At 44.1% G+C, this 288,358-nt stretch overlaps 2 protein-coding genes and 1 long non-coding RNA gene across 9 annotated transcripts; 2 read left to right on the top strand and 1 right to left on the bottom strand.

The window, feature by feature from the left end:
• Positions 1-117,096: 117,096 nt before the first annotated feature.
• On the bottom strand, positions 117,097-225,941 carry LOC128420714 (cytosolic beta-glucosidase-like). 7 transcript variants are annotated; one of them, XM_053402533.1, is made up of 7 exons: positions 225,759-225,941; positions 178,307-178,528; positions 175,423-175,752; positions 162,186-162,413; positions 154,946-155,751; positions 149,944-150,067; positions 117,097-117,570 (listed from the first exon to the last, which is right to left on the bottom strand). In XM_053402533.1, exons 3-7 carry the CDS (start codon positions 175,550-175,552, stop codon positions 117,365-117,367), a joined length of 1,494 nt encoding a protein of 497 aa, XP_053258508.1. In that variant the 5' UTR covers positions 175,553-175,752; positions 178,307-178,528; positions 225,759-225,941; the 3' UTR covers positions 117,097-117,364. The 7 variants fall into 7 exon arrangements, 4 of the variants coding, with proteins under 4 accessions (XP_053258508.1, XP_053258507.1, XP_053258510.1 ...); XR_008332095.1 differs by lacking the exon at positions 178,307-178,528 and adding an exon at positions 127,217-127,326 and having other exon boundaries at positions 117,468-117,570; XR_008332097.1 differs by lacking the exon at positions 178,307-178,528 and adding an exon at positions 127,209-127,326 and having other exon boundaries at positions 117,469-117,570.
• Positions 225,942-243,625: 17,684 nt separating this feature from the next.
• Positions 243,626-287,467, top strand: ADGRA3 (adhesion G protein-coupled receptor A3). Its single transcript, XM_053402382.1, has 19 exons — positions 243,626-244,066; positions 254,724-254,795; positions 260,172-260,243; positions 260,944-261,015; positions 262,090-262,161; positions 262,703-262,863; positions 263,338-263,551; positions 263,810-263,974; positions 269,788-269,989; positions 272,277-272,426; positions 275,553-275,714; positions 275,938-276,141; positions 277,861-278,074; positions 278,205-278,413; positions 280,464-280,579; positions 281,862-281,985; positions 284,055-284,200; positions 285,685-285,780; positions 285,879-287,467. Exons 1-19 carry the CDS (start codon positions 243,819-243,821, stop codon positions 287,125-287,127), a joined length of 3,948 nt encoding a protein of 1,315 aa, XP_053258357.1. The 5' UTR covers positions 243,626-243,818; the 3' UTR covers positions 287,128-287,467.
• On the top strand, positions 263,981-268,688 carry LOC128420668 (uncharacterized). The gene is made up of 2 exons (XR_008332079.1): positions 263,981-264,189; positions 264,431-268,688. It is a non-coding gene; the product is annotated as an uncharacterized LOC128420668 (long non-coding RNA).
• Positions 287,468-288,358: the final 891 nt, after the last annotated feature.

Raw genomic sequence — 288,358 nt, 5'->3', positions numbered from 1 at the left:
TCTCATGAGGTGGACAAAGTATTGGAGCCTCAGCTTCACGATCTGTCCTTTCAGTGAGCACTCAGGGCTGATTTCCTTAAGAATGGATAGGTTTGATCTTATTGCAGTCTATGGGACTCTCAAGAGTCTCCTCCAGCACCATAATTCAAAAGCATCAATTCTCCGGCGATCAGCCTTCTTTATGGTCTAGCTCTCACTTCCATACATCACTACTGGGAAAACCATAGCTTTTACTACAAAAATCCAGGACACTTAGTATCAGATGTTAAAATCTCACTAATCAACTAGAGGCCTTTCCTTCCTGCAGATGCCTGAGATAAGCACATCCACACTCCCCAGAGACTGCAAGTCTCCAGTTTAAAGCAACAAGGACATATTCCCCATAAATCCTTTGGCCTTTAGTCTTCCCATAGTACTTTGCTTCTACTTGACCAAAGTTTGTCTATTGATATTTCCTAACTTCACTACAATGCCAATGACCACAGTGTGGGTGCTTCCAAAAATCTGGGTGCACAAGGAGCACCCACCCCACAATAAACACCCATGGGGAAGTCCTGCTGCTTGTTCTGCAATTATGGGTGAGAGCTGGCGAAGCATAAGAGCATAAACCATGAGCTTTAAACTCCCCACCTCAAATGTCATCTTACTCACAAACTCCCTGCGCAAGCCATTCTCTCTCTACATCACCTTCCCAAGCGCCATGTGGAAACAATAAGCCCTACCTTAAAAGTTTGCTGTAACGACGACACGTTTTGCATGATACTCAAAGCTGGTCAAATTACCATGTGCGATAAATGTGCTTTAAGTACATAGCTGTCAACTTACAGATTTGAAAATAAGGGGCCAGCAGCCTTGAAAATAAGGGACCAGCAGCCAAAATAAGGGACCTGCAGCCTCACCTCTTCCAGGCACTCCAGTCTTCCTGTCCTCCTGCAGTCTGGTCAAACTCATGCTGGTAGCTTCGAAAACACTGTCCAACCAACTTTGTAACCAGAGGTTCAACTGAATAGAATCTGAATCACATGCACCACAAGGCCTATGCAGCCTCAACTTAAGGTGGCTCCCCAACCTGGCTTTGCACTGCAAAATTTGCAGCAGCACGTGCAACAAAATGCCGTCCAGCATTCAAAAACCCCCTCAGCTTGCATTAACTAGCCACACACACACAGCCTCCCCCCCTCCCACGAGATCTCATTTCCTTTTCCCCCACCATGTGCCCCCGCTCCAGACAGACCTTTTCGCCGGCAAGGGTGAGTGGGCCATCGATGACATATCCATCCGATTCCGATCCGAGCACTCAGCACAGGTATGTTCAACTTCTGAGCCCCTCTGAGCCAAAGGCAGAAAGCCCAGCCAGCAGCCAAACGAAGCCTCAAGGAAAACCACCGTCCCCTCTCCGCTGGGAAGCGCTGAGCAAAGGCGAGTCCCCAGGCAACGTGGCTGATTTGATCAGCACAAGGCATGCAAGCTCCCAGTCGTTCTTAGATTTCTTATTGGGTGAGCAACACAGCCAAGCAACACAGTTAGAGCCTCCCTCCTCCCTGGCCGGCAGGGAGGGAGGGAGAGGAGCTGCTTCCTTTGAAATTTAAGGGACATCATTTAAGGGACATCCATCAATAAGGGACCGCAGCGGTACATGGCGCTGAAATAAGGGACTGTCCCTTCAAATAAGGGACGCTTGACAGCTATGTTTAAGTATATTGTTTGGATGTGGGCCCCATGTGCCTCTAGAGGTCCCTACATTTTCAGGCTCTCCTTCCGCACACGGACATCATAAGTTTCACTAGTGAGGTATATAGAAGAAAGAACCCAAGCATGAGAAATGTTCTTAAGTTCCACTTCCTTTGAATTCCCCCTCCCTTACACCCTGAAATCACATTGCCTCCCTGTTCATATTGAAAACATAAACGATACCCCCTGCATATTACTCTCATAATACAATTAAAGCAGTTTCAGTCTTTTGCAAATATGTAATACCTGCTGCCTGCTAGTAGATAAATGCATGCTACCTAACAACCTTAAAAACAATAAACCATAAAGCTAAATTATTGTAGAAGTCAATTAGTATGCCAATTAGTCTATACTGCAAGCAATTCACGTGGAGAGAAAAGAAATACCTATATTGTTTGCTGTCATACAAGGTGTCAAGAAATGAACTCTTGTCATTTCAGATTCGCTAATAATTATAAGAGGGAATTTGACAAAGTATGATATGATTCCATAAAGCAAGGACATAAAATAGCTAACCACCAAAATGGTAAAAGCTTTTATATTCCAGAAGCTTTTAAAAGGGTACACATGGTAATAGAGGTTCACATTGCAATAAGATAAATAAATCTAGAAATGCATATGCTTGATGGCAGTTTCATGTGGGTTCCTAAACAGGATTTTTACTGGAAATGTTTTTAGCGCTGAGAGAGAGAGAGAGAGAGAAAGATAATAATGTAATGGAGTAAAAGAAAAAGAAAAGAAGGATGATCCATCAAGAACAAAACACAAATGCAAAGTCTCACATTATTCTTGAGAGGATAAACAAAACAAAATAAAAAGAAAATGCAGGCAATAATAATCCATTCAAATCCATAAAGTTCACCACCTCGGAACAGAATTTACAACAAAAAGAGAGCGAGCACTTTCAAACAATATTATGCAAATGCTGTGTGCAACCATAAGATTTCACTGTGTTCGTCTAAGGCTAGGTGGCTCTCTCTATGTACCATGAAACGCAGCATATTTTCCCTCCACGGTGGCCCCAAAAATCTACAAGCAACTCTTGCCCACCAGCTGCTCCAGAGACACTGCTATGCAGCCATACCTTCCTTATGGCTGAGCTCTAACCTTGCCACATTTTCCTTCACTTCCAATCTGGGCCTTTGAAGAGACCTGCAGATTCAACTTTGTAATAATAACTGAGTTATTATTCCGAACTCTATACCCTCCAATGCCTAATCAACAAAAATCCATTTCATACCCTCCGATGAAAATAGGGACGTCCTAAGGAAAATTGGGACATTCTGAGATCAAATTAGAAACTGGGACTGTCCCTGGAAACTAGGTACTGTTAAGTTGTGGGTGAACATATCAGACGACACAGCGATTCTTCAGGCAGCTCTTGTTTATTCACAGGCCAGAACAGGACTGAACTGAAGGGTTCAGCCAACCTGCTTATATAGAGCTCAACTACAAAGCAACAGTAACAACTTTCTGTAACTATCCAATCACTGAACGTCACTTTCAATTCCTTATTTGCATATGCAGACCTGAGTGAAAACTATCTATAGTATCCCCCTGCTGGCCCAGGGTGAGAACTTCAGTACATAACATCGAGACTTGGAGGGCCTGAGCTTTGCACCTCATGTGAAAGAGATGGTGAATGCTGATACCTTCCACCATCCTTACATCCTTTCACAAAAGCATTGTTCCTCCCGGCTCCCTTTTAATTATTTTTCTCTACATAGTGTGAGACCTCACACATTGTTTTGTGGAAGTTTGTTTGTCCTAATAAAGATACTGGTTTTCCTGTCATATTCCCAATCTGTTTAGGTTTCCACGAACATTCTAGAGATATGTGGATGCTTACAGAAGTGGGATACAGATATTCAGATTCATAATATAAGCATGTACAGTATATGTAAAAAAAATAAAATGTTCATTGCAAGAAGTTTTTGAATTATTAAAATGTCATTTGATAAAAAGTTCATGCGCTGTTTTAAAAAGTTTCCTGTGCTTGACGGGAGAAGATGGAAAATATATTAAATAAAGGCAGTTTATAGTAAAGTTTGGCACATTTCTAAACTAATATTAAAAACTGCATGTGCTACTGAAATTATTGATATTCTAAAACTTACATTCTGCATAATCATACCAGCCTTAATGATACTGTCTGCATCTTTTTCGACAAGCTTTTCAGATAAGTTTTTTCAATTTGGTTTTTGTCTGTTGTTGTCCTCTGTATTGATTGCTGATTTTTTCTTTTAATTTTAATATATTGCTGATGTTTTAAGATTTTTTTTTTGTATTACTATTTGTTGCCTTGAATTAGGGAATAAATGCTAAGCTGTTTGCCTCACCTCACCATTTGAATTTGCATGGTTTATGTTTGATTTTGATAGATTTTATAAATATACAAAATATTGTGAGCTGTCAACTGTCAAATGCTACTTATCGTTGCATGTTATTCATCAAATGCTGTCAGATGATAAAAAAGTACTATTATGTGTCAATTGTGAAATATTGTCAGACTCTACTGCAGTAGATCAAACCCTGTCAAGTGATCGTCAATAAGGTCAGTAATGGTAGACAAGCTTTCTCAAAATGCAGGTTGCCTACCACCAAGGCTATCCCTTTGCGTTTCACAGCCATTAGATGAGAACAACAATAATGACTATGTCTGAGGGCAAACTCTCAGTCAACAGTGGGTGCTGCTTAGGCAAAGCAGTGCCCTTCATGGACCGATGGTGCATCCCATAAAATTCTCCAGGAGCCTCCACAAAGGGCAGAGATTCTGTGGGAGATCAGTGAGTATGGAAAGTGTTCCTGAAATTAGAAAGCCAGAGAATTATTTGTTATCATAGACATCAAAATGGCTAAATACTTGACAGCACTGCATGCTGACTTTAAACACCATCAGATATCATTTGCCCAGTATCAAGCACTGACTTCACTCGACGTGAGTGGCGCTGTGGGTTAAACCACAGAGCCTAGGACTTGCCGATCAGAAGGTTGGCGGTTCGAATCCCTGCAACGGGGTGAGCTCCTGTTGCTCGGTCCCTGCTCCTGCCAACCTAGCAGTTCAAAAGCACGTCAAAGTGCAAGTAGATAAATAGGTACTGCTCCGGAGGGAAGATAAACGGTGTTTCCTTGCACTCCTCTGGTTCGCCAGAAGCGGCTTAGTCATGTTGGCCACATGACCCGGAAGCTGTACGCCGGCTCCCTCGGCCAATAAAGCGAGATGAGCGCCACAACTCCAGAGTTGGTCATGACTGGACCTAATGGTCAGGGTTCCCTTTACCTTTACCTTTATAGGATATCCAGCAAATGTTCAATACTCTGAGAATACCTGGAGGATATTTGACACAGGAATTCCCAGGCCACTATACTGAGGAGAATTCTTCAGAGCAAATGAATGCAAGATCTAAGCCTTCTTAATGCGTTCCTTTATCTACATGATTCACATGATTTGAGGGGAAGCAGAGATGGGCCTACATCTCCTTGGCTCAAAATTATCTGTGGTAGGGGGCAGATTTTCTCTCACGAGTCTCTATGGGTCCCCATCATAGGCCCCCATGCATTTCATAGTTTTTGGGGGACAGGAAGCAGGCAGATGTGGAGGACTCCCTGGTCCTGAATGGGGTAACTGTGCCCCTGAAGGACCAGGTGTGCTCACAGCTGTCCATGGAGGCACAGGTCAATTCTGTGTCTGGGGCAGCTGTTTACCAGCTCCATCTGGTATGCAGGCTGAGACCCTAGCTGCCTGCAGACTGTCTTGCCAGAGTGGTGCATGCTCTAGGTACCTCTCACTTGGACTACCACAATGCGCTGTACGTGGGGCTGCCTTTGAAGGTGACCCGGAAACTACAACTTATCCAGAATGTGGCAGCTAGACTGATGACTGGGAGTGGCCACCAAGACCACATAACACCAGTCTTGAAAGACCTACATTGGCTCCCAGTACGTTTCCGAGCACAATTCAAAGAGTTGGTGCTGACCTTTAAAGCCCTAAACAGCCTCGGCCCAGTATACCTGAAGGAGCGTCTCCACCCCCATCGTTCTGCCCAGACACTGAGGTCCAGTGCCGAGGGCCTTCTGGCAGTTCCCTCACTACAAGAAGCCAAGTTACAAGAAACCAGGCAGAGGGCCTGCTTGGTAGTCGCACCCGCCTTGTGGAACGCCCTCCCATCAGATGTCAAAGAGAAAAACAACTACCAGACTTTTGGAAGAGATCTGAAGGCAGCCCTGTTTAGGGAAGCTTTTAATGTTTAATACACTATTGTATTTTAATATTTTGTTGGAAGCCACCCAGAGTGACTGGGGAAACCCAGCCAGATGGGCGGGGTATAAAATTATTATTATTATTATTATTATTATTATTATTATTATTATTTCATAATTCTGGAAAATCAGGTTTCTAAAATGCATGGGGGGGTGGAGTGCACATGTTCATCCCTGCTTCCTTCTCCATACAGCAGCATTAAGGATGTATACAATGAAATGTCTAATATAAAGTAGCACATGAAATATAAAACGCAGTAGGGTGAATCCCATGCCCCTTTTATAAAGCAAGATTGGATCGGAAGCCAAGCACGCAGTCTCTTGTTTGGAACAGGTTAAACAGCTTGGTTATTTTTGAAGACTAATCTGTTATAAGGAAATGCAGGGTGACAAAAAGAACCTGCTAGAAAAAAGTGTTTCATCCCATGCCTTTGAGATTCAAAGATGTAACTCAAGGGGAAGAAATCATATTTTTAGGTGGATGAAAGATATAATCAGGAACAGAATACTCTTCATAAATTATTTCCCTGTGTTATTCACTCAGTTGGTGCATGACAGAAAGGACCCTTTATGGGAAGGCGACTCTTATCAGTTCTAATATTTATAACTGCCTATTGATGACATACAGTGTCCCATAATGACAGTGCTAAAATTGGCTTTTACTTCCTTAAAGCATCATTGTATTGAACCATGTAACCAGAAAATCACAATGCACTGATCTTTCTCTCCACTAATCCTTCTACGAGAGCTTAATGACTTGTCTGTTCATCTTGAAGATAATAAACTTCACAATGGAAGCAATAGCTGTCTTGGTGACTTTGCATAAATCATTATTTGGGAAAGAAAGAAAGAAAGAAAGAAAGAAAGAAAGAAAGAAAGAAAGAAAGAGGCAGTCAGGGTGTGTGTGTGCACGCACAGAGAGGGAGAATGTGTACACAGAAATTAAACCAATGCATTGTTGTTTTTTAAAAAATATTGATGTCGGCGGCAATTATTTAAAAGAACAACAACTAGTGAAGTCACTAACACAAGTCATATTCCTTACCAGCCTTATGGAGCGGGTCCACAATCCAACCAGATTTTAAGATGTTGAATTCCCATTGATTTTGATGAGAGAGGCTTGAGCATGTATTTAACTTTCCAATTAGGCTTAAAGTGGTTTAGTTTGGCTGGTGACCTATTCCCAACCCCACCTTCTTTTAACGAAGAAAGTAGCAAGCCTCTCATTTATGCATTTGTGTTCTGTCCACCTTCCAAAAAGCTTAGGATAGTGTCATGGACTATCCCCCTATTTTTTTCTACATAATAATAATAATAATAATAATAATAATAATAATAATAATATCTTTATTGTCATTGCCCCCTCTCGGGGACAACGAAATTACTTGACTGCTCCATAAAAACACTAATTAAACAATACAGTATAGTACAGCAAGGAAGATTAGATGACTTTCAAAGTCCAGGCTTCCCATTCAGGGCCGAGATCGCTCTGGAGAAGAAGCTGTTCTTAAGACGGCTCGTTCTTGTCTTCATCGTCCTGTATCTCCGTCCCGACGGCAGGAGCTCGAAGAGACAGTGACCAGGATGCGATGGATCTTTTACTATGTCCAGTGCCTTCCTATGGCACCTTGTGGCATAAATCTGCTCTAAGGTGGAGAGTGGGCAGCCAACAATGCTCTATATAACAACCCTATAAGGTAAAGTTAATTAAACAGGGAAACAGTGACTGCGCCCTGTTCAGCAAGTATTTGAACCCCAAGTCTGCAATCCAATACTCCAGCATTTATCTGATGAAAATAGGAATGTTCTGTTCAGTTATTATTATTATTATTATTATTATTATTATTATTATTATATCTATTTTTTAAAGTGTTTTTGAGCTATTTTTAATGAAATTCGCCAAAATCTACACTATCAGCATGGGCTGCCATATGTCCAGATTTTCCAGGATATTTAAAAGATTTCTGCCCGGACGCTGTTTACGAGGGCTGAATACTGGGTATGTCTGGGAAATTCTGGGCATATAGCATCCCTAGGGCAAGGGGTCTTACATGTTGTCAGAGGCTCAGGAGCAGAAGCGCAGGGGAGAGAGCAAATAGAGAGCGGAGGAGAGGAATCAGAAGGGAGCGTAGGGGAATATGACAGTGGCCCGAGAGATTCCATGAGCTTCTCCAGCGAATCAGAAGATTCCCAGAAGGGGGCGCCTTTGGTAAGGGCAAGGGTGGTCCCAGGGGGGACACTCCAGAAACAAGGGACCAGCGGGGACTCCCAAGGGAGCAGCGGAGGATCAGGACCAGTTCCCCCACCAGAGCACAGTGGGGGGGAAGAGTCACATGAGTCAGGACCAGCCTCTCCTCCAGCAGGGAGAGAAGATGAGTCAGGGGTAACCACGCCCCCATCGGGAAGTGGGGGAACGGAGGGAAGGCCAGGTCCAGCTAGCCTCCCCGAAAGAGGGAGCAGTGACACAAGTGTAACGGTCAGAAGGAAAGTGGGAGGCTGCGCGCGCGCGCCAAGTTCAAATGTGGAGGAGCGCGGGACAGCAGAAAACCCGGATTGGGAGCCAGGTCCAAAGGCCCGAAGGAGGGAGGGAGAAGAGTCAGGGGACTCAGCGTCAGAGGAGTCTAGGAGGGCTGAGACTCCGACTAGCAGGCGGACCCAGAGAAGGAAGGAACAGAGGAAGACGTGGAGTAAGGCTAGAATCTTAAACTGGTGTCAGGGGGGAGGAGATTCAGATGGAGCTTCGACGGTCTAAGGTATAGACGTAGCGTTGCGCGCTGCGCGTCTGGAAGTGAAACTGAACTTCAATAAAGACTTTTATACTAGAGAAAGGAGCAGCGTTGGTCTTGTGTGAGCTGGGACCTTGGGCAGCGCTGACACATGTCTACTCAAAAGTAAGTTCCACTGAGTTCAGCAGGACTTGCTTTCTGGAAAGGTTTCATAACAATGCAGCCATAGACTCCCGTTTCCAGACTTTAAACACATCCTTTCAATAGAACTCGTGTGTATTTCACTACAGTGGTACCTCGGGTTACATATGCTTCAAGTTATATACGCTTCAGGTTACAGACTCTGCTAACCCAGAAATATTACCTCGGGTTAAGAACTTTGCTTCAGGATGAGAATAGAAATCGTGCTCCGGCGGCGCGGCAGCAGCAGGAGGCCCCATTAGCTAAAGTGGTGCTTCAGGTTAAGAACAGTTTCAGGTTAAGAACGGACCTCCAGAATGAATTAAGTACTTAACCCGAAGTACCACTGTAGTTGTGTATGTGATAGGGGAGATTTCCACAAGTGCCGCACGGGTGAATGAAGTTGCGCCTATCCGAATTCATTTCTTCCCCCAAACCACCCTCCAACTGTCCCTGATTCGTATTGAATTTGCCAGAGCATTTGTTGCCACTCAGAGTAACGTGTAAGGGAAAGCGCTTGCTGTTCCTCAGCACTTGCCTGAGCCTGAGCAAATCAATACACACCACAATTGCCTAATTACCTAAATCATGTTTAGAACACCACAACACACACATAACTAGCTGTAAGTAACATAACATTATATGTAATGAAACTGTAATTTAATCGTCATATCAAAAAATTGCAAAGCACAGCTCCTGATGGCAATAACATATCATATTACTATTAACCTTCTATGTATTATTGTCGTAAAGTCCAAGGATTGCCAAGTCCAAAGATTGTCAAGTCCAATGATTACAACGTACAGTGGTACCTCGGGTTACATACGCTTCAGGTTACATACACTTCAGGTTACACACTCCGCTAACCCAGAAATAGTGCTTCAGGTTAAGAACTTTGCTTCAGGATAAGAACAGAAATCGGGCTCCGGCGGCACAGCAGCAGCAGGAGGCCCCATTAGCTAAAGTGGTGCTTCAGGTTAAGAACAGTTTCAGGTTAAGAACGGACCTCTGGAACGAATTAAGTACTTAACCTGAGGTACCACTGTACAGTTCCTGTTGGCAATGCCATTTCATACTGATATCTACCTTCTGCATCGTCCTATGTCTTAAAAGTGTAACAAACGAAACTTCCTTCTGCAGCATGCATGGTCATTGATATGGAGCGTTTCTGACTGGCAACTTCTGTGTTCCTGTGGACTAGTTTCGGCTGAAAAAACCTACTGAAAAATCTCCTGGAAACCTTGTCACTGAAGAAGCCCAATGGGCAAAACAAGGTTGTATCCTGAGAACTAGTCTATCATCAGCTGCCTTGTTCTCTCAAGACATAGGTAAAGGTAAAGGGACCCCTGACCATTAGGTCCAGTCGTGACCGACTCTGGGGTTGCAGCGCTCATCTCGCTTTACAGGCCAAGGGAGCCGGCGTACAGCTTCCGGGTCATGTGGCCAGCATGACTAAGCCGCTTCTGGCGAACTAGAGCAGCGCACGGAAACGCCGTTTACCTTCCCATCGGAGCGGTACCTATTTATCTACTTGCATCCCGCGCCACAGACACTGCAAAAGGAAGTTTCATTTGTTACACTTTTAAGACATAGGACGATGCAGAAGGAAAATATCAGTATGATATGGCATTGCCAACAGGAACTGTACTTTGTAATCTTTGGATTTGACAACCTTTGGACTTGACAATCCTTGGACTTTACGACAATAATACATAGAAGGTTAATAGTAATATGATATGTTATTGCCATCAGGAACTGTGCTTTGCAATTTTTTGATATGACGATTAAATTGCAGTTTTATTACATCTAATGTTATGTTAGTTACAGCTAGTTATGTGTGTGTTGTGGTCTTCTGAGCAAATCAATGGACAAAGCCAATTTGCTCTTCAGGACTTGTCCATTTCAATATACGGTCCCAGTCAAAAATTAGGCTCTGACCAGGGGTGCAAATCTAGGATTGCCAGCACTCTGAGGGGTCAGGGAAATGTCTTGAAAATTCTGTACTTTTAACAGCAACATAATCTGCAGACATTGGGTGGTATTCAACTCAATTCTACTCAAAGTAGACCTACTGAGCTTAAAGGGCCTAAGTAAGTCATGTTCATTAATCTCAATGGGTGCACTCTGAGTAAAATCACCCTATATCTCGTGAAAATTTCCATAGCCTTAACAGAAGCATGTTGTTTAGTCGTTTAGTTGTGTCTGACTCTTCATGACACCATGGACCAGAGCACACCAGGCACTCCTGTCTTCCACTGCCTCCTGCAGTTTGGTCAGACTCATGCTGGTAGCTTCGAGAACACCATCCAACCAACTCGTTCTCTGTCTTCCCCTTCTCCTCGTGCCCTCCATCTTCCCAACATCAGGGTCTTTCCCAGGGACTCTTCTCTTCTCATGAGGTGGCCACAGTATTGGAGCCTCAGCGTCACGATCTGTCCTTCCAGTGAGCACTCAGGGCAGATTTCCTTAAGAATGGATAGGTTTGATCGTCTTGCAGTCCATGGGACTCTTCTCCAGCACCATAATTCAAAAGCATCGATTCTTCGGCGATCAGCCTTCTTTATGGTCCAGCTCTCACTTCCATACAGAAGCATGATCACCTGCTAATGTCTGCAGATTAAGCTGCTGTTAAAGGATCCAGGGCTAGTAGCAATAAATATAGCAATATAAATATTGCATAGAATTATGTTCCTCTGAAAATCTGAGTAAATGTGTTTAGGATTGGGATGCAAGTATCAAAACATATGGAAGGAGACATTTAATAATTCCATAGCAGACCCCCAAGGTGCTTGTTAAATTTTATTGCTATACAGTATTAAACTGTGCTGGGACATTTCAACGGAAAAACACCGATCCCGGTGGATTATAGGAGTCTGATTTATAGGGAGGCTACAGCAGTTACATAAAAAGAGGACTTAAGAGATTCGCCTTAAAGGTCCCCACTCCCAAAGAAATCCCTATAATTAAGTGGTGGGGAAATTCTGAAAAAAAGAGTTCTCATTTCCTGCAGTAAGAATGAAGATCCTTAAAGAAAGTATGACAAGATATAAATGACCCATGGGAATACTACTGTTCTAGATCAGCGATTCTGAAACACAGTTACAGTGGTACCTCGGGTTACATAAGCTTCAGGTTACATATGTTTCAGGTTACAGATTCCACTAACCCAGAAATAGTACCTCGGGTTAAGAACTTTGCTTCAGGATGAGAACAGAAATCGGGCTCCGGCGGCACAGTGGCAGCAGGAGGCCCCATTAGCTAAAGTGGTGCTTCAGGTTAAGAACAGTTTCAGGTTAAGAACAGTCCTCCGGAACGAATTAAGTACTTAACCCGAGGTACCACTGTATATTGAGAACCACTAATCTGGTCTGTTTCTTTGTGGTTCTCCAGTGGCTCCTGCTGGGGAGTCCGAGTGAGGGGAAATAAGGTGAAAATTGAGGATCAGCCGAAGGTCAGAACCAGCAAAGGGAGGCAGATCAAATGGGTGTGTAAGGAAACAGGCAGCAGGACTGACTAGATGAGGGAAGCCAAGAAGCAGAAATGGGCAGCATCAAAAACGAACAGCAGAATCTGTAGTAGTAGTAGTAATTTATTACAGTCGGAGATCAGCTTATAAAACACACTTGGGGGTACAGTCACAGAAGGAAAATGAATAATTAAAACAATGTACAACAATAAATTTAAAAACAATGTACAACAATAAACTACCGCAGGGAGCTGACCCAGAGTCACTCATGGAACTGAGTTTGGGGATTTTCTTAAAAAACTAGTTTGAGTTGGGAGATCTGCACCTACAGATCTGTACACAGAATCTGGCGACCATCCAGGTTGTCTTCTGATCTTTGCCTAACTAAAAGGTCGAATTTTTGCTTTTCCGGGAGGTAAGCGAGCCTCACCAGTAGGGGATCAATGGTGTTAAGTTGTGGGTGAACATATCAGACGACACAGCGATTCTTCAAACAGCTCTTGTTTATTCACAGGCCAGAACAGAACAGAACTGAAGGGTTCAGCCAGCCTGCTTATATAGAGCTCCACTACAACGCAACTGTAACACTTCCTGTAACTATCCAATCACTGAACGTCACTTTCAATCCCTTATTTGCATATGTGGACCTGAGTGAAAACTATCTACAGTATCGCCCTGCTGGCCCAGGGTGAGAACTTCAGTACATAACAAATGGTCTTACTATGGGCCTCTTCATAAAAGGGACATCTAAAGAACAAGTGCTCTCGGCTTCCTATCTCCCCCAATGAACAGGCGCAAAGTCTCTGAGCATGCGGGACTTTTTTAAAGGCTCCTTCCAGGACCGGTGAGGGCAGAGCCGCAGCAGAATCTGTAAACTGAGCCACGAGTGGCTTTTGGCATAGACAAAAGTTCTATTCAAGGTGTTCAGGTCTCACACAATGAGTGGAAGAGTGGGGGAAATCTTCCTCCTCTGTCTAATCGGCTTTGGATCCATTCCAGTCTGGCTTCCGCGCTGGTCATGGGACCGAGACGGCTCTGGTTGCCCTAACAGATGATCTTCGTAGACAGCTGGATCGAGGCGGGTCGGGGCTGCTGATTCTTCTAGATCTGTCAGCAGCTTTCGACATGGTCGATCACGAACTCCTGAACCACCGCCTTGCCTGACGTGTGATCCACGCGACGGTCACCTCCAGACTGGATTATTGTAACTCGCTCTACGTGGGGCTGCCCTTGAGACTGACCCAGAAACTCCAGCAGGTGCAGAATGCTGCAGCGGGACTCCTTACGGGGTCTTCGCTGCGAGACCACATTCACCCGGTGCTATACCAGCTGCACTGGCTCCCAGTGGAGTACAGGATCAGGTTTAAGGTGCTGGTTTTAACCTTTAAAGCCCTATACGGCCTAGGACCCTCGTACCTACGGGACCGCCTCTCCTGGTATGCCCCACAGAGAAACTTACGGTCTTCAAATAAAAACATCTTGAAGGTCCCAGGCCACAGAGAAGTTAGGCTGGCCTCAACTAGAGCCAGGGCTTTTTCGGCTGTGGTTCCGATCTGGTGGAACGATCTGTCACTAGAGACTAGGGCCCTGCGGGACTTGACATCTTTCCGCAGGGCCTGCAAGACAGAGTTGTTCCACCAGGCCTTTGGCCAGGGCACAGCCTGACTCCCTCCTTCGGCACTCTTCGTGGAGCACAATGGTTGCCAGTGGCTTGATTTGAATTAATTTTATAATGAATGATTTTAGAGTGTTGTTTGTGCTGTACTTTTGTACTGTTTTATTGTTGTTAGCCGCCCTGAGCCCGGCTTCAGCTGGGGAGGGCGGGATATAAATAAAATTTATTATTATTATTATTATTATTATTATTATTATTATTATTATTAATCCCCATTGTTGGCTTAGTTGCATGCCACCCCAATCTCTGAGAGGTGAGAGATTCCAGAGCTTCCAGAAGCATACCTAGGGTTTGTGTTTCCTTTTGGGAATGAGGCACAGTGGAGACTGTGGTTTCTTTATGATATGTGGTTTATCTACACATATATACAACCTGAGCCTACGATGGGGGGACTCACAGCATTAACAACACAAGGGGATTTTGCTTCTTCCATAGCCACAGCCTTGCATTCCAGCAGGAATTAGGCATGGCTTTGTTTCTCAGCTTCTCACACTCATACACAACTCTGGCCTTTTGTCCTTCTAAGTACCAGACAGCTGACGGGGGGCACCCATTTGTCCTTTGGCACAGAGTTGCTGTCTTCCTTAACAACAACATACACAGGGGACATTACCAAGAAACTTGTCTGGCTAGTACAGCAATTGGACCCTTGTTGGATCCAGGAATTCTTCTTCTTCTTTCTTTGGTGATCACTCATAGTCTGTAAGTGACTGTGGAGGCCAGTTCTGGATCCACACATCCTTCCACATTGGGGACATTGGTTTCCAGGTGGGAGCTGATCACGGTGTGGATTTGCCAAGCGAGCCAGCGTGGTGTAGTGGTTAAGAGCGGTAGACTCGTAATCTGGGGAACCAGGTTCGCGTCTCCGCTCCTCCAAATGCAGCTGCTGGGTGACCTTGGGCTAGTCACACTTCTTTGAAGTCTCTCAGCCCCCCTCACCTCACAGAGTGTTTGTTGTGGGGGAGGAAGGGAAAGGAGAATGTTAGCCGCTTTGAGACTCCTTCGGGTAGTGGTAAAGCGGGATATCAAATCCAAACTCCTCCTTCTCCTCCTTCTCCTCTTCTTCTTCTTCTCCTCCTCCTCCTCCTCTTAGCACATTTCTCCCTTGCATCCTGAGTTTGAGTGTCTTCAAAGCCTATGACACCTTTGGTCAAGGCTGTTCTCCCATTGGAGCACTCACAGGCCAATATTTCCCAATTGTTGCTGTTTACACTACAATTTTATTTTATTTTTTGGAATTTGCCTTGACACAGTCTTTAAACCTCATTTGTCGACCACCAGCATTACGCTTTCCATTTTTAAGTTCAGAATAGAGTAGTTGCTTTGGAAGACGATAATCAGGCATCCGTACAACATGACCAGTCCCACGAAGTTACCCCCACCGCCAACTCACAACACTTATTGCTTTAGGCTGTGTTGTTAAACAAAATAGCAAAGGGGGAAACCTCCATTGCGGTTCTGCTCTGAAGGCAATGCTGAAGGGCATCCTTCTCTTTGCAGAAATCTAATATGAAATTATTACTGAAATGTCCTCCACTTTTCATAGCTCTCTACCATCCTCACAGACCAAGCTTGGATGTCATTAATGCTATCACACTCCTTCAATTTGGTTTTGTCAGTCATTTTTGTTACAGAAAAATATAAGATGCTCAATAAATAATTCTTAAAGAAACATTTTGCCCTTTCAAAAAAGCATTTCATTTCCCCTTCAGCAGTATTCCGTTTCAACTTTGCTTTGCAAGGTCTCAGCTGGGAGCTATTTAACACTCTCAAGTTAGTGTTTACAAGTGAAACTAAGTTTAAATTGGCTGTTTCAGAAGAAATGACTGCTCTGTTGAGGCACAATGGAAAAAAAGGTATCACAACCTCACGGCCGCTAGTACATAAGGTGCAGTTGGCAGTTTTTAGCAAAGTCGGCATCGTTACCCTTCCAGCATCCTTTGCTATCAGTAAATCAAACAGCGTAATAGAATCGTACAACTGTGCAGCTGGAAGCGGTCTGCACTGAGGAAGGATTTTATTACTCAAACATTGCTAAAAGATTAGGCAGCACAAGAGAAGAATAAAGTCCACGGTCATCCGGATTATGTCGGCTACAAACCACCACCCATTTCCTCCAGAAAGTTGCACAGGGGGAGGGAGGGAGGGAGGGAGGGAGCAGCAACTGGGTGCAAAGGCTGATGTACACTTAACTTGGTAGATCATGCAATATAATGCACAAGTTGATGCACAATTAAGGTAGTTGATCATGCTAACAACAAAACCTGCACCATACTGATGAGAAAAAGTCCTCCATTCTTTTGGGTGGGGAATATGAAGCCAGCACTGGTGAACATTATGCATGTGAGTAGCTGTGTCTAGGATTGCAGCCTAAAAAAAAAAAAAAAAGACAAGTGTAACCCCAAGGCATAAATCTCTCAAAATAGTCAGAACACAATCACCGTTACAGATGCACTCATCACTCTCCTACAGCAGCCATTTGTCCTCAGCTGGCTGTTCACAAATCCAGATTAGACCATAGCACTGCCACCATTTTCTCTGTGGTTGTTAGGGTCTCTTTCCTTTCCCTTTTTAAGAGAAGGGGGGAAATGATAGATGGAAAATGAGGGAGAAACAAGGAAGAGAGTAGGAAAAAAGGAAAGCAGGGTGGAGACACGCCTATGACACACCCATGTGGCATAAAACTGAACATCTGACTGAGTTTTGGGATGGGGCTGAAGATGGGTTCCTGGCCTGGAAATGTGGAAAGCTATAGTCAAAGTGCAGGTGGCGCTGTGGGACGCGGGTGGCACTGTGGCCTAAACCACTGAGTCTCTTGGGCTTGCCGATCAGAAGGTCGGCGGTTCGAATCCCTGTGATGGGGTGAACTCCCATTGCTCAGTCCCAGCTCCTGCCAACCTAGCAGTTCAAAAGCACATCAAAGTGCAAGTAGATAAATAGGTACCGTTCCGGCAGGAAGGTACCGGTAAACAGCGTTTCCGCGCGCTGCTCTGGTTTTAGTGTTCCGTTGTGCCAGAAGTGGCTTAGTCATGCTGGCCACATGACCTGGAAAAACTGTCTGGGGACAAACGCCGGTTACCTCGGCCTGCAAAGCGAGATGAGCGCTGCAACTCCAGAGTCGGCGGCGGCTGGACTTAACTGTCAGGGGTCCTTTACCTTTATAGTCAAAGAACAGTCCCATGATATTATTCCAAGCCACCAAAGTAAAGGTAATTTACAATGAGCACGAATGAGTTCTATGTTCACTAAGATGAGCTTAAAACATAAGATTAATGCCTGTATAAATTTGTTAAATTGGCTTTTTGCATTTCCATTATTCTTCGAAGGGGGGGAAATCAGGACATTTTACTTTTCGTTATGACTCTCACAACCTCTCTTATCTCTGAAGCTGGGTTTCCCAGCTGCTCTATTGGAGAAGGCTCTTTTCTTATTACACTGTTCTGGCAGTAAACGATAAGAATGACAACAACGGCGTATTTTAAATAGCTGTACCAATGAAAAGCTTCCATTGTTATGCAGGGGAATGCCAGTTGTAAATATTAATCTCACAGAATCTAATAACTTAATGAAATCATCTTCATCGTGGGCTATTTTGTATGCCTCGGCATACAGTGGGCTGCTTGCAAGATGAATAACAACTTTATTTTTCATGATTTCCAAGTGTCTCCCAGTTTGGAGCGCCAAACGTGTGTAATTGATCGATTTTTTTTTTACAGCCCAAAATATTACAGCCGGTGTCACTGTGGATGCTACTATAAAATCGGGACCACCACATCCTCAAAGCAAACTGCCGACAGCACTCACTTCACTCGAGCAGAGATTGTATTGCTGAGACCCTTTGAGGATTATGCTATCTGTTTCTGATGACCTTAAACGGAGCTGGCCAACTGATAAACACACTCAGCAATCATATTTTAGCCTTTTGGAGCCCTGCCCCCATTTGAATGAAGATGTGATCAAAGTTTTCCCTTAAAGTCGGACTTGTAAGGAGCAAGCTTCATTGCTCAATTCATTCCTGTAGAATCAGGAAGAACTTCCTGGTGTTGCAAGGTATTTGGCAATGGAACAGTTCTGCTGTGAAAGGTGGTCTTCTTCAGAGAGCCAGTGTGGTGTAGTGGTTAAGAGCAGTAGTCACGTAATCTGGGGAACCAGGTTCATGTCTCCGCTCCTCCACATGCAGCTGCTGGGTGACCTTGGGCTAGTCACACTTCTTTGAAGTCTCTCAGCCCCACACACCTCACAGAGTGTTTGTTGTGGGGGAGGAAGGGAAAGGAGAATGTTAGCCGCTTTGACACTGCTTAAAGGGAGTGAAAGGCGGGATATCAAATCCAAACTCTTCTTCTTCTTCTTCTTCAGTAGAGGTCTTCAAGCAGAGGCTGGATGGCTGCCTATCAGGGATGCTGTAGTACATAACATATATATATAAGGAGACCCTGCTGGATTAGGCGCATCTAGTCCAGCATCCTGTTCCCATAGTAACCAACAGATGCCTGTGGGAAACTAATAATAATAATAATAAGTTATTATTTGTACCCTGCCCATCTGGCTGGGTTTCCCCAGCCACTCTGGGCAGCTTCCAACAAAGATTAAAAATACATTAAAATATCACACATTAAAAACTTCCCTGAACAGGGCTGCCTTCAGATGTCTTCTGAATGTCAGGTAGTTGTTCTTCTCTTTGACATCTGATGGGAGGGCGTTCCACAGGGCGGGCACCACCACCGAGAAGGCCCTCTGGCTGGTTCCCTGTAGCTTTGCTTCTCGCAATGAGGGAACCGCCAGAAGGCCCTCGGCGCTGGACCTCAGCGTCCGGGCAGAACGATGGGGGTGGAGACGTTCCTTCAGGTATACTGGGCCGAGCAGGGCCCAAGCACAAGAACACTCTTCCCTCCAGTGGTTTACAGAAAGATACAGTGGTACCTTGGTTCTCAAACTTAATCCGTTCTAGTTACAGAAAGGTAGCCGTGTTGGTCTGCCATAGTCAAAACAAAAAAAAAATTTCCTTCCAGTAGCACCTTAAAGACCAACTAAGTTAGTTCTTGGTATGAGCTTTCGTGTGCATGCACACTTCTTCAGATACACTGAAACAGAAGTTGCCAGATCCTTCTATATAGTGAGAAGGTGGGGAGGGGTATTACTCAGAAGGGTGGTGGGAATGGGTGATTGGCAGATAGCTGTGATGAGCCTGTTGACGACTCTTAACGACTGCAATAGGTCTTACAGGAAAAAGCAAGGGGTGAGAAGGTGAAAAATGGCTTTGTCATGTATAATGAGATAAGAATCCAATGTCTTTGTTCAGACCAGGTCTCTCCATGGTTTTAAGTTTGGTAATGAGTTGCAATTCAGCAGCTTCTCTTTCCAGTCTATTTCTGAAATTCCTTTGTAGTAAAACAGCTACTTTGAGATCTTGTATAGAATGTCCTGGGAGATTGAAGTGTTCTCCTACTGGTTTCTCTGTCTTGTGATTCTTGATGTCCGATTTATGTCCGTTTATACTTTGGCGTAAGGTTTGGCCTGTTTGTCCAATATAGAGAGCTGAAGGACACTGTTGGCATTTGATGGCATATACAATGTTAGATGATGAGCAATTAAATAGTCCCAAGATGGTATGTGTGATGTTGTTGGGGCCAGTAATGGTGTTGTCCGGGTGGAAGTCCGTTCCAAAACCAAAGCGTTCCAAAACCATGACGCGCTTTCCCATAGAAAGTAATGCAAAACAGATTAATCCGTTCTAGGCTGTTGAAAAACTACCCCTAAAACAGCAATTTAACATGAATTTTACTATCTAATGAGACAATTGATCCATAAAATGAAAGCAATAGACCAGGCTGCAATCTACTACCCAGTATAAAAAACTGACAGTGATTTACCCATTGCCATTGGAGGGACGAGCGTGTGGGGTGCGAGAAGAGGGAGTTCAAGTGGGGAAGGGGGAGGAAAGTGAGGCAAAAGTTCTCTCTCTGAGGAGCCAGTCGACTTCTCTCCCCCCCCCCCCAGGCCAGCCTTTCTGGATCCCTCCCCCCCCCCACACACACACCCAGCACCCCTTCCTCACCTTCTTCAGGGCTGGCACAAGCAACCCCCCGCCACTTGGGTGCATTTTCCTCAGTGAAGAACTCTTACTGCAGTAGCGGCGCCAGGTTCCTGCCCACACAAGGACAGCAAGCAAGCAGGCAATGGAAGTGTGGCACTCAAAACGAAAGTGAACCCCCCAAACGGAGTACGTTCGGATTCCAAAAAAAGTTCAAAGACCAAAACACTCATTTCTGGGTTTGAAGCATTCGGGTTCCAAGTAGTTCATGAACGAAGCTGTTCGAAAACCGAGGTACCACTATACTGCCTCCAGTCATGGAAACAGATTGTAGTATCCATTCTCCTCCATGAATTTGTCTAAACCTCTTTTAAAGTTGTTCAAGTTGGTGGGCCATACAGTGAATTGCCTGCATCATCATGGGGTTGGACATTGATTGGCTACAACTCCCATCATCCCTAGTCAGTTTAGACTATGGTCAGGGATGGCAGGGTTTGTATTCCATTAACAACTGGGGACCCAAGTTTGAAGAACACAGGGCTAAATGACACCTGAGGTTCTTTAAATCTAAAATGGATTAGTTGCATTTTGATACGGTGATGTACAATATGTTGCATTGTAGTAACTTTCATTATGATATCTTGTGTTGTGTTCTGTTTTGCTGCTAGCCACACTGGGCCCCCAGGAAAGCATGATGTAAGTCATAAATGAAATGTACATTACAATGATGGAAGAACCGCATATTCCCACTTTTAAGGAAGGGTAGTATATGAATGTGACAAATTAATTAAAAAATAATTATTAGCCATTAGGTACCTCTTTTTATTTTTGACCTCTGCTAGATGCATTTAGCAGGAAGCTTTCAAGCATAATTTGAAACACACATAATTGATAGGCAAAATCAGTTAAGGGGAGACTATGTCCTAGTATTGAACAGAACAAAGAAACTAATGACGGAGAATATTCTAACTTTGTGTTTTATTATCTCATCCCTGTTTGCTTACAGCTCACAAGACCTCAACAGCACATTTTGACTTTGAAATATTTATCCACTGAAATGTGCCTTTGAATCACTACCTCCACTCATTCCAGCCAAGACATTATGGGGAGTTTAAAGTGCTGTTTATATAGAGTCTTGTATCACCCTCAAACATAGTTATCACCGAACAAGCCAGGCATATATATATACATATACACGTATTTATATTTGGAATTGAGTGCCACTCGAATAACATTCCTATCACGGCGATTATGACAGGACTTGTACAAGCCGCCCGTAGCCGATATGGAAAGATTAAAGAAAATAGCTATCTAATAATTTCAGGAGTATCAGAAATGTAAATACAAGCTTGACACAACAGTTCCTTTTTAAAATCCTTGCTCACGTCTGCCACTCTGCTACTCTTGCTGGCATAAATCCGATTTTGCAATCGGCATTTCTCAATGAACACTCAATAGCTTCAGTTACAGAAAGGTAGCCGTGTTGGTCTGCCATACTCAAAACAAACAAACAAACAAATTTCTTTCCAGTAGCACCTTAAAGACCAACTAAGTTAGTTCTTGGTATGAGCTTTCGTGTGAAGAAGTGTGCATGCACACGAAAGCTCATACCAAGAACTAACTTAGTTGGTCTTTAAGGTGCTACTGGAAAGAAATTTGTTTGTTTACTCAATAGCTTTTAAGTCAACTTTTGTTCAGCGTTTCTTCTGCTTTGTTTTATGCCTGCGCACCACATTTCGGGCGGGGTGTGTGTGATCAAGAAGAAAAGAATATTTTTGGAGAAGGGAGAATTCAAATGATTTCCATTGTAAGTTATATGAAAGATACTGTAGGTCACGGGTGTCAAACACAAGGCACGCGGGCCGAATCCGGCCCGCCAGACCTCGTCATGTGGCCCGTGTAGGCGCCGCTGGCCGCCAGCCTTCACCTTTTATTCTCGCTTTTTTTTTTACACGAGAAAGCCGCCTCTTCAGCGCATGCGCAGCAGCCTACAAGCCAGAGAACGTCTGCCCTCTAGCGGCGCAGCGGCCCCCGATTAATTTGAGTTTGACACCCCTGCTGTAGGTTTAAGATGCATGCCTGTTTTTGTTCTTAAAAACCACATACCTTCCAATCTTTCTCTGATGAAAATAGGGTTGTCCTATTCCATTATTATTTGTTTGTTTTGAGGGTAAATTAGGGGGAAGAGGGGCCATGTAGGCTGCCTTGCATTTTCCTTGAAGAGAAATGTGGGAATGTTCAGGGATGCAGGAGAGGATATATTGTTTATTAATATCCTTCCTAACTTGCACTGGCAAGTTCCTTTACTTAGAGTTTCATTTTCCCCTTTTAAACACACAGCGGGTAGCTGGTTGCAGGCTTGTGTAAGCCTCTCACTATCAGGTTCCTGGTAAGTTCCCTTATATCCCTCTTAAAAGAATAAACATGCCACAATCTTGTGTAAAGTATAAAAAAGTAGTTTACTCACATTCAGTTCACAGATGGATCCCTGAAGGCAGACTTAGTTACAAAGTATACACATGTGGAGCAATCCCAAATGGGGATAATCCCAGTCTCCTCTGTTGGCTGGAAGCCAACACAGCATCTCTAGCTAAAAGCTGCTCCAACGACGGAGGAAGTCAAAAAGGAGAGAGTGCTGTGTGCCTTGTCCCTTTTGTTACCTGGACAGATAAGGGCACGCCCACCTCTAGTTACATGCAAAGGAAGTATGTCCCAGCCAGGAGGAAACAGGAAGTTTCCACTGCATGTCCACTCTAGGAAAACAAGGAATGTTGAACTTGACTGCTACTTACGTATCACATCCCACAAGAAAAAGGTAGGACATGAATGTAGTAAGTTCATGACTTTGTAACAGTATGCAAGTGGACTACTTACCACTGTTTATGCTAAATTTGCTAAACCAGTCATTGTTATACTAAGTGGTAATCTTTTCTCTCTCCTGCTTCCCTAGATTTCTGATCAGATGAAGAAGTAATATTCTCCTCACCATTTACCAATACAATATAATAATCTTTATTGTCTTTGTCCCATACACAGCAAATGACTGACCATCCTTCCAAGTGCACATTTATTGTAAATTACCTTAGTAAGTTACTATTCAACAACTGGCTATCTGTATTTATCAGTCATCATCCTGCCAATAATGACAAGAATTTAGATATAAAGGATTTAAATTAAATGTGAAAAATCCTCTGGGATTTTTATTTAAAGAAATGTAGTCATATAAAAATGTTTTTTTGACAAAGAAACAAATAAATAAAATATAGGGCAAAGAAGTGTACCATTTATTTATGTCATTACATTAGACTGCCCTGTAAGAATTAATATAAATGGTTTTTTAATTTAAAAAAAATATTATTTTAAATCATGGCTGTGTGTGTCCTCCTCCTACCTCTCAACCTCACATAGTTGTTGAAGGGGCGAAATGAGATGATTCAGTTTATGGTGCCTCCAGTTCCAAGGAGAAGGGACAATATTTAAATGTGATTAGCAAATATGGAAGTATCCTTAATGAGTTTCAAGTGGGTAGGCTTTTCAGTGCTTCAGGATGACTCCCGAGCACTGCAAGTTTAAAAGAAAATGCAAGCAAGACTGATCGGAAGGCATTAAACCACTAAAATTAACTTCATTCTTTCATACTGCAGATGCCACAAGTTGACAAAACACCCTGATGTTCCATGACTTGCAGAAATCATTACTGTTGTAAGAAGGTGCCTGGTGACAGCAAGGCTAAATGTAACAATAGCTTCTGAAAAATGAGAGCTCTGTGTACTCATACAAAGAGAAAAATATCAAGGAATGTTCAATCTTCTGAAAACAGCAGTGGGCTATTGGGCTTATTTCATGATAATGAAAGGCTCATAATCTATGATTGCTGCAGGCAAAAGTGATTTATTGGAGTACTCTCACATATAGGAGATAAACCTATAACTTGCTGGCAGCCATTTTTTAAAGAGAGTGTTTTACTGGGGGTTTTGGGGGGGGAGGAGGGGTACATCGTTCTGACTTTGTAGCCCAAGAAACTGGTGATTTGTGTCTCTGAAATATCAGTTTTGACGAATAGTTGTTATGAAATTATAACTGTTGTTCTATCGTGAGATAAACCTCCATGAGGAAAATATAGATTAAAAAAAGGAAAGAGAAGAAAGAAAAAGATTACAAACTATCAAGATACTATATTCTTCTTTGCAAGCTGAAAGATGTTGGAAGATTCTTCCTTTTCCAACAAATGCATTAATAACATTTAGCTACCAGGAATCTATGGAAAGAAACAGTAAGCTGTTTTTACAGTTGTTAATTCAGGCTACAATCTAAAATACACATTTGAGAGCGAAGAAAGTCTCGTTCAGCTCTGTCATATTTACTTCCAAGAAAACACACCCAGACTGTGCTGCTAGTAATGGATGCATCAGCTGAGTAAAGATTTTAAAAACTGGGTTAACAACGTACAGATTCTGTCTGAATATTTGTATACTGTATTTATGTACATTGTTTAATACAAGCACATAAAAATGTTAACAGGCGCATAGATGTGTAGTTTTCTTGCCTGTGGAAGGTTCCCAAAAAAAGATTAACAATCGTAAATAGATCGGGATATGGAAAGATCAGGCAGTTCAGAAGAGATGCAGCCTTTAGTGAAATATTAAGCTTATATAACAGTATAAATTTATGTGGAACAGAAGTAAGTATACTGTATTCAATAGGGCTTACTCCCCAGTAAGTGTGCATTGGAAGAAAGCCTTTTTTAAAAAAAAATAATGCAAATATTATTGTTTTATATCCTGCCTTTCAGCCATAAAGTCACAAGGCAAACAGTAATAATCCAAGGGAAATTACTCAGCTACACTGAAACAAGCCATTTAAGCTATAAAACCAGTAAAACATCAGTAGAAACATTTGTCCTATTCAGATATGCTGTTTGTACGTAAGAGGGCGGCTGAATTCTGCCCACCCCTTTCACCAAATTGGATTGCTGCAATGTGCCTCCCGCAGTTTGGTCAGACTCATTCTGGTAGCTCCGAGAACACTGTCCAACCATCTCGTCCTCTGTCGTCCCCTTCTCCTTGTGCCCTCCATCTTTCCCAACATCAGGGTCTTTTCCATGGAGTCTTCTCTTCTCATGAGGTGGCCAAAGTATTGGAGCCTCAGTTTCAGGATCTGTCCTTCCAGTGAGCACTCAGGGCTGATTTCCTTCAGAATGGAGAGGTTTGGTCTTATTGCAGTCCATGGGACTCTCAAGAGTCTCCTGCAGCACCATAATTCAAAAGCATCGATTCTTCGGCGATCAGCCTTCTTCATGGTCCAGCTCTTACTTTCATACATCACTACTGGGAAAACCATAACTTTAACTGGTAATAATTTCCACTGAACTCAATGCGACATACTTCTGAGTCGACATGCATAGGACTGCATTGTAAATCAATGGGTCTTTTCGTAGCAGCAAATGCACTTCCAAACCAGCTTTGCCATGCTTAAAGCGCCACATCTCCTTTTACCCAAACATTATTTTCAAAGGAAAACAACATGGATTAATTGGTTTCTTTTTAAGATGGTGTCACATTTTGTCACGTGGATGATAAGAGTTTGACGTAAATAAAATAATGACAGTGGTGCTTCTATCTCTTACACAAGCCTTCCTTTTCAGCTTTTATTGGGTATAGAGCAAACTTCATTGTCACCAAACCTTAAAAACCACAACTCATATGACCCTCTGTGCCTTTTGCGACAGTGCAGCACGGCTACTGAGCACAATCGTTTATTTGTGATGCAACAAAACCACAATAAATAATGCTGTTTTCCAAAGAGAGAGATTTCCAGTTGCGTTTTAAATGACATGTCTAAATAAAGGATTTAATTTAGAGTGTATGAGAGAGTTATTATATGTTAATTAAATACTCACTGATTGCTATGAATATCTGTTGAAGGGTAATGACAGTTTGTATGAAGACAAATATCACACAATTAAATCTCAGTAAATACATTCTCAATAATAATTTAACACACACTAACAGCCTGATCCACAATCCAGTTAAATTGAAGTACTCAGTTTTAAATCAATTTAGTCTCGTTGTCCTCAATAAGAATAAATCAACTTTAGTCCAAATATGTTAGCTTAACTGGGTCATAGACTGGGTGGGGATTATGTATCTGGCTGTTTGGGGTTGGGTTTTGTTTTTTTTACTTCTGGCTTGTGACCAGCCAGCCTGCCACTTGTATCTTGTCACCTCAAGGTATTTAGTACGAGGAGGAGTTTAATGAGTCCTTTATGGGTCACCATAAATGGTTGATGGGCCGTGTTTAACTTGGCAGGACTCAGTTGATAAAGGCCCGCTTTCTCTAATACAGATTCATCCTTTTTCAATTACAGCTCAGATTAGAGGTGCCAGATTACAACCCAGAATCTCCCTTTGTACTTTTAAATGCGCAAGCGAATTGGAAGATGAGGCAGTGACAACTTTTCCCTGTCCTTTCCTCATTCCTTCCAGAAAGCAAGGAAGGTTGTGTGTGTTAAAAGGACCAGAGGAAAAGCAGGCAGAGAACCTACCAGGGCCCACTAACATTCTGCGCTGAATGTCCATGTAGAAGAGGAATCGCCTCAGGGCAAGATGGTAACCCTAGCTCTTATCCGCTGGAGCTGTGCTGTACCACTGAAAGGCAAATTAAGAACCATTAATCTCTGATTAGGAAAATGTGCCGAAACTGAAGCAACAGTGTGATTGTTGCATTTTTAAAGCCATCCTTTCCAGCAAAGGTAGACCGTGAAGTAACTTGGTTAGTGGACAGCATGGTTGCTGGCAGAGGCTAACACATGATCCTGTCTTCTGAACAAACTCATGCCAAGGAAAGTGAAAGGGTTCCCCATGCTATCCAGAGGCGGTGCTAGCTGCTTCGGCACCCAAGGGTGGGGCTAGCCGCCCGCAGTGAGTGTCCCAGGAGGTGGGGGTGATGTCACCCCCCTTCAGGGATGACACCCAGGGCACACCACCCCCACCTCCTTCCTCCGCCAGTGACGCCACCTAATACCAAGGATGGGGTGCCTGTGGTCCTCCAGATGTTGTTGCCCCAGCCAGCAAGGCCAATGATTGGGGATAATGTGAGGTGGAGTCCAAGAATCCAGGATGGTCACAGTTTTCCCTTCCCCAACCTACATGTGCCCTGCTGTCTCTGTGCCACAGTCACTGGGGCACATGCACTGGGTCATGGTATCAAAACTCAAGACCCTCCATCTCCCCCCCCCCACACACACACAACAAACAACTGGTAAGATCTGGTAAGCATGGCTCTAGTAACTCAGGGCCAAACTACTCATGAGGCAAGGTGAAGATCCACAGGGGCCTCAAATAATGTGCCACCCGCTACTGCTGCAATGGTGGCAGCGATGGCTGTGGCATGCTCCTTGGGGGCCACATCTACCACCTCCTCGGCAGACCCCCGCATGCCACCTCTACAGTGGCCTCTTGACGAATAGGAGGTGTTGCTGGTCCTCTCTTACCCTTGTTCCCGATGTAGATCTTTCCTGATGTAGAAGTTCAACCACCCCTTCTTCCCTGGAAAGGAGGCACAATTTTACCTCAGGTGCCAAAATGTCTTGGGACTGCCCTGATGCTAACTCATAGTGAGAGCTGATCCACACACAGGCCTTTCAGAGGTGGAGAGGAGCATAGAGAGCCATGGTTCAAGGGGATCTGTGCGTGGCCGCCACTTCTGAGCATTAAGGGAAGAAGGTGAGGGAAAGGACATTTTCTCTCTTGTTTCTCAATCACTGTGAGTACCCCATTTCAGGGAAGACTCCAATCCTAAACCTCTGCTGCCTTGCAGGATATCTTCAGAAGAAGGAAAGGCTAAGGAATAAACCCTACACAAATCCAGAATGGAGTCCCTAAGATGGCTGGATAGTGCCTTGTATGTCACCTTCCGGCAACTTCTGCAGCCAAGCTGGGGCAAAGGTATTGCTCTGCTTTCCTTTGGACCACATCAGTGAGGCTGAGAGTGGGGTCTTGTCACCTGAGCAGCCCAGGACCTCCATACACACTGCCCAGGCTTGCGTTCCAGAGAGGTCACTTTGGTACTGCTAAAGCAGTCGTTGGACTTCACCCCCGGAGGTGCACTCCATTGTCTCTCGAGACAGACGAATGCCAACAACAACAAAATGACAGCTTGTTCATGTCCTAAAATTCCTAAAAAGTGGAGGAGCTCTTTCTTTCAATGTGCCTTTCAATGTCCACATGTTTATTCTTCCCTGATATATATTTCTGAAGCTATTCAAGCCAGTTCCCTCACTCAGTCTCTCCACTCCATGTACACCAAACCTTTCTCTTTACAGTGGTACCTCGGGTTAAGAACGTAATTCATTCTGGAGGTCCATTCTTAACTTGAAACTGTTCTTAACCTGAGGTATCACTTTAGCTAATGGAACCTCCCACTGCCGCAGCGCTGCCACCGCGCAATTTCTGTTCTTATCCTCAAGCAAAGTTCTTAACCTGAGGTACTATTTCTGGGTTAGCAGAGTCTGTAACCTGAAGCGTCTGTAACCTGAAGCATCTGTAACCTGAGGTATCACTGTACCTGACTTTATATGCAGCCCAAACTATTTTGAAAATGAAATCAAGAATCCTCTTTACCAAAGATGTTAAAGAGCAGGGTGAATAAAACAGTCTTCTCTTCTTCTTCTTCTTCTTCTTCTTTTCTTCTTCTTCTTCTTCTTCTTCTTCTTCTTCTTCTTCTTCTTCCTAGTATTATTATTATTAATTGCAAATCTTTTCCAATGCAGGGAATGACATTAAATAACTGTCAGGCCTCTTCCAGGTTTATAAATCCTATGCAAAAATCCTTTTTCTCCTCTTCTGAAAGTCTTGCTGCCCACTTGCTTCCTAATCTCTTTGCCTTTTAGGGCCTTATTGATTTCTTCCTGTAAATATTTGCTCCATTCTTCATTAGCAACAGAAATTAGACTCATGAAACGGTACTTGTTTATTTCACGATTCTTTCATCTCAAAGGAAATCCACTCCCCTGTCTGTAGAATATATAAATGCATTCAGAAGTCGGAATCTATAAAGGGACATGGAAGGACCCTACCGCCTTCCCTCCAGACCTTCTCGAGGCATACAGGAGGGGTGTGGGGAGCTGTGCATCCTGGTCCCACCCCTGTAGCTGGGTACCCTGCTCATCCTGCTCCAAACGTTCCTGCACAGAGCCAAAGTCCTATAAAGGGCTGCATAGATAGGTAGATGTTTCATGTAGCAGGCTCAATACAGGAAGGTCAGGGCCTCCAGTAGGTGAGGCCATCATGTGCAGTCCCACACCTTTCTCCTTAATATCTCCAATTCCTATATCAAGAAGATCCAAATGGGAATGGAATTCTGGAGTTTTGGCACCAGAACACAGAAGGCTCTGCTCCAGGTGTTTACATACCTAACCACTCAATTACCTGGAACATGGCTTTGCCAGCAGGACCAACCCACACATGTCCTTTGGATGTCCATGGTTTCTAGGAAACCATAATAACATCCAGGAGATGGGCCCCAGTATCCCCTGCAACATTGTCACACCTTTCAGATCACGCAAAATGTCCTTCTAAGGCCTGGTTCACCAGACAGATTTGATAGAACTAGATTTAGCAATCTTTCGTAACAGAGTGCCCTATGCGAGACCAAACTTTGGCATGCCCAAATGAATCTTCTCAATTATAGATCTCAGCTTTGTGCCTTCATTGACTCGGCACCCTTTGCCCACGCCGCCCTAAGTCTGGTGCTGACTAGACTAATACAGTGGTACCTCAGGTTACATATGCTTCAGGTTACATACGCTTCAGGTTACAGACTCCGCTAACCCAGAAATAGTGCTTCAGGTTAAGAAGTTGGTTCAGGATGAGAACAGAAATTGTGCTCTGGTGGTGTGGCGGCAGCGGGAGGCCTCATTAGCTAAAATGGTGCTTCAGGTTAAGAACAGTTTCAGGTTAAGTACGGACCTCCGGAACGAATTAAATACTTAACCAGAGGTACCACTGTATAGCATTTATTTTATTTTTACATATACATTTAAACCTGACCATTCTGGTGCCCCCACAGGTGGCTTATAACAATTTAAAGTCGCTGAACAACCAAATGTATTAAAATACAAAGAACAAAATAATAAAACACACAATACAATGTAAGAGGCCAGCCCATCATTTCAAATATACAAATTCACACCTGTACATTTTGCCCATAGATCGTCACATTCTCTTTGAATACTTTCACAGATACTCATAAATTTATTTCTGAATGCTAAATGTTTGCACTCTGATCTAGCTGGAACAGGATTTCAAAATAAAAAAATAAAAAATTAAGTGCCTCCCCTCCTCTGCTTTAATCATTAACCCAGTATAACCATCTGTTCCACAGGCTGGGACAGTCTTCACCAAACTGCTGTCCTCCAGTTGTCCTGGAACACAACTCCCATCAATCTGAGCCAGCAAAGCCATGCTGATTGTAGTCCAAAACATCTGGAAGACAACAGGTTGGTGAACACAGTGTGAACATGTAGAGAGCACTGTGCATGCAGCTTGATGCTAAAGGTATCTATATATCAAGGTCCTCATCCAACACTGGCATTAAAAGAGGAGTACCTCAGCCTCCTCATCTCTCACCCTCTCCAGAAACCATGCATACATTAGACTCAAACAGCAGATTTTATTTCCATAATTGGTTGAGATTATGGTCCAGGGAATGGAAGTGAGAGCTGGACCATAAAGAAGGCTGGTTGCCGAATAATTGATGCTTTTTAATTATGGTGCTGGAGGAGACTCTTGAGAGCCCCATGGACTGCAAGAAGATCAAACCTCTCCATTCTGAAGGAAATCAGCCCTGAGTGCTCACTGGAAGGACAGATCCTGAAGCTGAGGCTCCAAAACTTTGGCGACCTCATGAGAAGAGAAGACTCCCTGGAAAAGACCCTGATGCTGGGAAAGATTGAGGGCACAAGGAGAAGGGGACGACAGAGGATGAGATGGTTGGACAGTGTTCTCGAAGCTACTAACATGAGTTTGACCAAACTGCGGGAGGCAGTGGAAGACAGGAGTGCCTGGCATGCTCTGGTCCATGGGGTCACGAAGAGTCGGACATGACTAAACAACTAAACAACATGGTCCAGGGAAGAAGAACTTGGTGCCAGTTGCCCACATTGATTTCAAGCGCATCATTGAGAATTCTCTGCCAGGAGACATTCAGTCAAGCTGAATGAGAAGCATTCCACGTTCCTTCACTTCATTCACCAGATTTTTGCACCCCTTTCACCTGTCCTGCACTCCACTGTTTAGAACCATTGGGAGAGGAGGAAGAAGGGGCACACATAGCTTCTGCTTGGATGAGGGAGTCCCGATCTAGCTAATGGAACTGCCGACAAACTGCCCTTTCAGAAGATCAGTGATAATGTTATCAGCTGTTCAGGAAGGAAGTTGGAATTGAAGGAATTAAATCTAATCCCTTAGTCCCACTTTCAACTAATTAGCACTCTCCCTGATCTTCTGAAAGGCCTTTGATACTGCCAATCAGCTGGCTGAGAGGTGAGGTAGTGGATTGGATTTAGTCCTTGAGAACCTAGCTGTGAAAGGGCGATGGGGGTGGAGAAATGAAGGCCTTAAGCTTCAGTCAAGAGAGCAGGGAACAAGATTTGTTATTTAGTTTGTTTTGGGGGTTTTCGTGGCTACTAGACAGAACACTGAAATAAGATGCTCCTTTGTGACCATACCTGTCTTGTGAGTTTTTGTCTCACTCGGTCTACTGACTGCCAGGCTCTTACATGCCAATTTAAACAGTGTTACTATCAAAAGTGGCTGCTCAGCTGGATTGACAAGGATTGTTTGGGAGAAACAGAAGCTTTTGCCAACTCCCTCCCCCCCCAAAAAAAAACCCCCGTTAACAATAAAGTATAAATTGCTATCCATATTAAATAGCCAATATTTTCTCTCTATTTTTTTTTATATAATAAAATCATCTTTACATTCATTCTTTGGTATCATCATCTTATTTACATTGTGTTATATCACGCCTCGACTTCCTTCCTTCCCAGTTGCGGGTTTCTTGGTGTACCTCTTCTCTTACAGTTTCTTTCCCAATTATGTACACGTCACAAGGTTTATCTTAATCCTACTGTAGTTCTTAAACTTCTACAATTACATTCAATATATGTTACAAATTTACTCCATTCTTCAATAAACTTTGTACCTTTTTGGTGTCTAATTTTATGTGTCATTTTCACTAATTCTGCCAATATTTTCTCATGACTTGCTAATATCCCTCATATAAGATCTAGCTTCAGACGAACCTTTTTGTTATCCAGCAAACTTAACATTGGTGAATTGTCCATCTGATATGCTGTGCACCAGCTTGGGCACAGCTTTGTGGCACAGCGGCATGCAACTAAACACAGGATAATGGCAATTTGAGAAAGCTGTGGTGCGTTTCCAAAAGCAGGAAATTGAAAAGGAATGAGCAGAGGGAAGGTATTTAAACTGAGGGAGGGGCAGTGGTCCCCTGTTGCTGCAACTACTCCATAGTGCATGGACCTGGGGACAGCCAGCTAGACGTTAGGTTGGTGTGTGTAGGACTCCAGAGCTGTAGAAGCAGCTGCAAGTGTTATCTTTGACAATAAAAAGTTCACTCTCTGCCACGTGCATTCCTTTGGCTAGAAAGTACCCTTGACCCTACCCAGTTTGAACCATCATGTTTTATTCTGTATGCTTAAAACGGGAGGGGTTGGTGTGTTTCCGATGTTGAGCAGATTTACCATTTGGTGCCTAACAGTGTAATCCTAATATCCTCAAGTTCATAATTGCCCAACAGTGGGGCCACACAGTTACTCAGTGAAGCGAAGTGACTATGGCTTTCATCAGTTTAAGATAACACAAATACCACTCTGCCAGAACTACAGTTCATAGCCACAAATTCTCCCTTGCAGTATTTTTTTTTTTTAAAAAAAAATGTGCTCTGGCTTATCAAACTTCCTTAGTGAATAGATACTGGCAATGTTTTCCCACTGAAATGATGCAGGTGAACACCTATCGGATGCTCAAAAATTTAGTCAAGATATGGCAACCTCCATTTTTCTCTCCTCATGAAGAAGCAGGCTTTATAGCAGGCATGTCCAAAGTCCGTTTGAGGGACCTAATCCGGCCCACTGGTCGGTTTAATCTGGCCCCTGTGGCAGTTTATTTTCTGGGGTAAAATCCTAAAAAAACACCTCAACAACTTCAATCCTAAAAAAAAGGTTGGCCCTTTGGTCGGCCCTCACAGCCCTTCACTTCATCAAATCTGGCCCTCTTTGAAAAAAGTTTGGACACCAGTGCTTTATAGTGAAGGAATTGTGAATCTGTGGGTCCAGAATTTAAAATCCCATAATGCCCGAGTTGATGGGGGTTCCACTCCAATAAGACCTAGAGGGCCTCAGGTTGCCCATCCATATTGTGGTGGCTGCTCTGGGAAATTTCTGCAGCCAACTTTCTACGGTCTTGCCTTCCATAGCAGCAAATACCCAAATAGCCAATACAAGGTGTTTGGTGGTGGTGCTGGGAAGCTAAATAAAATGGTGTCTAGAATAATTGTGAGCAGAAAGAAATGGCTGCATTTGACTGGTGAAAGAGCACAGGGCTCAAAAAAATGAAAGTCACCAATGCTTTGTCTTCCTTCTGCAAAATTAGCTCAGTACCTGCTGAAAAACACCATTAATTGCAATGTAATTAAATATAATTAATAAGACACTCCGGGAGTGTATGTTGCAGAGAGATAATGTCAGCCCTTGGGTGTGACCTATGCTCTGATCTTATCACAGCGAAACCTGTGTGGTTTGCACTCCTGCTCAACTACATAAATGGTGTGTGTTTGTCTCATTGAAAATGTACTTTGTTAACTTTTCAGTGCAGCTTTAATCCACCTATTATAATCAACCTCCCTTCTAAGGGACCCCCGCGAACTCTTAGAGGGGAATCCTAGCAACACTTAACTCCCTTGACAAACTAGGATTCTTCGGAAGAAGCTATGACTGTTTAAAGTTGTATCATTGTGTTTTATATTCATAGTGTGGTTTCTTAGTTTTTAAATCTGTGTTTTGGTTTGGGGAGTATGGTGAGTCCTGTTTCTGTTGCATTTGATTCTATGGGGGTTTTTTGGTCTTATTTTGCATTTGTTTTCATGTTGACATCTTTCCGCAGGGCCTGCAAGACGGAGCTGTTCCACCAGGCCTTTGGCCAAGGCACAGTCTGACCCCCTCTCTCCTTCTGTAATCCTCATAGAACTCTAACCCAATGGTTGCCATTAATTTGATTCTGAATTGATTTTAGAATTAATTGACTGTGTGATTTTATGTATACTGTGCTATTTTTACTTGTTGTTAGCTGGTCTAAGCCTGGCTTTGGCCGGGGAGGGCGAGATACAAATAAATTTATTATTATTATTATTAGCCACCAATATAACTTTATGGGGCAACCAACCAGTGCTATAGATCAATGAGAACTTATGTGACCCCCCCCCCCTGTCTTTAGCACAACACAAATAAACCAACTGCCCAAAATGAGCAAGGTTTCCATTCAAAGCACACCTGTGTGAAGGTGTGTTCCACTGAAATTAGTTACTCCATGGCAGCAACAGTGTTTGGTGCATTGAATGAGATCCAGGGTAAAACAAGGAACAAGCCCTGCATAACGTTTTAAGAACTGTGGGGCTGTTTTCAAAGTTTTTTTCTGCATTTGTGCACAGGTTTCCCTTCATGTTTTTGCACAGAACCTTTCTCACCCTTCCTCCAGTACCAAATTCTTTAGAGAAGCGGTTAAAAATGAGTTTGTCTCTTAGCGGCCAAAGCCAAAAACTCGAGAAAATCTGTGCAGGTGCCATCAGCCCTTATTTTGGGTTTCAACATACACACAAAACACAAAATGAATGTTTTTCTTTTCTTTTTAAAGAGGCACATTTTTTTAAAAAAGAAAGAAGACTCTCATATGGATTCCATTACTTTTACCCATTCAGCTTGCCTGCCAAAATGATTTTAATATAATATTTATTCATCCATATAAGCATAATAATTGATATTTGCAATTCAATAATGCTACTTAACTTTTTTTTATTTGTTTCTGATATTCCTTCCCTTCTTGCTTTCAAATCAACAATCCTCATGTCAGCATATCCACTGCGCTAATGACCCTTTCAAGCATCAAAAGGAAATATTAATCATGAATCTAATTTTTCAAGTTTTCTTTTTCTTCAATTAATTTTTATTTGTTTTTTTAGAAGAAGAAAGGTCAAATATTTAGTCGGGAGCATTAAACCAATATTAGAGTTACTTATGTGTTCTCATTATAGAGCTATGGGAATGATACTGTGTTGTGCCAAGTAGAGAGAGGGTTGTTTGCAGGTTCCTGTATGGCAAACAGCTGGAGATGTTTCTTGTGAGCATCAATAGTTGGGAAATGCTTGCTTAAATGAGCATTAATGCCTGCTAAGATCATGGCCACTGGTCCCATCACCTCCTGGCAAATAGAAGGGGAAGAAATGAAGGCAGTGAGAGATTTTACTTTCTTGGGCTCCATGAGCACTGCAGATGGTGACAGCAGTCACGAAATTAAAAGACGCCTGCTTCTTGGGAGAAAAGCGATGACAAACCTAGACAGCATCTTAAAAAGCAGAGACATCACCTTGCCAACAAAGGTCTGTATAGTTAAAGCTATGGTTTTCCCAGAAGTGATGTGTGGAAGTGAGAGCTGGACCATAAAGAAGGCTGATTGCCAAAGAATTGATATTTTTGAATTCTGGTGCTGGAGGAGACTCTTGAGAGTCCCATGGACTGCAAGAAGATCAAACCTATCCATTCTGAAGGAAAGTAGCCCTGAGTGCTCAGTGGAAGGACAGGTCCTGAAGCTGAGGCTCCAATACTTTGGCTATCTCATGAGAAGAGAAGACTCCCTGGAAAAGACCCTGATGTTGGGAAAGATGGAGGGCACAAGAAGGGGACGACAGAGGACGAAATGGTTGGACAGTGTTCTCGAAGCCACCAGCATGAGTTTGACCAAACTGTGGGAGGCAGTGGAAGACAGGAGTGCCTGGCATGCTCTGGTCCATGGGGTCACGAAGAGTCAGACACAACTAAACAACTAAACAACAACAACAAGCTACTTGCAAGCGTGTGTTGTCAGTGCCCAGGGCCGTGCAGAGTGGGGTGTAGGAGGAAGGGAAACAGACAGATGGATGTGCATTCAACTGCCTAACGACATCTGTGTCACCCTGGAGATCCAAACAACTCTTCTTATCTGTGCGGCTGCAATCTCCTGGGTGACGCAGGCACCCTTAGACAGTTGAATGCGCATGCGTACTCTGTCCATTTTCCTCCCACTCACTCCTTCGTGTGGCCCTGGGGCACCAGCAACCCACTCTATGCCACTGCAGTCAGTCGTCATAGATGTCTTCATGCAAACAAGACGATGTCATAAGGCTATGCAACCAATCTGATGTGCCTATATGGTGTTATTTTATGAGGAGAAGTGATGCATTCCCTCACTCTCTACAATCAAAATATTTTGATCCCTTTTCAAAGCAATATTTGGGGGAGGGGACACTGGCAGAGTGGTTGCTTTTTGGCACTGCTGAAAATGTTAATGAAAAATACACCTCACAGCCATAATGTTAAGGTTGCAACTCTTTATTAGTTGCTGTATAGAGGTCCTGGAACTCTTTCAACAGTTGCGTCCTAGGTGACTACCTGTACCCCTTCATCATCTAGAGCCGCCTCTGTTAAGATGGTTCTGCTGTTTTTCCACATTTTTATTCTTCAGTTAGAAAAAGCTATAGCCTGGCAGCCATATAGAGGTGGGAGAATGGAGTTGTGCTTGGTAAGAAAGATTGTTCAGACCGCCAACACAGAAATAGCTATAATTTAGAACTTGGAAAATACCTTTATCAGTGAACTTCTAATGTGTCACTAACAAGTGTGAAAGCTCTGCAGAATTCATTACACAATAGAGTGCCCCCATTTGAAGGAGAAGTCAGTTTGCTAAAATAAATTCAATTGACAGATTACTGTAGCAGCTCTGGGGGCTCTCCTAGGTGATAAGTCAACCCTGTAAGTATTGTGAACAGTGGGTTTTCCCCTTTAAAGTTCTAGAAGATACCATGCATGGTATTCGGTTATGTTGCATCATTTAGCACAAAGACCTCTTTTCACCTTCCTCCTTCAATGCAACATCTGTCTCTGACTCTAACCAGGCAGCAAAAATGACTAATTGCATTTTTATTGCCAGAAAAATTCAACTTTTTTCTCTCTTTCAGCTCATATTATTTGGCCATGCAGGCTTGGTTTGGAAATGGTGAAGTCAATGCTAAAACCAGAAATAGATGCTGTCCCCACCGCTCTCTTCCACAGATTTCTGGTATACTTAGGCAGTGTTATAGTTATGGGGGCAGGGCTAGCTCGGGAGTTTGCCCCAGGTGAAGCCTCCAGAGCGGTGCCATTGAGGCTCCCAGTTTGTGTGTGTGTGTTTGTATATGCAAATGTTCATGGGGCAGTTCCAAACTGGGTCTTTGACCTGGGTGAAATAAAGCCTAGTTTTGCCCCTGACTTAGGCATCCACGCCATCAAGTATTTACCAGCCCCACATCATTAGTTCACCACTGGCAGAGGGGAAGAAATGCAGAGGTGCATCATGGGTTATGTGCCTAAGCATTGTGGGGAGAGGAGAAGAAGAAGAAGAAGAGGGTTTGATATCCCACTTTATCACGACCCGAAGGAGTCTCAAAGCGGCTAACATTCTCCTTTCCCTTCCTCCCCCACAGTAAACACTCTGTGAGGTGAGTGGGGCTGAGAGACTTCAGAGAAGTGTGACTAGCCCAAGGTCACCCAGCAGCTGCATGTGGAGGAGTGGAGACACAAACCCGGTTCCCCAGATTACGAGTCTACCACTCTTAACGACTACACCACACTGGTGTGATGAAAGAATTAAATATGGGGCAGTTGTCATGTGGAACTTGCAGTTCCACCCCAGAAAACAAGTGAAATACGAGTTCTTTTGATATAACAGTGTAGAAATACAGTGTGTCATGCGTCATGTCCACCACACTGGGTTATGTGTGGAAGTAAACCACGCGGGGTGTGTTGTGCATAGTGAAACAAGGTCAATGATCACTAGGCTAGTTAGCATTGGGACAGGTTTTGAACTGTTGAGAACTGAACAAGTCCCCCTCAGCATAACCTCTGGTGTGATGTTGAAGTGCGTCAAAGCAAGACCATGGTTGGTTGCTTGGCTTCTATGACCCAAAAGGGCAAAAGGAAAGATGTGATTTCTGGAAAGTAGGTGCTGAAGAGAAAGAGCTTCTTAACTCTTCCCTTGTAGACACTTTCCCTCTTCAACTCCTGCACATCCCCACATTAACCAGGATTGTGTATTGGCTGCCCCAGTCTGCCGAGTGGGGGACAACGACCCATAGTGGGCAGTGAGGTCCAAACAAAGTGGGTCACTGGTGCTTACGGAGAAGAAGAGGCAGAGGCAGAGGGAGCGTGTTGTGGGGATGTTCAGGGAGGCAGGAGAGGATATATTGTTTATTAATATCCTTCCTAACTTGAGCTAACAAGTTCTATAACTTAGCAGAGTTTTACATTCCCCCTTTTAAAGGCACAACAGATAGCTGGTTGCAGGCTTGCTTGAGCCTCTCAATATTAGATTCCTGGTAAGTTCCCTTATATCCCTCTTAAAAGAATAAATGTGCCACAATCTTGTGTAAAGTATATAAAAGATGTTTACTCACATCATCAGTTCACAGTTGGATCCCTGAAGGCAGACTTAGTTACAAAGTGGATCCCATATGGAGATAGTCCCAGTGTCCTCTGTTGGCTGCTGCTCCAATGATGGAGGAAGTCAAAGAAAGAGAGGGTGTTGCGTGCCTTGTCCTTTTTGTTACCTGGAGACGTAAGGTCACACCCATCTCTAGTCACATGCAAAGGAAGTATGTCCCAGCCAGGAGGAAACAGGAAGTTTTTGACTGGCTGGACCAAACATTCCATCACATGCCCACTCTAGGAAAACAAGGAATGTTGTACTTGACTGCCAGCATGGTGTAGTGGTTAAGAGCAGTGGACTCGTAATCTGGTGAGCCGGGTTCGCTTCCCCACTCCTCCACATGCAGCTGCTGGGTGACCTTGGTCTAGTCACACTTCTCTGAAGTCTCTTAGGCTCACTCACCTCACAGAGTGTTTGTTATGGGGGAGGAAGGGAAAGCAGATTGTTAGCCGCTTTGAGACTCCTTTAGGTAGTGATAAAGCGGAGTATCAAATCCAAACTCTTCTTCTTCTACTTATGGATCACATCCCACACATGTGGCTTTGTTGCCACATGATGCACCAGGCAAGCTCCTTGGATCTGGGCCTACCCTTCTCAGTCATGACCAGCCACCTGTTCTGTTGGGAAATGGAAGAGCAATGGTGCCCCACCTGCAGCACCTCACTGGCTGCTACTGACAGTGACTGAAGATGTGGGTGTGCTGGATTGGAAAAGTGGTAAATGGAGGTGAGGAGTACATCAGGCCCCAGAAGCAAAAGCACATATTACAAAATACACCAGCAGTTCTCACTGGTGTGGCAGGAGGCGATGGCAAGCACAGTGGGAAGATTCAAGGTCAATCAATATTATATGTTGGGAATGATTCCTGTCCTTATGTAGCTGCATTATTTTATACTTTATGGATGTCCCCTGATTATATTAAAGTAGTTGTGTTCTGCGTTATAAGTCAAGCTCTGCTAGTTGTTTCTTTTTGTTTTCCGATGTATTTCTTCTCAATTAAAAATCTGGTGTAGACTTTGTGTTTATTTTCTCTTCATTCCCTCTTGCCCTTCTTTTTCCTCTTCTTTATTTTATTCCTTTGCTTATTCTTGCTTCTTTCCTATTTATCTTCTTTAGATTAGTTTGGCTTTTATTGCATTTTATGTAGAAAACTCTTAATAAAAATTGATTTTTTTAAAAATCGGTGTGGCGCAAGCAAGTTTTTATTCTGCAAGTGTGGCCCGGAGAAAAAAGTTTGAGTGACTGTGGAGAAAAGAGGGGGGTGTGGAGTGGGAAAAACAATGGCAAAGGGGGATGAATGTGCGCAAATGCGTTTTTACACATCATCCTAGCTGCAAAAATAATGTGATAGAGGGTTGAAACTAATCCTCACAAGCATATTATTAATGGAGAGGAAATCTAAACCTCACACACTTGTAATTATGCCTACAGTTTTGTGCCTGTACTTGCACTTAATGGAATCCCAAATGCCTCTCTGCACCTGTTAACATAGAGTGCTGGATTTGCTGGGTGAGCAATACTCAGGCGTGGGTGGAAATTTGAAGCCGGCGGTGTGCTGCTCTTTTCACAGCACATGTAAAAATAAATAGCTGCTGCTCAAAATAACTCACAGTCTAAATTTAGATCAAATATGAATGGGAGGCAAAGCAGAATAGAAGGGAATGGTGTTGGAAATGATTGGAAGTTGCAACAGTAATTCAGTTTCTAGTTGAGTCATATGCACATCGTATTGGCTGAATGGGATACCTATTTATATGTCTATATAGCTATAAATAGCAAACTATGGATAATTAGATAGATAGTGCCCCCGTAACCTTTCACATAATTAAATGTATTTACGGACAGATAATAAATCCAAGACGTTCATCAGATTGTGAAAATTTGCTTGAAATGCACTCGAGAGAAGCTTTTAATGGGCTTGAGCAACACAATTTACTGTCAAAAACAGTCCACAAATGTCGAAATGACATTGCTTTGAAATTTACATAAAGAAATTGCTCAACAACAGTGAGGATAGAACGAACAGCCAATAAACAGTGTTCGGCTTGGAGGCAATCAGGCTACTGCATTTAAAGACCAATAGCCTCCCACAGAAAATGACAATTTTCTCAAATGGACAACCGCCACCTACTGTAGAAGCTAACACTTGGGGAACATGGACGATTTTGTTTTTGTTTTTTATAAAATATTTATTAGGGTTTTACAAAAAGCAGAAATTTACAGAATAAAAAGAAAACAAGAGAAAAAAGAAAAATACAAAAAAAATACAGAAATACATAGAGGAAAAAAGAGAAAATACAAGATACAAAAAAGAAAAAAAATAAGTGGAAAAAATTAAAAACAAATCCATTTTTTTTCATATCTTTAAACTCATTTGCTTGTTTCCTTGACCTCCTCACACCTCCTTTTTTTGTATTCCCATTCACATAATCAGTTCAGCAAATCCTTACCCTCTTTCATTTATCTTACCTCTATATCTTAACATATTATAACTATATATTTTCATCCATTATCAATCCATTTTTACATATTCTTATTGCCTTGTTGCTAATACCACTCAATTTCAATCCAGCATCATTTTAACATTTGTTAATTTTACAATATTTCTGCAAATAGTCTTTAAATTTCTTCCAATCTTCTTCCACCAACTCTTCTCCCTAGTCTCGGATTCTGCCAGTCATTTCCGCCAGTTCCATGTAGCCCATCACCTTCATCTGCCACTCTTCCAGGGTGGGTAAATCTTGTGTCTTCCAATACTTTGCAATAAGTATTCTTGCTGCTGTTGTAGCATACATAAAGAAAGTTCTATCCTTCTTTAAGACCAATTGGCCGACTATGACCAAGAGAAAAGCCTCTGGTTTCTTCAGGAAGGTATATTTAAATACCTTTTTCATTTCATTATAGATCATCTCCCAGAAAGCCTTAATCTTTGGGCACGTCCACCAAAGGTGAAAGAATGTACCTTCATTGTCTTTACATTTCCAACATTTATTATCGGGCAAATGATAGATTTTAGCAAGCTTGACTGGTGTCATGTACCACCTGTATATCATTTTCATAATATTCTCTCTTAGGGCATTACATGCCGTAAATTTCATACCTGTGGTCCACAACTGTTCCCAGTCAGCAAACATAATGTTATGTCCAACATCTTGTGCCCATTTAATCATAGCAGATTTAACCGTTTCATCCTGAGTATTCCATTTCAACAGCAAGTTATACATTCTTGAAAGTATCTTAGTTTTGGGATCTAGCAGTTCTGTTTCCAATTTTGATTTTTCCACCTGGAAGCCAATTTTTTTGTCCAAATTGTAAGCCTCCCTTATTTGATAATAATGAAGCCAGTCTCACACTTTATCTTTTAATTTCTCAAAACTCTGCAATTTCAGTTTGTCTCCTTCTTGTTCCAAAATCTCCCAATATTTCGGCCATTTGGCCTCCATATTGAGTTTTTTCTGAGCCTTTGCTTCCATCGGTGACAACCACCTTGGGGTTTTATTTTCAAGTAAGTCTTTATATCTTATCCAGACGTTAAACAATGCTTTCCTGACAATATGGTTTTTAAATGCTTTGTGTGCTTTAACCTTGTCATACCACAAATATGCATGTCACCCAAAAACATTGTTAAAACCTTCCAAATCCAAAATGTCTGTGTTCTCAAGAAGCAGCCATTCTTTCAGCCAGCAAAATGCTGCTGATTCATAATAAAGTTTAAGGAACATGGATGATTTTGAGATGCTCTCTAAAGGTTGGAAAAGATTAATCAGAGCTAAGCTACACATTACACTCCCCACATCAAAAGATTTGGGTGGTCTGCTCATATGAAAACCTGCTTATGCTGGGTTTAAAATTGCACAGGGAGCCTACATTTAAAAACAAAACAAAACAAAACAGGTGGCTCTCTACACACTCACCCTACATGGATTGGAGGGCGGTGGAGATTGCAGTGTGTGGAGTGAAGTTTAGCACACACTTCCACGCCTGTGTAAGATTGACATGTGATCAGAATGACCACACAGGAATTCTGTGCGTTGAGAATTTCAAAACGCCCCTGAAAAAAGGTAGGAACCGGGTGCCTTTCTCCTCTTGTTTATCTCTGTCTCTTCTCTCTCATTTTTTGCACCCCACCGTCGAGTCCCAAACGGATTCTGAGAACAGCTCACCAAAAAAAGGGGGGGAGGAAAAGGAGAGATGAAAAATTCATATGGAAAACCAATTAAGTTAAAAACAAGAGCACAAGAGAATGCCAGCATGAAAGAGACTTAAAACTAACAGGTGCAGGGAAATATTTAAAAGGTCTTCACCTGACATGTAAAGATATGTCAGTCAGCACCAGGCAAGTCTCCCTGGGGAAAGAATTCTATAACCAGGATTTTGTCTCCAGTTAATTGTCCCTCCACCTCCATCCTGAACCCCTAACTAAAGCATTAAATGAGAGGTTAAGCAGAGATAAACAACAATCGGGAGCCTTCTGCCTCACTGTGTGTTTTCCTACTATCTTCTCCAACCTGCTTTGACTCTGGCTCTCTCTCCTCCTACACTCAGCTCCGGGGTTGCTTTAATATCTCATCCACTAGAGGCCGGCTTATACATGGCTACATCCCACATATTTTTAAAATCAGTTGGACGCTTATTGAAATTTTCCATTACCTTTAACGATAAAATAGAGAAAATAATGACATCCCTTGAAATTCAGAAACACAAGGGCATGGGAAACGGTGCTGGGTTGTGAATACAGCAAACACTATTAGCTGGGCGATTCAGGCATTATACTTGCAAGAAAAGCAACACACCAAAGCAACCAGCTGCTGTCATGAAACCAGTGATTCAGCAGCAGGCAAGACTCAGAGTTTGAGGCTGCAGAGTCTGCATCTACAGAGCCAGGCTGAGGTTCGGGTTCTGAGCCTGCTGCAGGATACCAGGAGACTACGAAGCCTGAGACTGAAAACCAGGGCCATCTTTACCGGGGGGTGCAAGGGGTGAGGGGCGACTGGGCACCAAATTCTGGAGGGTGCCTGGCACCCTCCGCTGACGCCACCTAAGTGTATTGTATTGAGCTGCTATGCAGCAGCAGGGGCGGCAGCACCTTTGACACGGCTGATTTAGCGCCGCCTGCCTGATAATGGTGCTGCAGAGAGAGCTCTCTGGAAAGTCTCACTGACCAAAGCTGGGAGATGATCACCTTCACATTGCGTAGTGCCTTGCGATGGGCACATATCAGCACACATACACACAGAGATAAGATTCATCCAATACTCTGGTCTCTGTGGGTCTTAATGAGTTGTTTCCAGTTTTTCCCTCTGTGCTAACTTTTGCTGGTCCTGGGGGCTAACTGAGAGACGAGGTCCGAGTCCAGTCCGAGGTCGATGGTGCGGTATGGAGGCTGTCCGTCAAAGCTGTCGGTGGGTCCAAGGCAGGGAGTCAGGTGGGATCAGGAACTCTGGCAGAAGAGCAGGACAGGGTGCAGGCAGGAACAGGCTGGCAACAACGTTGCTCCCGCAACCTGGGACTGGGCTGGCTGGCTTTTATCTGCCCCGAGGCATAGGGCGGCCCCGGTCCACAGGTGACTCACCTCTCCTGTCCTGGAGGCCAGCACTCCTCCTGCAGGAACTTAGTTCCCTCTGCTTCTCTGCCCTGAGCCTCTGCAGCTCAGGAGAGGCTGGAGGGTTACCGGACCCAGAGGCAACCTCCTCTTCCCCTGATGGGGCTGAGAGTGGAGCACCTGCAGGCAATGGGTCCTCCATCACCTCAGGGGCCAGAGCAGACTCAGCTGGTGTCTGCACCTGAGGATCCAGCACAGGTGAGGACCCTTCAGGCTCAGGCCCCAGCCCCAGCTCAGCTGGTTCTGGAGGTGGGGACTCCTGTGCAGGCTGGGATTCTTCAGGTTAAGCCTCTGAGTCCAAATCCCAGGCCATCACACATCTTTACCTTTAGATTCTCTCGCTCCCATGATGAATAAAGTAAAAGAGAGATACCCCTTTTAGCTTTCATTGCTTCTCCAGCCCTTCTTCTCAGCTCCATATTGGGATTAGTCCAAGAACATTGGTCAATGGTTTTAGGAATGCTTGACTTATCCTTCTATGCAGTACCCAACACATTGTTAGCATGCAATAAATCTATAATAGCTGCCCCAGTTGCCGGTGTAACTGAAGGAAGCAAAACTCTATTTAGTTAACCCTTTAGCCATACTAATCAATCAGGGGAGCAGGGGAGGACAGGTTCTGATTGGACAGAAAGTTTTTCCAGAAACAAGATCCCACATGTTTTGTCAGGATCTCGCTGGAAAGTAGTTCTGCTAGTGGCTGTGCTTCTTGGGGACAACATGGGGACTCTGCCTCTTCCACTTCCACTAACCTGGTGGAAAAGGTGCCGCTTTTGACCTTTAAAGCCCTTCATGGCCTAGGACCCTCGTACATATGGGACCGCCTCTCCCGGTATGCCCCACAGAGAGCCTCAAGGCCCATAAATAGCAACACCCTAGTGGTCCCGGGCCCTAAGGAAGTTAGATTAGCTTCAACCAGAGGCAGGGCCTTTTCAACTTTGGCCCCGGCCTGGTAGAATGCTCTGTCTCATGAGACCAGGGCCCTGCAGGATCTGATTTCTTTACGCAGGGCCTGTAAGACATTGTTGTTCCGCCTGGCCTTTGGCTTGGAGCCAATTTGATTCCCTCCCCCTCTTTCTTTTTTCTTTTTCCTTTCTCCTCCTGTGATGAGGTTTCAATATTTTAATGTTGCATTTTAATCTTGTTTTTAAGTTGTATTCATTCAACTTGTTTTTATTATTGCTTGTTAGCTGCCCTGAGCCCGGCCTTGGCTGGGAAGGGCGGGGTATAAATAAAAATTATAAATATAAATATAACCAAGGCAGCTGCTTCAGCCTGCCTCATGGGCAGGCTGGCTCTCCTCTCAGGGCTGCTCCCTTGCTTACCTGGCCAATAGTCCTCATCCCCTGATGTTACTCCCTACTGTGCACTAACTCTAAGGATCAGTGCAGGTACTCTGCATAGAAGCAAGAGAGCTTAGGGCCTCAATTCACACTTTTCTTCAATTTTCCAAAACTGGGAAGAAATATTTTGCTGATTGTGACCATGTCTGTCTGTATCACACATTATTTACCTGGTGGAGGATATATGGCAGAGGATCTTCAGCTGTGTAAGCATATGAAATGGTCCACTATGTTGGCATGTGGTTACCAAACTGTTAACATCTATGAAGACTGTGTCTCTGAAATTCCAGTGTCCAGAAGTCCTCCAAACCTACATGAAGTTTTCAGGTTAGAGCTGGGATGAAGAAGAAGAAGAAGAAGAAGAAGAAGAAGAAGAAGAAGAAGAAGAGGAGGAGTTTGGATTTGATATCCCGCTTTATCACTACCCAAAGGGGTCTCAAAGCGGCTAACATTCTCCTTTCCCTTCCTCCCCCACAACAAACACTCTGTGAGGTGAGTGGGGCTGAGAGACTTCAAAGAAGTGTGACTGGCCCAAGGTCACTCCTGTGTGAGTGTCTGAGGGCCCTGCTCCTTCCTGCCACTCACCATCTGGCCCGGGGCAGGGCCTGAAGCCTCATAAGGACTGCTGCGCTCCGCTGCCCAGGAGGACTCTCCTGTGTGAGTGTCTGAGGGCCCTGCTCTTGCCGCTTACCACCTACCTGGCCCAGGCCGGGCCCTGAAGCCTCACAGGGACTGCTGCGCTCTGCTGCCCAGGAGGACTCTCCTGTGTGAGTGTCTGAGGGCCCTGCTCCTTCCTGCCACTCACCATCTGGCCCAGGGCAGGGCCTGACGGGCCTCACTAGGACAGTTGCTGTTACTGCTAGAGGGGTGCAGAGTGCTTTTAAAATGTTTTAAAGATTTTCTTTTGAATTTTTTGTATGTGGGGGGGATGGATGTTTATTGGGCCTGGGAATTTGTTTGATTTTATGTTTTTGTAATTTTTATTGTTTTTTGTTTGTATTGTTTTATTTGTGTTTTTTTAAGGTGTTATTTTGTTCTTAAGGGGAGGGGTCAGGGCTGCCGGGGAGTGGGCCCCAGCCCACAAAATGCCTGGGGCATGTTCCACAGGGGGGGATGCACTGGGACAACCGATTTCAGTGATCACGGGTAGGAGGAGGAGTTACGCTAAGACCAGACCATGTCATTACAGAGGAGGCAGGTTTAGTCGTTTTCTGAGGACTATCCCTGCCTCCGGGTCTGGTCCTGACCGGATGGATACTAGAATCAGCAAGGGATACCCACATGACCTGAAGGTGCTGCTGTGCAATGCCAGGTCAATGATTCATAAGACCACTGCCATCCATGACTTGATCATGGATGGAGGACTTGACCTGGCATGTGTAACAGAGACTTGGTTGGATGAAGCAGATGGGCCTGTCCTTGCCCCTGCTTGTCCACCAGGTTTCTCTTATGCACAGCAACCCAGGTCATGTGGGCGGGGAGGGGGGGTTGCAGTGATTTTTAGGAAGTCATTAGTTTGCACCAGGCGTCCTATTGGGAAGACCCAGTTTTCTGAGTGCATGTTCTGGAAGTTGGGCAATAGGGGCAGTACAGGATTCCTTTTGGTGTACCGACCTCCCCGCTGCACCAAGGATTCCCTGCCCGAGCTGCTTCAGGTTGTGGCGGATGTTCTCCTGGAGACACCTAGCTTGGTTGTCCTAGGGGATTTTAACATCCATGCCGACACGACCTTACAAGGGGCTGCTCGGGACTTCGTGGAAAGCATGGCCTCCATGGGGCTGTCCCTGAATAAGTCTGGCCCAACCCATAGCCACGGACATGCCTTGGACCTGGTGTTTACCTCTATGGATGTTGGTGATCTGACACTAAGTAAAAGCGAAACGAAAGAAGTGCCATGGTCAGATCACTTCCTGGTGCAACTGGACTTCTCTGCGACCCATCCCCTCTGCAGGGAGGTGGGACCGATTCGGATGGTCCGCCCCCGCCACTTAATGGATCCAAATGGTTTCCAGAGAGTGGTAGGGGATGCTTTATCCCATGTTGATGGCCTTTCAGCTGATTCCCTGGTGGCCCGCTGGAATGTGGAGTTAACCAGGGCTATTGACTGTTTGGCTCCGAAGCGCCCTCTCCGATTACATGGAGCCCGGACAGCCCCGTGGTTTTCCACGGATCTGAGGGCAATGAAACAATCGTTGAGACGGCTAGAGCGCCGGTGGCGGATAACTCATTCCGAATCTGACCGGACACAGGTTAGAGCTCAACGTCGAGCCTACCAAGTGGCGATAACGACGGCGAAGAAGACTTTCTTCTCCGCCTCTATTGCATCTGCAGAAAACAGCAGCAGGAGACTTTTTCAGGTGGTTCACAATTTAGCGGAACCACCTGCGACATCGGGGCCCAGTACGGGCCACATGATCTCCTGCAATGATTTTGCAAAGTTTTTTGCAGATAAAATCACTCAGATTCGGGAAGAAGTAGACTCCACCGTGGGAGCAGGGCCAGGGCGGGAGAGTGCTAGAGTCCTGTCTAGCCAAGTTGTGTGGGATCAATTCCAATCTGTTACCTCCGAGGATGTGGACAGGCTGCTTGGACGAGTGAAGCCAACCACCTGTCTCCTGGATCCTTGCCCATCCTGGCTTATAAAAGCTAGCCGGGAAGGACTGGGCGATGGGCTTCGTGGGGTGGTGAATGCTTCCCTCCGTGAGGGAGCCTTCCCAGACCCGCTGAAAGAGGCGGTTATTAAACCGCTTCTTAAAAAACCATCTTTAGATGCAGCCACGATGGCCAATTATTGCCCAGTCTCAAATCTTCCATTCTTGGGCAAGGTGATTGAGCGAGTGGTTGCTGAACAACTCCAGGCACGCCTGGAAGAAGCGGACCATTTGGATCCCTTCCAGTCGGGATTCAGGCCTCATCATGGGACTGAAACTGCCTTGGTCGCACTGGTTGATGATCTCCGGCGGGCTAGGGACAAAGGTGAGAGCTGTTTCCTAGTTCTGCTGGATCTCTCAGCGGCGTTTGAGACCATCGACCATAACATCCTTCTGGACCGTCTTGAGGGGCTGGGAGCTAGGGGCACTGTCATACAGTGGTTCCGCTCCTTCCTCCTGGGCCGTGTTCAGAAAGTGGTGGTGGGGGATGAGTGTTCAGACCCCTGGGCTCTCACTTGTGGGGTGCCTCAGGGTTCTGTCCTCTCCCCCATGCTTTTCAACATTTACATGCAGCCACTGGGAGAGATCATCAGGAGGTTTGGGCTGGGTGTTCATCAGTATGCGGATGATACCCAGCTCTACCTCTCTTTTAAATCAGAACCAGTGAAGGCGGTGAAGGTCCTGTGTGAGTGTCTGGAAGCGGTTGGAGGATGGATGGCGGCTAACAGATTGAGGTTGAATCCTGACAAGACAGAAGTACTGTTTTGGGGGGACAGGAGGCGGGCAGGTGTGGAGGATTCCCTGTCCTGAATGGGGTAACTGTGCCCCTGAAGGACCAGGTGCGCAGCCTGGGAGTCATTTTGGACTCACAGCTGTCCATGGAGGCACAGGTCAAATCTGTATCCAGGGCAGCTGTTTACCAGCTCCATCTGGTACGTAGGCTGAGACCCTATCTGCCTGCAGACTGTCTCGCCAGAGTGGTACATGCTCTCGTTATCTCCCGCTTGGACTACTCCAATGCGCTCTACGTGGGGCTACTTTTGAAGGTGACCCGGAAACTACAACTAATCCAGAATGTGGCAGCTAGACTGGTGACTGGGACCGGCCGCCGAGACCATATAACACCGGTCTTGAAAGACCTACATTGGCTCCCAGTATGTTTCCGAGCACAATTCAAAGTATTGGTGCTGACCTTTAAAGCCCTAAACGGCCTCGGTCCAGTATATCTGAAGGAGCGTCTCCTCCCCCATCGTTCTGCCCGGACACTGAGGTCCAGCTCCGAGGGCCTTCTGGCGGTTCCCTCACTGCGAGAGGCCAAGTTACAGGGAACCAGGCAGAGGGCCTTCTCGGTAGTGGCGCCCGCCCTGTGGAACGCCCTCCCATCAGATGTCAAAGCGATAAACATCTACTTGACATTCAGAAGACATCTGAAGGCAGCCCTGTTCAGGGAAGTTTTTAATATGTGACATTTTAGTGTATCTTTCATCTTAGTTGGAAGCCGCCCAGAGTGGCTGGGGAAACCCAGCCAGATGGGCAGGATACAAATAATAAATTATTATTATTATTATTATTATTATTATTATTATTATCACCCAGCAGCTGCATGTGGAGGAGCAGAGACGCGAACCCGGTTCCCCAGATTACGAGACTACCGCTCTTAACCACTACACCACACTGGCTGTTTCTTTCCATATGATGTTGAACTCCAGCTCCCATCAACCCAAGCCTGCATGGCCAATGGCCAGGGATATTGGGAGTTGTTATCTGAAATATACTCGGAGTCAAGTGTGAATTTCATGCTCTTTATTCAGCTCGTAGTAGCAATGAATGAAACTTTTCCCAAAACATCTAGCTATATATACATTATTTACACAATGGGCCCCGTGTGATTGGCTAATTCCGGGCTGCTCCTGTAGGCCAATCAGTTTGCAGTTTCACTTCATCCAGGAGCCTGATTGGCTGCTCCTGCAGGCCAATCAGGTCGCTGATTCACTTCCACCTGGAGCTGGATTGGGTGGCTCCTGTGGACCAATCAGACTGCTGCATTCTGGGTCCTATTGTTCTAGGATTCAGCGCAGTACATAACATTATTCAACAACATATGGAGGGCTGCAGGTTCCCCATCCCTGGGCTACAGCATTCCACAATACAACATTTGAAGAATTTGCATTTTCATAAGATTAGGTGTCGTTTTTTGGTAGACCTAAGGACAGGCAAAAGTACAGCAGTGGAATTGCAGAAGCATATTTGCCAATCAGGTCCATAGCATGCATATTTAAGATTTTAGCACCAGTACATTAAAGAAAACCCATTAGAATAATTGAGGGTATACATTAAACACAGGCCACTTCCAAATCCCTACAGCCAGCGCATTGAAATGGTGACATGATGAGTTAACAGTCTGTCAATCTGGCACAGTTTCAAGTGGCAGCAGCTGAGGTGTGCTTTAAAATAGGGATTTTTTAATTGGATTCTAAATCAATTAAAACCCCATTAGAAACATAATTGTAGTAATACAAATCATAAAATAATCTCTTTTACAATAAACTATAAAACCGAGGAAGCTTGCATAATTAATACTATGTATTACATGGGCAGAACGGTACCTTTCGACACTCCAAACGTAGCGAGGAACCGCACCTTCCCTCTTCAGTGTGGTCCAAGACAATCATCAAATTGGAGAGGGCCATATGCAGACATTACATTTCTAAGCAATTTGGGAGGTTCCTGCATGAGAAAAACACAACATTAATTTCAGTGGAGGCCAAAAGTGTGGAAGGAGGCTTGGGGATTCAAGAAAATATTAGTTCAGGTTGTTGAGAGTAATTCCTGCTCAGAAGCAACATCTGAGGAGTTTTGAGGGAACCAAAAAGTGAAATTTCTCAAAGTGCTTCCATGTATCCCTGTGCAGCTGCTGCAAGATATCTTGTGGAACAGTTTAAAGAATTCTTTGTTCTTCTCTAACACTACATACGGTAGGTATTGCTCATGAGGAAATAAAAAGTCTTCAAATCATACAACAATTTACTGCGTGACTCATCCACCTGGTAAAGTAAGAGACAGTTTGTGCAACAAATATAGCCACCCGTGCCAGATCAGGACGTTTTTCTTAAGATGAAATGTATAGGCTGATTCCTTCATAAACGAGAAATGCTTTTCAGAGGAGACAGTTCACACCACTGTAGTGGTGACAAGAGCTTAATAATAATAATAATAATAATAATAATAATAATAATAATAATAATTTATTAATTGTACCCTGCCCATCTGGCTGGGTCTTTACCACGCAACAGCATTTAATTTATTAAAATTGGGAAAACAAGGCAATAGTAAAATTCTCACCACTTGGCCAGGACAATGCAAACAAATATTTAAAGAATTGTAAAAGTGCAAGCATAGTAAATAGTTGCGTGCTATCACCCATAAGCAATTGCAAATCTTCATAAGCCTTTTTCAAATATAAATGATACATTTTTCCAAGAAATGTTTTGTGCTCCTCAGAATCCTAAATTTCGGTTGGCATCCCCAAAACACCTTCTTTTGTGGGTGTTTTGGGAACAGGATTATGAGTAAGATAGAAAACAGGCTTTGTTTCAATTAATTTGCACCAGTGTGTATCTGCCCTGGCCCATGCTGCAAAAGTATTATCAGAATTTGTTTTGGTCCGATGCTAAGAAATCTCTTTTAATGACCTCTGCCATTACTACTCCATAGAACAACAACTGCCAAGGTTGTCTTGTGATTTATTTGAATCAGTAAGTCTGCCGTTTAGAGACATACCCCAAAAAGACGGAGGAGGAAGAAAAACAGAGGCGCTATTACTATGTAACTGGGGTTGAATCCACACTAGTCCTTTAGAGCTCCTGAGGTACTGCTTCTCTATAATTAGCTAGAAGTGGAATTAAAATAGTGATTCAGCATGAGTGCAACTATAGCAGAAAACTAATTAACAGTGCCCTTTAAAAAGTAGAGGTACCCGTGACCGTTAGATCTAGTTGCGGGTGACTCTGGGGTTGCACACTCATCTCACTCTATAGGCCAAGGAAGCCAGCGTTTGTCCACAGGCAGCTTCCGGGTCATGTGGCCAGCATGACTTAGCTTCTGGTGAACTTTCCTGCCAGAGCGGTACCTATTTATCTACGTGCACTTTGACATGCTTTAAAACTGCTAGGTGGGCAGAAGCTGGGGCCGAACAACGGGAGCTTACCCCGTCACGGGGATTCGAACTGCCAACCTTCTGATCGGCGAGCCCTAGGCTCTGTGTGAGCCAGTGTGGTGTAGTGGTTAAGACCGGTAATCTTGTAATCTGGTGAACCGGGTTCGCGTCTCCGCTCGTCCACATGTTGCTGCTCGGTGACCTTGGGCTAGTCACACTTCTTTGAAGTCTCTCAGCCCAACTCACCTCAGAAAGTGTTTGTTGTGGGGGAGGAAGGGGAAGGAGAATGTTAGCCACTTTGAGACTCCTTAGAGTAGTGATAAAGCGGGATATCAAATCCTCCTCCTCCTCCTCCTTCTGTGGTTTAGACCACAGCACCACCCATGTCCCCTAACAGTGCCCTTTACCATGGCCCAAACCACTCTGTGAAGTTTACTCACTTGTGATCAGCAAAGACGTTGAGCAATGTTATTTGAAAGCTTCCCCCTTTTAGGTTGAGCCCATTTTATTGCTTCCTGATAAGCACACCTGAGACTGCGGTGAATATCCCATAGTGCAGAGCCCTTCACTAATTGTCCCGATGTCTGTTTTTGCAGGTGGGTTACTTAAGTTACTGGTTTCCTGTAATGGTTATATGGGGTTGCTCGTGCGTAAGTTGCCGCCACTCCTGGCTAGGTGGCCTGGTTAAACCTTTCCTGACTGGACAGCCCCCTCACTTCGTGGCTGCTCAGTCGCTGGCAGAATCCGACAGTGGGCGTTTCTTCAACCTTTTCCAACATAAAAGTTGTTTGACGCCCAGTCTCCTCCTACTCTCTTCTGCGCAGGGAGGGCGTGGGTAGCGGAGGACCTGTGCTCTCCCTGCTGGTGTCCAGTGAAGAGTCTCTGAGCCTGCTCTCTGCTTCCCCCATTGGCCCCCCTTCATCCCTGGTGTTGCGCTGATTTTCTTCCCCAACAGGAGACCTGCCTCTCTCCCTACTTGGCCCCTCTCCAGCATCGTCGTGGAGCCTCGCCTCCTCCTCTCGTTCCGATGGCAGTTCCCTGACATTTCCTCTCCTTTGTTTTCTTTTTATAGCAAAATAGTGCTAGTTCACTCTTAAAATAAAAAAGAGGAAATCCGTAATTAGAATCCCCCACAGTGCCGGATATACATATAAGCTAAACAAGCTATAGCTTAGCGCCCCACTCTCTTGGGCCCCCCCAGAAAATTTAAAGGAAAAAACCTGGATGTACATTTTCAAAATATAAGATAAAAAAAAACTATTACTATTTTGTTCTTGTTGTTTAGTCATTTAATCGTGTCCGACTCTTTGTGACCCCATGGACCAGAGCACGCCAAGCACTCCTGTCTTCCACTGCCTCCCGCAGTTTAGTCAAACTCATGCTGATAGCTTCGAGAACACTATCCAACCATCTCGTCTTCTGTCGCCCCCTTCTCCTTGTGCCCTCCATCTTTCCCAACATCAGGGTCTTTTCCAGGGAGTCTTCTCTTCTCATGAGGTGGCCAAAGTATTGGAGCCTCAGCTTCAGGATCTGTCCTTCCAGTGAGCACTCAGGGCTGATTTCCTTCAGAATGGAGAAGTTTGATCTTCCTGCAGTCCATGGGACTCTCAAGATTCTCTTCCAGCACCAGAATTCAAAAGCTTCAATTCTTTGGCGATACTTCTTCTTAATTGTATTTCAGTTCAACAATTACTTTGATAAAATAAACATTTTGTTATGTGCAAATGGTTTTAGATACCTATTAGGTCCATAAATTACCATATAGCATATATTTAACACAAAAAACAGCGACAATTTGTTTTTGACAAAGGACAGCTGGACATATAAAGGGCCCCATCACCTTCAGTAGCTTAGGGCCTCATCAAACCTGGTCCTCCGTCAAAGAAGTCAGAAACAAACAGTGGGGTATGTAAGATAGACTATTCTGGCTGTTAATAGGTTCACTATGCTTGCTTCCCAAACCATGCCCATCAGGAAGCAATAGCAACTGGCCCAATTTGCCAATGGGAAGTGTTTGTTTAAAGGCACAGGTGTCCTTAGGTAAAGGTCAATGGCTCTTTGTATGTCTACACTAGACAGGCTGGTGCTACAAATGCATTTTACCAGCAAAAACCTAATGATCACTCATAAGACAACAATGTCATCTGAATGACTAGTAAAAGAAAGGGAGGGAGTGTGAACAAAGGATTGTAATTCCAGCCCAAAGGGCTACATTTGGAAGCAACTTGGATCTCAGCTTACAAACCGGGATCAAAAGGCAGGGCCTGGGTCTGAAATGGTTAGTGATTTCTGCTCAATGCTACTGTGGGGCGTTTGAGTGAATCTTAACTTGCTTTAGCTAGAATTCTAGTCTAATTTTCCTGATATTTCCACTACCACTCATGTTTAATGTCACATTTTTCTTTATGGCAATGTGTTGTTAGAAACATTCATTTCAAGCAAGGCATCCTTTTCCAATATATTCTTTTTTTTGCCAATGATACTTGAAATAAGTGTCCCTGTAAAGATTAAGTGCATAATTTAATTGTCCTTGTATCTGATGGAGAAAAAAATGATTCCCCACAGCAGCCTATTGACTCCTTCAACCTTGCCTCTTGAAACCTTCCTGAATGCAGGAGCTGATACTGCAGGTTTTGTATTTATAATGATTAATTAATTCTGTGCTAAGCAATGTTCCTGACTGCACGAACAAAATCCACTTTAGAAAACATAAATGACAGCCTGCCTAAAATAATTAACACCAGCGCTGATAGAATTGGGAATGTTTCCTCTCTCCGCTCTATGCTGGTGTGTTTTGAGAGACCGTAATTACAAAATATTTCTTACAAGCAAAAATGATGGCATTAAAGAAGAAGCATGATTCCTATAAAGAATATATGTTACAGGAGCAAAGGATCAAAGAGAGAAATGCTGGCTTAAAACGGAGATAGAACACAAGGATGTCTAGTAATTGACTGAAAAGGTTTTCTTTTCTTAGCAAGACAAACATGCCTGTGCTATTCATCTCCTTGGAACTGGAGTTCTCATATTTGGTCTGCAAACAAAATCAAGTTCCAAGCATCAAAGCTGCACTTGAACCAGCCTTTGGATGAAGATACAGTGGTACCTCGGGTTATGAACTTAATTCGTTCTAGAGGTTCGTTCTTAACCTGAAACTGTTCTTAACCTGAGGCTAATGGGGTCTCCCGCTGCCACTGCGCCGCCTGCACATGATTTCCATTCTCATCCTGGGGCAAAGTTCTCAACCCGAGGTACTACTCCTGGGTTAGCGGAGTTTGTAACTCAAAGTGTTTGTAACCTGAGGCGTTTGTAACCCGAGGTACCACTGTACATCAAAAGACTCATCCAACCAGCTTATTGGGGCTCAGTTGAGTACAGTGGTACCTCAGGTTAAGAACTTAATTCATTCCGGAGGTCTGTTCTTAACCTGAAACTGTTCTTAACCTGAAGTACCACTTTAGCTAATGTTTCTGTGTTCACATACCTATTTTCACACAGGATTGTGTACCAAACGCCTCTACTGAGGGTTACAACAGAAACTCCCAATAGTAATTTCAAGTAGTTGTGGTGTTGTTTTGTAGTTTTTGTTGTTTTTGCTTTCTCCAGGATCCATCCCTCTGGGATCTACTCTGTGGTGATTCCACATACGCTTTGCATGTTTTGAACTTGGCAGTAGCTCCATGCCTCCAGTATTTGTGTGCGGGCTATAATTAACATGGTCCACTGGCTGAAAGATATGTTTATGGAACAGTCCTTAGTTAATTCAAGGAATATTATCCTAGTCTGCAATCACCTAAAAATAGACCCCACTGAACACAGTAGGACTTACTTCTGAGGAAACTTTCTGAGGAAAGTGTAAGATCAGGCTGCACATCTTCAATAACCTCCAACATTTCCCTGGTGAAAATAGGGATGTCCTAAGGAAAAGTGGGACATTCCAGGATCAAGTCTGCATCTTCCCAAGTGCCTAGCTACTTTCTGAGACAGAGGATGTCATTATGTAGAGCATCTGACCTTAACTGTCTACACTCTACGGGAATACATGTAACTCCTGACCATTTACTCTAGTGATAAGTCCTGGTGAAAAGTTTTAGGACACAACTCATGCCGCTTCCTGCACTGGAAATGGGTGCATGAATGAGCCCTCAGTTCAGCTGAGGAAAGGAAAAGAATCTAGTCTAGAAGAAATTGATGAATCCCTAACTTCTCATGGAAAGAACGACTTCAGAAGAATGCAGCCCTTATTCAATTAGATCAGGCATATCCAACAGGTAGATTGCAACCTACTGGTAGATTGTGGGGGTTTCCCAGGCAGATTGCGGTATGGAGTGACTGCCTTTGGCCAACCCTCCCCTAAAAAAACCTCAACAACTCCAGGGGCAATGACAATGGGTAGATCAAAGCTGGTCTTTTTATACTGTGAGTAGATCACAGTCTCTTGGGAGTTGGACGTGCCTGAATTAGATCAATACTATCTAATCTCATTAGTCCTTGTAAATAAGGATGAAAAGATGCCATGTTTGCCCCACAACAATGGAATTGAAAAACACTACAGGTGTTTCAGCGACGCAGTCCATTAATGGATCATAGAATCACAGAATCACTAGATTCTGACCCCAAGGGGCATCTAGTACAACTCCATGAAATGCATGCTATGTTGAACTGAAGTGCGGATGACTATTTTGTGTGGGTTTTCCTACCTCAAATAAAAAGGGCGGGGAGGGGATCTTGAGAATCAGGCCAATGAACATAAATAGTACATGCGTTTTATTGCACATTATTTTATGTTCATGACGGGGTGTGTGTATACACCATCACTTCTGCTAGGGAAAGCACATCATAGACAGTGTGTTGGGTACTGATCCTTGCAGTGTAATCCTATATTGCAGAAAGCTCCACTAAAAAATGTCCTGTTGAGTTCAATGGAACTTACTCTCAGGTAAAGGTATACAGCAGCATGCTTCTCCTTTTCGTGAATTCTCAAATGTACCAGAATGCATCCTGTAATCAGAGACATAATACAGTAATTCAGTCTTGCAGTTTGACAGGTCCACCCACTATGTCTCCAGATCTCAGAAAACATCCTTCCAGTTTGTTTAGAAACATTATTATATATTCATTTTAAGGCCAGGCAGATGATCCTTTCCCTGCTTTCCAAATGGCAGTACCTGTCTGTGGATCAGTAAAAAGAAAAGAAAAAAAGAATGCACTCATTTAGTGTTTAAATGCTCAGATGACCCAACTCATGCAATATAAATAAATGTGACAAGAACATAGAATGTGAATGTTGAATTTTCCCATGAATATCTAAGCAGATTATACAAAATTACACTACAAGTAGATGCTGACAGCTGGAGAACACGCAACACAGAGAAGCTGTCAGACCATGTCTCTATAAAGCATTTCCTTTTGTGTATAAAATTATTTGATACTGTCACCACAGTTCCCTCAGTCGGAATAACCATGGTCTAGTTTACTCTGATATTCAGCATTGTGCAAACCAACACAGAGCGTGACTTATCCGAATTCTGTGAATTCTTCATTAAATGTGACACATTCCCCAACTACAAACAGCAAGTTCTGCAATTAAAGTACATTACAGTGGGGCCACTAATAAAGTGTTGCAGATTTACACCCACCACCTAACAGGAGAGCTGCTGCACAACTTGAGACCAGGTTACCTGAAAGACCACCAGCCCCTGTATAGACCTGTAGGATATCTCAGAGCATCCAAATACTTCAAATGAAGCTGTATCATGAAGTAGCATCACTCTGGGCATTCTTGGAAAACAAAAATGGAAGCTGCAAGCACAAGAGGTGTGTTGAGGAGCACTGGCAAGTTTTGCTCCCATTCCTGAAATCTGTACCTATGCCCCAAAACATGGAAGAGAACAAAGGCCATTTCTTGCACGCATGCAGACAGTTCAACACCTCCTTCCAGCATTAGCTCAATATTCTCCCACAGATAAAACTCCCTCAACATTTTTTTTTTTTTTAAGTTTTACTGCAGGAAAAGTTCTACCTAGCCTCCCTGACACAATACTTTCCTATGTGTGTATAGTTTGTGGGGCAGCATTCTGACAATACCCCAAGTAGCCTGTAGTAGTATACCGGAAGAAGCAAAGATCACCAGTATTGAAGCAATGATTCTTCAACATCAACTTCATTGGACTGGTCATGTTGTGCGGATGCCTGATGATTGTCTACCAAAGCAACTACTCTATTCCGAACTTAAAAATGGAAAGCGTAATGCTGGTGGTCAACAAAAGAGGTTTAAAGACTGTCTCAAGGTAAATCTAAAAAAAATGTAGTATAAACACCAACAATTGGGAAACACTGGCCTGTGAGAACTCCAGTTGGAGAACAGCCTTTACCAAAGGTGTCATGGGCATTGAAGACACTCAAACTCAGGACGCAAGGGAGAAACCTGCTAGGAAGAAGGCACACTCGGCAAATCCACACCATGATCAGCTCCTGCCTGGAAACCAATGTCCCCAATGTGGAAGGACATGTGGATCCAGAATTGGCTTTCACAGTCACTTACGGAGCCCATTGTTAAAACTGTGTTTATGGAAGACAATCTTACTTGGCTACGAGGGATCGCCAAAGAAAGAAAGAAGAAGTAGTATAATCTAGGGAAAGCATTCCCTCAATACAGTACTGAAGAGTTCTGCTTCTTTCCCACATAAGGGTAAAAAGATAAAGGTAAAGGACCCCTGGACAGTTGATTTTGACTATGGGGTGCAGTACTCATCTCTGCTATTCAGGCTGAGGGAGCTGACATTTGTCCACAGACAGCTTTTCCTCTCCAGGTCATGTGGCCAGCATGACTAAACTGCTTCTGGTGCACGGAAATGCCATTTGCCTTCCTGCTGCCGTGGTACCTATTTATCTACTCACAGTGGAATGCTTTCGAAATGCTAGGTTAGCAGGGGCTGGGATAGAGCAACCAGAGCTCAATCCATCACTGCCAACCTTCCAATTGGCAAGCCCCAGAGGCTTGGTGGTTTAGACCACAGCACCTTCCCACATCCAGCGAGGTAGGCATGCTCAAGAAGTGTGAATAGTGTGAATAGCCTGTGCTTGTGAGGAACTGCTGATGAGGTTAGCAAGTGAGAGCTTCATAGTGTCTTCTGCTCTAATGAGACCAAAATTTGGGCCCCTCAATGAGAACCTTTTGGGAGTTTCATATGTGTCAGGAATTGGACTCAAGGGGACGAAAGGGAAGAGGAATGGTGATCACACACACAACCACACACACACACTGTTCTACTGACACTGCAGGAGAAGAGGAATGCAGCATTGATTTACAGCAGGGGTTTGAGGAGTTTGAGAAAGGTCACAGCTCAGAGATAGACGAACAGTGGAGTTGGTAAGTGTTAGAAGAACGGGGAGAGGGAACAGAGGCAGGGCAACCAGCTGACACGTTGTCACTGGAGGGTATTTCTGACCCCCCTTCTCCCAGAACTCGGCATTCGTTAAGAGTACAGGAACAAAGGAGTTAGAGACAATTGGCCACAAACGGCCACCGTAAGGGGAGATGCTGTTGCTAAGAAGGAGGAAGGAGGAGCCCAGCTGGAGCAACGCCATTGTCAGGGCTTGCTGTGTCTCTCACTATTATGAATGAACTCATTAAAAAAGGACTCTACCTTGTTTTCTAGGCTCTTGCTGCAACCGGGGGAGGAATAGCTTTCCCGAAGCCTTGACAATATGTGTGCTGATTCTACCTCTCCCAAAGTTGCTTGTTGTGATGGCCTGGGATTTGGACTCGGAGGCTGAACCTGAGGAATCTCAGCCTGCACAGGAGTCCCCGCCTCCAGAACCAGCTGAGCTGGGGCTGGGGCATGAGCCTGAAGGGTCCTCACCTGTGCTGGATCCTCAGGTGCAGGCACCAGCTGAGTCTGCTCTGGCTCCTGAGGTGATGGAGGACCCATTGCCTGCAGGTGCTCCACTCTCAGCCCCATCAGGGGAAGAGGTGGTTGCCTCTGGCTCCAGTAACCCTCCAGCCTCTCCTGAGCTGCAGAGGCTCAGGGCAGAGAGGTGGAGGGAACTAAGTTCCCACAGGAGGAGTGCTCGCCTTCAGGCCAGGAGAGGCAAGGCACCTGTGGACCAGGGCCGCCCTATGCCTTGGGGCAGATAAAAGCCAGCCAGCCCCAGTCCCAGGTTGCGGGAGCAACATTGTTGGTAGCCTGTTCCTGCCTGCACCCTGACCTGCTCTTCTGCCAGAGTTCCTGACCTCACCCAACTCCCTGCCTTGGACCCTGCTTCAGCTTTGATGGACAGCCTCCATACCGCACCCTCGACCTTGGACCTTGCCGCACGGTTAACCCTCGGGACCAGCACACTTGTTTTCTTTCTGATGAGGATTAATAATAATAATAATAATAATAATAATAATAATAATATTTTGGTTGAGTTTTAACTGGGGTTTTTTTTAAACTGTGTGTGCATATTTCCTGAGAGTTGATTTGTGCACAGAGAGCCATAGAACTTTTAGTATATGTATAAACAAAGAAATGTATGCAAACTGAGACCATGTTGGCCTGATACACACCTAACCTATTCAGCACCAAACTCAGAATCAAGCTAAATGTGCAGCTGCTGCCACAAATGGTGGACACCTGTGTAGTTCTCCCTTCTGTAATCTATAGTAGAATGCATCACAAATTCAATAGATCCTTTCTCCCTGTCAGGGGCAGCCACTGAGGGTGAATGAGAATCAGCAGAATGAATGGCATACGTAGATTCTGCTAAATATTACAAAGACGTGGTTGCCATATTTGATGGTGTCACCTGTTTATTATAGTTTTTCTAACGCCTAGGGTGGCTCACAACTACAGCCTCTCACTATGGCCACAGTTCCACGCACAACCCCATCATTTAGTGGATCCTGAGCACAAATATTCTGCCTTCATCGTGAGAAGTACTGTTGGAGCATGGCACAGCTATGTCATTAATGGATCCTGGTGAAGGTGGTCGTTTTGCATCCTCTTCATTCCATAATAAGGGAACAATTAAGATGAAATTGATCAGCTAACTTTTGTAGAGTCCCTAATGCTTGCAGATAACAAATAGCATCGCTCACAGACCTTAAATGGGATGTTTAAGAGCAGCATAACTCAGCTGGATTGCAGCTGATTTTTTTAAAAAAGGTAATTAACTTTTGCATCCAAAATAAACTTGATTGTTTTCACATCTTGGAAATAAAGCACAATGGGAAGGATGTCTCTAATTCTCTAGCAATACTCAGGTTCCCTTCAGCCATGTCACAGATACATGCAGGGACTATATTATCAGCTATTAAAGTGAGAAAGAGAAAAAGAGAGTGCACAGCCCTCTGCAAGCAGCAGTAAGTCTGGAAAGAAAATGGTTACAATGATCTATGGAGTTCAAGACAGATGCCAGCTAAATCACTTTTGGAGGAAGCCAGACAGGCAAAATGAAACTGTTTGAAAGCATCAATTGAAGTGACTCTACAGCCGGTTATCAAATAACTGTTGTTATAATTTGGTCAGGTAATCTGCTCCCATTCAATCATATATTTTCATTTGTACAAGACGCGTAGACAAGGTACTGTTCAACTGAACGAAGAAAGTCGCAATCTCATTTGTCATTCTCTCCACGCCCTTGTTTTTGCCCATCCTCAGTCCATCTCCCTGCTGCTGACACTCAAACAGACTTCTAACCCACAGCGTCACCCACGTCCCAGTAATATACCCAGTGCTTTTTTTCTAAAAAAATAATAATAATGTTTATTTTTAAAAAAGTTTTTTAAAAAAATATTAACATATAAAGCACATACATATACATTTACACAATACACATGCACAACACACTACCTTATTTTCATAACATAAAACATACCTACATTACTCTATATAATACCTACCTATACTGTACATATCAACATACCTACACACCTAGCCCACATGGACACCCACCAACTGACTTGGCTTCCAGCCATTCTTGTTACGCTACTTTATTTTTTCAACTAGCTTAAACGCATTTCATTATTTCTTTAATCTCTTCTTCTATCTTGACTTTACTCTCCTTTCACTCTAATCATTTTCTGGATTCACTCAATATCTGTCAGTTACAGATAGGTAGCCGTGTTGGTCTGCCATAGTCAAAACAAAAAAAAAATTTCCTTCCAGTAGCACCTTAAAGACCAACTAAGTTAGTTCTTGGTATGAGCTTTCGTGTGTGTATCTGAAGAAGTGTGCATGCACACGAAAGCTCATACCAAGAACTAACTTAGTTGGTCTTTAAGGTGCTACTGGAAGGAAAAAAACTTTTTTGTTTTCAATATCTGTCAGAAATTCTACTTTTTCCACATAAATTTTGATGTATTCCTTAAAGATAGCCCACAAAAAATGGTACCAAAAAATGATAATGTTTAGGGGTACTTTCATTTTGACTCAAGAAAATCACCATTTTATAGTTCAAATTGGGGAAAATAAATACTGTGGTACCTCAGGTTAATTACTTAATTCGTTCTGGAGGTCCGTTCTTAACCTGAAACTGTTCTTAACCTGAAGCACCACTTTAACTAATGGGGCCTCCAGCTGCCGCTGCGCCGCCGGAGCACGATTTCTGTTCTCATCCTGAAGCGAAGTTCTTAACCTGAAGCACTATTTCTGGGTTAGCAGAGTCTGTAACCTGAAGCGTATGTAACCTGAGGTACCACTGTACAGTAAATGGACAAAAGTACAAAGGACATGCATTACCTCATATTACACAGTTGACAGCTCGCAGTAACTTCCACATTGGCATGAGGTTGTGTGCACTAACGTCTTCCCAACTTTCATCAGTAAAACACCACACATCCACATTCTGTGGGATGTAAACACAGGAGCAGTCAATGACAACATTCCTAGAGTGTACATGTTAGAACATGGGGAGGGATCTCTGTCTAGCAAGCAGGTAAACTTCCTGGGGACGGACTTCCTCCGCATGTGACCAGAGGTGGGTGTGGCCTCACCTGTGCAGGTAAATGACAAAAGCACAGGGCAGGCAGCCATCTCTCTCTCTCTGCCATCTTCTTTCGAAGAAGAAGCATCTAAAGATGCTCTCTTGGCTCTTAGCCAAGAGAGGAGGAAAGGACTATCTTGCTATAAAATAGATTCCGAATGTATGTAACCTTTTTAAGCCTGTCTGCCTTCTGGGATCATATTGTGAACAGAACGTGAGTAAACTCTTTTATACTTTTATAAAGACTGTGTCGTGTCTTGTATTTTAAGAGGGAACAAAGGGGAAATTACCAGAGTAATTATTATAGAGGTTCTAGCGAACCTGTGCAAGCGTTACCGTTGCGAACTTAAAGGGGAATGTCTATAAACTCTGCTGATATTTTGGGAACTTGTTAGCACAAGTTGGATTAGGATATAATCTCACAATATATCCTCTCCTGCACACCTGAACATTCCCACACATTCCACACTGCTTCACACATTAAACGCTCGCTTCCACCAGAGACTCAGGAAACAGCATGACAGAAAATGAGGCCGCCATCAGTGGTGGAAACAGAACTGACAATTCACCATGCTAGAGAAGAAACTAAAATGTTTAATTTTTTTAGTTTCTTCTCCCATTAGGTTCACAAAATGTTTAGAGGGATGCATACCCCTGCTTCCCCCCAGAAAAAAACAACCCTGAGTGTACCGCCCTATACCCGCAGGTCTCAGAGCAGTCCACAAGATAAAATCACAATATAAAAACGCAAAATACATAATAAAAGCCCCACAACAACCCAATAACACACACAGATGCCAGCAGCAGCGAAGCATATGCCCACGCTGCCCAGAGCAGGTGTGGTCCCGGGGGGGGCAGGTCGTGGAGGGTGCCCTCCCAGGTGCGGGATAGCTGCTTGGGTGCATGGAGGCGCACGCCCTGCAGCCGGGGGTGAAGCGAGCCACCAATGGTGGACATTTGGCATCCCACCCGCGACTCCCAAGCCTCCCCCAGCTGTCAGAATGAAGAGGAAAGGGGGGGATGCCGCCAGCAAAGCAGCACAGCTCCCCCCTTTCCCCAATGGCTCGTGGTAGGCTTGGGAGTTGCGGGCAGGTGGAGTGCCAAATGTCACCCCCCTCAGCAAAGACACCCGGGACAGTCTGCCCCAACCACACACCCCTTCTTCTGCCCCTGATGCCAGGCCCCTCAATCTTGGGCAAAAGTGGTGCCTCTGAGTTGAAATACCACATTTTTCGCTCTATAAGACGCACTTTTTCCCTCCTAAAAATTAAGGGGAAATGTGTGTGCAACTTATGGAGTGAATGCAGGCTGCGCAGCTATCCGAGAAGCCAGAACAGCAAGAGGGATCGCTGCTCAGCACTCCCTCTCGCTGTTCTAGCTTCTGGCTTAGCCGCGCGAAGCCTCTTCAGAACAGGGGGAGCCTTCATCCCACTGCCCTGATAAGGCTTCGCGTGGCTATCCCAGAAGCCAGAACAGCAAGAGGGATTGCTGCGCAGCGCTCCCTCTTGCTGTTCTAGCTTCTGGCTTAGCCCCTCTGTCCCTTCCCCCACCTCCTGGAAAAGCTCCCAAGAGCCCGTGAAAGGGAGCGCTGAGCAGAGCCTGGGATGCATACAGGCTCTGTTCAGCGCTCCCTTTAAAAAAAAAAATTTCTTGTATCCCCCCTCTAAAAACTAGGTGTGTCTTATGATCAGGTGCATCTTATGGAGCGAAAAATACGGTAGTTATTGCCATCTAAAGAGGAAATGGGGGTGTGACTAGCTGCCATTATTCCTCCGGCTGTTGGCAGAGTCCAGAGTGTGCTTCTCTGCTGCTAGGCTTGTCTATGCACACCTTGCCAGAACACTACCAAGGTACAAGGTGTCTGCTTATTTAAAACAACCTAAAGGACATGGTAGCCTCCCTGCTTTAACACCTCCCTGCTTTAACAAGACTTGACAGCTTCAGGACCAAGAACATCAAAGCACTTTATTGCATTTTTTAAAAAAAAAGAAGAAGAAGAAGAAGAAAAGAAGAAGAAGAGCAATACAGAGATTTGGTTCGCCCTATACATGCCATCTTCTTTCTTCCGGATAATGGGGACTTCAAAGACAAATGGGGTAAAAGCAGCTGAACTCATTGATTGATCTTTGTCTGGAACATTTAAAAGAGAAACCATACCTCCCAGATATTGACCTGAAAAATAGTGTTCTGCTTATGTAAGCAGTAGTATGCAGACAAGAGTGATATTTCTCCAGCTGTGTCAAATGCTGCTGAACCGTTCGTGCAACTTTCAAACAGACCTCAGTTGATAATCACCTGATCGTATTACCAAGTGTCAGGAGAAAATCTGAAGCTACTGGTTGGTTTTTTCCCCAAAGAAATATTGGGATATTTCATAAAATTAGCCAGCAGCTGGATCTGAATTATCACATTGATTTGATTCAAAATATAGAAACTAAGGCTATATCTGCAGTACAGATGTCACCTTTTTTCCTCACAGTTTAATTGTCACGGACCCCTAACCCCATTCTCTCTCTTCTTCTTCTTTTAATTTTATAATTTTTAGTGCAAAGTAAATACATCAATACTGAGCCGTACATAAAGAATATAAAGAAAAAGAAAAAAGAAAGAAAAGAAAAATAAAGAAGAAAATAAAAAAATGTGAAGTAGACAGTAAAAGTATGAAGAAAAGTATAATATTTCAATACAATAAACACTATTTTGCAAAATAATAGTAGTAATAGACTTCCATCTCTCTCACAACACTTCCTTTCACATTTCATATTTTTTCTGTATTTCAGTATTATTTTCATATATATATATGTTTCCCCTTTTCCATTCACGAGGTCATTCTAGACACAGCCCATTTTTTACATTAGAACCTTGTCTTTCTAAATAATCATTCAAGCACTTCCAGTCCTTCTTGACTGTATTCATTGGTTTAGTCTTATTATATCTGTCAATTTGCCCAGTTCCAAATATTCACATAATTTACATAACCATTCCTCTTTGGTCAGTACCTGGTTACCCTTCTAGTACCTAGCCATCAGGATTCTCACCGCAGGTGTTGCATACAGGAAGAATTTAGTATTTTTCTCTAGAAATATCACTATTCAATATTCCCAAAAGGTATGTTTCTGGTGTTTTGCTATGTGAAGTTCTTAGTAACTTTTTTATTTCTTCATGGATCATGTCCCTGAACTTTCTGATCTCTGGACATGTCCACCACATATGGTAGAAGGTTCCAATCTGCTTTGTGCATCTCCAACACTTATTACTAAGCGATTTGTTCATTTTAGCCAATCTCTTGTGTGTTAAATACCACCTATGGTGCATTTTCAGGTACTTTTCTCTTATTAAATAACATGCTATAAAATTAATATTTTTTCTCCACAGTTTTTTCCATTCTCATCAGTACTTAGTAGGAAGTAAAAAACCTGGCATGCTCAGAGAACTATAATTCCCAGGGCTCTTTTTAAAGATACATGGCACATAGCAATATGTGCATTCACCTCAAATGAGACAACTACCTTTGCATTGGAGATGTAGTGTCTGAGGGCAAGTCCAAAGCGAGCTAATCCCTTTTTAACACCATCTAACCTACTGGTGGAACGCGGGTGGCGCTGTGGGTTCAACCACAGAGCCTAGGACTTGCCGATCAGAAGGTCGGCAGTTCGAATCCCCATGAGGGGGTGAGCTCCCATTGCTCCTTCCCTGCTCCTGCCAACCTAGCAGTTCGAAAGCACGTCAAAGTGCAAGCAGATAAATAGGGACCGCTCCGGCGGGAAGGTAAACGGCATTTCCGTGTGCTGCTCTGCTTCGCCAGAAGCGGGTTAGTCATGCTGGCCACATGACCCGGATGCTGTACGCTGGGTCCTTCAGCCTATAGAGCGAGATGAGCCGCAACCCCAGAGTCGGTCACAACTGGACCTAATGGTCCGGGGTCCTTTTACCCTTTACCTTTAAACTACTGGTGGGCAATGCCCAGCTTCTCCTTGGACTCACAGCAGTTCACAGTTCTTTAGCTGATGTCTCCAGCAACAAGCAGCAACTCTTGTGTATGAATAACCTCCCCTCCCAATCAATACCACAGGCTGAATTTTATTACAATTATATATAACAGTACAGTCAGCATAAATGTATGGTATATGGTACAGCTTACAAAATTTCTTAATCAAAGGAGTCCAGCATCAAGTTTCACCAGGATAATATGTGTAAGAAAAGAATATTAAAAGCACGAGGGCATTTGGGTCTGTTCTCCTGACTGAATTCACCAAATAAGTAATAGAAATGAGCCACTGAATTGCCCCCCCAAAAAAGCATAAAGAAAGAAAGAAGTTGGTAGGTTCCAGCCCCGACCCCCTGTTCTCAAATTGTTCCCAGGCCAACATTCAACTTGACTGCATCTTGTACATTATCATTCAAATAATGAATGAATGGACTCCAATTCTGTATGAAAGGATCATATAGTTGCCTTCCTTCTTTTTATACGGTTCCCTCATTGCGTGAAACAAAGCTACAGGGAACCAGGCAGAGGGCCTTCTCAGTAGTGGCGCCCGCTCTGTGGAATGCCCTCCCATCAGATGTCAAAGAGATAAACAACTACCTGACATTCAGAAGACATCTGAAGGCAGCCCTGTTCAGGGAAGTTTTTAATGTGTGACATTTTAAAGTATTTTTAATCTTTGTTGGAAGCCACCCATAGTGGCTGGGGAAACCCAGCCAGATGGGCGGGGTACAAATAGTATATTATTATTATTATTATTATTATTATTATTATTATTATTATACACACAGAGAGAGAGAGTGGTACCTCAGGTTACAGATGCTTCAGGTTACAGACTCCGCTAACCCAGAAATAGTACCTCCGGTTAAGAACTTTGCTTCAGGATGAGAACAGAAATTTCATGGCGGCAGCGGGAGGCCCCATTAGCTAAAGTGGTACATCAGGTTAAGAACAGTTCACGTTAAGAACAGACCTCCAGAACGAATTAAGTTCTTATCCCGAGGTACCACTGTATAGGGATTAAGTTTGTCCATATAGACCAGGCTTCCTCAACCTCTGCCCTCCAGATGTTTTGAGACTAGAGTTCCCATCATCCCTGACCACTGGTCCTGCTAGCTAGGGATCATGGGAGTTGTAGGCCAAAAACATCTGGACGGCCATTGTTGAGGAAGCCTGATATAGACCAAGCTCCAGACATTTTGAGGGCAAGATAATCTTTCCTCACGGGCTGGATTTCCTGTCACCTGCCCTTACTTTATAACACAATGCTTCTCAATGGAGTCAGTTCACACAATTAGCTGCAAGCTATGTAATGTTTAACAATCAACTTGACTAGGTGTAGATTCTGGGCAAAAGGTAATTAGAAATGGTAGCAAAAATGGCATGGTGCTGAATTTCTCCTAGGCAGAATTGACCGTATCCTACATGTGAGTGTGTGAGGGCTGTACCTTTCTGAAAGCCACTAGCCTACTTAGCAGCTGTGCTGACTTAACCAGTGTCACCCAGTGGCTGCACTCTTATTTTTGAACTGTGAGTCAACTCCCTGGGACAGTTTATTGTTGTGCATTGTTTCTAAATTGATTGTTGTACGTTGTTTTAATTGTCTGTTTTACTTCTGTGACTATACCCCCAAGTGTGTTTTAAGTCTTAAGATAACCATATTTGCACATCAGTTTCTAATGTTCTGAGTGTCCTCTGTTTCAGAGGCTTCTACTCTGCAGCTTCTTATAGTTGTTTTAACTGTGAATCTTTTAGTTCTTATGCTCTTACAGATGTTTTAACTGGGTGTTTTTGTTTGTTTTTAGTTCTTATCTGTTTTAATTATCAGTTTTTATCCATCCATTATCCGTGTTTAATCTTGTATTTTATTCAGATGTTTTATTCTATGCTTGTTTCTTTGTCCTTATTTGCGCTAACAATTATCTGTTAAAAAAAAATCCTAACTGCTATTTTATTTTTATGTTTTGTTTTGGTTTGGTTTGGTTTGGGGGGTTTTTATCCTGGTCTGTGACCATAATAAAGTTCATTCATTCAACTAGGTCCTCCTGGACCAAACCCCAATGTGCCTCACTGGCTCTTTTGCTTGTAATGTGCTCGGCTGTGGGTTCTGGAAGATCGGCTGTCTGCCTTTTCCACCTGGCCTGAGAGGGCCCTGACTGACTCCAGTTGCAAAAACAGAAGCTGCTGAACAGATTCTTGAGCTGGGGAATTGTTAGGGTGGGGTGGATAGCTGCTATTGATATTATTTTTTCCATATCTTTATTTTAGATCTTATTATGACTCGTGTGGAAATTTTTCAGTTACGTTGTGTATCTTTTGATGTTTTATTCATTGTTTACGACTACTGTTGTGTTGTGATTATGTACTTTTTCCTGCTGTAAGCTGCCTTGAGCATGGTCTGAACTATGGAAGTAAACAAAATTATGTATGTTATGTATGTGTGCTAGACATCCATATGCAAGTGCGGAAGCCAAAAGAGATATGTGCTGAAGACATGGGTGGTTTCCATATTCTGTACAAAAAAAGAAGAGAAATTTTCAGCTAAGTAGGGTAATGCTAAATATTCTCTAGTTTCCATATCTGCTTCAAATGCAGAACACTTGGTGCTGCCAAACAAATTATCCACAACATACTTATCACTTGAACATTCATGTTGTTTTGATGCTTGCTCTGTGCCTTTTCACTCCTTGTTTGCTGCCTCTTCTGTCAGTTATCTTCTTATTATCTGCTCTCAATCCCCTTGGCTTCATCTGCCCACATTGTCCTTTAATCCAACTGCGTGGGGGCAACCCACGTGATTTATGTCATCATGAGCTCATTGGCAAAATCACGAATCATAGAATCATAGAATCATAGAGTTGGAAGAGACCACAAGGGCCATCGAGTCCAACCCCCTGCCAAGCAGGAAACACCATCAGAGCACTCCTGACATATGGTTGTCAAGCCTCTGCTTAAAGACCTCCAAAGAAGGAGACTCCACCACACTCCATCACAGCCAACAGGATTAAATGGCAGCAGGGCCAAAGGAGGAAGGAAATGGCAACAAGATGAACAGCTCTGAAATGATGCAAATATGTTGGAAAAGAGTGCAGAGAAATCACTGAAGATGGGGGGAGGGTGCTTTTAAACATTTCCCAAAAGTAGTAGTTTCCCATCTGCATGCTTAACTGGCAAGCGGGGAAGGTTCAAGCATCTACAAAAGTTGGCTAGTTAACAATCCAGCTGAATGTATTAATTTGCAAGTTTTAAATTATGATATGGAATTCATAATGCAGGAACCTAGCGTTAAATTATAGCAGGAAAAATCTGTACGAGTTCTTGTTTTCCATTTTTAGCGAGGGTGAATATTCTACATTATTAACATCATTAACTTCTTTCTCGCAAGTGGTCTACTAACTATTACCCTAAAATCGAAAAACACAGCAAGCTCCTAACACTGTGGAACAGCGAGAAATCCTTAAAGCTGTTCTAGATAGTTGGAGGCACGCACACACACACAAAAACTACCAATGGAAATTATTCCAATAAGTGTAAAATTATTATAAAACTGTCACATTTCTAATATTTCATATCACTCCCTGACCATAAGCTCTGCAGCTATAAAAGCAATATCTCTGTCTTTTCAATGTACGGAAATGATGGTTTGCATTCTACCAGGCTTATGGTGGTAAAATGCCTTTAATTATGTTCCAGACGGCTGTTGGTAAGGAATTCTTAAACTCCCATCAAGGTCAAAGCTTTACTTTCTTGCTGATCCCAAGATCATCAATCTGTGATTCCTGTTTCACTGACATAATATCTGTATTATTCTGGAGAAACACTATATTACTGTGCAGTCCTCGGATAGCATCAACGGTCCCTAAAGGTTCAGATGCGACAAACTGATGTCTTTTTCTCCTTTACTAGTCTTTAAAGGTCAGCTAGACTGAAACCTAATGTATGTGCTTATTTCGTATGTGAACAGATAGTATATCACGGCATTATATTGGCTGGGGCGGGGATGAGTGTTGGCTGGAGTTGTGAATCTCAAGCATATGGAAAACAGCAGCAGCATCCTACAAACTTCTGTTTCCATTGACACATTGCAACACAAATGAGGGGGTGGAATGATTGGTTGCCAATCACGGCTGTAACTGGGCACCTTGAAAGCCCTGTGTAGTTTTTGTTGAATTTAAACGATTGCTAGCTATTCGGCACACAGTAATACACTCCTACTCCCAAACCATTAATTTAAACTCCGAGACACCAAAACTCAAAGAAGAATCATCTTCATGGATCACTGACCTTGTTAACAAGTATGAAATAGAATAAATTGTCTTAAAGTGATGCCCACTAGCTGTGCGGCATTTAAGCGCCTGGTCATATATTCCTGGCGTTGTTGTTTAGTCGTTTAGAAGAAGAAGAAGAAGAAGAAGAAGAAGAAGAAGAAGAAGAAGAAGAAGAAGAAGAAGAAGAGTTTGGATTTGATATCCCGCCTTTCACTCCCTTTAAGGAGTCTCAAAGCAGCTAACATTCTCCTTTCCCTTCCTCCCCCACAACAAACACTCTGTGAGGTGAGTGGGGCTGAGAGACTTCAGAGAAGTGTGACTGGCCCAAGGTCACCCAGCAGCTGCATGTGGAGGAGCGGAGACACGAACCCGGTTCCCCAGATTACCGCTCTTAACCACTACACCACACTGGCTCTCCAGTGAGCACTCAGGGCTGATTTCCTTAAGAATGGAGAGGTTTGATCTTCTTGCAGTCCATGGGACTCTCAAGAGTCTCCTCCAGCACCATAAATTCAAAAGCATCAATTCTTCGGCGATCAGCCTTCTTTATGGTCCAGCTCTCACTTCCATGCATCACTACTGGGAAAACCATAGCTTTAACAATACGGCATCAAAAAATCGTTAAGTTTACGAACGACTGGAGTAAATTTGTAAGTTACATTGAAATCAATCTAGGTATTACCAAAATCACAGTGGGCGGAATCTAAAACCTGCGATGTAAAGAGCTGATATAATACAATCTGCAGATAAGCGATGAGTTTATTTTGCCTAAACTGAGATGGAAGGAAGTCAATTGAGTGATGTTATGTTGGTTTGTTTGTTTTATGTTTATAGGCGTTGTTTGTTGTTGTTGTTTGTTTGTTTGTTTGCTTTTCTTCTTTTCAGTCTTTTTTCTTTTTTGTATTGTTTGATGTCGTTTCCAAAATATCAATAAAAAGATTAGTAAAAATAAAAATAAAAATAACAATACGGACCTTTGTTGGCAAGGTGATGTCTCTGCATTGTAATTCCTGCCATTACAAAGTCCTAATTCCAAGATGGTGGCTATGGGCTAATACCACCTTGGCTATTGCCTGGATAGCAGTAGCCCCCTTTTTGTTGCATTAAAAATGATCTAGCAGAGCAATCCTAAATTGGATTGGGGAGAATGCTCCCTGTAGGACTTAGAATAATAACAATGGACTACACTGTGGCATGGGCTGGTTTGATGCAGAAGAGTGGTGGAAGGCACCAGCTGGCGAACCCCCAAGGGAACCCCAAAAGGAAGAAGGCTCAGAGCCAGGGGAGTGGTGGTGGGATGAGAATGAGTGGTCAGAGGGAGAAGAGGGAGCAGGCTGGGAAGAGGCGGTGTCAGAAGCTGAAGAGGGAAGAGGGAATGCTGCAACAGGGCTTAGTGAGCAGGAAGAGGCTGAGTCAGAGGGCAGTGCAGACTCAGTGGCAGGAGGTGGAGCAGGAGACAGAGATGAGGCAGGCTGCTGAAGAATCCAGGGAGTCTACCCCTCTGACTGAGACCAGCTCCCCTCCCCGCTGGTCTGTGAGAACATGCAGAGCAATGAAGAGGGCTATCTGGCTTCAGGGAAGAAGAAAAGCAGAACAAAGAGAAGGGAGTCTCCTTACCAGTTATAACCTTTAACCTAAACATTTGTTAAGTTTGTTATGCACTACTCTCTGTTTCAGTAGAAAAATACAGTGGTGCCTCGCAAGACGAAATTAATTCGTTCCGCAAGTTTTTTCTTCTTGCGAGTTTTTCGTCTTGCGAAGCACGGTTTCCCATAGGAATGCATTGAAAATCAATTAATGCGTTCCTATGGAGACCGCCTTCAGACCAGGTCCGGGGACAGTCTGTCCCCGGACCTCTTCTGAAGGCTGGCGGGGGGAGAAGGACTTTTCTCCCCAACACCAGCCTTCAGAACAGCCTTCTGAAGGCTGGCGGTGGGAAGAAAAGCCCTTCTCCCGCCGCCAGCCTTCAGAAGAGTTCCCGCAGGGCTGCCTAGGCTGCGGATAGCAGCCTGCTGCCCGGTGCGAGGGGCGCTCTTAAGCAGAGCGCCCCTCGCGTGGGGCAGATGTTCGCAGCTTGGGGAGCCCTGCAGGACTTCCCCGCAGGGCTCTCCAAGCTGCGGATAGCAGCCTGCTGCCCCGTGCGAGGGGCGCTCTGCTGCGCGCCTTCTCCTCTGTTCCCGGACCTGTCCTGAAGGCTTGCGGTGGGAGGAGGGCTTTCCTCCCCACCGCCAACATTCAGAATGCATTCATCTATACTGTCCTCCTGCTCCTGGGAAGGTTCAGGATCCTGATCAGGAGCAGGGGAAGCGAGAGGCTCTCACCATTCCTTCTCAGAGCAACCCTCCTTAGCACGGTCCATGACAAGGGCGGAGCTATGAGAGACAAGACGATGAAGCAAGAGGAGGGAAGACAAGGGAAGACAAGGGATGCTGAGCTACCCCACCAGTGCAGCTGAGACCAGTACTCTTCTCCTTGAGCTTTTCCACCCTAGCTGGTCACTGGAGGAGCCTAGGTTGGCTTATTTCCTCCCACTCCATTTCGCCAGTGACTATCTTTTAATAGATATTTGTACGCCCCTCTGGGAAGCTTTGATGGGTGTAAAGAACTGGGGGGAAAACTGTATGTGCATTGGGATGGGCGGGCAAGACTACTTAATTCCAGGCTAGTTCGTTGATCAGTTTTAATCATCTAGAAAAGTACAAACCTATATTATTTACTATATCATTATTTTTACCTCTGCATCCTGCACGATGCATTGGTTCCTTAATGGGTGATAACCATTTTAAACTGCAGAAATTAAATACAGATGCAAACAGGTAAGTGAAAACATCCAAGGCTCACAAACATAGAATTGATTTTGTTACCAGTAATTAATATTAATTAAGGCTGAAGTTTCAAGGTATGAAACAACTGAAGCAATCGGCAGGGTTCGGTCTCCTATTTGTCAACTTTTATTTGAAAACAGCAGGAGAAGCTTTGATCCGAACAATATTTAGCCTCAAACCATCGTGCAGATTGTTTTATCTGGTTGTAATTGTAAAAAGACAGCTTTGGTCGAAGCTTCCGAACACTTTTTATTGCTAATTTTGGCTGTAAACCTGTTAATTGGTTACTAGTAAAACGTTAGTGAATGGAGCAAAAAGGACCCATCTGTTTAAGATTACAATGATGTCTTCTGGGCATAACATTTTAAAACAATGGCGCTAGTCACTGTATCATCTATTTATTGTACAAAACTCACACAAACACTCCTTTGCCTTCATATCCCAGCACTTTATAATGCCAAAACCAGTACCTCCAAAACTTCTTTTTTTACTTAAAATAATACATACACAATTTAGCATGGCACATATTAATCCCCTACTGCCCATCTCGCTGGAAGTAGATTTCTGGCTCAGCTGGGGGAGCGGGGCCTTCTTCAGGCCTGAGGGTGGGGTTTTCCTCTTGGCCTTTGCAGCTGTGAGACTTCTGGAGCCATTCAGCATCCAGCTGTGTTCTGGAGAGCTGAGGCTCCAGAGAGGACCTGCATGAAGACTTCACCCATCCAGCTCTTCTCCAGGGGAATATAAGGAGAACAAGTGTGGCATTCAGCACCACAGTCCTCACTTGCCTTTCGCACCCACCTACCCACCCCCTGTAGTTGGCAGTTGCAAAGCTATTCTCATGGATCAGAATGCTGCCCTTCTTGGACCTAGGTCTGTGGGTTTCACCTACAGGGTGAAAGAGATATTGGGCTGCATCGGTGTGATCTCAAGGGGTGTGGCACACCAAACTGGTGTGGCAGAAGTGGATGGCAGGCATGGCAGGAAGGTTCAGGGACAATCCAAGAAACATTTAAACATTTCAGCATGGTATAGCATAGCATAGCATAGCATAGCATAGCATAGCATACCAATAAATTTATTTGCAGAATACTTGACTATATCTTTTCAAAATGAGAACAAGAGCATCAAGTGATAGTGAGGGCAACCTTAGCTGTTGTTTGTAATTATATTTCAGGAATGATTCGTGTTCTTATGTAGCTGCATTGTTTTATAGTTACTGGATGTCCTGTGATCATAGTTGTGTTCTATCAAACACTGCTAGGGGTTGTTTCTTTTTGTTTTCCGATATATTTCTTGACAATTAAGTGCTCTCAGCCACTGCCATGGTGGACATCTAATAATGGGCAGCCCCAACACGCCCCATGCCCATACCAAACCTATCTGAATGTAATCAATAAAGTTGTGGTCTAATTCAAACCAATGCATGTTTTCTGATCTGCTACATCCTGCTACCTTCACTGTGCTTCACTGCAAACACACTTTGTGAATATGGTATCGTTTGAAGCTATCTATCATCTATCATCTATCTATCTATCTATCTATCTATCTAATCTATCATCTATCATCTATCATCTATCTATCTATCATCTATCTATCTATCTATCTATCATCTATCTATCTATCTAATCTATCATCTATCATCTATCATCTATCTATCTATCTATCATCTATCTATCTATCTATCATCTATCTATCTATCTATCTATCTATCTATCTATCTATCTATCTATCATCTATCTATCTATCATCTATCTATCTAATCTATCATCTATCATCTATCATCTATCTATTTATCATCTATCTATCTATCTATCTATCTATCTATCTATCTATCTATCATCTATCTATCTAAATGTGTCTAATATTTTTGACTATGGCCCCTCTTGCTAGATGTTCCATGAGCCACCATGGACTGATTGAATGCAGAGGAATGGTGGCGGGAACCAACCACCAAGGGAAGAAGGTTCAGAGCCCGGGGAATGTTGGTGGAATGACAATGAGTGGTCAGAGGGAGAAGATGGAGCAGACTGTGAAGAGGTGGTGTCGGAAGCTGAAGAAGTGACAGGGCCTAGTGAGCTGGGAGACTCTGTAGCAGAGAGAAGTCCAGAATCGGAGGCGGAAGCCAAAGCGGGTGAGTGGGAAGAGGGAGACCAAGAGGCAGGGATGGGTTAGGCTGGTGAAGAGTCATGGGTGTCTCCACCTTCTGCTGCAACAAGCTCCCCTCCCCACTGTCTCCCAGAACCAGAAGAGGGCTGAAACAGATGGAGCAGCATCAGGCTGCATGCAAATACAGTCTCCAATGGCTTGGGAGAAGCCCTGAAGATGAGGAGCTATAGACAGCTGTGGGAATGCAGGGACTTTTAGTCTCAGCAGTTGATTCATGAGTTAAGACCAACTGGGGATGAGCTCATTAGGCCTGACACTCAGTCAAGTCTGTGAAGATCGTGTTTTTCCTCACAAATACTTAGCTCCAACTTTGAACGGTGTGATTTTCTGCCTGCTCGTTCTGTGACGTGAGCTATCTGCAAGGAGTCTGTGTTCACAGCCAAGTCCTTGTGGGCAAAAAATCCTGCCACACTGAAAGGGGAAAAACCTAAAAGGATGCCCCAGCCACCACAAAGATGAAGAGGGTACAATGACCAGAACACGCAGCCCTATTCCATTGCTCCACTCTGGGCTGGCATTGTGAGGGACTTACAAAGGCCCATCATGAGATTTGAGCAATCAAGGTCTATACAAGAGCTTGTCCCACACTGCTCAGTATGTTTTTCAGCCAGCAAAGCTGTGTAACCTGGGGACCAGGAAGAAATTTTGTTCACACCGTCCTTATTGGCAATGGATGGGCACATTTGCCACTTGCCATGGGGTAAGCCTTCTTTTGATAGTTTAAGACTATCATTTCTTTAGACTATCAACTCTAGCAGCCATAATTGGTGAAGTTATGCTCCTGTCTTAAGGGGAACATTGTGTGATGAGTTTTCTTGGTGCTGGGGACCTGCCATTTGTAGACATGTGGAATGGTGGGGCAGAGATTGACCAGTTGACCTGGGTGGCTCTCAACCCACCAAAATGGCTAGATATGAGGCTTAACTACAGGTCAATAGGCTCAAGTGTGAGAGATCAGCTGGTAGAGCATGAGACTCTTAATCTCAAGGTCATGGGTTCAAGCCCCACATTGGGCAAAAAGATACCTGCATCGCAAGGGGTTGGACTAGATGACCCTTATGGCCCCTTCCAACTCTACCTTTCTATGACTCTATGATTTGCAGCAGGCTATAGCCAGGCTGGGACGCAGGTGGCGCTGTGGGTTAAACCACAGAGCCTAGGACTTGCCGATCAGAAGGTTGGTGGTTCAAATCCCCGCGACGGGGTGAGCTCCCGTTGCTTGGTCCCTGCTCCTGCCAACCTAGCAGTTCGAAAGCACGTCAAAGTGCAAGTAGATAAATGGGAACCGCTCTGGCGGGAAGGTAAACGGTGTTTCCGTGCGCTGCTCTGGTTCGCCAGAAGCGGCTTAGTCATGCTGGCCATATGACCCGGAAGCTGTACGCCGGCTCCCTCGGCCAATAAAGCGAGATGAGCGCCGCAACCCCAGAGTCGGTCATGACTGGACCTAATGGTCAGGGGTCCCTTTACCTTTATCTATAGCCAGGCTATATATGGTCCACCAAACACTGATCTCTCTCATGAAGGGAGTCAGAATTCATATCTCAATTCATATGACCTTGGTTGTTGTCAGCCTAGCATTGATGCCAGTAGCTTACTGATTGCACCCACCTCATTCATTACTGACTCTCAGAGAGAGGGGGGGGAATTCTACCTTTCATTGTGATTGTATCAGAAAATTAATATGTTCTGTACTTCAGATACTGACTCATTCATAAATGTGCAACTTAATACAATGCAGTATATACAACATTATTCATGAACAAACTACCTTCAGATTGACAAGCAAGTTCCTTTTTTTTTTTAATCAGTAAAAATGGTTAGACAGTCAAGACATTGACGTGAACCGTATTTCAGCTGCCATAGCCTGGAATGATAAAACAGAAAGAAAAGGCTTTGACAATAACATTCAATGAAAAATATTTCAAAAGCACTTCGGCACAGAAAAAGCCCAATCTACTTGCACTGGTGTGCTTTCGAACTGCTAGGTTGGCAGGAGCTGGGACCGAGCAATGGGAGCTCACCCCATCGCAGGGATTTGGCGTACAGCTTCTGGGTCATGTGGCCAGCATGACTAAGCCGCTTCTGGCGAACCAGAGCAATGCACAGAAACGCCGTTTACCTTCCCGCCGGACCGGTACCTGTTTATCTACTTGCACTTTGACGTGCTTTCGAACTGCTAGGTTGGCAGGAGCTGGGGCGAGCAACGGGAGCTCGCCCCATCGAAGGGATTTGAACCGCCGACCTTCCAATCGGCAAGCCCTAGGCTCAGCGGTTTAGACCACAGCGCCACCCACATCCCTATATATATGGGCATTAATTCTTATGGTTCCCTCATCTGTGGGGAATTGTGGTCTGCCTAGGATGACTTTTACTAAGTTGGCTGCTGTTTGTATAGACAAACAGCAGAGCAGAGCAAATGTTTCTCTAGTTTAGGGTCATACTGCACTGGTCTGGTCTTTTCCCAGAATTCCCATCAAGGGCTTGTCACCTCAAATTCACTTTGTATAGGGAGGGGTAAATTTCACTCACTGTGCATATCGCACAACCCTAATTATCCATTTCTTTATATTAATGATGAAATAATACAATCTTCTATTTTCTCTAATTAACTTTATTAGGAAGGCATTTTATGTGCCTATTTTTAAAAAATGAAATTCCATTAAAAGTCAGCATATCAGATCTTATTAATTCTATTACATTACAACATGAAACATTTCACTGGAGAAAGGGAGGGGAAGAGAACTGAATCAAAACCAAATGCTAAGCTTTGATAATATTGATTTATTTTTTTGAAAAACCCAGCACATTCACTTTTCTTTCTCTGTCATTTTAAAACAGTCTGTGAAAACTTTTCTAATGTGAAATGAGTTTTCCCTCCCCCTTCAACAGAGATCAGGTTATCATATCCTGCTTTTTATCTATTCCTTTTAATCCATTCCTTAGCAGCAGAGTGCTGAGGCAGCCAACAATTCCAGTTATTCAGTCCATGGCCCCTGGTTTTAGTTTAATTTTAGCTTACATAACATGTGTATCTTGCTTTTCCATTGAAAAAATAACCAAGGCCAGTTGCAATAAAAAAGGATACAATTTAACAGATCAAAGCAATTTTTTAAAATAATAATAATTAAGGGAGGAATCATAACCCTTAAGCTGAATGTTTGGAGTAGTTTAGGATCAGGTGGGGTGGTCCTGCTGTTCAGCTCTGCTAGTGGGCTGGGGGAGACGAACTGTGGAGGTCCCCATTAAACCCATGAAAAACATGAGCTACTGAAAGAAGCACTTCCACCAGCACTAGCCAGAATAAGCCCCCAAAACGTTACGGGGCAGAGTAGGGCAAGCAACGGATCCAGTGTGAGATTTACTTATAAGCTAAACAAGCTATAGCTTAGGGCCCCACTCTCTTGGGGCCGCCCAAAAAAGTAAAGGGGAAAAAAACCCGGAAGTACATTTCCAAAATATAAGATAAAAAAGAAATAAAATGAAACCTACATACAGCAACAGCGTTTTGTGTTGTGTAGGCTCCTATGATGTAAGTAATGGGCCCCACCTGCTAACCTGCTCCCTAAAATATCACAGTTCAACAATTACTGTGATAAAATACATATTTTGTTATTTGCAAATGGCTTTAGATACCTATTAGGTCCATAAATTTCCATACAGCATATATTCAACACAAAAAACAGTGACAATTTGTTGTTGACAAAGGACAGCTGAAAGGGCCCCATTACCTTCAGTAGCTTAAAAGGTAAAGGGACCCCTGACCATTAGGTCCAGTCGTGACCGACTCTGGGGTTGCGGCGCTCATCTCGCTTTACTGGCCGAGGGAGCCGGCGTACAGCTTCCGGGTCATGGGGCCAGCATGACTAAGCCGCTTCAGCCCTGAATGGATTTACTGCTGCTGAGGACACCACAGACTCTGCCCCCCCCCCCATGTTGGTGACTTGTGGAAGCCAGTTGGTAGTTCACCACACCTCAACCCGGGTGATGGGAACCTCTAGCAGAGTATCTGGAGCCCCAGCAGATGCTGCAGAGATTTCCTGCTCCCTGTAGGGCAGCTTCCTCCAGAGTCCCCGGTTAAGGGGAAAACTCCCATCCCACACAGTTCGAAGTAACAAAGTGTTTATTGTCTCCAGACACAACAAAGTGAAACACCGCTTTTGTCAGGCAGCAGAAGAACCAACAACCAACGGCAGGTTGCCAGGAATGGACAAGGCATGGAAAAGTCCTTACCATCTGCTTTTATTCAAAAGAGGCTTGGGAAAGTGGGTACCCGGGTGGCGCTCTGGTCTAAACCACTGAGCCTCTTGGGCTTGCCGATCAGAAGGTCGGCGGTTTGAATCCCCACGATGGGGTGAGCTCCTGTTGTTCGGTCCCAGCTCCTGCCAACCTAGCAGTTTGAAAGAACGCCAGAGCAAGTAGATAGATAGGTGGGAATGTAATTCCTCTGGTGGGAATGCAAACGGCGTTTCCGTTTCCTGCTCTGGTTTTGCCAGAAGACGCTTAGTCATGCTGGCCACATGACCCAGAAAAACTGTCTGCGGACAAACGTCGGCTCCCTCGGGCAGTAAAGCAAGATGAGCGCCACAACCGGAGAGTTGTCTGTGACTGGACTTAACTGTGAGGGGTCCTTTATCTTTTTTCCTTTGTTGCATCCTTCCTTCTCCATCCCACGCACTATCACCAATATATGGATTTGCTTAGTGACACCCATTCCAAGTGTACAAAGCAGCCTTCCTCAACCTGGTGCTCTCCAGATGTTTTGGACAACATCTCCCATCTATCAGGAGGCAGCTGGCATGTAGCACACTTGGGTAACAGCTGGGAGAAACCAGGCACACAGCGAACTACGTTATCAGTTATTTTTATTAGTAGCAAGCAGGAATACACAGAGACCATGCAACGCGCTCCCTCAAAGTTTGAGCTGCTGCCCAGAATGGCCGCTCCTCCCCCTGGCAGCTAGTTTCCTATGTGTCAGACCCTTCCTGCTGTCTATAGTGGCTGCCAAGGGATTCCTTCAGTTTCCGTTTGGTTTTTTGCTCTGTGGCATGGATGAAATGCCTGCTTCTAGGAGAAGTAGGACGATCTACCAGGCTCTCAAGGGACATAGTATCAGCTGGCCCCTGTACTGCCTCTAACTCATCTGGCTCCTGTCTCTGTTCATGACTAGTGCATCTCCCAGCTTGCTCCTGTTCCTCACCCTCCATTATTCCCCAGCTCTTCTCTCCTTCTTCTGGGCTGTGTCCTGTTTCCCACCACCAGGAACCTGGGTGTGATGGCCTGGGATTCGGACTCAGATGCTGAACCTGAGGGATCCCAGCCTGCACAGAACCAGCTGAGCCAGGGCTGGGGCATGAGCCTAAAGGGTCACCTCACCTGTGCTGGATCCTCAGGTGCAGGGATCAGCTGAGTCTGCTCTGGCTCCGGAGGTGATGGAGAACCCATTGCCTGCAGATGTTCCACTCTCAGCCCCGTCACAAGAAGCTGAGGTTGCCTCTGGGTCCAGTAACCCCCAGCCTCTCCTGAGCTACAGAGGCTCAGGGCAGAGAGGTGGAGGGAACTAAGTTCCCGCAGGAGGAGTGCTTGCCTCCAGGCCAGGAGAGGCGAGTCACCAGAGGATCGGGGCCACCCTATGCCTCGGGGCAGATAAAAGCCGGCCAGCCCCAGTCCCAAGCTGTGGGAGCAACATTGTTGGTTGCTAGGTCCTGCCTGAGCTCCTGACCTACCCTGGCTCCCTGCTTGCATGGCTGTTCCTGACATCACCTGACTCCCTGCTTCAGCTACTACGGACTGCCTCCACGTTACACCTTGACCACGGACCGGATTTGGACCTTGCCTCTCAGATAACCCACAGGACCAGCACACTGGGTCCATGCTATCTGTATCTGCCCCCTCCTTGGAAGCTTCTTGAAGTGGCTGTCTTCCCCACACCTCATCTCCACATCTGACCAGCCCCCGACACCATCAGCCCAGCCAGAATCATCAATAGGTTGATGTGAGCTGCATTCTGAAACATCTGGCAAGCACCAGGTTGATATGTGTCTCTGTAGTTGGAGAATGAGCTGTGTCACCCATTTACTTTCAGCATAGTTTCAAACTGCTTTCCATTTCTGATTCTCGACAAATGCTTCCTTTTTGTTAGTTCCGTCCTATTCCAGCTGGAATTGTCTAGCGTTTCCCACTCTGTTGCTATTTTTATTTTAGCCACCCTTAAAACGCCTTTAACCAGTTCTGAGCCCTCCTGAGCAACTAACCGCCTTTCCTAACGAAAAGCACTAACATCCCATAACTGCAAGAGAGCCAGTTTGCCTGCTGCTGGGGTTCCATGTCAATTCCCAGGCAATAATTGATATGCTGTGATGTTTTCTTTGTCATTACTGGACAGCAGAGACTTGCGTTTTTAATGATTTTCTGTCACCACCTGAAAGTGATAAGGCCCACGAGCAGTAATAGCAGAATAAAGGATTCTCTGATACCCCACTGAGGAGATATCATGTTCTGCTGTTTTTCCCAGCGCATTCCACAGATGTGACTCTAGGGTGCATGCAACCTAAACATTTTGGGCTTAGGCTAAGAACCCTCTATTTCTTAGGGAGCTATTGCACACCATGGGTGATGTACCGCAGGCAAAAAAGAAAGAAAGATGGAGCTCTGTGTGTAATTGGCAGAGGTAAAAGCTTTACGCTTGCCAGGGACAGCGAAGTTCTTGTTTTGCTTGTTTTAAGAAGAAAAGTGTAGCCGTTCTTATCTGGAAAGAAAAGTCTACGGAAACATAGCCGGCAAAATATATAGGTCGTGTCGGGAAAGTGAAAATATCACAGAGCACCCAGTGGAATGACTTGTAGTACATACCTAATTGGCTTAAATTGTTTATTTGGGTTTTCTGTAAGCTGCAAATGTAGGCCATATAACTTGTCTAGCCACAGCTGTTTACTTTATTCAACATTTTATCACCCGGGAAGGAGGCATAGCGCCATAAATTATATACAAAAGATGGAGGGATTTCTAGAGCTTTGTGGCAATTCCCTGCCTCCCTCCCCAAATGAGTACATCCCTTTGTGTAAGGAAGGGGAGTATATACATTCATTCTTCCATATGTGTTTTTTCTTTTCTTTTATGCTCCAGACTGAGAAGAAAGTATATGGCTCTAGTCTAGAAAGAGAAGCCTAGAATCTGGCACATGCAATTTCTTTGAGATGTTTCTAAACAGGCCTGTCTTCTGTAATTTTGGAGTGCTGACTGGGCCAGAAAGGAAAGCAGAGCGAAATTATTTAGTCTGTTGCATGTATATCTGTTGGGCAAATTGGGATGTGGGAGACATAGCTGGACTGCTCTGTGTGTGTGCATGCGCGCACGAGCATGCGTGCGCATGTTGACAAAATAAGTTCAGGAAAGACTAGGAAAACTATCTTAAGTATGATGATTTAATTCACACAAAAAATGTATATGTTTTTCCACAATAATTTTTCTAAAGGACTCTGAGCTCCTCACAGAGTTCATGATTAACTGATTGTTGTTCTCTGGTAGTTAATATGTGAGGGTTGTAACCTGGGATCATGTGAGAGGTATTGGGTTGCAATCTCCATTTCGAAAGGAGTTGTCTCAGTGGAGTGAAGATGCAAATAGAGTCGTCTCTTTGAACAGGGAGAAAAATGCAAGTAAATTGCTCTCCAGCCTGAAGGCTGGAAAGCAGGCAAGAGAGAGAGAAATACCGTATTTTTCGCCCTATAGGACGCACTTTTTCCCCTCCAAAAATGAAGGGGAAATCTGTGTGCGTCCTATGGGGCGAATGCACGCTTTCGCTGAAGCTTGGAGAGCGAGAGGGGTCGGTGCGCACCGACCCCTCTCACTCTCCAGGCTTCGGGAACACATCCGCAGCCTAGGCAGCCCTGTGGGAGGTCCTGCAGGGATGTCTAGGCTGCGGATAGCAGCCTGCTTCCCGGAGCGTCGGGCGCTCTGCTTTCAGGGCGCCCGGCGCTTCGGGAACACATCCACAGTGTGGAGAGCCCTGCAGGAGTTCCCCGCAGGGCTCCCCACGCTGCGGATAGCAGCCTGCCGCCCGGCGAGCGGGGCGCCCTGAATCAGAGCGCCCCTCGCGCCGGGCATACATCCACAGCGTGGGGAGCCCTGCAGGAGTTCCCTGCAGGGCTCCCCACGCTGCGGATAGCAGCCTGCCGCCCGGCGGGCGGGGCGCCCTGAATCAGAGCGCCCCTCGCACCGGGAACACATCCGCAGCGTGGAGAGCCCTGCAGGAGTTCCCCGCAGGGCTCCCCACGCTGCGGATAGAAGCCTGCCGCCCGGCGAGCGGGGCGCCCTGAATCAGAGCGCCCCTCGCGCCGGGCATACATCCACAGCGTGGGGAGCCCTGCAGGAGTTCCCTGCAGGGCTCCCCACGCTGCGGATAGCAGCCTGCCGCCCGGCGGGCGGGGCGCCCTGAATCAGAGCGCCCCTCGCACCGGGAACACATCCGCAGCGTGGAGAGCCCTGCAGGAGTTCCCCGCAGGGCTCCCCACGCTGCGGATAGCAGCCTGCTGCCCGGCGGGCGGGGCGCCCTGAATCAGAGCGCCCCTCGCGCCGGGCATACATCCGCAGCGCGGGGAGCCCTGCAGGAGTTCCCCGCAGAGCTCCCCACGCTGCAGATAGCAGCCTGCCGCCCCGTGCGGGGGGCACCCTGAATCAGAGCGCCCCTCGCGCTGGGCATACATCTACAGCGTGGGGAGCCCTGCAGGAGTTCCCCGCAGGGCTCCCCACACTGTGAATAGCAGCCTTCCGCCCGGCGGGCAGGGCGCCCTGAATCAGAGCGCCCATCGCGCTGGGCAGACATCGGCCAGCCCCACAAGCTCGGGGGACAGCAGGGAGGCGCAGCGCCGCCATCCCGCTGTTCCTTGACCTGGTTCAGTTTCTCTGACCTGCTTTTTTGGGGGGAAATAAAGGGAAAAAAATTTTCCTTTATTTCCCCCCCCAAAAAACTAGGTGCGTCCTATGGGACGGAGTGTCCTATGGGACGAAAAATACGGTACTTTTGTTTATAAGTCTGTTTGGATTATTTCATATTTTGTAAGATGCTGAGCCTGTGCTGGCATGCTGCTGTGAGTCTCCTTACACAAATAAATGGCCATACCTCACTCAATAGAGCCAACGTGGTGTAGTGGTTAAGACCAGTAATCTTGTAATCTGGTGAACCGGATTCACTTCCCCGCTCCTCCACATGCAGCTGCTGGGTGACCTTGGGTCAGTCACACTTCTCTGAAGTCTCTCAGCCTCACTCACCTCACAGAGTGTTTGTTGTGGGTGAGGAAGGGAAAGGGAGATTGTTAGCCACTTTGAGACTCCTTAAAGGGAGTGAAAGGTGGGATATCAAGTCCAAACTCCTCAATACATCATGCATTCTGCATGCAACAGGCAGAGGGAGAGTAAAAAGAGAGAAAAAGTGGGAAAGGTATAAGATATCTGAACTCCCCTGACAAACAATCCTTTCATGTGTGGATTCTAACCATGTTATCTGGTATTACACTGCTAATGAACATGTTGCTTTCACCCTGTAACCCTAACGTAGTCTATCAGAGCACATAACATGCTCTCTGTTTCATTACTGCTTAATTCCAGAATAAATGTTGCCGTCACTCTTTTATAGAGTTATGAACAGTGCCTTTATTTACTCGGAGAGTGCAATTTTCTCACATTTGACAGACCATTGCTCATGCTTTTCATTGTCATGGTGTTAGTGAAATGTAGCGTAAGCTTTAAATTTTCAACCAGTGTCCAATCAATAAGAAGATCCTACCATCCGAATAATGCCATGATATTTGACCAAAATCTATTCAAATAGTTCGTTCCTTGCAACTTACAAATGCCATCACCCTCAAAATGAACACAGCTTTGTGCTGTGACATGAGTTTCCCCCCACACCGACCCGGTTTGATTCAACGCTTCTAATGAATATATTTCAAAATGAGGTAGCCGATTAAATAAATTTTATGTGCCATATCAAAACAGTCATATTAACATTATTTGTGACAGCAGAGTTCTGAGTAAATTACAGGGAACTTACATATGCAGTACATTTAGCAAGAATAGGGGTTTTCAAAGAGCATAAATCTTGGGAGATGTCTACATGCCACAGGAATGATATGTAGACTTTCTTCTCCATATTTCTATGACAGGAACAAAACGTGTGCCGTGGCATGGTTTTCAAATGCATCAAATTAGTATCCAAACCAGAATTTATTGCGAATGCAATAGCTTAGGAAAGCAAGGGACTGTAAACTGTCATAAAAGGCACCTATATCTCTGAGTCCCTAGATGCCCAATATGACAAGACGATGATTATGCATTCTGCTGTTCATGGGTATTTTTCCTTCAGCCATATTGTTTAATTTGCAGACTGGCTTGAGCAATGAAATTCTCCCTCTTGCAAGATGTCTCCATTAATAAAATAGAAGCAGCTTCTGAGAAGAAAGCTGGCCTGTAGCTTGCTAGGCATGTCACACATTACCTGATAATAACAAAATGGTGAGGTGTTTGACCCTGCAGCATGGTCTAGCTCATTTTCTGTATAACTCCTAAACCAATTAAGTGGGAGGACGTGGAAAGACCCTCTCATGTGCTTACATGCTCACAAACATTTAGAACATCATTATCGAAATGCCTTGTCACTCATTCATACAGTGGAACCTCTACTCACAACCATAATCCGTTCTGAAGGTGTGGTCATAATTAGAAACGTACCTAAGTAGAGGCTCACTTTTCCATAGAAAGTAATGGGAAAGTGAATTGATCTGTTCTAGATGATGAAAAACACCCCCTAAAACAGCAATTCAACACAGATTTTACTGTCTAATGAGACCATAGATCCATAAAATGAAGGCAATAATCAATGTACAGTCATACCTCGGGTTGAATGTGCTTCAGGTTGAGCGTTTTCAAGTTACACTCCGCGGCAACCCGGAAGTAACGGAGCGCGTTACTTCCGGGTTTCGCTGCTCGCGCAGGCCCTCAAAATGACATCATGTGCATGTGTGGAAGCGGCAAAATGCGACCCGTGCATGCACAGACGAGCAGTTGCGTCTTATGTTCTATTCAGGATGCAAACAGGGCTCCGGAACGGATCCCGTTCACATCCCGAGGTACCACTGTACTGTACTATAAAATAAATAAGACAGTATTGTAGATGGAAAAAAATAATTTTTTTTTCTTACATGCACTAAGGGTGGGTGGGCTTACCTGGCTACAAGCTGGGGGTGGGGCAAGGGGCAGTAAAGAGCTGATTCACTTTGACCAGGGTCACTTTTTTTTCTTGCCAGGCCAGGTTCTTCTCTGGACTTCCTCAGGTTAGTTCCTTGGCAGGGCTTGGGGCTGCAGTGCTGTGTCTCTTGCAGGCGGCGCCTCTTCCACAGCTTCTGGGTGGGATGGGGGCCCTCTCCCTGGCAGCGGAGGCCCCAGCGCTGCCCTGCAGCCAGCTGGGTGAGCTCCGGGCTGCTGGCATGGCCTCTGTTCGTATCTGTTGTTGTTTAGTCATTTAGTCGTGTCCGACTCTTTGTGACCCCATGGACCAGAGCACGCCAGGCACTCCTGTCTTCCACTGCTTCCCGCAATTTGGTCAAACTAATGCTGGTAGCTTCGAGAACACTATCCAACCATCTCGTCCTCTGCCATCCCCTTCTCCTTGTGCATTCCATCTTTCCCAACATCAGGGTCTTTTCCAGGGAGTCTTCAATTCTTTGGCGATCAACCTTCTTTATGGTCCAGCTCTCACTTCCATACATCACTACTGGGAAAACCATAGCTTTTACTATATGGACCTTTGTTGGCAAGGTGATGTCTCTACTTTTTAAGATGCTGTCTAGGTTTGTCATTGCTTTTCTCCCAAGAAGCAGGCATCTTTTCATTTCGTGGCTGCTGTCACCATCTGCAGTGATCATGGAGCCCAAAAAAGTAAAATCTCTCACTGGCTCCATTTCTTCCCCTTCTGCTTGCCAGAATTGTACATAAGTAGAGCCATACGTAAGTCGAGGTTCCACTGTACTTTCCATGCATTACTAATTTTTATTGCAAATTCTTAAAGATTTGCAATACATATAATCAGTAAGCACACCTCAAAGTATATGCCTTGTGAAATCCAGATTACGTGTTGTAATCATAAAGTTAGAGGGTTGTCATGGACTCTGATCACTTTATGCCATCTTATACGTTTGATCACTTTTGCCATTTAAGCAGTTCTCCTGGTTTTAGCAAGACACTCTTCCAAAGCTAGAGGTTTGTGTGCATGCCTTTTGAGTTTTCCATCAATATTTCTGCATTGTTCATATTTTGGACGCAGTAGGAATTATAAGAGGGAAACTTAGTGCAGCTGGAATTTTTCCTTATTGTGAGCTTTTTCCTATTTAAAACATATAATCCTGGTGAATTGCAGTATTTATTTGATTTCATGTATGAATCACTGTAAAACCTCTGAGAATAAAAACATGAATAAAAACCATTACAAATTATTTAACATATAAAAATAATTTTGAATCCTGTACATGATGTTATAGATTTTTGGGAGGGAGGGGCACCCACCGGGTACCCACCCGGGCACCCACCCAAACTCTAGTAAAGGTAAAGGGACCCCTGACCATTAGGTCCAGTCACAGACGACTCTTGGGTTGCGGCGCTCATCTCGCTTTATTGGCCGAGGGAGCTGGCGTACAGCTTCTGGGTCATGTGGCCAGCATGACTAAGCCGCTTCTGGTGAACCAGAGCAGCGCACGGAAACACTGTTTACCTTCCCGCCGGAGCGGTTCCTATTTATCTACTTGCACTTTGACTTGCTTTCGAACTGCTAGGTTGACTGAGCAACGGGAACTCACCCCATCGCGGGGATTCAAACCGCTGACGTTCTGATCGGCAAGCCCTAGGCTCTGTGGTTTAACCCACAGTGCCATCTGCCTGCCTACCCAAACTCTAGAAATTAATAAATGGAAGGATTTTGATTAATTGGGATATGGATGAAAGTACAAGCTGAAGAACTGTGCCACACAAGGAATCCCAGGGCTGACTTATGCAAACCAGCCTGGCTAGCCTAGCAAAGAGCAAATCTGTTAACACGACAAAAGATGTTGATGGGCCATCGAGGAGGAGTCCTTTGGCCTGGGGAGACAGATGTTGCCAGGGTGATGGGGTGTGTGTCTGATGCCTTGGACTCCATGGCTGAACTGCTGTAGGGGACAAGCCCCTCTTGAAATGACCATGCTGTAAGATCTGGAACCCCTCCATGCAGACTGATAGTGTAAGGTGAAAAGGTAAAGGACCCCTGGACAGTTAAGACCAGTCAAAGTTGACTATGGGGTGCGGTGCTCATCTCACTTTATGGCTGAGGGAGCCAGCATTTTTCTACAGAAAGCTTTCCAAGTCATAAAGCCAGCATGACTAAACCGCTTCTGGCACAATGGAACACCGTGACGGAAACCAGACCATATGGAAACGCCTTTTACCTTCCTGCTGAAGCAGTGCCTATTTATCTAATTGTACTGGTGTGCTTTCGAACTGCTAGGTTGGCAGTTAGGAGCTCACCCCATCATGGGGATTCGAACCACTGACCTTCCAATCAGCATGCCCAAGAGGCTCAGTGGTTTGAACGACAGCGCCACCCGCATTACTGATGGTGTAAATATGTGGATAGACCATATTTCGTAAAGCGACAACATTCATCACCGTGTCTGAGTTCTCCAAAGGAACACTAACCCAGGGTGAGTGCCGGGAACCCCATGAGCTCTTGCTACCACTCAGCAGAGAGGAAGGCACCCAACTTTTCTAACAATATACATACAGAGGTAAAAGTCTCCACTTAAAAGGCTCGTTGAAAAGGGAAGGTCTTCAATAAGTGCTGAAAAGATCATGGAGATGGTGCCCATCTAACATGCGACAAGAAGATGTTAAAAAGATGTAGGTGCCACCAAAGACTCAATTCCTATATCACACAGACAAATTCCTGACAAGATGGTATGTGTAGGGGCCCTCTCCTACAGAGTGCACTGACCAATTGGGTATCTAATGCATGAGCAACCTTTTATGTGTCTTGGTCCTTGGTAGCTAACTGACAGCCAATGTAATTGTTTTAGCACTGGTGTAACATGGCAACCTCAGATGTTAAGGCAGCCATGGCCAGTTCTGGACTGTGACAGCCTGACCACTGTCATCCATGCACTGGTAACCTCCAAGTTTACTGAAATGTGCTCTAGGTGGGACGTGGGTGGCGCTGTGGGTTAAACCACAGAGTTTAGGACTTGCTGATCAGAAGGTCGGTGGTTCGAATCCCTGCGACAGGGTGAGCTCCCATTGCTCGGTCCCTGCTCCTGCCAACCTAGCAGTTCGAAAGCACGTCAAAAATGCAAGTAGATAAATAGGTACCGCTCCAGCGGGAAGGTAAATGGAGTTTCTGTGCACTGCTCTGGTTCTCCAGAAGCGGTTTAGTCATGCTCGCCACATGACCCGGAAGTTGTACGCTGGCTCCCTCAGCCAATAAAGCGAGATGAGCGCCGCAACCCCAGAGTAGGTCACGACTGGACCTAATGGTCAGGGGTCCCTTTACCCTTTACCTAACATGGCAGTGAGAGTCTGCCCCAGTTAAGCTGCTGCATTTTCCATCAGCTGCAGCTTCTGATACAACCTCAAGGGTAAAGGACCCCTGGACGGTTAAGTCCAGTCAAAGGCAACTATGGGATGTGGCACTTATCTCGCTTTACTGGCCGAGGGAGCTGGCGTTTGTCCACAGACAGCTTTCTGGGTCATGTGGCCAGCAGGACTAAACTGCTTCTGATGCAACGGAACACTGTGATGGAAACCAGAGCACACAGAAACGCCATTTACTTTCCTGCCGCAGCAGTGACTATTTATCTACTTGCACTGGTGTGCTTTCAAACTGCTAGGTTGGCAGGAGCTGGGACAGAGCAACGGGAGCTCACCTTGTTGCAGTGATTCGAACCATCAACCTTCTGATTGGCAAGCCCAAGAGGCTCAGTGGTTTAGACCAGAGCGCCACCCGCGTCCCACCTAGAGCACATTTCAGTAAACTTGGAGGTTACCTGACAGTGGTCAGGCTGTCCCAGTCCAGAACTGGCCATGGCTGCCTTAACAGCTGAGGTTGGCACTGGGTGGTATTTGACACAGCTTTACTGAGAGCAGACCCACTCAAATAACTTCACATATCTCTACACCGAAGGCCCTGGTAACATAGTAAAGGTATTGCCACCACAATTCAGGAAAAGAGCTCATTTCCCTACCTGCCAGCTATCTTCTGCGCCTGATTCCTTCTAACATGATCTAAGGTGTCTTTTGTCTTTCAATAAAGGTGATCCTAACAGGATTAAATGCAATAGAGAGTCAATAAGGTGGAAGCTAATGGCAGGCTTTATTATAAGAGAATGGTTTATCAGAACATATAGGATTTGGAAGGCTTTCAGAGGCCCATTCTAGTGTTAAAAAGAAAAAAGGAATCGCGAGAAAAAATATTCTGTCAGAGCCACCCTCTCTGTACTTCTGACAGCGCAAGCAAATCAGTTCATGGCCCATTAAAGTAATAAGAGCCCAATATTATATTTTATGAGTAAATATACATTTACACGAAAATCAAAGACTGTGAGGTAGAGTTGCCATCAGAAGTCTTATTGCTGCTAGAGAGCGGGATAAAATACACTCCGTTCTGCCAAGCACTCTGGCTTTAACTCACAAAAGTATGCAAAATCATCTGCAGGGAGGAAAAAAAGCTTGAGGTTTGGTGCCCAGAAAGGCAGCTCCTAAATCAAAGTTCTTGCTAGCGATAACATCTAGCACAGGGGCTTTACAGGGGCTGTCTCTGTACACGCATGGAGCCCATCCTGAAAAGGTCATCATTTATAAATAATAATAATAAAAACTTCTTTCCCATCGGCGAGGAAAACAATTGAGTAGTATCAGCTTCTGGAGAGAGAAATTACAGGCCGCTCGGACAGTGTTGGATGTAGACATTAGAAAAATGCTGCAACGAGAAAAACGGGGCTCCCGCTGCAGCTATGCAGGGCCAGGGCGGAAGAGTGCTAGAATTCTGTCTGGTCCTGTTACATGGGATCAATTCCAATCTGTTACCTCCGAGGATGTGGACAGGCTGCTTGGACAAGTGAAACCGACCACCTGTCTCCTTGATCCTTGCCCATCCTGGCTGATAAAAGCGAGCCGGGAAGGGCTGGGTGATGGGCTCTGCGGGGTGGTGAATGCTTCCCTCTGTGAGGGAGCCTTCCCAGACCCGCTGAAAGAGGCGGTCATTAAACCGCTTCTTAAAAAAACATCTTTAGACCCGGCCAATTTGGCCAACTATCGCCCAGTCTCAAATCTGCCATTCTTGGGCAAGGTGATTGAGCGGGTGGTTGCTGAACAACTCCAAGCACGCCTGGAGGAAACGGACCATTTGGATCCCTTCCAATCGGGATTCAGGCCTCACCATGGGACTGAAACTGCCTTGGTCGTGCTGGTTGATGATCTCCGGCGGGCTAGAGACAAAGGTGAGAGCTGTTTCCTAGTTCTGCTGGATCTCTCAGCAGCCTTTGACACCATCAACCATAACATCCTTCTGGACCGTCTAGAGGGGCTGGGAGCTGGGGGCACTGTCATACAGTGGTTCCGCTCCTTCCTCCTGGGCCGTGTCCAGAAAGTGGGGGGGGGATGAGTGTTCAGACCCCTGGGCTCTCACTTGTGGGGTGCCTCAGGGTTCTGTCCTCTCCCCCATGCTTTTTAATATCTATATGAAGCCGCTGGGAGAGATCATCAGGAGGTTTGGACTGGGTGTTCATCAGTATGCAGATGACACCCAGCTCTACCTCTCCTTTAAATCAGAACCAGTGAAGGCGGTGAAGGTCCTGTGTGAGTGCCTGGAGGCGGTTGGAGGATGGATGGCGGCTAACAGATTGGAGTTGAATCAGAGACTTCCGGGTTGGCGCCATTGTTTAATGGCGGATTCCCTCCGAGCTCCGGAGGGAATCGGCTCCGTAGCGTCTGGGTCTGGCCGCTGCGGCGAAGCGGAGACCCTTAAAATCACAGGCGCGGATGCCTGTGAACACAGAGACTCGGCGGGCACCATTTGCGCCCCCCCAATCCGCGACGGAGCCTTTTTAAAGGCTTCGGAACGGAGGCAGGGTGAGGCGTGGTGCTGAGAGTACTCGCTCGCCTACGGAGCGAAGCCGCAAGCCATTGACAGAGAGCGTCAACTTCTTCCAAGACCGATCGGACTCTAAAACATAAACCCGTGAGTAATACGGAGATTGGGACTTTAAAAAATTTTTAATTTTGGATTTGGAACGAGCGGGAAGGGGCTAAAAAGGAAGTCCACCCCCCCCTCTTTGTAAACAATTTAAAGCAAAGGACTGGGCAGCTAAAGTCGAGAGAATCTGTTTCTTGTTTTTTAATGAAAGATCCTGACTTCACGGTTTTGACACTATAAGAAGATTTACTGGAGGATAAAAAGAATTTTGGGAGCTGAAATTTCACCCCCCCCCCGAGACCCGGGAACGTCCTATGAGAAAGCCTGTTGCATTGAAGATTTTGACAGCTGTCAAGTGAGCTGTTAGTCAGCTAGTTGTCAGCTGGAAAAAGAGAACATTGTTTCTGCTGTTTTTGCTGGTTTATTTGGGATAACTTGTTGAAAATAAGGAGGGCTGATACAAAATAACTGGACTTTTGGTTTTTGAGTTGAGAGGAACACTAAGGAATTAAAATCCCCCTAGAGGGGTAATAGGGACACTACATCACAAAAATGGCTGGAGTATGTAAAATCCAAGCAGAATTGGACAGAGCACTCGTTCTCTTGGGAAACTTGCAAGATGAATACAATGCTTTGTCTACAGAGGTATCACTACTACACTGGACAGTAAACAACAGTTTTGAGCCTGATAAGGACTTGAAACAGGAAGCCTATTCAACTGAACAAATAAATGAAACTGAAAGTGTAGATACGATGGAGCAATATGTTGTTTTTGAAGAAAATGAAGGAGGAGCAGGAGATTTGCAGGAGTCAAAGGAGAGTTACAATATGAGGCCTGACATGATGATAAAAAAGGACAATAAAAATTGGATGTGGAAAGCCTGGTCTGAATGGGAGTTTGGAAAATGGAGAGATCCCCTTTGGAGGAGATCTGAAGACCTGAGGATTACAAATTTGTTGAAGGTGAAAGCTGGAGCTTTGGGGACATCTGGATCTGAAAGAAATTTGAAACAAGAGTTGGAGCACCCCATAGGCTTTGCTTTTAAGTATGGAGGACTGGCTGGAAGCAACATGGACTCTGTTGGGCCGGAGCCCCTCCGAGACTTGGGGCTTAACATCAAGGACTATCAAAGAGACCGGCAGAAAGGAACTGAGAGAGATATAAGGGCCTCGGACGTGAGATCTCCAGGCTAAATAAATAACATAAAGACTGATGGATATTGATTGGGGACTGGAACCGGGAAAAGGGTGGGTGGAGGTTGGGAATCCAAAGGGTACATAAGGATAATTTGCTTTTTATATTTTGTTAGGGGTAAGGAAATTGGGTAAATCGTGGAAGGGAAATTTTGGTCGACTTTAGGAAAAAGGTTTAAGAATAATTAATGAGGTATAAGTTTTGATGTGTAATTTTAACAAGGTAAAATTGGTTTTTTCTTTTTAAATTAATTGAAAATAAGGCTGTTTAAAATAAATTGAGGAAATGGAAAAAAGAAGTAAAGTAAAACAATAGTATGTCAGAACAAATGTTTAAGCTAAGGTAAAGAAATAAGTTAAGGACTTGCTGAACTGACAATTTAAATTGGAATACAAGAAGGGGAGGTGTGAGGAGGTCTGAGAAATAAGGTTAAGAATAATAAGTATCAGAAACTTTATGTGTTTTTTCTATTTTTTTTGTTGTTGTTTAGTTTTGAATATTATGTATTTTTGTGTTTTTTTGTTTTGTTTATTTTTTTGTTTTTGTTTGTTGTGTGTTTCTTGAAAATGCCAATAAATATTTAACAGATTGGAGTTGAATCCTGACAAGACAGAAGTACTGTTTTTGGGGGACAGGGAGCGGGTTGGTGTGGGGGATTCCCTGGTCTTGAATGGGTAACTGTGCCCCTGAAGGACCAGGTGCGCAGCCTGGGAGTAATTTTGGACTCACAGCTGTCCATGGAGGCGCAGCTGTCTACCAGCTCCACCTGGTACGCAGGCTAAGACCCTACCTGCCCGCGAACTGTCTCGCCAGAGTGGTGCATGCTCTAGTTATCTCACGCTTGGACTACTGCAACGCACTCTACGTGGGGCTACCTTTGAAGGTGACCCGGAAACTGCAATTAATCCAGAATGCGGCAGCTAGACTGGTGACTGGGAGTGGCCGCCGGGACCACATAACACCGGTTCTGAGAGATCTGCATTGGCTCCCAGTACGTTTCCGAGCACGATTCAAAGTGTTGGTGCTGACCTTTAAAGCCCTAAACGGCCTCGGTCCTGTATACCTGAAGGAGCGTCTCCACCCCCATCGTTCAGCCCGGACACTGAGGTCCAGCTCCGAGGGCCTTCTGGCGGTTCCCTCACTGCGAGAGGCCAAGTTACAGGGAACCAGGCAGAGGGCCTTCTCGGTAGTGGCACCCGCCCTGTGGAACGCCCTCCCATCAGATGTCAAAGAGATAAATAATTACCTGACATTCAGAAGAAATCTAAAGGCAGCCCTGTTCAGGGAAGTTTTTAATATGTAACGCTGTACTGTTTTTAACACTGATTGGGAGCCGCCCAGAGTGGCTGGGGAATCTCAGCCAGATGGGCGGGGTATAAATAATAAATTATTATTATTATTACGATAGACCTATTGGTGCTGGTATGATTATAGCTGCACTTTTAAGAGACAGTGTCTGTGAGGGATTCCAGTGCTTTGAGAAGGAACTCCGTGGCCTGATGAGAAACAGAGGGCTGCGTATGCACAGGCCTCAAGAGTTCTCTGGTGTAGAAGAGTGTACAATGTCAGCATCTGGAACTGGAAGAAGGCATGGGAGTGCTGAACAGGCCGTGGGTAGTCCTAGGGGCATGCACTGAATTTGCAAAAAACAATTCTAAACCCGAGGGACAGATTTGGGGTTTGCCCAAGTTGATGCTATCTCCAAAGCACTCCGAATTAAAGTGGTTTTTCCAAAGCAATCGGGGTGGTTCAGACACTGAGAAAACTGTGAAGACAACGCATTGTAAGGGACTGGGCAGAGGAGGAATGGTGGAGACAGTCTTCCCAGTATGACCCTTCCAGTGAGGAGGAAGAGGAAGACAGTACAGTGGTACCTTGGGTTAAGAACTTAATTCGTTCTGGCGGTCTGTTCTTAACCTGAAACTGTTCGTAACCTGAAGCACCACTTTAGCTAATGGGGCCTCCTGCTGCCACTGCACCACTGCTGCTCAATTTCTGTTCTCATCCTGAAGCAAAGTTCTTAACCCGAGGTACTATTTCTGGGTTAGCGGAGTCTGTAACCAGAAGCGTCTGTAACCTGAAGCGTCTGTAACCCGAGGTACCACTGTATAGATTTACAGCAGGGGTTTGCAGGCGGTCACAGCTCAGAGGCAGATGAAAAGAAAAGTTGGGAAGTAATGAGAGTTTATTGGCCAAGGGAGCCGGCGTACAGCTTCCGGGTCATGTGGCCAGCATGACTAAGCCGTTTCTGGCGTACCAGAGCAGCGCACGGAAACGCCGTTTACCTTCCCGCCAGAGCAGTACCTATTTATCTACTTGCACTTTGATGTGCTTTCAAACTGCTAGGTGGGCAGGAGCAGGGACCGAGCAACGGGAGCTCACCCCGTCTTGGGGATTCGAACTGCCGACCTTCTGATTGGCAAGTCCTAGGCTCTGTGGTTTAACTCACAGCACCACCCGCATCCCTGTGGGAAACTATAGGGACTTATAAAATATTAATTGTTGGTTAGAGCATTATTTCATATATTCTTCTAAAGGAAAAATCTGAGGAGCGACATCCTTTTTATTAATATTAAAAATGAAGTTTTAAGTGCAAAAAAACTTCATGGGCTTTCTCAGTGTGAAGAATTAACAAAAAAAGGAACAAATTATTGAGTTGGGCTATCATCAGTGAAAGTTTAAAATTATATCTAAGACCATATACATTTTTATATTAAAGAGCTATGCATGTAAAAATGGGCATTAGCGCTTGGTTCTCAAAAGGCAGGCAATAATTGGAAAAGGTTCTTTTAGGTTCTTTTCTTTGACACTGGATTTAAGGCAGATGCAGTATATAATTATGCATATCTGGTATTTAATTCCACAGAGAATGGGATTTATAACACATCTCAGCTTAGATGCTGGGAATACCATACGAGTGATGCCAGCTTCGTGCATAGGCAGCTGCATTGACCAATGGTGAAAAAACTGGAGAGGCAAATGTGCTACAAATTATTGCTGATACGACTGGCAATACTGAAATGCAATCTTGTCATATTACTGAATCTTTGAGAGAGAGAAATCTGATGTATATAAGCATACGGCTTAGGAAAAATCTGTTTGTGGCAGTGAAGATCGTAGAAACTAAGAATTGAAAATCTAATGACCCATTCCATACTATAGACTGCCTCAGTAAATCTTTCTTTTATAGTGAGAATTGAAAAATAAACTGGATTTACATCTATGAAATAGGCACGAGAATGATTTTTTGCAGAAATGTGTACATATTAAATACTATAGTATTTAATACCATAATAGGCAATCGGACTAATGTTTTGTTTCCTTTTTGGTAATATATTCGCTTAAATAAATGGGATTAGGATTAGACAAATTCATGGAAAAGAGACTATAATTGTGTATTCAATTGCAACTGCAGCAAGTGTAGTCTATAATATTATGCTCTGCTGATGAACTTCCAGAAATTTTTTTGAGAAAGAATGTAATCTGATCCTTTGCTTGTTTATTTGAGGTGCATTCTACCAAACTAGTGGGATTTTTTAAGAAGGTAAAGGACCCCTGACAGTTAAATCCAGTCACGAACGACTCCGAGGTTGCGGCGCTCATCTCGTTTTACTGGCCGAGGGAGCCGACATTTGTCCGCGGACAGTTTTTCCAGGTCATGTGGCCAGCATGACTAAGCTGCTTCTGGCAAAACCAGAGCAGTGCACAGAAACACCGTTTACCTTCCCGCTGGAGCGGTACCTATTTATCTACTTGCACTTGATGTGCTTTCGAACTGCTAGGTTGGCAGGAGCTGGGACTGAGCAACAGGAGCTCACCCCATTGTGGGGATTTGAACCGCCGACCTTCCGATTAGCAAGCCCTAGGCTCAGTGATTTAGACCACAGTGCCACACGCGTCCCATGAAGAATGTATGCACCCTATATCTAGAAAAGAGCAAACGAGTGATATTTTAGGAAGCAGGCTAGCAGGCGGGACCCATTACTTACATCATAGGAGCCTACACAACACAATACACAGTTGCTGTATGTAGGTTTTATTTTATTTGTTTTTTATCTTATATTTTGGAAATGTACATCCAGGTTTTTTCCCTTTAATTTTTTGGGGGCCCCCAAGAGAGTGGGGCCCTAAGCTATAGCTTGTATGTAAATCCGGCACTGGGCAGCAGCAGGATAGAGGCAGGGGGAAAGAGATGGTGGTAAGGTGCAATGGGATGCACTGCCTCAGAAAAAGAAAAGAAAGCAGTGGTTGTGGCAATAAACAGAACGTTTGAGAGGTAGAACTCAAAGGCCATGTATGCACTGAAATGTGACAATGCATATACCGTATTTTTCCCTGTATAAGACGCCCCCAAGTATAAGACACTCCCTATTTGGGAGGACTAAAATTTAAGAAAATGGGGGGAGATGGCTCAGAGTTGTTGAGTTCTTTTGGGGGAAGGATTGCCCAGAGTTGTTCAGCTTTTTTGGAAGTGATTGCACAGGGTTGTTGAGCTGTTTTTAGGGGGGGGTTGCCGAAAATAGCTCACCCACACGCAAATTCTGCCTCTCGTCTGTCCACTCACCAGCAGAAGCTACCAATCGCCCGCCCAATTGCCGCAGAGTCAGCCAATCAACACCAGCACTTGACTCAGCAACCAATAACACGCCCAATAGCCACTGATAGCCACGACGGCAGCCAAACATCCACCCTATGCATTATTCATGTATAAGACAACCCTTCCACTTTTTAGCATAATTTTTAAAGAAAAATGAAGGGACACAGGTGCGCTGTGGGTTAAACCACAGAGTTTAGGGCTTGCCGATCAGAAGGTCGGCGGTTCGAATCCCCGCGACGGGGTGAGCTCCCGTTGCTTGGTCCCTGCTCCTGCCCACCTAGCAGTTTGAAAGCATGTCAAAATGCAAGTAGATAAATAGGTACCGCTCCAGCGGGAAGTTAAATGGCGTTTCCGTGCACTGCTCTGGTTCGCCAGAAGCGGCTTAGTCATGCTGGCCACATGACCCGGAAGCTGTACGCTGGCTCCCTTGGCCAATAAAGCGAGATGAGAGCCGCAAGCTCAGAGTTGTCCACGACTGCACCTAATGGTCAGGGGTCCCTTTACCCTTTACCTTAAAGAAAAATACCTAGATTTAGACATGGAAAAGTACGGTATTATAATCTGGATGTGACTTGTTTGCTTGACAAAAGGCCAGCACCCCTCCAAGACAGAGCTTGAGGATCCGTTTTGGGGTCAACATTTTCTTCCCTCAAGGGTAAACCTGTCAGGGGTCAGATGCCGACTGTCGGCATATGAGTGAGTGAGCAAAACGTGAGGAAACACCAGCTTTCCTCCCCCCCCCCCAATTTGATTCTACATAAGTAGGGCTCCCAGGCCAGGAAATATGTCTTTGGGATTCCATTTGGTTCATTGGCAGCCAGTTAGCCGTTCCTGACCTCAGGAGTGGGTGGGCAGGGGCGGCGGCGTTTACAGTGTTTCAGTGTTGCTGTACTCTCATTTTAGACCGATCTCTCCACTTTTTGTATATTGGCTGGTTTGAGTTGATGCTTTTCTAAGTTTTCCATTTTTTTCTTGACTGTGATAATCTTCATATTTCTGCTTCGGTAACTGCTGTAACACTGTTTGTCAAAGGAGTGTGGAGCAGGTGGAATATGTAAAGCCATCACACCGCTGTATATGAGAAAGGGCTTCTTTTCTAACCCCTTCTTTGTGTAAAATTCACATATATTTTGCCCTCGGTCTGACAAAACATAATTGCATGCTGGAAAAAAAAAGTCTCGTGCAGCAGAAGATAGCAACAACTCCATTTTCCAAGGTACTCCCTAAGCTAATTTTGTGGAAATACCACATCTCATGTGGGAAATTCAAAATATTTCCCAGATTATTTCCCTCCATCTCTTTCGAAAGAACTTATTTCATTTTCTTGTAGCATGTTAATAACCAGCATAAAGTACTAACACTTATTTACTCAAATTTCACTCAGAAGCTTCATTTGAACTCCTCCAAGATTATCACACACATTAAGCTTTTGAAATAATTAAATTTCACCAACTTTATTATTTCCTCACACTCTCTTTTCCTAGGAAGTTTTTCACAGTTCGTGATATGAATTATAGCACTCTAAGGGCAATTACATGCTAACGTATTGGCAATTGTAACTGAATCTGGTACTCCAGGTGAAGTATATACCTGATAGTTAGAGACTATTAATTCTGTTTTGTTAGATTTATCATCTGTGCCTCTGGTAATGAAGCACAGATTTCTGTTTGCCTTGTGCTTTTAACACATGACTTTAAGCAACAGCTTTTCGCAAACAGATTTTCATTATATTTACTGACCAATATGTCAAAAATTAGTTTGAAGAATGGGTTAATTATGCATACACAGTGTTGTTACTCCTTTAGAGTTAGAAAAAAGTTAATGGGGAAAACTGCTAGCCTACTTTAGAAAAAAAAGAGCGTTTTTGGATTGCCAACATTTTTCACATTTATAACCTCTGAAAATTGTACAGGCTCCTCTTAGGACAGCTTGTAAACCTTACAATTCATTTATTGAAAAGCTTTGGCTCAGTCCATATGTTTCCACTTAGTTATGAATACTTTAAATTTTTTCTCTCTCCTCTCTCTCTCTCTCTCCTGTACAATTCATACAAACAGACTTCAGGACCTATGTGACCGCAAAGCCTATTCCAAAAGATGATAATGTTTTACCATTTATCTGCCGATTTTGACATCTGCCATAGGCTGATTCTCATATATATCTTCTGTAAACTTGTCCATTTCTGACAACTCAAGGCACTTTTATCAACCATTCATGGAGAGTAAGAGGTTTAGGTTCCTTCCAAGGTCTGCCCGAAAAAAATGTTGCTGCGACCATAGTAAATTTCCCCAAATTGGGGATATAGTAATAACATTTTAAAAGGCTATTACAGGATCCAAAACAAATATACTATTATGAATTGGGGAGGGCAGTGGCGGACTTTGGGGTCTCAAATTTCAGCAGCGCCGTGTGCCATGCCAATATCTGGCACCCTAAATTCTGAATTTAGTAAATGGTAGAATTTAGCTAATATTTGGCATATTAAGGGAAGATGCCGGGTGCAGTATAAAAATATAGGCTGAGCCAGTTGTCCTGTTCAGGAGATCGGCTAACAGGTAAAAGGTAAAGGACTCCTGACAGTTAAGTCTAGTTGTGTACGACTCTGGGGTTGCAGCGTTCATCTCGCTTTACTGGCTGAGGGAGCCGATGTTTTCTGCAGACAGTTTTTCTGGGTGATGCAGCCAGCATGACTAAGCCGCTTCTGGCGAAACCAGAGCAGTGCACGGAAACGCTGTTTACCTTCCCGCTGGAGCGGTACCTATTTATCTACTTGCACTCTGACATGCTTTCAAACTGCTAGGTTGGCAGGAGCTGGGACCAAGCAACGGGAGCTCACCCTGTCACGGGGATTCGAACCACCAACCTTCTGATCGGCAAGCCCAAGAGGGGTCCAGAGCAGAATTCAGCCATGATCCCCAGTCTCTCTGAGCAGTGAGGAGTTCTTCCCCTTCCTTCTTCTTCCCCCAAACCCTTGTGTTAAAAGGGCATCAATCCTTGTGTTAAAAGGGCATCACACCCTCTGTAACCCTGGCAACTCCCCCCTTTCAGTTTTGCTATTGTCTTTTGCTAACTAACACACAGCCGGGGAAGGAATGCCACCCATTTCTTGTCTGACACTGGATGTGCCACCTTTTGTCGGGGTAATGATCTTGCTATCACCTGTCTTTCTTCTTTGGTGGCGCTGTGGTCTAAACCACTGACCGAGCTTGGCGAAGCAACGAGGAAAACAACAATAGACACTCTTGGGGTCTAATGTTCTGCACACCTTCCATAAAGCTCAGGTGTAAATATGTGTAAATAAGCCATATTTCTTAAAGACACCAATCTCTGCCGTGCTTCATACCAAAAGAACACAAATCCTAGTTAGGTGCCGAGACCCCTGGTCACGGTTTGAGAATGAGTTCCCAATATTTGTATCTATTGGATATTTGTATCCAATGTTGTTTAGTCGTTTAGTCGTGTCCGACTCTTCGTGACCCCATGGACCAGAGCACGCCAGGCACTCCTGTCTTCCACTGCCTCCCGCAGTTTGGTCAGACTCATGTTTGTAGCTTCGAGAACACTGTCCAACCATATCGTCCTCTGTCGTCCCCTTCTCCTTGTGCCCTCAATCTTTCCCAACATCAGGGTCTTTTCCAGGGAGTCTTCTCTTCTCATGAGGTGGCCAAAGTATTGGAGCCTCAGCTTCATGATCTGTCCTTCCAGTGAGCACTCAGGGCTAATTTCCTTAAGAATGGATGTGTTTGATCTTCTTGCAGTCCTAAAATTATTGAGTGTTAAAATGTCATGGGTAAGGTAAAGCAGATTTGCAGCGATAAATGATTGGGTAAGAGAAAAAGGTTAAAGAAAGTGAATTATAAGTAATTGAGATTAGGGGTTGCTGAAAAAGTTTAAAACAGGGATGCAGAAAAGGGAGGCATGGGGAAGTCGTCGAAATTGGGTATAAGGAAAAAAGGGTTATGAAATTATACATGTTTATATGTTTGTTTGTTTTTGTATTGTCACTTGTAATGTGTTATAATATATGTTGGAAAATCAATAAAAAAATTTATAAAAAAAAAAAGATCTTCTTGCAGTCCATGGGACTCTCAAGAGTCTCCTCCAGCACCATAATTCAAAAGCATCAATTCTTCGGCGATCAGCCTTCTTTATGGTCCAGCTCTCACTTCCACACATTACTATTGGGAAAACCATGGCTTTAACTATACGGACCTTTGTTGGCAAGGCGATGTCTCTGCTTTTGTATCCTAATTGTATCCAACAGATATGTGCAAATTTACCATTCCATCAGATGTGGAAAACATCTGTCCTGGAGATCTTACTTTTCCACCATTTAAAAATTGTGACTGACATGTTGAGCAGTTGAACACAGAAGCATTCCTTTATATTGTATCTCTCCTAGGCTAAGGGAGAGTAACTTAACTGAATAGCACCAGTCCCTTTTGCAATTGAAATTCGAAGTCCCTTTTCCATTGAGTGTGGACTTTTTTCCTCTTGTGGCAATACATTGATGTAGAAACTTTTTATAATAAATATTTAGGCTTCTCACAAATGTTTTTGCTGCTCCTAAGTGTAGAAGTGAAACTTTGTTTGTGACATGGTGAATTTATTTATTTAGACAAGGTGAATTTATGACAATGGTGATGATATTGCATTTTGTGTGTTTATGTGATTTATTTTTTGTTGAACCTACCCTTTTATCTTTTCTCAAAATTCCTCAAATGTTTTACCAGAGCCAGAACTGAAGGAACGGCACAAGACTGGGGGTGATCATCAGTGAGCTGCGCACAGGTGAGCTGAAGCGAGCTGCCGGTCAGTCCTGTGGAGCCTCCTTTTATTGTGACAAATATGCAAGCCAGGCAAATACATTTTGGGCTGTGACCTTTACACATCTTCCGTCCCAAGATCGTGGGGTAGTACAAAGTTATTTTGGCACCTGTTTCCACAGCGTCATTTTCCCCTTGCACAGTGTATGACGAAGGAGACAAAAGGTCTCAGGGACAAAGGTTACAGACAGGACACCGCAGACTGCTGAGACCGCAAAAGGTCAGACAGAGGGAACGATGTACAGACAGCTGTGGCTTGTCTGGGGGGGAATGTGCCCTGCACCCCAGGGTCACGCGTGCAGGCAGACTGTGGCTGCCTGCTGGTGGGGAGTGTGCTCCCTCCGGACCTCACTGCCCACTCCGCGATATCCCTACGCAGAACTTCCACGTTCATCTCGAATTTCCATTGGAGTGAAATATTGCAGTGAAATTGAGTTAAATATAAGCTTGTTCAATTTATAATAGAACCAATTCACACTTTACTTTTTGAAGTGGTCAATCTGTATACCATGGCTATTTTATTTGGTTATACTCATGTTCTGTTTATGAAGCCAAACCAGTAAACACTGGAGTTTGTCCTGACTGAGAAAATACATCTTGCTGGCCCGATCCAAATGTTTACCTGAACATTTACCACATCAGAAAGTAACCGGCACTTTGGCTCCTGAGCAAATGCAGATTACAATTCATTTTCCTTCATTGCTGCATATCTCTTCAGGTTCATTTGACTAGTTCATTTGTGAAGCTCACAACAGCTGACTGGACTTTCTGTCTAGGCTTAGACCTGTGAATAAGCTAAATTAGATTTCTGCACACTTCACTGCCGTGCAACTATTCTATTCTGTCGTAATTGACATCCAGTTTAACTGTAAGGGCAAATTCAGAATTGTCGGGTTTCTAACACCGTAATCCTATACTCACTTACCAGAGAATAAGTTCCACTGAGCTCGATGGGTCTTTCTTCTGAGTATACCAGCTGATTTGACATTCTCAAAAAAAAGTGGAGTATTATATGGTTTATAATTATAAAATTGTTTAGTAGAGTGATTTGAATCGTGGCAGAGTAGGAGTGGCAAGTTTGAGAGTGGTCCTTGCCAAATTTGGGGTGGAGACAAATCAGCGTATAGAGGGGAGGTCCAAAAAATATCTACATGGTGCCTAGGGAACAGCTTGTACCTCAATATCAGCAAGATAAAGGAGATGGTGTTGGACTTCAGGAGAAAGAGAGGAGAACTAGCCCCACTGTACATTGGGGAGGGCTGTGTGGAGAGTCTCTTCCTTTAAATTCCTAGTGAAGACCTTACTTGGAAAATCAATACAACCCAGATGGTTAAGAAAGCCCAACAGAGACTCCATCTCCTCAGAGTATTGCTGTCCCGTGAATCCACTGGATGAAGAACGTTGCCTCAGGAGAGTGAGGAAAATTCTCAGGGATGATTCACACCCTGGCCAGCACTTTCTTGATTTCCTGCCCTTGGGCAGAAGATATAGAAGCATGATTAGTCACACCAACAGGGTAAAGAACAGCTTCTATCCGTGGGCTGTTAGGCTGCTGAATGAAAAGATAACAACAGGGCAACTGACTTTCGAGTTTGGTGGGTGTGCGTCAGTAAACAAGGGGAATTAAGACTAAGAGAGCTAAATGGGGGGTGCTCGTGTAATCTCAATGTATACAAGTTATACAAGTGACAATAAAGTATTTCAATTATTTTTAAAGGGTAAGAAATTGTTTGTTTGGGTGTTCATGAAGGACACCAATATGTTGGAAAGTGGTCTGCACTGACTTTGTTGGGGTAGTTTTTCCTGAAATACTTGCCCACATGTACTGTGTCTTTTGAGAAACAGCTTGTTGTGTTCGGTCAACGGGAATGTCTAGTATGTGCTTTTGTCTAAGGGTAGTACAACATGTTTGTAGTTTTTATTAAAAATGCATTTTTGTGGCCAGTGTTTGTCAATTGGCTTGCTTAATCTGCAGTTGCCAGGAAACTTGTTTCCAGATAATCTCAGTTTCTGAAAGTATTAGAGGCCTGTTGCTGCTGGGCAAGACATTCACAAACCAGGCCTCAGCCCTGAAGAGCTTACAGTTCAGATAGCCCAAGAGGTTCAAAGTTAGGTGCAAAAGGAAACAGGGGAAAGAAATCACAGGAATCAGTAAAAATAATTTGAGAGGCAGGGAAAGGGTGAAATAGCCATGGAACCACCATAGCAACCAACGAACTGGTTATTATAGGCAAAGAAGCAGAAGCAGTCAGTAAAATTTGGCAACCCTATTAAAAAGCATGGTTTTGGGGGAGTGGAGGGGGGATGTTGGCAATCTTTATTTCAAACTTTATTTCACTGAATAAATTTGTCACTTAGTAGGCATAAGATAAGTTCCATGTGAATTCTTGCCCTTCTAAATGGTATGTGATTTCTTATTAATGAGGATATTTCTTCCTTTATTTTTCCACTGAATTTCTCATTTTCAATTTCAATTTGCCTGAGGAGAGTTGTAGGCACAGCCTCCTCAAAACATAATCAAATTCAATTAATAATAATAATAATAAACTTTTTGGCTTAACATGTGCTCACTCAAGCTCTAGATTCTGTGAAATTGCAGCTGTAGAAGGGATGAGCCCTACATTCTTTCAGAGATATAGATGCTGTATGGCCTCCTATCCTGGGGTTTGTTCTAGCTTCACCACTACTTTGGAACTGGGTGGCTTTCTGTGGTGAACCTAAACCTCAGCTTTATCTGTTCGCTAGAATACAAATATGGATTATATGCAAATGTGTATGTCATTCTACATGGCAAGTAACCAACTGCCAACCTTATAGAAGAATAGAGTTGGAATCTAGATATACAGTGCTACCTCGGGTTAAGTACTTAATTCGTTCCGGAGGTCTGTACTTAACCTGAAACTGTTCTTAACCTGAAGCACCAGTTTAGCCAATGGGGCCTCCTGCTGCCGCCGCGCCGCCAGAGCACGATTTCTGTTCTCTCTTTTTTTTTAATAGATTTTTTATTAAATTTTTCCATAATATCTCCAATCATACAATTTTCCAAATCACATATTTCGACTTGTTGAACCTCCCTCAACTCCTCTGACAATCATCTGTAGTTAAATTTCTATCTTCACATGCCTTAATTATAATATCGCCTTTAAGTAAAATTTTTCTGTCCTCATTTACATTCTTGCAATATTCCTTATTTTTTCACAAAGCTTCTTTAAAACACACTAGCGTTGTTTGTTCCTCACATACAGTCTTCAAATATTCTCTGAATTTTCCCCAGTCCTCTAGGAACTTATGGTCTCTTTGAAGTCTGATTTTTCCAGTTAATTTATCCAGTTCTGCATAGTCTGTTAGTTTTGTTCTCCATTCTTCCAAAGTCGGTAGTTCTTCTTGTTTCCATTTTTGGGCCATCAATATTCTCGCTGCTGTTATTGCGTACTGAAAGAGTTTACAGTCCCTCTTATTTATTTCATTTTTAGTTATTCCCAGCAAGAAGGTTTCTGGTTTCTTTACAAAGCTATATTTCAGCATTTTCTTTAACTCATTATATATCATTTCCCAGAACCTCTGTTCTCATCCTGAAGCAAAGTTCTTAACCTGAAGCACTATTTCTGGGTTAGCGGAGTCTGTAACCTGAAGCATATGTAACCTGAAGCGTATGTAACCCGAGGTACCACTGTACCACACAGAAGGAGCACAGAATGAGTTCCCCTTGCTTTTCCTCACATTGTAAAAACACGTAAACGTAATAGGCCATATAGTAACAATTGCAAAGCTATTTACTTGAAACTACTTTTCAAAAATTAGATACAGCTTCTAACAATGCCAATATCTACATCGTGACATAATATATTAAAATGTAGCTTTCCAGTTGACCACCAAGTCCAGTATGTACAAAACACAAGTCCTATATTGTCAGTGCCGTAGTACATTCTTTTCTAATGTCAAAGGAACCTGGCACTGATGACAAGGATTCCTGGCTATTCCCCTGTTTCGCCCGAAGGGGCTTCATCAGCTGTGCATGGTTCTAAATCATATAAACATAGACACTTTGTAATATAATAGCTACACAAATTCCAAAGTAACATACAAAGATATAAAAAATGTACATACTGGGACTATATTGGGTCCTGCATGTATTGCAGTGAGACCTGGACAACCAACCCCCGTGTTGTATGTGGGTATAATTGGTCAGCCACAACACCCGACTGGTAGGTCCCTCAAAGCTGGGTACAATCTGGCCAATGGGACGCAGTTCAAATGGTTTGAGGGACCTATTCATGCCCATGCATGTGACCCAGAGCTTCCTCTTTTGGCGCGTGCATTCGGAACACCTGCCCACCTCTTCCTACTTTTAGGGATTGTTGCGCTAGACCTTGCTATGCCGTCGTGTGTCGTCTGTCGTTGGGACAGGGGCACAGCAGGAATTTTCCCCACTTGGCTGTTGCCATTTAGGTTTCACCTGCCACATAGCAAATCGTCACAACTTGTAAGGTTGCAGATAGACTCTGGTTCAGGTGACAGGGATGGGAGAACGCTCTCGCCATCCCTATGTGAAGGGTATTCCGTTAAAGGAATCCAGGGACTTGATGGTTTTGTCAACCCTTGTGAGGGGGTTGTGCCAGTGCCTGAGTCCAGGGGGACATTTGGGTGGCGGAGTTAGTCCATTCTCGGCTTTCCGCTTATCCAGGTCTGACCTATGCAGGAATCCTGGGTCAGCGCTACCTGCATGGCAGGGAGCTAGTCGAACCAGAACCTATGCAACCACTCACTTTCTGTAATCAATAAAGTTGTGGCCTAAATTCTGCCAAAAACCAAACCTAAAATTTGAGTCAAGTGTGAATTTATTTAGGGGGGAGGTTTCTGGGTCTGAACACGCAAATAAAATAGCTACATGAAGCTTATTTGTCAGTGCCAGATTCTTTTGTTTGCCAATCATCTTCATTAGACACTTAGAAGATTATTTCATGCCACTCTTCTAAGCAATATGACAGACAGAAAAATACAAGAGAAGATGAAGAAATTATTACTATACGGCCTATTACGTTTATGTGTTTTTTCAATTGGATTTGTGTAATATAGGCCTGAGTGTTTTTCTGTGGTTTAAATATGTCCTGGTAGTGAAATTCACAGGGACACGGGTGGTGCTGTGGTCTAAACCACTGAGCCTATGGCTTGCTGATCAGAAGGTTGGCGGTTCGAATCCCCACGACGAGGTGAACTCCCATTGCTCGGTCCCAGCTCCTGCCCGCCTAGCAGTTTGAAAGCACGTCAAAGTGCAAATAGTTAAATAAGTACCGCTCCAGCAGGAAGGTAAACGGCGTTTCCGTGCGGTGCTCTGGTTTGCCAGAAGCAGCTTAGTCATGCTGGCCACATGACCCGGAAAAACTGTCTGCGGGCGAACGTCGGCTCCCTTGGCCAGTAAAGCGAGATGAGCGCCGCAACCCCAGAGTTGTCCGTGACTGGACCTAACAATCAGGGGTTCCTTTACCTTTACCTAGTGAAATTCACACTAAGTTCCTGTGTTGGGGAAGCACTGCTTTGTCTTCCCAAACACAGGAGCTTAATGTGGAGAAAGGACTCCTAGCCTCTGGACTAGAGATGCTTCTGAAGTACATTCCACCTCGCCAAGATAAATTAAATGTGTGTGTGTGTGTGTCATTTGATATCACATTTCAACTGATCTCAAATGCACTGGTGGAGCTCCTAAGGTGCCTCCATTGTTCGAAAGTCGCATCACAGTGGACCCAAGTCAGTAATCAAGGATGCAATTAAACTTGTGCATTATGCTTACCTGAGGAAAGATTTGGATGCCCTTCAAAAGTTCAAATGCTGAGAGCCTTAGGCCCTACTCACTCAGCAGGCCTAAACAGACCCTACACATAGTCAGATGTCTCCATCTATTGGATTTAACACCTATCAGCTGGAGCGTCCAAAGCAATCCCTTTCTCAGTGTGCTGCCATCTGCCTACTTGTTTACCCTCTGAAAGCTCCTGGAATCTTCTCCCAGCTGCAAAGAATCCCCCTGGTTGCAGAAATGTGCTTGTCCCCCTTTCTCTGTTGCAAAAATGATCTAAGTGCTGCCAGAAGTTAATCTTTTTTTCTTGGCATCTACCGGAACCGCTACCTGCTACTGTCACATGGAGGCTTCTGACCATAGAACTAGTCTCTGGCTACAGTTTTGGTTACTTGCTGTGTTAAATGCAAATTGAACATGAACAGATTCCCTTAAACTTTTACTAAAAAGCAATTTAGTAAACAAGAACACTTTTGGATGTGAATTTCAGAGGTGCTAATTCCTATTATCCACAGATGTATCTGTTCCTGAGGTTTTTATTTAACAAAAACAAGTTCAAAAGCACACCTACTCTGTTGTACTCTGATGACCTTCTAGACTGATATGTACAGTATCTATGGATTTTAAGTATAATTAACCACTTCCAATTCAGTATTTAACAGCTTCAAGTTCTGTTTCTTTGATGGTCAAAAGCTAATCAATCTTGTTCTCAAATGCTAATACAAGCAATTAAAAATAACATTAATTGAAATACTGCAGGGGCTGGGTGGATTTTTTTTCCAATTTAACCTCATGGCAACACTAATTTACAGTGCTAATTAGTGAATTGCCCTTTGTATTATAAAACTTTGGAAGAGAGAGTTGTCCTTTAAAGCCCAACAGAGAAGTACAGATGGTCACTGCACTTTCAATGGGTTTGTATGCCAGATTTGGAATATTTATTTCACCTGATAGACCAAATGTACTGGAGTATATTATTTACAGTGAGAATTAATACTGCTTTGCAGAGAAAATGTATAGCCCATTTGTACCATGGTAAAACATATAAATATGCCCACTAGGATAAATAATATTCTACCCAGTGTCCTAATTAAAGGACAGAAAACCTTTCGATCTTGGATGACAATTTAAGAGGATAAAGTGAATTATAAATATACACTCTAATGTCTCAGGCAGGAGGACTGCTAAAAAATACAAATGAAATAAAACCGCAAACATTAATTTAAAAGTTGTGCAATTTAAGGCTCTTTACAGTGCAATTAGTTACTAACAATTAGTATACAAAAGAACCCCAAATAGATTTTACAATCCTACATATATGTTTGCATGTTTACTTTTTCTTCATTATCAGTTGGATGCAACTCGGCTGTTTAATGCTTCACTCCAGAGCAGCTGACAGTATTTTCATTGCCAAAAATTACCTGCAAACAAACATGAAAGGCACCCAGAAATCAAGTTGCTTTCGATATAGGAAGAGAAGAGTGCATAATTATTATATTATGGTCTACACCAGGCATGTCCAAAGTCTGTTTCGTGGGCCTAATCTGACCCGCCGGTCAGTTTAATCCGGCCCCTGTGGCAGTTTATTTCCTGGGGTAACAACAACTTTGGGATAAAATCATAAAGAAAGCTCAACAACTTCAATCCTTAAAAAAGAACAAAAACTTTGGTCGGCCCCCACAGCCCTTCACTTCATCAAATCTGGCCCTCTTTGAAAAAAGTTTGGACACCACTGGTCTACACAGATAAGAAATATGGATTTTTCTCTAACAGATATATGCCGGGGTATACTCAGTTTATTGACCTAAATGCACCCCACAGTGGTGAGAGAGGAAGAGCAAGTGAGTCGAACAGCAAGCATGCCAATTCTCGGGGGCTGAGGTGTCTTCAGCCCCCTCAATATTTGTTGAAAGGGGGCCAGGCCCTCTTGACGTTTAGGGGGCAGAGGAAGTCAAGCATTGACTGAGCCAAGTGTGGAACAGCTTCAGTGTCTGGTTGCTCCAGAACACTTGGCCTCATCCAGATGACGCAATGACACACACATTGATGGGACACCTCAATCTTGGTGACAACCCATGAGATGTTTGAAGGTGGCTATCATACCTCCTCTTTATCTCTTCTTTTCCAGGCTAAACATCCCCAACTCCCTCAACCACTCCTCATAAGGCACTTGGGTTTCCAGACCTTTGGTCATCTTGGTTGCCCTCCTCTGCACATGTTCAAGCTTGTCATTATCCTTCTTAAATTGTGGTGCCCAGAACTGGGCACAGAATAGAATGGTGCTATTACTTCCCATAGGGATGCGGTGGCACTGTGGGTTAAACCACAGGGCCTAGGACTTGCCAATCAGAAGGTCGGTGGTTTGAATCCCTGTGATGGGGTGAGCCCCCGTTGCTCGGTCCCTGCTCCTGCCAACTTAGCAGTTTGAAAGCATGTCAAAGTGCAAGTAGATAAATAGGTACCGCTCCAGCGGGAAGGTAAATGGCGTTTCCGTGTGCTGCTCTGGTTCGCCAGAAGCGGCTTAGTCATGCTGGCCCCATGACCCGGAAGCTGTACTCCAGCTCCCTCGGCCAATAAAGTGAGATGAGCGCCGCAACGCCAGAGTCGGCCACGACTGGACCTAATGGTCCTTTACCTTTACCTTTTATTACTTCCCATAATCTGGACATTACACTTCTGCTGATGCAGCCTAGAATAGCGTTCACATTTTTTGCTGCTGCATGAAGACATGCATGAACACTGCTGGATGACGTCTCTGCAAACCCAGACCTACACCTGACGTGTCCAGATGACACAAGGCCTTTTACAAAAGGCATGTCCACAGTTTCCGCCAGAAACTCAAATTCCCCCAGTCTAATATCCCTAGTGCTGCAAGATTGTCACAAGAGCACCTGGACAAAAATTGTCTATCAAAAACTTCACTCTTATGGTTTATCACCACAACAGCTACTCACTTTGGGTTTTAGTAAGACAAACAGTCTAATTTGTTAGTGCCTAAATGATACTGCGTGTCACTTGGCCACAATAAGGAAATTTTGCCCATGGTATGACTATTTTCCACCTTCCCGTTTCGACTCTCTGGCACCCTATCTGCCTAACCTAGCAATTCTAAAATATAGAAACGCTTTTACTCTTGCAGTATTGAATGTATTGCCCTCGGCTGTACTTGAGGGACAATTCCAACAGATTCCACACAAAAAACGCTTATGTCCCTGCAGTACTGAATCGGTGGCGCATGCCCTTCTGGCTTGCACTCTTTATAAAGACTTGAGGAATGAGATTATCACCCCTCTTTTATTGTCCATTCCGGGTCGCCCAACCACTGCCCCAGTGTTCCTTTCTCTTGGCAGATCAAGATGAGCAGGTGACAGCAAAGGTTGCAAGGTTTTTAGCTGGGGCAATCAGAATAAGATCCACTATTTGACTATTGATTCAAAACCCCAAAATGTATTTTATATAATTCACTTTTTATTTCTATTCTTTGTATATCATATTGTTGTTTTATTGCTATGGCTGATGGCTGACACAAATAAAGATTCATTCATTCATTCATTCCGCCACAAAATAACTGACCAACATGCGGTTGATGTGCCTACTGTGTTCTCCCCTAATATTGCACTAAATATTCTCCTGTCTCCATAACCCCATCCTAGGTTCTCCTTCTTGGTGACTTCAGAATGTTTCAGAATACTGGAAGATTCTGACGGAAAGTTTGCAACTGGCGTGTTTCGTGTTGGGATAGTACGTAATCGATGAACATAAGATCCTTCCTCATTAAACAATACTCTCTTCTGTAAAATAAGAGTATTGTTCTTTGGAAAATAATGGAAATTATACATGAGCGTGCGCATAAACTCTCTTAGTACAAACCAGGAGCTGCCACGTTCTCTCTTAATTCTTCCGCCAATACAACATGTCAAAAGGAGTGAAAGGAAATCTTAATCCCACCAGAGCACCTTGATGTACCATTTGCACAGGTAAAGGAGATGTGGAGTTTACACAAAACAGAGGAACAAAGCCAAGCAATCTTATACACTTTAGACTTCTAGCCTTTTGTGAACAGCTGCAGAATGTAAGCAGCGAACATTTTTTTAAAAGCATTTTTTAAAAATAAAAAAAAATCTAAGCAATCAGCAGTGTGTATTTTTTCCCCCTTTTTTATCTGGAAAGATTTAACACTTTTTAAGATTACTTTTCCTATTGTGAAAGCTCCCTTTGTATACAGAGCCTTTCAAACTCCTTTTCTCCCATTGTTGGCACGGGAAGGTGGGATGGTGCGAGAGATCTTTTGTTCCCGCAGGACGTTTTTCTTTGACTTTGCCTCTGTGAGCAGATGGGAGGGGTGGGGTGAAGGAAGGTCCTTTCTCAGTGCACAAGGCGTTCCTCTGAGCTTTTGGCCCAGCCCTCAGCACCGTACCAGCCCTATCCTAAAAAGCAAGTCTGTGGCCTTTACTGCACCAACCTCACCACTCTGCTCACAGACCCAATGCCTTCTTTTTCCAGGCTAACCGCTGACATGAGGACATGGCCCTGCAGTTATTCTGCAATTGCTGTGAACCAAGTTCTGATCAAAATGACATTTGCTTGAGAGCAACTTAAATAGCTCCCAGGCAGTATATTCACGCTCTCCTTGTTGCTCCCTCGCAATGAGGCACTTAACAAAAGCATTAGCTCTGAACAGAACTCATTTGCTAGCAATTTGTACTAGCAAGGCCTCGGGAGGTACACCTCTGAGGCCCGGTTTGTTCCTTTTCTCTACCTTATTCCTTAGAGGCAAACATATGCTTCTCGCACCTTCCGATTCTTAACTATTTAATGTGGCATTGTCGGGGAGGTATGTATTCTGTCTTCCTGCTGGAGCGCAGGGAAAGCAGTGCAGAAGTCAGCTTCCTAAGAACCTCTGCTTGCTTGCTTGCTTGCTTGCTTGCTTTTTTATAACTCCAGCATGTTTCCAGCCCTTGTGTCTGGCAAAAAATATGCTTGTAACCGAGTGCTGAAATCTCAGAAATCTGAATTTTTGCTAGCTGGGAACGGTTTCCAGAGGTTGGGCTGAGGTTTCAGTGTTCCACATGCCTCCTTGCCCCTAGGCATGGTCAATGAAATCACAGTAAGATGCAAAATGTATGGGGGTTTTTTAATCTGCAAAACAGATTATGTGAATTCAAGAAATTCTGCAAAATTGCATTATATAGCTCACAGAATTCATTTTTGGGGGAGGCAGGCATTAAAACTGGATCATTTGGGGTTAGGAACGAGTTAATCTGTCCATTTTGGGTTTTCTCAGTTTCTCACTTTTCCAGTTCAGTTCAGTTCTCCACAATTCCATTGGAGTTTGCGATTTCTTTTTTTTTAAAGCCTCACAAAAACTCATCAGTATTTTAGTGCAAATTTCTCCTAATATACACATTTTTCTAAGTTATTTTCACTAATATATGCATTTTTGTGTACATAATTTGTTTAAACTGATTTATAAAACAGATTTTATATACATATAATGTTTTCATTCTACCAATATTTAGTTGAGTTTTAATCTGTAGGCTGCCTTTAGTCTCATCAGGGAAAAAGGTGATATATGAATAAATTATATTATTATTATTATTATTATTATTATTATTATTATTAGGCTGGAGAACTGTACCGCAAAATTCAAAGCTGTGCGAATTTCAAAGGATGGTTGATTCGGTTCATGTACTGTTTCAGAAAATATTAATTAAGTAGGTTTGCCTTTAAATTTAAACTAAATCCAATTCCCCCCCAACCCCTAGCTTGAGCAAAGATTTGTTTTTTAAAGAGTTCTCTTCATATAGCACCCATTTAATTTACATGGACAAGTTGCTTGCTTTTGCCTATTGAATTTCTGCCCAGTGCAAGAGGCCAGGAAGTTCTCTTCATTCAGGAAAATGCAGACCACTTAATAGGATGTTTCACTGGTAAAGCCTTAGTTAGCTTATCTTAGTACCAGAACCTATAACAGACAAATACATACAGTAATTCTGTAGTTCTGAAAAAGTGTGCTCTTCAGGAATCTGGCTGTGTATAAGTAGACAGATACGGAACAGTCCACCAAATGTGCTTCCTCTATGTCAGACAAGCAGATGGCCAAGAAAATGAATAAGCATCAAACTATCCCATTCATTGTGATAGGAGGGAGGAAAGAGTAGCTCATTTGTGTGTGTTTCTAATGTAGCTTCTTTGGCTGCGACTCCCAGACATGTGCCCACTTGATAGCAACCCAACATTTGGTGCTGTATAATATATGACATCTGGGGGACACGGGTGGCGCTGTGGGTTAAACCACAGAGCCTAGGACTTGCCGATCAGAAGGTCGGCGGTTCGAATCCCCGCAATGACGGGGTGAGCTCCCGTTGCTCGGTCCCTGCTCCTGCCAACCTAGTAGTTCGAAAGCACGTCAAAGTGCAAGTAGATAAATAGGTAAATACCTTCCAGCGGGAAGGTAAACGGCGTTTCTGTGCAATGTTCTGGTTCGCCAGAAGCGGCTTAGTCCTGCTGGCCACATGACCCGGAAGCTGTATGCCGGCTCCCTTGGCCAATAAAGCAAAATGAGCGCCGCAACCCCAGAGTCGGCCACGACTGGACCTAATGGTCAGGGGTCCCTTTACCTTTAATATATGACATCACTCTCTGAATCCCTTAAGTCAAAAGTATTTTAAACATTACAGAAAATGTTAATATATTTTATTTATTTATTTTATTTGTATTTATTTTGTATTTATTTATTTTAAATTCAAACTTTAAAACTTTATAGGTTCACTTCCCCTTTCTGCATAGTTATTGCTCTGATTTCTGCTTTTTGAGAAATAGTTATTGAAAATTAAAATTCAGCTTGGTTTATTTTTGGCAATTTCACGGCATGTGCCTCTCTTGTAAGTGGCCAACGTTTATTATTAACAGACAGTTGTCAACCATGTGATTTCATCAGTCCATTGTTGGCAATAACTTTGGCGTATTCAATGGCCGATTTGTAAGGAGCTCGAGGGAGAGCCGGATTTTCGAAGTCCACATGGAAGAGTCCAAAGCGAGATCTGTATCCGCAAGTCCACTCAAAGTTGTCCAAAAGGGACCACACAAAGTAGCCTTTCAGTTGGACGCCATCAATGTAGATTGCTGATATGGAAAAAAAAGGGAAGAAACCATGTTTATAGATTTCATTCAAATCCACAGAACTCAAGGGGGTGTGCATACACCCACAAATCCAGGTATTGACCAGACACCTCTGAAGCTTAGGGCTGGATCTATACAGCTATTAAAAAAATGCTATGAAACGCTATGAAAAGAAACGTTATAAAAGCTCACAATGGAAATTTGCATAACATATATGTAGGCCTGAACCATATGCTAGTTCCCAAAACTTTACGTATCCTGTCAACAGTATGAGTCAGGCCTCCATACACTGCAGTTTTACGCACACAGAGACTATGCAAGTGTTATCTGGTAGAGCATTATCCTGTTTCTTCCTCCCACTGGTTTGCAACTGTTTGCGTGTCGAGGTCCCCAAGCCACCCCAATAACTCACACATCACACATCAAATTTTGTTTAAGGTTTTTGGCATGATTTTGGCCACAACTTTATTTAAATACACACATGTGAGTGGTTGCTTAGGCATTGGTTACGACTATCTGTCCTTGCCCCAGGGACAGAACTGACTTCCGGATTCCAGCGGAAGCCAGTCAGGGAAAACAATATCAGGGAGAAATGAAGCTGGGCATCAATCCCTCACTTCTCACCCGCATGCTCCCAGGGGCTTGCACGGCCCAAGCCCGATGCCAGGGACTAGGATGATAGGATGGCAAGCCCCTGAATTCCTTTAACGGAATTCCCTTTCCGCACCACCATTGGAGGAGTAGGCACTTACCCCTCCACCAACCAATTTTAACCAATGCCTAACCGCCAACCTTACAAGTTGTGACGATTTGCTACGCAGTAGGCAAAAACCAAATGGCACCAGCCAATCAGCCAAATGGACAAAATGCCTACCAGGCCCCTGCCCCAAAAGCAGGCAACCCCATGACAGGCATAGCAATGTCAAATGCAAAGAACCCCCTCAATTCAGGGAGGGTGGGCAGGTGATCCGGTGCAAGCAGCCCAAGAGGACGCCCAAAGCTGGGCGTCCAGCATTTAAAACCTCTGACCCCTCCTCCAAATTGGCAACAAGGAAATCTTCCCGGAGACTCAATTTACCCAATCACTGCCTGAATCCCCTCCAAACATCCGCACAGTAACAGTGAGGTGGCCTGCAGGCCCCCACCGCAACACGTGCTCTCTGTTAGGAAGAACACGTTTTGTCCAAATTGACTGTGTATGATGATTTTTAAAAAATAATAATAATAAATGACCTGATTTTCTATGTTCTTAGAAATATAATTGTGCATCTTGATAATTCCACACTAAGAAAGCATCGTGGCAACATGTTAAGATGGAGCAAGTCAATGTGTGAGAATCACTGTGTGTCCTGATACTCCTACAAAGGAAAGCCCCCCCCCCCAAATGTGATGGTTTTAAGCCTCCTCTGCTTTCACAGCAAACTCAAAGGTGCAGAAATGTGTCTTTACTATTTGTCACCCATGCACACGCGAAATATTTAGGCAGAGAATTGCCTAGGTAGCGTCTAATATAGCGTGTGAAGAACACAGCCCTCTGACATTATTAGACAATAAGCCATTGAGGACGCTACTGTATAATCTGTCTGCATACCATAGACAAAACAGAAGAGGAAACCTGGCCACGTGACTTGTCAGCTTGATTTATGAGGTACCTAAATCTTGGGGGAAACAATCTTTTGTGTATTAAACCTCTGCTCAAAACAGTGCTGTGTACAAAGATAACTGAGGACGACAGGCGTGGTTCTTGGTTCGCTGAAGCTGGAACAAATGTGATAACGGACGCTGTTCACACACATCTACTGGTTTCTTTTGGGGGGGGGAGGCTTTAAACTATTATAAGAAGGAAGAGGTGCTAAGGAAGACACCTATAATGTAAAGGTGAGGCACAGAAAAATAATATCCACAGTGAACTTTTGATGTACTGCTTCCTTGGTGATAGGACGTTTGCTAAACATGGTGACTCCATGCCGATACTTTGATTAGAAAACACGTCAGGAGCTCATTATTTCCAAGCCGTGGGCAAGATTTCCCAACATCCTCAGTTAAATTGCGCACTGCTGCCATGCTGCACCAACTCATTTTCTCCCATTCTTATTTTTTTTTTGGGGGGGTGGTATAAGAGGAAGACTCTTAGCTAAGTTTTGCCCTGGAAACAGACTATTCTAATTTAAAAATACAAAGGTCTCTTATCTCTGGTGAGGGGAGCTAGTTCAAACTTCCCTCGGCTTGTAGAGCACAAAGCCAGAATAGTGTCGTGCTGCCCAGGTGATCTTCAGGCAGAGGAGATACATTCACACAGATGGCTTGTGGTACAGTGGTACCTTGGGATAAGAACTTAATTCGTTCTGGAGGTCCGTTCTTAACCTGAAACTGTTCTTAACCTGAAGCACCACTTTAGCTAATGGGGCCTCCCGCTGCCGCTGCGCCACCAGAGCACAATTTCTGTTCTCATCCTGAAGCAATGTTCTTAACCTGAGGTACTATTTCTGGGTTAGCGGAACCTGAAGCATCTGTAACCTGAAGCGTCTGTAACCCGAGGTACCACTGTACTTGTATAAGGGTTATGGAGGAGAAGTGCCCTTGGCTCTATAGGGGTAAGAGTGCACACTCCTTTAGGGGACAGAATACACACTCCTTCCTTCAATTTAGTGTGAACACCACAGACACCAAAGGGCGTTAAACTACTGTTAAATTGGATGCGTAGACAATGTTTCTGAAGCTGGATTCCTAGGCTGAAGCTGCTCAAATAACCTTGTCACATTTCATTTCATTTTTTCTCTCCCTCACTGGCCCAAAATAATCTTCATGCATTTCCCAAACACATATGTTTCTTCCTCTCGGTATTTCATGCTTCGGGTTTTCTTTCTTTTTTTTATGCCAAATGCTGAATTATTGCAATAGCACTTCCATATCCACACAGCACCTCAAATAATATATGCAGTATGTTGTTGATGATGATGATGATGATGAAGGAGGAGGAGGAGGAGGAGGAAAGAATTTCAAAGTGGCCTGATAACAAGTTTCTAGGATCATTCCCGAACCCAAGTTCATTTTTTGTGAGGAAAATTAGTCATATAATGGTGAGGAAATGGTAAACCACATGCCATAGTTAGTGTGTGTGAGAGAGACTAAGAGGGGGCAGGGCAATGGTACTACGTAAAATTCAATCTGCACAACAAACCTGCACCTCTTTAATAAAGTTCACGAAAACGAAGAAGCTGAGCGCAGACAGGAAAAGGTCACAGGATGTGGTGCACACTATTTATTTTTGTTAATTTCTAGATTACCTTTCATAAGATTCCAGAGTGACCTACAATATTAAAAGAAACACAAACAATGACATAATAGCTCCATACAAAGTAATACTGTTTCTAAACAGAGCAAATCTCACAAATCAACAGATGTGCAGTAAGGTAAAGGGGGCCCTGACCATTAGGTCCAGTCGTGGCCGACTCTGGGGTTGTGGCGCTCATCTTGCTTTATTGGCCGAGGGAGCCGGCGTACAGCTTCCGCGTCATGTGGCCAGCATGACTAAGCTGCTTCTGGCGAACCAGAGCAGTGCACGGAAATGCCGTTTACCTTCCCGCCAGAGCGGTACCTATTTATCTACTTGCACTTTGAAGTGCTTTCAAACTGCTAGGTTGGCAGGAGCAGGGACTGAGCAACGGGCGCTCACCCCGTCGCGGGGATTCGAACCGCCGACCTTCTGATCCACAAGTCCTAGGCTCTGTGGTTTAACCCACAGCACTACCCGCGTCCCTTCTAGATGTGCAGTACAGAAGTCCTATTAGGTTCAATGCAAGTGTATACTGTACTGGATTCCAGCCTAACTAAAAACAGCTAAACTAAAAATATTTGAAAGGCCTGGGTGAATACAAAATGATTTGCCTGGCAGCAAAAAAAAGGTAGCAGTGAAGGCATCACGTGAACTTCCTTGGGGAAAATGTTCCACAAACAAGGAGCAACCACTAAAAATGTCCTCCCTCTGGTCAGCCCCTGCCTCACCTCTGCTCAGAGAAGAGAATGACCTCGGAATATGAGCAGGTCAGGTTGGGAGCAGATGTTCATTCAGATACTTGCACCAGTACCTTGAAATGAGCTCAGAAGTAGAAAGGAAGCCAGTGAAACTCTTTCAACATCAGTGTGATGGGTTCCCAACCACTAGTCCTATCTAAAATTCCGGCAGCTGCATTCTGTATTAACTGTGGTTTTCATGTTGTCTTTGAGGACAGCTCAATATACAGTGATTAAACCATGTTCTCTTCATGTATGTATGAAAAGCAGGTTGTATGGAAACTGCTGGTGCAAACCCAGCCCTAGGTATATCATATATCTGAATTAGAAGGCAAGAACCCAAAAGCACTTTACCGGAACATGCGCTCCAGATAGGAGATAGTGTATCTACAAAGGAGAACTTTCGCATATGAAGCAAACCTTATTCCCAGTTCCTACGGTGTCCAAGTACTTTGGTGACAGCCACATTATTAATTAGCATAGATCTATTTACACCCATTATGCCATTAATCACTGTATCAGGAAGGTCGTCTAATTAATTAACCGCCATGGGTGGTCACAACAGCTGAAAGAACCATTTCAGGTATATGGCAGAGTACATCATTTGTCTTGTCTTCTACGGCACCCATCTCTTTCTTGCCCAGTCTCCTCTGCATACTTTTCTTTCCTTGATCTCTGTGTTAGCTTTGATACCACGGGACACTCACTCCCCACAAGGTCTTTTCATTCTTGGAATGTTATGACATCAATTTACTGGGGCTTCACATCACACTGACAGCTCGTTCAGTTCTTTTATTGAAATATCTTCTTCTCTCCCACTGACCAGTGGCATTTTCGAAGGTTTGCCATTAATCCCTTGCTTTCTGCTTATAATGCCACAAACAGTAGTCTCCAGGCTAGCCTCATTAGACCATATATTTTCCATTTCTGCATATGTTTTACTTCCCAGTTCTGGCACCCTTTACCGCTTGTCCCTCTTCTGGTGGACTGGAACCTTGATAGACAACTCCATCAGTGGGTCACCACCCTAAGCTTGGAGCAGGTGGGGGAGAGCAAAGACCTTGCCATTGGCCAGCAGTGACAAATTATATTTTATACTTCCTAGATTAGCTGATGGGGCAGGAGGCTGTTCTGAAGAAGAACAGGATATATAACCAGCAGTACTTGTTGTTATCAGAGAAGGAAGAACTTATAAATTTGGCTTGGCTATGGTTGCTAGAGGGACACGGGTAGCGCTGTGGGTTAAACCACAGAGCCAAGGACTTGCCGATCAGAAGTCTGGGAGAGAGGAAGATAAATTAGCCTCTCAAGATGTTTCAGGGTTTGGACACCATCACTGAGAATGCCATGTTCCACATAACGATAACTGCACCTCAGAGATCCACAGACTTGGTGGAGATCCTCCTTAGCTGATCTTAAGGGACAGACAAGATAACTAAATGCAGCCTCCATTTTTAGAGGCAGTTGTTGGGGACAAATGAAAGGAAAAGACTGTGGCCTTCATTCCCTCTGCTGAGCTTTCCAGAGCTTCTCTCTGTTCACGGTTGGAAACAAAATGAGGAACTAAGTGGATCTTTAAAGGTAAAGGGACCCCTGACCATTAGGTCCAGTCGTGGCTGACTCTGGGGTTGCGGCGCTCAGCTCGCTTTATTAGCCGAGGGAGCCGGCGTACAGCTTCTGGGTCATATGGCCAGCATGACTAAGCTGCTGCTGGCGAACCAGAGCAGTGCATGGAAACGCCATTTACCTTCCCACCACAGTGGTACCTATTTATCTACTTGCACTTTGACGTGCTTTTAAACTGCTAGGTTGGCAGGAGCAGGGACTGAACAACGGGATCTCACCCCATCGCGGGGATTCGAACTGCTGACCTTCTGATCAGTAAGTCCTAGGCTCTGTGGTTTAACCCACAGCGCCACCCGCATCCCCTAGTGGATCTTTAGTCTGACCCAAATCCAAACCTTTCCGTGCTCATTTGAAGGTTACTGCCACTCATACAATACTGAAATGCAAAAAGCAGGATGCCACTTAAAATACTATTAAAACAAACTAACAACGTAGTGCTCCGCAACATTCAACATATATCCCATATCTTTTACAATAAAACAACACTCTGCTTATTTTCCTTCTCTTCCTATCATTGACAGACTTTTTCCTAATACAGTGGTACCTTGGTGCTAGAACGGCTTGGCTCTGGAACAAATCAGCTCCCGAACACTGCAAACCCTGAAGGAAGTGTTCCAGTTTGTGAACGTTTTTCGGAAGCCTAACGTCAGACGGGGCTTCCGCTTGAGTGCAGGAAGCTCCAGCAGCCAATCGGAAGCCGCCCCTTGGTTTTTGAACAGTTTCGGGAGTCGAACAGACTCCAAGAACGGATTAAGTTCGAGAACCAAGGTACCACTTTGATTAAAAACTGATACAAGCAAATGAAATCTTGTTTCCTTCTTTTCTTTTGCACTTCAGATGCTAGATTGAAAAGAACACTTTTACAGTAACAAGAAAACTCCATGGACAATGACAAACCTAGACAGCATCTTAAAAAGCAGAGACATCACCTTGCCAACAAAGGTCCATATAGTTAAAGCTACGGTTTTCCCAGTAGTGATGTATGGAAGTGAGAGCTGGACCATAAAGAAGGCTGATCACCGAAGAATTGATGCTTTTGAATTATGGTGCTGGAGGAGACTCTTGAGAGTCCCATGGACTGCAAGAAGATTGAGCCTGAAGGAAATCAGCCCTGAGTGCTCACTGGAAGGACAGATCCTGAAGCTGAGACTCCAGTACTTTGGCCACCTCATGAGAAGAGAAGACTCCCTGGAAAAGACCCTGATGTTGGGAAAGATGGAGGGCACAAGGAGAAGGGGATGACAGAGGACGAGATGGTTGGATAGTGTTCTCGAAGCTACCTGCATGAGTTTGACCAAACTGCGGGAGGCAGTGGAAGACAGGAGTGCCTGGCGTGCTCTGGTCCATGGGGTCACGAAGAGTAGTACATGACTAAACGACTAAACAACAACAACTACAGTAACAACATGGAGGATCAATGTGGAATCCTGGTGACCACTGGCCTAGTTTATACACTTGGAACTGCTCAGATGCTCCCTCGACGTGTGGCTGCTTCCGTTTTGTGATAATAGTGGGGGGCGAGAGGAATCCTAAAGCAATCACACAAATCACAACAGCCCCACATAAAGGCCCCATGTGAAAACACTTGAGTCTGGACAAACAGCGAACACCTATATAGAAACCCCTCAGGAATTGACCCAGGAATCTGCATTGAGAGGGCAAGCTGAGGAGAAAATAAAGGAGGAGGTTGTAGTTGAACCTCAAGTAATACAAATGGAGAGAGCTGTGGCCTTGCAGGAATATAAGCCGTTGCTTCTGATGCCCGAACCTGGAGTGAGCAATATCTGGAGAGATGGAGTCCCGGCTGGATTGGAGATGGGAAGCTGGATAGATCCCCCTACGCAGGGATGTTCTGACCTTTGGGATCTGGTTCTGGACCAGGGAGAGACTGGAGTTGTGGGGGCCTTTAAATTTGGAGGGACACTGGAGCATGCTTTGAAATTTCTTTTGGATTTAAGTGCCGACCATGAAGAATGGGCTGACCTGTCGAGAAGGGCTAAATAAAGTGTTAGGTTGGAGTTTCCCCGAGATCTGCTCCTTAGTGACAAAGGAAGGAAATTAAGAATAAGATCAGCAGAAGACAAAGCAAAGTGCAGGTACAAATATGAAGAAGATTTGCAGAAGGGACATGGAAAAGAGTTAAGAGCCTCGGATAGAAGATCACCAGGTTGATGGACTAGAGGGAATTGACAGAAAAGACTGACAGAACCCGAGACCAGGAAGAAGAGACGGTGGATGAAGATTGGAAGAAAGTTTAAAAATTCATTTAAAGAAATATTGTAAAGTTAATGAGTGTAAGAAAAATGTTGGAATGAAACTATTTGGCTTTAGTAGAAATGCTATAAGGAGATAAGTATAAATAAGTTTTAAGTTTTAGGGTTTTTTATGGTAAGATAAGGTTAAAATAAGTTAAGATAATTAAATGACAGAATATACTGAGAAAGATGGAAAGGATTTGCTGAAATAGCTAATTGAATTAGAATACAAAAAAGGGAGGTGTGAGGAGGTTGATGAAACAAGTAAATGAAAGATAAAGATATAAATACTGGATGTGTTTTTAAATGTTTTTGTTTCTTTTTCTTTTTTACTATTTTGTTGTACTGTTTTTTATTGTGTTTTTTGTTTTTATTTTTGAAGTATTGTAACTTTTTATTCTCTTATTTTTATTTTTATTTTCTCTGTAATTGTTAAACTCTTAATAAATGTCATTTAAAAAAAAGAAAAGAAAACACTTGAGTCAGGCAATCTGCACCTCCCTGCAATTCCTACCAATTGTAAGCCATCCACAGGCAACAATATGAGTGTTGCTTGCAGACCATCTGAACTGGACCCATGACCATGTTGTTTGCCGCAGGGTTTGCTCTGCCATTTGGAGACTGCACCCTGGAACAAATTGTGAGCTGTCTGAAACTGCTGTAGGTTCAAAATGTCAAGCCTGATTTACATTTTGAGTTTTCCTGTGGCTGGTAATCTGAGCTACAGTTGAAGACAGACAGAAACTAAAACATATGAGTATCAATAAAGAGGATTAAGGGTAAATACTAGGGATTTCTTATGAGTGGCATTTTGCAAGCATTGTTCACGAACTGACACCTTTATAGTGCCCACTGTCGAGGAGGAAACAAACAGAAGATTTGTGAGCATGGAAACAGCAATTTCCAATGAAGAAGTCAGCATATTTAATAAGGAAACCGAGGAGGGGGAAAAACATCAGTTGCAATTCAACACACATGTTTTTTAGACTTCTCTTGCTTTCATCTGCTCAGGGGTTTAACTAGCAATAAATTAAAGTGCTGCAGACATCCTTGCTTGCTGCTGCAGTTGTGGACATTTTGGGTTCACATGTTTCCATGGTTGATTGTCTTCTTTCAGTGGTGGAGAAGCAGGCATGTATTGCCTCCCCCACCACCCACATATCATTAACTGGGGACGTGGAGACTTCACATGCGCTCAGGTCACATGATCTTTCTTCCCCGTGAGTGATGAGCTTGCATGTAGAAAGCTACCTAAAGTCCCCCCCCCCCAAGCAACCATGTGCTGTCTCAAGTGCACAACTGTGGAAACAAAAGGTAGACTGAACCAATTGTTTTGCAGAGGACAGTCATAGCTGTTTCCATTGAATTTTTTTTTTGCGTGACAAAACAACCATCATCTTCACTTTCATTCATAAGGTCCTTTTCACAGTTCATTTACATTTAGTGAAAAACACTTTTGTCATAGACATTTTACAGTTGCGGGAGAGAGGAGAGGATTGTTCTTTTGTTCCGTTGCTAATTATTATTATTATTATTATTATTATTATTATTATTATTATTATTATTTTCTACCCCACCCATTTGGCTGGGATTCCCCAGCCACTCTGGACAGCTTCCAACAAAATATTAAAATACAGTAATGCATCAAACATTAAAAGCCTAGTGTTAGTGTACTGGTTTATGTCAGCATCATGTGGGTAGGTCCTTTGTTTATATACTTACTTACTTACTTACTTACTTACTTACTTACTTACTTACTGATATTGTGAGAGATTGCGGGGTCCAGAGCTTGCTTGGGTGTGTTCATTTAATTGCAGTGTGGCTTGTTTGTACAGGTTGTTGCATCAGGTTAGCCATATTGATCCTCTTTTGCTTGTCCCATTGCTAGTTTAAGTTTGTTGGTTAACTTTAAGAAACATCAGTCATAGAAAAAAGAGTCTGTCTAAACACCTGACTAAGGCTTCTCTAGGCCATTGCACATTGAAGACATAAGCACGGCCTGTTTGTGCAAGGCATCTCTTGATATGGACTACAAAATCTGGAGGCTTTGTATACGCAATGCAAGGGAGGAAGCGATGAGTTTGCCAACTAAAACTATAGGCTTCCCCTCACCCCTGTCGTTTGCTATGACTATGATAATGACCCTATCCATACATTCTCCAAAATGTCTGCTGCCCAAAGGACAGGCAGGGCAACAGAATGATGCCTCCCCCCCCCACACTATCTGTAGTTCTGCCTCACCTCTATTAAGAGGTGGAACGGTATGCAGCAATTCTTTGTGTCCTTCCCTCTCTTGTGACTCCACGGAACACAGATCATGCCTCTTTCAGTGTATGTGTGTGGCAATCCATGCACCTTCCTGGCTCATCAACATGGGGAAGTGAAGAGGCACACAGAGTCATCCTGCTCCTCCTCTACACGTTCAATCTATTCACCTTGTGGAAGGTGTGAATACCACATGATTAAGGCTAACCACTCTTCCAGAATTCACGACATTCATAACTTTCAGATGTGGCTGAGGCAGTCCTAGCCAACACAGTTAAAGCTACGTATCCACAATCAAGGGAACGGTGAGGTTGCTACATCAGAAGTGTCTGGGAAATCAAGGCAGGGGCCGTCTGTCCGATGCCCCAAGGCACCCACAATGTTGAGAGTGTGGTGACGTCACTGCGCCATTGGGAAAGCTAATGAGCTGGGCAAAACACAGCTGGAGAAATTGAGTCTGGGTCCATCTTGATTGGGATCGAGTTCTGTCTCATCAATGGTGACTACTAGGGCTGGGTGATATATCTATACAGTGTATCGTCCATATCATATTGGGTTCATTGTTTTTTACCTGGCAATATGTCACAAATCATGATGTGTATTAGGGCTGAGTGATATATTGTCCCAAACCAGTTTCAAGTCCACATCATGATACTGGTTTCATAATTTTTGACCTGGTGGTACCGCGGGTTAAGAACTTAATTCGCTCTGGAGGTCCATTCTTAACCTGAAATTGTTCTTAACTAGAGGTGTGCTTTCTTGCTGCCGTTGCACACGATTTCCATTCTCATCCTGGGGCAAAGTTCTCAACTCGAGGTAACTCTTCCAGGTTAGCGGAGCTTGTAACCTGAGGTGTTTATAACCTGAGGCATTTCTAACTCAAGGTACCACTGTATTGAGAATCATGATAGTGCGTGTGCTATGCAAAAATCACAATGCGGGGAAAACTGTGAAGCCAGCCAGTGCCTCTACATAACTGCATCCTTATTTAAGACATTGTGGTATTTTGGTATATTGTGATGTATAGCTGGAAGTTGAAAACCAGATATCACCTAGCCCTACTATTCACCTCTACATACTGTTGTTGTTGTTTAGTCGTTTAGTCGTGTCCGACTCTTCGTGACCCCCTGGACCAGAGCACGCCAGGCACTCCTGTCTTCCACTGCCTCCCGCAGTTTGGTCAAACTCATGTTGGTAGCTTCGAGAACACTATCCAACCATCTCGTCCTCTGTCGTCCCCTTCTCCTTGTGCCCTCCATCTTTCCCAACATCAGGGTCTTTTCCAGGGAGTCTTCTCTTCTCATGAGGTGGCCAAAGTATTGGAGCCTCAGCTTCAGGATCTGTCTTTCCAGTGAGCACTCAGGGCTGATTTCCTTAAGAATGGATAGGTTTGATCTTCTTGCAGTCCATGGGACTCTCAAGAGTCTCCTCCAGCACCATAGTTCAAAAGCATCAATTCTTCCACCTCTACATACTTTCACCCTTATTTCAGACATTGGATATATCAGTATATCACAATATTTAGCTGGTGATATACCATGATGTTCAAAAGCAGATATTGCCCAGCCCTACTAACTACAAAGATCTCGCTCCAGACCACATGGAGAAAACATATTCCCTGGTTAGCTTCCCCTCTGTGGATGCCACTGTGTGAGGCAGTTTGTCATGCATATATCTCACATGAAAATTTGTCATTTGTCTAATTCCATTCTAGAGCAAATAAAAAGAGCTGTCAAACTGAAGGCACCAAAGCCCCTCTTGCTGTCTACCAACAACATCCAAGCCTATGCCTTTTAATTAAAAGAAATGCTCTCAGGCTTGGCATATTCTGCAAACTGCAGATCAATACTTATTCAGAAAACAAGAGTCCTCGTATGCTGTGAATTGAAAATTATGAAATATGTCTTCTCTTTCACAACTTTTGGGACTAAAGCGTTATTGTATACAGAATCTCTCTTGCTGCCAAGAGGGGAAAATAGTCAAACTGCGTAAGACTAAAAAGATCGAGAATACAGGTAAATGATATCTATTGATTTAAATAGACGCTTCTTAATCAAGAGAATGAAACACATTCTCCTATAATGTTTTTCACTGTAATGAAGCATAATAAGCTATAATAGCCAATTCACAATGGATTCCATAGGAATGCAGGAAACTGCCTTACGCTGTGTGGGAACAGAGAGTGGCGCCAGAACAGTTGCAGGAGTTCCTGGATGAAATGGAATATCTGTATCTGCCTGGCTTCAGGTGCGGTTTGGAACTGAATCAGCCTCAGTCTCCCTGATGGAAGGCTTGTATTAAGAGTGGGACAGGGGGTGCACCTCTAGTTCTGCTTCTTGATCTGCTGGCAGCTTTTGGTGCCATGGGCCCAGCAGTCTTCTTGACTGGCTCTACGGGATGAGTACTGGAGGCACTGTTGGTCAGCAGCTTCATCCCTAACTGCAGGAACATTACCAGAGAGCAGGGGACTGTGTATCCGGCCCTATTCCCTGTTTCTCTTTAACATCTGTGTCAGGAGAGGCAGACCATGGTCTGGAACACTGTCTGTATTTAGATGTGGAATGGATGAGGGCTAACAAACTGAGCCTTGGGAAGATGGAGGCACTGTAGGTGAGTGGCTCCAGTGTTTGGGAGATTGGCCGTCTGCCTATTCTGGATGGCAGACCCTCCAATGTCCTTATTTTCCAGAGACAATCCCGGATTTACAAAAGCCATCCTGGTTTCTGATTTGTTCCCGGAATGTCCCACTTTTCTTTAAAGGTAAAGGTAAAGGGACCCCTGACCATATAGGTCTAGTCGTGACCGACTCTGGGGTTGCGGTGCTCATCTCGCTTTATTGGCCGAGGGAGCTGGCGTACAGCTTCTGGGTCATGTGGCCAGCATGACTAAGCCGCTTCTGATGAACCAGAGCAGCGCACGGAAACGCCGTTTACCTTCCCGCCGGAGCAGTACCTATTTATCTACTTGCACTTTAACGTGCTTTCGAACTGCTAGGTTGGCAGGAGCAGGGACTGAACAACGGGAGCTCACCCCGTCACGGGGATTCAAACCGCCGACCTTCTGATCAGCAAGTCCTAGGCTCTGTGGTTTAACCCACAATGCCACCCGCGTCCCCCACTTTTCTTTAGGACGTCCCTATTTTCATTGGAGAAATGTTGGAGGGTATGGAGTTATGCAACCCCCGAGCCAAGGAGATAAGCAACTATACAACCTTTAGAAGACATATGAAGGCAGCCTTGGTATAGGAAATTTTTTAAATATTAATGCAAGGCCGTCTTAAGCATATCCGGTAAGGTAAAGGTAAAGGTACCCCTGCCCGTACGGGCCAGTCTTGACAGACTCTGGGGTTGTGCGCCCATCTCACTCAAGAGGCCGGGGGCCAGCGCTGTCCGCAGACACTTCCGGGTCACGTGGCCAGCGTGACAAGCTGCATCTGGCGAGCCAGCGCAGCACACGGAACGCCGTTTACCTTCCCGCCAGTAAGCGGTCCCTATTTATCTACTTGCACCCGGGGTGCTTTCGAACTGCTAGGTTGGCAGGCACTGGGACCGAGCAGCGGGAGCGCACCCCGCCGCGGGGATTCGAACCGCCGACCTTTCGATCGGCAAGCCCTAGGCGCTGAGGCTTTTACCCACAGCGCCACCCGCGTCCCTGAAGCATATCCGGTGCCATGGTGCAAAGATCCCTCCGGTGCCTCCCCCTTTCCCAGAGTTGACCTTTTTTTAGGGCTGGAGGAGGTGGGCAGCGGCTGGACGGCAGCTCCTCCAGCTGGGAAGAGGTGGACATGGCGCCTCCTGGCTCAGCTGGCCGCTTTGTGGGGCAGTGGCCATGGCAGGCAGCACACCAAGAAAGCGGGCTTGCGCTGAGTGAGCGAAGGCGCATGTTCCACTCCTGCCAAAAAACCCGCTTGGCTTTTTCCCTTTTAGCCTTCTGATGCCCTGCAGAATTTGGTGCCTGCAGGCTAAAAGGGGAAAAACTGAGCCGACACTCAGCAGGAGCAGCACACGCACCCTCGCTCACTAAGCGTGCTTGTTCGGTGTTCCCCGGACTCTCACCTGGTGCTCTCTAGAACTTGGTGCCCTGGCGCCCTGCACCACTAGCCTCATTGGGTAAGACGGGCCTGGTTTGATGTCTTATAATATTTTTATATATGTTGGAAGCTGCCCTGAGTGGCTGGGGCAACCCAGTCTGATGGGCAGGGTAACAACAACAACAACTGAATAGGACCCTGAATAGGATGGGGGTACTCTTCATAAAAAGGCCCTGCTCCTCCCCACTACTGACCTTGCAACTTTCTAACAGAAAGGGCTCTAATTAATTTGGGGAGGCTCCTACCAGGACTGCAGCACTGCAAGACTTGCAGCTCCCGGGCTGTGCATGGGATATTAAAAGATCATCAAATGCTATCGATATTTCAGTGCCACTATCCTAAGACCTCTGAACTAAACACAAAAGAAAGGTTTCTCTAACCTCTAAATTTCTCAGTGGAGGCATTCCCAGTGCATATAGCTGAAGACAAACACACGAGAAACGTAAGTAGGATTATCTTATTTGCGAAGTTGGAAAGATGAAGGCATCAAACAGAATTCTCTGCCATTTGTCCTGAAGAGTTTAGAGAAGTCTTTTTCCTTCCTGCTGAATTTTCAAAGCAAGCCTGCTCTTCCAACTGATATACTAGTCAGTGGGAATGACAAAGGGAGTAGCGCTGTTGTGCTCAGGTCCTGCTCAAGGGCTTCCCATATGCATCTGGTTAGCCACTTATGAGTACAGGATTCCACACTAGATTGGCCTTAACGTTTGATTCAACACGTCTCTTCCCACATTCTTAAAAGTGCTGTCCTCCTCTCTTCAGAACATCAACGAGAAACCAATTTTTGGAACAGATGTATATATTTCATCACATCGGATTTGAATTCCCAACTGAGGAAATATTTGGCTCATACGAAACATTTTCATCCTCGGTAATCTAACGAAGTACAATGGAACTACGAGACAGATTTATTCTTTGAACTCAGCTAGCACTGATCTTCTGCCGCTGCAAAAAAAAATCTGGCGATTAACCGAATTCTGCAAGACTAGCAGTCTCTGTTCACTACCCAGTGTGGTAAATGACTTCCGCACCCCAGGAGGGACAGATAGGGCATTTGGGGCCTGGGACTAAGGTTATTAGTGATATAGCAGCAGCAGCAGCCGCCACATCACAGCACTGTCTTTCTGAAAAGCACTTAGATTTGCAGATGCTCCAAAAATGCAGTGGCAAAAACAAACAGCCAACAACTGTGTATTATTCTATTCCTATATCTCTGCTATCTCCTGATAAAGAATTTCTTTTGAATTAGATCAAAGCCAGACTTTGCTGCATGCACAATTGTGATGTCATGCTAGGTTGTTTTTGGGGTGTTGTTGTTTTTCTTTAGGGGAGCGGCATTAATAAACAACGATACATTTATAAATACAGGACACATTAATAAAACTGAAGTTCTGGAAAAGCTTTTTGTTTAAATAAAAGACATTTTTCATATCATGTTAATCTTCCTTTTGTATTACAAGCTAGCAACAGGTGCACATCCAGAGCTTATTTAAGATCAATAGATTAGAGATGAAAGAATTAAAGTAGACTTTTCTCTGACTAAGAGAGAATATGAAATGGATACAGCAAAACACTGCCATCTCCAGTCACAGAGAATGCACCGTCTAAAGCCCGTACAACACAGATACACTGCACACTCCTGGAAGATGAAGAATACATAGAAAGCACAGTGAACTCTGGAGGCTAGCAAGGTGTCCAAGGGTAATTGAATGGCAGCGAGGTCCCAGGGAACTTCTTTGATCACAGGTTGATTATTTTCTCTGCTTCATGTAATTCTCACAACCAAAAAATTGTGGTTAATTCGAACTTAAGGTTGAGAATGTAAAGAGATCCCTTGGAATAGAGTGCGGCTCATACTGTTGCACTGAAGCCAGGGAGGCAGGGTTCAAAATCCCTGCTCAGTCCTGAATATCACTGAATGGCCTTGGGCAGATCACTTTGGCTCCCAAACTGACCAACTTTACAGGGTTGTGGGGAGGATAAAATGGACACGTCTTTATAGATCTGGGAACTTTAGTGAAAAGTGGGATACAAATGTGGCAAATGGATGCTGAGATGCTGAATTTTGCAAGGCTTCCCAGATAAGGTAAAGGTAACCAAGTTCCTCTGGTTTGCAATTATTATTATTTTTTATTATTATTTATACCCCGCCCATCTGGCTGGGTTTCCCCAGCTACTCTGGGCGGCTTCCAACAGAATATTAATATACAATAGTCTATTAAACATTAAAAGCTTCCCTAAACAGGGCCGCCTTCAGATGTCTTCTAAAAGTCTAGTAGTTGTTTTTCTCTTTGACATCTGGTGGGAGGGTGTTCCTGTAACTTGGCTTCTCGTAGCGAGGGAACCGCCAGAAGGCCCTCAGTGCTGGATCTCAGTGTCCGGGCAGAACGATGGGGGTGGAGACGTTCCTTCAGGTATAGTGGGCCGAGGCCGTTTAGGGCTTTAAAGGTCAGCACCAACACTTTGAATTATGCTCGGAAACGCACTGGAAGCCAGGGTAGATCCTTTAGGACTGGTGTTGTGTGGTCTCGGCGGCTGTTCCCAGTCACCAGTCTAGCTGCTGCATTCTGGATTAGTTGTAGTTTCCGGGTCACCTTCAAAGGTAGCCCCACATAGAGCACATTGCAGTAGTCCAAGCGAGAAATAACTAATATACTCACAGCCCTCCCTCCCCCCAAGTTAGCAACCTCTTCTATATGCTAACTCCTAGAATGAACCTCAGAATAAAATTAACTATTTTAAAACAATTGTCAGTGAATCAGTTTGATCTCTGGCACTCAAGTTAAGCTACTCATGTCACTATTGGGTGTCTCTCAGATGAGAATGCTGCTTTGAGTGGGCCTGGGAAAACCTGAGAGAGAGAGAAGAGATCCCAGAAGACTTCAGGGGTGCAAAAAACATCAATCTTTTTTAAAAAGGTAATAGAATGGATTGCAGAAATTGTCAAGGTATCTCTTTATTAGCTGCAGCTGGCAAAATTCTTGACTGGATCTTAGCAAACCGTCTCTTAACTATATCTGAGGACATCCTTCCTGAATCCCAAAATGGTTTTCAACCTTCTAGGGGGACAATGGATATGATTTTCACTGCTCAACAGCTTCAAGAAAAATGCAGAGAGCAAAATCAACCCCTGTATATGGTGTTTATTGACTTAACTAAGGCCTTCGACACTGTCAATCATAATGCCCTGTGGACTGTCCTTATGTAAATCAGCTGCCCAGATTAATATGTGAACATCCTTCAGCTCCTCCACAATGACGGCAACAATCATGGACAACAATGGCTCTCAAAGTGAACTGTTCACAGTTGGATTGGGCTCTAAACAGGGATGTGCTATCTCCCCAATTCTCTTTATTATCTTCATCACCATGATCCTACACATTGTCGAAAGGAAACTCCCTACCAGGATAGCACTCATATATCAAACAGATGGAAAGCTCTTTAATCTGAGTAGGCTGAAAGCAAAGAGTAAGTTTCCGTAACTTCTGTCACAGCGCTTCAGTATGCTGATGACAATGTAGCATGTGCACACTCAGAGGATGACCTCCAAACCATCCTAAATATCTTCGCAGAAGTTTACAGAAAACCTGGCTTATCACTCAATATCCAAAAAACCAAAGGGCTGCACCAACAAGCACAAAATAACCCCTCTGCAGTGCCACAAATCCAACTCAATGGTGTAGCGTTGGAAAATGTTGATCATTTTTCCTGCCTGGGCAGTTATCTTTCCACAAGTCGACATTGATGCTGAAATCCAGCATCGCCTAAGCTCTGCCAGTGCAGTTTGCTCTCAGTTGAAGCACAGGGTATTTGAGGATCGGGACATTCATAGGGAAACCAAAATGCTTGTTTACAAAGCCATTGTACTACCAACCATATTGTACGCTTGTGAAACATGGACCACTTGTAAATGCCATCTCCAGCTCTTTGAAAGATTCCATCAATGGTGTCTCTCAAAAAATTTACACATTGCTTGGGAAGACAGGCAAACGAATGGCAGTGTACTGGAAGAAGCAAAGATCACTAGTATCAAAGCAATGATTCTTCAGCATCAACTTTATTCTACTGATCATGTGTTTTGGATGCCTGATGATTGTCTTCCAAAGCAACTACTCTATTCCCAACTCAAGAATGGGAAGCGAAATACTGGTGGACAACAGAAAAGGTAAAGGAGGAAAAATAAGCCCCAAAGAGCCTGAAGACTGAGCATGCTTAGTGACCTCTAACAGCCATGGAACATTGAGTGTCATCTGGAGAAGAAAAAAGTCATCTCAAACTCTGAACACTACTGTTAGGGATGAAAGGATATATTGTTTGTGACCGTCTCAGAAGCTTGCCCTCAACGCAACTTCTCCAACATTTCAGCTCCAGTTTTAAATTTCTCACTCATAATGTATTTCCCACTCAAAATAAAAAAACAAAGCAAAAATGTGAAGGCTGTCATTAGCTCTTTGATGCTCACAGCTAATTTTATATTTTGCATATACAAGCTAACAACCAGGGATGCATAAATTGGGAGTCGACCATAAAATCACCATAAAAATGATCTTTAAACTCCTCACTTTTACAATATAAAATAGTGCAATGACAAAAAAAGTTTCTCCCAGCAGGGGATAATCAGAAGGAACCATATTTAATTGTAACATTGTTGTTGAGAAATTATATGAAGCAGTAAAGTCTCTTTTCATGCGCAGATACGAAAAATTAAATTACCCTTTGGGTTGAAAATCCACAGGCCTTTTTAATTTCTCTCTAAAAGATAAGTCCTTTGGAGAACTCACTGAAAACTCTGGGATTTCTTTGGTTCTTTACAAGTACCGACTCTAATCAGAATACAAACATGCCTGCTGTTCAGAATACATACTTCTCTCCCAGAACCTTCACCAACCAAAACTCTGTACTATTTTAGGCCCAGGGACACATCACACAAGTTCCTTCACATTTTGCTGTAGGGGACAAATGTCTGCACTGCCAGCTCTCCCGCTCTCTAAAGACTTTTATTTTTTAAGGCTTCAAATAGGTCAGTAGGTGAAGACTTTGAAAATGAGCAAGGAGTTGTTCCTTTTCTTTATACTGCTCTGTTTGACTAAAAATTCAATTAAATGCAACATTTTTAAAAAATAAATAAATCACTTTATGGTTTAGTAGCCAGGATATTACAGGGACGTGGGTGGCGCTGTGGGTTAAACCACAGTGCCTAGGACTTGCCGATCAGAAGGTCGGTGGTTCAAATCCCCATGACGGGGTAAGCTCCCGTTGCTCGGTCCCTGCTCCTGCCAACCTAGCAGTTCGAATGCACGTCAAAGTGCAAGTAGAGTAATAGGTACCGCTCCGGCGGGAAGGTAAACAGCGTTTCCGTGCGCTGCTCTGGTTCACCAGAAGCAGCTTAGTCATGCTGGCCACATGACCCAGAAGCTCCCTCGGCCAACAAAGCGAGATGAGTGCTGCAACCCCAGAGTCGGCCACGACTGGACCTAATGGTCAGGGGTACCTTTACCTTTAGCCAGGATATTGCATTGTATTGCAGGATGGTGTTAATGATAAGCCAAGACCATCAACATGGGAAAGCAAGGCAAATAAAAGAACACCAACACACACAAACACTTCTGTCTTCTGTCCACCCTCTTCTGCCCACATGATTTACTAACTGTAAAGCCAGGGTGTAGGGAAGTGTTGATTATGAACTAAACTGACTGGTGTTCCTGCAGAAATGGAATTGACTGGCAGGCAAATAAGCGTCTTTTAGCCTGTAACTGTAGCCTAGCATGTAAGTACAGTGGTACCTTGGTTCTCAAACTTAATCCATTCTGGAAGTCTGTTCCAAAACCAAAGCGTTCCAAAACCAAGGCACACTTTCCCATAGAAAGTAATGCAAAACGGATTAATCTGTTCCAGACTTTTAAAAAACAACCCCTAAAACAGCAATTCAACATGAATTTTACTATCCAACGGGACCATTGATCCATAAATTGAAAGCAATAAACAATGTACTGCAGTCACACAATCAATCAATCAGTAGCTGAACTGGGTTCCACACACTCACAAAAACAAAACAAAAAGAGCTGCAAAAACAAAAAATAAATAGCAAAAACAGACAGGCCTCAGCGTAACACTCAAAACGGAAGTGTGGCACTCAAATCAGCGTGACACTCAAAACGGACCGTGTTCGGCTTCCAAAAAAAGTTCGCAAACCGAAACACTTCCGGGTTTGCAGCGTTTGGGTTCTAAGTTGTTCAAATACCAAGGCGTTTGAGAACCAAGGTACCTCTGTACTAGCATTTAAAGCCCAAGTACCTAAAAGACCATCTTCCCCAGTACCAACCATCTTGGACTCTACGACTGTCAGGTGAGGTCTTGTTGGTGGTGCTACCACCAGAGGCTACCCAGTTGGCGCTTACTTGTTACGAAAAAGGAGCAATGCAGAAGCGAGCTCCAGGTGGCTGGAATGGTAAACAGGAAACTGATGTTATTGGAATGTACCGTGGGAACAAGAGACAGTGTACTGAGCACCGGATGTTAGCTCAGAGTGTCACATGACCCTGTACTGGAAGTACATGGGTGGAGTTATTCTCTCTCTGCAGTTGTGAATCAGAGGGTACAGACGTGTTTTCTCTGTACTGCTGGAAAGACAGGAATAAAGCATGTAGATATATTTCTGTCTGTCTCTTTCCCCTCCCTGGGAGAGGAGGGGGAGGAATGGTGTGTTCTTCTTTCACGTTGGGAAGAATCGCCGAGGGAGACCTCCCTTGATCCTGCCGGGAGTCGCTGGCAGGGGAGGTCAGCAAGGATTCAAGCCGGGCACCTGGAGGGTGGCCAAATTCCTCAGAGCTCGCTGGCTCTGCTGGCTTGAATCCGACATCTGGTAGCAGAGGTTACATCTGGTAGCATTGCCGATGGCTAAAGATCCATGAGAATCTGCATGAGAGGTGAGAGGTCGATGAATCGTTGCCATCCTCTGCACCTAAGGAGATAAAGAAAGCGTCTGCCTGCAGCCAGAAAGCTGAAACAGACAGCTGGACACCGAGAGGAGTGTATTCCAAGGCAACGGAGCCTCAAAAGGTATGCTGCATTTCGGGCTAGAGAGAAAAGTGAACGCAGAAAGGTTTAATTCTCTGGTTCACAAGAAAGAGCTGCGTTTGAAAAAAACAGCTCTGAAAGAAAGGCTTGCATACCAGGGATTCTTGTGGTTAGATAAGAATTCCCGTCCTGAGCAGGTTGCTAGGCAACGACCGCAAGTACTAGGAAAGTTACTGAATGGCTGGGAAAGAGCCTGGGAAGTGGAATTGTTTTGAATTCTGCGCAGCATGTGCAAGGATTTTGATAACAGCCCAAAAGTTTGCCTGCCTGTAAAAAGCAGTAAACAGCCGAGAGACTTTTGGAGTTTACTGGCTTGAAAGTGAAAGCTGGCTTGAGATTGAGTGTAAAGCTGACCCTTGGATTCAGCATGGATGCCAGGAAGGGGGGAGCGTTAACGTGTCCACCTCCCCTGAGTGCCGTGGTTCTGGATGAACACAGCTGGCATGCTGCACTGGAAGTAAAGCACAGGGGGAGGGAGGAACAGAGTTCTAATTCCCCCACCGATGAAGCTACTGGAGAGAAAGCTGTAGCTTTGAACGTTGTCCAGTGTTACAGTTGTGGACAGGCTGGGCATCTTCAGCGGAACTGTAAGAAGCCACGTCAGCCAAAAGGAGCTAAGGGCCGCTCAGCAAAGCTTGAGGCGTCAGGCAAAGGTCATACCAAGCCTATGGTGGAACCTGCAAAGGCTTTGATGGCGAAAGGAACCACACCAGATGTTGGGAACGCGTTTGTAATTGACACTGGATGTACTTTTCATATGTCCCCACACAGAGAACTCTTTTCAACGTTTAAGAAGCAAAGCTTCGCTGTGAAACAGGCCAACGGTCAGGAGCTGGAAGCGGCCGGCGTAGGGACTGTCTATCTTAAGAGTCTGAACTTGACAATAAACAATGTTTACTTGGTTCCTGAATTGAAGTTCAATCTGCTGAGTGTTTCGCAGATTGCAAAGAAAGGACTGAGATTGTCCTACGATGCTGAGAGCTGCAAGATCTACAAAGATGGAGAGTTATTTCTTTCGGCCAGAGAGAAAGATGGACTATATTTGTTGACTTTTGCACAAAGTGATTACATGGAATGTAATTCATCTGTGTCTAACCTAGTTTCTCTCGCAGGTGTGAGCAAGAAGGTGACCGGGGTCAACAGAGCATTTCAGCGGGTGTATGCTGACGTGATTGGTCCTCTAGAACCATCTAGAGGCAATGCAAGATTTTATCTTGTGTGTGTGGATCATTTCTCTAACTATGTCTGGGTTTATGTGTTGAGAAAGCCACAGGAAGCCTTGGAGAGGTTTCAGGAGTTTTGTGACAAGGTTAAGAGTATGCATGATGCTAACATTGATTGTCTATTCACAGATGAGAAGCAGATTTTTCTTTTACAGGATTTCCAGCGGTTCCTGCAGAAGAAAGGAATAAGACACAAAGTTGCTGTTTCAGCGGAAGCGTGGAACAGGGGTGTCTGTGTACGGGTGAACAGAGAATTGCAAAAGGGGATGAATGCGCAATTGCTTAGTTCACATCTGCCACATGAGTTCTGGGCCGAGTCTCTGATGTCGTATTGTTATACGAAAGTGAGAAAGGTTTCAAAAGAGTTGGGAAGTTCTCCTTTTGAGAAACTGTTCCACAGAAAACCTTCTGTTGCCCATTTCAAGGTTTTTGGGTCTCATGTGAGAACAGAAGCTCCAGGTGGAGTAAAGAATGCCAGAGGCATTTTTGTGGGGTATGAAAAGGGTCTCTACAGAGTAATTTTGTCTGAATCTGGTCAGGTGATTCTCACAAAATTTCTAGAGAGTGCTCCTGAACAGGAGAGAGTGATAGTACACACATTTCCCACTGAGGACGATTCAGATGATGATGATTTTACTGATTACAGTGGTACTGAGAGTGATGACACTGATAGCTCGGAGAGCTCAGTTGTCACAGTCATTGAGAGAAAGTCTCACACAATGGATAGGCCTTCACAAGTGAAGGATGAACCACTGTTTACCATTGGAACTGGTTCTCCAAAGAGTCCTGAGACTGGACCAGTGAGCAGAGAGGATCAGCACCTCATACGTAGGTCTGAGAGAGTTACAAAGGGTGAACCACCCAAGAGGTACTCAAAAGAGTTTGCTAACTTAGCTGTTGCATGTGTTGCTGTTGTAAACAACCGAGGACAGGTTGGAGCTGTGTCTAAGTCAGAGACAAAGACACAACAGAGAGTTGCTAGCCAAGGTAATGCAGATGCACTCATTCCTTGGAAGCCAGACAACCAGAGAGGTACACTGGGGAAACCAGTGACGGGGAGTTCCAAGGGTGGAACTGAAACAACAGGGGAGTGTTATGTGTATAACAACTGTTTGTTTTCTTCTCTGGATCACGCTTTGCTTGCTGCAACACGCATTGATTCTTTTGGGGGAGGATGTTACGAAAAAGGAGCAATGCAGAAGCGAGCTCCAGGTGGCTGGAATGGTAAACAGGAAACTGATGTTATTGGAATGTACCGTGGGAACAAGAGACAGTGTACTGAGCACCGGATGTTAGCTCAGAGTGTCACATGACCCTGTACTGGAAGTACATGGGTGGAGTTATTCTCTCTCTGCAGTTGTGAATCAGAGGGTACAGACATGTTTTCTCTGTACTGCTGGAAAGACAGGAATAAAGCATGTAGATATATTTCTGTCTGTCTCTTTCCCCTCCCTGGGAGAGGAGGGGGAGGAATGGTGTGTTCTTCTTTCACGTTGGGAAGAATCGCCGAGGGAGACCTCCCTTGATCCTGCCGGGAGTCGCTGGCAGGGGAGGTCAGCAAGGATTCAAGCCGGGCACCTGGAGGGTGGCCAAATTCCTCAGAGCTCGCTGGCTCTGCTGGCTTGAATCCGACACTTTTCAGTAGTGGCTCCCCAGTTGTCAAATGACCTCATAGTGAGGTGCACCCATCTCCACCCTTTACCAAACGTCAGTAGGAATTTGGAAACATTTCTGTTTGGTGGTTGAAGAATATTGTTCCTGGCAACCCCATCCCTGGTGGATGTTTTTAACTGCAATTGCTTTTATAATGTTTTATCGGCTTGTGAATATTTTCGCTTTGTTTTTGTTTTTCCTTTTAAATTGTGTATCTGTTTGCCACCTTGAGCTCCTTGGAAGGGCAGGGTATAAATTCAGTAAACAAAATAAATAATCGTGTCAACAAGGAGAAGGCTGTGTTCACGAAGGTTTCTGGTTTTATATTCAGAATCAAAAGAATAACGAAGTTTTAATCGGTCAGTTAGTACCTCATCTTATTGGCCACCCTTATAGGTCAGTAAGAGCACAGAATCTCGCACAAATGGTTGTTGGTTATGTGGAAAGGCCTGCCTGGTGTAAATAAAAGCCCAGGGTCACTACTGGTCGGAGAGAGTAGTGTAACAGAATGGCTAAGGACTTGGAAATACCGTATTTTTTGCTCCATAAGACACACTTGACCATAAGACGCACCTAGTTTTTAGAGGAGGAAAACAAGAAAAAAAATATTCTAAACAAAACAGTGGATGTATGATTTTTGTGGTTCATGCTGTGGCCACAGACATGTGATCTGATGGTGAATTTGGGGTGACCGAATGCAAAAATCCTGAGGATCCATGTGGATCCATGCTTTATAACCATGTTTTTGCACCATTGCAGCCCCAGGAAACAGTGGATGCATGACTTTTTTTGGTGCAGGCTGTAGCCATGGACATGCTATGTGATCTGATGGTGAATTTGGGGTGACCCAATGTAAAAATCCTGAGGATCCATGGATTTTTACCTTCCCCCTCCCAGGCAGCCTCCTTTGTCTCTAGCATCCCTTATCTCTCTCCCCGATCGGCAAACGATCAGCAGCTTTGTTTCCCTCTTTCAAAAAAAAAAGCACGATCTGCTTTTTGCCCCTGGGCAATTCGGCTACAGTGACCACGCATTTGCTCCATAAGATGCACAGACATTTCCCCTTACTTTTTAGGAAGAAAAAAGTGTGTCTTATGGAGCGAAAAATACGGTAATCTCTAGAGAGATTTGGGGAAACCTGAAAGGAACCAGGAGCAGCAACAGAGTTTATCATCCAAAGGGAAGCCGAAGCTCTACCCCATAAACTCACTATCCCTAGGGAAATATGCTGAAGGATGTTTGCTAAGAAGAGAGCAAGGCTCTGAGGCAGCCTTCAAGAAAGGGCTGTTGCCAAGTGATGGCCGATCACTGTGGATGTGAGGCAACAGTTGTTGGACCAGGCTGAAGACTGTGGGTGCGATCCTGAAAAGCCAGAAGGACTCTAATCTGGAAGTAAAGACTGTACATAAAAGTTCTTGGCATGTAAGGAGTGTTAATTGGAGAAGGAAAATCATTGGGGAACTGGTTAGGACATGGTTGGGGACTGAAACTGTAGCCTCACACAGCCACCGTCTAAAAAGGAAAGGAAAGTCGATTGCTTATGCTATACTGTTTAAAGCAGTGTTTCCCAAACTTGGGACTCCAGCTGTTTTCAACTACCAACATCCCTAGCTAGCAAGACCAGTGGTCAAGGATGGTGACAACTGTAGTTCAAAAACAGCTGGAGACTCAGGTTTGGGAAAGCCTGCATTGTAACTGAGTAAAGCTAAAATCCTTTAAACGAACATTACAGCATATTAAGAATAAGCTTCAATAAATTTATAGATGCCTTGCTTTTAACTTTAAACCTAGTACAGTGGTGCCTCGCAAGACGAAAAGAATCCGTTCCGCGATTCTCTTCGTCTGGCGGTTTTTTCGTCTTGCGAAGCAACCCCATTAGCGGCTAAGCGGATTAGCGCTATTAGCGATTTAGCGGCTTAGCGGCTATCAAAGGATTAGCAGCTAAGCTGCTAAAAGGCTATTAGTGGCTTAGCGCCTTTGAAAAAGGGGGGGGAAGCGGGGAAAAAATGGCGAGACTCGCAAGACGTTTTCGTCTTGCGAAGCAAGCCCATAGGGAAATTCGTCTTGCGAAGTGCATCGCAAACGGAAAACCCTTTCGTCTAGCGGGTTTTCCGTCTTGCGAGGCATTCGTCTTGCGGGGCACCACTGTACTCTGTTTTGTTCCATAGCATCCATACCTACTGAAAGTGTTATGTACTGGGTTGAATAGGATCCAAAATGCAGCAATCTGATTGGTCCTAGAACAATAGGATCCAGAATGCAGCAGTCTGATTGGTCCTAGAACAACAGGATCCAGAATGCAGCAGTCTGATTGGTCCGCAGGAGCCACCCAATCCAACTCCAGATGGAAGTGAATCTGCAACCTGATTGGCCTACAGGAGAATCCCAGAATTAGCCAATCACGTGGGGCCCGTTGTGTAAATAATGTATATAAAGCAGACATTTCGGGGGAACTTCTATTCCTCACTACTATGAGCTGAATAAAGAGCATGAAATCCACACTCGACTCCGAGTATATTTCAGAAAAGTTAGTTGATACAGGAAAGGATGAAGGTTTTGTTACATGGTGGCAATGGAGAGAAAGTGAGAGGGGACATGCAATAGTGAAAACGTTGTGGTTTTTTTAACAGCTCAGCAGAAAAAAAATTAATAAATACCAATCTTTACAGCATATTGGTAACTGATGGGGAAAACACATCTAGGTCATCAATTCCAAGCAGTTGGGTTCACAGGTTTCAGACCAGATTCTATTTGTGTTCTGTATCTTTTAAAACTTGTAATATATATTGGAGGTTTTTATTATAAGGGAGCCTATATTTTTTTAAAAAATCAGCATAATTCAAAACAGTTTTTCTTTTTTTCCCTTTTTTAAAAAAAGAACACTAGGAGTCAGATCAAATTAATTTGGCCCACGAGCTACCACTTGACTACCTGTCCTCTGTATACCTGGCCAACACAATATATCTATGTGCAATAGCTGTGGCTTCACAACTGCATCATGTTTGCGAGCTCAAATCCTCCACCGTAACCCTGCAAAGTTATTTGCATTTAATATTAATAGGACTTCATAACACATAATGCATTGTGTGCATTTTATCCAGTCACTTCTAATGCTCTGTTCTATTGATCAATATTTTTGTTTCCATTTTACCCTGACATTGTAAAGGCAAATACACAGAAGTGCAGCGCCAGTGCTTCATTTTGACATTGTAATATTCTTTCCGTACACTTGCATTTTCATTATCTGGAGACCATTGGAATGACAAGGCGTCCCCTTACAGGAACTGACAAAACTGCCTTAACTCAAAGCTGTAATGAAAAGGAATGACGGCGGGAGAAGGCTAGCAATTTATCAGCCAAAACAACCAATTCAGAACACAGATTTCTCCCCCAAAAAGTATGCTATTCACTTGCACTTCCATTCTCCCCATCCCTGCAGAAGAAAGTAATTAAAATTTCACTCATAGCCCAGACAAGCCCTGCTCAGGGAGAACGGCTGGCTGTGCCATAGAGAGGTGCCATAGCTCAGTGGTAAATACATAAGAAAGAACAGCCTGGCTTGATCAGATCAAGGGCACATCTAGTATTGCTTCCTGGGGGAGAGGGCAGTATCTGCAGGATGCTTTGGGAAAATCCAGAAGTAGAATATGAAAAAAAGCTCTTCCTCCCCTCCTGTTTCTATAGGAAGTAGCATCCAGGCCTACACGGTACCATTTTTCTAGAAAAAGAGGTGTCGAACTCACCACTAATGGCTACCTTCTCCTCTTATCATGGCAATGGTGCCCACCTGAGAGGTGCCGGAACTGAGTTTTGGTGAGTTCTGGCTAGGGGAAAAAAGCCCTGCCTCTGAACATGGAGGATAAACTTAATTTTTGTGCATAATTACCATCAAAAAATCCCTTCCCCTTTAAAAGGAAGTAGTTCACTGAGACGTGTGGAATGCAGTTTTTCAATGTTAGCACTGAAAGAATCAGCTGATGGGCTCCTATAGATTACAAGGTAAATACTGTCAGGAGTTCGGCCTGCACTCGAGTAGGACCCTGGCAGAGACATATGCCCGACTGGCATGTTCTCTCTCTCCTGGTCTTTCATTCGGGAGCTTCAAAAGCTTTCTTCTGCCAGAACATCACAGCGACCGATGCCAACAGACATCGGCACACTTAGGGATCCACAGAGTCGTCACAGATCATGCATGACAGACCTCAGCAACTCAGAATTTTGGCTAGTCTACTTTATTTATATATAAACACACATGGAGCACTGCAACATGGCTCCCTCTCTCTCTAGCATCAGACAGCAAAGAGGAAAAAGAACAAAGGACAATAGTCCCACTTCACGGAACACAGTGACACAAACATCCTGTCTCCGTCACTTCCCACTCTGTGGAGTCAAAACATATACTGTCATGTGATAGACAAAAATCCCATGACTGCAATCGTGGAGCAGGAATTCTAACAGATACAACCAACCTGATAGCACAGATCAGATTGTTCCTCTGAATTTGCCTCTACTATTTTCATTGAAGTCTTCAAATAACTACGATGGCACCTTGCCAGGGGTGAGTTGTCATTCAGAGCCTGGAGCTGTCCATTAGAAAACTTCTCGGCAGTCGTGGACTGCTGTGCCAGCTGAGGCATATTCCTGGGCTGGAAGGTTAGTTTTGTTAGGGGGAAAACTGACAAAAACAGATATTGAAACCTTGGGATGTACCTCTTACGGACTTGAGTCATGAAGAGGAGAAGGCATGTCATTTGTTCCCCTCTTAAATTGATTCTTCACCATTGGAGGGGAGGAAAATCAATGGCTCTGTCTTTATGCAGCTTGATTTTGATATTATCCCCACAGAAACCAATGCTGAGCATCTTTAACTTCTAGACAGTAACAGAAAATCCTACAGTTGTTGAAACTTTTACACGTCGAAAGCCAAATAAGAGGCTTTTGTTCCAGGGACAGTGTTTCAGATTTCAATGAGCTGGGAGATCAGCCAAGTCTAAAGGGGCTACTAGTGGATGTTCAAGATTAATTTACGACGAAGAAGAAGAAGAAGAAGAAGAAGAAGAAGAAGAAGAAGAAGAAGAAGAAGAAGAAGAATTATTATTTATACCCCACCCATCTGGCTGGGTTTCCCCAGCCACTCTGGGTGGCTTCCAACAAAGATTAAAATTACATTAAAACATCAGTCATTAAAAACTTCCCTAAACAGGGCTGCCTTCAGATGTCTTCTAAACATCAGATAGTTGTTTATTTCCTTGATATCTGATGGAGGGGTGTTCCACAGAGCGGGCGCCACTGCCGAGAAGGCCCTCTGCCTGGTTCTCTGTAACCTCACTTCTCGCAGTGAGGAAACTTCCAGAAGACCCTTGGAGCTAGACCTCAGTGTCCAGGCTGACCAATGGGGATGGAGATGCTCCTTTAGGTATACTGGGCCAAGGCTGTTTAGGGCAGGCATAGGCAAACTCAGCCCTCCAGATGTTTTCGGACTATAACTCCCATCACCCCTAGCTACCAGGACCAGTGATCAGGGATGATGGGAGTTGTAGTCCCCAAAACATCTGGAGGACCGAGTTTGCCTATGCCTGGTTTAGGGCTTTAAAGGTTAGCACCAACACTGTGAATTGTGCTTGGAAACATACTGGTTTCAGTTAGAAGAAAGGAGATTTCGACTTTCCGAAACTTTCCGACAGTATGAGCTGTTTGGCAGTTGAAGAGTCTCCCTTGGAAGGTTGTGGACTCTACTTCCTTGGAGGTTTTTAAGCAGAGGTTGGATGGCCATTTCTGATGGATGCTTGAGTTGAGATTCCTGCATTACAGGGGGTTAGACTGGATGATCCTTGGAGTTCCTTCTAACTCTACAATTCAATGATTCTATGACCAAGTATTATTTGTTTCTTTGATAAGCTCAAGACCAGCATATGGTTCCGACCCATGCATGGTGACATACTAATTAATTACCTTTTTATCCAGCTCAGGTACATGGTACCCCATTTTATCCTCACAGCAACCCTTTGAGGTAAGTTAGGGTGAGGAGATAGTAACTAGCCCATATTTTTTCCCGGAACCGGAAAATATGGTTCCGGAACTGGAATATTAATAGATAATTTGTAAAACGTGCAGGGGTAAGCAAGGAAATAATAAAAGAATCAATTGAATAATTATTAAACTACAACAACACAACAAGATGGAAGAAGTAAAAAAAAATGGAGATCACACATGGGTGAAGGGGAGTGGGGGGTATAGGGGAATTTATAAAAATTTCTAATATAATAATAATTAATAAATAATAATAAATTTTATTTATATCCCACCCTCCTCAGCCGAAGCCGGGCTCAGAGCGGGTAACAACAGTAAAATGATAAAACATTCTAAAATCATTTCATTATAAAATTAATTCCAATCAAATTAATGGCAACCATTGGGCTAGAAGTTCTGTGAGGATTGCCAAAGGAGGGAGTCAGGCTGTGCCCTGGCCAAAGGCCTGGTGGAACAGCTCTGTCTTGCAGGCCCTGCGGAAAGATGTCTATTTTCTAATTGTGTTGCATTTATATATACCAAAGGGAAGTCTCTAGCAATTAGGTATATTTTAATCTAGTCAGCTATGTAATAGGCTTATGTTACAAAACGAATATGGATTTTGAATTTGATGTTTGTAACTCTTTTTCAGTTTCGGAATACAGTTTTTTAAAAAAGAAAAAGGGAGATAGTAACTAGCCCAAGGCCACCCAGTTAACTTCATGGTAGAAGTGGGGATTCCCCAGTCCTTGTTTAAACACCATGTCACACCAATTCTTGTGTTCCTTCTTTGGACCTCTTTGTGAATGGAATCAGCAGAAACTACAATTCTTTGAATGACAGACATTGGGCGCATTTCCCTACTCATCCATGACAGGCCAGCACAGATCACTTTATAAAATCCTGTTGCAAGAACTGGAGTTGAAATGAAATCATCCATAGTGTTTTTTCAAAGTGAGTAGATTTGACATGGTGTGACTATTTGGACACTGTACAATCAACGGGGTATATGTGGAGAGTATATTAACTTATGGTCTCTGTGTGAGGTTTGGGAGCTGCACGGTCAGGGAAAAAACAATGCTGTCCAGGGTTGTAAAGACTGCGGAGAGAATAATTGGGTGCACTCTTCCCACCTTGGATCAAATTTATTCTTCCAGGTGCCATAAGAAAGCTGCAGAGGTAGCGCAGGATAGTGCGCACCCCAGAAATGATTTCTTTCAGCTTCTGCCTTCTGGAAGAAGGTACAGGGTTATAAAGACTAGGACTAGCTGCCTGAGAAACAGTTTCTACCAAAATGCGATTTTGGTTTTAAACGCCTTGTAAGGAGTCTGTATGGGAGTATATTGTATTTAAAAATGCGGTATCAGAGTTTTTAGGGGGCTAACCAGGTTGGGACAGCAGGCTTGTTGGTTTTTGAATGTCATATGTAGATTTTTCAATTTCGTTGTTCTGTATGGGACAATGACAATAAAGATTATCGTATTGTATCATATATTTTTGGACACGTGCATCCCAAACGATCTTTTTTATATTTAAAGAACAAGCTATTTTCAGATGAACAAAACAAAATAGACAAACCCGAGCACTGTGCAGACTTTTTGAAAAAGCAGCACAATTATTTTGTAACAGAATTGTCAACCAACCTGTATTTTACTTGTCTGACCAGTAAAACTATATTGTGTTAGGTAAGCATTTCTGGGATCTCAGAGCCAATGAGCTCCAAATTTTGCCCTGGCTTTACTCCCGAACTTCCAAATTCTTTCAGATTCTGCCCCAACTCAATAGGGCTTTTCCTGTCCTGGCTTTCACTCCTCGATCTTCCTAAGATGACAATATTTCTGAAATTAATCATTCTCAGCTCTATTTTCCTCTGTCAGGTCATATATCAATTAGCATAGCCTACAATTTTAGCATTATGAACACCAGATTGGGGGGGGAAGTAATTTCCGTTAAATTTTCTCATTTCATTCCACTCTAAGATGGCACAGAAGGACTAAAGCTACTTTCTTTCCTATCTGCTAAACATTTTCTCCTCTAATCACAAATGCTTTTGTCTGACGTACATTAGCCTCTAGAATCACTAGTCATTGCTAAATGCAAATAGGCACACAGGAAAATTATATTAAGTTTGCACAATTGATCTTTCATCATCCTTAAATTGTACCTTTTAAAATCTCCAGTAAAGTCAGCCTGAAATACTCCCAGCGTTGAGTGTCATCGAGTGCAGCAGGGTCACTTTGGGAAAACCCATTCTCGGTGATGTAAATTATAGGGTGATTATATGTATCCTAGAACAAGGGAGCAGAAGTTTTATTCAGAACAGATGTTAAGAAAAGCCCATAAAATCAGGTGCATTACCCTCTATCTACTTTAAGCTACAACCCAAAACTAGTTTTCATCAAATTGCACTGACCCTATTAACTTAATTTTCCACAAGCTGACCTTTTATGACTAACAATGGAAAAGCAAAACTGTGCAAATACCCATGAAGACAGAGAAATTACTTATTTTAATGAGAATACTAAAATATCTTTTTCTGCATTAGCATCTGCTATATTGTCACTGCTTTTTAACCCCTCAGTCCTGGCAAGCGATAGCAAATCCCACTGGCAGAAATGATCAGAAGGCACTGCACAACCCATCCACATACTGAATCAAAAAGGCTGTTCCTGTGATGCAGCAATTCAAAGCTAGAACAGTCCACATACTTGCATATTGCATTGTACAGGTGCACATAAACAGAACTTGAATAAATTGTATGTGGGATGTAATCCACTGGGAGCAGTCAAATACAACATTCCTTGTTTTGCTAGAGTGGTCATGCAGGGGGTGTTGGTCCAGCCAGTCGAACTTCCCTGTTACAGCTGGCTGGAGCAACCTTCCTTTTTGCATGTGACTAGTAGGTGGTAGAGACATCACCTTGGCAACAAAGGTCCGTATAGTAAAAGCTATGGTTTTCCCAGTAGTGATGTATGGAAGTGAAAGCTGGACCATAAAGAAGGCTGATCGCCAAAGAATTGATGCTTTTGAATTATGGTGCTGGAGGAGACTCTTGAGAGTCCCATGGACTGCAAGAAGATCAAATCTATCCATTCTGAAGGAAATCAGCCCTGAGTGCTCACTGGAAGGACAGATCCTGAAGCTGAGGCTTCAATACTTTGGCCACCTCATGAGAAGAGAAGACTCCCTGGAAAAGACCCTGATGTTGGGGAAGATGGAGGGCACAAGGAGAAGGGGACGACAGAGGACGAGATGGTTGGATTGTGTTTTCGAAGCTACCAGCATGAGTTTGACCAAACTGCAGGAGGCAGTGGAAGACGGGAGAGCCTAGCGTGCTCTGGTCCATGGGGTCACGAAGAGTCAGACACAACTAAACGACTAAACAACAACAAGTAGGTGGTCATGACCTTTCCAGACCTGGTAAAAGGCCTTGTCGCGCAGCCACCTCCCTCTCTCTTCAATCTTCTTTTTCATCCTGCGAACTTCCTGATTCACCTGGACTGGACTGCTGGCTGCCAGCCAGCAGTTGCCCAGGTTAACTCCCATATGGGGTAAACCTGTTTGTATATGTTTGTAACTTTAAGCTTAAAGCCTGCCTTCAGGGATCACACTATGTTCTGTCGTGAGTAAAACTACCTTTTGTTACTTATGAATAAGACTGTTGTGTCTTTATTCTTTTAGGAGGGATCAAAGGGGTCTTTACAAGGAATAAGAGAACATATTTCAATCTGGGCAAGCTCAGGTTAATAGCAAAATATGGCTAATACATGGACCAGTTGTTCTAAGGAATGAGATATTAAAAGTTTTTGTTGTGCACTTTGCATTTCCTACCTCTGCTCCAGAAGCATTCTGAGCACCTCAACAGTATCGAATGCTTTCTGAGAGGGTGCAGCAGCAGAAGTGTGGGTGCTGTAGAAGTGTTCATTGTGGTTTGCCCAGGTGTACAATCTCTGATTGAAAACCAAGCTTAAAAAGAAGTTTGTATTCTTTCACAGCAGAAGCTAGCTGTGTTATAACACTAACTAGCTGGAACCCTCTGCATCACAAGCCCAGCTGCTACAGTAGTTTTTCCACTATTTTTTAACTTGATCATGGGTTGTTGTTGTTGCTGTTGTTGTTTTATGGCAAACATACATTTAAATAAAAAAGGTAAAAAATAGTGCTTAATAATAAATAAATACATTTAAATTTTGTATAGTGCTTTCAAGTGTTCACAGTGTGCTCATTCTCTGGTTTGAATCCTTACAACAAAGCAGTGACAGCAGTGACAGCAGTCACGAAATTCTTGGGAGAAAAGCAATGACAAACCTAGACGGCATCTTAAAAAACAGAGACATCACCTTGCCGACAAAGATCTGTATAGTTAAAGCTATGGTTTTCCCAGTGGTGATGTATGGAAGTGAGAGCTGGACCATAAAGAAGGCTGATCGCTGAAGAATTGATGTTTTTGAATTATGGTGCTGGAGGAGACTCTTGAGAGTCCCATGGGCTGCAAGAAGATCAAACCTATCCATTCTGAAGGAAATCAGCCCTGAGTGCTCACTGGAAGGACAGATCCTGAAGCTGAGGCTCCAATACTTTGGCCACCTCATGAGAAGAGAAGACTCCCTGGAAAAGACCCTGATGTTGGGAAAGATGGAGGGCGCAAGGAGAAGGGGACGACAGATGATGAGATGGTTGGACAGCGTTCTCGAAGCTACTAACATCAGTTTGACCAAACAGCGGGAGGCAGTGGAAGACAGGAATGCCTGGCATGCTCTGGTCCAGGGGGTCACGAAGAGTCAGACACAACTAAATGACTAAACAACAACAACAACAACAACAAGGTATCCTTGTTTTCAGGCTGAGAGAAAGTGCTGTGAGTTCATGCCAGAGATGAGCGCTGAGCTGAAGACTTGTCCAGATTTGTAACTCAGTCTCTTAACGCCTTTGCTGCATCAGCTCAGAATTCCTAAAGAATGATTGCAAGGCAAGTGAATCAGTGTTGCAAGTTCTGGTGAGCGTGTTGTCAAATGCATTGCAAAAGCAGGGGTAAATAAGCTCATCTCTTGGGGGCGGGGAGGCGGCAGAAATGGCACGCCAAAGGCAGTTTTTAACGTTGTCTGTATGCAACCCAAGGAACTAATAGAATGTCAAGGTATAGATTTCTGCTATCTCTAAGTGGAAAGCAAACAGAAGAACTACCTCAAAGATTTAGATGCCTCTGTGTGGGAATAAGGGATTTTGAATAAAGTGACTTTGCTTCCACTGTCTTAGGAGATGAACACTGTCTTGTGGAAATAGTCATTGAAAGAGGTATCCTAGAATGCTGTCCAATATTGCCTTCTGATGACAAAATGAAATTCTGCACACAGAAAGGATTCCAGAATATGAAGTCAGTTTCGAATGGGGACGGGGCCCCAAGTCTGATCCCATCTTCTTTGAACTATATTGAAGACAGGCTGCTGCGACTAGAATTTTTAGTGGGGTTGCCTTTATTATGCATTCCTGTTTCAGCCTCCTGGTTTTGATTTAGCTCTGCACTTGTTTTGTATTAAGTCCCAATTATTTCATTATGATATAGAACTTATCCTATTGACTCGCGGATTTCATCTTAATTGAATTTATTGATGTGCTATGTAATGAATTGTTTCCAAATGTTATTTTGATCATCTTAATGTTTATTATGAACTGCTTTGCACACCATTAAAACTTAAAGCGGGAGGCAGGCAACAGCCAGACGGAACCTGAATATTGTCAAGATTAATAACTGTGATGCGTGATTAAAAGGTTGATTTGGGGGTCGTATTAACTTTTGCAGATAATGTCCACATGGTCCTTAATGGTTGATCTTTGAAAGCTAGGGTTTGGCAATTTGAGCCAGGTTGCCAGGTGTTTCTGACTGCCAGTTCTCTTTCGTTGCCCTAAATTAGGTTGCTTGTGTTGAGATTCCTCCTCCGTGTTTGCAGTCATGAGATTGTTGACTATCACAAGACAGTGTATGTTTTCATCCCACAGTGTGGGAAGTGACGGAGACAGGATGTTTTGTACTACTGTGTTCCAGAATGTAGGACTATTGTCCTTTGTTCCTTTCTCTTTGCTGTCTGATGAAAAAGAGGACAGAGCTAAGTCAGAATGCTCCGAGGGTATTATATATAAATATAGTAGATTAGCCAAAATGCTGTGCTACTGAGTTCTGTAAGGCAAACTGCGAATACTCTGCAGGATTCTAAGTGTGATGCTTCTTGGTATCAGTTGCTGTGACGTTCGGGTTGCAGAAAGCTTTTGAAGCTGCCAACCGACCAGGAGGGAGAGAACATGCCAGTCGGGCATGTGTCTCTACCAGGGTCCTACACGAGAGTTGGACGATCCTAACAGCTTGGAGGACAAGGAAGAGAGGGCTTTTGCATGGAAAAGGGCTTGTGAGTTTGGTTCTGGTATGGACCACAAATTCTAGGGGAAAGCATATGCTCAGAAGCACCCTGTTCCACCACGCTGAGTCGCTGTTGCATCTAACTCTGGTTGGTGGACCTCAGAACTTATGACTGCTTAAACTCTGAAGTCTGCCCACACTCATATAGAGTTGTGTTTGGAAGTATCATCATATCATATCATATGCCTATAAATGCAAGATCAGTGATAGCCAATGTGATGTTCTTCAGATGTTGTGGAGTAAAACCTACATCATACCTGGCCATTGGACATGCTAGCTGGGAATGATGGGAGTTGTAGTCCGAAGCATTATGGGGAAACTGGCCCTGACTCAGTTACTTCGTGGGAGGGCATGAACAGGATGAAAACCCACGCATCTTTATCACAGAGTGAATGGTATCCAACTAAGTTATACTTGGAGTAGGCCTACTGAATTAATGGACCATAGTTATACCCATCAATTTCAATGGATCAGCTCCAAAGAGGACTAATGTTGGATATGACCCTGTACCCTGACAGATGCAATGCTAGCCCTTCCCAGACGCCATATGGAAAGCAGTCCTCATAATGTGCGTCTGCTACACAATGCACTGACAGCGACACAGGGTTGTTACCTGGATTTGCAGTGAAACCAAAAGTGTGCTTTTGTTCCAACTTCTACACTAAAACCCCTTTGAGCACGAGACATCTGTCACAGTTGGTTCGTCAAGGAAATGGATAAACAGATAAGGGTGGAGGCAAGGGGAATACCATACCTTGATGTATTTCAGCAGGCGGCGTAAACCCCATGGAACAACAGCCAGCCAAGAACTGCCGGTTGCTACAGGCCAGGATGGCTCTGTTACTTGCTCCGCTTCCTTGTCCGCAGACATACTCGGTGGGCTATGTGTATTATCTCGGTGCTTAATTTTGCGGGAAGTGTAATAATTTAGAGAGAAAAAGTCGGCGGTGCCCTTGATCATCATCTTTTCTTCCTCGGTAAATTCTGGAAGCCTCAATGATGGAGAACCTTGCCTTTTACACATAGCAGAAATCTGGGATTTCATGATGGCTGGATAGTCGCCGTTGAGGAAGATTGGGGCAGCGAACCAATCCAGGCAAAATGCCACGTGCCTCTTAGCAGCTTCCTGGTCAGCAACAGAATTCGGATCAAAGGGTTCTGCCCAATCCGAGTTGAGCGCTATAGACACAAGTCCGCCCTGTGTTTTCCGAAATAGCCTATCGTAAGTGTGCCAGGCTGCAGCGTGAGCTTTGATCATGTTGTGAGCGGCCAGGTATGCTCCGGTGCCAAGCTCCTTAATACCTGGGGCCATCATACCTTCTTCGTAGCCGAGCTCAGCCATAACATACGGCTCATTAATGGTGATCCACAGCTTCACTCTGTCCCCAAAGGTTCTGAAGCAAAACTGGGCATAACTATCAAAGGCTTCCACCATGGCCCCTGATCTCCAGCCCCCTTGATCTTCTAAACACTGCGGTAGGTCGAAATGATACAGGGTGACCACAGGAGTCACGTCATTTGCTAGCAGACTATCAATCATTTTGTCATAATATTCAACTCCTATAGAAAATGGGAGCAAGGCAACAAGGTTTGCATTTGTACTCACAAAGTTCATTTTGAAAGCTTTCTCTTAAAGATTTAGCTTATGTAAACAGAGAGATATGAGAGGTAGAGACATATTAAATACTTAATAATTCAGTAAACACAATGAACTTGCAGGATAAAGGTAAAGGTAAAGATAAAGGGACCCCTGACCATTAGGTCCAGTCATGGCCAACTCTAGGGTTGCGGCGCTCATCTCACTTTATTGGCCGAGGGAGCCGGTGTACAGCTTCCGGGTCATGAGGCCAGCATGACTAAGCCACTTCTGGCAAACCAGAGCAGCGCACGGAAACACCATTTACCTTCCCGCCAGAGCGGTACCTATTTATCTACTTGCACTTTGACGTGCTTTCAAACTGCTAGGCTGGCATCACCAGGGACTGAGCAACAGGAGCTCACCCCATTGCGAGGATTCGAACCGCCAACCTTCTGATCGGCAAGTCCTAGGCTCTGTGGTTCGCCAGAAGTGGCTTAGTCATGCTGGCCTCATGACCCGGAAGCTGTACGCCGGCTCCCTCGGCCAATAAAGCGAGATGAGCACCGCAACCCCAGAGTTGGCCACAACTGGACCTAATGGTCAGGGGTCCCTTTACCTTTAAGGTAAAGGTAAAGGTACCGCTGCCCATACGGGCCAGTCGTGTCCGACTCTAGGGTTGTGCGCCCATCTCACTTAAGAGGCCGGGGGCCAGCGCTGTCTGGAGACACTTCCGGGTCACGTGGCCAGTGTGACAAAGCTGCTCTGGCGAGCCGGCACCAGCGCAGCACACGGAAACGCCGTTTACCTTCCCGCTATAAAGCGGTACCTATTTATCTACTTGCACTTAGGGGTGCTTTCGAACTGCTAGGTGGGCAGGAGCAGGGACCGAGCAACGGGAGCTCACTCCGTCACGGAGATTCGAACCGCTGACCTTCTGATCGGCAAGTCCTAGGCTCTGTGGTTTAACCCACAGCACCACCCACGTCCCACTCGCAGGGTAGGCCAACATTATTATCTTCATATTATAGTGGGGCAGGCTGAAATTGAGAGGCAACAACTTGCCTAATGGCCTCAATGAGCTCATGGTTGAGGGAAGAAAATAACCTAAGTAGAGCCCTGGTGGAACAAGCTATCCTGTTTCCCACAATGGCCAACCAGCCTATGGAAAACCAGTAAGCAAGACATGAGCAATAGCCCCCCCCCCTGCTGTTGTTCCACAGGAACTGGTGTTCAGAGGTAGCATATAGCCACCATGACTAGCTTTATCCTCTGTGAGTTTATCTAATCCCTTTTAAGGCCATCTACGTCACTACATCTTGCGGTATCAAAGTCCAACTTTGCACCAAGGCAAGATCTACTTCCATTTGTCTGTTCTGAATATCTCATCATTTAGCTTCACTGAATGTCTGCTGGTCCTAGTATTGTGAGACTGGAAGGCAAACTCCCTATCCACTTCTCCACATCATGCTCCATTTTACGCAGATCTAAGCATGTGTCCCGCCCTTCTTTTTTCTAAACTAAAATTCCCAAATGTTGTAACCTTTCTTCATTAGAGATTTGCTCCTGACCCCAGGTTACTTTGACTGTCTTTCCTTCTGCTGCATGTTCCTGCACCCACTAAATCTGCTGTGGAAAGTTGGGGAAACTTCCAGAACAGGAGGGGCAGAGGAGGAGGAAGTCCCGTTGCACAAGAAGACTTGGTTCCGCTTGTTCATATCCCACGAAATCTCTAACTTGGTTTTGCGGAATTTGGGAGAGGACCTCAGCAGCTATGGGGGAGTTGCGGTTAAGGAGATGTTGGTAATGTTCTTTCCAGCACAGTGCAATAGCTTCTTTATCTTTTAGAAGTATTGTACCGTCTGCTGAGCGTAGGAGGCATATGCCATGATTTATTGGCCCATAGAAGGTCTTTGTGGCTTTAAGGAAACTCTGTGCATCATGATGATTATTCAATATCAACTTCGTTGGACTGGTCATGTTGTGTGGATGCCTATATCTTCCAAAACAACTACTCTATTCCAAACTTAAATATGGAAAGCGTAATGCCGGTGGTCAACGAAACAGTTTTAAAGACTGTCTCAAGGCAAATTTTTAAAAATGTAGTATATAAACACCAACAGTTGGGAAACACTTGCCTGTGAATGCTCCAACTGGAGAACAGCCTTTACCAAAGGCTTTGAAGACACTCAAACTCAGGACGCAAGTGAGAAACGTGCTAAGAGGAAGGCACGCTTGGCAAATTCACACTGTGATCAACTCCCACCTAGAAACCAATGTCTCCACTGTGGAAGGACGTGTGGATCCAGAAGAAGAAGAAGAAGAGTTTGGATTTGATATCCCGCCTTTCACTCCCCTTCAGGAGTCTCAAAGCGGCTAACATGCTCCTTTCCCTTCCTCCCCCACAACAAACACTCTGTGAGGTGAGTGGGGCTGAGAGACTTCAGAGAAGTGTGACTGGCCCAAGGTCACCCAGCAGCTGCATGTGGAGGAGCAGAGACGCGAACCCGGTTCCCCAGATTACGAGACTACCGCTCTTAACCACTACACCACACAGAACTGGCCTCCACAATCACTTACAGACTCACAGTTAAGACCGTGTTCATGGAAGACAATCTTACTCGGCTACGAGTGATTGCCAAAGAGAAGAGATCTCACGAAATGCTATATTGAATTCCAGCCAGTAATTCTGACATATTTTAAGGGTTGCTGTAAGGATTGCTCTAAATAACCTATGTGGAATACATCAAACAAGCACAATAAATTACTTATTATTCTTTTAAATAACAAAACCAGCCCGAAGACAAAGGTACATTACACTCAGAATGTTATAAAAGGAGGGAAGCGCCTTTCAACAGATATGGGCCAAGGCATTGTGGCATCAATATTATGTATCTTACTTTAATAATACCATGCACTATTAATATTGCATTATTGTACCCTACTGTATTAGTGGGGGATGCGGGTGGCGCTGTGGTCTAAACCACTGAGCCTTGGGCTTGCCAATTGACAGGTCAGCGGTTTGAATCCCCAAGACAGGGTGATCTCCCGTTGCTCAGTCCCTGCTCCTGCCAACCTAGCAGTTCGATAGCACATCAAAGTGCAAGTAGATAAATAGGTACCACTCCAGCGGGAAGGTAACCGGCGTTTCCGTGCGCTGCTCTGGTTCGCCAGAGGTGGCTTAGTCATGCTGGCCACATGACCCAGAAGCTGTATGCTGGCTTCCTCGGCTAATAAAGCGAGATGAGCGCCGTAATCCCAGAATTGTTTGCAACTGGACTTTACCTTTTACTGTATTAATAAGATATGTACACATTTTATTGCATATCTGAAGCAGAATAAACTAAACAAGTGCCCCTGGGGTGGTAGAAATGCTAGTAGGTTGTTGACGATGAACAATTGTCACCATTTAAAGGTATCTTAACATTTCCTCTGTGAGGCAGACACCTTCATCCTGTCCAAATGGTTTGACAGCCTTGCCTGTCCTATTTTTACTTTTAAATAAAATAACGTATTTTTAAAATCTCCCAAAGCTGGAAAACAAATGGGTTGTTTTTTTTAAGGCTTTCCCAGATGTGCCATGTTTTAGGTGTGAAATTGGCAGTGAATCAGTTCATGCGAATTATTTTATTTTATTTTTTTAAAGGACACTGCTCTGAGGTTTCTAATTCTCTCCATGCTCTTTGGGAAAAAGATGTTTATACAGAGGATGATGGCCTTTTCCATGCTATGCGGTTACAATTGCTTCAACAGATCACTGCTCAGGAGAAGCGAGATCCGGCCTAATGAAAACCAACCGACTAGTGCCCTTTTGCTAAATTTAAAGTTCATAATATTAATCAGAAAAGCGTTTATAATAAGAACCAAGTAGGGAGGAATTTTTCTTTAAAATTACAGCTGAATTTGTAAGCGTGAGGATTCCTCTTAACGGCCGTCTCTCAAGTGTCTGTAAAACTTACCCTTCCGCTCCAACATCCAAATTACATAACCTATTCTAGACCTCAGAGCTGTTAACCAGCAAAGGCTTCCTATTCGAAAACAGCTGCCATTTAATGAGGGGTGGGGGGCAGGGAGAAATACTCGGGGGGGGGGGAATGGGAAACTTCGCAATCTGTAAAGTGCTCTTCCCAGAGGGCAAATGCTTTCCGTTTTCAGATTCTCAGGGTAAAAGACACACTCGGATAAAAGGGATTCCACTCTCAACAGTTGGCAAAATACTTCCAACGGCAGCAAAATACAGAACAGTTGGTCCTGCGGAGTCCTGCAGAGGAAAGAGCTTTCTTTATCTCAAGCAAGGTCAGGTTAGAAAGGAGGGGCTGAGGGAAGGGTCTCTGTCGCAAGAGCTCCTGCTTCAGTGGCACTGCTGGATCCCTCAAGCATTGCCCAGCAGAAGCAGAGAAGGGATATTCACACTTCCCAATACGCAAAGGGCAATGGTCAGCTTCCAACTTGGCTTTGGCCCAAGCTTTTATTGAGATGTCAAGCAAAGCGGGCACACGGCAAGGAAGCAAGATTGCGCCACTTGGTGCCCAGGTTGAGCTTGCCGTCATGTAACTGATGTGTAACTGAGACGCACGCCTGGTGCTGACAGACAAGGGTTGCTTTCTACCTGGCTTTTATGTGGCAGATGCTAAAACCACAGCAATTCCTGGAAGCAGACTAATTCAGAATGAGCTTTAGTGGCCATGTAAATGAGCCTTTGGGCTGCCCATAATGCCACTTTGCTCAACAGAGCAAACCAACTAGGATGGTCTTCCATTAGCTATTGTTTTCCATTTTGTTTGAATCGGGTAACTACAGTGCATGACTGTGGAACGAGGCAGGATATCAAGCCATGGCTTCCAGTTGGCTTAATATCCTGGGTTGTTCCTAAACCATAGTTTCATGGTTTGGATGACACAGGAAACTATAGCTAATGGAAGACTTCGTGCTTTGTCTACCAGCTCACAAAATGAAAGAAGCAAAGACCTGTACTTGTATATATAACAACTTATAAAGTCAATATACCACCATCTGAACATAGCCAGTGTTTGTTCATTCTTCCAACCCTAGTAACTTCAATTGCCCTAAGACCCTATTCTTAATACGTAGTTCCATCTATTCTCTGTTGCTGCTTCCTATGCCTTCAAATACCTCACGTACAGGTACAGGTAAGCCAGCTTTTCTTTTCCTTAAAAGCCCTTTTCAAAACTCACTTCTACTTTTGCTCCCCTTTCTGTACCTATTTGTCCCCTTGTGACGTTTGCCTCCTAGGTGGGTCATAAGGAAAGGGTTAAAATGAGTGTGATGTGATTGGCCAGTGCAAACTGATAGGAGGAGTTAGAGTGAGAGTGGGTGGTGTGTGAAAGTTAGTTGAGAGTTTGGAGTTGGAGAAGAAAGAGGGAGGAATAGTCTGTGGGTTGGTCGAGTTGTGTGGTGAGAGAGTGAGAGGAATTGTTAGGTGGAGTCAGATAGTTAGTTGGGATAATCAGTTTGAGGTCGTTAGGAACGAATAGGAGAGTTAAGGAACTAAGATTAAGAAACTGACAAGAAAAATTAACTGAAACCATAAGCTTGTCCATGCCTATAAAATAAACTTGATTATTTGTTAATGTTAACAACTGACTGGACTCCGTGTGTACCCGTGAGAAACGGGTTGGTGGCAGCGAAGAATGCAATTACAGTGGTGGCACAGGCGCAATAGACCGTCAAACGTCCGGGGACCCTGTGTGATCGCCACACCCCTCAATGGGTTGGATCCAAATGTGCCCTTCTGCATAATGAGAAGGGCTGCTTTTCACTGCTATGAGAGCTAAAGACCATGAAGTTCTTTCTCTTGCGTAATAATAATAATAATAATAATATCAATAAAACGTCAACCATTGAAAGTAGGCATACAGGAATTGCTACAGGATTTACCTGCAAACTTTCCCACTTCTAGCTGCAGGAGTGTTTATGGGATGCATTGTAGCTATTCTCATTCCACCCATGACTCTTTGGATATAACCCAAGCATCTCCCTTTCCACACTTGTCTTCTCCCTGCCATGTCACAAATCGACTGTATTCTCCTTGAGGCAGAATCCTTTCTTTTTCCCTCCCTCTCCCTTTCTGCAAAGTGCCATACCCATTCAAAACAATTGAGAATAATTGATATGCAATCTTAAAAATAGCAGCACACATACAAAGTAACATAGCCTAATACTTATCTCAAAAGATCACAATTTCAGGAGTATTCCAGAATATTAATTAGGACAAGGTTTTCAAACCTTTTAATTTATTTTTTTTTAAAAAAAAATCAAGATCATCCCATAATTACTCTGAACAAAGTTGCAATTTCAAAACTGCACTGCAGAATAGCACACTGGATTAATTATGCCAGACTGCAGCAATAACCTTGAATTAAAGCGGCACAACTTTCTATTTTAAAGGAACAATTGCCTTTCTGGTTGATGAAACCTGTCTTCCCATCAGGTAACAGACGTGACCAGGAAAGAGAGAAGCGATAATGAGTCAATCCAAGCTGTTTGATACATTTCAAATCTTCCTCCCACAGAGTATAGCTGCCACAAGCTACATCACCAGTCTGGTTCTTGAAAACCCGATCTCCTCCCTGATGCGTGAACGTGTCCCAAACGCTGGGGCCTTTTCCATCTGCATCCCAGCCTCCTGATTAAAAACAAAACAATCGTTACACTTTTGACATGGAAAAGACACAAGTTGAATGTAAAAATAATGCAATCACACACATTGGACAAGTGCCTTGTGAGCAAATCATATGATACTCTGCGCACATCTTCAATTTTAACTGTAGCTCCTTGAACTATAGAATTATTGGTATTATGCTATGTATTTATTCATAGTGCTGTTCGCTGCTTGGAGATCTATTTCACTTTAAAAAAACAAAAAAACTTTCACATAAAAGTGATTACATGCCTGGCGTACAATTCTAAAGGTAAAGGTAAAGGGACCCCTGACCATTAGGTCCAGTCGTGGCCGACTCTGGGGTTGCGGCGCTCATCTCACTTTACTGGCCGAGGGAGCCGGCGTACAGCTTCTGGGTCATGTGGCCAGCATGACTAAGCTGCTTCTGGCGAACCAGAGCAGTGCACGGAAACGCCATTTACCTTCCCGCCGGAGCGGTACCTATTTATCTACTTGCACTTTGACGCGCTTTCGAACTGCTAGATTGGCAGGAGCAGGCACTGAGCAACGGGAGCTCACACCGTCATGGGGATTCAAACCGCCGACCTTCTGATCGGCAAGTCCTAGGCTCTGTGGTTTAACCCACAGCGCCACCCGCGTCCAATTCTACCTGTCCCCAATTGTTTGTGAAGATACCATGATCTTTCAACAACCCTTTGTTCCATTTCTGAAGTTGTCACCCTTAACTCTCCTATGTATTAGGGGTCATAATCAACACGAACAGAGTATAATAAATATGTAAAACCTGCCCTTCTACAGCAAAGAGGTTGATTGTTTTGTGACGTTTCAACTAATCTTGGGGATAAAGTTCAGAAAGGGTGTGTGTGAACTTTCCCAGGAGAGAATTTCCAAGTTGAGCACTAACCACGAAGGTCAGGTGTGACTTGAAAAGGGGGTCTGCACCAGCTTTCTTCGCCACCACAACCCACTCCTTGTCATGGAATTCTACTCAATATTGACCCAGAGTAGATTCCAATGTACAGTTAGCAGAGTAAAAACTTAAACACGTTGCAGGATTCCCCACAAAAATAGACCAGGGGCAATTGTATTTCATCCAGCAGAGCTTTAGTGCTGCTGAAGGCAAATGAGCATAATGGTCACAAATCCAATACAGTAGTACCTCGGGTTACATATGCTTCAGGTTACATACGCTTCAGGTTACAGACTCCGCTAACCCAGAAATAGTACCTCAGGTTAAGAACTTTGCTTCAGGATGAGAACAGAAATCGTGCTCCGGCGGCGCAGCAGCAGCAAGAAGCCCCATTAGCTAAAGTGGTGCTTCAGGTTAAGAACAGTTTCAGGTTAAGAACAGACCTCCGGAACGAATTAAGTACTTAACCTGAGGTACCACTGTACATTCAGGATTGGCACTGTCCATAAGAAATCCAGTTGCAGCAGGCTTAGCTTAAACTTTAAAAGGTAAAGGACCCCTGACAGTTAAGTCCAGTCGCAGATGACTCTGGGGTTGTGGTGCTCATCTCGCTTTACTGGCTGAAGGAGCCGGCGTTTGTCCACAGACAGTTTTTCCAGGTCATGTGGCCAGCATGACTAAGCCGCTTCTGGCAAAACCAGAGCAGCGCACGGAAACGCCATTTTCCTTCCCGCCGGAGCGGTACCTATTTATCTACTTGCACTTTGACGTGCTTTCAAACTGCTAGGTTGGCTGGAGCAGGGACGGAGCAACAGGAGCTCACCCCGTTGCGGGGATTCGAATCGCCGACCTTCTGATCGGCAAGCCCAAGGCTTAGTGGTTTACACCACAGCGCCACCCACGTTATTGTAAGCTTACAATAACTTATAACAGGACTAAACCTGAACACTAAGCATACTATGTACAGAACACCACACCAGAAGGAAAAGAGAGAGAAAGAGAAAGTGAAACCCAGGTTCCTTCTGGCCCTACTTTGATAGGCAGCATGACCTTTGCAGAAGAGATAAGGTAAAGGTAAAGGGACCTCTGACCATTAGGTCCAGTCATGGCCGACTCTGGGGTTGCAGCGCTCATCTCGCTTTACTGGCCGAGGGAGCCAGCGTACAGCTTCCAGGTCATGTGGCCAGCATGACTAAGCCGCTTTTGGCGAACCAGAGCAGCACACGGAAACGCCGTTTACCTTCCCGCCGGAGCGGTACCTATTTATCTACTTGCACTTTGACGTGCTTTCGAACTGCTAGGTTGGCAGGAGCAGGGACCGAAAAACAGGAGCTCACCCCGTTGTGGGGATTCGAACCACCAACCTTCTGATTGACCTTTGCAGAAGAGATAAGAGAACTAGTTTAAACCAGCTGTACTCAACTCAACTTCAACGCAAACATCAAGAACCTTCTGCTTTTTTCTTTCACACAGAGAAGCTTCCAGAACCCTCTTGGATTAAGCAGAATGGGAAAGATCTCTACATTGACCTGGCAATATATCGCGAATCATGTTTGTGTGCTATGCAAAAATCACGATGCAGGAAAAACCGTGAAGCTAGTCAACGCCTCTACACAGCTCCATCCTTATTACAGATATATCAGTATATCACGATGTTTAGCTGGTGATATATGTTGAAAACCAGCTATACCGCCCACCCTTAGCGAGGACATGCAATAGAACGACCTCAGGCTATGGAGTAAGTTGTACTACAATTTACAGAAGAGCAAAGGGGAAAGAATTTGACACTGGGCTGAAATGTATGGCACTTCTTATAGAGTTCTGCCCTAAGATAAGGAAGCAGTCATCATTAAATACGCTTAAAAAAAACAAAAAAATCCTGAAAAAAGTTGTTTTTAGTTGGAAGAAAAAGTGTACAAATAAAGTATCAGAGACCTAAGAGACCTTATGGGAATAGACATTGGGTATCATTCCAAATAGGGATACAGGTGGTGCTGTGGGTTAAACCACAGAGCCTAGGACTTGCCGATCAGAAGGTCAGCAGTTCGAATCCCCACGATGGGTGAGCTCCCATTGTTCAGTCCCTGCTCCTGCCAACCTAGCAGTTCAAAAGCACGTCAAAGTGCAAGTAGATAAATAGGTACCACTCCAGTGGGAAGGTAAACAGTGTTTCTGTGCACTGCTCCGGTTCACCAGAAGCGGCTTAGTCATGCTGGCCACATGACCCGGAAGCTGTATATATCCCTCGGCCGATAAAGTGAGATGAGCGCCGCAACCCCAGAGTCGGCCACGACTGGACCTAATGGTCAGGGGTCCCTTTACCTTTACCTATCATTCCAAATCCTAGATATGATCCTTGTATAGCTGCACTCCTCCATTAGGAACAATAATATAATTTCCTGAAACTGAAATATTTGCCAGATGCCCCATATCCCTGTTCTGATTCATGAAAACCTGTGGCTTAATTTGGGGCTGGGGGTGTCTATGTGAGCCCGATATCAGATTAGTAAGTGCAGGGGGGTGAAATGTAAGAGATCAGTCTGTATCAAAGAGAGCCTTTAGGACAAGACAGATCTATCCAGCAAACAGGCACTTATGGCTGTCTGGGATGTCCTTTGAAAGTCCTGACAGTCAGTTAGAAAGAAAGGAAATGCCATTATAAGCCATGGCCCTAGGCATGCAGAAGATGAATTAATGTAACAGCGCCTCTGCGAAATGTCTGCCTTTCGCTTAGACAAGCGTCTGCAGGAGAGGAAAAAAAGCTGCAAAGGTTTTCACCAAATTAAATTTTACACTAGGTTTTTGCAACCTTTGCATAATTTTTTGTGTCCTGATAGTTTAAAAGATGTTTCATAGTGATTTCAAAGTCTTTGATAGAGGTCACTATTTAAAATGTCATCACGGGCTGCAATCATGCATACCTAAAAAATAATATTACTATTTTTTTTTATTTAAAAAACCCCCTCTGATTCTCCAAGCGAACAGCCAGTGTAGCATAAGAAACTGAGCTGTGAACCAGGAAGTCCTTAGATGAAATGCCATCTCAGCCATGAACTCGCAAGGTGGACCTTAGGGAAGCCGCTGTTTTCTCAGTCTCAGCTCTTCCTGAAACATGGGAATAAAAATAAGAATAATATTGCCTGACCTTTTATGGCTTCTGTGCAAATTACTTGACATAATGTAGGTGAACTGAAAATGCCAAAGGCCTTATTTATTTCTATAACACTCTCCTCATGCCTGACACTTTGCAGAGTCTCTGCTCTGAGGCGCTTACATTCTCTGATGCACCGCAGAAGCAACAGCGGAGGTAGGAGGGAGAAATGGAGGCAAGGAGAAATGGGAGGACCTGTGCTCATTTCAGTTATGGACTTGCTATGCTGTTTTAAGTCCTGAGACAGTATGCAGGAAGGTGTGACTGCATCAGCTCCAACCCTCACCATCACCTTCCCATACCCTCCAACATTTCTCCAATGAAAATAGGGATGTCCTAAGGAGCTGTCACTGCAGATGGTGACAGCAGCCACGAAATTAAAAGACGCCTGCTTCTTGGGAGAAGGGCAATGACAGGCCTAGATAGCATCTTGAGAAGTAGAGACGTCACCTTGCCAACAAAGGTCCGTATAGTTAAAGCCATGGTTTTCCCAGTAGTGATGTATGGAAGTGAGAGCTGGACCATAAAGAAGGCTGATCGCCGAAGAATTGATGCTTTTGAATTATGGTGCTGGAGAAGACTCTTGAGAGTCCCATGGACTGCAAGAAGATCAAACACATCCATTCTTAAGGAAATCAGCCCTGAGTGCTCACTGGAAGGACATATCGTGAAGCTGAGGCTCCAGTACTTTGGCCACCTCATGAGAAGAGAAGACTCCCTGGAGAAGACACTGATGCTGGGAAAGATGGAGGGCACAAGGAGAAGGGGGCGACAGAGGACGAGATGGTTGGATAGTGTTTTCGAGGTTACCAGCATGAGTTTGACCAAACTGCAGGAGGTAGTGGAGGACAGAGGTGCTTGGCGTGCTCTGGTCTATGGGGTCACGAAGAGTCGGACACGACTAAACGACTAAACAACAACAAAAGGAGCTGTGCCTGTGAACACTTTCTCTATCCTGAGCAAACCATTTTGCATGATTGGCTTTGTGGACTGATGAAGCGTGTAGCGAAACTTGTAATATATCCGGAAAACAGGTCTCCTTTTGCCCACTTGCGTTATTCTCACCAGTGTGGTGTAGTGGTTAAGAGCGGTAGACTTGTAATGTGGTGAACTGGGTTCGCTTCTCCGCTCCTCCACATGCAGTTGCTGAGTGACCTTGGGCCAGTCACACTTCTCTGAAGTCTCTCAGCCCCACTCACCTCACAGAGTGTTTGTTGTGGGGGAGGAAGGGAAAGGAGATTGTTAGCCACTTTGAGATATCAAATCCAAACTCTTCTTCTTCTTCTTCTTAGGATTTGTTGGGCCACTGAGGTGAGGGGCAAAATTGTTTGCCCTGACTGCCTTGCCCTCCTGCCAAACATGCCCGTCTGCTTAACTTGCCTGCTACCTTGATGCGTTGCAAGTGTTCCTCAGTCTGACCCCCTCCTTCTCTGTGGCAGCAGTGGAGCTGTGCCCAGAATTGATGCCATCCCCACCCCCAGAAGCTGCTCCTGTTTCAACCATCACAAGAGGTATCATTTTTGAAATACCAGTTTAACTATCAATTCCTGCCGAGCAATTCCAGAAGCAGTATACAAATTCCCCCTTAGAAATCCCTCGTCCCTCTCACAAACTACAGCTCCCAGCGTCCCCAGGGAGAGGATATTAAACTGATTAAGTCTGTTGCCTAGATATGCCCTGAGAGAACTGCCTTCAGTGAGGTTTAAATTACCTCAGAGCCTCCTTCTCACTAGTTGTGTGGATATTTGATTGCTATAAATGCAGAAGAGAAAGCAGAAGGGAGGCATTTGTAATGCAAATGAACATTGCCGGCTTTACATTTACAGTACAAAGTAAAATTGCACCGGGGATGCAAATATCTCAGTTTTGGTTCTCATTTTTCCATCCATAAGTTCTGTTCTCCACATTTTGCATTAAGCTGAAGGTCTTTAAAAAACAAATAAACAAACGTCATGAAAACACATCAGCAAATTTCTCCTTTTTATATGTAGTTTTGACTACCGTTTCACCCTGACATAATGCATTTCTATATTCTACTTTCACGAATATCTCCATTTTTATGCACACTTGACTGTACTTGAACGGGCAGCCTTTGGCAAGTCACAGAAGCCAAACAGAAGTGTGTGGTCATCCTATGCAGAACTGTGTGCACAAAATGCTCACAGTAAACCCCCCAGATGCAGGAAGTACGAAAGCAGATGGATAGCCAGATGTCCCAACCTCTCTTTTCCTTCCTCTATTGTGCCTCATGGGTGTACTCTTATTGTATGGCTAATGGTAGCGCTGTGGGTTAAACCACAGAGCCTAGGGCTTGCCGATCAGAAGGTTGGCAGTTCGAATCCCCGCAATGGGGTGAGCTTCCGTTTCTCGGTCCCTGCTCCTGCCAACCTAGCAGTTCGAAAGCACGTCAAAGTGCAAGTAGATAAATAGGCAGGAAGGTAAACGGTGTTTCCGTGCGCTGCTCTGGTTCACCAGAAGCGGCTTAGTCATTCTGGCCACATGACCCGGAAGCTGTACGCCGGCTCCCTTGGCCAATAAAGTGAGATGAGCGCCACAATCCCAGAGTCGGTCACGACTGGACCTAATGGTCAGGGGTCCCTTTACCTTTATCTATAATATGTGGATGGTATTGTCAGGCTTCAGGGAATTGGCTTCCTTCCCCCTTTGTCAGCAGATAAGCAGAACAAAGGAAAAGGAGTCTTCTTAATGATCACAGCGAGAGAACAAAGAATCCATTTCCTAGCAATGGCGGTGCTCCCAATTAAGGATTCCACCCAGATCCTCCCTAGTCACCCATGTCACTACTGTGTCTTGTAACCTGAGCTCATAACCACCGTGCTTTCTGTGCTGCCGCCTTATCTGCTCTTCTTGACCTTGGACTGAGCAGATGAACGCTTTCCAGAGAAATTGAGTCTGTTAACTCTTTCTCTCCCAGTGCCTCTCCTCCTAGCTGTTCCCCATCCAGTATTTCCCAGCTTCTGCCTTCTGAACTATGCCCCTCTGCAAACCAATGTTCCAAATCTATACTGTCCTCCTGCTCCTGGGAAGATTCAGGATCCGGATCAGAGGGAGAGGGAGGCAGGTATATATTTACTTTTTAAAAGATCATAATTATAGACAGTGGGGGGCAGGGAAATAGAACACAACCTCCCGGGGCCAGAGAATAGCTAACAAGACAGGTCTCTGCCTCAAGGGGCTTACAAGTTTGATTTTGACTGCCGGTGAGATGACAAAAGTGACAACATTTTATTACTAAATAATGGTAAGCAGCAGTCCTGAAACAACTTTGCAGGTAATGTCAATAACCCCAACAAAAATGCTTCAGGGTAAGCAAGTGGAAGAAAACAAGTTGCAGCCTTCAGTTTGGCTGTTCAAGTTGGCATGTTGTTGTTTTTAAACTTGAGCGCAGGCATATTTAAACTCTGCTAGAGCGCTTTGATCGCAGAAATGAAAATGGGTGAAAAATCCTCATCCTTATAACGAGGAACATTTTTCAGACTTTCCTGTCCCCAAAATTAAAGAGACGTTATGGCTTGGAAGCCTATAAATTAAATATCAGCTAGTCTGCAAGATTAATATCGATGTAATAGTTATACACCAGCCCTCAATAAAAAGAGTTTTAATAATCAATTAGTATAATAGAAATTAAAGATGGAAAAGACCTATTAGGAGGTCATCCAGTCCATCCCTTGCCGGTGCCAAATTGCTCCCTGAAGTATATTCAGTACTTTAATACACATCTGTCTTATTAAATCTAAGTTTAATGCAAGGTTAAGCATATTGCAGACACTTAAAGCATTCCTAGAATATGTAATATCCCTTCCGCAACTAGGCTCCTCATAGACTTTCGGTCACGTCTCACGTTCTTTACAGAATTTTATCATAGCTCGAGTGCACCAATATATCTACGCAGGGTTATTCGGCAAATTGAACTTTAATGTGGGACAACCTTCAAAGTAGGTCAATTATTAGATCAAAGTGCTTTGAGTGTCTCTCAAGGTTCACGTTTTCCCGTGGTTCGGTGACTCAAGGCAATCGTATTTTCGTCAGTTCCTCAGAGCGCTGAAAGTTTTCTAACACATCAACTTTGACATCAATTAAAGATTCAATTTCTTTCCATAGAAAGATTTAACTCTTCAAACTTTCTCTGTTCTGTGGAACTACATCTCCTCCCCCCTCCCCCCGCCGCCCATTATAATAGGCAAGCATGAATTACTTTAAAAACACTAGGCCCAGATTCCGAATGTGCGATGAATCACACACATACCTGTCAAGCTCTATATTGTAATGTTGGAACGGCTATGGCTCACTGGGGTAGCACACAAAAAGTTGCATATTCAACCCCTGGTATTACTTTGCACATCTTGAGGAAGTGTATAGACCAGGGGTCAGCAAACTTTTTCAGCAGTGGGCCGGTCCACTGTCCCTCAGACCTTGTGGGGGGTCAGACTATATTTTGGGGAAGGAAAAATAAAAAGAACGAATTCCTATGCCCCACAAATAACCCAGAGATGCATTTTAAATCAAAGGACACATTCCACTCATGTAAAAACATACTGATTGCTGGACTGTCCACGGGCCAGACTGAGAAGGCAAATGGGCTGCATCCGGCCCCCGGGCCTGAGGTTGCCTTCCCCTGGCATAGACAGTACGTACTTTGCTAGCTGGACCAATGGTCTATGCTGTTCCTATTTTTAAAATACTATGCCCAGATTCACAACATGCCGCAAATCTCAATGCATATAATGTCATGCGTGAAATGTCATGAGCGCCATGAAGAAGATGTCTTTGTAAGGCTGGTCAGTAGGTGTGGGTGATATCTGGTTTTCAACATTGCAATATATCACCAGCTAAACATTGTGATACAGTCATATCTTGGATCTCAAACGCCTTGGCTCCTGAACAAATTGGCTCCCGAATGATCGAAACCTGGAAGTGAATGTGCCGGTTTCCGAACGATTTTTGGAAGCCGAACAGAGCTTCCATGGCTTCCGATTGGCTGCAGGAGCTTCTTGCAGCCAATCAAAAGCCGTGCTTTGGTTTCTGAACGTTTTGGAAGTCGAATGGACTTCCAGAATGGATTCCATTTGACTTCCAAGGTACAACTGTATACTGATATATCACAAAATCAGAAATAAGGGTGAAACTGGTTTTCAACTTTGTGATAGATCACCAGCTATGCATCACGACAAACTGATATATCACGATGTCTGAAATAAGGATGGAGCTATGTGGAGGCACTGGTTGGCTTTCCCCACATTTCCCCACGGTTTTTCCCACATTGTGATTTGTGCACAGTAGTTTGGAAGGTGGTGGTCTAGATGCTGGGGAGGAGTCAAGTTGGTTGTCAGAAGAAAGGGCTGCCTCAGTGACAGTGGACACCCCAACTGCTGCAATATAGTCTCCTGACTTGCCTCTGGCACTACCACCTCCTAGTGAAGCCCTCCGTGCCTCTGGTGAGGCGCTGCCAGCGACTGGACTGAGGAGGAATGGTGGAGACTGCCTCCGGTCACGGCTCAGAGATGGAAGAGGGGCAAAGCTGGGAGATTCTGGGAGAAGCAGCTGGTTGAGACGTTATCACTCGAAAAAATTCCAGAGCTTTGTCAGTCGCTTTATCTCGCCTAGAGCAACCAAAAGCCACTTACAAGCAAACAAATAGACATTAATCCCCACATTTCTGTATTGTAATGTCAGAAATTGTCTATCATACAGGGGAATAGATGAACACCTACATATTTACCACTAACATAGAAGTTCCAGTTCATCCAAGCCATGCATTGAGTCCAGTTGTTTACAAGTTAACTGGTTTTCCTCATGCACAAACCTGCCTGTAAGAATGCATCACAACTACTGCTATTTATTCATTATTTATTCTGCTTCTTCCTTCACAGGAGAAAACCTAGTGTAAAACAACGCAAAAAAATCTAGTACGTATCTGGTTAAAAAGAGTTTTATCACAGAAAATTGAAATTTATCAGAGGGATGGCCTTTGGTAAGAAGAAACACCTTTGAGTGCTCTGTTGAAAATTCACCTTGTTATTCCTGGGTCGCAAGGCACTTTGAGCTGCCCTTTGAGCTCACCTGGCACAATCAGAATGATACTTCAACCCTTTTAAAAGTTAACAAACTCTGCTAAACTAGCAAAAATGTCATCCAATGTGGGACTTTCAGAGCTACAAGGCAAAAACATGACTAGACACAGGCCTTCTTTCATTGCGCTCCTGAACCCCTCAGTTATGGGATGTGTTTACCCATAATCTGAAGAAACAAACAAGACTTTGTCTCTTCCAAACCCAGAATATATTCTTATCTTCAGGGAAGGATCTTCCGGCAAACAATTCCCATTTGCTCTGTAAGGGTTTACACAACAACCTCACCTGAGGCATGAACTGAAATAAAGGAGCATTCATCCCTTCTGTAGGGTCTTATTTGGGAATAAGTACCGTATATTGTTATCGACGGTGATTATATTATATTATTATATTTATTCGACTTCTGAGTCATTTGCTACAAAGAAGTTTCTAAGAATTAGATAAACTAACAGGAAAGGTCCGAAACCGTCGAGATCACAAGTTTACCGAGGACTGGAGTAAATTTGTAGACTATATGAAAAGCATATGTGATGCACAAATAACGTTTGTGGGTTTACAGGAAGGTTTGTGAAGAAATAATATTAGAAACACTGTAAAAAAGGGAACAAGGGAATAGGATTATTTAAAACAAAAGACAATGTTAAATTTAGAATTGCAGATAAAAGATTAGAAAACGGAAGATTCGCGGATGAGCTGAAGGAAGTCAAAATTATGTATCTGTGACAATACTGAAAATGTATGTTTAAATCTTGTATTGGAAACTGAATAAAAATATTTTTTTAAAAAAATTCTAAGTGACTTACAAAAGGCTAAAAGCCAAAAAGGTACGACATGTGAAATGTTTGAGTAAAAGTGTTCCAATAATGCTTGAACGAACCCAGCAGAAGAACAATCAAAAACAGCCTCAAACAGCTCATCATACTCTGCCAGATGCCCCAGAGAAGAGTTAAGTCGTACCTTGGAAGTTGAACAGAATCTGTTCCGGAAGTCCGTTTGACTTCCAAAACGTTCGGAAACCAAAGCACGGCTTCTGATTGGCTTCAGGAAGCTCCTGCAGCCAATCGGAAGCCCCGTCAAACGTTCAGGCTCCAATGAACATTCACAAACCTGAACACTCACTTCTGGGTTTGCGGCGTTCAGGAGCCAAAATGTCGAAGTACCAAGGCATTCGGGCTCCAAAGTACAACTGTACGGGGAATTTTAAGTTTGTGAACGGAAAGCTACTGCTCCCGGGTTTCTTTGGCAGAAGTCATGTGCTTTAAATGTGCACTAGATGCATATTTTATGTATGATGTGGATCTACCCACAGCGTACCAGCCCCAGGAAATCCTGTCGGCATCCCTGCATGATGGATCTAGAAGCCAACTTCAACCTCAGGTGCTGTTGTTTTTGAATTTCCTTCCAGCTACATATTCTCCTACACAATGTGGCAGAGGTTTGTTCCATGGCTCAGGTCTTGGCATCTGCCCTGTAGAACACTCTCCCCGTGCAGATCAGGCAGGTCATCACTTTCTGTCATCTATTAAAGACTTCGTAAAGTTTCTGAAGGCTTATCTTCTGCAGAGACGGTATTGGTTGGTAGCCTTTTATCATAACTTTATCTTATAAGCTTTATACTATCTTGTTTTCCCTTTGCACGCTGCTATTGTTAAATATTTAGCAATCTGCAAATGTTCCAGATAAAAAATGAATTAAATAAATGCAGCACATGGGGCAAGAAAGCCCTCATGAACATACCCTTTTGTTCATTTCTCTTCTCCTTCAGAAGAAAGCCAAGGTATACCATGCTGTGAGCACATGCTTTTTTTGTGGCAATTTATACTGGAATCTTCTACCCAAATTTATTATTATTATAGAAAGACAGAGTATCAATGTCGGAATAAATGAAAGCATCTTTATAAACTCAGCCCTAAAAGTATAATCTGTGATGTGATTTTTCAACCCAAAAAAGATTACAAACTGCTCAAATTTTGTACTAACTTCGTCCGCATTTGGGATCTAGAGGAATCCATTCCCATTATTTCCCTCCCATCAAGTGTTTCTTTGAAGGATGTTATTGAGTTCTGCTACTGCCGGAAGAGAGAAATGTAATGGAGGAAATCTCTTCCCAAACAACATGAGACTTCATGGCTATGATAATGAAACTCCCAACTCAAAGGATCTTCTTCTCCTTATTTACGAAGGATACCGTATTTTTTGCTCCATAACACTCACTTTTTTCCTCCTAGAAAGTAAGGGGAAATGTCTGTGCGTGTTATGGAGGGGGGATCTGCTGCAGTCGTGAGCAGAGGATCCATGGTTCCCCTTCCTTCCCTCCTCCGTGGCTCGCTTTGGTCGCTTTGAAACAGCAAAGCGGGAGAAGAGCCACTGAGTGAGGAGAAGAGAGGGGCAGAGAGCCTGGTTACAAAGCATGGCTCCACATGGATCCTCAGGATTTTTGCACTGGGTCACCCCAAATTCACCATCAGATCACATAGCATGTCCATGGCTACAGCTTGCACCAAAAAAATCACGTACCCACTGTTGCCTGGGGCTGCAGTGGTGCAAAAACGTGGTTACAAAGCATGGATCCACATGGATCCTCAGGATTTTTGCATTGGGCTACCCCAAACTCACCGTCAGATCACATGTCTGTGGCCACAGCATGAACCACAAAAATCATACATCCACTGTTTCATTTAGAATATTTTTTTTCTTGTTTTCCTCCTCTAAAAACTATGTGCGTGTTATGGTTGGGTGCGTGTTATAGAGCGAAAAATACGGTAAATCATTATGACAGTCAATCCATTTTCAGAAACCCGATTTCATCCATTTGCCACAAAATACTGCAAATAAGTTTATATAAGAAAAATCAGATACCTTCAACCTGGTATGCAGCTGTGGATGCGCCCCAAGCAAACGATTTTGGGAAAGAAGCGCCTTCTGGATTCCAGCTGGAGTCTGCAGAAGAGTCAAGGGTGCTGGATGCACCAGAGAGAGCTGAGGCCATGGTCCTAGGATGGTCTGTCTCTTTGTCAATCAGCGAATGCTTGCTGTTTCCTGCCTGTTTTTGCCCCAAGCAGATTTCGGTCAGTCAGAGAGGACAGAAGAAGTGACGTGTCCGCTCCAGGTCTCTAGAATAAATCTTGCTTCGTTTATAATAGCTTGGATGCCTGGGGTTCAGAGGGCAGCATTTTATATCCCGTGCTACTGTTAAGAGAGAGAGAGAGAGAGAGCAGTGATTGAACAAGGACTTTGTCTCACAGAGTGTTTCTCTTGCTGAAAAAGGGGAGACCAGCATGCTTTAAGAGAACAACTTTCTGCCTCCTCCAATAAATAAATACAAGAGGATGTTAAGTACAGTGGTACCTCGGGTTACAGACGCTTCAGGTTGCAGACACTTCAGGTTTCAGACTCCGCTAACCCAGAAATAGTACCTCAGGTTAAGAACTTTGCTTCAGGATGAGAACAGAAATCGTGCGGCGGCAGCACGGCGGCAGCTGGAGGCCCCATTAGCTAAAGTGGTACCTCAGGTTAAGAACAGTTTCAGGTTAAGAACGGACCTCCGGAACGAATTAAGTACTTAACCCAAGGTACCACTGTATTCAAAACACTCCAAACTTTAACAAAAGAACTACCACGCCAGCAGCTCTAAGGAACCACAGAACTTCATCACAGTTTGGTTATACTATAGTCTGGAGTCTTACATATGAACCAAGTCCCTGCCTTAACTATGGTTTATTTGGCCACCCCCAGAGGTGGGGAACTTGTCCTGTCAGCCCTCCCTATTTGTCCCACGAGGTGGGGAAAGTCACACCCACCCCACACTTAACATGCCTGTTCCTTCCTTGACCTCCAGTTAGAAGTACGTTGGGCCAATCCAAGTCCAGATGGTTAAAAAGGCAGCTTAGTGCAGGCAGCCACAGAAAAATGAAGATTATACACCTGGCGGCATCAGTGCCATAAACAGAAGGAGGAGCTGATGAGGCTGATTTGCTTGTGTTCCTTCCTTCTCACAGCCCATGCCGTCGCAAACCCACCCAGAAAGATATTGGCTAGCACGACAACACTTCTCTCGGCACATACACTGGTGAGCCATTGTAGTCAACCTAACCTCGACTGCCCACAGGTCTAGGAGTATTGTACAGGAAAGACCAGTTTTCTTGCCTCCATTCTGGCACATTAAGATTTCGACCGTGTTACGCTTCCTACTGCTGCTTCCCTCAGTTCTCAGATACTAAAGCAGTCGGAAGGAAACGCGAAAGCATTGTTGGTCCCCATTCTGCCCTCCAACCCAAGAATGCAGAGACGTTTGTCGCAAAAGACAAAACTCAAAGGTCTCCAGTAGCTCAGATATATTTTTAAAAACAACACACTAGATGGCACTATTGCAACTTTATTGTTCAGACATGGAAAGAAACTCTTTCCCCTCTTGACAGTAGTAAAAACACACCCCTATTGATTTATGCTAAGGTCGTTATTCATGTTTATTGGGCCGCGGGCAACATGTCGCTTTGAGGGGTGGGAAAAGAAAAAGGTCAGACTCTGTTAAGTGAATTCCAGACTTGTGTCGTGTTGCTTTCCTTTACATGGAAACCTTTGACTAGGGAAACATTCGCCCAGCAGCTTCGATCTACTGCTGCAAATCAGTAGTATGTATTATGCATATAACTGGGATCGGCACCGGATTTGGCCAATCCCCACGGTGCAAGATTGCGTGTCTTATTTTAGCAACACTATTTCTTAAAGGGTTAAAAAGTAAGCAACTGGCAAAACTTCATGAACCCTTGTAGACATTGCACGGTAACTGGATCTGCATCATATAAATCTTGCTCAGCCCTGCAGGCCCTGTGGAATGAATTTCTATCCCTCTTTTCTTCCAAACTCAGGTTGTCATAAATACTTTCTCCACAATTTACCCTCACAACGTCCCAGTGAAGTAAGTTAGAGAACAAGGAGCTCAAGGTCACCCTGTAAGCTAAGCACAGATTTGAACATAGGTCTCCCTGGCAGAAATCCAGGTCACAAGACATTATAACATATTGGCCTATCTGAGAAGACATCTTGAAAACTTAATTTAAGCTTGCAAATCAGCTAGCTTTCAAGTCCAGTGCTAGAAGTATATTTTTCCTGTTTCCCTTACTGCTTTAGCAATGGTAGGTTGTTGAACAATACAACTGCACATAGCATTGTCAGCGCTCACTGAGAATTGACGTGGACATAAAAAGTGAGTCAAAGCTTATTTGTTATTGTGACCATCCTGGTCATTTCAATCAAAAAGGAAATAAAAGTATTCTATGCATACTGTGCAGAATATTCATAGATACACCACTATAATACAGTGATAACCAATTTGTACACACATATCTTGAAATTTAGTGAGTCTCAAAGTACACAAACCACTGGGACTGGTTTGTTACATTTTCTTACACAAATTCTAAATGGAAAGCATTAAGCAATTGCTGTCATACAGCCAGGTTTTAGGAGAACACTGACTAGCCTACTTTACAGAAATCTGCTTAAATTGGACATAAACACTCCTGTTGATTGAAATGAAGGGTGATGATACACAACAACTTTGGGGTGGGTGGGGGAAGCCATTAATGCATTACAGAGAAATTGTATTGCTTCTGATTCTATTTAGCTTGCTTCATTAATGTTCTGGAAGAGGGAGGAAATGGCAGATTAATTAAATTTGCAGATATTAAGAGTGGGAGGAGCGGAGACATTAGAAACATGGGCAGAATTTAACAATGCTATTCACCTTGGAAAGTGACAAACTACTGCATCTGGCAGGAATCTGGGGGCAGGGGAGGAGGCAGAAGACACAAAAGACTTTGTGGCAAGAGAAAAACTTGAGAGGAGCTGGCCATTCCAGTGTATGGAAAATGGTGCCACTGGGTGACTCAAGATGGTGCTCTTTGTGAAGATGAACTGGCTCTGTGGTCCACATTGACTCTGGCATCCAGGTCCAAGTGCTGGCAAGCTTAATAATAATAATAATAATAATAATAATAATAATAATAATAATACCTTTATTGTCATTGTACAACCTGTGTACAATGAAATTAAATGAGCCTCCCCCCCCCCACACAAACACCCAGTCTCTTATCGAACAGCACACGACCTCGCAAGTCAATTTCGTTAGGTTATTTTCCGTTCAACAGCCTAACAGCCCACGGATAGAAGCTATTTTTTAGCCTGTTGGTAAGGCTGATTATACTTCTATATCTCCTGCCCGAAGGTAGAAGGTTAAAGAGGTGATGGCCAGGGTGTGAGTCATCCCTGAGAATTTTTCTCGCTCTCCTAAGGCAACAATCCCTTGCAATGTCATCTAGCGGACTCAAGGGACAGCCCATGATATCATGTGCTGTATTCACCACCCTCTGTAGAGACTTTCTGTCTGTGGCTGTCAGGCCAGCATACCACACTGTGATACAATATGAAAGGACACTTTCTATTGTGGACCGGTAAAAGGAGTTCATCAGTTGTTGTTTAAAGACTCTCCTCCCTGGAAGAGAGGGGAGTGGTTGTGGGCGGGAGCCCGAGCTCCGCCCCTGGCCGGGGGCCTTAGCCCCCGCCCCTCCTCACCTGGCTGGTGCCCACGCCCACCGGAGGCAGCCAACCAGGTGTCTCCGGGGGGCGTGTTTAGCAGCTTAATGCTGCGGCTCCAGCTCCGCCTCCTCCTCATTCGTCGTCGTCCCTCAGCGAGTCATCAGCTAGCAGAGAAGAGCCATGAGGTTTGGAGTCGGGGGGGGGGTCTGGTTCCTTGCATGCCTTTTAACTTTAAGAGGCTTGCATGCGCTCATTGCTTTACTGCTTTTAAAAACCCAGGCATCCAGGTTTGCCTTGCTGTGTGCTCTTTTCCGTGTAAAAACCTACATTTAACCTTCTATTTCCCCCCACTCCTGGTGCTTGATTTGTTTGTGCCCAGCACGTGCCCCCAGCGAGGTCTGAGTGTGAGTGTGGCTCCATCTTTCTTTCTCCCTCGTCTCCTCACTTTCCTTCCATTTTGGCCAGGATGCTTGTATGTTTTCCCCTCTATTGCCCTTGCCTGTCCAATTGCATGGCTGGTCTGGGTGACTGAGTGGGTTTGCCTTACATTTAATTTGTTGGCCAGGGTGCTTATGTGTTTTTCCCCTCCATTGTCCTTGAGAGCCTGTATGGGACAGCTAAATATTTCTGCATTGCTGGGGTTGGACTAGATGATCCTCAGGGCTCCTCTCCAATTTTAAGTCGTGTGTGTGTGTTTGCAGCATGTGTTTGTGCCTGCCGTTTATTGATTATTACTCTTCTAGCGTGGGTTTAATTTACCCTGCCATCCCTTCCATTGGTACCACTTAAATCGGGAGCCCACTGTAAAATTTAAAGGCTGCTGGGGCTTGGAATACATTGTGCACTTAAACCTCACCCCTCTTGGTTTCTCTAAGCCACCCCTCTAAGCCATCGCTTGATGTTTGGGGGAAGAAATAAGGCAGGGCTTGGGGTGGGCAATTCAGGGTTTATGATCAGGGAACCATTCCTCAGCACTGCATGTTTATACGTTTAGAACCTTTGAAGGTGTGCCTTTGCCTGGTTCTTGTCATTGGCTGCATTTGCCAGTACAGGCTCCCTAAAGAAAACTGCTTTTAAACAACAACAACAAAAAAGGTTTTGGCTTATAGTACCTTACTAAAAAGTCCAGGTTAACTCACGGTTTATATTTCCACTTCAGTTTGGCTCACTGTAAAGGACAGCTATTTTCCTTTTCTTCAAACTTTTTCCTTCATTTTACAGGCTCCACCTACTGTTGAATAAACCCACCTCCTATAGTCATCCAATGCCTAAGCCAATACCTTTTCACTGCTGTAATCAATAAAGTTGTGGCCTTTTCTTGCCCATTAACCTTATATCACGTGTCCTTGTGTGTTTATTTCACATAGCGGGGGTCGGGCCCTCGATCCACAACATTATTCTTTCGCAAGACCCTGAGGAAATGGAGTCTCTGTTGGGCCTTTCTGACCACCTGAGTTATGTTGATGTTCCAAGTGAGGTCCTCACTAAGGTAAACTCCCAGGAATTTAAAGGAGGAGACTCTCTCCACACAGCCCCACCTTCCCACAGGTTGAGAGGCAGCAAGGAAGAGAGTGGCACAGGGCCAGCTTCAAGGGTTGGATTCTGTCAAGGGACCCAAGTGGCAGAAGGAATAGGAAATCAGTGGCTGAACTTCACTCCTGGTTGATCCCCACAGTACCCAACAGCAAAGGGCAATGAAAGCCAGGCAGAGGCCAAGCCAAGTTGGAAGCAGGTTATACATCAAGAGAAGAAGTCATTGGTCAGTGTCCGCATTTGAAATTCAATACGCGTCAGGCATATTTTGCACCTGGCTATTGACCATTTGCGACCAAGAAGAAGAGTTTGGATTTGATATCCCACTTTATCACGACCCGAAGGAGTCTCAAAGCGGCTAACAACCTTCTTTCCCTTCCTCCCCCACAACAAACACTCTGTGAGGTGAGTGGGGCTGAGAGACTTCAGAGAAGTGTGACTAGCCCAAGGTCACCCAGCAGCTGCATGTGGAGGAGCATCCCATCTTGGCAGCACACTGCACATCACGATTGTCACAGGGAACACCAGTGAGAGAGATTTTACTCGGATTCTAGCTTTGCACCATTATGTGGCTTACATACCCAGCTTCCGTTTAAAAACAAGCAAACAGCCCTTTTAGAATCAGATGCAAAATGTGCGGGCACGATTCCGACCAACTGCTTAAGACACAGCAACATGCACCTTTCAGTGCTTTTAGCCAATGGACAAAGTCAGGGCTATGAGTCACATTTACAGATCTAATGCTATGCTTAGAGAAGTGTAGAGCGGCCCACTCATTGTCCAGAGAAGGGCCTTCTTAATTCGTTTGGAAACTTCCTTCTGAAAAAAATGAGAAATCCAAGTTGTCAGTGCAGCTGTGATTGCACTGTGTCTCCCCAATTGATGCTCTAACTCAAAAAGAGTTAAAGGTAAAGGACCCCTGACAGTTAAGTCCAGTCACAAACGACTGGGGTTGCGGCGCTCATCTCGCTTTACTGGCCAAGGGAGCCAGCGTTGGTCTGCAGACAGTTTTTCCGGGTCTGCAGACAGTTTTTTTGAACTGCTAGGTTGGCAGGAGCTGGGACCGAGCAACGGGAGCTCACCCCGTCGCGGGGATTGAAACTGCTGACCTTCTGATTGACAATCCCTAGGCACAGTGGTTTAGACCACAGCACCACCTGTGTCCCTCAAAAAGAGTTACACTGCCCATAAATAAATATCATCATGATATCCCTATTACAGTTTCTGTGAGTGGCGGAGAATGCTTGGGTTGTCAGCCCTGGAAAGCAGGCCAGTGTTTTTATACTTAAAGTGCTGCGGGGCAAATGTCAGGAGGGCAGTATATGACCGCCCTGCGAATCTCCTGGCATCCTGAGATTTCTGAGAAATGCAGAGGAATGGGGCTGTGAAGGTAAGAGCAATAGCAACATAGGCTGCGAGCAGGGAATTAGGTGAAAAATTGGGGGAATTAGGGAATTAGGTGAAAAATTCCAGTGGATGGGGGATTTTTATCACGAAAACATTCTGTGGGGTACTTGGTGTTGCTGCTGCCATCCACCCAGACTGGCCTACAGTTCCATAGGGGGAAGAACAACAACAACCTACTTGGCCAAGTCATTGTCGTAAGCTTTCTCAAGCTTCTTCCATCCTTCCTCCCCTGTCTGCCATGTCCCTCTGTGACATTAGAGCAGCTTAGACACTCATTCCTACAGCTTTCATGCTTGCACTACAAATTGCCTCTTACTTTTATATACGTGGAATACGCATAGTTGTCAACTTACAGATTTGAAAATAAGGGACCAGCAACCTCGAAAATAAGGGATCAGCAGCCAAAATAAGGGATTTTCCGGACATAGGTATGTTCGACTTCTGAGCCCCTCCAAGCCAAAGGCAGAAAGCCCAGCCAGCAGCCAAACGAAGCCTCAAGCGGTGGTTCCCACAGTGCAACAACCCAGCAAAGGGGATGCAGCAAGGAAAACCACTGTCACCTCTCTGCTGGGAAGCGCTGAGCAAAGGCAAGTCCCCAGGCAACGCGGCCGATTTGATCGGCACAAGGCATGCAAGCTCCACCCCCCAGTCATTCTTAGACTCCTTATTGGATGAGCAGCGCATCCAAGCAACACAGTTGGAGCCTCCCTCCTCCCTGGCCGGCAGGCAATGAGGGAGAGGAGCTGCTTCCTTGGAAACCCGGGAAATTTAAGGGACATCATCAATAAGAGACAGCAGCAGGACACAGCGCTGGGATAAGGGACTTTCCCGCCAAATAAGGGACGGTTGACAGCTATGGGAATACAACCCACCAGTGAGTCAGCTGCACCAGTCTGCAAGAGAGTAGGTAACACAGCTTTCCAAAAGATTTGTGCAATACCGTAATACGGCAAGTCTTTTTTTCCATCCAGCCCCTTCTTTCCTAAGAAACACTTGTTTATTGTGCATGCTGTTGTTTTTTTTAGCCTGCAAAACATTAATGGACGCTTTTCCCAAGCACCTGCGAAGAAAGATAAGTAGCACAGCGGTAGTTTAATGTGACAAAGTAATCTAAACGCCTATTTGAAATCTAGTAAATACAGGTTATTCTCTTTTTTAATGACTTAATGCTTTTATACTATTTGGTGTTCCAGGCATTATTAAAGATGTGCAGCGATGCTTGGAGATGATTATCTTGTTCTGAGAATATCACAAAACACATACCTGCCCCAAAGCTGAACTAATGGAATGAGAAAGAGAGAGAAAAGATCAATGCGGCTTCTCTTCGGCGTGGCTGTCCATTGCTTGATTTGGACACATAAATGAAAGCGAGATTAAAGGATGCAGTACTTAGAACGGTGCAGTGATGCCTTTTTAATATGATTATCTTAGAGGTTGCCCGCTCAACAAAAAACAAAAAAGTCACTGGGATAGATCCAGTATCTCATTCAATTTCAGCTTTTTTTGATCTCATCCTTTTTTAGTTTCAGTTCAGAGCAATTTGAACAGATGCACAGGAAAGATTAAGCCACACATATATCCTCTTTCTCCCTGATGAAGATAATTGAAAACACTGTGGAAAAAGTGGAGTTTAGGGTGAAACAGGTGGCTTTCCTAAACTTTCCTGGAAAAGCGGACCCTTCTCCCATTTTCAGGCAAAAAAATTGCCTAAGTATTTCAGACCAGTCGCAGAAAAGGTAGCAAAGCTGGCGAAATCCTCTTAATACATCCTTGCCAAATACTCAACAAGCGAGGAAAATTATCTTAGTGCTGGAATACTCACCATTATTCCCTCTCAGTTTGTTTTTCTGAGTCACTTTGCACATTCAGATTAAAATATTCAATTGTATGTGGAACGGATATAGAGATGGCTGCAATGCCCAGTTTTCCACATTGACTATGGATATTGTCTAAGCAATGTAGGATTATGTTGTCAATCTAAGCACATTTCCCACATTTCCCACATTTCTGTGAATCTGAATAATTTGTGCACATTCTCAATTTTGCTTACAATACAGTGGTACCTCGGGTTACATACAATTCAGGTTACATACGCTTCAGGTTACAGACTCCGCTAACCCAGAAATAGTGCTTCAGGTTAAGAACTTTGCTTCAGGATGAGAAGAGAAATCATGCTCCGGCGGCGCGGCAGCAGCAGGAGGCCCCATTAGCTAAAGTGGTGCTTCAGGTTAAGAACAGTTTCAGGTTAAGTACGGACCTCCAGAACGAATTAAGTACTTAACCCAAGGTACCACTGTAAACCTAACATAGATATGCACACATTGATCTGCGCAACATGCACGTAATGTCCATTGCGTTTTGAAGCCATTCTTTTTGTGGGGCAGCACCTGCCCTGTGGAACTCCTTGCCTCTTGACATTAGGCAGGTACCTTTGTTATGCTGTACTAGACACCTGCCAAAAAATTTACACCTTATGATTTAGTTATATTTGTTTTGAATGTTTTCTTCGCTTTTATCTTAGCTTTTAATGATAGTCTTGTTTTCAATTGCCTGGTGGATTTAAGTTGTTTTATAAATAATTGTCAGCTGCTTGGAGATATTTTGTATTGATCAGGCAGTTTATAAATTTCCTAAGTAAATAATGCCTACGTGGTTAATATACAAAGACAGAGAAAGAGAGCTTTTTTCACCATCTACCTGTGGCAAACAGATACAACCGACCTTCTTCAGTGACATTTACTCAAGTTTTTCATAGGCCAAACCCTGATTTTTTCCCCATTCCTTTGGTCATCCAAGTATGAAGAGATCTATTCCAGCATTTGGAAGTATCCTAGCCAGCATAAAAATAGCACAGTAACTATTGGAAGGAGGCTAGAAAATATTAAATTGATATAAAAGTCATGGTTTTCCATGGTTTGTGGGTTTGTCTCCCCACAAACAGGGTTTTGTTTTTGCAAATGCAGAGAAGCGACTATGAGCTCTTTATTGCTTTACTTGTCATGGTTCCACTCTTATTTCAAATGTCATACAGAGCATTCAACATGTGCTCTTTGTCACAGTCTTCAGCTCCTTCATGCTGATGTCAGTTTATTGCTAGGACTATTTTCCATGGTAAACCATGCTCCTTGGCCACATTCTCAAGTAGTAGTAGTAGTAGTAGTAGTAGTAGTAGTAGTAGTAGTAGTAATAATAATAATAATAATAATAATAATAATAATAATAATAATTTATTTGTACCCCGCCCTTCTGGCTGGGTTTCCCCAGCCACTCTGGGCAGCTTCCAACAAAGTTTTAAAATACATTAAAATGTCACACATTAAAAACCTCCCTGAACAGGGCTGCCTTCAGGAGGGCGTTCCACAGGGCGGGTGCCACTACCGAGAAGGCCCTCTGCCTGGTTCCCTGCAACTTGGCTTTTCGCAGCGAGGGAACTGCCAGAAGGCCCTCGGCGCTGGACCTCAGCATCCGGGCAGAATGATGGGGGTGGAGATGCTCCTTCAGGTATACAGGACCGAGGCCATTTAGGGCTTTAAAGGTAAACACCAACTCTTTGAATTGTGCTCGGAAAGATACTGGGAGCCAATGTAGGTCTTTCAAGACCGGTGTTATGTGGTCTCGGCAGCCGCTCCCAGTCACCAGTCTAGTTGCCGCATTCTGGATTAGTTGTAGTTTCCGGGTCACCTTCAAAGGTAGCCCCACATAGAGCGCATTGCAGTAGTCCAAGCGGGAGAATAACCAGAGCATGCACCACTCTGGCAAGACAGTCTGTGGGCAGGTGGGGTCTCAGCCTGCGTACCAGATGGAGCTGGTAGACAGCTGCCCTGGATACAGAATTGACCCGCGCCTCCCTCACTTGCCCACTCTCTGTCCCCCAGAAACAGTACTTCTGTCTTGCCAGGATTCAACCTCAAGTTACAAACTACAGTTTAAATGTATGAATGGGTGTTTCTTTCTTGCTCCCCCTGGTGCTGAGGTCCTCCTTTGTCCTCAGCCAACCTGAAGCAATTTCTGACCTTCTGCCTGTCTGCAACTGTGTCCTATTGCTTTTCTGTTTCTCTCCTGCTGGCCTTCAAAATGAACCCTCGGTTACGTCCTTCTCTCAGACGTAGGCTAAGGCTTGACACATTTTACCAGAGGGTTGTGTGCACCTTCTTCGAACCACTACCACCCTGAGAAACAATCTTACAAAGTTGCTTTTGGTTTCAGTCAAAAGCCCTGAGGGGGTGTCTGCCTTGAGAAGCGACCACAAATCCCACTTCAAATTTCACTTTAGGTGACATTCTGGTAGCCCATCAAGAAGTGACCGGGAGCCGTTGTGACCATTTCAGTCCATCATACTCTGCAGCTCATACAGACGAGTGAGCCTTGAAGCACATTCATTGCAAGGTCTCGGTGAGCTTTGATTCCTGTCCCCTTGTCAATGTTTGTTCAAGGAGCTTTCCACAGAAAGCTGTGTTTGTTCAAGAAACTTTCTGCAGAAGATGTGAGGAACAAGGTCACAAAGCAGTGGGAAACTCCACTTTGCAAGGGCCACTGAAAAGAATGTGTCTTAAGTCACCTTCATATGATCCACAAGGCTTTCTTTTTTAAAAAAATATCTGAGAATACTTAAGGGAGATGTCTGAATACTGAGCAATACATTCTCCCCCACCCACCCCAATAGCTATGGCAATCAAGTCTTGGCCAAATGCCCAGAACAGGCCCAAGACAGGTTTGTTCTGTAATAAAGCCTGCAATTGTTAAAAAGCTGGATTAAAAGCTCCTGACATACCTTTGAAAACTGGCACAAGAGGATTTAAAGCAAGAAAACAACTATTGTTCCCGTCAGAGATGAAGACAGATTGAAGATAAGCTCAGAGCGTTGTCTTCAGGTGCACTCCAAGTTTGCCTTCTAACCTGAACTGGCAGACATGGTAGCAACCTGAATCCTGGCCAAAATCCTGCAATCTTGCCTTAACCCACTAATTCTATGGAAATTGGTTCATTTTGTTAGGCAGGGGACAAAATAGAGGTGGAACAAGACCGAAGGCTTCAACTCAACATTTGTGTTAGCAGTAGAGCTTGCATTTCTGGTTGTAGACTTGGAGCACTCCAAACAGACTGAGTTCTTTTTTCAAAAATAAATAAAAAATAAATGAATCTGTCTCCGGCCTTTATTAGACAGAAAGCAATAAAATAATGCACACGGCTTAGAATTCTCTCAACAAATTGCCATGCTGAAAGTCAATGTTTTCTTCTTCCATCCTCACAAAATAATACACATTTGAAGTCCTAAATAATAGGCCACAATAACTTATGTATAAATTTCTTCCATGAGTCTGACCAAAAACTCAGGTGCAGACAATTGACTTTAGGTCACTTCATCACCCGATGTACAGAATGGCCTCCCAACATGCCTGTTTTTAGAAGGACAGAAAGGGCAATATTATTTCAATACTCTTTTCCAAATCTGGTTAGAAACCAGCATTTACTACTGTGGCAGCTGTTTCTGGCCTGTTACAAGATTAGTTTTTAAATTTATGGTTAATTCCTTCATTGTTGCAGGGTGCCATAAATACAGCAGCAGAATCATAGAATTGCAGTGCTTGAATCTTTTTGCCCCATGTGGGGCTCAAACCCACAACCGTGAGATTAAGAATCTCATGCTCTACCGACAGAACTATCTGTAGAAGGGAAATCATATCACCATTGCTGTTGTCCTAAGCACACTTACAAAGAGGCAAGTCCATCTGAAAGCGAAGGGACTTATCTCAGTCTCAATGCTGCTCAGACTAGCCGCTCTGCCACATTTCTAAAAATAAATAAATGCTTCTCTCCCACGGTAGTACATGTTTATTATACCCACAGGCCTGTTAAATATTTCCTACATCCAAATTGGCCCTCAGCAATTTCCTACTGAATGTCACAACTTGAAATTATTATCTTTGCTTTCGGCAACTCAGATACTGACAACTTTAAACTGCCAGATCATTCCGTTAGCACTCAGAATTGCTTCTCATATTACTTTTCCAACCTTTCCTGAGATACACGGAGCAAAGTGCCAAGAATATGTCTATATTTGTAACATGGGAATAGTCTGTGACACATCCAGCAAACTTCCCAGAAGCTACTTAGACAGATGTGAGGTTATGGGGGGGAGGGGGTTGGCAGGGGCAGGAGAGGAATAAAATTGTTCCTAAAAAACCTAGTCACATGAAACTCCTTGCCCCCCAATGCAAGCCGTTCCAATTGTTTCTGGATAGGTTGTTGTTTAGTCGTTTAGTCGTGTCCGACTCTTCGTGACCCCATGGACCAGAGCACACCAGGCACTCCTGTCTTCCACTGCCTCCCGCAGTTCGGTCAAACTCATGTTAGTAGCTTCAAGAACACTGTCCAACCATCTCGTCCTCTGTCATCCCCTTCTCCTTGTGCCCTCCATCTTTCCCAACATCAGGGTCTTTTCCAGGGAGTCTTCTCTTCTCATGAGGTGGCCAAAGTACTGGAGTCTCAGCTTCAGGATCTGTCCTTCCAGTGAGCACTCAGGGCTGATTTCCTTAGGAATGGATGCGTTTGATCTTCTTGCAGTCCACGGGACTCTCAAGAGTCTCCTCCAGCACCATAATTCAAAAGCATCAATTCTTCCATGATCAGCCTTCTTTATGGTCCAGTTCTCACTTCCATACATCACTCCTGGGATGATCCACCTGGAGCAGGAACCGGCAAGCCACTCCAGTATCTCTGCCAAGAAAACTCCATGGACAAAGACAACAGGCATATAAAAGATGCTCTGCTTAAAATCTTCCAAGGAAAGAGAGTCCACCACCTCCCTAGGGAGACCTTTCCACTGTCAAACAGCTCTTACTGTCCAAAAGTTCATCCTGGCGTTTAGTCAGAATATCTTATTTTGTCATTTGAAGCCATTGGAGGATGGATGGCGGCTAATGGATTGAGGTTGAATCCTGACAAGACAGAAGTACTGTTTTTGGGGGACGGGGGGCGGGCTGGTGTGGAGGACTCCCTGGTCCTGAATGGGGTAACTGTGCCCCTGAAGGACCAGGTGCGCAGCCTGGGAGTCATTTTGGACTCACAGCTGTCCATGGAGGTGCAGGTCAATTCTGTGTCCAGGGCAGCTGTCTACCAACTCCACCTGGTACGCAGGCTGAGACCCTACCTGCCCGCGGACTGTCTCGCCAGAGTGGTGCATGCTCTGGTTATCTCCCGCTTGGACTACTGCAATGCGCTCTACGTGGGGCTACCTTTGAAGGTGACTCGGAAACTACAACTAATCCAGAATGCGGCAGCTAGACTGGTGACTGGGGGCGGCCGCCGAGACCATATAACACCGGTCTTGAAAGACCTACATTGGCTCCCAGTACGTTTCCGAGCACAATTCAAAGTGCTGGTGTTGACCTTTAAAGCCCTAAACGGCCTCGGCCCAGTATACCTGAAGGAGCGTCTCCACCCCCATCGTTCTGCCCGGATGCTGAGGTCCAGCGCCGAGGGCCTTCTGGCGGTTCCCTCATTGCGAGAAGCAAAGCTACAGGGAACCAGGCAGAGGGCCTTCTCGGTAGTGGCGCCTGCCCTGTGGAACGCCCTCCCATCAGATGTCAAAGCGATAAATAACTACCTGACATTCAGAAGGCATCTTAAGGCAGCCCTGTTCAGGGAAGTTTTTAATCTGTGATATTTTAGTGTATTTTTGGTTTCTATGGAAGCCGCCCAGAGTGGCTGGGGAAACCCAGCCAGATGGGCGGGGTACAAATAATAAATTATTATTATTATTATTATTATTGGTTTGAGTCCTGTACTCCAGACAGAGGAGTAGGTAAGGGGGGCCGAGGACATGGTGGCTCGGACGCCTGCAAAATGGCAGGTGGCGGCAAGACTCCGCACAGCGAGCCCTGCTCCAGCTTGCCCCACCCAATGGATGGCTTGCTGGGCACATGAGCTGGGCACACGAGCTGCCCCAGATGCCAAGGGACTCTCAAGTCTCCTCCAGCACACAAATGACTATTTTCTGAACAGGTTGTCCACACACATAGCTAGCAGAGATTCATCTGATCACAATAGCTGGGGAAATGTTAGTTGCCATCACTGGGATTTTGCTAGTCAAACACACAACTGGCTTTTTCATGCAGTATGCAAGCACACACCCACAAGCAGTGTTAGAAACTCAGATGTATAAGCTAGGTGCCAAATGGCTCCTTAAACCAAGGTTGCAGTAGCCCAAATGAAATGTCTAGTTGCCATTTTGGGGTAAGACAGCTCTAAAGTCTTATTTTTCAAATGATGGACTGACCGTGATTGATTCTCAGTTAAACATCTGGCTAGTTCAGATGACAACCTTAAGTTAGATTAAGAACTTGAAGAACTTGAAGAAAAGTCACTTGATCCAGGGACAGTCCACATTTATATCGGCCGATTCAGACCTCTTTTTCTTAACGGTGACGTAGACCATTCATAACATAGGGATATTCTTCACAACTGTGAGCAGGGCAATGGGGTGGGAGAAGTGAAGACAAGCTACAACAATTAACTATAACGTCGTTCACTTCTCCTGCTCAGGCTGCACAGAAAAAGCATTTTTTTTCCTGAAATTCATTTTGTTTGTGCAAATAAAAGAAAACTGATAGAATTTTACGAGGTGCGGGATTAGTGTGTGAAAACAGTCAGGATCCAATGAGCCCCAGGCCTGCACTTCTAGATGGTGCCCATGTTCTTTCTTTCTTTCTTTTTTTAAAAAGATTTTTATTAAAATTTCAAAAATTTATACAAAATAAAACAAAACAAAAATACAAAAATACAAACAGACAAGAGTAAAAAACAAGTATACTTTCAATCCCTTATTTTCTTGTAACTTACTTCCCCGACTTCCTCATACCTCCCCTTTCTGTATTCCAATTTCTAATTTATTGGTTCAGCAAATCCTTTCCCTTAATTTTCATTTAATTTTTGACCTTTCTTTTATTTTTACTTATCCATTACCGCTAGAAACCACGTAAATTCTAAACCAGCGTCATACTATCATTCATTAATTTTGCAATGTTTCTTAAGATAGTCCTTAAATTTCTTCCAATCTTCTTCCGCTGTCTCTCTCCCCTGGTCTCGGATTCTGCCAGTCATTTCTGCCAGTCCCATGTAGTCTATCACCTTCATCTGCCATTCTTCCAGAGTGGGTAGGTCTTGTGTCTTCCAATACTTTGCAATAAGTATTCTTGCTGCTGTTGTTGCATACATAAAGAATGTTGTATCCTTCTTTGGCACCAATTGGCCGACAATACCCAAGAGAAAGGCCTCTGGTTTCTTCAGGAAGGTATATTTAAATACCTTTTTCAGTTCATTATATATCATTTCCCAGAACGCCTTAACCTTTGGGCACGTCCACCAAAGGTGAAAGAATGTACCTTCATTTTCTTTACATTTCCAACATTTATTATCAGGCAAGTGATAAATTTTTGCAAGCTTGACTGGGGTCATGTACCACCTATAAATCTAACTATAACGTCGTTCACTTCTCCTGCTCAGGCTGCACAGAAAAAGCATTTTGGTTCCTGAAATTCATTTTGTTTGTGCAAATAAAAGAAAACTGATAGAATTTTACGAGGTGCGGGATTAGTGTGTGAAAACAGTCAGGATCCAATGAGCCCCAGGCCTGAACTTCTAGATGGTGCCCATGTTCTTTCACGTAAAAACTCACTACAGACAATTTGCATGTCAAAAGAAGAAGGGGAACTAGGTCTAGCCTAGTCTTCTCCTCAACAGGACAGAATTTTTCTCTCTAACATCTATTTTTTTATGTGCAGGGAGATTTATATGGAGAAACAGTCATGGGATTCCCCACTGAAAGACATAGGGGCAGTCTGAAGTGGTGTATTTCAGGAAGTGTGAATAAGACCTTAAAAGGTAAAGGTAAAGGGACCCCTGACCATTAGGTCCAGTCGTGACCGACTCTGGGGTTGCGGCGCTCATCTCACTTTATTGGCCGAGGGAGCCGGCATACAGCTTCCGGGTCATGTGGCCAGCATGACTAAGCCGCTTCTGGCGAGCCAGAGTAGCACACGGAAACGCCGTTTACCTTCCCGCCAGAGCGGTACCTATTTATCTACTTGCACTTTGACGTGCTTTCAAACTGCTAGGTTGGCAGGAGCAGGGACCGAGCAACGGGCGCTCACCCCGTCATGGGGATTCGAACCGCTGACCTTCTGATCGGCAAGTCCTAGGCTCTGTGGTTTAGCCCACAGCGCCACCCGCGTCCCTGAATTAGACCTTAGAACCCTCCAAAAGGGAGAAGACTTCCTGTCACCAGCAATTATCCCCAGATATCTAGGGAGATGTCTGTCACCCATAATGTCTTGCCTTTGGAAACAATGAAAGAAAACAGGTTTTGTTATTGGCAAAATTCCAAGACTCCAACTGCCATTTTACACTACACCCAATTCTTAATTTTAGTCATGGTGCTCTCTGCCAAATTAATGTTCTTCTGGTTCAATATGAAGAACAGAGGTTAACAAAAGGGGAAGGATTTAACAGTCCTCATCCTCAGCTGGCCCTTGCAATATCTTCTTCCCCTTTATTACTTTCTCCTTTTATACATGCCAAATCATCAGGCAGATTATATCTAATTTCTCAACTGAAAAGGTAGAACTAACTGGGCTAGAGCTGTTTCAGAAATGTGTGGTATAGAGAGATATTTTCTGGCAGTCCACATCACCTTCTGTCTGATACCAAAGTTCAATTCCTGATAAATTTTTGATAGTAACAACAACATTTAGCACTTTTATATAGCACATTTAAAGCATTCAGTGTGCTGCACATTCATGTTTCAGTGTACCTGCAAAGGAAACGGGGGTTATTGTCCCTTTATTGGGATGGAAGGGGGAAGCAGAGACAGAGAAGGGTGACTTTCAGACTCTTCTTGCTAGCCTTCCCCATATACTGCCATTCCGTACTGGGTACCATCTAACCTTGCTACGCCACTGCCTCTGGCGTATTTTCTCTTCCAACCCTCCTTGCCTACTCTACCCTATTTCATTCCACTTGCTGCCTCCTCAGGTTCTTGCTTCTCCTCTCCTCGGCCCTTTCTGCTTACTTGTTTGACCCTCTCGAGGATTTAAAGTGAGTGACCAATGGCAGGTGAGACTTTTCTGCCTGACTTGCATTTTTTCTCACAATAGGGCAGGTCAGCCAACCACTGTCAGAAGCTTCGTAATGACAATACGTTTTTATGCAATACAATATAAAATTGCCTGACTAGACCATCTGCATTCTAGAAGCAGTACATTTCAGCCGTGCAGTATGATGCTTTAAATACTAGATACTATAGCAATGTTGTGCAATGGAAAAATATGGCATTCAGAAATGTGACATCCTCAAGGCTAGCATTTGAAACGACAGAGGAAAAATTAAGAAAATCCTCTGTTCCAACCAAGTTCAATTTCTTACTGAATTGACCCATGAACTACTGAATCATTAGCTTCTAAAAACCCAATTTTACCAGCCAATTATTCAGCAGAACATGACATGATCAATGATGCTGAAGGATTCAAGCGAGTTGTATTGATCAGATTTCTGTGTGTATATATTTGTGTGCGTGCGTGTGTGTGAACAAAACACAACTGTCAGCTCATTTGGGTTCACTGCTGATAAAGTGATGTTTAAAACAATTAATGAAGTAACACTTTGAACATGGAGGGCAAAAGCACTAATTGATATAAAAAAGTCAGAACACTAAGTGCTCAATTAATTAATAATTTTCCTACTAATTGATTTCTTCAAGTATTCTGGAGGGCAAAACTGAAGTGGTGGAGATCTATAATAATTGTCTCTCCATAATAGCTTAGCATTTGACACTCTTCTAAAAGGAACCTAAGGGAAGGAGCTGAAAGACCAGTTAATCCCTCAAATCCATTTGCAATTATTCCAGAGATTTGGAGGGTGGGAGAGATCAGCAATAAGTAAATTCTCCATTGGTGCATGTTTTGGACTCTCAGCTTTGAGATGTATTCCGAAACAGGGGCATGTGGAGCATTCATCGCAAAATAAAAACAAAACAAAACAAAATAAGACCTCTGCAGCTGGGAAACCACAAGAACGGTGATAGGAGATGCTATTAAGCAGTTCAAAATATGCAGATATCACAAACAGATATCTCTGATTAATTCTGGTACAGATAACCAACTGGACTCACCAACCTGAAACAAGCAAGGCAAACTACAGTGGTACCTCAGGTTAAGTACTTAATTCGTTCCGGAGGTCTGTACTTAACCTGAAACTGTTCTTAACTTGAAGCACCACTTTAGTTAATGGGGCCTCCTGCTGCTGCTGTGCCACCAGAGCACAATTTCTGTTCTCATCCTGAAGCAAAGTTCTTAACCTGAAGCACTATTTCTGGGTTAGCGGAGTCTGTAACCTGAAGTGTATGTAACCTGAAGCGTATGTAACCCGAGGTACCACTGTACAGTCACTAATTTTGCATGCCTCCCACCTCCCCACCTCTCCCTTTCTCCATTTCCTTTTGTCTTGAAGTTGCGAGCCCAGTAGCAGTATCACCGCCTGCCCTGTGGGTCAGTGTCTACATGTAAGATATGACTAATGACCTAGGCAAACAACGATCTGGATTAAAAATGGCCACCACTTTATTGATTACAGATCTGGGTGGAATTTTGGCTCAGGCATCAAGTGTATAGGCATCCATTTCAGCCTCCTGCTGGAGGGTCGTGCCAGGATTACAGCCTCTCCAAGACGTTGATTGTTGTTGGCCGTCCTAAGGTAGGGTTACCAGACGTTCCCGGTTCCCAGGGACAGTCCCCGGATTTGCAAATCTGTCCCCGGACAAATTCCGTCCCTGGAATGTACCCACATTTGCAAATCTGTCCCCAGGAAATGTGGCAGCGGCAGCCTCAGGAGCCCGGTGCCAGCCTGGTAGCGCAGTTGCCTCTGGCTGGCTTCAGGAGCTGCTCGCTGCCGTGCCGCCCGCCATTTTGCCTCGCCGGAAGTCCCCATATGATGTGTCTTGTGCGATCTCCTGCCCCCTTCCCCCTTTGTTTTGACTGATCAGGGGAGGCTCGGGAGTCGCGGCCAGCCAGCTGTTGCCCAGTTTTTAAAAAACTCTGCGCATTTATGTTGCACAGGGTGCGAAAGAAGGGCTTTGCACCTTTATACAATATGCAAGTATGCTTGGGCCCAGGGTCTTTTGCCTCACCATCCCCATTACTGACTCCCTGTTGCTACTCAGCTTCAAAACAAAAAAAGTGTCCCCAGATTCATTGAAAAAAATCTGGTAACCATATCCTAAGGCCACCGCTGGGAGCCCTATGGCCCATCTGCCAGACACTTGGCTGCAGGACAGGGACATACACTGAGACCCCTTTAACAGGGTACCCTGAAAATTCCACTGGTTCAGGACAGGGTGATGCATCACTTCACCCCACGCTTGCAGACTAGGATTTGACCAAATGCCTTAACCACCCAAAGAAGCAAAACCTCTAGACCAGTCAATTTGTCTTCAGGGAACTGGCTCTTTCTCCATTTCCCTTTGTCTTGGAGTTCTTGCTCTATATTGCCTTTGCTTTGGTCCTGACATCCTTGCCTTCTGTTAGCAATGCGTCCCTCACTCTCCATCACCAAGTTCTCCTTATATTTGATTAAAATACAGTGGTACCTCAGGTTAAGAACTTAATTCGTTCCAGAGGTCCGTTCTTAACCTGAAGATGTTCTTAACCTGAAGCATCACTTTAGCTAATGGGGCCTCCTGCCACCGCCGCGCGATTTCTGTTCTCATCCTGAAGCAAAGTTCTTAACCTGAGGTACTACAGTCATACCTTGGGTTGAAGTCGCTTCAGGTTGAGCATTTTCAGGTTACGCTCCACAGAGACCTGGAAGTAATGGAACGTGTTACTTCTGGGTTTCGCCGCTCGCGCATGCGCAGATGCTCAAAATGATGTCACGCGCATGCGCAGAAGCAACAAATCGCGACCCGCGCACATGCAGACACAGGTTGCATTCTGCTGTGGATGCGAACGGGGCTCCGGAATGGATCCCGTTTGCATCCTGAGGTACCACTGTATTTCTGGGTTAGCGGAGTCCGTAACCTGAAGCGTCTGTAACCTGAAACGTCCGTAACCCGAGGTACCACTGTAAACTGAGCTCTCTCTCTCTCTCTCTTTCTCTCTCACTCTCACACACACTAGGAAATAACCTACTGTATTCAAAGCCAATTCATGTTAAATTGGATATCATGTCCACTTGGAGGCCTCATGGACTCATTCCCAAAGCCTTCCAAGACACTGGCATCGGGGCCTAGACATTTCGGAAACTGCAACCGCAAAAAATAAATGCAGTCCTTTAAAAAATAAAAGAAATCTGCATCCTTTTAACAAGTGGTCTAAACTGTATCTGCTTCGCATACGACAAAGAGCTTTGTTTGGCCCAAAGCATTATCAGAAAGCAGTTTGCCTTGCTGTTGTCGGATGGGTGGTGTCAATATTTAACGGCCGTACAGCATGCAGCAGTTTTATTCTTACCAAAATAGCACTGCAAAGTGACTTGCTAAGCCACCTTGTGTTATTGGTGCTATAGGATTTTCAAAGCAAAAAACCAATACAAGGGATTAATGGTTAAGGTTATGCAAAATCCATTTAATCAGCATGGCTAATTTTAGCTTTAACTAAAGCTGCTGGCAATGGCATATGCATTTCGCTCTGGGGCTTTCCTTTTAAATAATGATAGAATACACTTTTAAAAGGTAAATTTATCTTAACTGAGGGCCTACCTAATGCTCTTTAATTGCTGAAGGAGTGATTTGAATAGCATTTGCATGAAGAAAAAGGAGGAATTCTTCAGAGGTGCCATTTCAAAACTGTCAAGTAAGCATTTCAGTTCTTTGCAGTTAGCTCAATAGGTAAGTAAAGAATCAACCCAGAACTTCACTTCTGGGGCCAATTATACAAATTATAACCCTTCACCTTTCAGGAAAAGACTGGGGAAATCCAAAACCTGGAAAGAAAAGTCCTAAACAGCGGGTACATTCCTCTTAGAAAAATGCCCTTTTCTCAGCTCAAGACAGGGAGGTCAAGTATCCAAAATTATTTTACGATGCAAGTTTTCTGTCTAATTGAAGAGTTACCACACAGGAGAGGATTTAGTTCTACATTAAGGCTTTAAATCAAGCGTGAAGCGGATTAAGCCAAATGTTAAAAGCGCTATTATAAACAGAGTTCTTTCAAACCAAGAAAGCCCAACAGGAAATGAAAGTTGTGTTCATTCCTTGCCGTTTCCATGTGGCCTGCTATGCTAGCACACTCTCGAGAGCTGGGGCAGAACTACATATTACACACGGCTCTGGACTGCGACCAAATATGGCAACATGATATTGAGTTTCCCACCTCCTTCCCCACACTGCAGAGGCCTGCAGACCCGGTGTGCTGATTTTTTATATTTTTTTATCACAACATTCGCTCAAACAGACGTTCAAAAACACTGATGGAAGCAAAAAAACCAATGCAATCTCATAGTGTCCTTCTCCATCTGTTATTTAACCATGAGAGCAGTGGCAAGGAAACACACAACACAGGGACTTCAAACTGGGGGCAAAAGGAAGTAGGAAATGTTGCAGCCGAGTAGGGCCAGCCCCAAGACATTTTGGCACTTGAGGCAAACTACAAAATGGCATCCTCCTCACCAGAGAAGAAGTGAGGAATGACAATCAGGAACAATACAGGAGGGGGTAATAAAGATATCAACATTGGGGACAAGGGGGAGCAAAGATTCATGTCAGGAAGAAGGAAGGTGTGGCGTTTGGCCTCCTAGGCGTGTGACATCATACTGGGTTCATAAGAAAAGCATTAACTAATTGTGAAATGACTAACCAACGGGAACCCAAGGGGCAGAGTTAACTGCCTATAAGGTTTTAAGCACAGAGGTTTTTTGGGAGGGTCAGAGCTGTTGATAAGACAGTCTGGAGTTAGAAGAGACAGAGAAGATAAGTCTGTGGGTTGGGCTAGTCCGGTGTGAGAGAGTGAGAGAATTTGTTAAGAGGGGTCAGTCAAACAGTTGAGATAATCAGTCAGAAGGTATTTAGGAAGGTATAGGCCGGTAAAGAAATTAAAGTTAAGGTACTGACAGGAATATTATCGGAGAAACCATAAACTTATTAATGTTTGTAAAATAAACTTGGCTTTTTTGGTTCACTTTTAACAACTGTCTGGACTCAGTGTTTTACCAGAGAGTAACTGGTTGGTGGCAGCAGGGAAGCGAGCACAGTGGTGGCACAGGGATCAATAGACCGTTAAATGTCCGGGGACCCTGTGTGATCGCCACAGAAGGGAATCAAATCAACCTTATCTGAAGGTTGAACTGGTAATCAAAGGCAGGGGTCTGCAAACTAAGGCACCCGGGCCAGATCAGGCGCACCAGGCTCCTAGATCCGGCCCACGCCACAAAGCTGGAACCCGCCACAAAGCCAAGACTCCCGGCGATGGAGACGGGAGGAAGAGGCTAAGCAGTGGCAGCTCTGCAAATCAAATGCCTTGCCTGGTTTACCTCAGCGGCGTTTGGCAGAGCCGCCGCCGCTCGGCCTCTTCCTCCCACCGCCGCCTCCACTCTAGTGCTCCTGTGGGCCAGAGAGCGGAGTGGACAAGCTCACTCTGCCTACGCGCTTCACAAGAAGCAGTGGCGACGGCGGTGGTGCTGGTGGGAAGGTAAGCACAGCGCCTTCTTTCTCTAGGCGGGGAGGGAGTCTGTTTCGCGGCAGCGGCACAAGCCCTTCAGCGAATGAGGCAGGCGGCAAACCGAGAAGGCGGTTGGGAGTGGGGTGGGGAGGACGACTATGGCTCCCTGTGGAAAAAGTCTGCTGACCCCGATCAAAGGCCTTCGCCAGGGAGAAAGGGTCCCACTCTGGATTATACCAGGCAGAGCCCAGGAAACCCCAGGGGGCAGCTGTGGCGATCACACAGGGTCCCCGGACGCTTCACCGTCTATTGATCCCTGTGCCACCACTTGATTTCTCGCTGCCACCACCCAGGCCCTACCTGGTACAATACTGAGTCCAGTCAGGGTTAAATTGGAACATAAACTTCTGTTTATTTATTGCAGTTTAACAAGTGTGTAGTTTCATAAACAGTATCGGTACATTACAATCATGGGGTGCCTATCCAGACCTATAACTTCCGCTACCTGCTCTCACTCACTAAACCACCTCTCAGATATTTACTTGTATTCCTAGTTCCTAACTGTTCCTGACTCAGCTTATTTCTCTACACTAACTCAACATACCCACAGACTCTATCCCAATTCACTCCCACTCCAACCAACCACCCAAGGAACTCCTCCTTCATCCCTCCCAGAGCTGGTTTTATAGTCCCTCTGACTCCACCCCCTGGGTTCTGATTGGGTAACTTGTTTAACTATTTCACCTCCAGCACTCTCATATGTTAACGTCACAGCAGCTCCTGCCATTTCTAGACCAGTAGTGTCTCACATTTGCCGTGAGATGCCACTGTGGAAGCAGCATGGGGCAGTGGCAGATGCAGCGTCCAAGGAGCCTGCCACAGCCGCTACTGCCACCGTGGCAGCAGTGGCAGGTAATGCGTTTCTTGGAGATCAGATCAGCTGCTCTTGTAGATCCTGTGGCCCCAGGCTGATGCCTCACCTTGCCCAGCAACTGAGGCAAGATCAGTATTACCCAGGGCGGATAAAAATCAATGATTTAAAAAAAAATAAAAATCAGATTTTTAAAATTTAAATCGGATTTTTTTAAAAAAAAAATTAAATTGGATTTTTAAAATAAAATGCTTTCAGAGGAAAAATCTTTCCACAGATAGTTTTCTATTTAAGTTACATTATAGTCCAAAGGCTATTCATCAGGAAATAAAGATTTGTTTTTAGTTTTTCATGTGTGCTAAAACTCAGTCTAAGCTATTGTGTTTTAAATCCGTTTATCCACATCAGTTAACAAACATGGATACATATGCTATAATGTTATTGTTTTAGTTAAATAAATTGTTTAAATTGTTATTAAGGATATGCTTCTGTTTCTTCTTCCAATAAAGTACAGCGGTACCTTGGGTTAAGTACTAAATTCGTTACGGAAGTCCGTTCTTAACCTGAAACGGTTCTTAACCTGAGGAACCACTTTAGCTAATGGGGCCTCCTGCTGCTGCTGCGCCGCCGGAGCACGATTTCTGTTCTCATCCTGAAGCAAAGTTCTTAACCCGAGGTACTATTTCTGGGTTAGTGGAGTCTGTAACCTGAAGCGTATGTAACCCGAGGTACCACTGTACAGCAGAAAATTTGTCCAAATATAAACAGTTAACTTATTAAACCTCACAATAATTTCATAATTATCTGTCTATGTATTTCTAATAGTATGTATTTCAAATCAGTAATTTTTGATATTACTGAACTGATATTACTGAACTGATTTTACTGAACTGTAAAAACTACTCTGAAAATTTATTATTCCAAAAATGAAATAAGATTATACCAGCAAGAATGAGTCTTTCTGTAAAAAAAATGATTTAAAACAAGTCTTACTGACTAGAGATTTAAATCGTGATTTAAATCAATTTGATTTAAATTAAATACACCCTGTAATACCTGCTTCCTCCAGCAGACTTCACTTAGAATCCTTACCATCAACTGAATCTCAAAATTATTTACAAATATACATCATTCATTTATCTGAGAAGACGGTAAGTGCCTTAAAGGCCAATCCTGATGGGGTACAGCAGATTTAAAACAAGATACAGATTCTGACTGCCGTTCAGAAATGAACAAAGTGGTTTTTTTTATATACAGTGGACGATTCTCTTTGGAATACTTCCCCCGGGAAATTGTTAAGTGGAATCTTAACAAGCAACAGGCAACATAGCATTCATTGTGCTCTTTAGCTTATCTTGTTCTTTGTAGACTGCGCCTCTTGCCTTAAAGGAGGACTGCGCAGATTTCTTTTTGAGCCAAAGCATTGTCTAAATGAAAAATGTGACTCCAGATCCAATTTAACATTCAGGGTGACAAATGCATAAATCAGGGCATTAGAGCATGGGCAGGCAAACTAAGGGCCGGGGGCCAGATCCGGCCCAATTGCCTTCTAAATCCGGCCTGCGGATGGTCCAGGAATCAGCGTGTTTTTATTTATTTAAAATGCACCTCTGGGCTATTTGTGAAGGATAGGAATTTGTTCATTTTTTTTTTTACCAAAATATAGTCCGGCCCCCCACAAGATCTGAGGGACAGTGGACCGGCCCCCTGCTGAAAAAGTTTGCTGACCCCTGCATTAGAGGGACCGTACCCCACTCCAGAGAGCCACATATTTTCAAGGTAATTTGCATAAATATACACAGGTTGTATATGCGTGTGTGTGTATTTCTTATTGAAATGGTAAGCATGGCACTAGGCTGAACCACTGCAGGTGTGGAATCGTATAACTGTCCTTTTTTTATTTTAACTTCCTATATAACAAAATCAGGTGGTGCTGTGGTCTAAACCACTGAGCCGCTTGGGCTTGCCAATCAGAAGGTCGGCGGTTCGAATCCCCGCAACGGGGTGAGCTCCTATTGCTCAGTCCCAGCTCCTGCCAACCTAGCAGTTTGAAAGCACATCAAAGTGCAAGTAGATAAATGGGTACCACTCCAGCGGAAAGGTAAACAGCATTTCCGTGCGCTGCTCTGGTTTTGCCACATGACCCAGAAAAACTGTCCGCGGACAAACGCCGGCTCCCGAGATGAGCACCGCGACCCCAGAGTCGTCTGCGACTGGACTTAACAGTCAGGGGTCCTTTACCTTTACCTTTATAACAAAAACCAGCATGTAAGGAAGAATTCTAGTTAAGTCCCTTTCCTCACTTGCTAGTTTTCTATTTTGAAGGACATATTTTTTTAAAAGCAGTGGAGTGTTTTATCATGTGAGCCTCTATCTGCGGTAAACGTCAGCCTCAGATTTACCACCTTTGTTTAGCCCCCTTCAGGTGTTCCATATAGTGGGAAATACAAACATGGGAGGGGGTTGGCGGAGAATGTGTGTGCTAGTTCTAACCCCTAAAACTTAGAAGATGACCATCTGCAGCAGGAAGTCTTCTGTCTCCATGGAGGCGCCTGTCATGTTTCAGAACCCTGGAAAATCTGGGTCTACCAAGTTCCCTCCATCCTGTCTCCTTCTACCTCATGGGCTCTCAGTTCCATCCCTTCCATTCCTCCAGGTCAATGAAGAGCTCAATGTAAGGTTACTGTACGTTTCCGAGCACAATTCAAAGTGTTGGTGCTGACCTTTAAAGCCCTAAATGGCCTCGGTCCAGTATATCTGAAGGAGCGTCTCCTCCCCCATCGTTCTGCCCGGACACTGAGGTCCAGCACTGAGGGCCTTCTGGCGGTTCCCTCACTGCGAGAGGCCAAGTTACAGGGAACCAGGCAGAAGGCCTTCTTGGTAGTGGCGCCTGCCCTGTGGAGCGCCCTCCCATCAGATGTCAAAGCGATAAACATCTACCTGACATTCAGAAGACATCTGAAGGCAGCCCTGTTCAGGGAAGTTTTTAATATGTGACATTTTAGTGTATCTTTCATCTTTGTTGGAAGCCGCCCAGAGTGGCTGGGGAAACCCAGCCAGATGGACGGGGTACAAATAATAAATTATTATTATTATTATTACTGAAAGTTGACAGAAGTACAGTGGTACCTTGGGTTAAGAACTTAATTCGTTCCGGAGGTCCACTCTTAACCTGAAACTGTTCTTAACCTGAGGTACCACTTTAGCTAATGGGGCCTCCCACTGCCGCCGTGCCACCACTACGCGATTTCTGTTCTCATCCTGAAGCAAAGTTTTTAACCCGAGGTACTATTTCTGTGTTAGCGGAGTCTGTAACCTGAAGCATCTGTAACCCGAGGTACCACTGTATAAAGAAAGGATCCCCTCCTTTGTGGGCAGAGTTGTGCTCTGTAAAAGTAACTGATGTGAGAAAGACAACTACAACCATAAAGAAGTCGTTTGAGTAGTATGGGCTCAGCCCAGCCAAATATAGGAAATATCGATTAAAAGTGGGTGGTTGTTGTTTTGTTTTTTAAAAAAGGCTCATTGGGTTAAAATGTGGACATTAAAGCAAATGCTTAGATCTCTTCCATTTAAATCAGGGTTTCCCAGGGTTTCCAGCTGTTTTGGACTACAGTTCCCATCATCCCTGAACACTGGCTCTGCTAGTTAGGGATGATGGGAGTTGTAATCCAACAAACAGCTGAAAAACCCAAGTTTGGGAAACCCTGATTTAAATGGATGGGATTTAATACATCCTGCCCTAGAAAATGCCTTCCCAAACCTTTTCTCCAACCTAACAAGAATATATGTGCTCTTCTTTCTTGACCACTGACCCAAAGTTCTGATTAATGTGGTTTTAAGTTATTTCCAATGTCTTTCTTAATTAATAGATAGCTATTGACCTAGTGAGCGGAGCTCTCTTGACACCTCTTCTTCATTTATTTATTGGGGTGGAGGAGGAGTACAGGCTTTAATTCACTGAAACTTGCTTGCACAAAAGCAAGCAAATCACTAACTTGCCATGGGTAGCAATGTGGGAAATGAAATGTTTAAACCAATGTGGGAAATGACATGTTTCTAGACTTAAAATCAATTAGGAACGGTATCTTAAAGGCCTGAAGTGGAACACAAGTGTTAACCATAGTTAGGTATCACAGTAAACCTTGGTTTAGAGAATGAAGCTGTGGTGTGTATATGAATGCACAAGCCTGTGGCCCCTTTAGGAGCATCTAAGCCCGGGTTGCAAAACTTGTGGCCCTCCAAAAATACCATATTTTTTGCACCATAACACTCACTTTTTTCCTCCTAAAAAGTAAGGGGAAATGTCTGTGCGTGTTATGGAGGGAATGCCTACGGGTGGCATGCCTACGGATTTTCCTCCTCTAAAAACTACGTGCGTGTTATGGTCGGGTGCGTGTTATAGAGCGAAAAATACGGTAATCATATTTATAACTCCCAACATCAGCGCTGACAACATTCTGACTGGGGCTGATCGGAATTGAAGCTGACAGCATCTGGAGGGCCAAAGGTTACCCCACGCCAAAGATTCTCTCTCACACACAAACACCAACACTCCTCCCTGTGGTTTCGAGGGTGATCTGAAGAGAGCTACTTTGTTTCTTAGTCCTAATGAAAAGGATGATGGTCTAGTAACTGGGTGGAAACAATAATACAGTGAGGGCTTTAAGAGGAATGGCTTTGTCAATAATAATAATAATAATAATAATAATAATAATAATAATAAAAAAATTTATTTATATCCCGCCCTCCCCAGCAGAATCCGGGCTCACGGCGGCTAACAACAATAAAATAAGACAACATTTTAAAATCATTTCATTAAAAAATTACTTCAAATCAAATTATTGGCAACCATTGGGTAGAGTTCTGTGAAGATTGCCAAAGGAGGGTGTCAGGCTGTGCCCTGGCCAAAGGCTTGGCAGAACAGCTCTGTCTTGCAGGCCCTGCGGAAAGATGTCAAGTCCCGCAGGGCCCTAGTCTCTTGTGACAGAGCGTTCCACCAGATCGGAGCCACAGCCGAAAAAGCCCTGGCTCTGGTTGAGGCCAGCCTAACCTCTCTGTGGCCTGGGACCTCCAAGATGTTTTTGTTTGCAGACCGTAAGTTCCTCTGTGGGACATACCAGGAGAGGTGGTCCCGTAGGTACGAGGGTCCTAGGCCGTATAGGGCTTTAAAGGTTAAAACCAGCACCTTAAACCTGATCCTGTACTCCACCGGGAGCCAGTGCAGCTGGTATAGCACCAGAACTGCCAAAGATTGCAGTCTTGCCTGGGAGTTAGTCTAAGTATCCTGTTTTACAAAGGGTCATCAGTCCAGTCAAAGACTAGTTTAAAGAACCATAAGAAGGGAAAGCAGAGACCACCACCTTGCAGCTGTCCGTCAACAGCAACATCTCTAGTCGGTACAAATGCTGCCTGGTGTTTTGCCCGCTATGGTGAAATGTATTGTATTTCTAAGGGATGTGGGTGGCGCTGTGGTCTAAACCACAGAGCCTAGGGCTTGCTGATCAGAAGGTCGGCGGTTCGAATCCCCGCAACGGGGTGAGCTCCTGTTGCTCAGTCCCAGCTCCTGCCAACCTAGCAGTTCAAAAGCACCTCAAAGTGCAAGTAGATAAATAGGTACTGCTCTGGCGGGAAGGTAAACGGCATTTCCGTGCACTGCTCTGGTTTGCCAGAAGCAGCTGTCATGCTGGCCACATGACCGGAAGCTGTACGCCGGCTCCCTCAGCCAGTAAAGCGAGATGAGTGCACAACCCCAGAGTCGGCCACGACTGGACCTTATGGTCAGGGGTACCTTTACCTTTTATTGTGTTTCTAGTTAAGTTAAAACAATTATTTCCAAATTTGCACATACGGTATATATTTAAGTTGCCATGTGCACCTTTTGTGCAGATTTGTGTGCTCTTTTGTCATAGCTGTCAACTTTCAGCTTTGAAAATAAAGGATCAGCAGCCTCGAAAATGAGGGATCCCGGGGACAGTCTACGGGATATCTAACAATCCGGGATAGCAGCGGGAAGCAGTGGGAAACGGCACTGGAATAAGGGAATTTCCTGCAAAAAAAAAGAAGGTTGACAGCTATGCTCTTTTGTCCTCTCTTTTGGCAATATCATTTTGGACAATGCACAACTGACCACCCTATGCCCTATTCATTGAACTTACATCTGAGAAGACATACATAGGATTGCACATTGCACTTGGACTCCTGGTAGCCCCCTACCCCAACCAAAACCATTCCGACAACAACAAAAATGCAGAGCCTACGCATTCGCAACGAAGTAAATATGTACAGGGCAAAAGCTGATTGCATTCATGCATCTCCACAAGGTCTAGGTCATACTATTTTTATATTTAATATATCAAGTGCTATAAACAAATCTCAGCAGAACCGCAATAGACTGCAGGTGCCGCAAGCTATTCTGCCCATGGCTTTGCGCCAAGAGAAGAGGTTTGTTTTGCTGACACATGGACCTTCTTTATTTAGATCCACCCCTCCCCCCAATTAACTGCTGCTAAAATAAAGTTCTCTAACCTAGACCATGTTCTGTTTATTGCACATTCATCTGATCCCTTTTGACTTTCTTCCAACTAGCATAGACGAGTTAGTTTGTTTTCAATATTTGATCTATTTCACCCATAGATGCAGTATTTTTAACAGTACCAGCAAATTTGTGCTCGACTGGTATTTGTCCAAGCAAATGGTATTGCGTTGGCCGCTTCTGCAAGCGCTGAGAAGTCCCAGGACTCAGCTACACAGCTGCAAAGAAAATGTTGCAAAGTGCAATATTACAAATGTGACACTAGATGGCGAGAGTGGGCTATGCAAAATTCAATGTATTTTTCAAAAAATAAATAAATTAAAAAGCATTTTCACAGCATTTTTATATGTCCGCATATTCCACCCCAATGATGCATGCAGAGTTTGCTTTCTGCTAGATGAGAGCTCTCTAGATACTGAATGTGACAGTTCCCACGGAATCCAAAAAAAGCTACAAACTATGGTTTCCAAGGGACGTGAGTGGCGCTGTGGGTTAAACCACAGAGCCTAGGACTTGCCGATCAGAAGGTTGGCGGTTCGAATCCCCGAGACAGGGTGAGCTCCCGTTGCTCGGTCCCTGCTCCTGCCAACCTAGCAGTTCGAAAGCACCTCAAAGTGCAAGTAGATAAATAGGTACCACTCTGGCGGGAAGGTAAACGGCGTTTTCGTGCGCTGCTCTGGTTCGCCAGAAGCAGCTTAGTCATGCTGGCCACATGTCCCAGAAGCTGTACGCCGGCTCCCTCGGCCGTAAAGCGAGATGAGTGCCCAGAGTCGGTCACGACTGGACCTAATGGTCAGGGGTCCCTTTACCTTTATGGTTTCCAAACCCAGTTTGGAAAGAAGTACAAACCATCATTTGCTAATTTGAATGTGAGTGGGGGTTCCGCATGAGTCGGCAGAGCACATATAAGTGCACCCCACTCTGTTACACCCCATTACACCATGCCCCCTTCCACCCTCGTTGCAGCCCATGCGTCAGCGATCACACATCCATTAGACATGCCTAAAATGGCTGCCACCTATACAGTGGTACCTCGGGTTACATACGCTTCAGGTTACAGACGCTTCAGGTTACAGACTCTGCTAACCCTGAAATAGTACCTCGGGTTAAGAACTTTGCTTCAGGATGAGAACAGAAATCATGCTCTGGCGGTGCGGCAGCAGCAGGAGGCCCCATTAGATAAAGTGGTGCTTCAGGTTAAGTACAGTTTTAGGTTAAGAACGGACCTCCAGAATGAATTAAGTACTTAACCCGAGGTACCACTGTAATGGCAAATATTTTGCCTGAACCAGAAACTGAACACACAACTGTAGGAGAGAGAAATGTTGGAGGGGATGGAATAGGGAAAGGTAAAGGGACCCCTGACCATTAGGTCCAGTCGTGGCCGACTCTGGGGTTGCGGCGCTCATCTCGCTTTATTGGCCAAGGGAGCCGGCGTACAGCTTCCGGGTCATGTGGCCAGCATGACTAAGCCACTTCTGGCGAACCAGAGCAACGCATGGAAATGCCGTTTACCTTTCCACTGGAGCAGTACCTATTTATCTACTTGCACTTTGACGTGCTTTCGAACTGCTAGGTGGGCAGGAGCTGGGACCAAACAACCGGAGCTCACCCCGTCGCGGGGATTCAAACTGCCGGCCTTCTGATCAGCAAGTCCTAGGCTCTGTGGTTTAACCCACAGCGCCACCTGCATCCCTTAGGGGATGGAATAGGAAGTTCTTATTTTCATTGGAGAAATGTTGGAGGGTATGCTTTTGCCGCTTGGCCATGTGCAAGAACTGGCCTTGAAACTTTCCTGAGAACTTTCCTGAGAACGAAATATCCATCTATTCTAGACGAATCTGAAACGGCACCCCTGGCACACAGCTGCTTCTTGCTTACATGGTCTGAGCCTCTCTCTCCACTTACGCCTGTTTTACAAATGTGTTTGGTTATTTATCGCCACATTTTCTTCACCCGGTTTGCAAATTGACTACTGCTGCTCTGCTAATTGTTCGAGTAATTTAGTGAGTACCGACATTAAATTTAGTGCCTTGTAATTCTTCCCTCTCCTGACAAGTTCTCCACCATTTTATGCTTTGAAATTATTTCTGCACTTTCATTTCCCTGCATTAGTACTACACAGTGCGATGTGTGTGTGCTCAGATGTAGGTGCCTATATAGAGGGAGGGGCAGAATTCAAGGCTGCAAGGTCTACTTTGTTTTTCTTAGGACCCTCGAGATGCATCAATCAGAGTCTGAGGTAAAAGGCATACACTTGGAAGAATTGTGAGCTCAGGAACTTGTTTCAAGTACCAGAAATAAAGGTAGTTCACACACACACACACAACCTCCCCTCATTTTTCTTCATTTCAGCAATATAAAGGGAGGAGGATTTTGTTGGTATTATTAAGCAATTGGGAGGCAAAGATCATGGGCAACGTACTAAAAATCCCCTAGAGGCTACCAGCAGATACCAATCTATCTTCTGGCCACCTCCAATTTACAGAATTGCAACCTTAATGTGTTCCAACGCTGAACCTCTCTTTAAGAAAATATTGCAAGGCTTAAGTGATGTCTTCTTCAGAGATTCAGAAAGAAAGCACAAGAAATTTAGGAGGCAGAAAGTAAGAGTGCAGTGGTACCTTGGTTCCCCAACGCCTTGGTTCCCAAACACCAAAACCCAGAAGTAAGTGTTCCAGTTTTCAAACATTTTTCCGAAGCTGAATGTCCGATGCAGCTGTTGGCTATTGTTTACAGGGCGCCTGCACCAATCAGAACCTGTGCCTTGGTTTTCGAACCTTCCAGAAGTCAAACTGACTTCCTGAACTGATTAAGTTTGGCGCTTTTGTTTTTGCTATTTATTTTGTGTTTTTGTTTTTGAGTTAATTTTTGTTTTCAGTTAATTTGTTCTTGTGACTGTGTGGAACCCAGTTCAGCTACTGACTGATTGATTGTGTGACTGCGGAAATGGATAAAGCCCCCCCCCCCCCGTCCAAACAATCACTATCATCAGTGCAGGTAGGTAAGAAAAGAAAGTAATTTTAATCATCTACAATATTGACTTATTTATGTTATAGTACAGTGCATTGATTATTGCTTTCATTTTATGGATCAATGGTCTCATTAGATAGTAAAAATCATGTTAAATTGCTGTTTTAGGAGTTGTTTTTAAAAGTCTGGAACGGATTAATCCATTTTGCATTACTTTCTGTGGGGAAGCGCGCCTTGGTTTTGGAATGGACTTCCAGAACGGATTAAGTTTGAGAACCAAGGTACCACTGCACTTCAGATACCCCGCTCAACCCTGCTCTGCGCTGCTCCACCAACCACTATTGCTTATACAAAGTAAAGACCAATTGTCTATATCAGGGGTCAGCAAACATACCGCGCCTCGGACCAGTGTCTCCAGCGCCGATCGCGGGCCGGAGGGCAGGGGAGCGCGTGCCCATAAGTGTGCACACACGCTAGTTCCAGTGCACTTCCGGGTCGGAGGAGCACCGGAAATACAGTGGTACCTCTAGATGTGAACGGGATCCGTTCCGGAGCCCCGTTCGCATCTAGAAGCAAACATAACCTGTGTCCGCGCATCTGCGGCTCACGTTTCGGCGCTTCTGCGCATGCGCAAGCGGCAAAACCCAGAAATAATGCACTCCGTTACTTCCGGGTTGCCGCGGAGCACAACTCGAACACACTCATCCCGAAGCACATTCGACCCAAGGTATGACTGTAGCTTGTGTGCATGTGCACGGGTCTCCTCCAACCCAGATGTGCACTGGGGAAAAAGTAGCTATGGAAATAATGCTTGTGCATGCGCAAATAATGCTTGCGCATGCGCACAAGCTATTTCCAGTGCTCCTCCGACCTGGAAGTGGGCAGCCGTGCAGCGCAGTGGGCGGCAGGGGTCACCGCGGGCTGGATAAACGAGTCCCTCGGGCCTTATCCGGCCCGCGGGCCTTAGCTTGGGGACCCCTGGTCTATATCTTACAACAGAGAATCTGTTGTTCTGAGGGCAGGATTCCTGCACATAGCTGACAACTTACAGATTTGAAAATAAGGGACCAGCAGCCTCGGAAATAAGGGATCAGCAGCCAAAATAAGGGATTTTGCTTAGCTTATGAGTTCCATCGGCCCTTCCCCACCCAAGAGGGAGGGAGAGAGACTCTCGCCCACGCCGCCTGTGAGCCCGGCATGAGGCGGTTGCGGCGGCGGCGCGGCCGCTGAAGTGCCGCCCTTCTGCGTTCCTCCCCATCCCCTCCTCTTCCTCCTCCCTCAGGTCGCCGCCGCCGCTGCCGCCTCTGGCTTCCCCTGGCAGCGCGGCGGAAGCCTCGCAAGAGAGGGGCTGCCTGCCCACCTGCCACCACCCGTCTCCTCACAACGCACCCCTGAGGGGGAAAAGGGAGAGACGGAGATGCGGCAGCTTGTGCGCGCGCTCTCTCTCGCCCTGAGCCGCTGCTTCCCTCCTGAGCCGGGCGAGCATGAAACCCGGGAAATTTAAGGGACATCATCAATAAGGGACAGCAGCGGGACACGGCACTGGGATAAGGGAGTTTCCCACCAAATAAGGGACGGTTGACAGCTATGGTTTGGGGACCCCTGGTCTATATCTTACAACAGAGAATCTGTTGTTCTGAGAGCAGAATTCCTGCACTGCAGGGGGTTGGACAAGATGACCCTCAGGGTCCCTTCAACTACAATTCTATGATTTTTTGATTACCAGAAGTTCTCCAGGGTTTCAATCAAGAATCCTTTCCATATGCAGATGCCAGAGATTGAACTGGGAATTCTCTGCATGCCCGTCTACTACTGAGCTATGGCCTTGCTCAGAAGAAGAGTTTCGCTCACAGATCCAAATGAACAACTTAATGTCAGCGCTCCAGCAACCTTTTCAAAGAACCATGTGATACATTTATTACCAAAGACAACATTGCATAATATTAGATGACTATAGGCAAGACTCTCACCATTGGGGAAATACGGGTGTGTGTTTTTTTCTCAGGTATTCAGAATGTGTTCTTAACTACATCCGAAATTACACATGAAACAAATTTACAGAGTCTTTAACACCAATTTTAATGAAAAAGGGTGTTATGGAAAGATCAGATCTGTGGGGGAAATAGGTAACCTTTCAAATTAGTATTCCCCAAAGCACAATTAATCTCGATTTAATAGGATTGTTAATGTATGTTATTTGAATACTGATTATTAAACATCCTCCAATGATTAAAAACTATAATAGAGCTGTTACTAGAAAATGGATATGAACCTGTGTTGTGGCTTTGAATACTCTGCAAATATGTATTAATGTGCAGCTGGTATTTATTTAATTTGTAGTGGTATTTAATTAACATGCAATAACTTTTTATGAAGTCTAAATTAAATACTGTACTTGCAAAAGCCTAAAGATAAGTCTACAGAAAATGCAAAGCAGAGCAGACATTGATTCAATACTACCATATTGCGAAAGAAGTTGTCCATGGATGCAAAAATCTAGACTTGTCTAAAACAGCAATAGAATTTTGCATTGTGAATAATATCCAACTAAGTCAGAGTCAGAGTAGGCCCATTCAAATCAACAGGTCTACTCAGGGCTGTATCCAACTAAGCTGTACTCGGAGTATGGTTTAGTTGGACATAATTTTTCCCCAGTAGTGATGTATGGAAGTGAGAGCTGGACCATCAAGAAGGCTGATCGCCGAAGAATTGATGCTTTTGAATTATGGTGCTGGAGGAGACTCTTGAGAGTCCCATGGACTGCAAGAAGATCAAACCTATCCATTCTGAAGGAAATCAGCCCTGAGTGCTCACTGGAAGGACAGATCGTGAAGCTGAAGCTCCAATACCTTGGCCATCTCATGAGAAGAGAAGACTCCCTGGAAAAGACCCTGATGTTGGGAAAGGTTGAGGGCACAAGAAGAAGGGGACGACAGAGGACGAGATGGTTGGACAGTGTTCTCGAAGCTACCAGCATGAGTTTGACCCAACTGCGGGAGGCAGTGAAAGACAGGAGTGCCTGGAGTGCTCTGGTCCATGGGGTCACGAAGAGTCGGACACGACTAAATGACTAAACAACAACGAATCTTATTTAAAATTCATATGTTCCAAATGAGGAAGAAAAGTTGTAATGAAAATCTGAATACAACTGAATACAACATCACCATGTTTTAGAACAACAACTACACTGTTTTCTTTCCATCAGAGATAAGAATACAATGAGAAATTAATTCTATTCCATCAAAAATCTGGATTAGTTTTGGAGGTTGCGGGTGGCTAGATGAAAACAGCTCTAGCTTTCAGCTGATGAAAAAGGAATATAGACTCCTCTGACCATGTGTACAGTGATAGCATGTAACTAGTAAATGAACAAAAAACATAGATAATAAACAAAAAACATAGATAGCTAGTAAACAAAAAGCATTGCTAATGTCCTCTCCCTTTCAAAATAAATTCCTGCTGGGTGGGCAAAACAACGGTTGCAAAGTCTGTGTAGTATGAAATGGGGAAATATGTTAATTGCAAACAAGAATTAAGGCATTACAATGAAGCACTCTTCAAAATCCCCTGTGCATCAGCCCCATGCTGCTAATTTAGAATGAAGACCGCTTTACAAGGTGGAACTAAATTTAACAAGCAATGCCTGGCTGTTGCTAAAAACTGCCATCCTGCATGTCTTCCTCCTCTGTAATTTCTAGCAGGCGCATGTGATGTGATAACTGCTGAAACTGGCGCACGTGTGAACCAATGAAGTGGAGTGAGGAATAACCAAACATGGTGATGTCCTGCCACACATTTTGCTTATCCAATTCCAGATCGTAGATGCTGTAGATCGTAGAAGCTGAAAAACATCTTCATGTATGCGACAAAGGCCGCGAGAGTTTTAATAGCACAAGGATGGAAGACTGAAGAAACCCCAACTAAAGAATCATGGCAAGAAAAATTGACTGACTATGCAGAACTGGCAAAACTGACATACAAGCTACGGGACAAGGATATCTGTGACTTTAAAGATGAATGGGAACCCTTTACAAAGTATTTGAAGATGCAACAAAGCGAACTGGACTCCTTGGCTGGTTTTGAATAAACATTCACAAACCTTTTATTGAGAATAATCAGCTAAATAGTTTGAGGATCTATACAAATGTGTAACATGCAGAAAACAGCATTTTTAGAGAAATCAAAGACTGGAACTAAGGGAAGTCGGGGGTGGGGGTGGATGGGTTCTGTGGGGGGAGGGAGGAAAAATGGGGGAAAATAAGGATGATATGTTTCTGGATAATATGTTTTGTTTAAATTTTGAATAAAAAAGTAATTAAAAAAAAAAACAGATTGTAGATGCTGAACCTGTGTTCCTCCAGAACACCGTTGTTTCATTTGTTTGCGTGTTGCCTTTGCATTTATATCCCACCTTTACCTCCAAGAAACAAAGTGGCGTACATGGTTCTCCCCTCCCTCCTCATTTAATCCTCCTGTGAGGTAGGCTAGGCTCAGAGGCAGTGACTGGCCCCGGGACACCCAGTGAGCTTCATGGCCTCGGTCCAGTATACCTGAAGGAGCCTCTCCACCCCTATCGTTCTGCCTAGACACTGAGGTCCAGCTCCGAGGGCCTTCTGGCAGTTTCCTCACTGCGAAAAGCCAAGTTACAGGGAACCAGGCAGAGGGCCTTCTCGGTAGTGGCACCCGCCCTGTGGAACGCCCTCCCACCAGATGTTAAAGAAAAAAACAACTACCAAACTTTTAGAAGACATCTGAAGGCAGTCCTGTTTAGGGAAGCTTTTAATGTTTAATAGGTTATTGTATTTTTAGTGTTCTGTTGGAAGCTGCCCAGAGTGGCTGGGGAAACCCAGCCAGATGGGCAGGGTATAAATAAATTATTATTATTATTATTAATTATTATTATTATTATTATTATTATTATGGCTGGGTGGGGATTTGAGCACAGGAGTGGTGGTAGGTGCCTTTGCCGTCCCACTGATGTCACTTGGTGTAATCTGAGTGCACGGTTGTATAGCTTAGTCTACACCCACATCATACATTTGTAACACTATGTCAGGAATGAGCCAGCTCCAAGCGAAGGTTTGCAGCCAACTGCAGAAAGCAGCCAGGAACAGAGAGGCTGCTTAGATTTTAATAAGGCAGGGGAGAGCCGACAGCTGCAGACTTCGGCTCTTCCTGACCTTGAACAGCAGGCTGTGAATGCAGTAGCTGAGAGCAGGCTGCTAGACTGGAAGCAAAACAAGAGACGGAAGGGTCGTAAGTTCAATATCTTCTGCCAACATCGGAAGAAGAATTCAGAAGGGTCATCTTGAGTGATGATGCCGGAGGCTTTGTTAGAGCCGTCCGGAGCTAGCTGTTTGTTTTTGCAATAAATCCTCTTTTTTGATTACCTACACTTGCTGTGTTATCAAGCTGGAAACCTGGACTCCTGACACTATTATACCACTTTAACAGTCATGGCTTCTCCCAAAGGATCCTGGGAGCTGTAGCTTGCTAAGGGTGCTGGGAGTTGTTAGGTGGTCCCTATCCCTGTCAGAGAGCTACAATTTCTAGAGTTCCCTGGGAAGAGCCCACTAGTTAGCTCACCTGGTTAAAGGGTGGTGCTGATAATACCAAGGCTGCAGGTTCGATCCCTGTATGGGACACCTGCATATTCTTGCAGTGCAGGGAAGTTGGACTTAGATGACCCTCAGGGTCCAGTTCAACTCTACCATTCTATGATTCCATGTTCTAAGAGGGAATATAGAGGGAAGTGTAGCTCAGCGAGGGGGGTAGGGGGTCTCCTAACAAATCCTAGCACCCTCGAAAAATCTACCCTTCCCAGAATTCTTTGGGGTGAAGCCATGACTGTTCAAAAGGTAAAGGGACCCCTGACCATTAGGTCCAGTCGTGACTGACTCTGGGGTTGCAGTGTTCATCTCGCTTTATTGGCCGAGGGAGCCGGCATGCAGCTTCCGGGTCATGTGGCCAGCATGACTAAGCCGCTTCTGGCAAAACCAGAGCAGCGCACGGAAACACCGTTTACCTTCCCGCTGGAGCAGTACCTATTTATCTACTTGCACTGGTGTGCTTTCAAACTGCTAGGTTGGCAGGAGCAGGGACTGAACAATGGGAGCTCACCCCGTCACGGGGATTCGAACTGCCGACCTTCCGATTGGCCAGCCCAAGAGGCTCAATCGTTTAGACCACAGCGCCGCCCGCGTCCCCAGAGACAGAGATAGTCCTGAGGAAAAGCCTGGAAGCTGAGGGAGCTTCCTGGTCCTCACACAGAACAGACCCCATGCAACATGCAAGGTTAGCAAAGCACATAGCGGACCTTCCTCGACCTTAATAAAGGTATTATTACTTTCCCTGTGAATTTAGTTCTAATGTATCAATGTGCCTGCCTCTCTTCAGCCAAATTATGATACGATTCATAGACTATTTCATATTGGGGATATAGAGTGTATTAGCCATTAGGTTCCTTAGAAATGCTCTCTTTCAAATGCCTTTTTCACTCCACAATGCAAATGTTCCTCTACCTAGCAAAACCTAATCAACAAGCACAGTGAATACAATTTTCTTATTCTTCAGTGATAAGCAAAAACTCTGATGTATTTGTAGCTGTTGGCTCCCCCCCCCCCCCTTTCCTTCATAAAACTGACTGTAAGAAAATAGCATTTATTGTGGCTACTGTTTGCGTTAAGACTAATAAAGAAAATGCACTTTGTTTCCATTTTATTTAACAGTTATGTTTATTACTTTCCTCACACCGGGAGATAAGTACACAGACATCATGTTACTTCACCCCACTGATAAATGGACCAATTTGCATTTTCCGGGAGGGGGGAGGCTCAAAATGGCAGTTGCAGTGTATAAAACATATACATTTACTATAATTGCCACACATTTTATCTGAGCAAATGTAAATTCGGAGATTCTATAAAAGGCATCTCTTTTCATGCTGAATGTATTGTTCTGTAGTTTGTACAGATAGGCAGGCATTTAAGCAATTGCAATAAAATTTAAAATTGTGGTTCCCTAAAGTGCAATCTTTCTAAATAACTTTCCTTTTAAAAGAAAACAGAGATAAGGCACAATTCTCCTCATTTTCCTGTCATTTTTCAGAATAGTTACAGACTAATTATGATTTAGGATTAGAGACGGCATCGTTCCTGTGTAGTCAATTTATATATATTTAGTTCACATTTTTCTCACCAACTGCTCTTGAGAGTCCTCTATGGTTTTTTAGCTTGCCAAGGCAAAAGACGTCTGCAGTATGGGACTAGCACAGTTTCTCAAACTTGCTGAAATCCCTCCTTTACCTTCTCTGGTACCACCCCCTACAGCACTACTTTTGTTTGGGAGGGGGATATGAATATTGGTGAACTCGGTATAACCCATGATGCAGAGGGAATCATTAGGGAATGAGCCCTGTGGTCAAATGCTTCTCCTTCCCTTCTCACACGCATCCTAATCCGTTCCTTCCCTGTTTGAACAAACCAGGCTTTGCATTGCACCGGTAGTGTTCATCCAGTTACCGTGCAAGACAATTGATGGAGATAGCAATCTGTGTACAGTGGTACCTCAGGTTAAGTACTTAATTCGTTCCAGAAGTCCGTACTTAACCTGAAACTGTTCTTAACCTGAAGCACCACTTTAGCTAATGGGGCCTCCTGCTGCTGCCGCGCCGCCGGAGCCCAATTTCTGTTCTCGCCCTGAAGCAAAGTTCTTAACCTGAAGCACTATTTCTGGGTTAGCGGAGTCTTCAACCTGAAGCGTATGTAACCTGAGGTACCACTGTATCTGGGTAAATGGACATGAGATTATTTTGACATGAAAAAGTCTTCCCTTCCCTAACACCCAATCCCTGTCAGGAGTTCAGCCTACACTAGAGTAGGACCCTGGCAGAGACACATGCCTGACAGGCATGTTCTCTCCCTCCTGGTCGATCGTTCGGGAGCTTCATAAGCTTTCTTCAGCCTGAACATCACAGCGACCGATGCCAACCGACACCGGCACACTTAGGGATCCGCAGAGTTTGCGCAGTTGCGTAACAGACCTCAGCAACTCAGCATTTTGGCTAATTACTTTATTTACATATAAACACACATGGAGCACTGCAACATGGCTCCCTCTCTCTCCAGCATCAGACAGCAAAGGGGCGGGGGGAGGACAATAGTCCCACTTCAAGGAACACAGTAACACAAACATCCTGTCTCTGTCACTTCCCACTCTGTGGAGTCAAAACATATACCGTCATGTGACAGACAACAATCCCATGACTGCAATCATGGAGCAGGAATTCTAACAATGGCATCTCTACTTGGATGCTTGGGGATATGCACTAAATGGACAAGAATACATCTTCCTCCTACTGGGTCAGAGAGGAGAAAAATGAAAGAATTCACGGCTGTGGCTTATTTTCCAGCAGTATCAACGCAGGCATCTTTCAATTCCACATCCTACCCTAGGTGGGGATCTTTGGTTCTGCACACTAACCTCTGGGGGTAAGCCAGAGGCTGCAGAATGATATGGAAAGAGGTAGTAGTCCCTAGTGGGACGCGGGTGGCGCTGTGGGTTAAACCACAGAGCCTAGGACTTGCTGTTCAGAAGGTCGGCGGTTCGAATCCCCACGACAGGGTGAGCTCCTGTTGTTCGGTCCCTGCTCCTGCCAACCTAGCAATTCGAAAGCACACCAGTGCAAGTAGATAAATAGGTACCGCTCCGACGGGAAGGTAGTGAAGCTAGACTGGTGACTGGGGGCAGCCGCCGAGACCACATAACACTGGTCTTGAAAGACCTACATTGGCTCCCAGCACGTTTCCGAGCACAATTGAAAATGTTGGTGCTGACCTTTAAAGCCCTAAGCGGCCTCGGCCCAGTATACCTGAAGGAGCGTCTCCACCCCCATCATTCAGCTCGGACACTGAGGTCCAGCTCCGATGGCCTTCTGGCGGTTCCCTCACTGTGAGAAGTGAGGTTACAGGGAACCAGGCAGAGGGCCTTCTCGGTAGTGGCACCAGCCCTGTGGAATGCTCTCCTGTCAGATGTCAAGGAAATAAACAATTGACTTTTAGAAGACATCTGAAGGCAGCCCTGTTTAGGGAAGTTAGTTTAATGTTTGATGTTCTATTGTGTTTTTCATATTCTGTTGGGAGCCGCCCAGAATGGCTGAGGAAAGCCAGCCAGATGGGCAGGGTATAAATAACATACAGTGGTACCTCGGTTTACATACGCTTCAGGTTACAGACTCCGCTAACCCAGAAATAGTACCTCGGGTTAAGAACTTTGCTTCAGGATGAGAACAGAAATCGTGCTTCGGCGGCGTGGCGGCAGCGGGAGGCCCCATTAGCTAAAGTGGTGCTTCAGGTTAAGAACAGTTTCAGGTTAAGTATGGACCTCCGTAACGAATTAAGTACTTAACCCGAGGTACCACTGTGTTGTTGTTGTTATCTGAAAGATGACACCCTCCAGCTAAGGGAGGAAAGAAAGAGCTTGAAACAGCTTGAATTTTCGTGGCAGAGAGAGCTGTAACTTGGTTGGAGCGAAAGCGTCATCACGGCACAGTTCCTCTCTCTGGAGAGCTGAAGGCAAAACTATCAGCTGTAGTGCCTGCTTAAACAAGAGTATCTGAAAGGCAAGAGGGGGGATGTGCTTGGCGCCATCTTTATCAACTTTAGCTGCAAACAAAGACCTTCCTGTTTACCCTGCCATTGGGCTCTAAATTGGGGTCATGCAATCCACGGATACCCTAGCCAGTATTGGAAATTCATCTTTTGGCAGGGTGCAGTAGAAGTTGTCCTTTTAATGTTAGTCTCATAAAGCCTCTACTGCTCTGTTCTCCAAAGGAAACCAAATCCTCCCTGGAACTTCCCACAGCTCAGCAAAGTGGGGAATGCAAAACCATGTATTGTTTATTTATTAAATGCCTCAACAACGTAGGAGAGCCAGCCGCTGGATAACAGTAAAATGAAACGAGGCTCGTTGCTGACTTAACTTGAGATCCCACCTACAGGCATCGGTGAAGACCTTTTAATTACACACATAGCTTATAACTTGAAGAGCAGGCTGCAATCCAAGCCATCGTCCCCTAATTGTGTCTTCTAGCCTGCAGTAAAATAAGCAAAGACAAACTCTGCAATATTGTGCAATAATGTTCCCAGGCTATAGCTAATTTCACATATAGGAATCTCTTCCACAAGGCTTGCACATGGGTGCGGAGCATTTGTTAAAACATTCCAAAGCACAGAACTGCCATTTATAGTGGGAGGAGTGCTGGGAATTACCCTGCTCTTCGGCTTTCTGCCTTTGGTGCTGGTGCTTCCCTCCCTTGCTCTCGCCACCGTCTATCAAAAACTTCACTCTTGGGGCCTATCCCCTCAACACCTACTCACTATGGCCCCTACTAAAGCAAACAGTCTAATTGGTCAACGTCTAAAAGATATCGAGCATCAGAATAAACTGGCCACTATAAGGAAATTCTGCCCTTGGTATGTTCATTTTCCACCTCTCCATTTTGATTCTCTGGCCCCATATCTGCAGAAACTTATTATCCCAAAATAGAGTGGTACCTCGGGTTACATACGCTTCAGGTTACATACACTTCAGGTTACAGACTCCGCTAACTCAGAAATAGTGCTTCAGGTTAAGAACTTTGCTTCAGGATGAGAACTCATGCTCCGGCGGCACGGCAGCAGCAGGAGACCCCATTAGCTAAAGTGATTAAGAACAGTTTCAGGTTAAGAACAGACCTCCGGAATGAATTAAGTACTTAACCTGAGGTACCACTGTACAGACATGCTTTTACACTTGCAAGACTGGATGTTTTGCCACCTGCGGTACTTGAGGGTCGATTCCAAAAGATCCCACCTGAGAAACGTCTTTGCACCTGTGGAGATGGTAGCACCGAAACAGCAGCACACGTCCTCCTGTCTTGTACTCTCTACAAAGACCTGAGGAACGAGATCATCACCCCACTTGTCCTAACCATCCCAGGGCGCTCATCCACTGCCACAATGTCCTTTCTTCTATCAGATCAAAATGAGCAGATAACAGCAAAGGTTGCTAGGTTCATAGCTGGGGCAATCAGAATAAGGGCCACTAACTGATTGCTGATTCAGGACTTTAAATTGTGCTCTTATATCAAATTTCCTTTTCTGCGTATACTGTAATGTTTTACTGTTGCTACGGCCATTGGCTAATGCGAATAAAGTTTTATCTCTCTCTCCATCCAAAATCTCGTGAAAACACGTCTCTCCCCATCTCAGCCTGAAATAACCAGTTTAGACAGTCCCAGTCGGTCAAACCACTCACATTGAGGGAAAATGCCGCTACAATGAGCCAGAGTCCTGGTCCCAGGGCCCACAGCTCAACCATGCAATGAGGCCACCCCAACCAGTGCTTTTGTGCTTTGCCGGAATGTGCGCATGTATGCACAAACACACATCCAAGTGTGGCCAAGCAAAGCAATGTAACACATGCCATCCACCTCTGGCTTGAAAAAATTCAGAGGGTTGTGTGCCTCAGAATGATCAAGCTACCCATTTCTCAAAATCCACAATGCAGAACGAGTCCCCCACCCCTCTACATTACACCACAGCAGAAACTCTAAAAGGTTCAGTCGTTCCATTAAAACAGAGCAGAAACAAAACAGTATGTTCTAACGGTGCACCCATCACCACGTGAAAAAACAGAGGCAGATTCGCATCTGGACCTTGCCATGTACAGTGGTACTTCAGGTTACATACGCTTCAGGTTACATACGCTTCAGGTTACAGACTCCGCTAACCCAGAAATAGTGTTTCAGGTTAAGAACTTTGCTTCAGAATGAGAACAGAAATCGTGCTCCGGTGGCGCGGCAGCAGCAGGAGGCCCCATTAGCTGAAGTGGTGCTTCAGGTTAAGAACAGTTTCAGGTTTTAAGTACGGACCTCCGGAACGAATTAAGTACTTAACCCGGGGTACCACTGTATGCCTGTTGTCTTTGTCCATGGAGTTTTCTTGGCAAGGATACTGGAGTGGCTTGCCGGTTCCTCCTCCAGGTGGATCACGTTTGGTCAAAACTCTCCACTATGACCTGTTCATCTTGTGTGCCCTGCTCGGCGTAGTTCATAGCTTCTCTGAGTTCTTCAAGCCCCTTCGCCATGGCAAGGCAGTGATCCATGAAGGGTTTTCCCAGTAGTGATGTATGGAAGTGAGAGCTGGACCATAAAGAAGGCTGATCGCTGAAGAATTGATGCTTTTGAATTATGGTGCTGGATGAGACTCTTGAGAGTCCCATGGACTGCAAGAAGATCAAACGCATCCATTCTTAAGGAAATCAGCCCTGAGTGCTCACTGGAAGGACAGATCGTGAAGCTGAGGCTCCAGTACTTTGGCCACCTCATGAGAAGAGAAGACTCCCTGGAGAAGACACTGATGCTGGGAAAGATGGAGGGCACAAGGAGAAGGGGACGACAGAGGACAAGATGGTTGGACAGTGTTCTCGAAGCTACAAACATGAGTCTGTCCAAACTGCGGGAGGCAGTGAAAGACAGAGGTGCCTGGCGTGCTCTGGTCCATGGGGTCACGACGAGTCGGACACGACTAAACGACTAAACAACAACAACAACAACAACAACAACCACTGTATAGTTAGAAGGTGAAAGATGCCCAATTACATCTTCATAGCCCTATGGTTGGAGGACGGATGGCGGCTAACAGATTGATGTTGAATCCCGATAAGACAGGAATACTGTTTCTGGGGGACAGAGGGTATGCAGGTGTGGGAGACTCCCTGGTCCTGAATGGGGTAACTGCCCCTGAAGGACCAGGTGCGCAGCCTGGGAGTCATTTTGGACTCACAGCTGTCCATGGAGGCGCAGGTCAATTCTGTCTCCAGGGCTGCTGTCTACCAGCTCCATCTGGTACGCAGGCTGAGACCCTACCTGCCTGCACACTGTCTCATCAGAGTGGTGCATGCTCTGGTTATCCCCCACTTGGACTACTGCAATGCGCTCTATGTGGGGCTACCTTTGAAGGTGACCCAGAAACTACAACTAATCCAGAATGTGGCGGCTACACTGGTGACTGGGAGTAGCCGCCAGGACCATGTAACACCGGTCTTAAATGATCTACACTGGCTCCCAGTACATTTCCGAGCACGATTCAAAATGTTGGTGCTGACCTTTACAGCCCTAAACGGACTCAGCCCTGTATACCTGAAGCAGCGTCTCCACACCTATTGTTCAGCCTGGACACTGAGATCCAGCATCATTCGTATTAGCCTCATCTTCCCACTACTCCATAAGCACCCAGGGCACACAGAACAATTCTGTATCTCCCTGCTGTTTTCAGATACCAGCCCTGCTACAACATACAATATTGCCAGGTTCTGCATAGCAGCATTCAAAATTCATCTGATGATGACCTGAGCCACAAACTAGATTAAATGAACACTCATATCAGAGTGCTTTGTAAATTGATAGCCATATATACTAACCTTTTACGCTCTTCCACATCCACATTTAATGCTCCCAACCCTTCTTTTAGATCATTTTAGATTCTTATAGTCTTTTACGTATACCTTCTGTTTTAATCATTTTAGTTTTCCAAAGCATTTTACAGATTTTTAATTATAGTACCCCACCCTACTTATGCTGGTCTATGATTCTAATAAAGATTTGATTGATGGAGATCCAGCACTGAAGGCCTTCTGGTGGTTCCCACACTGAGAGAAGTGAGGTTACAGGGAACCAGACAGAGGGCCTTCTCGGTAGTGGCGCCTGCCCTGTGGAATGCCCTCCCATCAGATGTCAAGGAGATGAGTAACTATACAACTTTTAAAAGACAGCTGAAGGCAGCCCTGTATGGGAATTTTTTTATGTTTGGTGTTTTATTATGCTTTTATGTTTGCTGGAAGCCACCCAGAGAGGCTGGGACAACCCAGTCAGATAGGCGAGGTACAAAATTTATGATGATGATGATGATCCCATGATTCATTTGCCAATAAATAGGACCTGTCTGTAATTTTAGTACATCCCTATGACATTTTGCCTTTGTCTAGGGTTACGATTTGGTGTTCTGGAATTATGCATTAAATAAAAACAACTTCTGCGTTTTGGAGGGAGGCAAAGGACTGCAACAAGGCGAATGAACCCTTTGGAACAGATTGCAACTCAGTCACAGAGCCTATGTTTTGAATGTGAAAGGTCTTAAGTTCAATCCCTAACACTGGTATTTTAAAACCAATGGCTCACCTTTAGCCCTCTTAATCTATTTACTATATATTTGTAATCTGGCTGTTCTGCTGTCTCTCTCTTTCTCTCTCTCTTTGGCGATCACTTGTAGCCAAGTAAGATTGTCTTCCGTAAATACGGTTTTAACAATGAGTCCGTAAGTGACTGTGGAGGCCAATTCTGGATCCACACCTCCTTCCACAGGGGGGACATAGGTTTCCGGGCGGGAGTTGATCACAGTGTGGATTTGCCAAGCGTGCCTTCCTCTTACCGCGTTTCTCCCTTGTGTCCTGAGTTCAAATGTCTTCAAAGCCCATGACACCTTTGGTAAAGGCTGTTCTCCAACTGGAGCGCTCGCAGGCCAGTGTTTCCCAGTTGTTGGTGTTTATACTACATTTTTAAAGATTTGCCTTGAGGCAGTCTTTAAACCTCTTTTGTTGACCACCAGCACTACGCTTTCCATTTTAAAGTTCGGAATAGAGTAGTTGCTTTGGAAGACGATCATCAGGCATCTGCACATGACCATGTTCTGCTGTGACCCCCACCTTGGTTTAGGCTGTGACCCAGTAACAGCGAGTCCCAACCCACCAACTGAAAACCAGTGGTGTAGACAATACACTGAGACTCAGCTTCCTAGGTTTCTATGAAGCTAGCGTTATGGAATCATAGAATTGCAGAGTTGGAAGAGACCCCAGGGGTCATCTGGTCCAACCCCTTGAAATGCAGGAATCTCAACTAGATCATCCTGTTGTTGTTTAGTCGTTTAGTCGTGTCCGACTCTTCGTGACCCCATGGACCAGAGCACGCCAGGCACTCCTGTCTTCCACTGCCTCCTGCAGTTTGGTCAAACTCATACAGGTAGCTTCGAGAACACTATCCAACCATCTCGTCCTCTGTTGTCCCCTTCTCCTTGTGCCCTCCATCTTTCCCAACATCAGGGTCTTTTCCAGGGAGTCTTCTCTTCTCATGAGGTGGCCAAAGTATTGGAGTCTCAGCTTCAGGATCTGTCCTTCCAGTGAGCACTCAGGGCTGATTTCCTTAGGAATGGATGCGTTTGATCTTCTTGCAGTCCATGGGACTCTCAAGAGTCTCCTCCAGCACCATAATTCAAAAGCATCAATTCTTCCATGATCAGCCTTCTTTATGGTCCAGTTCTCACTTCCATACATCACTCCTGGGATGATCCACCTGGAGCAGGAACCGGCAAGCCACTCCAGTATCTCTGCCAAGAAAACTCCATGGACAAAGACAACAGGCATATAAAAGATGCTCTGCTTAAAATCTTCCAAGGAAAGAGAGTCCACCACCTCCCTAGGGAGACCTTTCCACTGTCAAACAGCTCTTACTGTCCAAAAGTTCATCCTGGCGTTTAGTCAGAATATCTTATTTTGTCATTTGAAGCCATTGGTTTGAGTCCTGTACTCCAGACAGAGGAGTAGGTAAGGGGGGCCGGGGACATGGTGGCTCGGACGCCTGCAAAATGGCAGGTGGCGGCAAGACTCCGCACAGGGAGCCCAGCCCCAGCTTGCCCCACCCAATGGATGGCTTGCTGGGCACATGAGCTGGGCACACGAGCTGCCCCAGATGCCAAGGGGCTAGCGATGCCGCTGCCTCCATATAAGGAGAAAACAGGCTTGCTCCATGATCCATGTGACAGCCCTTTGGACATTTGAAGGCATTTCAAGGGACGCGGGTGGCGCTGTGGGTTAAACCACAGAGCCTAGGGCTTGCCAATCAGAAGGTTGGCAGTTCGAATCCCCGCGACGGGGTGAGCTCCCGTTGCTCGGTCCCTGCTCCTGCCAACCTAGCAGTTCGAAAGCACGTCAACGTGCAAGTAGATAAATAGGTACCACTCCGGCGGGAAGGTAAACGGTGTTTCCGTGCGCTGCTCTGGTTTCGCCAGAAGCGGCTTAGTCATGCTGGCCACATGACCCGGAAGCTGTACGCCGGCTCCCTTGGCCAATAAAGCGAGAAGAGCGCCGCAACCCCAGAGTCAGTCACGACTGGACCTAATGGTCAGGGGTCCCTTTACGTTTTTACCCAATCTCCTCTAAAGTCTCTTTTCCAGGCAAAACATACCCAACTCCCTCAACCGTTCCTCATCAGGCTAGGTTTCCAGACCATTTCCTGCAAACGGAAAAAGTTTTTGCAAGGCGTTCCCACTTCCCACCCCATTCCCAAAGAGAGCTTTGAGCTGCATCGAGGATCCTTGGGTAAGAGGGAGTTTCAAGGGGAGGAAATGAGGTCTAGCGGGGGAAGGATAAACAACAAAAGCTCCGCAGAGGCTCTGGCAACTCATTGCTGCTGCAAGGCTGGGGGGAAAGCAAATAAGGAAGAGAGAATCTGCATGGCATGCGGTCTGAGAGGGCTGCAAAGTGTGTGGATAGCAATTCAAGGGCTGCATCCTTTTAGCCATCGCATGTTGCAACGGGCTCCCGGACAATACTGCTTTTTAAGCCTGCTCGCCACAGACTGCCAGCACAGACCGTCTCTGTTTACCCTGCAAGCCTGTAAACCCGACACGAGCTCCTTTCAAGTCCCGCCTCTCTCTCTCTGTCTTCCCCGCACTTCCCACCGTGGAAGGGAACCGATCAATGCACGGCGACAGATCTGCGCGCTCGCTGCAAAACGCAAAGCGAACGGGGCGCAAACGGCAGTTTTTTCACTCCCCGCTGATCCATAAATGAGCTAGGAAGGGGGAGTAGATAAAACTACAACTCCCAGAATGCCCTGGCTTCTTTTCTTTTTCTTTGAAATTCACTTTGACGCTTCAGATTCTCTATGTTCCGGATTTGTTTGGTTAACTCCCTGCCAAGTCCTGGGCAGAATTCGGCGTTTCTAAACCCATCGCAAATCACAGGTGCAAGACCTGGATTCTGCTTGTAGTCGAGCCGGCCAGTGTTTCCCAGTTGTTGGTGTTTATACTACATTTTTTTAGATTTGCCTAGAGACAGTCTATAAACTTCTTTTGTTGACCACCAACATTTCGTTTCCCGTTTTTAAGTTGGAAATAGAGTACAGTGGTACCTCGGGATGCAAACAGGATCCATTCTGGAGCCCCATTCGCATCCCGAATGGAACGCAAGACGCGATGGCGCGTCTGCGCGTTTCGCCGCTTTCGCGCATGCGCGTGACATCGTTTTGAACTTCTGCGCATGTGCAAGTAGTGAAACCTGGAAGTAACACACTCCATTACTTCCAGGTTGCCGCAGAGCGCAACTCAGATGCGCTCAACCCGAAGCACATTCAACTCAAGGTATGACTCTAGTTGCTTGGAAGACGATAATCAGGCATCTGCACAACATGACCAGTCCACAGAAGTTACCATAGCTGTCAACGTTTCCCCTATTTTAAGGGAAATTCCCTTATTCCGAATAGGATTCCTCGCAAGAAAAGGGGAAAGTTGACAGCTATGGAAGTTACTCTTACCTAGTAACAGCAAAAATAAATAAATGGAATTGTCTCTTACTAGGACAATACTTGGAGGCTCATGTGATCAATCACCTTCCCACTCGTTGTCCCTCAACAAAAAATGTACCTCCATACGGGGTTCTTCAGACGGTCCTTTTCTAAAAAGTCATACGAACAGTCTGTTCCCAACAGTAACCAACAAAGCCTTCTGGGAAACCCACAAGCAAAATTGTAGGTAGGGTGGTTTCAGAAACCTAGCTTTAATAATTTAAAGAGTTGTGTTGTTTTAGATTATAAACTGCCCTGGGATTTTTTTGTTATTCAATTTATTTATTTTTATGAAGGGTGGTTCGCAATTGCCTAAAGGTGATCTCTAACTTATTGCCATCTGTGGAGCACACCCATTTAAATTAATGGTCTTAAATCCATTGACTTCTATGCAACAAAGTCAGCCCTGTTCTGCTTGTGCAATGAAACTTCCCCAGCCTCCTGTCTTCCTTCACACCCCTGTGCGCTCTCAGGTTTGCTCCAGACAGTGGAGACCGCCCAAAAAAAAAGACGGATTTGAGGGTGCATGAATGGAGATGGGTAAAATAATAATAATAATAATAATAATAATAATAATTTATTTATTTATACCCCGCCCATCTGGCTGGGCTTCCCCAGCCACTCTGGGCGGCTTCCAAAAAAATATTAAAATACTGTAATACATCAAATATTAAAAGCTTCCCTAAACAGGGCTGCCTTCAGATGTCTTCTAAAAGTCTGGTAGCTCTTGTTCTCTTTGACATCTGGTGGGAGGGCGTTCCACAGGGAGGGCGCCACTACCGAGAAGGCCCTCTGCCTGGTCCCCTGTAACTTGGCTTCCCGCAGCGAGGGAACCGCCAGAAGGTGCTGGACCTCAGTGTCCGGGTACAACGATGCGAGTGGAGACGCTCCTTCAGATATACTGGACTGAGGCTGTTTAGGGCCTCCAATTAGGTTATGCATATGGAAATCCTTGCACAAACAGAATAACTGTTAGATGCAACTGTTAGATTTCAATGGGTCTGCTGTGATTATTTTTACAAAGTCATACAAAGTGGCCACCTCTTTGCTCCTATTTAGAAAGCTAACTAACACTGTTCTTCCATAGGTTTAGAATATGTATTAAATGGATAAATTTTACTGAGATGGATTTTACAGCACATTCCTATGACAGTCTACTCAGAAGTAGTCTAAGTTCAATGGAACTTACTCCAGCTGCCTATAGGTTTACACAGCCTTAGTAGTATACTTTTGACATTTGTCTATGGAGTTCAACACATACAGGGTATCCTATTTTATCTCACAACAGCTCTGTGATTTATTTAATTAAATTACTTTTTTAAAAAAAAAATCTGCCTTCCTTCAGAACATCGATCAGCTAAAATGAACTACCATTAAAATGACCAAAAACCTAAAAGCAGCAGAAATTAAAACAGCCAAATTAAAGACTTTGAAACAGCTTCAAAGGTATTTAAAACAATTAAGCGAGGGCTTCCCAGAGTGGGGTAAGAACATTAGGGAGGCAGAAAATCTGCATTCCCTTGGGAGGGTGCTTCAAAGTTTGTTCAGTAGAGAAAAGGCCCTCTTCCCTGATCAAGTCAGGCACGTTGTAAGGTCACCCAGTGAGTGTCATAGCTGAGCAGGGATTGAATCCCACGGCTCCCAGACTGAATGTGCCGGATTGCCTTCTATGGGTCTTGGCTTGCAGAAAGCAATAAACAGGCAAGGGCTGAAAGAGCAGGAAAATGTAATCATTCGGGAGAAAGTGGGACTATAACCAATTCTCTAACTCTCAGGGTGGGCGACATGCATCTCTGACTTCATTTCACACGGTCCCTGCAGCCTTGCAGCCTTGTCCCATTTCCCCATCCTACCAGAATTCCTTTCTTCTTGTTTCTTCTTTCCACTTTTTTGCCTCTTTGGATCACTAAAGTGAGAAAGGAATTACTTTCACTTGCTTTTCAGAATAATAGAAGTGTCCGTCGGTTGCGCTAAGCAACTAACTAAAATCTCATGTCTACTTATCTGCGAATAACCCTCTCAAACCCTTGCATAGAATGGACTTGCATAGAATGGGGAATTCTGTTGTTGTTGTTTAGTTGTTTAGTCGTGTCCGACTCTTCGTGACCCCATGGACCAGAGCACGTCAGGCACTCCTGTCCTCCGCTGCCTCCCGCAGTTTGGTCAAACTCATGCTGGTAGCTTCGAGAACACTGTCCAACCATCTCGTCCTCTGTCGTCCCCTTCTCCTTGTGCCCTCAATCTTTCCCAGCATCAGGGTCTTTTCCAGGGAGTCTTCTCTTCTCATGAGGTGGCCAAAGTATTGGAGCCTCAGCTTCACGATCTGTCCTTCCAGTGAGCACTCCGGGCTGATTTCCTTAAGAATGGATAGGTTGGATCTTCTTGCAGTCCATGGGACTCTCAAGAGTCTCCTCCAGCACCATAATTCAAAAGCATCAATTCTTCCATGATCAGCCTTCTTTATGGTCCAGTTCTCACTTCCATACATCACTCCTGGGATGATCCACCTGGAGCAGGAACCGGCAAGCCACTCCAGTATCTCTGCCAAGAAAACTCCATGGACAAAGACAACAGGCATATAAAAGATGCTCTGCTTAAAATCTTCCAAGGAAAGAGAGTCCACCACCTCCCTAGGGAGACCTTTCCACTGTCAAACAGCTCTTACTGTCCAAAAGTTCATCCTGGCGTTTAGTCAGAATATCTTATTTTGTCATTTGAAGCCATTGGTTTGAGTCCTGTACTCCAGACAGAGGAGTAGGTAAGGAGGGCCGGGGACATGGTGGCTCGGACGCCTGCAAAATGGCAGGTGGCGGCAAGACTCTGCACAGGGAGCCCAGCCCCAGCTTGCCCCACCCAATGGATGGCTTGCTGGGCACATGAGCTGGGCACACGAGCTGCCCCAGATGCCAAGGGGCTAGCGATGCCGCTGCCTCCATATAAGGAGAAAACAGGCTTGCTCCATGATCCATGTGACAGCCCTTTGGACATTTGAAGGCATTTCAAGGGACGCGGGTGGCGCTGTGGGTTAAACCACAGAGCCTAGGGCTTGCCAATCAGAAGGTTGGCAGTTCGAATCCCCGCGACAGGGTGAGCTCCCGTTGCTCGGTCCCTGCTCCTGCCAACCTAGCAGTTCGAAAGCACGTCAACGTGCAAGTAGATAAATAGGTACCACTCCGGCGGGAAGGTAAACGGTGTTTCCGTGCGCTGCTCTGGTTTCGCCAGAAGCGGCTTAGTCATGCTGGCCACATGACCCGGAAGCTGTACGCCGGCTCCCTTGGCCAATAAAGCGAGAAGAGCGCCGCAACCCCAGAGTCAGTCACGACTGGACCTAATGGTCAGGGGTCCCTTTACGTTTTTACCCAATCTCCTCTAAAGTCTCTTTTCCAGGCAAAACATACCCAACTCCCTCAACCGTTCCTCATCAGGCTAGGTTTCCAGACCATTTCCTGCAAACGGAAAAAGTTTTTGCAAGGCGTTCCCACTTCCCACCCCATTCCCAAAGAGAGCTTTGAGCTGCATCGAGGATCCTTGGGTAAGAGGGAGTTTCAAGGGGAGGAAATGACTTCTAGCGGGGGAAGGATAAACAACAAAAGCTCCGCAGAGGCTCTGGCAACTCATTGCTGCTGCAAGGCTGGGGGGGGAAGCAAATAAGGAAGAGAGAATCTGCATGGCATGCGGTCTGAGAGGGCTGCAAAGTGTGTGGATAGCAATTCAAGGGCTGCATCCTTTTAGCCATCGCATGTTGCAACGGGCTTCCGGACAATGCTGCTTTTTAACCCTGCTCGCCACAGACTGCCAGCACAGACCATCTCTGCTTACCCTGCAAGCCTGTAAACCCGACACGAGCTCCTTTCAAGTCCCGCCTCTCTCTCTCTGTCTTCCCCGCACTTCCCACCGTGGAAGGGAACCGATCAATGCACGGCGACAGATCTGCGCGCTCGCTGCAAAACGCAAAGCGAACGGGGCGCAAACGGCAGTTATTTCACTCCCCGCTGATCCATAAATGAGCTAGGAAGGGGGAGTAGGTAAAACTACAACTCCCAGAATGCCCTGGCTTCTTTTCTTTTTCTTTGAAATTCACTTTGACGCTTCAGATTCTCTATGTTCCGGATTTGTTTGGTTAACTCCCTGCCAAGTCCTGGGCAGAATTCGGCGTTTCTAAACCCATCGCAAATCACAGGTGCAAGACCTGGATTCTGCTTGTAGTCGAGCCGGCCAGTGTTTCCCAGTTGTTGGTGTTTATACTACATTTTTTTAGATTTGCCTAGAGATAGTCTATAAACTTCTTTTGTTGACCACCAACATTTCGTTTCCCGTTTTTAAGTTGGAAATAGAGTACAGTGGTACCTCGGGATGCAAACAGGATCCATTCTGGAGCCCCATTCGCATCCCGAATGGAACACAAGACGCGATGGCGCGTCTGCGCGTTTCGCCGCTTTCGCGCATGCGCGTGACATCATTTTGAACTTCTGCGCATGTGCGAGTAGCGAAACCCGGAAGTAACACACTCCATTACTTCCGGGTTGCCGCAGAGCGCAACTCAAATGCGCTCAACCCGAAGCACATTCAACTCAAGGTATGACTCTAGTTGCTTGGAAGACGATAATCAGGCATCTGCACAACATGACCAGTCCACAGAAGTTACCATAGCTGTCAACGTTTCCCCTATTTTAAGGGAAATTCCCTTATTCCGAATAGGATTCCTCGCAAGAAAAGGGGAAAGTTGACAGCTATGGAAGTTACTCTTACCTAGTAACAGCAAAAATAAATAAATGGAATTGTCTCTTACTAGGACAATACTTGGAGGCTCATGTGATCAATCACCTTCCCACTCGTTGTCCCTCAACAAAAAATGTACCTCCATACGGGGTTCTTCAGACGGTCCTTTTCTAAAAAGTCATACGAACAGTCTGTTCCCAACAGTAACCAACAAAGCCTTCTGGGAAACCCACAAGCAAAATTGTAGATAGGGTGGTTTCAGAAACCTAGCTTTAATAATTTAAAGAGTTGTGTTGTTTTAGATTATAAACTGCCCTGGGATTTTTTTGTTATTCAATTTATTTATTTTTATGAAGGGTGGTTCGCAATTGCCTAAAGGTGATCTCTAACTCATTGCCATCTGTGGAGCACACCCATTTAAATTAATGGTCTTAAATCCATTGACTTCTATGCAACAAAGTCAGCCCTGTCCTGCTTGTGCAATGAAACTTCCCCAGCCTCTTGTCTTCCTTCACACCCCTGTGCGCTCTCAGGTTTGCTCCAGACAGTGGAGACCGCCCCCCCAAAAAAGACAGATTTGAGGGTGCATGAATGGAGATGGGGAAAATAATAATGATAATAATAATAATAATAATAATAATAATAATAATAATTTATTTATTTATACTCCGCCCATCTGGCTGGGCTTCCCCAGCCACTCTGGGCGGCTTCCAAAAAAATATTAAAATACTGTAATACATCAAATATTAAAAGCTTCCCTAAACAGGGCTGCCTTCAGATGTCTTCTAAAAGTCTGGTAGTTGTTGTTCTCTTTGACATCTGGTGGGAGGGCGTTCCACAGGGAGGGCGCCACTACCGAGAAGGCCCTCTGCCTGGTTCCCTGTAACTTGTCTTCTCACAGTGAGGGAACCGCCAGAAGGCCCTTGGTGCTGGACCTCAGTGTCCGGGTACAACGATGCGAGTGGAGACGCTCCTTCAGATATACTGGACCGAGGCAGTTTAGGACCTCCAATTAGGTTATGCATATGGAAATCCTTGCACAAACAGAATAACTGTTAGATGCAACTGTTAGATTTCAATGGGTCTGCTGTGATTATTTTTACTTAGGGTAATAGTCATACAAAATGGCCACCTCTTTGCTCCTATTTAGAAAGCTAACTAACACTGTTCTTACATAGGTTTAGAATGTGTATTAAATGGATAAATTTTACTGAGATGGATTTTACAGCACATTCCTATGACAGTCTACTCAGAAGTAGTCTAAGTTCAATGGAACTTACTCCAGCTGCCTATAGGTTTACACAGCCTCAGTAGTATACTTTTGACATTTGTCTATGGAGTTCAACACATAGAGGGTATCCTATTTTATCTCACAACAGCTCTGTGATTTATTTAATTAAATTACTTTTTTTTAAAAAAATCTGCCTTCCTTCAGAACATCGATCAGCTAAAATGAACTACCATTAAAATGACCAAAAACCTAAAAGCAGCAGAAATTAAAACAGCCAAATTAAAGACTTTGAAACAGCTTCAAAGGTATTTAAAACAATTAAGCGAGGGCTTCCCAGAGTGGGGTAAGAACATTAGGGAGGCAGAAAATCTGCATTCCCTTGGGAGGGTGCTTCAAAGTTTGTTCAGTAGAGAAAAGGCCCTCTTCCCTGATCAAGTCAGGCACGTTGTAAGGTCACCCAGTGAGTGTCATAGCTGAGCAGGGATTGAATCCCACGGCTCCCAGACTGAATGTGCCGGATTGCCTTCTATGGGTCTTGGCTTGCAGAAAGCAATAAACAGGCAAGGGCTGAAAGAGCAGGAAAATGTAATCATTCGGGAGAAAGTGGGACTATAACCAATTCTCTAACTCTCAGGGTGGGTGACATGCATCTCTGACTTCATTTCACACGGTCCCTGCAGCCTTGCAGCCTTGTCCCATTTCCCCATCCTACCAGAATTCCTTTCTTCTTGTTTGTTCTTTCCACTTTTTTGCCTCTTTGGATCACTAAAGTGAGAAAGGAATTACTTTCACTTGCTTTTCAGAATAATAGCAGTGTCCGTCGGTTGCGCTAAGCAACTAACTAAAATCTCATGTCTACTTATCTGCGAATAACCCTCTCAAACCCTTGCATAGAATGGAGTTGCATAGAATGGGGAATTCTGTTCTTGTTGTTTAGTCGTTTAGTCGTGTCCGACTCTTCGTGACCCCATGGACCAGAGCATGTCAGGCACTCCTGTCCTCCGCTGCCTCCCGCAGTTTGGTCAAACTCATGCTGGTAGCTTCGAGAACACTGTCCAACCATCTCGTCCTCTGTCGTCCCCTTCTCCTTGTGCCCTCAATCTTTCCCAACATCAGGGTCTTTTCCAGGGAGTCTTCTCTTCTCATGAGGTGGCCAAAGTATTGGAGCCTCAGCTTCACGATCTGTCCTTCCAGTGAGCACTCAGGGCTGATTTCCTTAAGAATGGAGAGGTTGGATCTTCTTGCAGTCCATGGGACTCTCAAGAGTCTCCTCCAGCACCATAATTCAAAAGCATCAATTCTTCGGCGATCAGCCTTCTTTATGGTCCAGCTCTCACTTCCATACATCAATAGGAGTATAGCATCTAGATCAAGTGAAGTAAAAGTGCCACTGTATTCTGCTCTGGTCAGACCTCACCTGGAGTACTGTGTCCAGTTCTGGGCACCACAGTTCAAGAAGGACACTGACAAACTGGAACGTGTCCAGAGGAGGGCAACCAAAATGGTCAAAGGCCTGGAAATGATGCCTTATGAGGAACGGCTAAGGGAGCTGGGCATGTTTAGCCTGGAGAAGAGGAGGTTAAGGGGTGATATGATAGCCATGTTCAAATATATAAAAGGATGTCACATAGAGGAGGGAGAAAGGTTGTTTTCTGCTGCTCCAGAGAAGCGGACACCGAGCAATGGATCCAAACTACAAGAAAGAAGATTCCACCTAAACATTAGGAAGAACTTCCTGACAGTAAGAGCTGTTCGACAGTGGAATTTGCTGCCAAGGAGTGTGGTGGAGTCTCCTTCTTTGGAGGTCTTTAAGCAGAGGCTTGACAACCATATGTCAGGAGTGCTCTGATGGTGTTTCCTGCTTGGCAGGGGGTTGGACTCGATGGCCCTTGTGGTCTCTTCCAACTCTATGATTCTATGATCACTACTGGGAAAACCATAGCTTTAACTATAGGGACCTTTGTTGGCAAGCTGATGTCTCTGCTTTTTAAGATGCTGTCTAGGTTTGTCATTGGGAATTCTAGATAGAGGTTTTTCAGTTGAGTTGGCATCCACCTCTCTCAGGAGACAATTGAAGAGTTCGCCTTCGCGGGTAAAGTAAAACTGTCAGAGAGTTACAGCGCCTGCTGTGGCTGTAGAGACCGATACAGGAGAGAATGCTTTATCACAGATGGGGCAGATGAAGGTGTCCACAGGGGCAGCTTTAGGGTTGCTCAACCAGTGCAGTAGCACTGGGGCCCAAAAGAATGCTGTAGAACGGAGCAAGAGAGGCTGGGGACACCAAATTTTAGCTGAAATTTGAGAGCCTCAAGTCTGCCAATGGTGTCATGTTGTGCTGACACAGATGCGCCATGGTGTTTACAGTGGTACCTCGGGTTACATTCGCTTCAGGTTATAGACTCCACTAATCCAGAAATAGTACCTCGGGTTAAGAAATTGTGCAGTGGCGGCGCGGCAGCAGCAGGAGGCCCTATTAGCTAAAGTGGTGCTTCAGGTTAAGAACAGTTTCAGGTTAAGAACGGACCTCCGGAACGAATTAAGTACTTAACCCGAGGTACCACTGTATTCTCTTTGTGCTCTTCCCAGCAGACATCCCTCCTCTGGTCACTGTATGGATGCAGACCCTCCAAGTGTCCCTATTTTCCAGGGACAGTCCCAGATTTACAGAAGCTGTCCCAGTTTCTGATTTGATCCCAGAATGTCCCACTTTTCCTTAGGTTGTCCCTATTTTTCATCTGAGAAAAGTTGGAGGGTATGGAGCTATGCAACCCCCAAACCAGGTAAGGTAAAGGTAAAGGGACCCCTGACCGTTAAGTCCAGTTGTAACCGACTCTGGGGTTGCGGCGCTAATCTTGCTTTATTGACCGAGGGAGCCAGTGTACGGTGGTAAACAAATTTAATTAATAGTCATAATGATCCCCTCACCTTAATTTAGTAAACACTATGAACTTGCAGGGTAAAGGTAAAGGGACCCCTGACCATTAGGTCCAGTCATGGACAACTCTGGTTTGCGGCACTCATCTCGCTTTACTGGCTGAGGGAGCCGGCGTACAGCTTCCAGGTCATGTGGCCAGCATGACTAAGCTGCTTCTGGCAAACCAGAGCAGCGCACGGAAACGCCGTTTACCTTCCCGCCGGAGCGGTACCTATTTATCTACTTGCACTTTGACGTGCTTTCAAACTGCTAGGTGGGCAGGAGCAGGGACCGAGCAACGGGAGCTCACCCCGCCGCGGGGATTCGAACCGCCGACCTTCTGATCGGCAAGCCCTAGGCTCGGTGGTTTAGACCACAGCGTTTATAGATTCTTAAGTAACTATAAACCTTTAGGAGATACCTGAAGGCAGCCCCGTATAGGGAAGTTTTTTTAAATGTTTGATGTTTTATTACGTTTTTATATATGATGGAAGCCGCGCAGAATGGCTGTGGCAACCCAGTAAGATGTGTGGGGTATAAATAATAAAATTATTATTACAGTGGTACCTCAGGTTACAGATGCTTCAGGTTACAGATGCTTCAGGTTGCAGACTCGCTAACCCAGAAATAGTACCTCGGGTTAAGAACTTTGCTTCAGGATGAGAACAGAAATTGCGCGGCGGCGGCGGCAGCGGGAGGCCCCATTAGCTAAAGTGGTACCTCAGGTTAAGAACAGTTTCAGGTTAAGAACGGACCTCCAGAACAAATTAAGTTCTTAACCCGAGGTACCACTGTATTATGGAGTAGGATGTCCCTATGTCAGGGAGTGAGAAGAGGAGGAATGGTGGAGACCTCTCCATCCTGACTCTTTCTGGGAGGAGAAAGACAGTATAGATTTAGGGTTTGAGGCAGGTAGCAGCTCAGAGGCAGATGAGGGGGAAAGCTGGAATATCATGGGGGAGCCAGAACAGCAGCTGGCTGACATGTTGTCATTAGAAAGCATGCCAGAACCTCCATCTCTCAGAACCCGGCGAGCCTTAAAAGTAGGAGAGGAAAGAGCTAAAAGACAGAGGGCACATAGCAGTACCCATAGAAGTGACAAATGAGGAAGTGGGAGAGACGGGGGGGTGGAGATTCACTCGGGACAACGCCATTATCCAAGAGGCTGGGATCTATAGCCTCTCTCTGTAAAGATTGAAATAAAAAAGGATGGTAAGAAACTTTCCTTGTCTGTATACTTTCCTGGGCAACCAGCCTGGAGCCGCTGACAGCATCTTGACACCCTATTTCCATCGGAGAAATTTTGGAGGCACAACTTGACTGTCCGTCTGCAGGCTCTGCGGTCGTCTGCAAGGGATTCCCACAGAAGAGGGGTTAAATGTCGCCAACCTTCATGTCATGTTTACAAACATCTTTGTAGCCCAGAGCAGATTTGCGGGGAAGCCAGTTCCCCGCAGAGGTAGCCATGATAAAAATTAAAACATGGCAGTCTGTATTCCAGAGTCGTTAATCCAGAAAGTGTTTGTTCCCATCTCCTGCTTATCACTGGTTCTGGTTCCCCTCCACCGCTGGCGTTTGGTCCCTGTCAGATTATCTCCAAGGGAATGCTCCCCTCAATATGGAAACAGTTGCCCACCGCAATCTTTCTGTGTCTGCAGGTGTGGAGGATTCCCTGGTCCTGAATGGGGTAACTGTTCCCCTGAAGGACCAGGTGCGCAGCCTGAGAGTCATTTTGGACTCACAGCTGTCTATGGAGGCACAGGTCAAATCTGTGTCCAGGACAGCTGTTTACCAGCTCCATCGGGTACGTAGGCTGAGACCCTATCTGCCCGCGGACTGTCTCGCCAGAGTGGTGCATGCTCTAGTTATCTCCCGCTTGGACTACTGCAATGCGCTCTACGTGGGGCTACCTTTGAAGGTGACCCTCAAACTACAACTTATCCAGAATGCGGCAGCTAGACTGATGACTGGGGGCAGCCGCCGAGACCACATAACACCGGTCTTGAAAGACCTACATTGGCTCCCAGCACGTTTCCGAGCACAATTCAAAGTGTTGGTGTCGACCTTTAAAGCCTTAAACGGCCTTGGTCCAGTATACCTGAAGGAGCATCTCCACCCCCATCGTTCTGCCCGGACACTGAGATCCAGCGCCGAGGGCCTTCTCGGTAGTGGCGCCCGCCCTGTGGAACGCCCTCTCATGAGATGTCAAAGAGATAAACAACTACCTGACATTCAGAAGACATCTTAAAGCAGCCCTGTTCAGGGAAGTTTTTAATGTATGACATATTAGTGTATTTTTGGTCTTTGTGGAAGCCGCCCAGAGTGGCTGGGGAAACCCAGCCAGATGGGCGGGGTACAAATAATATATGATGATGATGATGATGATGATGTTTGCTGCAGGTTCGAGTCCAACACTGCAGACACCAACACCACACTGGCTCATATCCTGTTGAATGGTAACAGCTGAAGATCGGTCCTTCCTAAGTACTTTCCTTGCTGGAACGACAACTTCAAATTCCCTTCAAGGGGGAAAACAAAACAAGAAAGAGTCTTTGAAGTGAGCTGTTGTTGATGCCTGGATATCATGTACACAGGCAAGGAAACCAGACTTGATGAAAGAAAGTTAGAAGTGCTAAAATAAGGGGAAAACAGGTTGAAATTTCCCGAGAAGATAAGTGAGCTTCTGTTTATCTCTCCTTGCCCTAAAGATGTCTGAGGGTTTGAAGTGCTGCCAGGGTTTTCTTTCCTGCTCAAATATAAACAGACAACTGAAAGCCATCTATCTTTTTTGTCTTTAAACTGATGATTGATGGAGTGTAGGGTGGAAGAAAAAAACAAAACCCCACCTCTTTCTGCAAACACACACACACTTTTCATAGAATTGTAGAATTGTAGAGTTGGAAGGGACCCCAAGGGTCATCTAGTCCAACCCACTGTATCTGGAACTGGAAGACTAGTTACAGATTAGCCCAACTTACAGTGCAATTCTGCATATGTCAATGGGACTTGCTTCCAGAAAAGTGAGTATCAGACTGCAGTCAAAGTAAATCACCATATTACACATTGGCAGTAAATTTAATCAGAAGCAGATCTTACTCCCTAGTAAATGTCTCAAGGATTGAAGCCTGATATAATTTTCTCCTACAAATGCTCAGTTTCAGCAAGCAATTGGATTGTCTGCAAGAAAAATATAACCTCTTCCAGGGCGGGAAAGACAATGCACCTTAAAAGAAAAATGCTAGTGCAAAAATCCAACAGGTAAAGGCTTTCCCCATCCCTCTTCCATACCAAAGGGAAGTTTTATTTGCTGAATGCCAGAAAGATTACTGTCAGAAGGACACTCCGTTTGTTATTCATTTTTAACTTTGTAGCTTTTATAAGACATTAGTATACATAAAATGAAAGGGACGTGGGGTGGTGCTGTAGTTTAAACCACAGAGCCTAGGACTTGCCGATCAGAAGGTCGGTGGTTCAAATCCCAGCGACAGGGTGAGCTCCCGTTGCTCGGTCCCTGCTCCTGCCAACCTAGCAGTCTAAAAGCACAACAAAGTGTAAGTAGGTAAATAGGTACTGCTCCGGTGGGAAGGTAAATGGCGTTTCTATGCGCTGCTCTGGTTCGCCAGAAGTGGCTTAGTCATGCTGGCCACATGACCCAGAACCTGTACGCCGGCTCCCTCGGCCAATAAAGCAAGATGAGCGCCGCTACCCCAGAGTCGCCCATGACTGGACCTCATGGTCAGGGGTCCCTTTACCTTTACCTATACATATGTACACTTTTTTAAAAAAAAGGGACAGGAGCAGAGGAAATAAAAAGATAGAAACCTCAAGCCTGAGGAAAACTTCAGTGAAACTTGAAAGCCCACAAACTGCATTGTGGACATTGCTGGTTTTGATGAACTTTATGAAGAAGAAGAAGAAGAAGAAGAAGAAGAAGAAGAAGAAGAAGAAGTTGTTATTATTATTTATACCCCGCTCATCTGGCTGGGTTTCCCCAGCTACTCTGGGCAGCTCCCAACAGAACATTAAAAACACAATAAAAGATCAAACATTAAAAACTTCCCATAACATTTAACTTTTAGATTGTTTTATTGTAATTTAATTTTGCTCTAATAGACCAAACAGGGGCCTACTTGCTTGTTAAAACTTTGAAATAGAATTAAACAAAAATATTACTTTGGGATTTGTCTCCTATTTATAAAGGTCCCTTGCCTTTATATTGGAGCGAGTGATACATTCACTTCATTCAATGCATAACCAGACATTACAGATGACTACAGAATCTATTCAATTTGTAACAAGGCATGGGGCGGCCGGTCTCTTATGCACACTAATTACATTGAATTTTCTGTGGTCCCCACACGGATATAAAAACCTGGCAAATGATCTCACGCAGATGTGCTACAAACAAACCTAGTCCTATTGCATAGGGGTCAGTTATTGCATGTTAAATCTCATATATGTTAAGTAGAATCCACAGTTAATGAACAGGTATGAATAGCGGAGAGAAATCTTCTAGGAACGGCAAATGCACTCTTCTCTATACAGTACTTCTCATTTGATCTCTCATGAAGTGTTGGGAATCTTCCAAACACTGCCAAGCAACTAATGGGGACTTGCGTATGTTCATCAGGAAGCCTCACACAATTTAATAGTTCTGTGATGAGTGTACTTGCATGACACCCATTTTCCCCAGACGCTCTTTCTCATGCCAATAGTTTATAGTTTTATCATAATGATTTTATTATTTGTACCTCACCCATCTGACTGGGTTGCCCCAGACACTCTGGGAAGCTTCCAACATATATAAACGCATAATAAAACATTGCACATTAAAAAGCTTGACAAAACCCCAAGTGTACCGGGCACAGGAACAATGAAATGAATGAAAAGGCCAGCACAGGCCAGTCCTATACATGTTCACCCAAAAGCACAGATAAGCATGCATAAGATTTCAGTCATGTAGTATAACCCTTAATTTTTTTTTTTTTTTTACTTTTATATGCCTGTTGTCTTTGTCCATGGAGTTTTCTTGGCAGGGATACTGAAGTGGCTTGCCGGTTCCTCCTCCAGGTGGATCACGTTTGGTCAAAACTCTCCACTATGACCTGTTCATCTTGGGTGCCCTGCTCTGCATAGTTCATAGCTTCTCTGAGTTATTCAAGCCCCTTCGCCACGGCAAGGCAGTGATCTATGAAGGAGTGCTCACTGGAAGGACAGATCCTGAAGCTGAGGCTCCAATACTTTGGCCACCCACCTCATGAGAAGAGAAGACTCCCTGGAAAAGACCCTGATGTTGGGAAAGATGGAGGGCACAAGGAGAAGGGGACAACAGAGGACGAGATGGTTGGACAGTGTTCTCGAAGCTACCAGCATGAGTCTGACCAAACTGCGAGAGGCAGTGGAAGACAGGAGTGCCTGGCGTGCTCTGGTCCACGGGGTCACGAAGAGTCGGACATGACTAAACGACTAAACAACAACAACAACATTTGTTTTACTCAGGATTAAGTCCCACTGAGCAGGATTTGGGCCTATTCTTTACCCACTGAACTTCTTAACAAACTCTGCTAAATAAAGTGGGATTTACTTCTAAGTAAACTTGCATCGTTTGGACCACCCAAGAGTTAAAAGATAACTAATCAGAGACAGGAGAGCTATGAGATTCAGGTGAGGGTCAGATGCCTTGTCAATCCCAGCAGGTATATAAGAGGATGACCCGGCCTTCCCAGGATTTCACACTGAGCCTGACGAGTTCTGTTAAATTCATATGCTACCTTGATTCTTTGTGATTTTTAATTGACTGTAATAAAGGTATTGTGTTACTACTGCAGCTTGGATTCTTATTATGTCTTTTTATTTTTTTATTTTAACAGGCCAACATCAGTGCCTGCTACAACATGCCTCCGTTTAGGGGAACTGGAACATCAAAGCCAGGGCAGGCACCACAACTATTTACAATTTTATTGAGGGCTTATAGACATTCTTTACAGAGTTATCATGCATAAAGCAACCATTCACGTCTCCTGAGCTCAAGGATAATTAATAGGTTTCTCTACCCAAGTACTCTGTAACGCCTGTATTGTGAAAAATAATAATCATAATATAGAAAAATAATTTTTTCATATTCATTTGCTACATACATAGTGTCTTATCTTTCACTTTCATTGTCTTTATTAGATTTTTATATCTTGCAGGTTGTACATAAAAACAATGCAATGACACAGCAACAAAAACTACACAAACTTTAATCGAGGATATATAATTCAACAGTATGTATGTACGTACGTAGTACAGTGGTACCTCGGGTTAAGTACTTAATTCGTTCCGGAGGTCCATACTTAACCTGAAACTGTTCTTAACCTGAAGCACCACTTTAGCTAATGGGGCCTCCTGCTGCTGCCGCGCCACCGGAGCATGATTTCTGTTCTCATCCTGAAGCAAAGTTCTTAACCTGAAGCACTATTTCTGGGTTAGCGGTGGCAGCAGGAAGCCCCATTAGCTAAAGTGGTGCTTCAGGTTAAGAACAGTTTCAGGTTAAGTAGGGACCTCTGGAATGAATTAAGTACTTAACCCGAGGTACCACTGTACAGTCATACCTCGGGATGAATACGCTTCAGCTTAAATATTTTTGAGTTGCGCTTCGCGTCGACCCGGAAGTAACAGAGCGTGTTACTTCCGGGTTTCACTGTTCGCGGATGCGCAGACGCTGAAAATGACGTCACGCGCATGCGCGGAAGAAGCAAAACAAGACCCGCGCATGCGCAGACACGCAGTCGCGTCTTACGTTTGCTCCAGGATGCAAACGGGGCTCCGGAACGGATCCCATTCGCATCCAGAGGTACCACTGTGGTACCTCGGGTTAAGAACTTAATTCATTCTGGAGGTCTGTTCTTAACCTGAAACTGTTCTTAACCTGAAGCACCACTATAGCTAATGGGGTCTCCCGCTGCTGCCGCTGCGCGATTTCTATTCTCATCCTGAAGCAAAGTTCTTAACCTGAGGTACCATTTCTGGGTTAGCGGAGTCTGTAACCTGAAGCGTCTGTAACCCGAGGTACCACTGTAATTTTATTTATTAGATTTCTATACCTGCCATTCATCTGAGGTTCATGGTGCAGTTTACAATATGAAAACATAAAAATGTACAGAATCATAGAATTGAAGAGTTGGAAGCACCCAAAGGGTCATCTAGTCCAAGCCTTGCAATGCAGGAATCTCAACATATCTGACCCTGCCTGCCTTTGCAAATATGCTAGCAATTTTGTTGCTGCGCCAATATACTAAGGAACAAAGAGAGTTATTTGTGTGCATACACACACAAACACACACACAAAACGGGAGTTTAAAAGGCCATATAACACCACCTATGGACAAGCTGCAAAACTTATTTGCGGGAAATGAGGGTTATGGGTTTGTTCTTGTTCTTATTATGTATTTTGTGTTTTTATTTTCTATTTTTATGCTGTGAACTGCTCTGAGATCTTCAGGCGAAGGGAGGTATACAAATTTAACAAACAAACAAGCAGAGTTCCGAAAACCCTTTAAAAAATTCCCATGGGCGAAAACCAACCCGCACAAACTCCGCTAAGAACAGCATAGAAACTCCAAACTGCAACAATACAAATTTAAAATGAAAAAAAGCAAGCAGTTTTGAAAACCCTTTTTAAAAGATCCCACCAGCCAAAACCAACCCACAACCTTCGCTAAGAGCAGCCCAGAACCGGAATTGCAAAACTGGAACGAAAATACACACCGCCCCCCCCCCCATCATCCCATACAGGCAAAACCCCTGGTTTCTACTTGCCCTTCCTTCCTCAGAGCCAGGGCACCCGCAGCGGCGGCTTCAGGGCGCCTCACCGCGCGTGCTCGGCCTCCTCCCCGGCTGCGCATGCGCCCTGCTGCTCGCGCGGGGGGGGGGGGCGAGGCGAAATCACAACCCAGCGAAACTTATGTCTCTGCTTGCCCTTCCTTCATCAGTGCCAGGGCACCCGCGGCGGCTTCAGGCCGCCTCACCGCGCGTGCTCGGCGCCCTCCCCGGCCGCGCATGCGCCCTGCTGCCCGCGCGCGGGGCGAGGCGTCGTGCGTGAGGTGTGTGTGTGGTGAGGGGTGGATTCGGTTCGGCCGTTGGCGCCGACTCCTCGGTTAAATCCCTTCATGGCGGCCCCGGCCGGGTTGCCGCGCCGCTAGGCCTCGCTGGCTCCCGCGGCGGCGGGGCGGTCCCCCCCTCGAGGGAGGCGGCCATGGCGAGCCGGGGAGCTCCGCTGGTGCTGCTGGCGGCGGCGGCGCTGGCGCTGGTCCGAGGCGGAGGCTCCTCAGGGCTGCCCGAAGGCTGCAAACAGGACGGAGGAGGAGGAGGCGGCGGTCGCCTCAGGAGCGGCAAGGCTTCTCCGCCGGCCGAAGCGGGAGCGGGAGGGAAGGTGGTCTGCAGCAGCCTGGCTCTGGCCCGCGTCCCGGACCCCGGCGGGCTCCCCAACAGGACGGTCACCCTGTGAGTAAGCGACGCCGAGGGAAGGGCTTGGGGGAGGGCCGGGGTCCGCTGGGAGTGGGATTGGGTCCCTGCGATGGAGACTTCTTTTAAAATCTCTATTATTATTATTATTATTATTATTCGTTATGGTTTTCTCCTCTCGGTAGTACTGATCGATTCGGCCCTTTATTATTATTATTATTATTATTATTATTATTATTATTATTATTCGTTGTGGTTTTCTCCTCCTCTCGGTAGTACTGATCGATTCGGCCTTTTATTATTATTATTATTCGTTGTGGTTTTCCCCTCCTCTCGGTAGTACTGATCGATTCGGCCTATTATTATTATTATTATTATTATTATTCGTTGTGGTTTTCTCCTCCTCTCGGTAGTACTGATCGATTCGGCCCTTTATTATTATTATTATTATTCGTTGTGGTTTTCTCCTCCTCTTGGTAGTACTGATCGATTCGGCCTTTTATTATTATTATTATTATTATTATTATTATTCGTTGTGGTTTTCTCCTCCTCTCGGTAGTACTGATCGATTCGGCCCATTATTATTATTATTATTATTATTATTATTCGTTGTGCTCTTCCCCTCCTCTCGGTAGTATATGGGGAGGGCGTGGTAGAAATAAAAAATCATTATTATTATTAGTAGTAGTAGTACTAGTAGTAGTACTAATCGATTCGGCCCTACTCTTTACCCCCGTGTGTTTGGCTCATTGTTTATTATTCCTTACCCCTCCCCTTCATGCCGCCTTTTCAGCGTGGTTTCGGGCTGTACCAAAGGCGGCGTGCAGATAGAAAGGTGGTGGGGTGTTTTTGGGTGGGTGTGGAAGATGCCCCGTCTCCCTCTCGTGATTGTTTTTGTTTCCTTCCCCCTCACTCTGCTAATAATGCACAACCCCTATAACAGGAGTCTGCAAACCTTTTCAGCAGGGGGCCGGTCCACTGTCCCTCAGACCTTGTGGGGGGCCGGGCTGTATTTTGGGGAAAAAATAAACGAATTCCTGTGCCCCACAAATAACCCAGAGATGCATTTTAAATAAAAGTGCACATTCTACTCACGTAAAAACGCTTTGATTCCCGGAACGTCCATGGGCCAGATTTAGAAGGCGATTGGGCCGGATCCGGGCCCCGGACCTTAGTTTGCCTACCCATGCCCTATAACAATACCTTCTTTTTAATATATATAATATATATAAAATAGGGACACAGGTGTTGCTGTGGTCTAAACCACTGAGCCTTGGGCTTGCAGATCAGAAAGTCAGTGGTTCAAATCCTCGCAATGGAGGGGTGCTCTGTCACAGCTCCTGCCAACCTAGCAGTTAGAAAGCATTCCAGTGCAAGTAGATAAATACATAAATAGGTAGCGCTGTGGCAGGAAGGTAAACTGCGTTTCTATGTGCTCTGGTTTCTGTCACGGTGTCCCGTTGCGCCAGAAGGTTTAGTCAGCCTAAAAGCGAGATGAGCGCCGCAACCCCATAGTCGCCTTTGACTGGACTTAACTGTCCAGGGATCCTTTGCCTTTTACATATATATATATATATATATATATATATATATATATATATATATATACACACACACACACACACACACACACACGCACGCGCACACACACAGTCATACCTCGGGTTACAGACGCTTGAGGTTGCGTTTTTTCGGGTTACGGACCACTGAAACCTGGAAGTACCGGAACGGGTTACTTCCAGGTTTTGGCGGTCGCGCATGCACCGAATCGCAACCCGCGGAGACGCTGGTTGCGAACGCTGCCAGTTGCGAACATGCATCCCGCACGGATCACGTTTGCAAACCGAGCATCCATTGTATATATATAGATTTATTTGATTTTTCAACTTAAAATGTTATAGCGATACATCAAACATCAATCATAAAAACAAGATTCCAGGAATTTCCTGGATTCCCCCCCCCCCCATGTGGGTCCTGTTATTAACCAGTTCTTCCCGCATCTTTTTTGATAATCCAAACTCTTTACTTCCATTATGTCCAGAATTCAACTTTAAACTACAAGTCCCAATCCTACTAATGATTTTAACTGTTTACAGTGGCCTTTAAGATAAGTTATAAACTTTACCCATTCCTTATTAAAAATTTGGTCTTCCTGACTATAACAACACCTTCTGTTCCCTCCTCCTTCTTCATGCTGGAGCCTGCTTTCTGACTATGGAAAGGCGGCATGCTGATAATGTGAAGTATATGGATGTTAGGGGTTGTCCTATGTACTTTTTTTTTTTACAGGGTACACCCTCTTTTTCATGGGTATGTAAAATAAGAGCCATCATTGCGATCCATAGTTAAAAGTATAAGTCAGCAAATGTGTCTTTTCTCTCTCTTCGAAATATGGCAACCCTATGATGTGTGGAAGATGTCCTGTCTCCCTCTTGTAATTGGTTTTTGTCACTCTGTGTAACAGCGCTCCTTCTCACAACCCCATAACACCATAACACCATCTTTTGCACAACCCCATAACACCATCTTTCCTTCCTTCCATCCACCTCACACCATAGCGTGTGGCGTTTTAGCTATGGAAAGGTGGCATATGGCGTTTTAGCTATGGAAAGCTGGTCTCCTCCTCATAATTGTTTTTTTGTCACACAGTGTAATAATGCTCTTTCATGCAAGCACTTTGTAAATAAAGTAAATAACAACTTCTTCCTTCCCACTTGAGCATGGTTTCTCACTATGGAAAGGCAGCATACAGGAAAAGGGATGTATGGAAGATGCCTGGTCTCCCTGTAGTAAATGGTGCAGTTACACCCTTTCACACATGCACTTTGAAAATAAAGTAAATAACAAAATCTTCTTTCCTACCTCCCAATTCACACCTCACTCACAGTGTTTTTGGGGAAATAATTGCTTTCCTGCAGGTACATGGGCTGCATGAGCATTCTAAGAAAGCCTTTGCCTATGCTGGATCAGACCAAAAGTACCATCCAGCAGCCTTTTGTTCATTTGTTTTTTTAAAAAATTATTTATTTTAGTTACAGTAGTTTGTAAAATTTATATAGCTCTTCATCGTGGTGGTGGTGGGAGCCTCTCAAAGCTGTTTACAAAAAGAGGAAAACAATAAAAGACATCAACCAAAAATATTTTTCAATCGTAATTTGAAACATTCCAATAGATAAAAATGCAGTAGAAATGGACTAAAACAAATTAAAACTTGTACAGTTTTTCTAAATATCTGGGTAGCTTGTGTAAATAAGAATGTCTTCAGCAGGCACCAAAAAGAATACAATGAAGACACCTGCCTGATATCAATATATTGCCGTATACGTTTGTCTTGTTTCTGTTTTCCCATTTTCTCCTTCTTTCACTATCTTTTCAGTCAAAAAAGAAAAGCAAATAAACAGAGATGCCACTGGTATGACTCACTTAATGTTAAAGCACAGGCCCCCTCTTCGTCCCAATCTTTTGGTAGCTTACCGAAAGGGTATGAGGGTGATCACCAGTCGTCTTTGGTTTGCCACCAACATCCAGAACTCAGATGCATACAGTGGTGCCTCACAAGACGAAAAGAATCCGTTCTGCGAGTCTCTTCGTCTAGCGGTTTTTTCGTCTTGCGAAGCAAGCCCATTGACGGATTAGCGGATAAGCGCTTTTAGCGGATAAGCGGCTTAGAAAAAGGGGGGGAGGGGAAAAAACCCGCAGGAACTCGCAAGACATTTTCGTCTTGCGAAGCAAGCCCATAGGAGATTCGTTTAGCGAAGCACCTCCAAAACGGAAAACTCTTTCGTCTAGCGAGTTTTCCGTCTTGCGAGGCATTCGTCTTGCGGGGCACCACTGTACTCTCTAAACATTTAAGTATCACAGAATAATGGATATAATATGTCTAACTACCTCACAGCATTCTTGTGAGGCTAGAAGAAAGGAGACAGCCACAATGCTTAGAATAATGAGAATAATTCCAATATATCGTAAATTTATGAGGTTCAAAAATGTTTGGTTGCTTAGGAATATATTGACTATCTTAATTAAGGACAACAAATGCTGTGGTATTGCATTTTTTTAAAACTTGTTGTATTTTTAACAGCTTTTTAAAGTTTTAGGATAGGAAATATAAATGAGAAAATATGCATGCTAGGGTTTTGTCAATTTTATAAGCATTGTTTATGCCACTGGTCTTCAACTGGTGGATCAGGACCCACCAGTGGGTCACAGCCTGTTCCAAGGTGGGTCACAACAGGAACACTACCAGTATTCAAATATATGGTAAAATATTAAGAATTGGGTCCTCAAATACACATTTGGGTTAAAAGTGGGTCCTAGGTCTGTAAAAGCTAAAGAGACCTTGTCTATGCTATATACCTGTTACATCACAGTGAAACTTATTTTTAAAAATGTTGATTAGACCATCTGTTTTAATATTCAAGTTACTATTTTTTAAGTGCAAGATCCATTTCAAAGAGGCAGTATGGGATATTATTCCATAACCAAAGAAAAGTCAGGCTTGAAAAGTCATAACCAAGATACTGGGAAAGAAGGAATGGTGTAGAGTGTGAATGAGTTTCCCTTTGAATAATAGAATGTGAATTGTTTGACAGTAGGTACAGGAAAGACAGAAGGAAGTACTTCATATAACATATAATTAACTCAGGGAGTTCATTACCAGAGGATATAGTGAAAGCCGCAAGCTTAAATGGCTCTTTAAAAAGGGGATTCAACAAATTCAGAGAGAATAGATCTGTCAGTGGCTAGATTAGAATCTGTATTCCTGAAGTACTGTATGGTGGAGACAAACAACTGGATACTTCCCACCATCGTACTGTGTAAGCTTCTGAAAAGTATTTGGTTAGCTGCTGCAGGAAATTGAAGGACTCTTGGGATTGATCTAACAAAGCAGCTACTGTGAAAGAACCATCTCCAGCCACTCCAAAAGATCAAATTTCAGAGGTGCCAAACAGTTGTTGTTTTTTTGTAGTCATCAAGTTGAGTACCAGCCCTAATTAGGGCTGTGAGAGTTTTTCATTTATTTTTAATTAATTTATTTATACATCACTTGCATGACAGAATGGCTGCTAAGCAGTTTACAAGAATAAAATCAATTATAAAAGCCATATGTATTTAAAATGCACAATTAAAAAATGCATCAAAAAGCATGACAGTTAAAAGAGCAGGTATAACAGTTGGATCAGGAAGATCAAGGGAAAGGGAACACTCACCTAAATAGATGCACCTTTAAGAGTCTGCAGATTGCCAGTACAGGCGAGGTCTTCTCTATGCCAGCAGGGAGGTATGCAAAAACACTAGTACTACTAGTGAAAAATATAAAGCCTCAAATGTATCGTTGGTTACTTTCTCTAACCTTGGATATGTGGTTCTCATAAAGACTGATAAATATCTAGTTGGAACAATACCATGAACTACAGATTTTAATTTGGTTGTCATTTTGCAATATTTTCCAACTTAAAATTCAGACATTATTCCCCCCCCCCCAAAAAATGGAATGTAGTTTCTTAAACCTTATGAACTCTAGCTCATAGAACAAAAAAATTTTCTGCATTAAAAGAATAAAGAAAACTAAAATTTTATATATACAAATGAACAGTTTTATTATAGAACAGCCACTGCTTTACTACTTTCTTATTGAATTTGAAAATGACCAGGAAACTGTTCTGTGAAACAACAATTGAAGATATTCACCCTTCAGTTCCTTATTTTCTATTTAGCTGACTTGATTATATTTTATTTATTAAATTTACAATGGTAAAATGCCATCAACAGGTCCTTTGAGAGATGGTTTTCCGGAGGATTTACAAACAAAACAGCAGGTTTTGTAAAGACATCAGATACTCTTGCCATCCACTTCCCCATCAACTGTTATCATTACTAGATATTAAGTGGCCTGCTAGGATATTGAGTTGCTTGGAATCCCAAAAACTACCAGGGGTTTGGGACGGGGTAGGAGCTATGCCCAAAAGTGGACATAAATTCCACATCACCGGCTGGATTCAGCTAACTGTTCCCACTAGTGGAAGCCTGTTCAAGAACTTCTGCTAGCACAGTGGGGTGGCACCCCTGCTCTCCCCAAATTGAATCGAAACACTGTGAGGGGAGCAGAGGGGAGATTGCTCTACCAGGCAAGCAGAAATACTTGCATTGACAGATCATTTGTAACGGCATGGTGTTAAATTCCTCTTCATGCCTTGAATTTTCTTCATAACAAATCCGTTCACAAAACAACTCAAAATATATGGATAGAAGTAGGTTCGCAGCATGATGCCACATCCCACTGCAGCTACTCCATTGGCTAAAGCAGCATTCCAGAAAAGTGAAGCAATGCAGTTGCTGGTATGGGAAAGGCAACATGAATTTGGTGGCCCTTGGGAGGTGACCTGAAGCTTTGTCACAAATGGGCTTTCCTCAAGTCCTGATGCAACTTTTCTTCAGGCTTTAGCAAGAGGACAAGGTGCCTTTTTGTGCCAGCGCTCAAGGTCTCAGTCCCGCAAACCTGCATGTTCCCTGCAGTATGGCAGATAGCGGGAGGGAGGGATGGAGGGCAATTTAGTTTGAGGAAACATCATGGAAGGAATGTGTTTGTGTGTGTGTGTGCGCGCACACCCACCCACCCACCCCCCTTGCTGTTGTTTCAACTTAATTTTGGGGATCTCGGGGCTACTTCTAAATAAACATATAATCATCAAGCCCTTTATGCAATCTATCTTGGCTCTGAGCTTTGTGAATGAACAAGGATTTTAACCTGTACAGTCATACCTCGGGTTGTGATTGCTGTGGGTTGCACATTTTCGGGTTACGGACACGCCAAAACCCGGAAGTACCGGAAAGGGTTACTTTCGGGTTTCCGTGCTTGTGCATGCGCAGAAGTGCTAAATCACGTCTTGCGCATGCACAGAAGCGCCGAATCGCTGCGGGTTGTGAACATGCCTCCCGCATGGATCATGTTCGCAACCCGAGGATCCACTGTATCTGTTAAGTGCAACATGGTTTTGCCTGGAACCAAATACTCTGGGTGACCTGCAGAGGCCTTGTTTGTACAGCTTTTTGCAGCTTTGTGTCCTACCATACTTTTAAAGTGCCATAGTTGAACCAGTCTTCCTGTTTACCTTCCAGAGTAAGACAATCTCTCCACCTTTTAAGGGTGGAAATATCTGTCAGAGATCCTTACATATACTGTACAGTGAAAAGTTCCTTTTGTTTTTCCAGCATCTCATTAACAGTCCTGTCTTTTCCTAACTACTGCTTAAGAGGCAGTCCACTATCAAAACTGAGAAATGCAAGACTTTTCTTTCCAGAGCTACATTATGTATATGCTAGCCATTCATATAATTCAATTATGGTTAGTATTTTTTCCCATTATAGAATCTTTATATCAGTAGTAATTGTAGTAATAAAACCATATTTGCATTTCTGTTCTCCAAAATTACTTTGAGTACATATTTTTTTTAGTTTGCTATATGGCTGTAAAATGTTCAAACTTGTAAAAATAAAGCCAGTTTATTTGCCTTACCAAAAGAAAGAAGCCAGCTGGAAAAGGTTGGGGGGGGTATGAGGAGGGAGGATTCTGCTGTCTAGACTTGATGTTTGTGGTTTGATCATTTTGAGGTAACACACTGCCAGTTAATTTAAATGAACTTTATGCCTTTGTAATTGAGCAGACTGTCAGGATTTGTCAGGTCTTGGCCTAGGTTCTAGACAGGATGCAACTGGTGTTAAGTTCACATTGGATCAGGTGAACTAGGAACAAAAGGCAAGAGACAATGGACAGATAAGAATCAAAAGGCCAGAGGCAAGTGCAGAGTCAGAGCCAGGCAGAAAGCTGACTGACTTGGGCTAGTCACTCAGCCCATCTCTAGTAAGCTTTGTAGTTAGGCAGGGTGGTTTTGAGGCTAAAAGTGCAGAACAAGGGAATTGTACACTCCATCTTAAGCTGCTTGGTGGAAAGGCAATATTAAAGTGTAATAAATAGGCCCCACATTTTAAAATTATATCTAATTGTGCTCTGTCAATATTTGCTTGCATTAATGCTGTTAATCATACTGCTGCAAAGCCTCAGCATAAAGTTGCTACTTAGTTGGCTCATGAAATGCAGATAATAAAAAGTGAATCTTGTATGTTTTCAAAGGTCTCATTAAAAAGAAATGGTCTTCTACTTTGTACTTTATTTTCTCAGTGTGTGGTGTATAATCCCCCCCTCCCCTGGGTTGGAGGCTTCAATGCTGTACAAGGTGAAATGTTCAGCAACAATCTGTTGAAAATGTATTATATATAGAAGTACCTTGACAGAGGATGGAGCTTAGAACAGTTTATACTGTCAAAACATCTGCAGATGGTGCTTAAAGCAATACTGTGCAACTCTTTGAGGGTTTTTCTTTGTCAAGTGTTTATTTCACAGTGTTCCCTGGAACTTTCCCCAGAAAAATATTTACTTACACTTCAGAAAGCTTTCGGTGTTGCCACTGTTTTCTGTAGGAAAGATATTTCATGATTGTACAGATGGTAGCATATCCTCTTAGGATAACCTTTCATATTATGATAGGAAGTATTTACTGTTATTAATAATGGCTGGCATCCAAAAAGCTTGTTTGATTCACACAAGGGACTTTATCAGTCATACAGAATTCTTTTCCCCCTTTTAAGCAGCTGATTCCTATGTCGCTTCACAAACAGTGAACATAGGCAGACTATTAAACATGTTTCAGTGTTTGTATGTTTCATAAGGGGGTACTTCCTGAGTGACCAATATCATATTTGCAAGTGTCTTTATATACTGTTTTGTGTTAGCTAATATTATTTGAACTCAAGATGTTTTCCCAGATAGTTTAAATGCTTTCTTTTTATTGTGTTTATAAGAAGCAGCAGTTAGAGAATGCTGCAGCACAGTAGACCCTGTCAGCCTCTTGACACCTCTGCTCACTGGTTGCCTCTTTGCTCCTGGGCCAAATTCAAGGTGTTGATATAAAGAGCCCTTAACAGCTTGGGACCAGTTTACTTGTGGTATTGCTTTGCTATCTGCAGAACTGGCACTGTTACAGGTACCACATATGACCCATTCTGCACTTGTAAGAAATTGATATTTTAGTGTGGCAGCATCTACACTTTGAAACTCCCCCTCTTATTGAAAACAGAAAGGCTGTACTCTTTTGGGCACATGCTTAACACTTTCGTCCAGGCATGGCCAAACTTGGCTCTCCAGCTGTTTTGGAACTACAACTCCATCATCCCTAGCTAACAGGACCAGTGGTCAGGGATGATGGGAATTGTAGTCCCAAAACAGCTGGAGGGCCAAGTTTAGCCATGCCTGGTAGGCAAACCTATCTAGACATGTAGACGTTACATCTGTTTTAGCTCTTTTAAGCTATTGTTAGCTTTTATTTCATATATTGAATTGTTTATATACTTTTTTTACTGATACTTTTATTTTGTTATTTTTGTAACGGTTTAGATGTTTGTGGTTTTTTTAAAACAATAAATCACTATATAGATTTAAAGAAAAAAGTGAGGGAGAGAGGACATTAATGGTAAGTCAAAGTACAGTTTACCATTAATGTGTGGGCTCCTGAAGATTGCAGCTTCTTTGCTCCTCCAGGGATTCTGTGAGCTGAGCTGTGGTTTGGCTTAGCATGTCTTCGAAATCCAGGCTAAGCTGTCACCAAGGTTTGCCACTTGTGGTTTGTCTGGAAGAGACAAACCACAAGTCCAGGTTCGGATGACACATTAAGCCAAATCAGTCCAGAGAAGTGTCATTCTCATGCCCTCGCACTAAAGGTAAAGGACCCCTGGATGGTTAAGTCCAGGCAAGTTCAGCTATGGGCTGTGGCACTCATTTCCACTTTCAGGCCAAGGGAGCCTGCATTTGTCCTCAGACAGCTTTACTGAGTCATCTGGCCAGCATAGCTAAAGTGCTTCTGGTGCATGAGACACCGTGACAAGTACCAGAGTGTATGGAAACACCATTTATCTTCCCGCTGCAGCAGTACCTAGTTATCTACTCAAGCTGGTATGCTTTTGAACTGCTAGGTTGGCAGGAGCTTGGACAAAGCAATGGGAGGTCATTTTGTTACGCAGATTCAAACTGCTGACCTTACAATTGGCAAGTTTGGTGGTTTCGACCACAGTGCCACCCATGTTCATGGTCTGGCTTGGCACTATATGTGAACGAGCTCAGTGAGACCCAATGCTCACAATTTGTCTACCTTATTTTCTCCTTATTTCTTGCACACTTGAAAAAGGGCTTACTTGGAACTCTAATTTTGATCCAAGGAACTATCTCTAATGCATGCATATCTAATATAACAGACTAGGGTGTGCATGAGTTTTTGCAGCTTAGCTTCAGGACCAATAACTTAGGGGACCAATTCTGTAAAGCAGAACTTTCCAAACTGTGTGTCATAACAAAATAGTGTCACTGCAGTGTATAGGTGTGTCACGCATACACTCCCCGCACTCCTCTTGGGGCTGGGAAGGCGTTAGTTTAACCTCTGGTTTGCTAGTAAAACTGAATTACTGTGTTGCGAAATGATGCATGTCTAAAAAGTGTGTCACCCAATATGAAAAGTTTGGAAAGCTCTGCTGTAAAGCATCATTTTAAGCAGCATAAGATGGAAAACCACAAACATTTAATCTAATGCTACTGCAATTGTTTGAAAAGGGAAATATTGTAATGTTTTTACATTATTTTGTTTTGTAGAATTCTGAGCAACAACAAGATAACAGAATTGAAGAATGGTTCCTTTGCTGGATTAAGCCTTCTTGAAAGATTGTAAGTCCTGCCCCCCCTTTTATGTTTTAAGTATTATAATGCAGAAGGAGATGTAATGGAGGCGAGGGAGAATTCACCTCTCTAACTATATTTGAGGTTTTTTAAGACTACAACAACAACATTAAGATACTCTAGAAGTTAATATACTTGGATGAATAGTTTTCCTAGTGTATGTATAATAAATACAAAACTAATTGCTTCAAATGTAATAAGAAATAAGGAAGATATTTCCATATTACTTTAGCATATTATTCTATCAATGCTTACTTATAAATAAGTTGCCATGATGATGATGATGCCACCCATCTGACTGCGTTGCCTCCGCGACTCTGGGCTGCTCCTAACAAAAATAGTTCAAACACAGTACAACATCACACATTAAAATTACTTTCTCTCGTGGAAATAAACTTATGACTACAATTCCAGTCATGTTTGCTGTAAAGCTCTTAGGTGCAATATAAATAATAGCAAGGATTTAAAGATTTAAAGATCTTTCATTAGGTGCATCCAAGGGCCTAGGTACACCCAGCTAAATTTTTGTTTTTTGAATGGCAGTGCCGCATGGCAAATCACAGCCTACTTACAAAATTCCCTAGAGTTTCAAAAGAAGTGTGCAGTGCAATGCAGTGAGGGATAGCCTTTTTATTATTATTTATTTAGAAACAAATATTTAAACTTTTCTTAGGCAAACTGTGCTGTTGATGATGATGCCTTCACTACAATAGTAATGTATATATATATATTTCCATAATCACATTTTGAGTGTGTTAACTTTTTGAGAGATGGGAACAGTTTTTCTTGCAGTGCAAAAAAATCTAGAATTCTCTTTTACTGCGTTTAATTAAGGTTGTAACTTAAAAACTTTAAATATTCCAGCAATATTTCTAAATGGTAAAGAACTACTCTAAATTATTACTTTTCTTTTCTTTTGGGGGAGGAGTGGGGGAAAGCATTCGCAGCATAAAGGAAGAATTTGTCTAAAGTGATTGAGGACTGAGTGAGCATTGAGAAAACAGGTTGCAGACAGATAGGATTGTTTTAATGTTCACTCCCTCCTAACGCCTTTTAGCAGTACAGAAATGCTGGTTTTGTGCAGTGAGGCTGCAAGTGGAATTCTAACTTTGGATTCACACTGCACCTAAAAGTCATATTTGCTGCAAGTTTGTAAACCATCATCCCCACAGCAAAGCAAAAGTAAATGGGCATTATTGAGCTGGGATTGGCAATGCAAAGAGATCATAAATACATTTACTCAAAAGTAAGTCCTATTCTGAATTATACCCTTTGGTTAGCAATGTCTTCTTGTTTAATGTTGTTTAAAATGGCTCCTGATCTTCTGCAGCATTGCTGAAATTGCTTTTTAATCACTTCCTAAAACAATTTTCGATTTAGGATGCTCCTATTTAAAGCTTTATTCAGTACACATTTACTTGGAAGCAAATCCCACTGGATTCATTGAGGCTTACTCCCAAGCTGCAGTTGAGGGGCGAGGCAACCTGCTGTTGCTTTCCTGAAGCCAAAGTTAAGTCAGGTGTGCAGATGGAGAAATGGTCTATCATCGCACAGGACGTTTAAGTACTTAATTAGCTATTGCACAGAATGAGAGTTTGTATGCACCTCCATGTGCTCTCTTCAAGATCCCGCCTCCATGTTCCTTGAGCTTCTTATACACACAAAAAAGCCCTACTTCTTTCTATTCATTAGAACACAGAAAGCCCTGTAGTCTCTTTATGCAGTTCAACAGGAGCTTGAAAGGTATTTGAGGAAAGGATTTAACATTTCCTTCATTTTGTGTTCATCCCAAATACCACATTTTCCTTAGAACCAGAATGTAATGTAGAACATAAATAAATATGCTGTCGTTTTGTGGCTCAAACATGATGAGCGTAATCAAACACAGAGCTATGCACTTAAGTCCCTTCTAATCATTGAGCTTAGGCATGCCTAATGTTGTGTTGAATTGCAGCCAATGGGTATAAATGTGGCATTTTACAAACTTTGGCAGTTCCAATGATCTCTTTAGTAGGAGCTTATAACCATATATCCAGGAGCTTTCATTAATTGATTGTCTGAACACATGTTGCTTCGCTTAGCAGTCACTTCCCACTTGAACAAGCTACTATCTATTTTAGGAACTGCAGCAGTTGCTGAGAGAGACTGTAAACCTGCAAAGTGCATCTTTGTAGCATGTCAACAGATGTTTTTGATGCAGAATACAGTACTAACCTTAAAATGTGTTATTTGCTATGGTGCTTGGGAATTTGTATGTTGTTCCAGGCTTTATTATCTGTGGCCCAGGTCAGCATCTAGATTCACTTTTCAGAAAGCGCTGTCCTAAGGGCTTCACAGAGCCCTTTTGACTCTTAGTTGGCAAGTTTGCGGTCAAACAGCATCCCCAAAAAGGCTGTATTTGGGTAGCCCTGCCAGTTATTCATCCCAGTCTACTTTAATTCTTCCTGAAGTCCCAGTTGAGTTTTTATTGAAGAGTGTTTGCTGTTGTCATGCTTTACCATCATTTCCCCAAAGCTTCTGTTTACTATTTTGCTTTCTCTGATAAACTTTACTCAATATTTTGTCTTGGAGGTGAAACCACAGTATAATGATAAAGATCACTATCAGAAGATCATCGTCATCATCATTTTTTATTAAATTTGAATACTGCCCTTCATCCAAAGATCCCAGGGTGGTTCACAACAGAAAAATATAAAATAAGAATACAAAATACACAATTAAGCAAACACAAACAAATAACCTCCTTCCCACAAACACATTTAAAAAGCCATGGAATATTAATCAGCCAAACGTCTGTCCGAAGAGAAACCTTTTTGCCTGGAGCCTAAAGATACGTAACCAGCCTCCCTGGCATTCCACAAGTGGGGAGCCACCATAGAACAAGGCCCATTCTTGTGCTGCCACCCTCCAGACCTCTTGTGGAGGAGGCGCACACAAAGAAGAGCCTCAGATGATGATTGCAGGGTCCTGGTAGGTTCATATGGGGAGAATTGGTCCTTGAAGTATTGTGGTCCTGAACCATTTAACACTTCATAGGTCAGCACCAGCACTTTGAATTGGGCCTGGAAACTAATTGGCGGTCAGTGCAGTTGGGCCAGGATTGGTGTAATATGCTCAAACCATCTTGCCCCAGTGAGCAAGCTGATCACCAAATTCTGCACCAGCTGAAGTTTCCAAACTGTCTTCTGAGGCAGCCCTATGTATAATGTGTTCCAGTAATCTAACCTACAGATTAGATTACCTATGTGGAACAAAGGTGCATGAATAAAGTTTGCTGGTGTCATAAAGGAACCCTCACCCCAGCCCTAAAGCATTTGTCCAATATCTTACATAGAATTATTAATCTGACAGTTATAACTTCGTTATTGTTGTGCAGTTTGGCATCAGTGAGCAGCACTGAGATTTGGGGAGAAAGTGAATACCTTGTGTTGTTTAGTGATGAGTTAGATGACCAAGTAATGAAAACCCAGTGTTCATCTCTTGAATAAGATTTCTGGAGTAATCAGACATAATATACCGTATTTTTCGCACTATAGGACGCACTTTTCCCCCTCCAAAAATGAAGGGGAAATGTGTGTGCGTCCTATGGTGCGAATGCAGGCTTTCGCTGAAGCCTGGAGAGCAAGAGGGGTCGGTGCACACCGACCCCTCTCGCTCTCCAGGCTTCAGGAGAGCCCCACCGCCAGGCCCACAAGCTCGGGGGACAGCGGGAGAGGCGCAGCACACCCTTCCCGCTGTCCCCCGACTTGGCTAGAAGGCTGGCGGGGGGGAGAAGCCTGCTCCTCCCCGTCGCCAGCCCTGCAAACTCGGGAGACAGCGGGAGAGGCGCAGCGCGCCCTTCCCACTGTCCCCCGACTTGGCTAGAAGGCTGCCGGGGGGGAGAAGCCGGCTCCTCCCCATCGCCAGCCCCGCAAACTCGGGGGACAGCGGGAGAGGCGCAGCGCGCCCTTCCCGCTGTCCCCCGACTTGGCTAGAAGGCTGGTGACGGGGAGAAGCCTGCTCCTCCCCGTCGCCAGTCCCCGCAAACTCGGGAGACAGCGGGAGAGGCGCAGCGCGCCCTTCCCGCTGTCCCCCGACTTGGCTAGAAGGCTGGCGGGGGGGGGAGAAGCCTGCTCCTCCCCGTCGCCAGCCCCGCAAACTCGGGGGACAGCGGGAGAGGCGCAGCGCGCCATCCCGCTGTCTCCCGACTTGGCTAGAAGGCTGGCGGGGGGGAGAAACCTGCTCCTCCCCGTCGCCAGCCCCGCAAACTCGGGGGACAGCGGGAGAGGCGCAGCGCGCTATCCCGCTGTCTCCCGACATGGTTTGGAGGCTGGCGGAGGGCTTCCTCCTCCCCCAGCCCCGCAAGCTCCCAGAGCGATGCCAAAGCTGCGCGCAGCTTCGGTATGGCTCTGGGTCCCGTTCTGGGGGAGGGGGAAGCTCGGGCTTCCCCCGCCCCAGCCCCGCGCCTGGCGGGGGGGGAATAATTTTTTCCCCTTTATTCCCCCCCCCCCCCCAATCTAGGTGCGTCCTATGGACCGGTGCGTCCTATAGTGCGAAAAATACGGTACTTTTTATTCTGTGTATATTATTGATCTCAAGGTAAGAGCAAAAAAAGAATTCCGGTTTTCATTTGTTTTATTTATCATTACTTCATTGTTACTTTTTAATTTACTGTGTTATTGAGAGTGAGTTTTTGTTTCAAATCAGATGTAAACTCTTTGGGCACAATTTTTCTCAACATGGGTGTAAGAATCCCAGTAGGGAAGAACAGATTTGCTTTCCCACTCTTGCCTTTGTACCTGCACAAGTGTGGATGCACACCAGGGATTTATGGGAGGTAATGGGATGTTGACAGTCTCTCTCTCTCTCTCTCTCTCTCTCTCTCTCTCTCTCACGAACCTGTCCAAGCTTTAGTCGAGGAAGCCTGGTGTAAAACTGCATGTGTTCCAAATATGTGCTGTTGGGAGGAGATGGCAAGGCTTTGTTAAGCCTTTTGGAGACCCTTTGTATGCAGGCATTTTGCTCACATGGGGAAAGATTAAATCCTTTGGCTTTTTTTTAAAAAAAGTGTTTTCTGCTTCTAACTCAGCTCAGGTTCAGGTTCTTTAACACTGAGTCAGGATAATGGAAGAAATGTCCCCATAAAAAATAGTGATTAAGGCTGGTATCAACATTTGTAACTTAGGCTGAAAATCAGTGGAAGGATTTCATGCTAACCTATTTCTCTGAGGAAAATATTTAAATCAAGAAGTGGGTATTTAATTCCCCCCCCCCCACCTATGCTATATTATAAAGTGGTTATCCACCTTGTAAATTTAGTCATACTACTACTTTTCTATCGTAATCCACACACTTTAGAAATTTTCTTTTTCTTTTTTTAAACAGGGACCTTAAGAACAATCTCATTAGCACTATAGATCCAGGAGCTTTTGTAGGACTTTCATCTCTAAAAAGACTGTAAGTATTTACATTTGTTAACCTGGAATTAAATGGAATGTCAGAAAGTAGCAATTTAAATGTAGTCTGAACTAAAGCTTTTCTGATCTTTTAAAAAAGCCCTTAAGCCATAGGCACAAGACCTCTTACTTTACAATGTTATATTACTGTTCTTTAAATCTATACTGTTCACTGCTCTAGAGTACTGTATGCAGTTCTTGTTGCCCCATCTTTTTGAAAAAAAGTTGATCTGGAGAAGGTATAGAAATCACAAGGTGCTTGGGCATTTTATTTTATTTTTTAAAAAGAAAACAATGCAGTGCTCTTCTCTCCCTCCATTATTATATTCAGAAAAATTGTGTGTTTTAAGACATACACACTTACCTAGGAACTGGCCTGAGTGAACTCAGTGGGACTTCTGAGTAGATATTAGTCTTCCCTGCAAATCTGACATGCTGAATGACCAGCACTTTTTTATCTCTGTCGTTTTAGCTAGGATTCAAATGGACACCCCTAAATTTGGTGCCTTACAGATCAGTCCAACTATGTCTATGCAGAAGTAGCTCATATTGAATTCCAAGGGGCTTGCTTGATCACAGTCTAAATTCTGGTTTCGATTGCTGATTTTTTTGAGTGAATTAAAATTACTTGAATTAAATTTTGAGTTACATGTTACATGGTAAAATGAAATATTTTGGGGGTCTTTTTTCGTTTTGAACAGAGACCTAACAAACAACCAAATAGGATGCCTGAATGCAGATATATTTAAAGAACTGGCAAATCTCGTTCGGTTGTAAGTATCATTCTGTTAAATATTATTTTTAGCAATAATTTGAATTAAGCTTTTAGTAAACTGTATTGCTAGCTAAATTGGTAGTCTATTGTTCATATAAGGATTGCAAAATCCTTATCTGGAATTCTGTTTTACAAACCATGTATTCCTAACTCAAAATGTATACATGGTTTGTAAAACAGACTTATATTCCACATTATTCACCTAAAGATTCAACTTCCGCTGCTGCGATTGTTTTGCCAATTACACTGTAATACTTTTCCTCTGTGGTGGCCTGGCTAGACAGAGAACTAGACATGGGTGAGATACATGCATACCAGTACTTGCTTAAGGGGCAGCCCCCACCAGAATGACGGTTTGTGTAATGAGTTACAATTGGAATTGAGAATAATCTACGTTTTTGATCCAGAATAGTCCAGAATAGCACAAGACTTTCTCTGAAGCTGACCGAACACTTTCTGTGTACTAATAGCAATCTCAGTCTTCCAAGTGCTGATCCAAAAAAGCACCATAAGAGGAAGATGTCAGGTGGCTTGGGAATGCCAAGGTTTGCAGAAATACAAAATACCTTTAGGTAAAATATGCTGGGGGGGGTATATAAAAATATAAAAAAATAATAAGGAGCCCAGTAGCACCTTAGAGACCAACTAAGTTTGTTATTGGTATAAGCTTTCGTGTGCATCAGATACACTGAAGAATATTATACACACACACACACACACACACACACGCACGCACACACACGCGCACGCGCGCGCGCGCGCACACACACACACACACACGAATAATATTTTTTATATATTTTTATATATTTTATATATTTCGACTGTGTCAGACCAACACAGCTACCTACCTGAATCTATACTGGGGGGAGGGAGAGATAAATTCCCAAAAGTAAGGATTGAGTTTGGTCTGTGGGCATGGAATGCTCACAGTTGGAGAGGTGGAATGGAAAACTGGGGGGAGGGGGAGGGGGGAAGAATTAAACCCTGAATAACAACACCCTACACTGCAACAAGTTTGTTGTCAGTTCCACTTGTACGTATCTAATGTCACTGTTTTAAACTTTCCTAGAAACCTTTCAGGAAACCTGTTTTCATCACTTGCGCAAGGAACATTTGATCATCTTACATCACTGAAATCTCTGTAAGTGTGAATCTGGGTGAGGTTTTTTTGGTGTAATTTTGAAAGCTAAAAGATATTGGTGTTAAAATTAAGTACAGAACATAACCAAATTAGATTTCATTTTATTTTACTGAAAAGCCAGTTTTGCCTCGGGCATTATGATTTTTTTGTTGCTGTTTCTTCAAACTACAAGTGTTGTACTGAGCAAGTATGAACATAGGAATATTAACAGCACCTCCCAGGTGTCCTGTGGCATATAAGAATTCCTTCCAGATAACTTAAGTATGAAAGGATAACCAAGTGTAAAAGTTTAGGCAAATGGAAGAGTTGTTGGCTGTTCTTTAGGCCACTGTAATGTTACAAGTGACTTAAGAAGGTATGCATGGACAAATGATCTACTGAATTTATATGGCCTAGTTGAGTATTTTCAGTAATGCAGAGTTGGGCTGTTGATTGATTACAAATATTTGGAAATAGCTCAGTTATATACACCAAATTTATACCGGTTTCAGTGGGATTTTGCCTCTTTAAAAAACAAAAATCTGTCTTTTGTTTCTTCCAGTGAATTTCAGACTGATTATCTACTTTGTGACTGTAATATTTTGTGGATGCAGCAGTGGTTGCAAGAACGAAATATAACTGTTCGTGAGACCAGGTGTGCTTACCCCAAGTCACTGCAGGCTCAACCAGTTTTGAGTGTTAAGCAAAGTCTTCTAACTTGTGGTAAGAACATTATAACAAAGCAATGCTGACTCTTAATAACTATTCCCAAAGTGCACCTTTCCCTTCTTCTCACTCAGTTTGGTACTTTTGCACTAACACCAGGGCCTAAGTGTTCTTTTTTTTAAAAAGAAAAAAATAAGTTTAGCCCATTTACCATTTACGCTGTCTTTGTGGACAGCGATAGAAGGCCCCAGGAACAATAAACATAATACATGAAGTTGAGCTTTAGACAATCAGTGTGTTATTCTTGTATTTAAATGAATATTTCCAATATAAGACCAGGTTTGCTGGTAGTTTGAGAATCTTTAACTTGCAGTAAGTGCAATCGTAATATTTTGTAATTATCGTTCCTTTTAGGCTGATGCTGCTTCTGGTTATATGACATGGCAATTCTCTAAAATAATTTTTTATTTTACATCCAGTAAATGCATTATATTGATCTAAAACATGGTGTTTTGTTTCAATGGAATACAGACCCCCCTCTGGAATTACCATCTTTCTACATGACTCCCTCTCATCGTCAGGTTGTATTTGAAGGAGACAGCCTGCCTTTCCAATGTATGGCTTCGTATATTGATCAGGACATGCAGGTTCTGTGGTACCAGGATGGGAAAATAGTTGAAACTGATGAATCCCAAGGCATTTTTGTTGAAAAAAACATGATCCATAACTGCTCACTCATTGCAAGGTGAGGATTTGGGCTGTATCTTCTAGAACAGGTGGTCAACTTGTGGCCCTTCAGATGTTACTGGGTTCCAACTCCCATCATCCCTGACCATTGGCTGTGTTTCCTGGGACTGATCAAAGTTTGAGTCAAATGACATCTGGTGGGCCTTATGTTTGCAAGCTCTATTCTAGTAGATATCTTTGGCAAAGCAGGCATTTATTCACCTTTTAAAAAAATTGTTTACTTGCTCTTGAATGCTGGTTTTGCCTTTTACCTTAGTGCTCTGACCATCTCAAACATTCAAGCTGGCTCTACTGGAAACTGGGGGTGTCATGTGCACACCAGGCGTGGGAATAATTCAAGGACTGTTGACATAGTGGTATTGAACAGCTCTGCGCAGTACTGCCCGCCGGAAAGAGTTGTCAACAACAAAGGCGACTTCAGGTTGGTGATGACAGCTTTGAAGGAGAATGTGTCTGCTGCTCTTACAGATTGCTTTTGAGTTCAAATGTTACCTGATTCTGTTCTCCTTTATGATAAAGGGTGAGTTATCATGACTCTCAGTTGCATTAGATAAGGAAATGAAGAGCCAGTGTCTTATTTATTGGGCCTCCTTGTTGGGAGAAAGCCATCACAACTCCTTCAGATTAAAAATATCGGTTAAAAGTACAGTGGCACCTCGGGTTAAGAACTTAATTTGTTCTGGAGGTCTGTTCTTAACCTGAAACTGTTCTTAACCTGAAGCACCACTTTAGGTAATAGGGCCTCCTGCTGCTGCGCCGCCGCTGCACGATTTCTGTTCTCATCCTGAAGCAAAGTTCTTAACCCGAGGTACTATTTCTGGGTTAGCGGAGTCTGTAACCTGAAGCATATGTAACCTGAAGCGTATGTAAACTGAAGTACCACTGTACAAAGCTGGTATTAATGTAGAATTAGTAGCCTTGACTTAACTTAAAAAAATAAAATAAAAAGTTGCTGAGGTGGACTGAAATATAAAACTTTATCTAGAAACACCACTTAGATTATTTAAGGGGTGGAAACCTCACAAGAAGAGGCCAACTCCAGCCCTCCCGGCCTCTGCGTGGCTCTTCAGATACTTCCTATGGCACATCCCTTACTTTATACCAGTGGCGGACCTTGGGATCTCAAATTTCAGCAGTGCCCCGTGCAACGACAAAATTTGGTGCCTCTTGTGCTCCATTCTAAATAATAGTTGCAGCGTCCCCTGCAAGGCCCCCAAGTCTCTGCGCCCAGTGTGACTGAACCAGTCACACATCCCTAAATCTGCCTCAATTCATACCCTCCTTATGTGCTTTTGCCTGGCTAGAATGTGATCACTCTTCCTGGTTGCCTTAATGGAAGATAGAGAGGCGTGTCCTGTACAAAGGTAAAATGTACATTTGCCTCTTCGCTCAGCTTTGCCCCTGGCCTTGCCCCTGGAAGGTTGCCCAGATGAGAATGTGGCCCCTTGACCGAAGAAGGTTCCCTGCTCTTGGTTTATTTGTTCAGTCATTTAAAACCAGTTTGCATATTACTGTGTTCAAGCAGTAAGTATAATAGATGTAACAACCACTATCTGCATCTAGGCGATGTTAATTACTGTCGGACATTGCACACACTCACCTTCATTTTGCACTTGTTTCTTTCTTCACCTTTTCCATTCTGACCTCTTTGCTGCTGGTTACACTAACAGCACATTGCCTCTGGAGGTGCCAGCCATAACAGTTAGAGTCTCTGTGTAAGGTAACGCCTTTTCTAACTTACGTCTGTTGCACTTTCTAGCAGTAGTGCGTACTGTGAAGTGAAGTGAGTCAGTGTAGAGGCCATTTGTCTTTTGATTTTTGTTAGCCTGTCCCTGTCATTCCCTCTCCCCGCCTACAATTCTGGATCACTTTGCATAGGATGATTTTGTATATGGATATCACTTCCATGTGGTGGAAACATACATATACTATGAACTGCAGGATATAAGACTGTACCACTTAAAAGGTTTTTGTCAAGCGGTATATAAACCTTGTCAAGTAAATGAATAAAATGCCTTGATGTCAAGTTAAGGCTTAATACCTTGCATGTATAGCCCACAAATAGTTTATTAGCTTGTTTGCTTGCTTATCCCTACGAAAATCATTTGTGAGACTTGGCTTGCCTGTCATATTAAAACATAGGTGACGTAAACTATGGTTTAAGCTGAATGAGTAGCATGCTGCTTAAATACTGTTGCTTCAATCTTTTCCCTTGCTCATACTGCACTGTGAAGGAAATGGTGGTTGTCTGTGAACCTGGGCTTGTGGTTTACTTCTTGAGGGAAACCAAGATTTGTTCTTGGCTTAGCACTCATGGTTTGTTTGAGGGAAACAAACCACAATTGTACGTTGTTCACAAACCAGGCTCTTACTTGTTTCTTTCCTAACTTAGTCCTCTCAAGGCTTTGGTGCTTATATCCTGGTCCATTTGACATACAAACTGGGATTGATTGTTCAAAAGAGGGAATGAAAGACCCCCTTTCCCCTGTTTTACTTTCAAGCATTTCTTGCTTGTCAGAGGTGACCAGGTGAGTTTACAGGGAGATATGCCCTTAGGAAATGGTGGCCTTTATATGCTCAAAATATATGTTAGGTTTGCATTGGTCACCTTTTCAATAAGACGTGGATCAAAAGTACTCTAATTCTGTGTACCTTAGGGAGATTGATGCTTTTGGTTCTCCAACCTTCAATTACTGCATCACAGATCTCTGTTGAAATTGAGAGGTGCTTTAAAAGCAATTTGTGATACAACATTTGGAGGAAGTGGCCTGTGTGTGTGGTATTTCAACAGTTCAAAGATGAAAGGTGTAAAATTTCATTAGCCATCTCCAGGCCCTTAAATGCCTCAAGTAGTTCTTTGGAGCCAAGCCATGTCTGCCCTTCTCCTGTTACTTTAGTCCTTTCCCTGGTGCAACCTTTTCCATTTATAGGAAATGCTGTGTTGAGTTGAGAAGATAAAAAATATAAGAAAGTTTCTGGCAGTGTTTATGAAAAAAATGCAGAGGAATTTAAATAACTTTTAAAATGCAATTGTGAATTGTTCGTTTTGGACTTAGAATTAGAGGTAAAAACAGATGGTAAAGCTTGTTTTTGAGCATTCTCTATTAAATTAACCTGTGCTTAGCAGTGATTGTTCAGTTTAATAGGATTTTGCCTCTCTGGAATTCATTGGAAGGAAACACAATTTCTGGAAACATTCATTTTATCAGGAGGTTCACTAGAGTTGGGTTTACTGCAAAAACCTTCTATCCGTGGTATAGAAAAAGCAGTAACAAAGAGCTATATTTCACCTTTTGAGGCCATACAGAAAGCAGGCTCTGACTTGTAAAGGAAATTATTCTGAGCAGATGGCTGTAAATGCACCTAGGAACATTTACCTTTATTGTTCTTGGTTTGGACGGCTACAGCATAGCTGGAAGTGTCTATTTTGATTCTGCTTAGAAGCTATTTCATACTGAAGTAGAAGAACTTAAATGCATCTCTTCTCCAGGGAGAAAATAGTATATTCAAGCAAAGAAAGAAGTACATATGTATTAGCTATACTTCATTCATTTTAGTTTGATTGTCCTTTTCAAATTGAAAAAAGACTAGCTCAGTATTTACGCAGCAATATGCTTTTCTACAACTGCATTTATTTTGTGCATCATGCACAAACAGAATCCTGTTAGTTCTCACCATGGCAAAATGTAAAATAGCAAACCAATTTTGAAAAACCATTCACGTTTATTTTAGCACATCTTTCAGGATTTTTCTGAAAATAGTTAAGAACATGGCAGCTCTGGTGAATCAAACCAAAGGTTCATCTAGTCTAGCATTCTGTTTTCAGCAATGGCCTGCTGAATATTTCTGGGATGCCTATAGAAAGGGCATGAAGGCAAGAGCTGTCTCCTGTTTGTTTTCCCCAAACTGTTTTGCAGTTCACAGGCTCTGAACATAAAAGTTCCATTTTTCTCTTAAGGCTAATAGCCACTGATCTGTTCTCTATGAATTTAACTGCTTCTTTTCTAAAACCCATCTTAGCCTTTGGCACTCATTCATTTGGCAGGAATGTGGGATAGGGTTTCCGCATGAGATGCCTTCTTGCCCTGGGAGATTTTTGTGGCCTCTCTAAGGCTTCTCTGCACAAAGCTGAAAACTTTGTTGTCCTGGCAAACCTCTGGCCTGTAGGTGTTTGGCATAGAACTGTTCCTTTGCTTGTTTTAGCTTAGCTCGAGTCTCTACTGCCATTTGTTTCTTTAATTTTGCTTACTGTTACGTGCTGTGTGTTTAATATTTTCACAAAAAATATTGATTGTGTGGTGTAAGCCATATTAAGTGCCTCAATTCAGGATACATATGTTTTAAATAACGTCCTTGTAGTAGTGAATTTCGCAAGTTTTGAATTTTCTGTTCTGAATTTACTACCCCTGAATTTCATTGAGTGTCCCCAAGTTCTATCATTATATGCAAGGAAGAAAATTTATATTATAATCTGCACCCTGTTCATAATTTTGGAAACCTCTCTTGTGTCTTTCCCTTAGTCCTTTGTCTACACCTGAAAAGCTCCAGATGCTTTTTATCTTTTCCTTGTAGAGAATAGAGAAAATATTCTACTGTTCCCTTGATCATTTTCGTTGCCCTCTTCAAATTTTTAAAGCTGTCAAAACTGATGCAATTTACAGTTTTGGAAAGGTTTCTAATAATGAGTCAACATTGTATGTAAAGGATTGTATTTGTGCTTGTCTAAAAATCCAATGAACACATGAAGTGTTTTCCATTGTTACTGTTTATCGTCATCAAAGATAAATGGCATCTGTTTTGAGGTCTTAAAATCTCCCCGAAAGACAGTTACGATTTATACGTAAGGAATAGTTATACTGCTAGTTTAACTCACAGGGAAACTCTCAATAAACCAAGTATCAGTAGTTGCAAGAACAGTGTTTCAAGAAAAAAAAAAGGCAGACCTATGTTAGTTCTTTAACTTTGTGGAAATAATAGGTTTCACTTTCTTACTCTACACATTTCTGTAGAGTATCTTGAAGAATATCATTGAATACTTTAGCTAAACTTGTATGTTAATACATAGAAACAATAATTTTCTCAACATGCTTAAATCCAAAAGGGGAAAATAAAAGCATTCCCCCCCACAAAAAAAAGATAAATTCTGGGATTTGAGAGGTTTCTGTGTATAACTTTTTTGGGGGTTGTGAACCGTCTGGTACATCAATATTATGTGAATTTGGTACAAACATGTGTAAATTAGATACTTTCCATAAGGGCCTAATTAATAATGTAGTTAATTGGTTGATCATTTTCATTGGTTTATCAGTCCTCTATAACAATCCCGTGCATGTTTATTCAAGAGTAAAACGTACAGATTTCAGTGGAAGTTACTCCCAAACAAGAAAGTGTGCAAAAGATTGTAGCCTTTATGTTTAAAATACAGTAGTGTTTAATATCCTTCATCTTTATCTCTGGTTACCTTTATTGGCCCACTTTACTCAATACTCTTTTATTAAACGAAAAAGACAACAGGGGTAAGATGGAGTACTCATTGCATCTCCAAGTAATTTAATTAAGTTTCTGTATTATGGCATTGAGAGATTAAAAATATTTTCCACAGAGTTTTTAAGCTCTTTAACATAATCCCTTGAATAATATTACTTGTTCTAGTTTTGTCAAAAAGTCAAAGTGTTTGATACTTTAATTGACAAGTGCAATTATTATTCTGAGTTGAATTGAAGGGCTGCCTCATTTTACTTTTAAATTATAGCCAAAATTAGAGAACAATAGGATAGAATAATTCTGTTGCTCCCCAAGAATTGTTGTTTTAAACATAAACTTCTACTTAATTACAGGACACAGTACAAACTTCATTTATAAATGTAGCCTGTTGCTCTTCTATTTTAGTTGCAATGCCAAAATACTATAAACTTTTGATAATTACTTTTAAATTAAAATGAAGAGTTCATTTTCACTCTGGGTGGAAAATTGTATATAACTTCTCTGGTGATTTCGTGTAACCCTCCTCCCCTTGCCAAATTGTGGAAAAGTCTAAACAGTAGGATATGGAGATTAAAAGGCTTGTAATTTTAATATATGAAGAGCATGGCAATGAGGAAGGCTAGCCAAGTTGAAATTTTATGTGGTTTGAAGTGTGTCTCATTTTGTGATCCAGTCCTTATTTCTTCTGTTTACTTTTTTCCCAGAGCGGCCCTGAAAATTTGTCTTAATCTTTTGCCTTCAACTCTTTAGGTGGCCTCGTACCTTGGCAGGTATTACTTCATACCTGGTGTGCACTCGTTACTCAGGTGGCAGTGGAATATATACAGGAAACTCCCAGGCTGAGAAGAGAGCTTGGCGCAGATGTGATAGGGGAGGATTTTGGGCCGAAGAGGATTACTCTCGCTGCCAATATACAAATGATGCCACTCAAATCCTGTATATGTTTAATCAGGTTATTCATTCTTTCTCCCAATCTTAACGTAAAATGTTTTGCAAATAAATTCTTGTAAGATTTTTCCATGCTGTCTTTATTCTTCCGTCCAGAAGAGGGTTTCCTCTTCAGTGAAGAACACACGTTTAAAGTGTAATGTGTTATGCCAGGATCCAAATTGCCCTTTTTGTGCCCCTAAGTAAATTCTGCCTGTGCTTGGATGGGTTGCTCATTTCTTCATTCAGATGTAGTTCCTCATCCTTTATCAAATTCTGCCCAATAAGTGTGTTTGATCTTCAGGTGCAGCTTTTCAGGAGTAGGTAGCTTGAAAAGTCTACGTTTTCATGTAGCTTTTTTTTAAAAAAAAGATTACTTGTTTATAAGTATGCCTAGGATACCTGAGTGGGACGCGGGTGGCGCTGTGGGTAAAACCTCAGCGCCTAGGACTTGCCGATCGTCAGGTCGGCGGTTCGAATCCCCGCGGTGGGGTGTGCTCCCATTGCTTGGTCCCAGCGCCTGCCAACCTAGCACTTCGAAAGCACCCCGGGTGCAAGTAGATAAATAGGGACCGCTTACTAGCGGGAAGGTAAACGGCTTTTCCGTGTGCTGCGCTGGCTCGCCAGATGCAGCTTGTCATGCTGGCCACGTGACCCTGAAGTGTCTTCGGACAGCGCTGGCCCCCGGCCTCTTAAGTGAGATGGGCGCACAACCCTAGAGTTGGACACGACTGGCCCGTACGGGCAGGGGTACCTTTACCTTTACCTTTTTTAGGATACCTGAGGCCCAGTATTAGATCATAAACATGTGGAAAACCCGTGTTCTTGTTATATTTTCTTTTTGAATGTTAAAGATTTTACTATCACACAACTGAATGAAGTAGTTGCTTGGAGAGAAGCTCAGTTTATAAGCTTACATCTTTGTGCAGTGAACTATTAGAACTTGGTTTTTAAAAGTAAGCATGTTTGCTTGTTGCATCTTACTCTGCAGGATCAGTTTCATATTTATTAGGTATTCTATCTCACATTTTGCCTGTAAAGTGACAAACAATATACATATGCAATATGTGCAGCAAGATCCTCATACTTGGAAGCTATTAGCAGCTAACATCTGATTATCTTTCTCTTAGGGGAATTGGTGCTAGATAGCCCTGTGACAAGGTCGATTACTGATCATTGCTTCCAAGTTTTTAGGAAATCAGAATTTGCTTCTTCTTTTTCTTTCACTTTGCTGTGCTTACTCATAATTTTGCTAAGATAGACTAAGGCTGCAATCCTTAAATTGGCCCAAAGGAAGCTGTTGGAAAATTCTGTGGGCATATACGTCCTGCTGGCAGCATTCCACCATGGGCCTAAATGGGGCCTATTGGGAAAGCCATGAAGTTGCATGTTCCTGACCTACTTTATTTCCACAAAGTGTTTCCAAACTGACCGTGAAACAATGCCAGTCCTGACTGGGGCTGTCATTTTTCCCCCATTGCAGTCATAAAAACATAGGAAGCTGTTAAAACTTTGTCTGGTTATTGTTTCGCCTCAGTCACTTTCAGCTACTTCCGTTGACTGCATCTTTCCAGAGCCCCAGCTTGGAGATGTTGTGTTGAACCTGGGAACTTTTGCATGCCTTTTACCAGTAATGGAGGGGGTGGGGTTGCAGAAGTAAAACTGCCTTCCCACCCTGGATGCAACTAGCTGGCAGTTATTTGGACATGGCCATTTGGTTTGCCACAGATTCCCCCTCACTACCCCTGCACACAAACAATAGAATTGCTCTGTTTTGTAAACTGGTTACATTTTAAACTTCATAAACACATACCTTTACCACATACACAGCCCAACAAGACAATGACAATAATCCACCAACAGCATACAAATCAATATGCCTAACCTGATCCAAAACACCCACCCACCCCACTCACACACGAAAACAAAGATCACCACAGCCAATCACAAACAAACAACCACACCCTAGGCCAACCCCAACCTCTCTCACCACCAAAGAAACACAAGTGAACAGCAGAGAACCTGCACGGGCAACGCTGACACCAAACCCTACATACATTAAGCAAAATAGATACATCGCCACCCGACCCCACCCCCCCATTTCCCCCCTTCCCCCCCCCAATGTCTCAACAAATGAAACTGATTTGTAAAAATGTTACATGGAAAAAATACGAGAGACATTACACATACTTCTGTAAAACAAGAAAATCTTTAATAATAATAAATACATACCTTTATGACATGCTAATGTGAATTGGCCCTATTGTTTTGTCTTGGTTATGTAATTTATACAATTATTGTGCTCCATACAGATGCCGCTGAACCTTACCAATGCTGTAGCAACAGCTCGACAACTGTTAGCTTACACTGTCGAAGCTGCAAACTTTTCTGACAAAATGGATGTTATTTTTGTGGCTGAAATGATAGAAAAATTTGGAAGATTTGCTGAGAAGTACAAAGAGGTAATTATGTTTTCCTCAATATCTCTTTTTAAAAATGCCCTTGCTAAAGCTCAACTGCGCTGTCGGTTAATATCCAAACCTCTTAAAAGCTGTAACTATTTATAGAGACCAGCTAAATTAGAGTATTCCTCAAATAGCCTTTAAGGGTAAATATGTGCTTGTGGTTAGAGGCTTTCCATTTCACTGTTGAACTTTATTGATCTTTATGTTTAGGCACATTTGAATGTTGGAGACCACAATGTACTAAATATCTGCAGTGCACTCAATATCTGCAGTCAAATCAAAAAGAACCTGGGAACAAATGTTTAAAATTATTCTGGCAAGAGCTGTAGTATTACAGTGTCATGGACTGTGGCTGTGGAGCAATCCAAGTTGTTCATTAAGTGATTGATTTAATGTGACCTAAAATATGTGTAGGCCATGGATTACAGGTTGATTTATTGCATTATAAGGATGTTGTTTTTCCTCCTGTGATGTATGAGGTCCAGATTGACACACTCTGACACTGTTCTGCCACTGCTTGAAGGCAATAAAAGCTATAAAAATGCCAGACAGAAATTCATGAGCAGTGTTTGTCATAGTAGAGTAAATGTGGCAATAGACAATGCATTCTTAACATTACTTAGTGAAACCCAGTTTAATCTTGCTTTGCTCAGCCATAAAAATCAAGTATGCTAGCTTTCTATTTAAGTATAAATGTTTAGTACATTACATAGTTTAAAGGTAAAGGTACAAGTCGAGGACAAATAGTTTAAAGGTAAAGGTACAGTCGCGGACAAATCTGGGGTTGGCGCTCATCTTGCTCTATAGGCCGAGGGAGCCGACATTTGTCCGCAGACAGCTTCTGGGTCATGTGGCCAGCATGGCTAAGCCACTTCTGGCGAACCAGAGCAGTCACGGAAACACTGTTTACCTTTCCGCCAGAGCGGTACCTATCTACTTGCACTTTGACATGCTTCCGAACTGCTAGGTGGGCAGGAGCTGGGACCGAGCAACGGGAGCTCACCCTGTTGCGGGGATTTGAACCGCCGACCTTCCGATCGGCAAGCCCTAGGCTCTGTGGTTTAGACCAGAGCGCCACCCGCGTCCCTTACATAGTTTACATGGAAGTAAAAACAAGGATTAATGAATTGAACTTGCAGCATCCCTTTATTGCAATACAGCACTTCTAGGTAAAATTGGGACCTACAAGCTAAATGGCAATATTATCCATAGTTCACAGCTGCTTCCATTTCCTTATTGGGATTTGTCACAACTGCTTTGGCTATGCAGGTGTTTATTGTAACAAATATTGTGAAGGGCAAATGGCAGGTGCTTAATCCTCAGCACATCCCAGTATGTGTGTCCCTCAGCGTCTTGGAAGCACATGTTTTATTTATTCATTACAGTTTTTAGCCTCCAAGGAAGTTCTTGCTGACATACACAAGGGCTTGAATCTTGAGTACCATGAGCAGAAGGAAGTCAAATAGAGGCCTTTTTCATCCCCTATCGCTACACCACCTGTGCCCTCCAAAAATCCTCTCTAGAGGCCTCTGTTTGGGCGAGGTCCCTTTGCCAATTTTGGCCAATACACACCTCCCCAAGCAATCTCCCAAGCCCCATTCTATACTATTCAGGAGGGGGTCCCCAACCCTCTAGAGAGGCTTTGGGGGTACAGGTAGCTGCAGAAAGGCGTGGGGTGTAGGTGATGAACTCCCTTTCCACGAATGGCCTGCTATTCTTAATATTCAAAATGCATGGTAGGGTTCTCATTCTGATTTTCCATCCTGAGTAAGCCTTTCTAGCTTCAGCAAATTTGCTGCATTGTATGCCTTCTGAATGTCCTGAGTTTATTTTCTTCCTCCCTTAATCTTTCTAGAAAGCATTTCTGTAAATAAGGCACTGGACACTGGGAAAACTTGATTTTAGGGGCAGGAATATATATACAGTGGTACCTCGGAAGTTGAACGGAATTGTTTCCGGAAGTCCATTCGACTTCCAAAAGGTTCGGAAGCCGTGTCGGACGTTCAGGTTCAAAAGAACGTTCACAAACCGGAACACTCACTTCCGGGTTTGCTGCGTTTGGGAGCCAAAATGTTCACAACCAAGGTACGACTGTATACATATTAAAGCTTGGCAGGCAGATGTTTAGAAAAAAAACCAACTAGTCTAAATTTTATTTTTGATGATTTACCCATTAGCCCATGGCGAGGGTATCAAAAAGCTATATGGATCATTGAAACCCCATCACTTGATGCCTTAGTATCCTGCTCACCCCAGCCTAGGTTTCCAAATTTCACTAGGCTCTGGCCATTTTTAGGTTTATTTCAACAGCAATATAAGAAGGAAATTGCTTTTTAAATTTTCCTTTCTCACTTTTTGCTTATTTAATAGAAAAACTAAAACAAAATAAGCATATACATCAGGCTGTCTTAAATTCCTAGTTCTACTTCTAAAAACACAAATTTCTTTCGTGTCTTTATTATGAGGCCAGGCAGGCACGTTTTATGCATTGTTGTACTAGGAGCACTGTAGAATTTGCTTTCTTAGATTAAATTATAAGAGAGATCAACTACTATTAGTAGAAAGGCATACATGTGGGCAGCAGCCTCTTTTTTAATCTGAGCTAGTGAACTGCAATTGAAGAACTAACTCTGCACATGGGAACTTAAATATATATATGTTTGACTGGGGAAAGCAAGAGTACTATGAAAATGTCCACGATCAAAGAAGAAAAAACTCTAAAACACATTGATGAAAAATAGGAAACGATGTAGCATGGAAATAGGTGTGTGTGTGTTTGTGTGTCTCCCCATCTCTCTATAATAGGCCTTATACAGAATGATGGATATTGCAGAGTTAAATTGGAAACTCAAAAGGGTTTAGTCTCTGCTAGTTACGTTTTTAAAAAATAAATTTAAATAGGTATGTCTGTTACTTGAAAATAGTTTCTAAATTAGCGTGCTTGTGGTCAATAAAAATGGGTGAGGAGAGAACTGTGTACTGAGCTCCTTCAGTACGTGGAAATGGTGGAATAAAAATGTAATAAAGTGCTGCAGGACAGGGAGAATAAAATATTTTTAAAACTGTATGAAAAATGGTACACAAACATATATGTCAACCTTTCTGATCTCTTTCCTCTGTTAGCTTGGTGACGTGATGGTTGATATTGCAAGTAACATAATGCTAGCTGATGAACGCATTCTGTGGATGGCACAGAGGGAAGCTAAAGCTTGTACCCGAATTGTACAGTGCTTGCAGAAGATTGCTACCTACCGGCTAGCTAATGGAGCTCAGGTTTACTCAACGGTAGGAAATGACACCTTTTATTCGTTGATAAGCACTGCTTTATTTAAATAGTAGATTATTTTTAATGGAAGCCATTCAACTAAGTAGGAACAGAACATTTGGAATATTGAAGGGAAATTGTGTACTTTAACTGGTTTAAATTACCAATATATAACAGGTTTCAGACATATCTCTCTGTGTGTGTATGTGTCCATCTATCTATTTGTATCTTTGTTTTCTACAGTATTCTCCAAATATTGCCGTGGAAGCTTATGTAATAAAAGGAACTAGCTTCACCGGAATGACCTGCACTGTGTTCCAGAAAGTAGCAGCAGCAGACCGCACAGGACTTCCTGAATATGGACGAAGAGATCTGGATGGAAGCCTAGATAAGCAACTGGGCTTTAAGTGCAATGTCTCAAATACATTGTCAAGCCTGGCACTTAAGGTTAGATCAAGTGTGTGTGTGTGTGTGTGTGTGTGTGAGAGAGAGAGAGAGAGAGAGAGAGAGAGAGAATGTGTGTTTGAGGCAATTTATATATTCAGCAGGAAAGCTTTGTTTAAAATATTCTACTTCATGCGCACACACAAAAATACACTGACTGTTTTGGGGAGAAGTCTAGGCCAGACCCATTCCCCTTGGTAGGCTAATTTTCTTTGATGGAGGCTCCCCATCCCTTTTGCAGACTGAAATGTACAGCTCAGGAATAGCTTGATCACTTGATTCTGTTGAATATACAGAGTTTGTGTTTGATGCTTGCTAAGCTGACCCTAAAGAAATTATTTTGTATAGATGAAGGTATAAAACAGCTTCCTGTGTCCCTAAGCTATTGGTCCATTTAGCTCAGTATTGTCTCTTCAATGACTGGCAGTGACTCTCCATGGTTTTGGGTAGGAGTTTTTCCCAGCCCTGCTTTGAGATTACGTAAAAAGTGTATTTTGAGATACAGAGAGAAAGTCCAACTTAACTGGCAAATGGAATTCTTAAAAAGTTTTAACAGGCAACAAAAGGATTTTCTTTCACACTGTCTATGGAATTTTCTTTATCCTTTATCATTCCTTTAGAATTAAATTTTTCGCCCCATAGGGCGCACCAACCAATATGGCGCACCAGCCCATAGGGCGCACCTAGTTTTTTTTGGGGGGGGGGAATAAAGAAAAAAAATATATTCCCCCGCGCAGGCACGGAGCTGGGGCGGGGGAAGCCCGAGCTTCCCCAGCCCCCAGAACAGGCTGCTATCCACAAGCCTAGGGAGCCCGCGGGAAGTCGCGCCGGTCTCCCCAGGCTTGTGGATATCTGCCCGAAGGCTTCGGGATGCAGGCATCTCTCTTCGGGATGCAGGCAACTCTGCAAACCAGGTCGGGGAACAGCGGGGTGGCGGCGCTCCGCCTCCCCGTTGTCCCCCGAGCTTGTGGGGCTGGCGGTGGGAAGAAGCACGCTTCTCCCCACCACCAGCCTCCAAACCAGGTCGGGGAATAGCAGGATGGCGGCGCTCTGCCTCCCCGCTGTCCCCCGAGTTTGTGGGGCTTCCCGATATCTGCCCGAAGCCCGGGGCACGCTCCGCTGCGCTCCCCAGGTTTCGGGCTGCAGACTGCTGTCCGCAAGCCTTGGGAGCCCGGCGGGAACTCCCGCGGGCTCCCAAGGCTTGTGGATAGCTTCCTGAAGCCTGGAGAGCGAGAGGGGTCCGTGCGCACCGACCCCTCTCGCTCTCCAGGCTTTAGCGAAAGCCTGCATTCGCCCCATAGGACGCACACACATTTCCCCTTCATTTTTGGAGGGGGGAAAAGTGCGTCCTATAGGGCGAAAAATACGGTATGTTCTCTTCCATGAGCTGGAAGTGAGGGGAGCTATAACTGGCAACTACTATTCTCAATTTACTTTTCACATCTACAATTGCTTCTCCTAATAGAATATGTGGATAATTTATTTGAATTTGGTCAACCCTTCCATGTGCTCAGGAGGCTTCAGACATTGCTTAGTCAGGTCACGGCAAGCTAACCTCATGGAAGCAATTCCTCACAAAATGATGTTTTGACAGGCACACCCCTGAGCACACATTAAGGAAAGTAAACTCAGTGCTGAGGGATGGAGGGAACAACATATCAAAGCAGAGATAGGAAGCATTGTCTTTTGTTTCAGTATTAACACCACATGTCTGTTTTGCAGAACACAATTGTGGAGGCCTCAATACAACTTCCACCTGCCCTTTTTTCACATAAGCACAAAAGAGAGATCAGGCCAGCAGATGACGCTGTCTACAAGCTTCAACTTATTGCATTTCGCAATGGGAAACTTTTCCCAACAACAGGGAATTCAACAGCTTTAGCTGTGGATAGAAAACGCCTTACAGTGGTCACGCCGGTTATCCTCACCAAATTAGGTGTGTTTCTGGCATATTATCTGTTCCGAGAACTTTCGCCTCTGTCTTTGTCTTTAATTGTAAAATGTCAGTACTTTAGTTTGCGTGTAATAAGATAAAATCCCATTTTCTTTCTGTATAACCAAACAAGATGGCTTGAGTCTGCCCCATCAACACACTCCTATTAATGTGACATTGCGGCGCATTGCGCATGGAGCAGATGCTGTTGCAGTGCAGTGGGACTTTGATTTGCTGAATGGGCAAGGAGGATGGAAATCTGATGGATGTCACATTCTTTCTTCAGATGAAAATGTCACTACTATACAGTGCTACTCACTCAGTAACTATGCAGTACTGATGGTATGTGAGCTGTTCATTTTATCCAAATTTATGTGGTTAATATGTTTTTCTATCAAAGGTGAAAAGTTTTCATTTATTTAAAGAAATTCTATGCCTCCTTTGGAGACCGTGCCTTCCTAAGGCAACTTAGAAAACATTAGTTTCATATACAAAGCAGAAATATTGAGGTGATCATGGGCAAAACAAAGCCCAGCCTTTGCAAATTGGAAGAGGGGTTATCTTTTTCTTATGTGGGGCAATCTGTGCTACAATTCACTAACACAGGTATGTGTGGACGAGTGAGTCCCCAAAATACAGTGGTACCTCTGGTTACCAACGCTTCAGGTTACGAACTCCACTAACCCAGAAGTAGCTGCTCCTGGTTGTGAACTTCGCCCAGGATGCAAACGGAAATCGCTCGTCAGAGGTGCGTGTGCAGCGGGAGGCCCCATTAGTGACAGAACGGATAAGAATGGTTTCAGCTTAAGAACGGACCTCCGGAACGAATTAAGTTTGTAAGAGGTGCCACTGTATTTGACGACCACTAGCTCACAAACTATTTGCAAGGCTGCCCTCAGTCTTAATGTACCTTAACAAGCTTCATGATAATTAAGAATAGAATTGTAAAGCAGTTTGGACACTGACACCACTATTGTAACAACAGATAACGAAAAATGACCGGAAGAATCAGAAATCGGCAAGACCAAAATTTTAATAAGGAATGGGGAAAATACATAATTTATCTTAAAAACCATTGTAATCATTAGTAGGATTGGAATAACACTTATAGTTTAATGTTGAATGTTGGCTATAATGAAGTTGTAAAAGATTTGGATTATTATAAAAGACGCAGGAGGAAGTGATTAGCAATAGGACCCACAAAGAGGAGGAGGGGAGGCCAGGAGATTCTTTGGAATCTTGTTGGCTCTTGGATAATTGATTGTAAGATTTTAAACTGAAAAACTAAATAAAAATTTAAAAACAAAACAAACAAGGAAAAGGAAACAATAAGTTTCAAGTAGTTTATAAGTGCCAACCTAGCAGTTCGAAAGCACCTCCGGGTGCAAGTAGATAAATAGGGACCGCTTACCAGCGGGAAGGTAAACGGCGTTCCGTGTGCTGCGCTGGCTCGCCAGATGAAGCTTGTCACGCTGGCCATGTGACCCGGAAGTGTCTGCGGACAGCGCTGGCTCCCGGCCTATAGAGTGAGATGAGTGCACAACCCTAGAGTCTGGCAAGACTGGCCCGTACGGGCAGGGGTACCTTTACCTTTAGTTTATAAGTATCCAAGTTCTTTATTAAGATCGTGACTACGGAGTATATCTTCTATTTTGTCTTTGGATACTCATTATCAATGTGTCTCATAGTTTGTGTATAATAGTTTTCTCTTTGAAGCCCTTACATAAGTAAAGATAAAAGAAATCTATTTTTGAACTGGTGGTATTGACAGGTATTTTTTTAAAAAGTTAAATCAATATAATCCCACAACTGAACATTCTTACTCTTTGATTCTTGCAATTACATCTAATCCTTCTATATAAAGGAACAGCCTGCTTGCAAAAAAAGAAGAAAAAGAAAGAAGGAAACATTTCCTACTGTTCGGATTATATTTAAAGAGGGAATCAGTTTCAAGTAAAATATAACTGTGCCACCTGGAGGAACAAAAATAAATATTACGTTACCTTCTCTGACAAAGATCCATTCATATGAATAAAATTTGGCAAGAGTGTTAACCTGGTTAATTTTAGGAGAGTGTAAGCTACCCCTCAGTTGTTAGCATTACTTCATAAATTTGGCCGTTATATTGTGCTGAGCGACTCCTGCAGCCTCAATAATTTCCCCCTTTATCTGCACTATGAACTAGTCTTCTCTTTAAGGACTCCTGATCAAGGACTAGAACTGAGAACTCCCAAAGGAGCTCAAGTGGGAAGACTGTTCTGACTGTGCTCAGATGTTCTGCTGTTCTTTTAACGGTTTCATGGGGCTGTTAGGGGCAGTCGTGATTATAACAATCCTTACACCAAATACAGCTATAAATATGATTAATCATATGCATTGTCTTGTCTTTCAGGATTTGACAGGGTATGCCCAGGCAGTTGACCTCTTACATCCAGTTATCTATGCCTCAGCTGTGATTCTCTTGATGTGCCTCCTGATGATCAAAGTTAGCTACATATACCATCGCAGGTATCAAGATTTTTGAATTCATACTGTCCTATCTAGACAAAACGCAAGTAATTAGCCACAGGTTGCTATATGTACACAGCAGTCCAGCACCAGAAATATAGACACACGTTAAATTAGAAGGTGATGTCATGTCGGTTAGTTTACTTCAAAGTATCAGGTAGCTGGATAATAGAATGGCATGCCTATCAACCACCTTTCCATAAGTTCATACCAATAAGAGTAGAATCTAGTCCAGATTCATTCTCAATCTGTGTTACATATTTCAACTTTCAGTGCTGTTTCAAACATAGCATTGGTAATCTCTGGGGGCACCACTCTTTCTGCATTTACATGTATTGCCTGTTACAATCTACACTTAAACGAGTTGTTTTCTTTAAGGGGTTCAAATCCGCCCCCCCCCCAACCAAAACAAAATGAGTAATCTGTTACTTAAACAACTTCCTTACAGGAAGCTACTGCATTCTGGGCTGCCATTAGATGATGTATAAATTAGTGGGACAGCTTTTTCAACAGTGGGCTCAACAGAACTACAGTGGTACCTCGGGTTACATATGCTTCAGGTTACAGACTCCGCTAACCCAGAAATAGTGCTGCTGGTTAAGAACTTTGCTTCAGGACGAGAACAGAAATCGTGTCCTGGCGGTGCGGCGGCAGCAGGAGGCCCCATTAGCTAAAGTGGTGCTTCAGGTTAAGAACAGTTTCAGGTTAAGAACGGACCTCTGGAACGAATTAAGTACTTAACCCGAGGTACCACTGTAAAACCTAATAGCTTACCAAATAGCAGGCAAATTATAGAACATAGATTAACATCGGAATGGTAAATTTCCTGATTTATGCTACAATTCTAATAATTTAGCCCAGTGTACTTAAAGAAGCCTTGGGGTTTCTTGGAAAATTCAGAGAGATCTCAGTAAGAGATTAGTAACGACAAGCAAGCTTTCCTGAAAGTGCAGCTGTTAGTTGCATTTAGGGAGCACTCTGTTCACATTGGTTGATAAGGCTGAATAACCATGACGGCTGTGGAGTGCATTCCATGAAGGTGCAAAGTATTTAAATACTGTTTTAGCTGTTAATGTTATATCCAGATACATTTTCTTCCTCAGATGCATTTCCTAGGGAGGGCATTCTGTGATTTGGCATTGCTGAGTTCAGTTTTCATTATAAAGGTCCGCATAGATTCAGGTTGATGCGACTAGCATGATTCTGGTTAAAAATATATGCTTGTATAATTGAACATTTGAGCATTTGTATGAAGAATTGCTTTGCTTCTGTTGTTTAACAGTGTCATCAGGATCAGCCTTAAAAGTTGGCACATGTTAGTTAACCTCAGCTTTCATATTTTCCTGACATGTGTGATGTTTGTTGGAGGCATTACCCAGAGCAAGAATGCTAGCATCTGCCAAGCAGTAAGTTAAACTGTGTGTTGAGAAAACTAAGAAAAGAAATAGTAATAAAGAGCTCAGGGGTGGGGGCAATGATTTTGTCAAGAGCTGCTGGGCATTTTCCCATGGAGAAATATTAAAATTTGACAGTTGCCTGTTGCCATCTTATAGAGAACTGCTAAAGCGGAAACAAATGTACAATTCTGGAATTTTGTTTCAAAGTATAATTTATTGAGGAATGCTGTTATCTAGACCATTGGTTTTCAAGTTTTCTCCCCTCAGAGAACTTTTCCCATATAAATTTATCTCCAAATAATTCCTGATCCCTACAGAGGATTTGGGAATGTGTTCAAGAATGCACACCCAGTCAAGCACACACAAGAATATATACATTGCAGGGAAAGCTGCTTTCAAGGTTTTTTATTTGCCGTTTCTGAGATTATTCAGGGCCCCTCAAGACACCATCCCAGTGACAATAACGTTATAATCCATACAAAAAGCACTGATCTAGAATTTAATCCAGTCAGGAATCATGCCCATTAGCATTCCAGGTAAGTGGCTTCAGGAAGCGATTTGTACTTGAGTGCCGATATACAAACACAACCTTGTAAATGCACTTTCCCATGTATACCAATATAAAGTAATGCAAGTACCAACTTCGGCAAAGCAAGGCATAGTTTGAAGCAAACCCATCAAATGGTTCATTAAAGTTAAATGAGTAGGTGGCCTCTCAGAAACTGCAGCCTTTCAGCCAATATGTATGTTTCCTGGGAATTATATGTTATGTTTTGAACAGCCTGTTTTCTTAATGAGGGGGATGTACAGTTGTCGTTCTCTTTCTTCTTGTTGTTGTTGTTTAGTCGTGTCCAACTCTTCGTGACCCCATGGACCAGAGCACGCCAGGCACTCCTGTCTTCCACTGCCTCCCGCAGTTTGGTCAAACTCATGTTAGTAGCTTCGAGAACACTGTCCAACCATCTTGTCCTCTGTCGTCCCCTTCTCCTTGTGCCCTCCATCTTTCCCCAAATCACGGGCTTTTCCAGGGAGTCTTCTCTTCTCATGAGGTGGCCAAAGTATTGGAGCCTCAGCTTCAGGATCTGTCCTTCCAGTGAGAACTCAGGGCTGATTTCCTTAAGAATGGATAGGTTTGATCTTCTTGCAGTCCATGGGACTCTCAAGAGTCTCCTCCAGCACCATAATTCAAAAGCATCAATTCTTCGGCGATCAGCCTTCTTTATGGTCCAGTTTTCACTTCCATACATCACTACTGGGAAAACCATAGTTTTAACTATACTGACCTTTGTTGGCAAGGTGATGTCTCTGCTTTTTAAGAGGCTGTCTAGGTTGGTGATTGCTTTTCTCCCAAGAAGCAGGCATCTTTTAATTTAGTGACTTTTTGTCACCATCTGCAGTGATCATGGAGCCAAAGAGTAAAATCTCTCACTGCCTCCAGTTCTTCCTCTTCTATTTGCCAGGAGGTGATGGGCCCAGTGGCCATGATCTTCGGTTTTTTTGATGTTGAGCTTCAGACCATATTTTGCACTCTCCTCTTTCACCCTCATTAAAAGGTTCTTTAATTCCTCCTCACTTTCTGCCATCAAGGTTGTGTCATCTACATATCTGAGATTGTTGATATTTCTTCCGGAATATTAATTCCAGCTTGGGATTCATCCAGCCCAGCCTTTCGCATGATGAATTCTGCATATAAGTTAAATAAGCAGGGAGACAATATACAGCCTTGCCGTACTCCTTTCCCAATTTTGAACCAATCTGTTGTTCCATATCCACTTCTAACTGTAGCTTCTTGTCCCACAGACAGATTTCTCAGGAGACAGATGAGGTGATCAGGCACTCGCATTTCTTTAAGAACTCTTTCTTACTAGCGGTTATAAGGGCGGTAAACGATCATTGCAAAAGAAGTTGTCCAACCAAGAGTTAAAAATTAACTTGCCATAATTAAGCAAGTAGGTATTGGCTTAAGTTGGTACCTAGGTTGTGGAAGAAGTGCTTGAGTGCCTGTGTGTGTTAAACATACAAATAGACCGTATCTCTCTTAAGTGAATGCCTTAATTGTCTTATTGTATATTTTCCAGGTTGGGATAATTCTGCACTATTCTACACTTGCCACCTTACTGTGGACAGGAGTCACTTCTAGGAACATCTATAAGCAAGTCACTAGGAAGGCAAAGAGGTGTCAAGATCCTGATGAACCGTCCCCACCTCCTAGGCCAATGCTTAGGTAAGAAATATTATTGTTCCGCTTCTGCTTAAATTAGTGTGTTGTTCTTGGGATTTCTCTACTTTGAATGGAACTCAGCACGTTCTAGGTGGATATTAGGGAAAGACTGAGGAACATAAAAATGACCAGCATGCTTAGAGTATCGCCATGGGTGCCAAGTTTGGGGTATAACGGGGGTGAGAGTAGCTTGTTGTTCTAGTGGTGGACAAGATGAGATCAGAAAGCATATGTAAATATTTTAGGTTGACTTACTCCCTTTCAGTGTTTATGATTTACAAGCTGATGAAGATTATTATTTTTTATTTTAGAAGATTTCAGTTCCAGGATAGTATACAGTAAATATATAAATAACAGTAAATAAGTGAAACACTACAGAAATAAGACAGTAAAAGGAGCAGTTAAAATAAAGCCATGAAATTAAGCAGAACAGGTAAAACTGTATTCAAGCCAACTTCCATTATATGCTAAAACAGGTTGCAAACTGGATAAACTCTTGGTGTGCACTTCACCAGAAATTATTTCATACAGATGTTTCAGCCATTGTCCATTAAACTAGTTTAATCTGGATTTGTCCACAAGGTGGCAGAAACTGATCAGTTGTTGTTTTTTTCAAAATTGAATGGAACTTTATAGCCTCGTTGTGTTAATTTCTCATACAAAATATTTTTTCTCTTGCATGCCTAAGAGAGCACAAGAAATAAAATCCATTTGGAATATTCCTTGTATAGCCCTGCTTTGGAAGGAGCTGGGGCAGACACCTTAGCTCAGTAGCAAACCACATGCTTTCTGGGCAGGATCAGGAAGCAAGTGATGGGAAAGACTCTCACTTGACATCCTGCAGAACCACTGCTAGTCAGAGTGGGCCAGTATCTGACATTGGGAGGAGAACATTTTCGCACCAGAAGGCAAAATTTCCTAATGGGAAACCCTCTGGGGGCTTCAAGCCTCTGGTGTGCAGGGCCAGAGCAGTAAATGAACAGGTTACCTTTACACACACTTGCACATCCCTCTCTATCCTGAATCTAGGCAAGCAAGACGCATTATCAGAGTTCGATACATGCCAGCCAGCCAGAAAAAAACCCAGGGAAGGTGAAAATCAGTCAGAGAGCAGTGGGGGTGGAGAAAGGGAGGCCTGCTTTCAACCAGCAAGTCCGAGGTTCCCCAACCCTGGTCTGAGAAAGCCAAACCCCTTCTCCCAACCCCATCCTCTCTCATCCATGCCTTGAGAGTATGCTGATGCATCTATCTAGCTGGTCCCGCACGTGGCTCTGGTAGTATTTCAGAAACAGCTACCTTGAAGTCCCTGCCGTTCAGCTTTCTACTGAGCAACCACCAGCATTTAAACTTTGGGGGGGGGGGGTAGATACTGCTTTCCATGTGCTATCCCATCCTAAGAACTGGGGCGAGCTTTCCAGTCGTACTACGGAATTGGAGTGTGCCTTTAATTGTTGTAACCACTAACTGGCATCTGCTTTGTTTTTTAGGTTCTACCTAATTGGTGGTGGCATCCCTGTGATAGTCTGTGGGATAACAGCTGCTGCAAATATAAGGAATTACGGAAGCAGGCCTCATGCAGCATAGTGAGTATTTGGGTGGATATATTTAACTGAAATTATTATTAAGAGTAACATGAAAGCAGATGCCTTTCTCACATTTTGCTTTTTTTGTCTTATTGCAGTTGTTGGATGGCATGGGAACCAAGCTTGGGAGCATTTTATGGACCCTCCAGTTTCATTATTTTCGTTAACTGCATGTATTTTCTCAGCATATTTATACAACTGAAGAGGCACCCTGAGCGTAAATTTGAACTTAAAGAGCCAGCTGAGGAGCAGCAGCGTTTAGCTACCAATGAACATAGTGACCTCAACCACCAGGATTCTATGTCTGTGTCGCTGGTTTCCACTTCAGCTTTGGAGAATGAGCACAGCTTCCATGCTCAGCTTCTGGGCGTGAGCCTCACTTTATTTCTGTACGTGGCCCTGTGGATTGTCGGGGCCTTTGCTGTTTCTTTATATTACCCCTTGGATTTGGTATTTAGCTGCTTTTTTGGAGTTGTGTGTTTAACTCTTAGTGGTTTCCTAATAACGCATCATTGCATCAACCGGGAAGATGTCCGACATGCTTGGATCACAACCTGCTGCCCTGGAAGGAGCACATACTCGGTACAAGTGAACATTCAGCCCTCTTCCAGCGCGAGCGGGGCAAACGGGGAACCTGCCAAGTGCACCAATAGCAGTGCAGAGTCGTCATGCACTAATAAAAGTGCGCCAAGCTTAAAAAATTCTTCTCCGGGCTGTAAGCTGACCAATATACAGGCTGCAGCAGCTCAGTGTCCTGCAGGCCCCTTGGCGCTGAACACAGGCCCTCCACTCGATAACAGCCTTACTGAGCACTCGGTAGACAATGAGATCAAAATGCACGTGGCCCCTTTAGAGGTACCTTTACGGACAAATGGGCACCCAGGTCGCCATCACAAAAACAGGAGTAAAGGGCATCGTGCCAGCAGGCTAACGGTCTTGCGGGAGTATGCTTACGATGTCCCCACCAGCGTGGAAGGAAGCATCCAAAATGGCATGCCCAAACCTCGTCAAAGTATCAGCGAAGGGCATTCAAGGAGCCGGAGAGCTTATTTGGCCTACAGGGAGCGGCAGTATAACCAGTCTCAGCAAGACAGCAGTGGTGATGCTTGCAGCACTCTTCAGAAAGGACACAGGAATACCGAAAAGACAGTGCCAACAAACTTCAAAAAGGACGTACTTAGGAAGCCCATAGTGGCCGAGCTAGAAGGGCAGCAGAAGTCCTATGGCTTAAATTTGGCTGTCCAGAACGGGCCACTAAAAAGCAGTGCCCAGGATGCGACATTACTGACTGCTGACAGCACTGGCAATATCAGGACTGGGTTATGGAAACATGAAACTACTGTGTAGTGCCACTGGACATTATCCTTGAAAGGATTTAAATGGAACTTTTCTTCCGTGCTATGAATAATTTCCCACAGTTTACAGACATGGGTACATTGAGCGGGGAGAGTATTGGGTAGGAGAGAGCTGCCATTTTAAAATATTTTATACTTTTTAAAAGTATACCTGCGACATTTTTGCAGGAGATCTGTTACCCCTCTGTGAATCTTTCATTATAAGATTCTGTTTTGAGATGCCGAATTGGACAGTATCTTTTTACATGTTAACGTTCTCTCTCTTAGGTATGTCCATCACATTTCACTTTTATATTTAAATGTGTAAAATAAATAACTTTCTCTAAAATCCATATGCACAATATTGGTTGAGACGGTCAGGTGGTGGGGTGTTGTGCCTAAAATCTGACATTACAGTTGCCAAGAAAAGACACACTGCCAAAATGGTAGGTTCTAGGCTGGTGCTTCTATCCAGGACCTCCTTGCACAAGAAAAAAAAATCTATTAAAATGTTTCCAATTCAAAAGTTTAAGGGCCCTGCACATAACACATCCTGATCTATTAGGGTTCTTTATAGAAAGTTGTGTGTGTTCTGCTAAGTTTGTACTGCCTTTCCCTCAATTGCAGAAGACAGCCAGAACTCATGTCATTCAGCACTTCTACTTGACAAAGTGAGTTTTCATTCAGGCTTCTTGTGTTACATGAGTGTGCAGGGTACTATTTAATTATTTTCACACCACACTTCCATAGGAAATACAGCAAGGCTGTGTACAACCTTACACAACAAAGAAATAGTGCAACAACAGTAGAAAAACCAGGAGTGACATATCAGTAAAAATATCAGTAACATATCAATAAAAACTGGCTGGCAAATGTTTAACATTCAGATTTCCCTTTAGCAATAACTTCAGAGTTATTGGTGAGTGATGTTTTGAAACTTGAAGTCTGAAACTTGAGATGTTAGCATGATCTACCTGAAGTTGGGATTCAGAGAGCTGTTTTATGCATACCAAAAGACTTGGACATGCCTAGAGGGGTTTTGACCTTTTTCGAAAACCACCCCTCGATTTAAAAAGTTATTTACTAAAGTGCAAGGGGACTTATGTGCAAGAAGCATAAGCCCCAAATGTTGGACCTTTATTTTAATTCTTAAGTTTACCCCTTCCTGTCATGAGAGTCTAGAGTAGCTATATAAGAAAAATCTAGCATTGAAAACAGGTAGAATCACAAAACGAAACACAACA

Source organism: Podarcis raffonei, chromosome 9, assembly GCF_027172205.1.
Source record: "Podarcis raffonei isolate rPodRaf1 chromosome 9, rPodRaf1.pri, whole genome shotgun sequence".
Taxonomy (NCBI): domain Eukaryota; kingdom Metazoa; phylum Chordata; class Lepidosauria; order Squamata; family Lacertidae; genus Podarcis; species Podarcis raffonei.
Note: the sequence above shows the minus strand (reverse complement) of the source record. Positions and strands in the feature narration are given on the sequence as shown.

Bases quoted from the DNA above. Each gene is read 5' to 3' on its own strand.
- ADGRA3 (XM_053402382.1), top strand. From the start codon at position 243,819: ATGGCGAGCCGGGGAGCTCCGCTGGTGCTGCTGGCGGCGGCGGCGCTG. The intron at 254,796-260,171 runs GTAAGTCCTGCC...TTTTTTAAACAG, and splicing joins TTAAGCCTTCTTGAAAGATT to GGACCTTAAGAACAATCTCA. The intron at 261,016-262,089 runs GTAAGTATCATT...AAACTTTCCTAG, and splicing joins CTGGCAAATCTCGTTCGGTT to AAACCTTTCAGGAAACCTGT.
- LOC128420714 (XM_053402533.1), bottom strand. From the start codon at position 175,552: ATGGCCTCAGCTCTCTCTGGTGCATCCAGCACCCTTGACTCTTCTGCA. The intron at 162,414-175,422 runs GTATCTGATTTT...GTTTTTAATCAG, and splicing joins AGCTGCATACCAGGTTGAAG to GAGGCTGGGATGCAGATGGA. The intron at 150,068-154,945 runs GTATGGTATTCC...CCCTTGTTCTAG, and splicing joins GCCTGCTGAAATACATCAAG to GATACATATAATCACCCTAT.